General features: G+C 40.2%; 3 protein-coding genes and 2 long non-coding RNA genes across 6 annotated transcripts; 1 reads left to right on the top strand and 4 right to left on the bottom strand.

Moving 5' to 3' along the window:
• Nucleotides 1-4,075: 4,075 nt before the first annotated feature.
• On the bottom strand, nucleotides 4,076-121,269 carry LOC145459974 (uncharacterized). Its single transcript, XM_080338417.1, has 12 exons — nucleotides 121,184-121,269; nucleotides 116,344-116,495; nucleotides 116,140-116,230; nucleotides 111,780-111,931; nucleotides 111,577-111,667; nucleotides 57,857-58,008; nucleotides 57,653-57,743; nucleotides 31,346-31,497; nucleotides 31,140-31,230; nucleotides 8,247-8,389; nucleotides 5,550-5,585; nucleotides 4,076-5,205 (listed from the first exon to the last, which is right to left on the bottom strand). The coding sequence occupies exons 2-12, from the start codon at nucleotides 116,402-116,404 to the stop codon at nucleotides 5,153-5,155; spliced, it is 1,113 nt and encodes a 370-aa protein (XP_080194543.1). The 5' UTR covers nucleotides 116,405-116,495; nucleotides 121,184-121,269; the 3' UTR covers nucleotides 4,076-5,152.
• Nucleotides 51,863-57,138, top strand: LOC145459976 (uncharacterized). Its single transcript, XR_013921652.1, has 3 exons — nucleotides 51,863-52,991; nucleotides 54,226-54,400; nucleotides 56,718-57,138. It is a non-coding gene; the product is annotated as an uncharacterized LOC145459976 (long non-coding RNA).
• LOC145459973 (uncharacterized) lies at nucleotides 109,275-111,127 on the bottom strand. The gene is made up of 2 exons (XR_013921651.1): nucleotides 110,460-111,127; nucleotides 109,275-109,854 (listed from the first exon to the last, which is right to left on the bottom strand). It is a non-coding gene; the product is annotated as an uncharacterized LOC145459973 (long non-coding RNA).
• Nucleotides 121,270-121,367: 98 nt separating the features above from the next.
• Nucleotides 121,368-141,147, bottom strand: LOC145459972 (uncharacterized). The gene is made up of 7 exons (XM_080338416.1): nucleotides 140,315-141,147; nucleotides 139,938-140,052; nucleotides 133,291-133,442; nucleotides 133,085-133,175; nucleotides 126,228-126,379; nucleotides 126,024-126,114; nucleotides 121,368-121,539 (listed from the first exon to the last, which is right to left on the bottom strand). The coding sequence occupies exons 1-7, from the start codon at nucleotides 140,370-140,372 to the stop codon at nucleotides 121,368-121,370; spliced, it is 831 nt and encodes a 276-aa protein (XP_080194542.1). The 5' UTR covers nucleotides 140,373-141,147.
• A 16,395-nt stretch (nucleotides 141,148-157,542) lies between these two features.
• LOC145459975 (uncharacterized) lies at nucleotides 157,543-196,972 on the bottom strand. 2 transcript variants are annotated; one of them, XM_080338418.1, is made up of 12 exons: nucleotides 196,762-196,972; nucleotides 195,249-195,335; nucleotides 186,288-186,348; nucleotides 178,826-178,912; nucleotides 178,058-178,181; nucleotides 175,043-175,191; nucleotides 174,799-174,980; nucleotides 163,877-164,002; nucleotides 162,310-162,420; nucleotides 162,029-162,250; nucleotides 157,727-157,894; nucleotides 157,543-157,667 (listed from the first exon to the last, which is right to left on the bottom strand). In XM_080338418.1, exons 5-11 carry the CDS (start codon nucleotides 178,098-178,100, stop codon nucleotides 157,798-157,800), a joined length of 930 nt encoding a protein of 309 aa, XP_080194544.1. In that variant the 5' UTR covers nucleotides 178,101-178,181; nucleotides 178,826-178,912; nucleotides 186,288-186,348; nucleotides 195,249-195,335; nucleotides 196,762-196,972; the 3' UTR covers nucleotides 157,543-157,667; nucleotides 157,727-157,797. The 2 variants fall into 2 exon arrangements, with proteins under 2 accessions (XP_080194544.1, XP_080194545.1); XM_080338419.1 differs by lacking the exon at nucleotides 186,288-186,348.
• Nucleotides 196,973-246,882: the final 49,910 nt, after the last annotated feature.

The raw sequence follows: 246,882 nt of genomic DNA, 5'->3' as shown, positions 1-246,882 counted from the left end.
AAGCATTCAACTACAAACAGTTGGTCCGAGAATTGGTATCTGCAGATGGAAACCTTGGAGCAAACATGAGCATTAAATCTCACTTCCTGTTCAGTCATCCTGACATATTTTCTGATAATATTGTTGATTAGAGGGGATAGAAAGGAGAAAGGTTCCACGAATACATCAATGCAACAAAAAGATATCAGTGCAGATGCGACAAACATATTATGGCAGACTATTGCTGGAACCTTTCGAAAAACTGCACTAAATTGCTTACAACCGAAATAGTACAAGAAACAATTTTGCTTCAAGATAAGTTCCAACTGATGACATTGAATTTAAAATAGGTGGTTGACATAAAATTGATTCAATTAATGCCACCTTATTTCAGTATTTAGGTAAATACTTATATCCATGATTGAAGTTAATTTATGTATATGATATCCATGAAAGTATCCAATTATGATAAATTTAATACCCCGAATTCAGGGATATCTAGAACTCCTAGATATCCCTGCCCGAAATACAATTATGTTGATTCATATATATGTAAAAGTCATTAACGTGTCAAAGTAACAAGTAGATTGAATTTCTGAACTTTATAGTACGAGTGAGCTGATTTTTTATCTAGCCCATACAGCGAAAATATGAGATTTTACTCAAAATAGTCCAAGGGATTATCTCCGAAAATATAGACAATCTAAAAATCTAAGGTCATATTCGGAATCAGTGCCCTTCATAACCCCCCAAACCACTGTTACTTTGGGGGTTTCTGGGGGGTTGGTTACTGTATTACTGTATTTACCCTTAACTATTTCACTTGGTAGAAAAAAAATCGTAGTATTTTTTAAATTCTATACTGCGCATAAATAACTAATTGACTTTGAAAAACCCTCATGTCATTCTCAGTCATTCTATCAATATTAACATGACATGATGCGAAATATTTGTTTGTCAAAAAAGCAGTTTGTCAGGCCTAAAAATTGTACTTTTGCACTACGGAAATGCATAAACTCCTGTATCAATTGGTTATTCTAACAAATAAAGTCGAGTGCAAAACTATAAAAATTTGTCCTTGGAAGGCTAAACTACAATACACATATGCGTCTCACTTCTTTTGACTGTTAAATGGATCATTTTCCGATGGGTTAACAAAGTGGGTATACCTAGTAACCCTATCAAACGAGAAGCTTTAATCTGGTTTCTGGTATATTCGAATACCGATGAAAGATTCCGATTACGCATTAGGAAGGAGTTCACTGCATGTAATTTCTCCTAAGATGTAGCAAATAACACTTTTCAGATGATCATATAGCACCCAACCACAAACAGTTGGTACGAAAATTCGTATCTGCATATCGAACACTTGAGCACCAACATGAACCTAAAAGTCCACTTCCTGTTCAGACATCTTGATACATTTCCTGATCATGATCATCTTGTTGTTTAGCGAGGGGAGAGGTTCTACCAAGACATCCGAACAACAAAAGAAAGATATCAGGGCAGATGAGATGAACAATTGAACATATTATGTCAGACCATTGCCGGAACCTTTCAACAAACTGCACTAAATAGCTTACAGGCGAAAATCTTTGAAAATAATTGTGATTTAAAATATATCAGCAATATTATATTCCAACAGATTACTTCAATTCTAGAATAGGTGGTTGACGTAAAACTGATGCCACGTAATTTGAGTTTCAGGGTAGATACATATCTACAGGACTAGAAACTATTTATGTAGCCTAAATGAATCCGTGAAAATCTGTAACTATGATAAATCTATTACTCCTAAATATAGTGCGGTTGCTGCATTTTGATTTGAAAGAGCTCCATTATTTTACATTCGGAGTATCGTAATATTGATTAATCAAGTACTAAAATCACTGCAGTAGTAAAATCACAGGTATCGCACTCCCGTTGTTCTCAAGGTGTTCGTTGCTTTTTTTCCGGGAGTATCATGGAGTGATTTCCGTCGAAGCTTAAAGGTCGAAACCAAGAACAATATTCACTCGCAACAATATAACTTTCCCACTAAATCGACATGATACGTCATCGCGATGTGAATGTGTTCGCATTTAGAACGCACAAATAAGTGAAACTGCGCTTGAGTCGTAGCATCAATGCAGAGTTGCAATGACTCGTGTAATGACTCTACTCGAGTCGGACTCGAGTCACAATTTTCTGATGACTCGAGTCATTTTCTCAAAATACGGAAATGAATCGACTCGAGTCAATCTGTGTATTGACACGACTTGGACTCGAATAATTGCGCATGACTCGAACCAAGTCATATGACTCGAGACTCAGATGGCCAAGACCGACATTTCATTGTAATTTTCAAGAATAGTAAAGTAACCACACTATTGGAATTTCGTCTAATGGTACTCGTACTTGAAAATGCGACGATAGACAGCTCAAAGTGAGGAAGAGTAGTATATTATCAATGCGAACCATTCGATATCACCAAACGGAGATATGAAAAGTGGGTTCAACTAGACTATAACTGGAAACTGTGCAGTCAACACAATGACTTTGACTCGGACTCGAGTCATAATACCACGACTCGGACTAGACCCTCTACTCGCTGACTTGAGCTCGGACTTGACTCGGTGGTAAATTGAAAATGACTCGACTTGACTCGAGTCAAAACTATAAAAGTGAGATTGACTTGTGACTCGGGGCCTTGTGACTTGGTTACAACCCTTCATCAATGTTGCGACTAGCACCATTGGTTCATTTACTGACAACATTCGAGAAGATGCTTCACCGTACTAAGGTATGTCAGCCGATTGGATGGTACGGTAGGCATTAAAAACAGAAATGCATTGCTATACAAAACCACACAATCCGAGTAATTGATGACGGTTGTTTATGGATATAGGCTAAGGTTTCATTCACTTCGTATTTATAAAATACACAAATCAACATATCTTTTAAAAACAACGTGCGGTATGGCCGGTATCCTTGTTGTCAAAGCCAGCACCTTGAAAATTTTTCACGTATATAAGATTCATGATTAACACACAGTTAAATCGGCCAGGGTTGCCGACTGCGGGATGGCTCTTATGGGCATTATTACTAGGGTGACCATACGTCCTTCTTTAGGAGGATTTGTCCTCCTTTTTCGGGTTTTTGAAAATATCCTTCGATGACGCCTAAATGTCCACCTTTGTGTCCTCTCGTTTAAGAATTTTAGTTCAAATTCGATCGAGATACCACCGCACTGAATTAACACTCTGGCGGGTATTTGAAGAGCCGAGCGAAAATTGACCTTTTTTTAGTCAACCACCTGATAAAGTGAAGGAAAAACAGTATTTTGGTCGCTGAGCGAGAAAGTTGACCTTTTTTTTAGTCAACCGACTGCCATTTGTTTAAGATTTACCACCCGTATTCTAAGCTTGAAAATTTTGAAAAAGTGTCCTCTTTTTCTGAATCCAAAATATGGTAAATATGGTACAATATTGGCAAACTGACTGATATACTGCCAAGTTATCTTTATTATCCCTAATATCCCTATAGATCAAGAGGAATAAGTTTTAACAGTCTAATTATGCTTAAATTAGGATGCAGAAGGAATATCTGAAGACATACGTCTTGGTGGATTTGATTTTGCTCTGCAGAGGGTGATCAAGTTAAATCGGTAGAGTTCGCAATATCACATAGTAGCACAAACAAAGGTGGTAAGAGTACGGACTAGGCAACTTTTTCCTGTTGATCAGCAAGCTAAGTGACTTCACCAATTAATTACATGAAGACCTACGACTTAACGATCTTTAATCGGCCTGAGATCATAAGTCCAAGAACAGGAAAGCATGTCAAAGCCTAAATGGTGAAGTTCGCATTACAAACAGTCTATTGCAATGGTCAGTAGTTGAACTGCCCAGTGACTTAATAATTCAATATAATATAAGAAAAAGATTCATCGGACGTAAGACACCAATGTGCTTACTCTAATTTTATTTTTAGCAGCCGGTCTAATACTTGGTTAGGTACACGAGTAAACATCGCCTGTTACAGATCTAATGTGCTAATCGCTATAGTTGAAGACAGTCGAAAGGGATAAACGCAAAATTCTTGTGCCAACTAACATGAATATGTGCCGAAATTTCTATACATTTGTGAAGTCCTTTGTCCAGTATGGAGGTTTATTCAGCTCACAAAATATACTGCAACTCGACAGACGATACTGATCCCAGATCCAAGTAACTGACCAGCAATACCGTCGACCGCACCGCACGGCCGACACAACCCAAAAGACAAAACCAGCTCAATGACATTTTCAGAACCAACATCATCACCTTGTAGTATTGTCTTGAGCAACGAAATCATTCCATCCTCGAATGCCTGAAACTTGCATCAAACGATCTCTTCCATAGCTTTCACACAGTTTGCAGACGTACCGTCGATTCGAGAAATCACTGTACTTTCCATGTCCTCAAATCGTCTTTCCAGACATTCAATTTCAGCCTTTAGCATTACCATTTCATGTGCTTCAAATTTTCTTTCCAAACATCTGACTTCGCTAATTTGCCAGACCCGCGAGTTGGTCGACTGCGGCGAAGTCTCCATACTGCATCCTGGCGTGCTCGCCAATGTAGAGGCCTTTGTTCAGTATGGAGGTTTATTCATCTCAAAAAATATGCTGCAACCCGACAGACGATACAGAATCCAGTAACTGACCAGCAATAGCGTCGACCGCACCGCACGGCCGACGCAACCCAAAAGACAATACCATCTCATGCTCTCCACCGAATAGACAGAGCATGGCCGATAGTGGACCCGAATCGGGGGCACAGAAGGGCTGCTACATTTGCATTCAAATACGCCAAATGTCAACACTGGCATCGGCTGCTATTACCCACAAGGTCCGTGCATAGCGGATGTTTCCGAGCAAGTAATACTAATGCCACTATCATTTTAGAGGCAGTGACGCTATCCTGTCGCGCGGAAAAATTCTCTCAAACTATGCAATATAAACGCATCGGGAGCGTTCCTCACTTGTGAACCAGAAAAACACAGCTACCAACAAGTTATCAGAATTGCTTCACTGTACTTACTATCCTAATAAGTTTATTTGAATTATTCCACGTCAGAAAAAGTTAGAAATATGAACAACTTTCATTCGCACTCATCCGGATTTTCATTCGCACTATTCGCACCGCGCTTGTCATACGCCCTTGAGTTTTTTTTTATTGGCACAAGTGCGAACCGTCACACAGGCTGAAATGGACAGGCCTAGTTATATACGTTGGAAGCAATGAATCAAGTAATCGTCCTACAGAACTAGCTCTACACATGCGGTTTTCAATCTGGGGTCGATGTTTTTTTTTATGATTGAGACTTCATCACGAAGGTGCTGACCTTTTTTCTTGTTTTATAATATGCGCACCATGTAAGCCGTGGGCGAAAGCATGATCCTTTTATAGTGGTAAGCCTAGCAAATTTGAAGGTTTGTCACGTAACATTTTCAAATCGGAGAGGTCGCGGCCATGAAAGATTGGGAACTATTTATTTACCAGGTGAATTTTACCAAATGTCTTACGACATTCGCAGTTTGCGTTTACCTTTTTCCCTCTCTTCACAAAAGCTTTCGTCCATTCCTGTTAATACAAAAGACTCCATATTATTTTGAGAATGCATATATAGCCCTATATATCAAGGGACACCTTCCTTTTTGTATTCACGAGACACTCCTAGACTATTCTCATTAAAGAGATGGGTTACCAGTTACTGCCGCCGTTTATCCGTGCTCAGTTGGATTTCTTCACTGAGACTTAGACATTCAGAGCACTTGGCAGGGTTTCCGCCCCTTACCAAGAATAGAAAACTCTCACTCACCGGGACTCACACCAGCTTATCCGGGCGCAGTTGCGTTGCCGCTCTACGCACCGAGACTCGGGAATATTAACTAGATTACCGGTAAGTCTCCACGTCGGCGAAGACGAGCAATGCCCCGAGACAAAAATGAATTCGTATGTTGCTTAGGGTCGACTGACCCATGTTCAACTGCTGCTCATATGAAACCCTTCTCCACTTCGACTATCAAATCTCTCATTTAAATATTTGCTTCTGAAACCGCGGGCGACTTATTTGATTTTTGCGGGCTACCGGTCATTTCAAAAAGTGCCAGGAGACCGTTGCATATTTTTTTAAAGTTTGAGAACCACTGGATTAGATCATGCTGAAAGCACTCATTTTATGAATCCAGAGCCTATATCGACCTGTCTTATAGCACGGGCTACTTTCGTTTAAAGCTTTTGAAAGTCACATTCTTCCGGATCGGATGGTGAACATTCAAACAGCAAACCCAGTTCAATTCTACTGGAATTCCTGACTGGAAGATCTGCTTTGTCCAGAAGGGCCATGGTATGGTATGGACTAGATTGTTTGCTTCATGTGGCTAAATATTACAGACAAGCTAACAACGGTTAATGAATCAAATACAAAATAATAGAGCAATTCAGAACATCCACGCGGGTAAGTTACATTGTCGTCGTATTCCCTTGGCAATATATAGGCTTTATCGCGTGAAGCGTGCCCATGTATCGCGCATAGTTCAAACTATATAGAGATAATTCAATAATATTGCGTCTCATCGATTAATATCCGTATTAATAAAATGAATAACATCTATCCTAATTTAACTCCAACTCGTTTTAATTCTCAGATAAATGGATAATTCCTTTGCTTGCGTATACAAAGTGACGCGGATTACCAAAAATATGAGCATATCATACACTATAGCGATCTTGGCATTTGCATGTTGTAATTTGAAATCAAGTCTTACCGCAGTAGTGGATGACAGTGTTAGGATCAAGTCACTACCTTCGAGTCACGAGTCATCTCAAGTTATTGCACATTTTGACTCCAGTCAAGTCAAGTCACTTGAATTTCGAAAGTGACTCGAGTCAAGTCAAGTCACCCAAATGTTGGAGGTGACTCGAGTCACATCGAGTCAAGTGAAGTCACGAGTCAAGTCAATAGTCGACTGAAGTTGAATTTTAAAAGTACGAAACGTGATTAAAAGTCATTGCATTTTGCTAACTGTTTCAAATACGAATGGGGTCTACATTTATTCCGACTCGAGGAACGAATAAAGAGTTGATTATACACTCAAAAAGGCGTTGTATCACTCACACATACGTAGAACTGCTAAATTATGTGAGAAACGGTATAGCCACAGCCTATAATTATCAGCAGAATTACAGGATAAAATACGAAACCCCCGAAAGTTGAAAAACGATATCGTGCAATACACTATGTCCACCTATACGCAACCATTATATATAACTATAAACGTATACGAACGATATTGGTTCGATTTAAATCAGGGACGGGCAACTTACGGCCCACGTGATTTTGAGCGGTCCGCAGACAGTTTTCGGTCTTAAATGGTAATATGGCCGGCGGTCACAGTCTTCGGCAATTCTCCACCTCTTGCTTCCTATGTCAAATCATGTCGACTGTAGGTTATTCTGTAGTTCTTTTTTTCGGACACAAATAGTAGTGATTGTTAGTTATTCTTCGGTTCTTTGTTTTCTTTGTGTCCGACATGCAGCCAGAATTCAAAGAACCAGTACACAGCTTTGATCGACCACATGCCTCATTGACTTCAACAGCTATTGAAGTATACGGTGTTAATAAATTCATTCAATATACTTATTTGGTCTCTATGCTTCAAACTTAAAGTTTACATTAAATATGATCAATCCTTGCATAGGCATGGATAAATACGCGTTTAAAGTTTCGATTTAGGAATCCAGCCCGCTAAGTACGTTATTTTCCCCATATCCGGCCCGCCGACTGAAAAAGTTGCCCGTCCCTGATTTAAATTATCCAAGAGGGTTTGTTAAGGGGAGCACTGGACACTGTGAGTAGTTTATTGAACAGAGATATATTGCTGATATATTACATTACGACTAGTTTACTACAATTTAAGCTGTAAGCTCCAATCACTGCGTTTGCGACTGTATTTGTGAGTAATTGGCTGCTGTCACAGTTCACAACAGCGTATCGTTAACAGTTTGAACTTATACAAGATACAGCGATTTAGTATACATCGATTACTTGATTGCTTGAAATTGACTACTGAATATTGCTTCGAGTCAATAGTCAATCCTAATATTTGGAATTTCGAGTCAAGTCAAGTCATTTTTGCAGAGTGACTTGAGTCAAGTCAAGTCAAGTCATACGACAAAGCAGACACGATTCATCCCAACAGAGGTGGATGGAATGTTCATACATTATATTACTAGTATTACCTTCCATACAAAATGGTGTTCCGTCACAAAAGTATTCCTGTTTCAGTTGACACGATCCACCTGCTATATTTGAATAACGTCCAAAACAGGATCGATATCCGGAATGAAGAGCTGGTGACGATGGGATTTCGTCGCTTCGGTCACTGAAAATGTGTATCAGATTAAGAGGCTGTTGAATGCTTATATTTTTTATGCATCCCATAATCCAGGGGCGGGCAACATACGGCCCGCGGGCCGGATCCGTCCCGCGAAGGGATTTTGTCCGGCCCGCGGACAGTTTTCCGTCTTACATGATAATGGGCCCGCGGCCCCAGTCTGCCGAGATTCCCCACTATTTGCTTACTACGTCAAATTGTAGTGACTGTATGTTATTATATACGTGTATGCGCACGCGCAGCGTTGCGAGACTGGAGCTTACGCGTAAGTTCTTCGAAGCGAAAAGACTTGCATTATCGGTATTTACGATGCATTCAACCCTAATGTAATCTGTTGTAATCATGATCTTTGTCAACTACAACGGTCATTTACACCAGGCTCATATTTCTTATATTTGATTCTGCAACCGCCGACTTGCAGCACGGCACACTTATAGGCTTTTGTAAGGCACGGCTTATGCCAGGAGTCGCCAACTCAAAACGGGTCGCAGGCCACTTTTCAAATTTCGAAAATAGAGGACGCGGGCCGCATGAATTCAATATCTAGATTGATTAGGCCACACAGTTGAACAACGACGCCATATCGTCACCTACTCAACCCTAATGAACTGGTGAACTTGGTAAATCAGGGGCACCGGGCTTATCGAACGCCTTGAAATATTAATTAGGGATTTCACCGTGTGTTGATTGATCAGAGAGAAGCAGACATGGCGTCGCCTGTATGACAATGTTATTCTCAAATCCACATTGTCTCCGCCATTATCGGCGAGAAATGGCTCTGAAGTGACATTGCTGACGTTAAAATACATTCATTAAATAGGATTTATTCCTTGTATATGTGGATAAATGGGCGAATAATGTATCGATTCAGCAATCCGGCCCGCCATGTACTTAATTTTCCTATATCCAGCCCGCCGACTGGAGAAGTTGCCCGCCCCTGCCATAATCCCACACCATGTATGCTGTACCATTACCACACTTTATTATTAACCCCCTTTAGAGACCCGCTCCAATCACTGAACACGTGTTTTGTAAAGTTTCCTTTTGCGGTGATGAGATCCATGCAATAATTAATTGGTCAATGAATATACTGAACACCGACGTTTGAATGGAGCTGCTGGATGTTATTCCTACACATAAATTGAGGGTACAAGAGTAAGAGCAAAGTATTCGGACTCGTATGTTCCTCAGCCTTCGAGATCCGAACCAGGTGAGGATTTTGAATTTCTATAGTTAACGAACGTGTTTTTATTCCCTTGATATCCCGTAAATGGTGTTAAACGCGTGACTTGTGACAATGTTCCCTCTAAATTTTTTCACGAGACTGCGTGCACTTACCAACCCACTGCTCGGTCCATTGGACAGCAGTGCGTAACGACTGAAAAAAGTCCTCAATTAGCTTTATTGTGTGCGGCACAAATTTGTATGTGCGTGGCGACTTTATTAGCAGTAAGCGGCTGCGCAGGCGTACAGCTTGGAAGAAACATTGCTTGTGATCAAAATGTGTCCTAATCTTCTATCAGTCTCGCGATAGAAAAGAAATATTATACTTCATGTTTCGTGGTACGTGAAAAAACACTATATTTGAAAACTAAAAACACTAGATCGACGAGAAGATATACACTAGCTTAGTTTTAAAATTTAGGTCAAATCTATTGCATAAATAAGAGGCGCGCGAATTGCGACTCGCGAGCCGTATGCGGCTCTTTAATGATTGCAGATGCGAGGTTTAACTTTAACCTGATTATAAATTGCTGCAATCTATTGTGAATTAACAATATTTATAATTATTGTTTTCGTGTTTTTTCTCTCCTCATGGTTCACGCAAGACTTGTAAAATTTAGGGGTCAGTTGCATTGCAGTTAGCAATTTGCAATTGAACTCTCGAATCGAGCTCACATAAACGTTTCTCACGAAACAATGGTTCCAGCTGGTAATCAATCAATGATAAATCATTGTGTTTGTGTTCAGCAATGAACTTGATATTAATCGTGCCAGCGCAGATTACAATCCTTTCCGGGCTAGCAATGGTGAATACGGCAATTCCATTTGTATTGTAAGGGTTAGAAATAACTGCAACAAAAGAAAGTATGATCAGGAAAATAGAACTATGACTTGAAACGTCATTACGAAACCAAACACCAAAACGTTGCCACGAGTTACCTAACGAATACCGATTTACGGAGTAGACTTGCTTCGATAGCCTACATTTCATTGCGACGTAATAAATTCGTATTTTTGGATTTTTGTGTTGTGAATCTTCAATAGAGATCTATAGATCAATAGATCTTCTAAAGCTAGGATTTTTGAAATGTGGCTCGCGCATAAAGCAGGTCTAACCACCCCTAACATAAATCATAAATTATGAGGGTGTGCATGGATTACCACCAGCGAAGTTCCGGGAAGACTTATAAAATGACAAATTCATCACGTTTTCTGCAATCTTTTTCACATTAGACAATATTGATTATTATTTATTTCCTCATAACATATTCCAATTTCTTTCGGCTCTAAACTAAAACAGATTATCGCGAATATAAATAATATCTATTAGCCTACATTCAATTCAATCCGATTGAGGGATATAAAATTGGTGGAGTGTCATACACTCGCATATCAATGAGTGCTTTCCCAGCTTTTCCACAGTCAAAGGATGAATACAAGCTACACAGAGATATTTTAACAAATTAAAATCCTCGAAGCCCAATCACTGTAGGCAAGCAAGAATGTCCATACAAAATTTAACTTTAGGGTTATGACGTCACACCATTTTCAATTCAATACCCAAGACATTTACATCCTTGGCAACACCGGGGGATCTATAACTGAGTGTATATGCCAGGGCTACAAAGAATATGCAATCATTCATGAATTTGCCCAAACAACTTTTGCAAGTTATCATTTTCACTGGTCCCCTTTTGGGACTTGAAAACCGGTCTCAGGTTAGGATCTTTACACTGCCAATGATAGGAATGAGCGACAGCAAGGCCGTTTACGTATGGGGTTTGTTCTTGTGCTAAATTAGCTAGTGTAGACGGATAATAATTGTTATTCCGTAAAGTATATATTATGTAAAGCACGTCCGAATAACTTATTTATTTGAATGTATCTTCCATGAAAAAACACTATATTTGCAGAATTTTGATAGAAAATATACTAGAGCACTAGGCCGAGTCGAAACATGCTAAATCTAGTGTAAAACACTTGGAGTGACACCACTGATTGCAATGATCTATCAAGTATCCTCTAAAGTGAGTGTTATTGTGCACTCAGATAACATGGACGAAAAATATGAAGACAACAAGCTTCATTTGTCCAGATTAAAGGGGCACTGCGCTCTACATATGATGTGGTCCCAAATTAAAGAGAAAATTGAGAATTAAGGTGAGCAGCAGCCATTTCCGTCAGAAAGCCACCATATTCGCACACTCATCAAAATATTTGCCATCAAACAAGTACCGTATATGTCAGTGGTTCTCAAGCTTTCGCCCCCCTCATTATCTTCATATCACGAAATGCGACCAGTTGGCAATCTCAAAGGATAGTTTGATTGCAGGGAAGGTTTGAGAGAATTCTCAGATATGAAATTCGGAATATATACAAAGCAATAACTATGAGAACCACTGATCTATGTGATGTCATGCGATAGTAACTCTTAATAGTCTCTTACCCCTTCGTGAAATTTCTGACACGTCACGTCACTCGATTTTGGGAGAGGATTTGAGTGACGTCAAGTCAAGTCACGACGCAAGTCAAGTTTAATTTGCTGAATACGAGTCACGACAGTAGTAGGATGGGATTCGTTTGTTACCGTCCAATCAGAGAGCGCCACGTCATCCTAATTGCCACGCCCATTTTCATGCCCTAAGGGTACATTCATCTGCTACGTCATCTGTGCCACATCATCAAGCGCCACGCCTATAGTGCCACATCATCCATCCATTGCTATATCATCGCTGCATTGATTGCCGCATCTTGATACTTTTCTCAGATATTGTATTATGTGTATTTAGGACTAATATCATCCGTCCATATTTTTTAAACTTTATTTTATGTGTACAAGTTACGGTTTCTGCAGTTTACACATTTTACGACTTATGATTGCCGGGTCAAATCTTACCTTAGCTAGAATCGACAGATTTTCTATTATGTGTATTTAAGACTATGTATTTAAATTCCTATTCAGATTATACATAAATGCGAAAACTATGATGTCTATGCAAGGCTCTATTCTCCGGATAATATTATTAATATCAAAATTCTACACATCATCACTAATTACTTAATATAAAATCCGATTTTGAGCGCTGCGACTTGATAATATGAATCCCTACGCTTCTGATGCATGATTGTTTTGCGATAAGGACCCAGGTAACATTCAGAGTCTGCAACGATTGTTTGGATATACATTATAGCAATACCCCACTAAACTATAGGCGGTTATATTACTCTATTGGTCAGAGATAACTCATCCTTCCATATTTTTAAACTTGATTTTATGTATACAAGTTACGCTCTCTGCAGCCCCACATTTCACGAATTATTTTCATTAGACGCAGGCAAGCGATTCTCCAGTTCGGAGGTACGGAAACAAATCACTCGCATGTGCGCGTTCCGAATAGTCTTGTAGAATTTTCTAAAGTCGTAACAGCTTAGTAGCATATACGCGAATCCCAAGGTGAAAATAATCGAACGAGCTATAGCCGCAGGCGTGCGATTCGCAGGGCTTTATTTATACAAACACTTTCGATGCCTGTACGCGAACCCCAGCGTTATAACGATTAGGTCTAATTAGCACGTTCTGAAGCCGTAAATTTAGTCAACATCATTGAGATGTCCATGATTTAAATATGGTGATCGAGTGTGACAATAGCACTCGTCAAGGTTAGACAAACATAACCTTAAACTACTCTCTACTTCACAAAATATAAAGAACGAACACCTTCGCCGCAGGTACGCGATCCCCGACGTTATAATGATAGTGCCAAATTAGCCGCATGAAAGCGAGTCTAATGAATATAACGACAGACACCAAGTTAGTTGAAAAGTAAAACTAATCGTGACCGATGCAAGACGGATTGAAACAGCGCTTTCGCTCGATTCTTGTAGTGACCACATTTCATACGGTTCAGTCCTTTTCATGTCACTAGAATAAGGGTGAATAAACCGACAGTGAAACGCCGCCGACGTCTTATAACGTAATAATGTAAGCTGCGTCGGGTGCTGCTATAATGTTAGGAGCGAATATAGTAGAAAGTCCACGTCTGGACACCTGTAAGCAGCTGCGCATACTACCGTAGTAAAACGCATAGCAGAATTCACGCAAAAGTCGATATTGCTTTGTGATGATTTTGATGTTGTTCCATACCGATTGGGAATATAGGACTCCTAATTCCTTAACTAACTACATAATCCCTAGTAACGTAGTCAGACGCATAACGGAATTTACGCAAATCGGTATTGCTCTGCGATAATTTTGACCACTATGTTTTGATAATAACTTGCTTCCGAGAAATAGATAACATTCATTATACGTTAGATGATACTTTTCCTTTATATTCTATTATGTGTATTTAGGGCTAATGCGACATCACTATGTTGGCGACAGGCCTGATTTGAACACGCTAATTTTGCAAATTAAACTTATCACCCACCACGAACACTCAATGAAGAGCACCCTGGAGCACCCACATAAATGCTCCACAATTTGTGACGTATAATATACTGAGCATATAATAAGCTGACAAAACTGATACTTGAGTACTCCGAAATGAACAAGTATTTTACCTTTACACGACGTTTTTGTAAAATGAATACTAATGGTACGCGAATGATCATAGACTAAGCTTGCTTTCAGAGTTGGAAACTAAATGCATATGAAAATTTAACTATGTTTTCCCCTCACGCATCAGATGTAGGCCTACTCAAGTGTTTATGAGGCGGCGAATAGTTCGAAGGTTGTTGGTATGCAAGGACGTCACATAGAATTGTGGAGTTTTCTGTAAACTATAATCCAGTGATCTATTTTCAATCACTATACTTTTATTAATCTAAACTAAGTACTGTTAGTAGGCAAATCCTAGAAAAGTATCCTCTGATAAAAGCAGGAGTAATTCGTTATCTGTGAAATAAATAAATAGCGCGCAATATGAGCGGTGTTACGATGACTGACAAATACTTTGAATTAATGCATAGAAGTAGCGATTTCGAACTACGTAAAAAGTTAGTCGAGCTCACGCATTTTCCATTTTCAAAAGTCGACGTTTTTTGTAAAATGAATAATAATTTTAATAAAAAATAAAAAAGAGCGAAAAATTACATTTTATCTCGGAACGCAACAAGAAAAATCGTATGAACTTGTAAACTACTTATTTATGACATAATAATAATTCTACTTGTACACTTATTCACATTTTATAACACTTTTAGTAATACTTAACGGTTTCAGTTTTAAATAAAACTCGGAATATAAACTAATCGAAAAATTCGGTAACCAATTTCGCGTAGGCTATGCATACAGATGAGGGAAGTTACATCAACGCGTGTTAACTAGTTGTATTATGTAGCTTGTAATTCATGCAAGTTTCGAAACTTCTACACCGAGTCTTTTTAAAGTAGATAGAAACGAAAAACAATTACGCCTAGGCTATGCATACAAATGAGGAAAGTTCCATCAACGCGTGTTAACTAGTTGTATCGAGTTATCGAATGAGTTTTTTCCTTACATCAAAACAACTAGAATGTGTAACTACATTAAAAAACGTTCCTAACCCTTAACGCACCCGCGATAAATCGTACAAGCAACAAGTTTCGAGTAATCGAAATCGCGCCCCCTGAATTCAAAGCTTATTTCGAGATCTAAGCTACTTTGAAAATGAGGATCCTAGGATTTGCTTGAGTTTCATCTATATTTTACAATGCGTTTTCGCGTTCCAGAATGACTTATGTCAATGAAAAATAGCCATTGATCATGGTTTTGTTTTTGAAAGATGTCGCGATGCCGGTGAATTTTATAGTTCTTGTAAAAAGTTGTTTGTACACAATATATGTTTAAAGTAAGTCCTACGCATTCATGATTTCGTCCGAGTTCGTATTTTAGTAATATATACTAATTTACGATAGCGCGTTTGTAACTTGTGCAAGTACAGGGATATCATAGTTCTTGAACCGTGCTCAATGCTTAATAGAGCATTTTTGCTATTTTTCATCGCCATAAGTCATTCTGGACCGCGTAAACGCATCGTACGATATAGATGAAAGTTATGCAAATCCTAGGATCCTCATTTTCAAAGTAGCTAAGATCTCGAAATAAGCTCTGACTTGCTATTCTCCTCAAAGCATGGAATTATCAAGAGTATCACCTTCGATCACTGAAGAAACGGATGAAATTATATTCGAAGCATATTCCTTGACCAGGAATTTTATCATGTACGAACTCGACGGCTCATGCGTTAAGGTAAATACGAAAGCAGAGAGAACCTTACGTCGAGTTGGGGATGAAATATTCGAGCGACATCGAACTGTCCTAAACGCAGTCTCCAAACGTCTCCGCTATTTGCACTTTTTCACATTTTATAACACCTTAAGTAGTACTTAACAGTTTTAGTTTTAAATAAAATACGGAATATAAACTAATCGAAAAATTCGGTTTTTGCGTGCATCTGTTTTGCGGGAGCGTATAGCACGTACCTATACATAGTCAACTTTAATAACTGAATTACCATGCTTAACATTGAATCCCAACTCTAAACTTGATACGTAGATGTAGGACATTATGGCAATGCACCATGCTAAATTTCATCACACATCTAATGATGGAACACCTTTAAAACTAACGCAGTCGAATACCGACTTTTACGCGTATCTGTTTTGCGTGAACTTAGCATATACCTATACATAGTCAATTTTAATAGCAGAATTACCGTGTTAAACATTGAATTCCCACCTTGAAAGTTGGTACGCGGTTATAGGACATTATAAAAATGCACCATACCAAATCCCATCAGACATTTCATGATGGAACAACTTTAAAACTAACGCGGCTCTACATCGACTTTTTGCGTACATCTGTTTTGCGGGAGCGTATAGCACGTACCCATACATAGCCAACTTTAATAACGGAATTACCATGCATTGAATCCCAACTCTAAACTTGATACGTAGTTGTAGGGCATTATGGCTATGCACCATGCTAAATTTCATCACACATCTAATGATGGAACACCTTTGAAACTATCGCAGTCGAATACCGACTTTTACGCATATCTGTTTTTCGTGAACATAGCATATACCCATACATAGTCAATTTTAATAACAGAATTAGCATGCTAAACATTAAATTCTCACCTTGAACGTTGGTACGCAGTTGTAGGACATAATAAAAATGCACCATACCAAATTTCGTCAGACATTTCATGATGTAACACCTTCAAAACCAACGCAGTTCTATACAGACTTCTGGCTAAATCTGTTTTTCCGTAGAGTAGCACGTACCTAAACATAGTCAACTTTATTAACAGAATTACCATGTTAATATTCGACTCCCTACCTTGAAACTCGGTACGCAGTTGTAAGACATTATGACAATGCACCATGTCAAATTTTGCAAGTACTTTATCTTTACACGACGTTTTTTGTAAAATGAATACTAATTTTATTGAAAAAATAAAAAATAAAAAAGAGCGAAAAATTACATTATATCCCGGAACGCAACAAGAAAAATCGTATGAATTTGTAAACTACTTGTTCATGACATAATAATAATTCTACTTGTACACTTTTTCACATTTTATAACACTTTAAGTAATACTTAACAGTTTCAGTTTTAAATAAAAGACGGAATATAAGCTAATCGAAAAATTCGGTAACCAATTTCGCGTAGGCTATGCATGCATACAAATGAGGAAAGTTACATCAACGCGTGTTAAAGTAGCTGTATCGAGTTATCGAATGATTTTCTCCTTACATCAAAACAACTAGAATGTATAACTAAATTAAAAAACGTATCTAAATGAGCTCGAGGGCATTGTGATTATGCTGCATACCAAATTTCATCACACATTTCATGATGGAACAACTTTAAAACTAACGCAGTTCTATAGCAACTTTTGCCTAAATCTGTTTTCGGTAGCGTGTACATATACATAGTCAGATTTAATAACAGAATTATCATGCTAATATGTGACTCCTCACCTTGAAACTTGGTACGTAGTTGTAGGACATTGTGATTATGCAGCATACCAAATTTATTCACGCATTTCATAATGGAACAACTTTAAAACTAACGCGGTTCTACATCGACTTTTTGCGTACATCTGTTTTGCGTGGGGGCGTATAGCACGTACCTATACATAGTTAACTTTAACAACGGAATTACCATGCTTAACATTGAATCCCAACTCGAAACTTGATACGTAGTTGTAGAACATTATGGCAATGCACCATGCTAAATTTCATCACACATCTAATGATGGAACACCTTTAAAACTAACGCAGTCGAATACCGACTTTTACGCATATCTGTTTTGCGTGAACATACCATATACCTGTACATATTCAATTTTAATAGCAGAATTACCGTGTTAAACATTGAATTCCCACCTTGAAAGTTGGTACGCGGTTATAGGAGATTATAACAATGCACCATACCAAATCCCATCACACATTTCATGATGGAACAACTTTAAAACTAACGCGGCTCTACATCGACTTTTTGCGTACATCTGTTTTGTGGGAGCGTATAGCACGTAGCCTACCCATACATAGCCAACTTTAATAACGGAATTACCATGCTTAACATTGAATCCCAACTCGAAACTTGATACGTAGTTATAGGACATTATGGCAATTCACCATGCTAAATTTCATCACACATCTAATGATGGAACACCTTTGAAACTATCGCAGTCGAATACCAACTTTTACGCATATCTGTTTTTCGTGAACATAGCATATACCCATACATAGTCAATTTTAATAACAGAATTAGCATGCTAAACATTAAATTCTCACCTTGAACGTTGATACGCGGTTGTAGGACATAATAACAATGCACCATACCAAATTTCGTCAGACATTTCATGATGTAACACCTTTAAAACTAACGCAGTTCTATACCAACTTCGCGTGAATCTGTTTGCGGGAGCGTAGCACGTACCTATGCGTGATCAACTTTAGTGATGGAATTACATATGTAATTAAGTTTCAACACTTTTACAATGATTCGTCTTGCTTCCTATAACATCCCACTCGAGAAAATGCGTCGTAGGATATAGATGAAACTAGCACAACTCATCAAGACCGCTGAAAACAGTACATTTCAACATTTAGTAGCAGTAAATTTCTAGTAAAGTACAAGACGTGATGATTTCCGAGTGAGTTAAAAAGTAAGTATTGCAGGTATAGTTTACCTGAAAACCGAATACTCTGAAATAGAAGTAGATGCAGTGTAAATAGTTAATCACTTGATTAAGTTTAGTGCAAGCAGATAAAACCTATACTTGAGTAGTACAAAATGCACGAGTACTTCGCTATCGCCTCCCTCCACGTAATAAGTGTCTACGGTTTAAGACTGCTTTTACCGATACTCGTCGGTTTCAGTTTTAGATAGAATTCGGAAACCAAATAATTTCATAAACATAAGCTAATTTAATGAATTTACTCGAATGTACTATGCCGCGCTGATAAGATTAATTATAATATACTTATCATGTTACAGCGATTTTTCTAGCGTAGAAAATCTTTAAAATGTAGTAAGCAGGCCAAATGAAGATATTCGTTGAGCTGAATAAACATAAAAAATACTCTAGACTACTTTATCGGTACTTTACAGTTACAGTTTTAGATAAAATTTGTCCCTTTCACCTATAATTACAACTCCTCGCTATCTAAACATGTTTAGAATATATTATTTGCGATGATACGAACCCGTGAAGTACTCAAGTTGCTTTTCGTAGGATATAGATGAAACTGACAACACTCACCAAGACCAGTGATCCACTGAAAAAAAGTAAATTGTAGCAGTAAAGTCCCACTAAAGTACAAGAAGAAATGATTTCCCAGTTAGTTAAAAAGTAAGTATTGAGGTATAGTTTGGTCGAAAAAGCGAAAAACTCTGAAATAGAAGTAGATGCATTGTAAATAGGTAATCACTTCATTAAGTATAGCGCAAGCAGGCCAAACCTATACTTAAGTACTGCAAATGTACAAGTACTTCGCTATGTTCTCCTTCCACGTAAAAAGTGACTAGGTTTTAGAGTACTTTATCGGTACTCGACAGTTTCAGTGTTAGATAAAATTTGGTAAGACTTTAAATTTTAAAGTAGTTTGAGCTTACGTTTGTATCACCTTGACAAGTAACATTATCAGACATGAAAATGATACTATCACCGAATATAGAAGTGAACACGCGTCAATGTGTTTCGGAATTCACGAGAAATTGCTTACTAAGAGAAGTATATTGTTGTATACACAATAGTGGAGAGAATATTTAAAATGTAGTAAGCAGGCCGATGGGTATTCGTTTAGTTGTATAGGCATAAAAAACATTCCCGCGCGCTCTTAAACAAAACACTTCCTAACCCTACCACCTAATACTAAGACGCGCGCGGGAATGTTTTTTATGCCTATACAACTAAACGAATACCCATCGGCCTGCTTACTACATTTTAAATATTCTCTCCACTATTGTGTATACAACAATATACTTCTCTTAGTAAGCAATTTCTCGTGAATTCCGAAACACATTGACGCGTGTTCACTTCTATATTCGGTGATAGTATCATTTTCATGTCTGATAATGTTACTTGTCAAGGTGATACAAACGTAAGCTCAAACTACTTTAAAATTTAAAGTCTTACCAAATTTTATCTAACACTGAAACTGTCGAGTACCGATAAAGTACTCTAAAACCTAGTCACTTTTTACGTGGAAGGAGAACATAGCGAAGTACTTGTACATTTGCAGTACTTAAGTATAGGTTTGGCCTGCTTGCGCTATACTTAATGAAGTGATTACCTATTTACAATGCATCTACTTCTATTTCAGAGTTTTTCGCTTTTTCGACCAAACTATACCTCAATACTTACTTTTTAACTAACTGGGAAATCATTTCTTCTTGTACTTTAGTGGGACTTTACTGCTACAATTTACTTTTTTTCAGTGGATCACTGGTCTTGGTGAGTGTTGTCAGTTTCATCTATATCCTACGAAAAGCAACTTGAGTACTTCACGGGTTCGTATCATCGCAAATAATATATTCTAAACATGTTTAGATAGCGAGGAGTTGTAATTATAGGTGAAAGGGACAAATTTTATCTAAAACTGTAACTGTAAAGTACCGATAAAGTAGTCTAGAGTATTTTTTATGTTTATTCAGCTCAACGAATATCTTCATTTGGCCTGCTTACTACATTTTAAAGATTTTCTACGCTAGAAAAATCGCTGTAACATGATAAGTATATTATAATTAATCTTATCAGCGCGGCATAGTACATTCGAGTAAATTCATTAAATTAGCTTATGTTTATGAAATTATTTGGTTTCCGAATTCTATCTAAAACTGAAACCGACGAGTATCGGTAAAAGCAGTCTTAAACCGTAGACACTTATTACGTGGAGGGAGGCGATAGCGAAGTACTCGTGCATTTTGTACTACTCAAGTATAGGTTTTATCTGCTTGCACTAAACTTAATCAAGTGATTAACTATTTACACTGCATCTACTTCTATTTCAGAGTATTCGGTTTTCAGGTAAACTATACCTGCAATACTTACTTTTTAACTCACTCGGAAATCATCACGTCTTGTACTTTACTAGAAATTTACTGCTACTAAATGTTGAAATGTACTGTTTTCAGCGGTCTTGATGAGTTGTGCTAGTTTCATCTATATCCTACGACGCATTTTCTCGAGTGGGATGTTATAGGAAGCAAGACGAATCATTGTAAAAGTGTTGAAACTTAATTACATATGTAATTCCATCACTAAAGTTGATCACGCATAGGTACGTGCTACGCTCCCGCAAACAGATTCACGCGAAGTTGGTATAGAACTGCGTTAGTTTTAAAGGTGTTACATCATGAAATGTCTGACGAAATTTGGTATGGTGCATTGTTATTATGTCCTACAACCGCGTATCAACGTTCAAGGTGAGAATTTAATGTTTAGCATGCTAATTCTGTTATTAAAATTGACTATGTATGGGTATATGCTATGTTCACGAAAAACAGATATGCGTAAAAGTTGGTATTCGACTGCGATAGTTTCAAAGGTGTTCCATCATTAGATGTGTGATGAAATTTAGCATGGTGAATTGCCATAATGTCCTATAACTACGTATCAAGTTTCGAGTTGGGATTCAATGTTAAGCATGGTAATTCCGTTATTAAAGTTGGCTATGTATGGGTAGGCTACGTGCTATACGCTCCCACAAAACAGATGTACGCAAAAAGTCGATGTAGAGCCGCGTTAGTTTTAAAGTTGTTCCATCATGAAATGTGTGATGGGATTTGGTATGGTGCATTGTTATAATCTCCTATAACCGCGTACCAACTTTCAAGGTGGGAATTCAATGTTTAACACGGTAATTCTGCTATTAAAATTGAATATGTACAGGTATATGGTATGTTCACGCAAAACAGATATGCGTAAAAGTCGGTATTCGACTGCGTTAGTTTTAAAGGTGTTCCATCATTAGATGTGTGATGAAATTTAGCATGGTGCATTGCCATAATGTTCTACAACTACGTATCAAGTTTCGAGTTGGGATTCAATGTTAAGCATGGTAATTCCGTTGTTAAAGTTAACTATGTATAGGTACGTGCTATACGCCCCCACGCAAAACAGATGTACGCAAAAAGTCGATGTAGAACCGCGTTAGTTTTAAAGTTGTTCCATTATGAAATGCGTGAATAAATTTGGTATGCTGCATAATCACAATGTCCTACAACTACGTACCAAGTTTCAAGGTGAGGAGTCATATATTAGCATGATAATTCTGTTATTAAATCTGACTATGTATATGTACACGCTACCGAAAACAGATTTAGGCAAAAGTTGCTATAGAACTGCGTTAGTTTTAAAGTTGTTCCATCATGAAATGTGTGATGAAATTTGGTATGCAGCATAATCACAATGCCCTCGAGCTCATTTAGATACGTTTTTTAATTTAGTTATACATTCTAGTTGTTTTGATGTAAGGAGAAAATCATTCGATAACTCGATACAGCTACTTTAACACGCGTTGATGTAACTTTCCTCATTTGTATGCATGCATAGCCTACGCGAAATTGGTTACCGAATTTTTCGATTAGCTTATATTCCGTCTTTTATTTAAAACTGAAACTGTTAAGTATTACTTAAAGTGTTATAAAATGTGAAAAAGTGTACAAGTAGAATTATTATTATGTCATGAACAAGTAGTTTACAAATTCATACGATTTTTCTTGTTGCGTTCCGGGATATAATGTAATTTTTCGCTCTTTTTTATTTTTTATTTTTTCAATAAAATTAGTATTCATTTTACAAAAAACGTCGTGTAAAGATAAAGTACTTGCAAAATTTGACATGGTGCATTGTCATAATGTCTTACAACTGCGTACCGAGTTTCAAGGTAGGGAGTCGAATATTAACATGGTAATTCTGTTAATAAAGTTGACTATGTTTAGGTACGTGCTACGCTACGGAAAAACAGATTTAGCCAGAAGTCTGTATAGAACTGCGTTGGTTTTGAAGGTGTTACATCATGAAATGTCTGACGAAATTTGGTATGGTGCATTTTTATTATGTCCTACAACTGCGTACCAACGTTCAAGGTGAGAATTTAATGTTTAGCATGCTAATTCTGTTATTAAAATTGACTATGTATGGGTATATGCTATGTTCACGAAAAACAGATATGCGTAAAAGTCGGTATTCGACTGCGATAGTTTCAAAGGTGTTCCATCATTAGATGTGTGATGAAATTTAGCATGGTGCATAGCCATAATGCCCTACAACTACGTATCAAGTTTAGAGTTGGGATTCAATGCATGGTAATTCCGTTATTAAAGTTGGCTATGTATGGGTACGTGCTATACGCTCCCGCAAAACAGATGTACGCAAAAAGTCGATGTAGAGCCGCGTTAGTTTTAAAGTTGTTCCATCATGAAATGTCTGATGGGATTTGGTATGGTGCATTTTTATAATGTCCTATAACCGCGTACCAACTTTCAAGGTGGGAATTCAATGTTTAACACGGTAATTCTGCTATTAAAATTGACTATGTATAGGTATATGCTAAGTTCACGCAAAACAGATACGCGTAAAAGTCGGTATTCGACTGCGTTAGTTTTAAAGGTGTTCCATCATTAGATGTGTGATGAAATTTAGCATGGTGCATTGCCATAATGTCCTACATCTACGTATCAAGTTTAGAGTTGGGATTCAATGTTAAGCATGGTAATTCAGTTATTAAAGTTGACTATGTATAGGTACGTGCTATACGCTCCCGCAAAACAGATGCACGCAAAAACCGAATTTTTCGATTAGTTTATATTCCGTATTTTATTTAAAACTAAAACTGTTAAGTACTACTTAAGGTGTTATAAAATGTGAAAAAGTGCAAATAGCGGAGACGTTTGGAGACTGCGTTTAGGACAGTTCGATGTCGCTCGAATATTTCATCCCCAACTCGACGTAAGGTTCTCTCTGCTTTCGTATTTACCTTAACGCATGAGCCGTCGAGTTCGTACATGATAAAATTCCTGGTCAAGGAATATGCTTCGAATATAATTTCATCCGTTTCTTCAGTGATCGAAGGTGATACTCTTGATAATTCCATGCTTTGAGGAGAATAGCAAGTCAGAGCTTATTTCGAGATCTTAGCTACTTTGAAAATGAGGATCCTAGGATTTGCATAACTTTCATCTATATCGTACGATGCGTTTACGCGGTCCAGAATGACTTATGGCGATGAAAAATAGCAAAAATGCTCTATTAAGCATTGAGCACGGTTCAAGAACTATGATATCCCTGTACTTGCACAAGTTACAAACGCGCTATCGTAAATTAGTATATATTACTAAAATACGAACTCGGACGAAATCATGAATGCGTAGGACTTACTTTAAACATATATTGTGTACAAACAACTTTTTACAAGAACTATAAAATTCACCGGCATCGCGACATCTTTCAAAAACAAAACCATGATCAATGGCTATTTTTCATTGACATAAGTCATTCTGGAACGCGAAAACGCATTGTAAAATATAGATGAAACTCAAGCAAATCCTAGGATCCTCATTTTCAAAGTAGCTTAGATCTCGAAATAAGCTTTGAATTCAGGGGGCGCGATTTCGATTACTCGAAACTTGTTGCTTGTACGATTAATCGCGGGTGCGTTAAGGGTTAGGAACGTTTTTTAATGTAGTTACACATTCTAGTTGTTTTGATGTAAGGAAAAAACTCATTCGATAACTCGATACAACTAGTTAACACGCGTTGATGGAACTTTCCTCATTTGTATGCATAGCCTAGGCGTAATTGTTTTTCGTTTCTATCTACTTTAAAAAGACTCGGTGTAGAAGTTTCGAAACTTGCATGAATTACAAGCTACATAATACAACTAGTTAACACGCGTTGATGTAACTTCCCTCATCTGTATGCATAGCCTACGCGAAATTGGTTACCGAATTTTTCGATTAGTTTATATTCCGAGTTTTATTTAAAACTGAAACCGTTAAGTATTACTAAAAGTGTTATAAAATGTGAATAAGTGTACAAGTAGAATTATTATTATGTCATAAATAAGTAGTTTACAAGTTCATACGATTTTTCTTGTTGCGTTCCGAGATAAAATGTAATTTTTCGCTCTTTTTTATTTTTTATTAAAATTATTATTCATTTTACAAAAAACGTCGACTTTTGAAAATGGAAAATGCGTGAGCTCGACTAACTTTTTACGTAGTTCGAAATCGCTACTTCTATGCATTAATTCAAAGTATTTGTCAGTCATCGTAACACCGCTCATATTGCGCGCTATTTATTTATTTCACAGATAACGAATTACTCCTGCTTTTATCAGAGGATACTTTTCTAGGATTTGCCTACTAACAGTACTTAGTTTAGATTAATAAAAGTATAGTGATTGAAAATAGATCACTGGATTATAGTTTACAGAAAACTCCACAATTCTATGTGACGTCCTTGCATACCAACAACCTTCGAACTATTCGCCGCCTCATAAACACTTGAGTAGGCCTACATCTGATGCGTGAGGGGAAAACATAGTTAAATTTTCATATGCATTTAGTTTCCAACTCTGAAAGCAAGCTTAGTCTATGATCATTCGCGTACCATTAGTATTCATTTTACAAAAACGTCGTGTAAAGGTAAAATACTTGTTCATTTCGGAGTACTCAAGTATCAGTTTTGTCAGCTTATTATATGCTCAGTATATTATACGTCACAAATTGTGGAGCATTTATGTGGGTGCTCCAGGGTGCTCTTCATTGAGTGTTCGTGGTGGGTGATAAGTTTAATTTGCAAAATTAGCGTGTTCAAATCAGGCCTGTCGCCAACATAGTGATGTCGCATTAGCCCTAAATACACATAATAGAATATAAAGGAAAAGTATCATCTAACGTATAATGAATGTTATCTATTTCTCGGAAGCAAGTTATTATCAAAACATAGTGGTCAAAATTATCGCAGAGCAATACCGATTTGCGTAAATTCCGTTATGCGTCTGACTACGTTACTAGGGATTATGTAGTTAGTTAAGGAATTAGGAGTCCTATATTCCCAATCGGTATGGAACAACATCAAAATCATCACAAAGCAATATCGACTTTTGCGTGAATTCTGCTATGCGTTTTACTACGGTAGTATGCGCAGCTGCTTACAGGTGTCCAGACGTGGACTTTCTACTATATTCGCTCCTAACATTATAGCAGCACCCGACGCAGCTTACATTATTACGTTATAAGACGTCGGCGGCGTTTCACTGTCGGTTTATTCACCCTTATTCTAGTGACATGAAAAGGACTGAACCGTATGAAATGTGGTCACTACAAGAATCGAGCGAAAGCGCTGTTTCAATCCGTCTTGCATCGGTCACGATTAGTTTTACTTTTCAACTAACTTGGTGTCTGTCGTTATATTCATTAGACTCGCTTTCATGCGGCTAATTTGGCACTATCATTATAACGTCGGGGATCGCGTACCTGCGGCGAAGGTGTTCGTTCTTTATATTTTGTGAAGTAGAGAGTAGTTTAAGGTTATGTTTGTCTAACCTTGACGAGTGCTATTGTCACACTCGATCACCATATTTAAATCATGGACATCTCAATGATGTTGACTAAATTTACGGCTTCAGAACGTGCTAATTAGACCTAATCGTTATAACGCTGGGGTTCGCGTACAGGCATCGAAAGTGTTTGTATAAATAAAGCCCTGCGAATCGCACGCCTGCGGCTATAGCTCGTTCGATTATTTTCACCTTGGGATTCGCGTATATGCTACTAAGCTGTTACGACTTTAGAAAATTCTACAAGACTATTCGGAACGCGCACATGCGAGTGATTTGTTTCCGTACCTCCGAACTGGAGAATCGCTTGCCTGCGTCTAATGAAAATAATTCGTGAAATGTGGGGCTGCAGAGAGCGTAACTTGTATACATAAAATCAAGTTTAAAAATATGGAAGGATGAGTTATCTCTGACCAATAGAGTAATATAACCGCCTATAGTTTAGTGGGGTATTGCTATAATGTATATCCAAACAATCGTTGCAGACTCTGAATGTTACCTGGGTCCTTATCGCAAAACAATCATGCATCAGAAGCGTAGGGATTCATATTATCAAGTCGCAGCGCTCAAAATCGGATTTTATATTAAGTAATTAGTGATGATGTGTAGAATTTTGATATTAATAATATTATCCGGAGAATAGAGCCTTGCATAGACATCATAGTTTTCGCATTTATGTATAATCTGAATAGGAATTTAAATACATAGTCCTAAATACACATAATAGAAAATCTGTCGATTCTAGCTAAGGTAAGATTTGACGCGGCAATCATAAGTCGTAAAATGTGGAAACTGCAGAAACCGTAACTTGTACACATAAAATAAAGTTTAAAAAATATGGACGGATGATATTAGTCCTAAATACACATAATACAATATCTGAGAAAAGTATCAAGATGCGGCAATCAATGCAGCGATGATATAGCAATGGATGGATGATGTGGCACTATAGGCGTGGCGCTTGATGATGTGGCACAGATGACGTAGCAGATGAATGTACCCTTAGGGCATGAAAATGGGCGTGGCAATTAGGATGACGTGGCGCTCTCTGATTGGACGGTAACAAACGAATCCCATCCTACTACTCACGACTCCAAGTCATTGCATTTTACAAGCTGTTTGAAATACGTCGTCATTTATTTGGAATCGAGAAAATAATATTGATTTGAATGTAGCCTTCGTGCAAAAAGGCGCTGTATCAATCACGAATATTGCGTAGTACAGCTACACTACGTCTATAACTTTACAGCCTCAATCTATATTTATTATCAGCCAAAATAGAGCATAGAATACGAAAGGTCAGAAAGTTAAAACAAATTGATATGATGTGACACACTCCCAGAGTTTTAATGACTCAACTAGAGTCGCAATTTTTGGTGATAGTTTTCAGGAAATCGAAAATGTCCTCCGAGTACACCTAAATGTCCTAGTTTTTTAGAATGGAACTCTTATATATACGTTTGACAGTCAGGCCACTGGACAGGCACAACCAAAACGCCATAAATGATGCGTAATCTGTGATGTGGATGTTCGAGTGGATCTGTCGGGAGTAGGACTTTCAGACTGCAGTTTTCTACTCTGGTAATCCAACTTTTGTTATTCGTAAAATGTGTCGTCTTTCCCTGATCCCTAAATTTGGTAAGCCTAATCTGTATATGATATTGCGTTTTGTGGATTTGCCGGCATAAACCTTTTTTTCTTTTAAATCCTATTGTTTTGTGATGTGCTTTAATCAAGTCGGAAAACCGTTTCAGCCTAGCGCATGGCTTATTATTGTATCTAAAGAATTACTGTACTGTTTTGCTGCAACATGTGTGTGTTACACTTTTACACAATAATACACTAAATAGTATTTTTAAAACGGCGGCTGGATCAGTTGGTATGGAATCAAATTCGAACCGACGAGCTTTATGTCGACAATATATGGCGTTTGATGCGTCAACTTTGCCGAAATTTCTCATTTGCTCGCCGACCTGTCGCTTAGATATAAAGTATTTATCTCAATATTTATCTTTATTCTCATAAAGAACACATCACTAGTAGGCTAATATAGCCTACTCGATTACTGACTACTAATATTGCTTCATTTGTCTAGCTCCATGTTCCAGGATAGATGGGTTCAATGGGTCAGAAGTTACAGTGTATGGTTGAAATTTACGTAGAAAACGCGAGGTCAGTCTAAGAGTGCACATGTATGATGCTAAGCCGCTTCTTGTTGACAAAACCGTCATAATTTTGATCAGTATGGGATATACCTAACGTGCGGAAATAGTTTTATGCCAGACCTTCTAATTCTGTTGCTCATTGCACCCTAAACAGACATGAAACAATTTTAAAAAATCCTAATCATCACGAAGTTTACTCTGTAACAAAAGATATTAATTCACGTCAACATATCTATCGTCGTGACTGTGGATTTTTGACAATATTACTTCTGAATGCAAGCGCTGCTCTGTGTCAGGGCTGAGCTCAGTGTCTTGTATGTTCCAGTGGACATGCGGCTGGCGCCATCCACGTCCAAATAAACAATTGAGACATTCTGAGTACAGAATCAAGTTCAACCATCACAAAACCAAATACGTAATAAGTAGGTCGATTTTTTTTATTACAAGTCAAAATAAGTCATGATTTTGTCAAAATTGTAGCGGTAGGTCAAAAAATTGTCGTAATTGTTTACACAGGCATTTTTTGTTGCAACCTGCATTTCGTTTGTATCGTAGATACTTAGACTCTCGGTGAACTGATCATTTGAAATTTTACCAACTTTATAGGCCTACCGTTGTAGACGGCCCATTATCTGCATATTTGGACTAATAAACGGCCAACTGGAACAAATAGGCTGACATGATGTTGTGCTCAACGTACCGCAATATCCTAACTGCAGCAAGACTGCGTGAGCGTTGGTTCTTATATCAAGAAGCTCATGATGAAAAAATGTGATGTAGACGACATTGTCAGAATGAAGCAATAGGGTGTGTCACCAGCAGTGTACGCACAACTTCAGTGTTGCCAGCCAACAACAACTGCTGTTGAACGTTTTTTCTACCTTCTTGGCAAGCTAGCCTACTTAGTAAGGACAGGCACTTTCCAGTCGAGAATCCAGAAAAGTATATTTTGTTGTACTACAACAAATTTCAATTATTTCTACCATAATGCGTGATGTAACTACTCAAATTCTTTATGGGCCTAGATTTCATTAAAATGAAGTTTTTTCATGTAGAAATTTGTCAGTTTTCAAGTGATTTTTTTTTCTTCTCAGGCCAAACAACTTCGTAATGACAGACAGTTCCAACCAGAAATGAAGATAAGTAATACAATTGTAATATTATGTGGGAAAACACCTTAGTCACATACATCAGGTCAATATCTTTATCAAAATTAAGTACTTAAGGGTCAAAATCTTCCGTTTTCAGGTCAAAAATCGTCCTAGTAATAAGTAACTTGATTAGTAATTACTATTGTACTATCATGTTTGTTGTGGCTTCAGTTAGCGTTGTTGTCTTTTCCAATAATAATTCTCTGTCCAGCTGGTAGCTGTTTGCTTTTAATTTCTATGGTGTACTTTTATCATGTGAAAATTCCGTAAAATTTGGGGGAAAGTGACATTGCAGGGTTAGAACTTTGCAATTGAGCATTGAGCTCTCGAATCGAGTGCACATAAACGATTCACCCGCAGCAATGGTGCTTCGTCAATAGATCATCAATCAATGATAAACTATTGTGGTCAACAATGAACTTGATAATAATGATTCGTCACGGTTGCCAAGTATAGCGCAGGCGACAATCATTTCCGTGCTAACAATGGCGAATACGGCTCATTTATTTATATTTTAATGGCTAGCAAGAACTGCAGAGAAAATGTCGTTGAGCGAAAATTGCAACAACAAAAAAAAGAATGAACTGCTTTGACGTCACATCAGCCGGATTTTAAACACTTGCAGCCCAAGTATCCCCACATAATATTAAACTTTCTTCAATAGCCTAGATCTAATTGTGACTGAATAAATATGTATTTTTGTGTTGTGGCTCTTTTGAAACCAAGATTTTTGATATGTGGCTGGCGCATGAAGCAGGTCTGCCCACCCTGGTGTATTTGAAGGTAACATCGGTGCTACAGCTGTAGATGCGGATGGTGCGGATGCGGATGCGGATGGTCTAGACTCTAGAACATTGGTTCTCACCCGTTGTTCCCGGGAAAGCCTTTAGCCAGTCTCGGGGGCGCCTTGGAGGTCCAGACACACTCAACTCCTATACATATTATTTTCAATGTTATACTCACTTTGGTTATCACTGTATCATTGGTTTGAAAACAAAACTTGACGCCTTTATTTCGTAAAAATATTTAGTCTGTATTTCGAGAGAAGACCATGCTACACATACCGCTTCGTGAATATATTATGGGAAAATGAAACTTATTTCAATGCAAGCGATTGCTACAATACTTGATTACCTGCAAGTCGCGTGTCCATTACAAAACCACGACGACGGAATGCATGCTGAACCGTCGGAACACGCGAACTCGTCGCTTCTGCATGACGAACCTACAACGAATTTGACAAATGCTAATGTGATATTATTGAAACAAATTGAGAATGATGTGATTTCGAATCTCCTGGCTTAGAGAAAACGCATTCACTCAACTTGAAAAAGTCATACCATCACAAATATCTTCTTCAAACGACTCCAGATATCGGGGTAGCTCGCACACTATATACGCTTTGCTGTTGCGATATTTACGTCGACAAAATGTGGCGTTTGGTGCATAATCATTGCTGCTGAAATTTCTCCAGATCTCGTCGGACCGGTCGCTAAAATATGTAAACTGTGAAACTGTAGACGCTATATTTTTAAGATAATGGTTGTTGTTGGTAGTTTTGAAGATTGTTTTTTAGCCATCAGGCAGAAGCATTAAAACAAAGATGTGGGCTTTCCACCACTTCGATGAACTGGAGCTACCTGTACCTATGCGTAATGAGACACTTGATGACGTAAACCAGTGCCCTACTTGTTGCTCATGTGAAAAAAATATTGTCAAGGCATTTCATATCTATTTGTATAACAGCTTTCGGTTGGTTGCGCGGATGAAGTTTATTCGGCAAAAAAGTGGTTGGTGCTCCATAAGATTGAAAAGCACTGGTCTAGAACATTGTTGGTTCTTGACTGTTGTTTCCAGGCACTCTTAGAGCCAGTGTCCGGAGTCCCTGGAGATCAAAATACACTCAGCTCATACACACGATTTCCGATGATATGCTCATATTGGCTATCATTCTATCATTGATTCCGGGAATAGGGCCGGATTATCAACCGGAATATAAATGTTGTGATCGTATGCAGTAGCGCAGGCTACGAGAGGCGGTTGGAGTTCGAAATCGAAACCCTGTTTTACTGAAATACCGATTTCGTATCCAATATCTATAAGCTCAGTGACAATTAGGAAACTTGTAGGACGCTGTTGCGTTTCGAGTTGCGACCAATCAATAAGAATACAATTTTGATGGTGAAGCCTCGCATTTCTGAATTGCTATTTGAAAGAGAACAGCAGAAGCCACAATGGTTTACTATAATATTCACCGTTCAATTTGTGAAAAATTAATCTTTATATTATTTTATTGGATATGGAGATATTTAGATGTGTACTGTACAGTATTTTTGTTGTTATGACTCAGCTAAAATTTGGAGTTCCCATAGGCTTGCATATTAGCAAGGTTTGTGAAGGCTAAGAATCGCTGCTAGTGCTTGGTGAAAGTTTTACAGTGCATGTAACGTAGGTTTAGTAATCCCGTATATGATGTTAAGCCGCTTGATGTGGACGGTAGCAAAATCGTATTGACAAGTAGTCAATATACGTTGCACGATTTATTGAATTTATTGAAACCTTTTTGGTTCGTCGATACAATTTTAAAGAGCCTTCAGTACCAATGTATACTCCACCTTAGGCAGCGCATTTAGCTCGAGAATTAATATCTAGGGATGGCGCGAACCCCTGAAAGGTTCAGGTTCATGTCAAGCGAACTTTTTTGAAGGGTTCTGTGTGAACGCGAACGTAAACCTACGACGTCACGTAGCGTCATATTGCTAATTTTCATCTTACATTTCAATGAAGTGACGACATAGGTACTAGGGGGGAGTGATAATGACTTTTGTTTTAATCAAGAAAATGGGGTTCTGAAATCCCGACAAATGACCTGAAACTTAAATAAAAATTGAATCAAGGGGATTGCCCCCATTTTCCAGCCAGCAACGCCCTGAGTGGCCATCGAACCCTCTTCGAGTGGAGTGGCAGGACACAGTCGTGACACAAGTCCATGCCCACTGCTGGCCTCACTGGCTTCCACCCAGCGCTTGGCAAGCTTCATGAAATCGTAGGTGTCCCAATAGGCATCTGCTCCCTGCCCGCGTCCGAACTCCGATGACCTCCATTACCGTCCGAGCAGACATCGTGACGCCTTCATGCATCTTACAGGCAAGGTCACGTTTGTTTCCCCTCTCGGGTTTTACTTTAGACCAGTGGTTCTCAACCTTTTTTGACACGCGCCCCCCTTGGAGATGGTCAAAAAATTCGCGCCCCCCTGACCCCCTTGCATTTATCGTCATGTCAAAAAGAGCACATCATCTAATACAGAGGTGGGCAACGTTTTTGATAATCATGGCCGCATTTCGATTGCTTATGTAGCGTGTAAGGCCGCATTCCAGGGCATAGCCGCAATGAACGATCTGGACGGAAAATACCTATGGTAAACTGTCCATATCCATTCCCGGTGAACTCCGGACATCTACTTTTCACAATGGCCTATTGTACGCACCGAAATCGCGAGTGGCAATGTTATGAATAGTTGCCGGGAGGTGCATATTGTCGCGCGGGGCGCGAAAATTTTTCAGGGCCGCAAACGAATTGTTATTTCTTGCCAGTTCCCATTCCGGCTCAGATTAAGAAGGGCGCTACTGCATTAAAATCGAAAAATGAAGTCTTGTTGAATTGCGCAGAGGGCGAAGAAAATTTCAAGATTAATTAAAATCTCTCGGAAATGCGGGAGTGAATTCGTATAATTGCAATTTGCATGTCTACAGACTATACTCCGTTGAGCGCGGTTGCTAGAGTTTGTATTTTGCAAACTTTCTTGAATATGGAATAAATTTCATCTTCATTAATCGTCTTCTCATAATGGATGTGAAACACATGTTCAGACACGTACAATTTATACTGACTTTGTCAATTTCTCGCGCCCCCCCTATACTGACTTCGTCAATTTTTCGCGCCCCCCCTGAGAGCCTCCCGCGCCCCCCAAGGGGGGCGCGCCCCCCAGGTTGAGAACCCCTGCTTTAGACCTTATTCCGTTGCCACTAGGACTAACTCTTCCGCAGTCGAGACTGGAAGGCAATTGCTGGCCCGATATATTCGATACTGCAGCCCATTTTACTGATTTGGCGCGCGACGCCGCCAACACACCCTATTACATCTTATGCCATGCACATCGTGTATGTACTTTTGTACGCTTCATCCCTGAGCTTCGTTCAAGGACTAATACAGTCCCAGGAGACTGGGAGGCCACACTCAAAGGGATCCGTCGACCACTCAGGGTATCCTTTCACAGCCATATTCTAGCGTATATGCCATTTTCGTCAACCCGCCGAGTATCCCTGTTAGACCAGGATCTTCTTATTGCAACCTTGTATTCATCTCGGTTTTGAACGGCTGGTACCTTAATTCACCAGGATAGGCTCCCTGCTGCCCCACCACATTTGAATATGTAGTAATGTAGTTACTCCCACTGTTTACCCGCATTTTATTATTCTTTTTTCGGCTATAACTAGTTTTGTGTTCGCACTACAGCAGTGCTCTTCAACCTTTTCCGACGTGGTACACCCTTTTAACGTTTGCTCAAAACTCGTACACCCCTGTTCATTAGGGGTCTACAAAAATGACTTTTTTTCTCAAATCGTACTGGCTACTAGATAAAACTGTTAGGTTACCTAGCTAAGCCTAGACACCAAACTTGGTTCAATTCCAACCAGTAGCCGCATTGCTACGGGAGAAGAAAGTTTCTATATGTTATATAAAAATAAATAACGAAAAATTTGAAATTTGTCTGTTCACCCCATGAAAGTATTAGGTTGTCTATAAAAACGATGTTCTTTAAATTTGGTTCCATTTCAACCAGTAGAACCGGAGGTATTGCCGTAAAAAATGGATTTGAATACAATAATATTTGATCACAGAGTCTATTCGCAGCCAGTTAGGCCGCCCGCCACGCAAATTGGAATTTATTTCGTGTCAGCCCAAAAACAGCATGACATTACGAACGATAATCAACCTAAATGTAACAGTATTGGGGAGAGAGTAGGTAAAGCTACTGCTGCAGAAGCGGTAATTCAGATCAGTGATGATAGCAGACGCACTTGCCTACTGCGTAACAGGCCTGCCCCACACCACACACAGTCGATAGTAGCACATGGGCTGCAAGAGATGTCAGTAACCTCAGATCGTATGCCGCTATACACAGTCTATTGTCGCTAATTTGAATCACTAATAACAAAATACTAAATTGCAAATGTATGGCAAAATATTGGCCTAAATTGGCATTTAAAAAAAAGGGGTCTCGATTTCAACATGGAAGCTGTTTCGACCCTGGCTGGCTACGTCACTTCATTTATGTGCATTGCGGAAGTACCGATCCAAGAAGTCTAAGCTATCGCGGCGGTTTCCTCAAAAACACTGAAAGACAAATGACTAGCTGGACACATGAGTAGTTATATAGATCGCTCGCGAACGGCTATTGTGGCTTATGGCGGGGTGGTGAGCGGCTGGAAAACCGGGGGTGGTGAGCGGCTCCTTATACCTTATGGCGGGGTGGTGAGCGGCTATTGCGTCTTATGGCGGGGGTCGTGAGCGGCTCTTATTTCTTATGGCGGGGGTCGTGAGCGGCTGGAAAACCGGGGGTGGTGAGCGGCTTTTATGTCTTATGGCGGTGGTCGTGAGCGGCTATTGCGTCTTATGGGCGTGGTGGCGAGCGGTTATTGTGTCTTATGGTCGCACGGTAACCCTTTTCAGCATAGGAATCGGTCGCAAGCGGCTCTTATGTCTTATCGCGGAGGTGGCATACGGCTATTGCGTCTTATGGTGGGGGTGGCAAGCGGCTATTGTGTCTTGTGGTCGCAGATCTTTGGTGATTCGCCATGTGTTCTTATGGGTGCGGTCATGAATCGCCCTTTCGGGTATATGCATCTCTCGCGCTGTGTTGAAGAAGTATCAGGTATGGTTAATAGTCACGTGATTGATTCTTAGTTAATGTGTATATTACAAATTAATAAATATGACCGATTCGAGTTAATCCCAACGTTTACGGTGAGTACGACAATGATATATCGTTATTCTTATGGCGGGGGTGGCATGCGGCTATTGTGTCTTATGGGTGCGGCCGTGAATCGCCCTTTCGGGTATAGGTATCTCTCGCCCGGTGTTGAATATGTATCAAGTAAATAGTCATGTGATTGGTCCTTAGTTAATGTGTATATTCCAAATTACGGCGAGTACGACAATGATATATCGTTATTCTTATGGACGCGGCGATGATTCGTACTTTCGGGTATAGACTGCGGGCGGAATGTCGTACTTTCAACAAAAAAAGGCGTGAAAATAGTTTGCAAAATCTAGGAATTACTCTCATGGTAATGTTTGAGTAATTAGATTACCCCAGAGCCGGCGTAGACTGCGATTCGAATACCAACAATAACCACGTTCACATATTAACACTTCAAAAGGTGTGAAATAGTTTGCAAAACCCCGCGATCGCTGACAAGATAATGTCTCGGACATAACCATCTTTCGCGGCTTCGTGTTACAGGCATATCGATCGCTCACGCGGTGAAATTTTCGTAAGCAGTTTGGCACAGAGCTTGATTTCACTCGTACGATTTAATAAGTAACGGATAACAGACCGCCAGTGTCGGTAACTTGAATAGCGACAAATTGTCACTTATTTCCGCTCTAACCCTAATCCTTTGTGAAGTGAACGCTTATTCAAAAGGGTGTGATATCATTTTAAAATCCTACGACACTCACAGGGTAATGCTTCAGACAAAGCGATCCCTCATGCCCGCTCACAAGGTAATATTTCCGTAATTAGTTTGTCACAGAGTCGTCGCAGACGGTGATTCGTAAACCAACAATTTGACACTTTCTGGTATGGTCGCTATATGTTTTTGACACTTTGTCCGTGTTTGACTTTAGTTGTATGATAAGAATCATGCGAATATTCAAGCAATGTATCAATTGAATGGAATGAAACTTACTACACAGCTCAAGTTGATTCGTATCTGAATGTGTTAATTCGATACAATTCTAATTAATTTGAGAAATCTTTTTAATGGGATCTTTTAATTCGACCGTAATCTGAATATTACTGACACCGACTTTCAGTCACATTGAATTATTCACACATTCCACGCCGCTGTTTTAACAGTTATAGAATCAATACCAACTATCTCTAACCCGATAATATTCAATCATTTTGGTAATTTACCAACTTTAAATCCATTCGCGGATGTACTAAAGGTAAATCCAAATAATCCAAAATGAAATATTTGGACTTTGACATAGTCTGAATTGAAATAGATTGACAAACATGACTACCAACTTTCCCGCAGTCCCATTTCGATATTATATGCACATTGATTTGAAACAAGTAATGAAACATTGCAACTCTATTCGCGATCCCGCTTTCCGTTTGTCAAAGAGATATTTTAGCATCTTACCATACTCAAAAGAATTCTTCACAACATTAACAATTGTTAAAAATCTAGTTTTCACTTACTTGATTATATCACTACAACTCACAAACTTGAATTAATTCATCCTGGCTGTATTCGTATGATCGGTCTTTTTTATTCGATTGTAAAGGTCGTTACTATTCTGAAGACAAAGTATTTACTAATCGGTACATATACGATTTGACTTGGACATATTATATTTTGAGTATACGAGATTTGAATGTCCAAACAATAACTGAGAATTAATTTATCACAATTAAATCCGTATATTACAGCGTAAAAGATATTGGGGTGTCAGCAACTCTGTACGGTCGTAGTTACAACCACATTAACTAATCTACCCAGGCAACTCGTCATGATCATTCCTGAAATCAACACAAACACGACCACTGACTTGAGTTAACCACGAAACAGCATCAAGTTTTAAATCCGCGTGCAGCTGACGGATTATTCGAATGCATCGATGGAGAATATTATTGAACTCGTCGGTGTTGTTACTTCAACAAATTACACCGACTGCGAAAGTTAATATCGAATGGTAAGACTTGATCACATATTTGTTGATCACAGACATGACAAAAAAAAAACATTACCGAGATTTTATAAACTAGTCATATTACTCTACACATCTATCAATATCAAAATGCGAGTCATCCAATTTTTCTACTAAAGTAACATTGCACTTTCGGATTCGGATTCGGTATAGTCATACAAATTGTATTAAATCCAACATCAAAACAAAAGGAATTTTTTTTAGTTTATTGAAATCAAATCATTCGTCTTCGACTTGTGCTTTTCTAGATTGCACGCAACAATTCGTTACGAATGAGCTGTAACCAAAGTTAAGAATTCTTTGTATCCACAGATATAGAAGATGAATATAGCTAACACAATCACGAATCGACGTTTCAGAGTATTTCACGGATGTAATAAACTTGTTAGTGTCGCCTATCTAAAAGTATGCATGCGTTCGATTTCCATACCGACTGTTGCGATGTTTAGGATTCGCTTGCAATGACCAAGAGTGAGGATTTAACATCAATGTCGTTACTGGAGGTATTCACAACAGAGAATCGAAACATTACACAGTGTGAAAATATATCTTTGATATCAAAGCACTATCCCAAGTACACGATTAATACTCAACTCCGTTCACACTTTCTATAGAACGTGCTAAATGTAAAATATCACGAGGTTGCACTCTAAGACTTTGATCATTACAAAAGTAAATTGAATATGTTTGCTCGACGCATTCAATTCAACTAGAAATGTCTAGTGCACAACAATCGTAATATTAAGGAAGTACTTGCTACACTGTAATTCACTAAACGTGTTTTGCATTGTTGTTCATTTGTAGCATTGATTGAAATTGTTTTTGAACCCTCAAATAATAATTCCCGACATGAAACCAAACCGCTGAAAGTCGTTACCATCACAACGAAACAATTTGTACGATGTTTGTCAAATGCATCCTATAGTTAGGTGTACTAGAATTATTTGTGTAACACATACGCCGACAATGCAATCGAAAATTTTTCCGTTGTCATTCGCTAAAGTAAATGTCATCACAATACTCATCAAGCTGTCATCTGTAAATCAAGATTACATCCAACTTGTAACTGTATCGTTTAACTACCGGGTTGCATCAGTTTGCTATTTTTGTCATTTAGTGACTGCTGAACATACCAAACGATACACATTCACTTACGAAATACTGTGTTGGTCGTAATTTCCATCATCGTGATAATCGAAGTACATTTGTTTCGAATTCGTAACAGCCGACTATGACACGACGATCTTTGGAAAAGTTATGCTTGGAAGATTGGTTGTATATCACGAAAAATAATTACCACTCATATTGATACTGTTATCCCTTGTTCGGTATTTTCAAACGAGTAAAATTTATTACTTGAGTTACTCCGCTTACTATATTCAAATGTAAACACAGCTGTCTTTCAACATCACAAAGACATCGATATAAAGTATACAATCAAACGCAACAAGTTTTACTTTTGTAGGACACTAATTATTATTCCACGCATCTCATTTCATACTAAGTGTATATGAAAGATGTTCATGGTACACGAATATATTCGCTCATGCTACGGACATACGCAATGATTGGTGACGCTTTCACACTATTTCGATTTACTGTAACAAAAACAACAACAACAATTTTCACTCTCTTGACTTACGAAAACAACAGACGAACCTTCATTCAATATTTTGTTTTTGTCAACAAGTTACTTTTTCATGAGACCCCCACTACTCTTACAAAAGTACGAAAGATATTTACATCACACAAAGTAATCAACTTTACTCGATATTCTCACATTGCGAAACTAAAGAATGGTTGGTTTGACTCTACAAACTGTTTCGTTACCTCAAGACCTTTATTGTCTGAATGGTTGTTCATGTGTCTTAAGAACCGAATAGTTCAACACAGCACTAGTACCAACAGAAACATCAGAGTTGTTTACACAAAAGTTTGTATGTGTACAGTATGCGAATACCATGTGTAAGTCCAGCACAATTGCGGTATCCATCCGAGTTTAGTTAACACAAATTTATTACAACGGAGCCACGTAAACTTTCGTGAAAGAAAAGCATACTCACTTCCAGAGGGTTATTTCAACGCCATAGCAGTACTCCAACAACAAAGTACATATGTTTTCTAGTCACCGTCCTTACATATTTCACATATAGATCAATCTACTTTGCTAACGAAAAGTGCTGAGTCACCACATGATTACCCTCACAACAAAACAGCTAGAAGATATTATCATACAAAAATATTCCTAACCCTTTGCGCACCAGTGACAAATCATACAACAAACATTTTTTGTGAGGTGAATTGCTGTTCAGTGTCAAGTCTACCTGTTGAAACGTACATTAAAACAACACAGTCACATTTCAATTAAAACCACGAATCTATTTTCATTTCGTTGCATACAGAAAAATAAATTTTAATTTCCCAAAACATACTTGTAGTCAAGAAATATTTTTATTAATCAAAATCATCGACTTCTGTTTACGGTGTTAGTGTGCGCATGTCATACACGTGGGGACCGTATTAAAATGGACACGACACGACTGAATGTAAGGAGATAGAAGTCTATCGCATAGATTTACATGTGGTCTTCGCTATGGTTTCAAAAAACGAATCATCTCTTTTGTGTTGATCTAGACCGAGCAAGTTAGTTAATGGCCATGATTGTGTTTGTCATATGCGAATGATAGGGTTACTGTCAAATCTACATACAACAACCTTCTGGTACTCAAAATAACAATTTCATTCTCTCCCTTCGTAGTCATATACCGCCAACTCGGCTTTTTTGTTCATCGACAGCGGCGTTTAACAAGACCAACTACACTGAACCCACGACGTTTACCTATGTAAAATTACCACTTTCACTTGACAGTCCGTCGTTTACCTGGCTAAACATATCATTTTCCTTTGGAGATCTGATGTTTACCCAGAGTAAGAAACCTTTTTCACTTGGAAATCTATTTTTTCTCTGGACAACAAACCTTTTCCCCCGGGTAACAAACCTTTTTCCCTGAGCAACAAGCCATTTTCACTTGGTGGTCCGTCGTTTACCTGAGTAAAAATATCATTTTCCTTTGGGGATCTGGCGTTTACCCAGTGTAACAATACATTTTCTCTTGGTCATCTAGCTTTTCCTAGAGTAACAAAACCATTTTCATTTTGAAATCTGACAAACACACCTGACAATTTGGTATTTGTTGTATTGACGATAGTTTGAAATAGATTACAACGAACAGTGACGGAAATATACACAGACTACCGGTTTCAGAGTATACCCCCATCAGTCGTATCACATCAATATCATCGGTTAACCACATACAATATACTCTTGTACACCGAAATACATGTTTTGGAAAATTGGACAATAGGCTTCGATAGTTCTGTGATGTCCGGGTTCGTGCTTTGGATTTTCCAGAGTCAAAATGTCTGAATAAAACACCTCCTTGACGATGGTTGGTATGTGGATAACGGTGTTCGGAAAACGGTTGGATTTATGTCACCCATCGCGATAACAACTCCAGGTCGAGTTTTCCTCCCGCACGTTTACTATATTGTGTCTTTATTGGTCAATGTATGTCTCGACATTCAGTTTGAAATCGGAAACCCTGATAAAGTACGTAACCGGATCCGGATATCAACTGTGAATCGATAAACCAATGAACAATATTCAAAGTAAACATGTTACACCCTGTGTTTCCACGACAAAATACCATCCAGACATACGTCGCGCTTGTTTGCCCACACCGGTATACGCGCAAATGGAGGTGTGTGACATTGCATGCAATGTGTTGGTATACAAACATCGATCCACAGACATTATCATAGCCGGTAGTTTTGATGTAGATCGAATGTCACCCGATAACAATACCAATAAGCCACATTGCAATGACTCTGAGTCAATCTGAAGCATGACATACAGACACACAAACATGGAACCGTAACATGGGTTATTCGCACGACGGCGAAAGTGAACTGTACAGCATATATCAATAGAGCGTTCACAGTCGAATATGCGAGCCACGCACAATCGCATACCCTGATTTTTGTTGGATATGTACGAAACCAATAAATCGATACATTTCTGTTCCTTCTACGTCAATAATACAAGCGTTATTCCAATGCATCGCTCGAATGTAAGGTTCGTCGGGTGTAAAATCCATGTCCAATAACACCAAAGTGTGCTTTCCATGTTTTATTATTTCCACCGACGCTTCTTGTCTGTGTCGTAACACTATGGTGCGGGGAGTTGAAAAACGGTGGATTGTGAAACGGATTGACATGACCAACAGAATCGACGTCAATAGCCTTGTGGTGATGACAGTTCCAAAATGTTACCGATATGACGAGAGCGACCTCGATCTCTTGTGGCGACGACCGTTTCGAAATGTCACCGGACGAACTGGACCCTTACGATGATGTGTTTTATGATTGTGTGTGAAATCGCGAGGTAGTGTTCTATTGTGGTGTACGATTGCAGTCTTCATTCCACAGAAACACACCTTATTGGAGCACAGTATCAGTCCGAGATTTGCAGAATCACTGTTCACGATATTTATCTGGAGTCGTTATGTGGGAGTAGTGACATCCATGCATCGTGACTGAAAGACTGATCGCAATCATTTCGAGCACCCGTGATTCGATAGTTCACCTTGGTCAAACGCTGCAGTCTCAGCAGAAAACTTCGGTGTCGACAACACGATGGATATTGACCGATGTATCCAATTGGTCTGGGTGGTCTGTCCGGAGATAGGGCCATGACTATCTTGTAATGTTACAACACGATAACACCATCGAGTAAATCAGTGAACGGTGCCGAAATATCGATGTAATAGCGCGGACTCAGAGTCATTGCAATGTGGCTTATTGGTATTGTTATCGGGTGACATTCGATCTACATCAAAACTACCGGCTATGATAATGTCTGTGGATCGATGTTTGTATACCAACACATTGCATGCAATGTCACACACCTCCATTTGCGCGTATACTGGTGTGGGCAAACAAGCGCGACGTATGTCTGGATGGTATTTTGTCGTGGAAACACAGGGTGTAACATGTTTACTTTGAATATTGTTCATTGGTTTATCGATTCACAGTTGATATCCGGATCCGGTTACGTACTTTATCAGGGTTTCCGATTTCAAACTGAATGTCGAGACATACATTGACCAATAAAGACACAATATAGTAAACGTGCGGGAGGAAAACTCGACCTGGAGTTGTTATCGCGATGGGTGACATAAATCCAACCGTTTTCCGAACACCGTTATCCACATACCAACCATCGTCAAGGAGGTGTTTTATTCAGACATTTTGACTCTGGAAAATCCAAAGCACGAACCCGGACATCACAGAACTATCGAAGCCTATTGTCCAATTTTCCAAAACATGTATTTCGGTGTACAAGAGTATATTGTATGTGGTTAACCGATGATATTGATGTTATACGACTGATGGGGGTATACTCTGAAACCGGTAGTCTGTGTATATTTCCGTCACTGTTCGTTGTAATCTATTTCAAACTATCGTCAATACAACAAATACCAAATTGTCAGGTGTGTTTGTCAGATTTCAAAATGAAAATGGTTTTGTTACTCTAGGAAAAGCTAGATGACCAAGAGAAAATGTACTGTTACACTGGGTAAACGCCAGATCCCCAAAGGAAAATGATATTTTTACTCAGGTAAACGACGGACCACCAAGTGAAAATGGCTTGTTGCTCAGGGAAAAAGGTTTGTTACCCGGGGGAAAAGGTTTGTTGTCCAGAGAAAAAATAGATTTCCAAGTGAAAAAGGTTTCTTACTCTGGGTAAACATCAGATCTCCAAAGGAAAATGATATGTTTAGCCAGGTAAACGACGGACTGTCAAGTGAAAGTGGTAATTTTACATAGGTAAACGTCGTGGGTTCAGTGTAGTTGGTCTTGTTAAACGCCGCTGTCGATGAACAAAAAAGCCGAGTTGGCGGTATATGACTACGAAGGGAGAGAATGAAATTGTTATTTTGAGTACCAGAAGGTTGTTGTATGTAGATTTGACAGTAACCCTATCATTCGCATATGACAAACACAATCATGGCCATTAACTAACTTGCTCGGTCTAGATCAACACAAAAGAGATGATTCGTTTTTTGAAACCATAGCGAAGACCACATGTAAATCTATGCGATAGACTTCTATCTCCTTACATTCAGTCGTGTCGTGTCCATTTTAATACGGTCCCCACGTGTATGACATGCGCACACTAACACCGTAAACAGAAGTCGATGATTTTGATTAATAAAAATATTTCTTGACTACAAGTATGTTTTGGGAAATTAAAATTTATTTTTCTGTATGCAACGAAATGAAAATAGATTCGTGGTTTTAATTGAAATGTGACTGTGTTGTTTTAATGTACGTTTCAACAGGTAGACTTGACACTGAACAGCAATTCACCTCACAAAAAATGTTTGTTGTATGATTTGTCACTGGTGCGCAAAGGGTTAGGAATATTTTTGTATGATAATATCTTCTAGCTGTTTTGTTGTGAGGGTAATCATGTGGTGACTCAGCACTTTTCGTTAGCAAAGTAGATTGATCTATATGTGAAATATGTAAGGACGGTGACTAGAAAACATATGTACTTTGTTGTTGGAGTACTGCTATGGCGTTGAAATAACCCTCTGGAAGTGAGTATGCTTTTCTTTCACGAAAGTTTACGTGGCTCCGTTGTAATAAATTTGTGTTAACTAAACTCGGATGGATACCGCAATTGTGCTGGACTTACACATGGTATTCGCATACTGTACACATACAAACTTTTGTGTAAACAACTCTGATGTTTCTGTTGGTACTAGTGCTGTGTTGAACTATTCGGTTCTTAAGACACATGAACAACCATTCAGACAATAAAGGTCTTGAGGTAACGAAACAGTTTGTAGAGTCAAACCAACCATTCTTTAGTTTCGCAATGTGAGAATATCGAGTAAAGTTGATTACTTTGTGTGATGTAAATATCTTTCGTACTTTTGTAAGAGTAGTGGGGGTCTCATGAAAAAGTAACTTGTTGACAAAAACAAAATATTGAATGAAGGTTCGTCTGTTGTTTTCGTAAGTCAAGAGAGTGAAAATTGTTGTTGTTGTTTTTGTTACAGTAAATCGAAATAGTGTGAAAGCGTCACCAATCATTGCGTATGTCCGTAGCATGAGCGAATATATTCGTGTACCATGAACATCTTTCATATACACTTAGTATGAAATGAGATGCGTGGAATAATAATTAGTGTCCTACAAAAGTAAAACTTGTTGCGTTTGATTGTATACTTTATATCGATGTCTTTGTGATGTTGAAAGACAGCTGTGTTTACATTTGAATATAGTAAGCGGAGTAACTCAAGTAATAAATTTTACTCGTTTGAAAATACCGAACAAGGGATAACAGTATCAATATGAGTGGTAATTATTTTTCGTGATATACAACCAATCTTCCAAGCATAACTTTTCCAAAGATCGTCGTGTCATAGTCGGCTGTTACGAATTCGAAACAAATGTACTTCGATTATCACGATGATGGAAATTACGACCAACACAGTATTTCGTAAGTGAATGTGTATCGTTTGGTATGTTCAGCAGTCACTAAATGACAAAAATAGCAAACTGATGCAACCCGGTAGTTAAACGATACAGTTACAAGTTGGATGTAATCTTGATTTACAGATGACAGCTTGATGAGTATTGTGATGACATTTACTTTAGCGAATGACAACGGAAAAATTTTCGATTGCATTGTCGGCGTATGTGTTACACAAATAATTCTAGTACACCTAACTATAGGATGCATTTGACAAACATCGTACAAATTGTTTCGTTGTGATGGTAACGACTTTCAGCGGTTTGGTTTCATGTCGGGAATTATTATTTGAGGGTTCAAAAACAATTTCAATCAATGCTACAAATGAACAACAATGCAAAACACGTTTAGTGAATTACAGTGTAGCAAGTACTTCCTTAATATTACGATTGTTGTGCACTAGACATTTCTAGTTGAATTGAATGCGTCGAGCAAACATATTCAATTTACTTTTGTAATGATCAAAGTCTTAGAGTGCAACCTCGTGATATTTTACATTTAGCACGTTCTATAGAAAGTGTGAACGGAGTTGAGTATTAATCGTGTACTTGGGATAGTGCTTTGATATCAAAGATATATTTTCACACTGTGTAATGTTTCGATTCTCTGTTGTGAATACCTCCAGTAACGACATTGATGTTAAATCCTCACTCTTGGTCATTGCAAGCGAATCCTAAACATCGCAACAGTCGGTATGGAAATCGAACGCATGCATACTTTTAGATAGGCGACACTAACAAGTTTATTACATCCGTGAAATACTCTGAAACGTCGATTCGTGATTGTGTTAGCTATATTCATCTTCTATATCTGTGGATACAAAGAATTCTTAACTTTGGTTACAGCTCATTCGTAACGAATTGTTGCGTGCAATCTAGAAAAGCACAAGTCGAAGACGAATGATTTGATTTCAATAAACTAAAAAAAATTCCTTTTGTTTTGATGTTGGATTTAATACAATTTGTATGACTATACCGAATCCGAATCCGAAAGTGCAATGTTACTTTAGTAGAAAAATTGGATGACTCGCATTTTGATATTGATAGATGTGTAGAGTAATATGACTAGTTTATAAAATCTCGGTAATGTTTTTTTTTTGTCATGTCTGTGATCAACAAATATGTGATCAAGTCTTACCATTCGATATTAACTTTCGCAGTCGGTGTAATTTGTTGAAGTAACAACACCGACGAGTTCAATAATATTCTCCATCGATGCATTCGAATAATCCGTCAGCTGCACGCGGATTTAAAACTTGATGCTGTTTCGTGGTTAACTCAAGTCAGTGGTCGTGTTTGTGTTGATTTCAGGAATGATCATGACGAGTTGCCTGGGTAGATTAGTTAATGTGGTTGTAACTACGACCGTACAGAGTTGCTGACACCCCAATATCTTTTACGCTGTAATATACGGATTTAATTGTGATAAATTAATTCTCAGTTATTGTTTGGACATTCAAATCTCGTATACTCAAAATATAATATGTCCAAGTCAAATCGTATATGTACCGATTAGTAAATACTTTGTCTTCAGAATAGTAACGACCTTTACAATCGAATAAAAAAGACCGATCATACGAATACAGCCAGGATGAATTAATTCAAGTTTGTGAGTTGTAGTGATATAATCAAGTAAGTGAAAACTAGATTTTTAACAATTGTTAATGTTGTGAAGAATTCTTTTGAGTATGGTAAGATGCTAAAATATCTCTTTGACAAACGGAAAGCGGGATCGCGAATAGAGTTGCAATGTTTCATTACTTGTTTCAAATCAATGTGCATATAATATCGAAATGGGACTGCGGGAAAGTTGGTAGTCATGTTTGTCAATCTATTTCAATTCAGACTATGTCAAAGTCCAAATATTTCATTTTGGATTATTTGGATTTACCTTTAGTACATCCGCGAATGGATTTAAAGTTGGTAAATTACCAAAATGATTGAATATTATCGGGTTAGAGATAGTTGGTATTGATTCTATAACTGTTAAAACAGCGGCGTGGAATGTGTGAATAATTCAATGTGACTGAAAGTCGGTGTCAGTAATATTCAGATTACGGTCGAATCAAAAGATCCCATTAAAAAGATTTCTCAAATTAATTAGAATTGTACCGAATTAACACATTCAGATACGAATCAACTTGAGCTGTGTAGTAAGTTTCATTCCATTCAATTGATACATTGCTTGAATATTCGCATGATTCTTATCATACAACTAAAGTCAAACACGGACAAAGTGTCAAAAACATATAGCGACCATACCAGAAAGTGTCAAATTGTTGGTTTACGAATCACCGTCTGCGACGACTCTGTGACAAACTAATTACGGAAATATTACCTTGTGAGCGGGCATGAGGGATCGCTTTGTCTGAAGCATTACCCTGTGAGTGTCGTAGGATTTTAAAATGATATCACACCCTTTTGAATAAGCGTTCACTTCACAAAGGATTAGGGTTAGAGCGGAAATAAGTGACAATTTGTCGCTATTCAAGTTACCGACACTGGCGGTCTGTTATTCGTTACTTATTAAATCGTACGAGTGAAATCAAGCTCTGTGCCAAACTGCTTACGAAAATTTCACCGCGTGAGCGATCGATATGCCTGTAACACGAAGCCGCGAAAGATGGTTATGTCCGAGACATTATCTTGTCAGCGATCGCGGGGTTTTGCAAACTATTTCACACCTTTTGAAGTGTTAATATGTGAACGTGGTTATTGTTGGTATTCGAATCGCAGTCTACGCCGGCTCTGGGGTAATCTAATTACTCAAACATTACCATGAGAGTAATTCCTAGATTTTGCAAACTATTTTCACGCCTTTTTTTGTTGAAAGTACGACATTCCGCCCGCAGTCTATACCCGAAAGTACGAATCATCGCCGCGTCCATAAGAATAACGATATATCATTGTCGTACTCGCCGTAATTTGGAATATACACATTAACTAAGGACCAATCACATGACTATTTACTTGATACATATTCAACACCGGGCGAGAGATACCTATACCCGAAAGGGCGATTCACGGCCGCACCCATAAGACACAATAGCCGCATGCCACCCCCGCCATAAGAATAACGATATATCATTGTCGTGCTCACCGTAAACGTTGGGATTAACTCGAATCGGTCATATTTAATAATTTGTAATATACACATTAACTAAGAATCAATCACGTGACTATTAACCATACCTGATACTTCTTCAACACAGCGCGAGAGATGCATATACCCGAAAGGGCGATTCATGACCGCACCCATAAGAACACATGGCGAATCACCAAAGATCTGCGACCACAAGACACAATAGCCGCTTGCCACCCCCACCATAAGACGCAATAGCCGTATGCCACCTCCGCGATAAGACATAAGAGCCGCTTGCGACCGATCCCTATGCTGAAAAGGGTTACCGTGCGACCATAAGACACAATAACCGCTCGCCACCACGCCCATAAGACGCAATAGCCGCTCACGACCACCGCCATAAGACATAAAAGCCGCTCACCACCCCCGGTTTTCCAGCCGCTCACGACCCCCGCCATAAGAAATAAGAGCCGCTCACGACCCCCGCCATAAGACGCAATAGCCGCTCACCACCCCGCCATAAGGTATAAGGAGCCGCTCACCACCCCCGGTTTTCCAGCCGCTCACCACCCCGCCATAAGCCACAATAGCCGTTCGCGAGCGATCTACTTAACTACTCACATGTTTGTTCACAGCACAGCATACTTTCCAACACCAAACGGAAACATTGATCTATTGCCGACGGCTAAATGAATAGGAGAAATATTTGCTTCTGACATCACAATCATGCGTTGTACAGTATTACACTTGTCATATTGCTCATTAACCTGTGCGTCAACCTGTACTGACCCATAAACCTGCCTTTGTGATAGCTAGCCATCGGCTCATTGTAATTCGGATCTGGTACACCCCTGTACAGTGTACACCCCATCCGAGTGGTACACCCTTTGCAAATTCTGGTACACCCTAGGGTGTACGACAACCCCGGTTGAAGAGCACTGCACTAGAGAAAACATTCTTCTTAGGATTTATATAAACATGATTTTTCTGCAGCTTCTGAGCTATACATCATTACCCTACGACCAGCGGTTGCCGAGATATGCAATTTTACCCCATCACGCACAGAAATTGGGAGGTTGCCTGCTGGAAAATGGGGACAATCCCCTAAATTCCATTTCCATTCGATAATCAGGTCATTTGTCGGGATTTAAGAACCCCCTTTTTCTAATTACCAAAAAAGTCATTTTCACTGCACCCTAGTGACATACTAACATACCTAGCGACGACTCGGGCCACAATGCTGAAGTACATGCTGACTTTTGAAACGTCACCAAATGTCTCAATTGGAGCAATCAAATGCTACAAAAATCCTATAAAAACAATATCTTCCGCGATTTTACCATCAATTTCGACGAGGCAGGAATATTTAAGCTTACGCCTTAACGGTCTTTACCAGACTGGACAATATATTCCGCGTCTGACTATTGTTACATTGTCATTGAGCAGAGTTTAAAACAGTTTTTTTGATATTTGCTACCGATATCACCCCATAAACAAGATATACAATGGAAAACATCTCACGAATTTGGATTTTATGATACAATAAATGTATCATAGATGCAGATGGTGCCAAAAAAGTAACAATCACTGGTCTGGAACATCGGTTCTCAGCCGTTGTTGCCGGGATAACCTTTAGCCAGTCTCAGGGGCGCCTTGGACGTCAAGGCACACTCAACTCAGGCATATTGTTTCCAATGTTATACTCGCCTTGGTTATCACACTATCATTGGTTTCAGGCAATTAGACCCGACTCGAAGTTGAAATATGAATGTTGTGGTCGTATACTAGTGGCTCACACAAAGGATGTTAGACTTTGAAAGCGAAACGTGACGCCTTTATTTCGAAAAAATATTGCTTCTGTATTTCGAGAAAAAACCATGCTACACATGCCGCCTCGTGAATATACCCAGCAAACACCCGATATCCCATGGAGTTACTGGTATGTCCACAATTGTTCCCACTCGTCCCACCTCCCACACTTAGTTACGGAGGACTTGCTCAGCATGCCCAACATTGGACGTCAATTTATGTAACTCCAGGTGACAACCAGAGGAAGTGAATTTTAGAATACTCCTATGCTAGTCACCAATTACCATTCCATTGGATGTCATAATGGTGCGATGCCTGGATGCCACCTACACAGGAGTTCGTCAGGATGTCCCTACGTGGAAATCGTTTCTATGAATTCAAGTGTGCAATGTGTAATCAATGCAAAATAAGTTTTTTGAATACGCTCATGATACATTTCACCATTTGTAATCTATCGGAGTGAATACGAGAATGTTGATTGATGATAAGGCGATGACTTTCTATCGCGCGGAACTTCAGAAGCCCGGCTATCGATGATCGCACATTGTTAGAGATATAATGTACGATAGAGGCATAACAGCTATTTTATTGTGACATTACTGGATCAAAATGTCCACATCAGGGCAAAATATGTTATTTCAAATACACCGTATACCCAATGCATGTGAAATCTTCCGACATGAAAACTTGACAACCGTAATAATGGTATGGTGACTATTCCAATCACGGAACTACTCAGTCTGCCCGGCTATTATCGATAATTACGGCCGCACTGCGCAAGAGGCCAGCGATAATTCATATGGCGCCTTCCGAGTTCCGATACCTGGTCGAGTCTCGAGTGTCGAGCCGAGCACGCCTGTTGCTTGAAATTCATTCAACCATAAAACCAAAATACTGCGTTCTTCTGTCTGGCGAGCAGAGCATCATGCGCACGTGATTCAATTTGAATTTGCCAGAGCAGGTTTTGTAGTAATGGCGGAGTGACGGATTTATCACAGGAATGGTTTAGGTTAGAATAAGATACTTAACGGCGTGGATCGATTGTGCGTGCAATTGATTATTATTGATATTGTCGCTGTCATGAGTACTGGAAAGGCAGAGAGCACGGAAGCTTGGTAATTGAGTGCGATATTTATTAAACAGCAACAGCCTCGATCATCATTAACTGCGATATACCGTAATGAATTTCACTATGATTATAGTGGCACGTCTGCGCCGCGGTTTATCATGTACGAACGAAGCTAATCGACCCGCTGCTAATCGTAAACTTATGCAGTACTTGTACGATGATTATGATTATGATAATATTTAATATGCAATCATTGAAGTTCAATTTGCTGCACAGTATAGGTTTCATGTTGTTGTAATAAATAACTTACTGCTTGATGTGTATATACTACGAAAAGAATTTCCAAAGACTGCACGATCCATCCAGCAAACCAGATGCAGCATCGATGAATGTATTATAGCCTAGGTTTATATAGCTACATAATTTGAAAGTGTATTATAGGATGTTCCTTTACGGAATGTGAGATCGCTGAATTTGTGGCTGAAAACTATATAGTTGTACCTATGCTAATGAATATTTGCATCCCATTGACTGGCATATTTATTATCGTATTTGTTGTAATTTTGTGTTGTGTCCACAACAACATTAACCATTGATACTAATCGAGGCTTTTGGTAAACATGTCAAAATGTATGGCTTTAATATTAGTTTAATGTTAGAGTATTCTAGGAGCAATCATTATAGTTAACCCAACTTTAACCTCAGCCTAATTTAATGATACCCCAACGCTAAACCAATTATAAACTACATGAATTTTAACATGTTCATGGGGAAGACGGGTTGTCGCAATGTCGCCGTGCAACATACTTAAAATGCTTACTTGTAACTTGCAATATAACGATAACTTATAATTTACATATAGCTTATCTATATGATATCTTGAAATCCCTGGTAACAAATAGTAGTCGCAAAAATTATAGTCGCATTTAGCTCATTGGATATGTTGCACGTTCCTCGTCATGTATTAATATGAAAGTTTAAAATGGGTGAAAGTAGATAATTATTCCATTTGAATTTTCACTTCTTCTCGGACGTTGAGTTGACATTGATCTTTAGATATTTCGCCCATTACCTTCCAATAAGTATATTGCACGGCAACATTGTGCCGACATTCACAAAATATATTGCACGGCAATAACATTGCCTACATTACAGCGACATTCACAAAGTAGATGGGCCCTAGGGAAAACTGATTGCTGAGTCATGTTGTCGTGAATGAGAAAGCACACTATAGACCCTTATTATCAATGGATTCTTCATACGGTTGAGGCAGGGGCATACCTGGGTCTGCGTATACAACATTGCTTCATTTTTAGCAGGAGTCTAAATATTGACAGGCAATGTTATATAGTACTTTTCAACTTCGGAGCAAAGCATTGCAGTCGTGGAGTGTCCATGGATTAAGAAGTTGAATCATGTAAGTTGGAGTGATGAGCTACGAGGAATTATTATTGTTCATGTTCATTAATCAGTGATTAAATTAGCCTGAAAAAAGTGTCATAAATGATGCGCAAATAGACTCTGTAACGGGGGCTCCCGATCAGGATTTCGCCAGTGGTGCTCAAAATTGCTGCATGATATTTTGATATTGTAACTCTACGACTCGATGTTTCGTTGAATCCAAGTGTGCCATAATTCACAGTGACGCTAATCTGGTATGCATGCTTTCTATAGATATCTCAGGTTGGCCGCATTACTTCTGTTCTGATTAGTAGGGCTTGGAAAAATCGAGCACCTGAGTGATTGATTCTGAATCTGGTGTTAAGTGTCAAGTATTCGATAATCACTCATTATGATGCTATAATCATAACAGTATGAGTATTATGGAAAGTTGAAAACGTATCTTTTATGTTTCCACTAAGAACATACAATGATGCCATGCAAGTTTTACATCACACTAAATTACAGATATTTTGGTGTATTTTCGACCGATACCTATTTCATTGCACTTTGTGACTATGCTGTGGGTTAATCATGACTTCACAGATATGTCATTTCAACTAAAGTGAATAGCTTTGTACTACGTATTTTGTATGCTACTTATGCATTGGAAAATAATATCAAAAATATAATTTTATTTGATAACGGTACTCTTGGTGGCAAATAGCATATAATTTCAGAGGGCCTACCTGAAAAAGTCATCTACTTTGCTCGAATCAATAGAATTAATGGTGACCAGTGAACTCGGCCCATGGTGACTTCGTCAATACAAATTATTATAAATGTCGTGAATTGTATTAATAATTGAAGGCAATGGCGAATTGGTGGTGGTGGATATGTCGTGTGAATGTTATTCCCACAGGGGGCGGTATCGTATGTCGGATGTATAAAATGTTATATTAGACATACGGAGCTGTATAATGTTGACAAAGAGTGCAGAACGTCAAGGATCAGATCAGATCAGAGCTCACCGAAGGCCGAGTTCAATGGGCCGAGTTCACCATGGCCCGAGTTTCACTGGTAATCAAATTAATACTCGATTTAGATTCGAGTACTCATGTGCCCAGCCCTACTGATTAGTGAGTAGAATGTGCGAATAGCCAAGCTTGTACACCATTGTTTTTGTTTTTTAACAGGATGTTATAGATAACTGGCTTGAGTTCTTGACAAATGCCTTCACTACACCTATTCTAATTATTTAAATTTTCTAGATCGACAATGTCTTCAATTAATGGCAACAACGTCAAGCAGGCTGTACGAAGAATGCCTTGTAGACTGGGGCCGACATCGTTTGGAAGAACTACTGCCACCTAGAACAAGCGTTGCTTTTACACTACAAAATTGGTGCTGCATCATGCTCGGGAAAAAATCAAAAAGCAATTGAAGGTATAAAACGTTGAATACACTATTTGGAAACCAGAGGTAGGCAAAGTAATCATCTTTTGTACTGAAGTGGAAGTAACGGCATGAATTTATACACACGTAGATGTAACAAGTTACAGGGTGTGTCAAATCTATTTGAAATAGAAGTAGAAAATTAAGTTCTGAAATATGCTCAAGTAATTACTTTCAAAAAGTAGATTTGGTCGATGTGTTGCATACGATTGCCCGACATATGAACATGCGACACAATAAAAACGACAGTCGAGCATGGAACACCTTATCATGCGTCACTTCAATAAGTGATTTTACTACCCCAAAACTAACCATAAGCCGAAATCTAACACTGAAATTAACCGCTATATATATCCTGATCCCAAGCCTTACCCTAACCCAAACCTAAATTCAACCGTAACCCGTAATTTAACTCACATGCTCATGTGTCGCATCCTATAATGTCGCATGCTTGTATGTCCACAGACCGTTGCATACCAAAGTAATCATTGTTTGCACTTGAGTAGAAGTAGTAGCAACGCTGTTAACTTGTACTCCAGTATAGGCTAATTAGCGATTCACAAGGCTTGCAAAAATCACTTCAAAAAGAAGCAGGAAAGTTCTGAAAAGTAGGCCTACACAAGTATGTACTTAAGAAGTTTCAAAAACTATATTGGTGGCATTACATACTTTTAGCACGTTGTTGTTAGGGCTGGACAAAATCGAGTACCCGGGTGATTCGATGCTGAATCGAGTATTTATCTTCGATTCGAGTATCACTCATTATGATGTCACAACATTGTGAATGATGACAAGTTGTATGCAACTTCAAAGACGAAATTACCAATTCTACATCACATCGAAGATTGTTTGGTAAATTTTCGATCATACCTAGCTCATTGCACTTTATGACAATACATGTGTCATTTACACGAACATGCGTAGCTATATATGGCCTACATGTTTGGTATTCTGCGAGTCGACCAATCGAGGTTTCAAGGCCTCACAGTGGTATATAGAATCGAAATTCTAATTCCCCGTTAAGTATTATATAGTTTCGAGTACTGAAAATATATAATACTTTACCGACAATTAGAATTTCGATTCTATATTCGTACTCGAAACTTAGATCTTCTTTCACTTACTCGACTCGAATCATTGGAATTAATACTCAATTCAGATTCAAGTAGGCTACTAGAATCATTGTGGCCAGCCCTAGTTATTGTAGGTGGTTACTTCCAAACAAAGATGGTCAGAGTAGTCGTCGTTAGTACTGAAGTATCAATAGCGATTTACAAGACATCAAACTGCCTTTCAAGTGTAAGTAGAAAGTGAAGTTCGGAAAAGTAGGCTACTGGGGTGAGTAGTTTCAAAAAGTGGACGAAGTCGAAATGTCGAGACTTATGGCATGTAGTCGTAGGTGCATGCTTCTGAACAGAGATGGTCAAAAAAGTAGTTGTTTTCAGCACTCAAGTAGAAGTATTTGTAGTGTCATCAATGAAGTAGAAGTGGTAGTAACGTCATGTATTTCCACTCTGGTACAAGCAGTGATTTACAAGGCTTGTCAAAACTACTTTATGTGAAAGCATAATTTCTGAAAAATACTCAAGTATGTCCTTTAGATGTTTCCAGGGTTGTAACCAAGTCACAAGTCAATCTCACCTATATAGTTTTGACTCGAATCAAGTCGAGTCATTTTCAATTCACCACCGAGTCAAGTCCAAGTCAGCGAGTATAGGTCGAGTCCGAGTCATGGTGTTATGACTCGAGTCCAAGTCATTGCGTTGACTGCTCAGTTTCCTGTTAAATTCTTGTTTAATCCACTTTTTATAACTTCGTTCGGTGATATCAACGGTTCGCATTTATAATATAGGCTACAAATTTTTTTCACCTTCAACGGTTTTTGGTCGCATTTTAAGTACCGCTACCATTAGACGAAATACCAATAGTGTGGTTACTTTACTGTTTTTCGAAATCACAATGTAATATCGGTCTGAGTCTCGAGTCATATGACCGTAGTCATTGCATAGATTGAATCGAGTCGAGTCATTTCCGAATTTTGAGAAAATGACTCGAGTCATCAGAAAAGCGCAACTCGAGTCGAGTTATTACAATTACAACCCTAGGTGTTGCTACAAGTTAATTTGATTGGCGTGTTGCATACTCCGTATCCAAGCTATCCACACTCGAGTACAAATAGAAGTAGCGATTTACAAGACAAATCACAATTAATGCAAGTGGAAAAATATAATGGAGTCTGACACATATTTCATGTGCTATGAAGAGTGGATCTACAAACTATTTGCTGATATTGTTTTATGTGCTTCAGGCGAAACAAGGACTGAGAAGAAACCTGTTGTTGCAACCAAGTTTATTGCCAAAGACGAATACGCGCACGCGCTCTTAACATTATGCGGTGCAACCGATGCATCATTTTACGTCTTGCAATGGTAGTTTCTACTTATGATTGCTTAGGTCTGTTTTTAATTGTCTTTACAGTTGTCCTTTGTCAAATTACTGTGACACGTTTCTTTCAAATTTCTAATATGCACCTCAATTGGAATGTTTGTCATGTTAGAACTAGCTGCTGTTACCAAAATTCATGTGACACATTTATTTCATATATTTGTAATTTTGTGATCGAATTTTCACTTAATCTTTATATACTTTGTTAAATAATAATAGTTCATTATGTTGTACTTGTAATTTGCAATTTTCCAGTAATCCAACATAAACAGTTTGTGAGCTTATATGATGTTGGATTTCATATAGTTGGAGCAGGTATCGAAGTGGAGGAGGTCATCATGGAAATCATGGAGTATGGCGTCCATAGGGAGTGGCGTCACGTCCACAGTACGTGGACTGGCGTCAATAGGGAGTGGCGTCGCGTCCACAGCACGTGAACTGGCGTCCATAGGGAGTGGCGTCACGTCCACAGTACGTGAACTGGCGTCCATAGGGAGTGGCGTCACGTCCACAGTACGTCAGGCGCGTCCATAGGGAACCACGTGACGTCCAGGCTAGGTCAGCCGCGTCCATGAGGGGTCGCTTCATGTCCACAACACGTCATTGCGGACGTACTCAGAGGGCAGACAGGACGTCTCTAGTTGTCGACAAACCCACTCCAGGGAGGTGACGGCCGTAAGTTACCGGACGTCCTGCCGGCAATTCCACCGGAAGTCAACTGGACATCGAGTGTTTGCTGGGTATTATGTGAAAATGAAACTGATCTGAACGCAAGCGATTACTACAATACTTGTTTACCTGCAAGTCGTGCGTCCATCACAAAACCACGACGACGGAATGCATGCTGAACCATCGGCACACGCGAACTCGTCGCTTCTGCATGACGAACCTACAACGAATTTGACAAATGCTAATGTAAAATTATGAAAACAAATTGAGAATGATGTGATTTCAAATCTGCTGGCTTAGAGTAGACGTTCATTCAACTTGAAAAAGTCATACCATCACAAAGATCTTCTTCAAACGACTCCAGATATGGTGGTAGCTCGCACACTATATACGCTTCGTGGCTGCCATGTTTACGTCGACAAAATGTGGCGTTTGGTGCATAATCATTGCTGCTGAAATTTCTCCGGATCTCGTCGGACCGGTCACTAAAATATATAAACTGTGAAACTGTGTACGCCATATTTTTAAGATAATGGTTGTTGTTGGTAGTTTTGAAGCTTGTTTTTTAGCTATCAGGCAGAAGTATTAAAACAAAGATGTGGGCTTTGCACCTCTTAGATGGACTGGAGCTTATTGTACCTATGTGTAATGAGACAATATATGACGTAATCCGGAAACCCACTGGTGGATCATCTGAACAAAATATTGTCAAGTCATTTCATATCTATTTGTATAACAACTCTCGGTTGGTTGCACGGATGAAGCTTTTTGGCAAAAAAGGTGGTTGATGCTCGATAACGTTGCAAAGCACTGGTCTAGAACATTGGTTCTTAACTGTTGTTCCCAGGAACTCTTTGAGCCAGTGTCAGGATTCCCTGTAGATCAAATCATACTCAACTCATTCATATGATTTCAGATAACATGCTCATCTGGGCTATCACTTTATCAACGGTTACGGGAATAGGGCCGGATTATCACCATGTAACAACATTTTGCAAAAGTTTTAATTGGTTAAAAATTGTTATGTGTTGTGTTTTAGTATTCTAAACTAATTACCAAAATACCATAATTTTTCCTTAACTGCCCCAAAGATGAAAAAAAATGTCGATTTTTCTATTTTTGATGTTACTCATAATTGCTCCGTATTGATCACAATAATTCTTTATCGGACGTAAGAAATCGCTGTGAAAAAGATAATAAGAACAAATATAGCTTATACTCATGCATCAAGTAACAATGCATAACACTTTAAAAACTTTTCGGAGTCGGGCCTACAGAACTTCAATATACAATTGAATAGTATATTCATATTGAAATGAACCCGAATATTTTCGGCTGACACTCGTCAGGGGTAATCCTCAGCAACTAGTAGAGAATTGGAAAGAACATTGTATATCAACAATCGTATCACAATATATGACGTCACCAGCATGAAAGAGAGAGCGTTCAATGTACTATGTACTATGTACTATGGCTTATTGACATTTTGGAACCCGTTCGGGAATTGTACGGCACGGAATGTTTTCGCGATTCGTTCACGTTCGCTGATGAAATACGAAACCCGGATTTTCCGAATCCAGACGTGTTTCTGACCTCATTTGATATATCTAGTCTTTTTACGAACGTTCCACCGCATGAGACTATTGATATTTGTGCCAACGCGCTGTACGGTGGTAAGTTACCACCACCATCAATCCCGCGAAACGTCTTTGTTGAACTTTTACAAGCGGCAACCTGTTCCGTGGAGTTTAGCTTTAACGAGGTCATGTTTCGCCAAATAGACGGCATGGCAATGGGTAGTCCCCTGGGACCTATTTTGGCCAACATTTTCGTAGGATATTATGAGGGCGAGCTTTTATCGCAGCGTGAGTCCGTCAAACCACTATTGTTCCGCGGATATGTAGATGACACTTTTTTCATATTCAGGAATGAGTCGGACTGTGATCAATTTCTCATTGGGTTCAACTCGCTTCACCCGGCCTTGCGATTCACAATTGAAAAAAACGCAATAACTCATTATCATTTCTGGACGTTTTAGTCGAAAAGAGCAATACCAACAAATTTGAAACGTCTGTCTTCCGGAAACCGACATTCACAGGCCGTTCGCTGGAATTCATTTAGTCCTCGACGCAGAAAAATTAGCCTCATAGGCACCCTCGTGAATAGAGCGTTGATGATATGTTCGGGTAACAAACTGAGTTTAGAACAGGGCTCACCAACACGCGGCCCGCGACCTGGTTTGAAATTTCGGAAAAACGCTTAGTGAAGCATTTTGAAATGCTGATGATTTCAGTTTGGACATATTGTTGTGGTCATTCAATGAGAGCTATTCTCCTATGCCCCATCTTACTATTGCCTACTAACGCTGTTACGGCTTCGGCGATTGTAATAGCATTCCATGGATGAAGAATTTCCTGATATGAATGATCATATTGCCTTGACGTGCAATGGCCCACCACTGCCCAGACCGAGACGCTTAGAAAACGACATCGGGCTCTTCAAAACACCAAGCTTTACGAGGAGATAGTTTTCCAGCAAGTAAAGTGTCTATCTAATCACAGTATCGATTCTTTAGTCCATCAATGGTGAATCCGAGGCAGTAGAAGGGAAATTATGCGGCCATAGACACTTATTTTGAATAGGATGTGTTGGCAGCCGTCAATATTCAAATTGAATTTACGAATTGACTCCCTAATTAATGGGAGGCTTGCATTATTCTCGGAATTCTGAAAGGGACTATAAACAATTTGCCCACCCAAAGATGCAGCAACAGCATTAATAACTTTGCTAAATTTTCATAGACACCGCCCATGCATCAACTCTACCGATGAACGATAACTATATTTGATGTAATATGTGAAAATTTACTAATATTAACGATGAAATAAAGTAAAACTATGAGAAATTTTTAGCGCTTCGCGCGACTATCATACGTATGCTTGTGGTCATTCATAAATTGACTAATCACGATTTGGTCGTCGCCCATGTTAGCGTTGTACTGACATAGAGTTATCAAAACGTGGCTGTTAACCGGCGTTGCTTGTTTTTATATCGATATAGAAGTCATGCGGCCCACGACCTCGCCAAATTTTGAAAAGTGGCCCGCGAACCGTTTTGAGTTGGCGACCCCTGGTTTAGAACTTGACAACATCCATAAAATCTTGCTTGATAACGGTTACCCTGAGCACGTCATCAGCCGTGGCATAGAGAAGAGATCAACGCAATTCAACGCAGAAAAACAAACAGAGCCCACCTAACAAACAATAAAAGATGTTGATATCCATCTACCTTGAATTGGCCCCATTTCCATGTTACGACACAGTCAAAACCAATGTGATTTTTACAACAACACAACTGCTCCCTTCAACACGAAAAGACGTTCTCCCTGCACAGCAACAAAGTAATGTAGTGTACGAATATAAGTGCCACTGTGATTGTGGCTACGTGGGAAGAACGTCAAAACGTCTGCAGGAACGCATAAACCAACATGTTCCCAGATTTATCAGAACACGTGCATCATGCTCAGTAAAAAGCTCACCCTTAACTCATCCGCTTAAGATTGATGCTGACCGATCATAGGCCATTAATTCTGCCACCGATTTGTGCGAATAATTATCGAGACGGCCGATTTCGAATCGTTGGGCGGGGCCGTTCATAATTCCATTTGTGTGCCTTGGAGTCGACTTTTATCAAAATACACCAACCAAAACTCTGTCAACAAAAGGAGTTCGTGTACCACCTAAAAATAGTATTTTCAATTGTTCAATTTATTTCAATATGAATATACTATTCAATTGTATATTGAAGTTCTGTACCTTCAAGAAGCTCTTCAGAACTTCAATATTGCAGCAAACAATACGTTCACATTGCAAATTTATTCCACTCGAAGCTTTTCGACTGGCCCTCTTCAGGAATGACCGCCAGTACATAAGATTAACCAAGCTCGAAATATAGAAAGAAATTTGTCGTTGTTACGTAATCATGACAAGTACACAGAGTCGCGAACGGCAGTAAACGCACGGTTACGGTACAACGCGCACAAAATCAGCTGTAAAACAGCCGAACGACAAGACAACACTAATGGAAGATTCCAAGCGTGTAGAGATGTTCCTTCTGGTGACAGAGGATCGGCTTTTGCAGCTTTATGATAGCTGATTCAAGGACCTTTAAATGAAAAATATACGTGCCGATGCGACAGTCGGTATTTGGGTCGCACATCTCAGCGCTTGCAACAAAGAATTCGTCAACACGTCCCTCATCAAATTAGGAATTGGCAGGGTGATGACATGTCTTCTCCATCATCACAGTCCCTAGTTACCATGCGCGATTATGAACAAATAACAGCATGTAATTCTGCGATCGGACAGCATCTCTTGAAACATCCAGAGTGTGCAAAACATCACAAAAACAATCAGTTTTGCATAGTTGCAACTGGTCGTTCTCTGTCGCCAGAAGGAACATCTCTATACGATGGAAATCTTTCATTAGTGTTGTTTTGTCGTTCGGCTGATTTACAGCTGATTTTGTGCGCGCTGTACCGTAACCGTGTGTTAATTACTGCCGTTCGTAACTCTGTGTACTTGTCATTATTACGTCACATCGACAAATTTCTTTCTTTATTTCGAACTTGGTTAACCTCATTTACTGGTGGTCACTGCTGAAGAGGGCCAGTCAAAAAGCTTCGAGTGGAATAAATTTGCAATATGAACGATTGACCGTATTGTTTGCTGCAACTTTAAAAAGCGTAAGAAGTGGTTTTGTTTGCGTGACTTGCATCAGTGAAATGAGAAATCGTCGTCATACTATGAACAACAAATAACACCATGTAACAAAACTATGCAAAGTTTTAGTTGAGTAAAAAACTCTATGTATTGTGTTTTACTATTCCAAGCCTATCACGAAAATACAAATATTTCTTCTGAAGTGTTCCTAGTCTTTGAGAAATGTCTCCGATTTCTCGTTTTACTCAAAATTGCCCTGTAGTAATCCGCATAATTCCTTACTGGACGTACAGACACACTAACAAAAAGAAGGAATATGCAGAAATGTTGGCTACCATAGATTATAAAAGGATGGAAACACTTCAAACGATTTCCGAACTGGTTTTGTTAGCATGATTTTGGCCTATAAAATGAGAAAACTGCTTCTATTATGGACCCAAATAATCTCCAATCATGATGCAACTCCGCCACCCTTAGTATCTTCTTTCCAAATCATACATATCCTGCTGAAACACGTCACCCATATTTGAACTGATAAAATCAAGGTGAACATGAAGGAAATGCGTTTTTAAGGATATGCCCCACTTTCTTTTTTCATATATCTTATCCATTCTTTACAAGAGGCTCATCTTTATTGGTTCGTTTATTTCCAATAAAATTCTCAACCACATCCCGAAATGCCTTGAATGCTCCTGCTTCTCGTGCAGTAATTTTATCGTCAAGTGCTTTACAAATGGTTGCCAACGTTCCCGCATAAGCCAGGACAACGTGCCACAGAAAAATAACGTTAAAATAGTTTATGGTCTTTTCGCGACGAAATGCATCGACACGATAAATGCAACAAGTTTCTTAGTTTCAACCTTCGAGTCAGAATTTACGCATTTGATTTAATGGGTCACAGCTAAATCATCAAGTTCGTGTTGGTTCAGAATGTGTGGTTCTGCATTTATATCTATGTGAGAGATGTTGAAGTCGTCATCGGAGTCATTTTCTGCCTCTTTAAGCCCTGCCGAGTCTTCCGGAGCTTCTTTGCCTTATAGTTTGGGCAGCGAAAATTTACTACAATACGGAACAGGTGCTTAAGAGGAGATGGCATAGAAGGATATGAAATGCCAACTCATTTTTTAGTTATTCTGAACCTCGGAATGTCACTAATACAAAAAAATAAACAGTCATGAGGTTTCGAACTTCCCTTCAGATTCTTTACTAGCAAATGACAATAAACGCCGAGCTCCCCTTAGCCATCCATCCATATTTCATCGGCATGTTTCGCAGATTACATGAAATGCCCAGATTTTATTTTTGTCTGCAATTTTTATGCCAAAATAAAATTAATAAGCATGAAAAATCTTACTTGTATCTGTATTTTGTTCGTAACTTGTTTCAAACTGATATACAGACCACAGATATACCATAAACAGCCATCATGCGGAATTGCGGATTACATTTGTGATGCTGACATTAATGTTGAGATTATACTCACTAGATCCACGATCAGTGCACTACGAGAACAAAACGAAAAGGAATTTGAAATTTCTTGTTGTAGCCAATACTGACTAACTGAGACTTAAAAAAAATTATTGTTACTAATGACCAACCATTATGAATTAAATGATGGATCAATGTGACGTCAGTAAATAGCAGAAATTAACGGATGTGACCCGTTGCGTGACACTAGTTTGGTTGACATCCCCACAGGTTTGATATCACCTTTACGACCACATTTCTGACATACTGCATGTCGATATTGACAGTGTTATGTCTGGTGATCGATGAAACAGCGGCTGCAAGATTTCAGTCTTTCTGGGATGTTGCCCTGGTTGGATTTGGAAGGTTTTTTCCCCTTCTGATAATTTCCCGCCATTTTGTTGACGATGGAAGTGTCTTTACCGCTACTCTCGCCCTGGATAACCCCATCAGTTTCCAGCGTTCTCACGTGTGTTGCGGCTACTTTGAGAGCGTCGTCAATGGATGGATTGGTTTTTGTTAGACAATGCCGTCTCCCATCCGCATGCGGCGTTTCTTTAATGATGAGATCGCGCGTTAGCTCATCAACGTAGCTCTGATCACAGCCTTCTCTTGAGCATGTGAAGTTGCAATCCTTGGAGATTCCCCGTAGACTAGCGATCCAATCGGCGTACGACTGTCCCGGCTGCATTTTGAAATTGTAAAATTCGTACCTGGCTGCTTGCACATGAATTGAGTCCTTGAAGTGTGTAGACAACTTCTCAGTCAACGCGTCGAAGGATTCTACACTGACGTCAGCAGCACCAAACAAATTGCGTAGGAGCGAGTAGGTTTCAGGTCCGACCCATGAGAGTAGACACGCTCTTTTTTCTCAATGTTGGAAATGCCGTAAATTGCTAGGTGATGGTTGAATCGTTGCAGATATTGGTCCCATTTCTCCTTTGATTTTACAACTGAATCAAACTTCGGTTCGGTAGCTTCAGATGTTGACGCGATGGGACTGAACCTCTGCGTTAATTGCGCCATCTATGTCATGACTTTTACCATTGCTTCGTCATGCTTTGCTTGTTGTTGCACCATCATCTCTTGCTGCTTCGCTTGTTGTTGCGCCATAATCTCTTGCTGCTTCGCTTGTTGTTGCACTATCATCTCTTGCTGCTTCTCAATAATTTTCAAAATACCAGATTCCGTGATATATATTCGTCGCATAAATAACTATGAATACGACTTCTGACACCAATTGTTATGTTCTTCATCTTGTGTGAACAATAACTCATACGGCGAGGTTGCAATATCAAATCAGTATATTATACAGCGGAATAACTTGAGACAGGCGACACGATCCAGAGTGCAGTTAAACGACAGACCAGTGGACAACAGAACACAGGGTATAAATACGAAGCACGGCACACGAGGAAATAATGATTGGCGGTAATTAGTAATCCTAGACAAACGATACCAACGTAGAATGCACGAACATAACAGTCATCACTTCCATTCTATTTTCAACTATGAGCTGCGCACGACACCTGACAACACTCTTCAGCAACTAAAGCAAAGGTGGCCAACCTCTTTGTTATTCACGGCCGCATATCAATTACCTATGGAGTCGGTGGAGTCGGAGTTTGGCTAATTTTCACTTGATGGAGTCGGAGTCAGAGTCGGAGTCGTGAAAACTATATTGGCTGGAGTGGGAGTCGGAGTCGTGGGAAAAATACTGACTGGAGTCGGAGTCGGAGTTTGTGAAAATGACCCTGACTTCGACTCCGACTCCAACTTCTCTATCATAAAAACAATTGCTTTCAAAGGATTTCCAATATATTTTTTCATGTAGGCTACCTCCAATCACTGTTATTAATAACCATATACAGATCAGGTGCGGCCAACCCATGGCACGCAGGCCAAATTCGAGACTGCGAGAAGCTTTTGAGGTAATTCTCGTAATTATTTATAAAATCAGGTAAAATTGCTAGGCCAACCAAAATTTGATTATCCTGACCGTGAAATTTGATGATGACTAAAACATCAGTTCTGGCACATTGGCGTTTCCAGGGGCGAACCACATTTATCACATATCTTCGTGTAGTATAGGATATTCCGCAACAGATTTATTTGACATGAAATTTTTCTCGGCACTTTGCATGATTTATGGTCACTAGATTTCTTACATTCAGTATTGGAGCCCCCTTCTGAAAATTATAAATACATGTTATTTACAGAATCGAGTCTAACTATATTCGCAATAAGGAGATAACGTGTCATCCAACATGCGGCTTCGCTTGTGCACTCGCAGCGAGATCGTCGACGAAGAAACATTTGCACAAAATGATCGACGCATGTTCACCAAAACATTCGTTATTGCTATGTCTAAACATCAAATAATCCTGTCCTTACCAAATGAGCCCAGTGGTATACAGATGCGACCCCCAATAGATGTTAGTAGTATATTTATTGATAGAATTCAGTCATTACCTTAGAAAAAATTTCGCGCTTGGCGCGACCAGGGTGTGACTGCGCACAGCACAGTTGGATGACATACTTGTTATCAATTTTAGTGCGTAGTAATACAAGTATTGTTTGCAATGTTACCTAATTCGGGTCGTTCCTATCGGACGAATGGAAATGGTTATCAACATTCCCGCGTAATGGTTCTTAAATCTCATGTGCCTTTGGCCGAAAAAGTTGGCCACCCCTGATATCGATAAAATTACACATTACTTGCAAATTACAATTCGTTGCATAGGGGAAGAAAATCGCAATATGCATTTTTGCCATGCAGTCAAAATTGATGCTATTTTTGGAATTATACCATGATACTCTGACAGAGCAAATACATCGGCTGGTTGTGAAATCGATGTAAATATAACCAAACGATGCTTCCCACTTGACAAAATTAAAAATATTTGTAGTGTAGCTTAGATGTTTGGGTCGAACAAATGATTAAGAAAGACTGCAAGTCCTAGTCCATGAATACTTGACTAAGTACATGTAGACAAGACAGACATAGGCCATAGTATTTGACTACTTGCTAAATTTCAGTTATGACCAATGTCTATTAGTAGTAAGAGTGCGTGTGCTTGTACTCAGTATAGTGTGTAATGAGAAAATTAGTAAGTTCAATCTCTGTAATAGTTGCTGACTCATACACATGTGCGAGAGCTACACTTGGATTTTTTGTCTACATTTTTATGATACAGGATTGGATATATGTCGTATTTGAATGATTCATACATATTAGGATATTACACAGTCCATGTTATAAAAAATTATAAAATATGAAAAAAGAAGGATATTAGCAAATCATTCTGTCATTTTAATTGCATAGTGGATAATTCGAGATGTGCCACAAAGAAACAATTTTGCATGCCACCGTCAATCATATGTTTGCATATGTTTAACGGTTGTATGATAGTCATTCAACCGACATTGTGGCATATAATTTTCGAAGTAAATTGGTAATACTGTCGGAGTCGGAGTCGGTACGTTTAAAGACTCTGGAGTCGGAGTCGGAGTTGGAGTCGGTACGTTTTAAGACTCAGGAGCCGGAGTCGGAGTCGGTATATTGAAAATGTGTGGAGTCGGAGCCGGAGTCGGTGGTAAAATTTACGGACTCCACAGCCCTGCTATGTAGCCTACGGCCGCATTCCGGTGCATAGTCGTAATGAACTAACTGGATTCCAAATACCAACGTTAAACTGTCCAATGTCCATGTCCATTGCATGTTAACTCCGGGCCAACCTATTTACTCATTTCGTCTTACTAAGCGCACCGAAATCGTCAGTAATGATGTTATGAATTGCCACAGGAACTCGATTTCTTGTCGCGCCAAGCGCGAAATTTTCCTAATTTCATGAGTGTGTTTCGTCATCGTCAGTAATATTAGTATAGTTTCACATATTATTGTGTGATCAGATGATATTATTGTGTGATCAGATTCACCGGTAGAGTTGATGCAGGGGGTGTCTTAAAAAATTTAGAGAAGTTAACAATGCTTGTACTGTATATTTGCGTGGGCCAATATATATTAGTGGCCTTTGTTGCATGCTGTTATTTCTTGACCTCCCATCCGGATTTTCGGTATGGCGGAAAGATATTGGATTCGCCCAAACGTAGGCCTAGCAGAAACAAATTTCCTTCGTGATGAGGAGAAAAATATTACAAATTGGTGTGTTATAATGAGGCTAATCATTTCCCTCTGGTGTTCGCATCTGTGCGAGGGTGGGTTCAGATTACAGAGCACACTACTATATTAAAATCTAAAATCAATTTACACTGGAACCACGCCCGCGCGAAAAAAAATTAAGCATAGTACAAACCTTTCATTAATTACAGAGTTAATTCGTAGTTTCAATTTGCATATTGACGGCCGCCCACACATCCTATTCGAATTAATTGACGACGGCAACATACTTTTCCTTCTTCTGACGCAGATTGGCCACCACTGGACTAAAGAATCGATATTGGGGTTCGATGGACAGGGTAGCCTACTTGCTGGAAAACGATCTTCTCGTAAAGCTTATTCTTTTGGAGCGTCCGAAGTCGTTTTCTGACCATCACAGTCTTGACAGTGATGGGCCATTGCACGTCATGGCAATATACCCATTATTATCAAAAAAATTCTTCCTCCGTGGAATGATATTACCGTCACCGAAACCGCAAGTTTGTGAGCAACGGTGATATTAGGCACAGAAGAATAGCTTACTGTGAACAACAATAGCAATATGTTCAAACTGAAATCAATTTCAGCATTTCAAAATGCTTTACTAAGCGTTCTTCCGTATTTTCAAAGCACGTCGCGTGCCGCAAAATGTTACCTCGCAAGCCGCGTGTTGGTGACTCCTGATATATAGCTATTTCGATGCGTATAATGAGGCGGTATGAAAAAGTAGATTACCCTGGAGTTCACCGTAATTGGACATGGACAGTGTAACATGAGCATTTGGTGTCCAGTAGGTTCATTGAGACTATATTCCGGAATGCGGCCGCAGGCTACATGAGTAATCGAAATGCGGCTGTGAACAGCAAAAAAGTTGGCCACCCTGTGGTAAGGTGTGGAAAATTCCATGCGTGGTATGAGACGATTGATTCGGGTATAGAGTATGGAAATTTTCCATTTCATACTATACTATGCCATGCCTCTACCACACCGAAGCAATACGGCTTGTAAAATAATTTGACTTTGTAAACAATTTCAACAATATTTTTGACGGATTCACCCGAGTCGTCCTCTCTCGACCAGTCCTACGTCATTTCGCCCTATCGAGCATTGCAATGAGAAAAATAATAAAGGGTCATCACCGGTTGCAAGTTGCATTAATAAGTCTAAACCGCGGTACCTGATACACTCGTGTACACCCCATAGACGTGGGAAACGCAAAGACATTTTTCGTACACCCTGTGGTAGACTATACACTCGGTTGATAAACACTGAACCAATCTGAAGGTATACGTTTTGAATGCTTTTTGCGATATGTACCAATTACTGCGGCATGGCGCAGCTGAAACTCATTTGATACGCAACAGTACAATATGGCAATGAGTCGCCTATACGAGTTGACTTTAATTCGCTGACGAATTTTTTGAATAGTGTCAGCTCAAGAGATATTTAGGCTTAAAATATTATCAATGTGAATGCATAAGTAACAGGAATATTAGTCACTGTTTAAAAAAAAGTATTTCCGAAATCAACAACACAGGATACGGACAACATTTGTAAGTCAACCTTAGAACTCACTCGCAGCTTATTTTTCCATTGCAGAAGTATCGACTGGAGAGACAAAACGATAGATCGTCGCATTGAAATTCGTGTTTCTCACATTTTGATCCTGCGGAAATGATAAACTTGACATTTCAATCATCGTCGACAACACCACATCGTACAGAGCGCTTGTTTGGTTGTAGTTTCTGGCCCTGATCGAATCAGAGCACGACGTTAACATAAAGCTGATCCGCCTACGGAAATAGCGTGGGGGTGAAATCGTGGTGCTAATTCTATAGCAGTGGATCTTATCAGGTGTTCCATGGGACACCAGGGGTTACGTGAGCCAGTCTCAGGGGCTGCGCGGGGATTGGGACACACACTTAACTCATACATGTGAGTTTGGTGATCCTCCCATCTTGGCCAGAGGGTATTGTATTAGGCAGTTAGGGCGTGAATGAGTAGGTAGTCGGTCTTGTATTTGCAGGCTTGAGTTGGATGTACCGGTCGGAATCTCTGCGTTTATAGTTGTCTGGGGTACGGCGTATAGTCACTGATGGTGCTACGCGGGCACCTAGGGAGTGATGTTGGTTGGTTGGTATGGGTTTCTTATTGGTGCCGACTACAGTGGCCTTGTGCACCAGGCCGAGAGTTTGATTAGAACAAGACTTCTAAATTATTCGATTCGACAGAAGTGCAAATTCTATAATAGGCGTTGCAGTGAAAGGGCGAGTAAGAATTCCTGATAATACAATGTTAACGCCATGGTTCCTTGCAGCTTCGAGATGATATATTGTCTTTTAGTTGAGTATCTCGGACATTTTAGCAGGACATGTTCCACTGATTCAGGCTGTGCCCACAGTCCACATAATCCATTTCCATGGCATCCGATCCTGTGAAAATGTTTGTTCAGCCCACAATGGCCGGTAGTCGGATCAAGATCGACGACTCACCACGCGAGAGACAAGAAATTCCGCGAAATTCTGCATTAGTGCGTATGAGAGAGTGATGTTGCCCCGTTGGTAGTTCGTACTCGCTTGTAGATGACAAGGCTGCTGCTGGGCTAGGTTTAGGCTGATGGGTATGTGTGCGTGAGGTTTGTGTGGAGTTTTGTTACAGTTTCCTGAGCAGTGTGCAGTGTGCAACAGTGCATGCGTCGTATAGGAGTTTTATATCGTCTGGGTTCCGTTACATGTGTGTCTTAGCATCGCTGTTATGGGTTTCATGTGTCGTATTATTATAATATTATAACCGCATAGACTTCTGTGGTGTTGTCAGTCGCCGTATATTGTAAGTGTCATTTGAGCAGGTGGCAGTTGCAAAGAGACGAGGTCCCGAGCCCAGTAACACACCCGCGTTACCGTTATTGCTACCGATATAAGCCGTAACTGAGCCACTACAAATTTTGGCGAGCACGTCAATTGTCCACTTATCCTCAGCCATCCGCCTCTATACTGCACTTCGCCAGCACATAACCCCGAGGCTCGGTCGCATCTTCAAATGCACGCATAAGCAGTGTTGCCACTCTAGGTTCCCGGGAAAACACAAGATTATGTCGTGAAAAAAACACTAGATTGGCGAAAAAACACTAGATTAGTAAATGGCAGGAATAATTTGCTCTTGTCAAGTAATCATGATGACCAAGGTACAAATCCATAGATAAGAAGTGTTCCACACACATGAATTCAATACATATACTGCACGATTATTCAACGAAAATTAATGAAACGAATTCAATAGCGCAAAAACATCAAATATTGTCGCTTTCGAATTGTACAAGGCATCATAAAAATTATCTTTCGATTATACACCATCCATCACTACCGTACATCCTCAACCAAAAAATGGGGAGGTTTCCATGTGCAGCATACTTCAATTCCACGAATGCAGTGGAATGTGGCAATGCCAAGAGATTCGTCATGAGCTTCCCCAGTAAAGGATATTTTAATTCACCGAATCCATTGTGCACTGATTTCAATTTTTGCAAAAATTCTGTTGGAGGGCACTGACTGATAACATGCAGCTCATTTTGCGATCTTGCCAAAGCAGCCCATTCTTCCGACAAATCATCAAGTTCATCAAATAATATCACAGAGGGAAATTGTACAGCTAGACGAATAATTGATTTTACTATTCTGCGGCCTGCTTACATTTTTTTACATTTATTTATGACGCGAGACTCGAATTGAACAATGCTTAATTAGTACTCCACCAATGCAGCTGACTGGATGATCCGCGCGAATCCCGAAGGATCGTATCGCTGCAGCATTGTATTATATTTTTATTGCAATTTTATTCAATAAAAATGTCTGTCTGTCTCTGTAAATGAATATCTTGCCCGAATCTGCAGACTGAGTTCAACAAGAAACGACAGAGCATCAGAGCGAAATCGCTCTTCATTTTTTCAGAGACTTTCTCTCATAAGTACGGATTCACTGCGCACCCTGTTATGTAACAATTGCTTGTTACTGCACCACCACCCACAGTTGTTGAAAACAAACACAGCCAGAGACACCAAATCGTCTTATTAGCGATAAATTTAGCGTATAATTTAGTAGTTTAACGTTAGAAAATTAATTGTTTGCATAATTGCAGAAAAACACTGGATTAGCTAAACTTTGCGAAAAAAAGCCCTAGAACACTAGGACGACCGAAAAAACACTAGATCTAGTGTTAAAACACTACGAGTGGCACCACTGCGCACAAGCACTCCAAGCGCTGGTTACAATTCTTCACAGCCAATCCACTCAATATACTCGGCCTCCGCTTCGTACTTCGTAGTAGCCAAACCAGTACGAGCGTTCGTTCCCATTGTGCATGTCATAACGAATCCACTGATCACACGGCCACGGCGACACAATAACAAATAGCTATTTCAAACGTTCGCTCAAATTGCTTCGTCTCTCATATACGATATACCAGCACACGATAGTCGACATAATATACACAGCAGCAGCAATCACAAAGATAAACAAGGTCCTGGGGTGCTCGCCAAAATTTGTAGATCGTATTGGTTCCGCTATATGTGTCCGTGAGCATCGCTTTTATAAGTTTCTTGAGTCGTATTAATATCAGAGGTGGTCAAAGTAGTCCAGAAAGCTACTCAATTAGAAGAAGAAGTAGCGAAGAAAAAATCTACTCAAGTACGAGTAGAAGTACTTCTTCCATAAGCAACCTAAAACTACTTGAAGTAGAAGTAGAATTGACTGACTTTAAAAGTACTCAAGTAAGTAAGTAGTTGTGAAAACGATCCTAATTCGTTCACATGGATTCTAAAAAGGTGCAAATTGAGCTATGCGAAAGGTGACGAGCTTGATTCCGATTGATGCATACCAGCAGGTCACCAATTTTCGATAGCATAAGCATTCGTACACATCATAGGATGAAAATGATAGTATTATTATGGAAATGCGATACTTATCCTCTGTTTTCTCGAACAGCACGTTTTAGAAAATGGCATGGTATGGCGCCATCCCCCATATTATAAGGTCGGTAGTTTAGTCGAAGAGCAATACGGAGAAGTAGTATAGAATACGGTGTAAACACTTTGCGCGATTAGTAAACGTTAATAAAAATATGTGGGGACCGTAATAATGCCATATTGTGTAGCTTTATTTCCGGAAATTAAATGCATAACTACACTTGCTTTTATACTTCAACGTGTATTTTATCCAGACAAAAGAACTGATATTAATTATAACTGAAAGTATATGATACTGGGAATTGAAAATAAAACATGAATACTACTTCTAAAAGGAGAACATGTTTTTCCTGCCTTCAGTTCAGAAAGTTTCAAAGGCGGTATGCTAAAACAGCACTAAAACTAACAAAAAAGTCTGAGTCCACTTTACCTGGTTAGATTACGATATGGCAGGTAAATGATGGATTGCGAAACATCAGTTTCAAACGATATGATGAACCATATATCCTGTGATGAATTATTTCGTATGGGCGAAAGGCGACAATGTGGTGTGAACGCAGGGATATCTAATTCTAGATATCCTTGTGTGAACGGAATCACGCCAACCCGCTACGTAAATTATATTCATCGATACTTTCGTGAGATCATACTGGTAACTCCTTATCCACTGCGCGCGAAGCGCGACGAAAATTATGGGCTATACTCAACTTTTATGAAAATCAAATATTGATGCTCCTTGAAAACAGCCCCGAAATTCCTCAGGCTATCAAACTACTAAAACTACTAAACTACTTCTACTTGACAAACTGAAACTAGCGAAAAGTAAGTAAGTAGATCACAAAATATTACGAAGTAGAAGTAGAAGTAGCGAAAATCAGATCTACTTGAGTAAGTACCAGAAGTAGAGGAAAACTACTTGAGTACTTCGAAAAAGTAGAAGTACTTCGTTACTGACCACCGCTGATTAATATAATAGTATAACCGCATAGACTTGTGGTGCTGTCGGTCACGCCGTGTCGTAAGTGATCGTTGAGCAATGAGCAGGCGGCAGTTGCAAAGAGACGAGGTCCCGAGCATAGTAACACACCCGTGTTCCCGTTATTGCTACACACTTACCATAATGCCGATAATGTAAACATATGCAGGAAGAGGAATAGTCGCGAGATTGTATTATGAAAAGCCTAGCTGATGAGCATCATGATATGTGAGCAAGAACCGGTATGGTGATGTGGCTAAAGCGGATCTGGAACCTACCCCAAAATTTCAAAGACCGTCATCAAATACCAAATGCGCACCAGAACAGGGCTTTGGGGCTGGAGCCGGGGCAAGGAGCCGTGTATTTTCAACGGAGCCGGAGCGCTAAATAATTTTCGGATGGATCCGGAGCTGGAGCCGGTTATCTGAAAAGTAGCTCCGGTTCCGATGTATTTTATAAGATTCTATGCTAATACTTTTGACTGAATTCACGTAATTTTACGGTAATCGTTCATAAAATTAAGAATTGTTGCCTCGTTGGTGCCATCTTCTTTAAACTAAGCATGTTCAAATAGTTCATATACAACGCGCTAAATCTAGGTATGCGCGATATGCCGTGCATTATTATATTCTGGTTATTCGTCATATCCGCAATTTTGTCATGAGCACAACATTGATGGCCGGTAGAGCGGTTCGTAAAATATTGATCACTATGTATTTTACACAATGGAACTGTTGCTCATGTGAGCCGAGCAAATCAACTAATGAGTATTTAGCCAGTGGTTCGCAGAGTGTGTTACGCGTACCACAATCACAGTGGTACACGAGAGCTTCGTAGGTGGTAGGCTACGCGAAGAGCACTGTGAGTAATGTTGTACCTCAGATTGGCGAGCTTCTGCATAAGAAACAGTTGCAGTTGCATTTAATGGTTATTTCTTGCTATCCGGTGGTATTGCGGTATAGTAACAGGGATAACCAACAAACACTGGGACATTCAAGTAAAATAAGTAATTAAAGTGGTACAACCTGTAGTGAAAAACAATTTCGTGGTACGCCGTATGGTAAAAAGAAATTATTGATACGCGATGGGAAAAAGTTTGAGATACTGAATTGGATGAAGCGACGCCAGAGGATAAACGTGACCTTGCTGCACTTGCACATGCAGATTTGGATGAACGCGCACACAAATAGCGTAGCGTACGCCGTCTACTCTCTGAATTAGACGAACCGAACCCTATGGTGTTGGGCATATTAAAGAGGAATTAGTGATTGAATGCGTGGTTTCCAGTATGTAATGATTTGTTTAATGCAATGATTCTAGTCTGCCTGAAACAGTCGTGTTCCTGAATTGTCACGCAATGAGCGTGTATAGTAGGGCCCTTCAAAAATGACTTTTTTTCTCAAATCGCACTGGCTACTTGATAAAATTGTTAGGTTACCTAATTTAAGCCAACACACCTTTTTTGCTTCAATTCCAGCCAGTAGCCGCATTGCTGCAGGAGAATTATCATCGAAAAACTCACATAACTCCGCTTTTACTGGTCGGAATTGAGTCGAATTTGTTTTGCATCGTCTTTGCAAACAGCTCAACACTTTCATGGGGTGAACAGAAAATTTTCAAATTTTTTGTTATTTATTTTTATATAATAAATAGAAACTTTCTTCTCCTGTAGCAATGCGGCTACTGGTTGGAATTGAACCAAATTTTGTGTGTAGGCTTAAATTAGGTAACCTAACAATTTTATCAAGTAGCCAGTGCGATTTGAGAAAAAAAGTCATTTTTGAAGAGCCCTAGTGTATACTTTAATTCGTTACTGACACGGTGCACTGCACTCCAGATTCTGGTCCATGACGACACTAATATGTTGCACCAAGAAACAAATATGTGTCCAAAATATTTCACGTAACTGTGACACTAATATATATTTACCTATTAGACTACTGTGGTGGACAGTCGTGTTTTCGAAGCAGTTGGGCGACAATACGCACCAACAGAAGGAGGCAAGCTAGACGACTAAAAATCTCTAGATTAGTTTTGACATGTGGATTCAGCGCGTGGTCACTGGAAATTAGCAGTTTATATCGCAGCGTTTAGAATATACATGAAATGTCCGCCAACTGCGGTCGCCCTAATTTTTTGACAATTTTTGCAATACCTAATAGACCACTTCAGTGGACTTTGGACACTTAGGGAGACATTCCGCCATTTTGAGTAATCATGACCATATTCGTTACCGAGCCAAGATGGGCATTATCGTCATATAATATGTTAAGGGTTGGGAATCAGTTTCGTCAAAGGAGTCATACCAGCCCCTACATATTCAATTGTACCTCCCAAGAAGTCATACACCAATGGCAATCAATTTTGACGTCACTCTTTGAAATTCACGACGTCATCGTTGAACGATATCGATGATCACTATATAGAATTCGTTGTCTGCGCTATATCTTTTCGTTTAAAAGCTGTTGTTAAAATACGGAAAATTTGTCCTTATAAGAAGCGACAGTTGTCAACCCTACAGATTGGATCACCAGTTCTCTACGGCTAGTATGCACATAACTACGACATTCAATGACTACCTTGCTGCGATAGCAGATCTCAGTTACAATAAAATAATAAATATATTCGTTTATTATAATCGGCCCTAATATCCATCGGAAGCTTCTTGTTTCATGGACTTGGAGTGTACTAGCAGGTGTAAGGCGATTGTCGGCTTAACGTAAGGCACACTTTTTGATCCATTATTTGTAGTGCTGCAAGGCAGAAACCTTCGAATAAAGACTACTTTAACATGTCTTTACCTTCGATCTCAGACTCTCGCCATGTTAAAGCCGCTTCAAATTGTAAGGAGTTAGTTGTTTACCGTACAAACTTCGCCACGCATTCATGTTTTCTCTTTAAAAACCCCACAACAGATTACAGAGAGTCTTGATTAGTGATAATCGTGGTACTTGATAATTGCTAACTTCCATTTTTTTTAATAGCAATACGCCAACTTGTTCACTGTTCAGTATAAGGGTGTTCAAAAAAACTTCTATCTCAAATTTCATCGACTTAATTGTAAAATCGTCAGGTTACCTAAAAACGTTGTACACCAAATTTGACTCAATTTTAGCCAGTAGTAGTCGAGGTCAGTCAAATTAAAATTTCGGTAATTTTTGAAATAATAGTATTGACGGTGACCAATTTCGTCACACGATGGTGACTAAAAATTGGGTTTCAGGTATGCCTAAAGAGGCAGGGATGTTTTTCCATTTGTTCTGATCTGTGGAGTTTGGATGAAGACATCGCCAATATACGAAAAAAAAGATATGTCATGGATTAGCTGGAATTTAGTCCAATTCATTGAATAACTCCGTTAGGGTGGTGAGATAATTTTTTGAAATTAAGGACCACGAAAATGAAATGAACTGACAAGCAGGTAAAATACAGGTAAATATATTTCTCAAGTGATAGTAACATAGTATTTTTTGTCGGACCAATTTAGATTTCATGAAATCAATCCCAGTTATCCAGGGCATACCGCTGTCTCTCTGCCTTGATTCGAAGTTTTTACTGATTGCAAAGTCGCCATTACCAAAATCTCGTCCACAGAGACATCAATTGCATTGCTCAGCAACTTAGCGTTCGAATATTTCTCTGCTACTTGACATTGACTGATCCAGGGCGTAAAAATGATGGTGATTGCAATTAAGAATGGGCTATGCCAATAAATGGTATTTATGAGTTGAAAAAGCATTTACGGTACTTCACATAAGCGTTTATAATAGAGCTTTGTATGTGCTGGAAACATTGCGAGCTTCAAGGAAACTAGATGGTAACCCACTGAGCTTATAAAGCACATTAGATATTTTCTGGTCTTTCAACATCACCGGAACCCCCTTCTTGTCATAAAGTAATAAAAAGCATTAGTGTTTTAACACGATATATGTATACAATTAGATTAGATGGTATTCACCGAATGTGGAGGATGATATGAAGAGATTAATATGATTTTTATAGGAATAAGATCTGTCACGATGCCCATTAGTCTTATAATCCACCTGTAAGAGTACTATATAGGAGTGCTGCAGAGTAAATGATAGAATATCATAAATATCAAATTGCATCGTGAAGGAATCTGCATTGGACCGATAAAGAATATAGATATTGACTATCACTTGAAAAATATATTTACCCGTATTTTGCGTGCTTATTATCAATTCATTTCCTTTTTGTGGTCGTGAATTTCAGTGTGTAAAGTACTCTATTTGAAAATTATCTCACCATCGTTTCAACGTGTCAATTTCAATGCAGTGGACTAATTTACAGCTAATATGTGTCATCAATTTCTTTCATTTACTGGCGATGTAGGCCCTTGTCAAGATCAAAACATGTGTAAAAGACATCCCTGCCTCTTCAGGCATAAATGGAACACGATTTTTGGTCCTGTCGGAGTGACGAAATTGGTCACCGTAAATACTATTATTCTAGCAGCGCAGCGCGAAATCCAGCACACCTAACCGAACATTCGCCGCATTCACAGACACGCCTAGATCTCCGATTCAATCATGCTCGTTAGCAGTGTTGGGATCAAGTCACATCCTTCGAGTCACGAGTCATCTCGAGTCATTGCAGATTTTGACTCGAGTCAAGTCAAGTAACTCGATTTTCAAAGGTGACTCGAGTCAAGTCAAGTCAAGTCACCCGATATTTGGAGATGACTCGAGTCAAGTCGAGTCAAGTCAAGTCAAGTCACGAGTCAAGTCCACTATTCGAGTCAAGTTGAATTTTCAAAGTACGAGACATCATTCAAAGTCATTGCATCATGCTAACTGTTTTAAATACAGATGGAGTCCCCATTTAATCTGAATTCAAGAACAAATGAAGAGTTGATTGTACAATGTACACGCAAAAAGGCGCATATCGCTCATGCATACGTAGAACTGTCAAACTACGCAAGTATAGCGGTATAGCCTCATTCTATAACAGGGGTGGGAAACTGCGACTCGCGAGCCGCATGCTATACTCTTTGAGCCTTTGATTGCGGCTGTTCAACGAGTGTGCAATGTGCATTCGGTGATAATGAACGTAAGCCACTGTGCCTTTTCCATCAATATTCGCCCAATAATCACATAACTAGAATTGAAACGGCATTACGAAACCAAACACCAAAACCCTAATTGCCACGAGTTACCCAATAAAGACATATTTACGAAGTATTGTGATTACCGAGCTCCGCACTGTTAGACGTCTTATCAGCCCGATTTCAAACACCTTCCGCCAAGGCAGAGACGCATCGTATTATACCGCTCAATAGTATACATCATTCGATACCCTGCATTTCCTTGTGACGGAATAAATTAGTATATATCAATTTTTGGGTTGTGACTCTTCTAAGGCAACGATTTTTGATATGCGACTCGCACGCAAAGCCGCTCTGCCCACCGCTGATCTATAATTATCGGCTAAAATATAGGATAACATATGAAACATCAGAAAGTTCAAAAAATGATATGGAGCAATAGTACCCTACCCATATATATATTTATGGCATACCATTACAAACGTATGGACGATATCCGTTCGATTTAAGCACACAAGAGGGTTGGTTGAGGTGAGCAAGTTTACGACAACGTAGGCTAAGCTATAAGCTCCGATCACTGCGTTAACGATCAATTCATTAGTGATGTAACAATGGAGGCTCGGCAAAAGGCACAATCTTTGAGTGATCGGATAAAAATCCAAACTTATACAAGATACGGCGATTTAGTCGACATCGATTACTTGATGACTTGAAATTGACTCGTAAATTTTGCTTCGAGTCACGAGTCAATCTGCATTTCTGAAGCGTCGAGTCAAGTCAAGTCAAGTCATTTTTGCAAAGTGACTCGAGTCAAGTCAAGTCATGCGTAAAAGGTGACTCGAGTCTGACTCGAGTCAAGTCATGACTCGAGTCATCCCAACACTGCTCGTTAGTGAGAGCGTAGCGAGATAGCGTATAGTGGAATAATCCACAACCGCAAAACCAGCTGATTGCGGTTTCGGGTCCGACCGAGGTCGACTCCAAATTTGTACTAAGGTGTTAAAGGTTTATCTCGGCTTCTACGTACCATCTCATTTGCGTAATCGTTGTCTTATGAAGGTAAATATGGCATACAAAGATATCGACATGGTGTAAAATGTGGACAATGTAGTCGAGCACCGTGAATATCAAACAATAACGACCAAAATTGTTGCGTTACGCTATATTGCGGCGTGAAAATTGCTTTCATGAATCTCATCGATCTGATGTCGTCTATGTTCAGATACGCGCCCTTCGCAGATGAAACACATTAACCTAGCTTTACCGGCTCGGAGTCGAATGAATTTTCACTAATCTATACTAAAACAGTCAGAGTGGGTTTGTTGATGCAGCCATCCATCCAATCTTAGCGAGTACACCAGTCAAACCAGATTCGAAATAATGAAGTCATGTAATATTGACCTTGAGACCGATAGCTTTCCTTCATGTGTAATTTCGTCACTAAATGCTATATTTGTCGCCAATACTACGTAGACTACGCGTTTTTGTAAAGTATCATAACTTTTACGGGTAATTGCCCTGCCCGATAAATTATAATTACAATTATCAACATGCCCAAAGCGCCGAATCATATATAAAATTATCCCAACCTATCTTCATTGCCAATTGCGAGCCTTCTTGATTACCCTGGCGCTTGATGGGGTCATCATCATTGTAAACGAGGTATTGCATGCGACCTAATGTTATTCAATAGGCTCCAGGCTCTCCCATGTCTGCAGGCCTTTGCTTCAAATCCCGGACTTATCATAATTGTACGTACGTACACTCGCACAGTACATTTACCAGTAGAAATGTACGTGGGACAATAGCATTTCATTATGATATCTAGTTATTACCATCCCGGTCACTTATTAAGTATTTGTCTCCGCCAAAGCAACTAATGGTTTCCATTCGCGCATATGACTTTCTTTGGTCAATGTCCAGCATTGGTCTAATAAGTGGTTGTATTGGAATGTTATCGATTTCCAGCAAACCATTCATTAGTTATATACAATACATGCTCATTGCTTAACCTCAAACCGGTCACAAATCGGATACGATAGCTCACACAACCAAGGCCCATAGCAAAATAGCATATTTGGCATGGCATAAGCAGAATTTCACTTTTTTCACAGGCGGGCTATCCGAGGTTCCGCCTCGGTCGTTCACGCCACTGGGCCGTACGAGGCACCGTTGCGTTTGTCTCCGGGACCCGCGTATACCGATATCCGATAGGATCATATCGACTTTCAGACGACTCAGAATCGGCCTTCAAAAAACAGTGTATAGCGTATTTTTAACAGTTTTTAAATCGCCAATTTCTCGCCAACCGAATATCGTAGCCGGATAAATCTGGTACCGGCGGACCCGTAATTCGATTACGATTCCAACGATGCCCTGAACATGGGGCTGAGACACGTAGAAAAAAATTTGCCACCAAAACTCCGTGATGGTACGCCAATACGGGTTAGGTGTATGGTTTTTCAAGCGATCAGTATCACAACACAGATCAAAATACAGATCAACAATCGCTGGTATTAGGGGTTCAGCAGAGGTATCCCCGTTTTCGTCTCGTCGAACTGAACGCGACGATACCCGATTCGACGGCGTGGGACCTGGGGTTGACCACGTATCGGCGTTCGAAAAGTCGGTTTTTGCGTCCTAGGGGCTACCTAATTCGCAGAATCTAAAGACCGACCAGTAGCTTAGGAATAGCCTACTTTTATCACAAACAATATAACATGCCGCCTTTCTTACAGAGAAGTGAATTAGGTCGATGACTTTAGTATTGTATACGTATACGCTCGAGTAATTGCGCGTTATCAAGTGGTAAGGTCTTATGTCCGCTGTCGCCAAGTGATTGAAGGATTCGTTTCAGCGTATTAGCAGGTTATTGTAAATGGACGTTACTTTGAAAGCTGTACTATGAATCAACAGCTCATGGCCCTCCAGTTTCATGACAAGTATATTAGCATGAATCCTAAACACGAATCTTATATGAAAAGTTGGACGCAAACATGCGTGATGGAGTTACTTCCCAATCAGTGTTTTCATCGAACGATTCGTTCTGCTTATTGAAGAGTATTCTACATAGCTGCTGAATTCTGCGTGCAATAGCGTACAAATTTGGATGGCCACGCCAGGGATATATAGAACTCCGGGATGGCTGACTGCGTAAAACGCGTCATCACGGCTTTACCTAAGTAGGTCCCGATTCGCGCATTCACTTCAGATAGTTGATGCAGCCGCTCCTTCTGTGAGTTATAATATGGTTTGGAATTCCGGTTCTAGCGCGCAGCGAATGTTATTAGGAGTGATAAATGCGTATAATCTCACAATTTATTTTATTGAGCTAGAGGACACGCGATGACAAGGTAGTCGGTAATTTGGCAGTGTTTGCCCTACCGCTTCAGTGCTGGTGGCAATGTTACCGGTATACCGGTACGGTATTTCGCGTGTCTCTGGAATATCTCAGCTAATGTACGATGTTTTCTGCATTGCTAATCATGAGTACATGACAGGTTATAATGCTAAGAATCAACAGTTCAGGGTGACTAATAGTAATGCCGGCAGTAATATTTCGATAAGGGTATGTTTATGATGAATTATCAGGAAAATATATCGCGATGTTCAGATGGGTAGAAGTTCTGGTAGTTATGGCAATATCGTTTTGGAAACAGTCTCTTCACGATAAGCGTCAGTACCTGTACAGCGGTATGGTTTTAACTAAGCAAGATAGAGTGTGAAATGCAACAGTTTATGGATATGATCATTTTGTCTGTTTGTTGAGATATCACACAATAGGTTAAGTTTAACAGTGACGCGACAGTTAATCAGTACTTTGTCTCTTGAGATTGTGTAGAATAGTTTTGACTATGGTTTATGCTTGCTGCGTTCCTGGTTGTAAGACCGGGCACAAAGTCAAGAAAGGGACAGCACGCGTAGCTAATGACTCGATACCGACATATGGTTTCCCCAAGGACAGTGTTCTCAGAGAGAAGTGGATAAGAGCTATGCCTAGGAAAAATTGGACAGTATCAGGCCACAGAGTATGCAAGAAGCATTTTAGTTCAGAAGACTTTCGACCAGTTTCATCAGACACCAACACAACACGTCGTAGTCGGAAGTCAGCATCATTGTCGAGGCCGCGTTTGGGGCCAGATGCAGTCCCGCATATTTTCCCGCAGTTACCGCATTATTTGAGTAAAGAAAGCAACAGTCTCGAGAGAAATATAACTGCAACTGCATCAGCACGTCTTGCCAAAGAAAATGCGGTAGCTGAGAGCCGCAATTATGAATTTTTGAAGCAATCTCAAGTCGACGACTTCGGAATGTTCAATGATAAAATTCAAAAAGAAACACTGCCGGATGGATACGTTACTGTTTTCAAGGACGATTCAACACAGTTCCATCATATAGTCACGGATGATGATAATTCGATACCTCCTAACCTGGCTGTGTCAGTCGTTGTGATGAAAAATATGGAAGTCAGGTCATTTGTGAATTCGTCCATTGTGCCATATGATATGTATAGTTATCTGATGAGTGGGAGCTCTTTACAAACAACTATTGAGTTGGTGAATATCCTTGCGTTCTGTAAGGGAGTTCACAGCGGCAATCTTGGGGATACCACAGCTCATATTGCTTTTGCTATCTGTCATTTGAAAAGTTTTCTGGCGGCAAGAGACGAAGACTCGGATTTTGATGAACATCATGTTGCTCTCATAAATTTCATAACGGAGCAATTAAAATTAATTTCTCGGCCGAAGCAAGGCCGCCGGTACTCGTCAAACACTCTTGTGATAGCATTTCTCTGGAAACTAACCAGCACCACTCTGTACAAGAAACTTCTAACGCTTTTCATTTTGCCATACATCAGTCACCTTCGGAATTTATCCTCAGAAACAACGGTTGAAACTGGTGAGGTTGATTTGAGCTACCTGATGGCCAGAACATCTAATTTAAAAGAGTCTGAAAAAGTTGTAACACTTATGATTGACGAGGTCTACACGGCTCAGCGTATAGAATACACCAATGACTCATTCGTCGAATACACTGAAGATGGTACTCCAGCAAAAACAGTACTTGCTTTCATGGTGCAGTCCCTGCATGGTAAATACTAGGGATGGTGTGAACCTCTGAAAGGTTCAGGTTCGTGTGAACGCGAACCTTTTTGAAAGGTTCTGTGTGAACACGAACGTGAACCTCGTGACGTCACGTGACGTCATATTGCTAATTCCAACCCTATCTTCCAATGAAGTGATAACCTATATTAATGTACACGAGACCTAGCGAAGACTCGGTCCACATAATGCCACAATGCTGAAGTACATATTGGCGTTTTAAACGTCGCTAAATGTATCAACCGCGGTATTCAGAGGATATAATAATTGCATAAAATCAATATATTCCGTCGCTTTGCCAACAATTTCGACGAGGACTTACCAAGGAATATAAGCTTACGAATTAACGGTCTTAGCCAGACCGGACAATGTGTTCGGAGTCTAAGTATTGCTACATTGATATTGAGCAGAGTGTACAACGGGTTTCTATACTCGCTACCGATACCACAAACAACAAGTTATGCAGCAGTAGCAAGCACCTTAATCGCATGGATTTGGTTTTAATGATGCAGTAAAGATATGAAGTCAAGATTGACCCCGTACGCATGTTCGATTTTTTACATCAGAAGACGATATCAATGTCATTGATTGGTTGAATAAGCATCATTCGCTGACTACGTATATATCGCTCGTGATGTTGTGTGATTGCGGGTCAAGCTCACAGCAGAGAGTCACCAAGTATTCACAAACGGAAAGCTGATTGTTCCGAGAAAATTTTTGCAACAAAGCAAGTAAAACTTATAAGGTTGTCGAGGTGCATGGTGCATGCTCGTTTAGCGTTGATTTTTTATGCTGCCAGCACCATGCATGGAGTGACCCGCAGTTGAAATGCAATAGATTTGAGCCAAAGATCTTATAACGGAGTGAAAATTACAATTTACCAAAAGGTTCACAGTCCAGAACCTACCAAGGTTCTGTTGTGAACGCGAACCTCTAAATTTCCGAGGTTCACACACAGAACGCGAACGTGAACCTCACGTTCACACCATCCCTAGTAAATACAAGGACATTGTATGTCTGATTCCTGTAAAAAAACTGGACACATGTGTACTCAGGAAATGGTTCGACATTGTGATGCAGGTTCTCAACGATTTCCTCTTGTCATATCTGTGTCAGTCGACAACCATGTTTGCAATAGAAAATTGTTTGTTGATCTATGTGATGGCCATCTTCGCCCAAGTATACAGCACCCGCAACGTATTGATCAGCAGTTGTTTCTGATATTTGATTTCACTCACAACTTCAAAAACATTTACAATCATTTTGTCAACAAAAAGCGTCTGAACCTCCCAACTAAAAATTTTGAACATATTCTCGGAGAATCCTGTTTTCCTGACTTCAGTCATATAATGAAGCTGTATGCGATGGAAGAAGAGAAGACGTTGAAGATCGCTTCAAAGTTGAAGAAAGTTTCACTAAATCCGAGCAGTATAGCAAGGACCTCACCGCAGCATGCGTTGAGCGTGTTCAGTGAGTCAACTGCCTACGGCTTGAAGTACTATGGCAAAGAGCAACCAGCCTTTCTGTCAACCGCATATTTCATTGAATTCATTCACGATATCTGGAGTATTATGTCGGTTAAATCTCCGAATAAAGATGTCAGAAAGAGAAATCCAATGTTTCAGCCTCTGCAGCACATTAGCAGTGGACATCCTGGGCAACTATACTTAAAAGATGCCATTGAGATATTCAAATGTTGGCGGCAATCCGGCAATTCGGGTCTCAGTGCCGAGACATTCTTAGCATGTATTCAATCAATGGAGGCAGTTATAGCCCTTTCCGAATATCTGCAAGACAAGCATCATTTTGAATACTTGCTAACCGGCAAATTGGTGTCGGATCCTATAGATAGAAGCTTGATTCGGTATGTACCGTCAAGCCAATGGCGGAAACTTCTTCATGTCGGTCAAGCAGCTTCTTCTAGCAGAAAAGAAGATCCGCTGTCTCAGCTTGATTCAGCAACGGGCACTACAAACTGCATCACAAATTGATGACACCAGTCCTGTTTTTCTCATGGAGACTACATGCGAACCCGATGAAGATAACCAATGGCTTGTTGACTTTTTGGATCAAGTTTCACTGGATGAATTTGAAGATGACGATGCTGCTATCACGTATTTCGTCAGTGGCTATATTGGGCGTGCTATCTCTCGTCGGCGAAAGTGCTCCGACTGCACAAAATTGCTAGCCTTGGATCGTGACTGCCCTCGTCTATACGACAGTGTGCCGGATAAGCATAAAGAGGTGTTTGCGATGGCTGATCGAGGAGGTCTTGCTCAGCCAACAGAGTTCTGTTTTGCTGTGACTGGGCTGGCTGTCCGATATTTCACTGAAATTGCTACTAATGAAAAAGTGAAGAAAAGATTGATGCTTTGTAGCAATCAGAGAAGAGCCTTCCTGGCAGCAATCCACAGAGTTGTTAGGTCGTCCTATGCTTATGCGTACTTCCTGGATAAAGAATGCCACTCCAACCATTAAAATTTTGACTTGATTATTATTACTGCTTTTAATTGCTTCGCTAAAAATGAACTAAAACGACTGAATAGTAAACCGCTTGCAGATGACCCCCCTGGAAAGCAACTTCGAAAAATACGAAAGTTGACTTCCAAGCCTCCGGAAAAAGTTGAGTTTTCGCCATTCTACGCACTGCAATGTATGTTCACATGTTAAATATAGAATATTCTAATCTGAAAAAAAAACGATTGAAATCGTTATTCAGAAAATCAAATATATGATGCTTGGCATTTTCGATTTTTTCCGTTGCATATATAGCACTAGGGCTGAGGTACAGGGAAAAGCTTTTATTACCATATAAGACAAGATTACTCATCAAGAAAGCTGCCAATGGTTGAGTAAGCAGATTGTTTGATGATGTGTATCATTAACTTCCATAAAAAGACAGAGATCGAAGCTGGTTTCAAGCTAGTGCCTGGACCTACTTAGGTAAAGGCCAAAAAGAAGTCAGCCATCCCGGAGTTCTATATATCCCTGGGCCACGCTGACTTCTTTTCCATGACAAAAAGTGAGTATAAAGTATAGAATGCATTTCCCTTCTGTTGTAAGTGTTATATTTCGTTAACTACTTCACGCGGAAGGGTAAATACTGGACAGGACAGTCGCCAAACGGAGGCTGCGTCCTGTGATCTTTCCCCCACTAATTCAATTCATGTCGTGGTAGATTTTCACTGCGTTACGCGATTTCTGGCAGATTATTAAACGTCTATATGAGTAGCAATGGATTTAGAATCTTCCTTGAAAACGTGTTCACAGAACTCAATTAGTAAAATGTTGACTTCACGCTCAATATATCTGGGAATAGGCCTACTTTGACGCGTAACGTAAACTTTATATTGTTTGCCGATACTTTCTAAATATTGATAAATCGTATATATACGCTGTGTGAGAGAGCACATAGTTACGATAAAATCTGCCCTTTCGTTTTATTGATTCTTTTCAAAATTAAGTGTGTGGCCTATGATAAAGCTCCTGATGAAGCAACCTATCATGATGCATTTTTGTTTTGAAATTTACTGGAGTTGTGTATAATCTTCAAACGTGTGTACTGTGCATGGAGTTAACAATTTGGCATTAGATCGCTGCCTTGTTTTTCAGCCACTGCAAACAATCGAGACGTCAAGATAGCTGGGAAGACACTCTAGTGAATTTGCCGTCAAGCAATAATGCGTGGCCGATAAGTGGCTGTGTAGGCTCCATTATAACTAGACGCAAATGTGAATATCACTCCCTAGTCTGCCATAATGATCAACGATGATGTTACGCTCTGATCACTTAAACATCAGACTCTCAATGTCAATATATGTAATGTTGCCTTGGCTTGAACGGACGGGGCCGTAATTGATAGCCGAATCTGACTGCTTCTCACCGTGTGTTAATATAAGTAAACTAGAATATCTGTACCCATGGAAAGTGTTAGTTAGTGCAACGCATATAATGTAAGATTATCGGTTCTAAGCCTAGCCTCTACTGAGCGTTGTAATCGGCGCATTGTGCGAAACCGACACTCTGGGTATTTACCAGGGTTGTAATGACTCGAGTCATGACTCGACTCGAGTCAGACTCGAGTCACGTTTTTTTATGACTCGACTTGACTCGAGTCATTTTCTTGAAATGGGAAAATGACTCGACTCGACTCGAGTCAATATTTGGATTGACTCGACTTGTACTCGAGTCATTACGCATGACTCGACCCAAGTCATTGACTCGGCTTATTTTATATGACTTAAAGATGAAGAAATTTGCGAATCATAATGGCTAGATCAACGCATCCGACGAATTCTGCCGACATCGCTATTTGTCACCACTGCTTTCGTTGCACTTGTCTGATATATCAGATATGCCGCCGTAAAAACAACAGAAAATGATACATAGTAGCAATGCATTGTACAAAATCGTCCAGTGATGAAGAGGTAATAGATCCTCCGCAATTAAAGTACTCAAGACTTTTCAATTATACAAGCAAACAATTGAATCAAAGTTCAATTAGAGCCAATGAAATGACTCAGATGGTGAAGAGACTGATAAGCTCGTGTGTAGATTTGAAGGCGATGATTCTTTGCATTTTTGGGCGACTAGAAAGAATGAGTATTCAATGCTCTTCAGTGTGGTTCAAAAATGCTTGTCAATTCCTGCATCTAGTGCACTAGTGGAACGTGTATTCAGTAGATGTGGATTCATTCTACGGCCATGCCGCTTTAACATATTTGAGGATGTCCTTTCCACATTAGTATTTTTGAGGTGTAACTCATCGATTTGATCAGCTGTCTGTGAAAACACACAATGCCCTTCGTCCATTTGACGTTTTGTTAGGTATGTGCATTGTGCACGTGAGTAATAATGAATGGCTAATGTTATGTGATGTTTGTACAATATGGCTGTTCAAAAATAACTTCTTTTTTATTTTACTGGGTGGTTACATGATAAAATTGTTATGTTGCATAAAAGGAACACTGAATCTGGCTTAATTTGAAAAAAGTGGAATCAATGATCTGAGAGGAGAATATTCTGGATTTGAAAATAAATGGAGTATTTTAGTGAGAAATTCTTTCATATAATATAATTACATAGTAGTAAGCCGACTATTTTTTCATATCCAAAACATTCTACTCTAATAACTTCACTTTTTCTAGTTGGAATTAAGTCAAATTTGCTATGAATCATATTTTTACACAATGTAACAATATCATGAGATAGCCGGTAAAATTCGAAAATCTCTATTTGTAATTAGTCTAAAATTTTCTTTCATAGTATTGCTTTCTACTGGTTGGAATTGAGCCAAATTTGATTTTTAGGCAATCTAGCAATTTTAAGAAGTAGCCAGAAAATTTGAAAAAAAATTTTTGAACAGCCCCATTGTACAATTATTTCTCCAATGCTGTAACTGCGATGTAGTCGGTGATGCAATTGGGAAAACCTTTAGTATAATCAAAAGGTATGTGTTCTGTTGTCACTGCACAATGCACATAGTTGCATGCACGCTTTTACAGCATGCTGGCCTTTTGTAAATACCTCTACATAAACATGCATCTATTGATTCTCTATCAACTAGTATCTTGACGTGAATTTGTTGGTTCTCTATCAGATAGTATGTAGACGTGAATTCGTTGGTTCTCTATCAGCTATTCGTGAGCTATCGTCGATGTGTTCATAATAAAAACTGAATGCTTGTATTGGTGATGTATCAGACTGACAAGAGAGATATTTGATTTTAAGTTCTAAGATTAGTAAAGTAACTAAAGTTATCTTTAGCATCGGTAAATGAGGCCAGGACCTGTCCGTTATCTGCCTAAATAAACACGTGCCAAGACTCTGATAGGGACAAAATGAGCATGTTTCGCAAACAGGGAATTCGATATCACCCAAGCAGGATTGAAAACATGAGTTGAACATGACTTCAATACTGTGACTTGGACTCGACTCGAGTCATAACACCATGACTCGGACTTGACCCTTTAAACGGTGACTTGGACTCGGACTCGAGTCTGTGATGAATTGAAAATGACTCGACTCGACTCGAGTCAAAACCATAAAAGTATGATTGACTCGTGACTCGGAACCATGTGACTTGGTTACAACCCTGGTATTTACAGCTGATACCACAATATGTCTGATAGGCGTTTGAATGGACACTCTCCTGCCGCAGCATTGTGACGTTATGAAATGACAAAACAACTTTGCAGTGGGCTGCTTTCCAATCCAATATCGCCACATTTCAGCCTGATCATCATTATTTGTTTATGTTAGCTTTGCAGAGTCATTTTATCCTTGTATGTGATGACGAATAAACGAGTTTGATTTTTCAATCAACACTGCTGCATGGTATGAGAGGATGACATGAGCTACGACAGTTGAATTTAATGTTAAAAGTACGCTTGATTGATATCACGCGTTTTCAACCCAGATATGCGTTTCCGGTGAAGATGATAGGGTGATTACAATCATTTAAGGAATTGCTACAAACTTACGAAGGTATGGAAAGCTGATTGAGGTCACATGGTCCGTTGGACCTTGCACATAATTTGAAAATTACGACGAGATATATTGTTATTATGCTAGTCGGTGCTGTTCTCCTCCCTCTAGCAACGAAATTATTGTGGATGCGGAGAGGGATGATTACACCCGCGGCCCTATTAGGTCACATTTTATATTCATCTGGTCAAGATTGACACGACATGAATATTCGGCGCCAGCAATTTATGTACCGGACAAAGACATTTTTATATCTAAGTTTACGGCAACATAAGGGCAATCCTTTTCGGCCAATGTTTTCTTGCTGACGATCTTTTTGGCTCACATCTCCGAGACCCATGTTGGCCTGAACTTTATATGTCTTCGTACATCGTGGCGTGGTAATGGCCAACGCTTAGATGCCCGAGCGAGATAGTGTAATGGTTATGCGTCCGGCTTCTCGAGCGGTAGGTCGTGGGTTCGATCCCCGGCCGGGTCACACCAAAGACTCGAAAAATGATATCCGCAGCTATCCTGCTCGGCGCTCAGCAATCACGGATAGCATGGAGGAGAAAAATAAAACGGGGGCGCAGACTAGATGTCCTCATGGGGCCGTATCGCAACTCCGTCGCCAAAGCATCTCGATGGTGCAGGCGAGAAAGAATATCATCTCTCTCTCTCTCTCCTACGTCCATAAATGATGTGTGTTTTTTGTGGAGGAAGGGTGCCTAATAATCAAAACATTTATCTACATGAAATCGCGTACAGCGCGAGAAAAATTAAAAAGTTACAAAAATTTTCAAATAAATAGCGAATAATTAATGTTCATTCACGAAATAATTTTTGGCACCATTCGAGCTCGCCCTCCCCCAAGCAGGGTAGGAATATCTGGGTGTGGTAGGAAGGGGGGAGATAGCGTAGCAGTGATGCGTGCGGCTTTTTGATCTGTAAATCGTTGGTTCAATCCCCGGGCGGGTCAGACCTACGATTCGAAAACTGGTATCCACGGTATCCGATGACCAAGATAAAAATAAGTTTGCTCGTTTTCTCTCTTTCTTTCTCTCTCTTCAGCATTTGCAAGGCGAATCCTTTCTTATTTGTACGGTTAGATCAACAACCCTCCTTGGTTTATCTGGGCTACTCCTCCGACAAAGACATGGATTTTCGAATGCCAGGAAAGCGAACACTGAATTGCAAGGACAAGCAACTGAAGCACAGCTGAAGATATCAAAATAGAAGCCTATCACCTTGGCGATTAGGCCGAGATGGATGCTATAACCGTGCTTGGTAGTCTTAGCATTCTCTTCTCTGTTCAATATGTCGCAATGCATCTTTTGTACCGCATTGCACATTGTCTGGCTTGAGCGGAAACAATAATTTGAGCTAAATTAGAAATAAAAGTCGGGGGTCCGCGGAGGCTCGCGACGGTCCAAAAGGGGTCCGCAAAGACATAAAAGGTTGAGAATAACTGACACAAGGTATATGCCTTACGCTCGCAACTGACAGAGCATCTTAAAGCTGTCTTGACATAAGCAAATTAACGACCTATCAGCTCGATATATTGGGTGCGGGAAATACTACAGAATATTTAAAACGCTATAACCAATACATATATATTTGATGGAGTTGTATTAAGGTTAAGCAGGGATTCTTTTTCACAATATGTATCACGAGTGTTAAACAACAAAATTTACCGATGGTATAGTGCCCTTTCGCCTTTGCTAAGAGCTAATCAGGGCCAAATATTAGGAATCGACATTAAAATCGTACGATCAGCGGTGTCTACCAAGATCGCAACTAGAACTTATGTCGAGTCATCACAATGGTAGCCAGCATTTTTTATATCGTCATTTTTTAATACAGTGTATAAAGTCTTAAAATCCCTATATGTACCGGAATGGTCTAAACTGAGTGAATCCTAAACAAAAACTATCATGTATGCAAAGCGGTGTCATTTTATACACGCGAAAAGTGGAAGAAAATCCCCCCTATTGGTTGTCGACTTAATGCCACTTTTCAAAATACGGGGTTTATACAGGGGTCAAAATGTCGCCATTGTAACTCGAAATTCCTGCTACTTCATGGCTTGATTTCTTTTGCAAGGGACAAATGAGGGACTAATAAGCGTGGTCCCAAACTGATTTGCTTAACAGACGATAGCAACCGAGGGAAAAATGTCGCCAAGAATTAGGGGGACACAAAATTGTCTCCCAATTTTTTTCGTCCCCCAACTGCTACAAAAATAAGTACGATTGTCTCCCAAAGTAGCCTAATAGGTAAATAAACCCATATATATAGAGAGAGAATATAGCTCTCTGTATTGATATTTAGCCTCCTTGAATGCAATGAATCGGACTAAATACAGCATACTTCAAATAAGCCACTTGCTAGTTCTAGGTAGTTGGAAATTTCGGAAGTTCTAGTCTTAAAATAGGCCCCCTGTCTGTACCTTAAGTTCATATCATCACGAGCCCTAAATTTTGATTGAAGGTGATATTCGTCTTGTAATTTTCGAGATAGCAATTGTTCGGAATCCCAAGGGTATATCAATATACTGTTGCGTCATACCTTCTCCTCAGTAATAGGCATTCAAGTGATATTTTCAATTGTATACGTTGCCATTGATATTACAATAATAATGTAGGGTAATAACCAAGCCACAAGGCTCCAAGTCCCAAGTCAATCTCACTTTTAATATTTTGACTCGAGTCAAGTCGGGTCATTTTCAATTCACCACCGAGCCAGGTCCAAGTCCAAGTCAACGAGCAGAAGGTTGAGTCCGATAAGTCAGGGAATTATGACTCGAGTGCAAGTCCAAGTCATTGTGTTGACTGCTCAGTTTCTAGTTAAAGTCTTGTTAAACCTACTTTTTATAACTCTCTTCGGCGATATCGAATGGTTCGCATTTAAAGTATACTAATTTTCCTCATTTTAAGCAGATTCCGATCGCAATTTCAAGTGCCAGTACCAATAGAAGAAATCCCAAAAGTATGGGTACTCTACTATTATTCGAAATTACAACGAAATGTCGGTGTTGGCCATGTGAGTGTCGAAACATATGACTTGGTTCGAGTCATGTGCAATGACTCGTGTCCAAGTCGAGTAAATACACATATTGACTCGAGTCGAGTAATTTCCATATTTTGAGAAAATGACTCGAGTCAAGTCGAGTCATCAGAAAGTCGTGACTCGAGTCGGACTCGAGTTATTAAAACCCTGTAATAATGCAAGTAATCAAGTCAGAGAATAAGTTATATATAATATATTTAAACTCACATTGGGAATACAGAATTTATCCTGGATAGCTGAAGAAAACTATAGTAATAGTCGACAAAGCAGCCCAATTCATCTCTGTTCATTCAGATATGCTCATGAAATTAGTGGTAGTTAGTAGGGATGGTGTGAACCTCTGAAAGGTTCAGGTTCGTGTGAACGCGAACCTTTTTGAAAGGTTCTGTGTGAACACGAATGTGAACCTCATGACGTCACATGACGTCATATTGCTAAAATTCCAGTCCTATCTTTTCATGAAGTGATAGGCTTTGTACACGATACCTAGCAACGACTCGGGCCACATAATGCCACAATACTGAAGTACATATTAGCGTTTTAAACGTCGCCATATTTATCAACTGAGGCAATTAATTATATAATAATCCCATAAATTAAATATCTTCCGACGCTTTACCGACAATTTCGACGAGAACTTGCCAGGGAATATAAGCTTACGACCTAAAAGTCTAGGCCAGACCGGACAATGCATTCGGTGTCTGATTATTGTTACATTGATATTGAGCAGAGTGTAAAACAGGTTTCTATACTTGCTCTTGAAATTTTACTGCAAGTTATACAGCTGTAGCTGTAGTAAATTTGTTGCATCAGAAAACTATATCAATCTCATTTATTGGTCGGGTAAGCATCATTCGCTGACTACATGTAGTGTATTGCGCTCTTGATGTCGTGTGATTGCGGGCTAATATCGCAGCAGAGAATCACTAAATTTTCACCACCGGAAAGCTGGATATTTCGAGCAAACTTTTGTAACAAAGCAAGTAAAGTTTTTGAGATTGTCAATGGGCATGCTCGTTTTGTGTTGATTATTGATGCTACCAACATCATGCACATAGAGTGGCCCGCAGTTGAAATGCAATAAATTCGAACCAAAGATGTATTAATGAAGTGAAAATTGTAATATATGAAAAAGGTTCACAGTGCAGAACCTACCGAGGTTCTGTTGTGAACGCGAACCTCTAAATTTCCGAGGTTCACATAGAGAACGCGAACGTGAACCTCACGTTCACACCATCCCTAGTAGTTACCGTGTCTGCACAAACTCTTCCTGCGGTCTTCCAGATACTTGGGAAGAATACAAAGTGCAGCCCGAGACGTACTCCTCCCTCTGCACAGCGTTGTATTATCATCACCATTTGTCGCTTTCTCCGGCTCGTCCGATCCATCACTGGCAACAAATTACAACTGTACTTATGTGATTGATAAGATTAACCTACGTTACTGTTTATTTGAGATATTTAGAATCCACGGAGCTGGCAACACAACTTTTTTCCGAATCTCACCGAAGAAATCAATGCATATGAATCTACCACTGTAAGACGAACCTTTGAAAGCGATCTTAGACTAACTCCCGACAAATTTACGAAATATGGACCACTTGGTCACTGCTAAGCGTAACCAAACATTGGGTGTGTTCAATACCACAAAATAAGATCGATCACTGATCATAATCAGACTATGTCCAAATTTCGTTCGCGTCGGAGCAAAAAAGTGTAGCGAGTGACGCAATATAGTACCCCCGAGAAGTTATTTAGGTTTCGATACTGCGATACTGCGGTCTATATCACTTGTCAAGTTGGGAAATTGGCCCGTCACCAATTTTGGGTTGGTAACCCCAAGAGGTGGTCAGAAAAGAAGTACTTCTATTTCATCAAAGTACTCAAGTAGTTTTCCACTACTTGCTTTTCCGCTACTTCAACTCGTAGTATATATAGAGAAATGGAGAGATGGAGTGATTGAGTTATTTTGGGGCTACTTTCACGGTGTACCAACCCGAAATAAATTTTCACAAAGTTAGGCAAAGCTCAGAGTTTTCGTCGCGCTTCGAGCAAAGTAGATACGGAGTGACAGATAGGTTTTCACGAAATTATCGGTTAATATAATATAGTAAGCAGGATACGGGGTTCCGTTCACAATGCATTGACGACCATACCATATGTTTCATCACAGTAAAGATGCCTCATCAAAATGTTAGTAAGTAATGTTTCGAAATCTGGCATATACCTATCATATCGTGATCTAGCACCACGTGGCGTTTTCTAATCTATAAAATTTGTTTTTGACTTTTTTAGCGGTAGACCAATTTCAACAATTCATGTGAACATTATGACTGTTTCCATAGCTACTTACTTACTTACTTACTTACTTACTTATTTGTTTACTTACTTATGTAGATTTTAAACCAGCGAATACTACTTCTAGTTGAGTAGCGTTCTTAACTACTTTGATCACATCTGGTAATCCCGAATTATGTGTAGCCAGTAGACCCGGATTATCCGGACAACCACTTTATTCGGCCACAATGCTGGCGAACGGAACAGAATTAGAGATTGGACGTAAAAAGAATCCGTTTTTACGAACAATACTCCACTTAATTCGAACACAGGTTCGCAATTCCCACCGTTACATACTGAGAGATATAAAAAACTACGGTATACTTCGTTAGTGCATCAGCAAAAAATGAGTCACTGTGATGAAACAATGAAGATCAATGCAGTGACAATGGACAATGAAGTCATATATAAGGCCGTGCGAACTTCATGATCGTTTGTAGGGCTGGGCACAATGATTCGAGTACTCGAATCTGAATCGACTATTTATTTTATTGATTCGTGCCGAGTAGTAAAAGACGATTTTTCGAGTAATTGCAAGTGCGCCCCCTTGCGACAGAAAATATTTCCGTATCTATCGGTGGAATTTTTTCATTACGCAAGCAGCGGTATTAAGTGTCAGCACAGAAATCTTCCGGTATGTTAATAATATAATATAATATCCATGTAAAGATGACGTTATACACCTCAAAGCATTTCTTAGTTCACGGTCTCTGACTGATCCGTTACCATAATGATGCAATAATGGAAACGTGGGAATCCGTTTTTGTGAGCGTGAGCCTGGTTACCGTGGCTGTAATATATACTGTTGCACAATTACAGGGAGCGTGTTTAGTACAGCGATGAGCAAAGCCTCGAAAGGAAGGAAGTCAGCGGCGTGGCAATACTTTGGTTCGCCTGTCGACGGAGGAAGCGATGGTCGGAAGGTAGCTTGTATACTTTGCAAAGAAAAGCTATATTTCCTCGATAGCACCTTGACCAACCTACTGAGGCACATAAAAAGCAAGCATTCTACCAGAGATTTGAACAGAAGATCGTACGAAGAACGTGAAAATTTCAACGCTGTACCTTCTTCGTCCACATCAAGTCCGAAGCAGCTTAAATTGGAATTTTCGTTCATGACCCCTTCTAGACTAGGGTTGCCATACGTCCGGAATTTCCCGGACATGTCCGGAATTTCACTGTTCAAGCTAGCGTCCGGGAGGAATTTCTAAAATATGCTAAATGTCCGGAATTTTGAAGACTTGACGTAGGCTCATAATTTTTTCGTAAATCAACATAAAAACATTATTTTTTTGGGACTATTTATGCTGATGCATGATATTTTTCTTCGCGCTGCGCGCGATTTACTATCACATTTATTGATTTTAATATGGAGACTACCACCCCCGCAAAAACTGCAATAAAATATAAATAAAAATAAGCTTCATTTGCTGGAATAGGCCTAATTGTAATCGCAATTATAGGAGAACGGTATATTTCTCGTTAAGGCCGTTTAAAAATGCTTTATTCAAATATAGTGGTTCCATGCGTGGGGGTCGTTTGCCTTTATTCTGTGGTTTACTAATATGTTGAACGTAATAAGCTTCCAAAATAGCCCGTGAGTAGGTTTAGGCAAAGGTGCTGATTTCATTTAGTAATCAGCTCGTCAAATTTTGATCTGGGGCACGGAACATTTTCAAATTGGAGATGGAGTCGCGACCATAAAAGATTGGAAACCACTGGATCAGGGGTGGTACTGGTAATAAAGCTCCGTGGTGCGCACTGGCATAAGGCTGATAAACATTCTTATCGTAGGACATGAACATGACTTAACGATGTACAAATACGCTCAATGTATTTTCAAACTCATCATCCTCCACCAGCTCTACCGCTAACTCTGATCATGTGGGCGGATAGTAGTATATAGTAATATATGGAACAACCAATATTATTGACAGATTTCATTCAAAAAAATTTAACGACTAGAGGCATATAGAAACCAGATTCATATAGCAAGCACCCCCCCCCCAGAAGTTGCATCTATTACCCATAGTGTGGACTCAAAATCGGGACGGGGCTGAAAACATTTGCTTTCGGTCCCGGTTACACAACACACGGTCACATACTCCTGAAGCGGGTCGTCACCATCTCTGGTCTATGAGCAAAGCATTGCTAGTGTGACGTCATAACTCATTTTAAAATCCGCTAGTGGGCGCTGGTGAGTGTCCGGAATTTGGGTCGCAGAAATATGGTAACCCTATTCTAGACAAGAGCATATTACTCAAAAGATTATCAACTTTATTGTGGGTGATTTAAGGCCACTCTCTGTTATTGAGGGGGAAAATTTCTAAAATTTGATTTCAAGCCTGGAATCTAAGTATAGTATACCATCAAGGCGTACTTTTGCACGACGCATAGAAGATCTATTTGTTATCTCAAAAAGTAACCTGCAACATTCACTTGCTACAGTAACACATCTTGCACTGACATTTGATGCATGGACCAGTATCAATATGGAGTCGTTCTTGTCTGTTACAGGACATTTTATTGATGAAAAGTTTTCCCTGCAATCATGGCTGCTGAGCTGTAAATTGCTAGATGATCGTCACACTGCCGTGAACATCTCAAGTTAGGTTGAACAGATATTAGCCGAAGTCAATGTGAAGCTATCAGCAGTTACTTGTACAGTGAGTGACAATAGCTCAAACATGAAGTCAGCGAGAGACATGTTACAAAAAAAGCATGGTTGGTGCAGTCTAGGTTGCTCAGCGCACTCAATACAACTTCGTATCAGTGATACAAATCACCAGAGGTGGTCAGTAACGAAGTACTTCTACTTTTTCGAAGTACTCAAGTAGTTTTTCTCTACTTCTGGTACTTGCTCAAGTAGATATAATCTTCGCTACTTCTACTTCGTAATATTTTGTGATCTACTTACTTACTTTTCGCTATTTTCAGTTTGTCAAGTAGAAGTAGTGTAACCCTCAAACTAGAAAATGAAACTGGGGAATTCTCGGGCTGTTTTCACGGAGTTTTAACCATCAATTTTGGGAAAATTTAAGTCAAACCCAAAATTTCCGTCGCGCTTCACATCAAGTAGGTATAGAGTTACAAATATTTTTCACGAAAGGGAATATTATTTAGGTTGCAGGTTGCATTGCACCGCATTGTCGCGCATATGACGTATTTCATCACAGTAAATATGGCCCATCATAACGTTTGAAACAAGCGTTTCGCAGTCAACCATTTACCCATCATATCGTAATCTAGCAGCCATGGCGTGTCCTAATCTGGAAAAGTGGGCTGTGACTTTATAAGCGTTAGATCTGTTTTAGCAGACCACCGTTAAAACTGTCTCGACAAAAGACATAGAATAGATTTTCCGCTTTTCTGATGTAGTATTGGTAGTTCTCGTTCAATTCGAAGTATCATTACGAAGAGTTCTAATTAGTTTCATTTCTTTTGTCTGGAGAACATACATGCTTAAGTTTAAAAGCAAGTGTAGCATCGCCGTCTACTTTCTCGAAATAAAATTACACTATATGGCATTTTTATGTTACGCCATATTTTTTTATCATCGTATACGAATCGCACAAAGTGTTAACATCGTATTCATACAACTTCTCCGTATTGCTCTTCAACTAAACTAAAGGCCATAATATGGGTGAGGGAACAAGCCATGACATTTTCTAAAACAGGATGTTCGAGTAAACAAAAGATTGGTATCTCATTTCTATATCATTAATATCATTTGTTGCTCATGCTGTCGTAAATTTATACATTCTGGGATGCATCAATATGCAATGTACATGAAGCTCTCTGCACCTTCCGCACGCAGCTCAATTTGCAGTTTTGGGAGTCCATGCGAACGTATTATGACCGTTTTGAAAACTACTTACTTACTTGAGTAGATTTAAAGTCAGCAAATTCTACTTCTACTTCAAGTAGTTTTTGGTTGCTCATGGAAGAAGTACTTCTACTCTTACTTGAGTAGATTTTTCCGTCGCTACTTCTACTTCTACTTGAGTAGCTTTCTTGACTACTTTGACCACCTCTGTGTATCACACATGCTTTGGTAATCTCCTCAATTCAACAGTGCCTTGCTGACGTTAGAAGACTTGTAGCTCATTTCAAAAGATCAGAGCTAGCAACATCATTACTAAAGCAGAAATGCGAGGAAATGAAAGTGGAGTCTAGAAAGCTTGTGATGGAAGAGGCAACCAGGTGGAACAGCACCTATTACATGTTTCGGAGATTATTTGATGGGCAGTGGCCAGTAATAGCTGTATTGAATGAGCAACAATCCCAAACTAGTAAATACATGCTGAAACAATCGGGCTGGATAATGATGAAGCTACTGACTGAAATATTGAAGCCTTTTGCTGAAGCCACTGAGATCTTGGGTGCTGAAAGGCAAGTTTCAATATCACTCAGAAATCCGTATATTACATCATTGAAGAACATGTCAGGGATGCAGCATCAGAAGCTAGCGTACCGATGAAAGAGTTTTGCAAAAAACGGGAAGAGCAAATGTCTGCACGGTTTCTTGAAATGCCTGTAGACGGTATATAAAGTCAAAGGACTTGACTCCACACAACCTGTTAAACTTCGCGGTTTGCTTGAGTGTGAACTGCTGGAGTACGTAGTGGGCAAAGAAAAGGATACTACTGTTATTACCAAAGCTACTCCCACAACTACCAATGGTCCAAGTCAAAGCTCTTCATTGAATAAGCTGCTTGACGCAGTTTATTCCAGTGAGTCAAGTGACAGCTCTAGCGACACTGATGTTAATTTAATTCATGATGAGCTTGAGAAATACTTCTGTGAAAAAAGGCTCACACAGGATCAGAATCCTCCGAACCTGTGGAAAGAGAATAAAGCCAAGTATCCAAACATTGTAAACCTAGCATAGAAATATCTGTGTGTGCCGGCTACTTCCACTCCATCAGAAAGAGTATTTTCAACAGCTGGGAATACAGCATCTGCATTAAGATCTTGCCTCACAGGGAGGCACGGGGAAGCTCTCGTCTTTCTAAAATGCAGTGGTTTATACTAACTATTTGACAAGTGCATTTTTAATTGCATTTGTATCCTACATTTTGAATGGCCTGTGTAAAAGTAAATGTACAATATTTCAAGTGCCCACATGTGGCAATGTCATTTTGACACTCAGTTTGTCATAAATTTCCTTTTGTACTAATATAAAATGTGGAAATGGGACTGATTTCTGCTTGTTTTGAACATAGGACCGCTTTTTGAGTGATACTCGAATACTCGACTCGACTCGAAGGTTTATGCTCGATTCAGAATCGAATCAGCTAGGTACTCGATTTTGCCCAGCCCTAGTCGTTTGTGCTTCAATCAGTATACAATCGCGTCGGAACACGATGGTACTCTTGATGCCTCCAGCCATGGCCGTGGCGCAATCTTATTGTGTTGAGTCGATTTGCGCTCGGTTAGCGTACTTATCTTTTCCATAAATGCTTTTCTGCCCGGCTTGCAGCTTTTTGCTTTTAATTCCCACTATTTTGTGGCATACATTCATCAAGTGAAAACACTTTTCGTTCATTTTAACATAGCTCAAGTGCTTTTTGACCAAATAAGTTGTTTAGCTTTGTACAATAAATTCGAGTTCTTGGATGGCATGGTCTTTGTAAGAATTATCCAGCATTCCAATCCAAAATACAGCGTATGGTACGCGAGTGAAAAATGCTTGAGGGCAGAAATCGTTTATTAGTGTAGCACATAAAGGTCTAGGAAGATCCAAGTCATCGAAGTGTTGCAAAGCCCACAAAACGAGGGAAAAAACTTGTCTAATTATTGAGACACTTGATGACGTAAACAGGTAGCCTACTAATTGCACATTTTATGCACGGTTCATTTATTACAAAATTAATCTTTTTACTAATGTATTAGATGTGGATAGTTGAATGTGCATTGTGTTAAATTTCTGTCTTTATGATTCAGCGAAAATTTGGAGTTCCCGTAGTTCCCGGCTTGCAGATTATAGGCCTATGTGTTACCCAGTTTTACAAAGGCTAAGAATCAATGGTATCTAGAATGACGATATCCGGATAAAAGTTTTACAGTACATTTAGGGTATGATTATGAAACCCATATATGGTGTTAAGCCACTTCATGTGAACAGCAACATAATCATATTGATCAGTAGTTCATATAGCCATTAGGGCTCTTCAAAAATGACTTTTTTTTTTCAAATCGCACTGGCTACTTGATAAAATTGTTAGGTTACCTAATTTAAGCCTACACACAAAATTTGGTTCGATTCCAGCAAGTAACCGCTTTGCTACAGGAGAAGAAAGTTTCTATTTATTATGTAAAAATAAATAATAAAAAATCTGAAAATTTTCTGTTCACCCCATGAAATGTTAGGTTGTCTATAGAAACAATTTTCACCAAGTTTGGTTCAATTCCAGCCAGTAGAAGCGGAGGTATTGCCGTCGACAAATTTGGATTCGAATAAAATAGTATTTACGGAGGACACCACTAAAATAAATAGTTAAAGAATTGGTCACCGTAAATACTATTTTATTCATAATCGAAATTTTTCGACGGCAATAACTTCGCTTCCACTGGTTGGAATTGGCCCGCGCAAGCAGTTTCGATTTTAAAATATTCGACAATAGTTAACTGTCACATTTCTTTTGTATTTGGGAACTTAAAATTCACTCTAAAATTGCTTTAAACACCTCAAACTACTCATCAACTTTAATATCGCAACATTATCATGCGGCGGAATATCTGCTGTTACGTCACATTACCTGTTCATGATGATAAAAAATGACCCGTTGATGATTCGTGACGGAGAAGTGGATTTTGTCTGGTACGCGAACTTTCGTAAAATTACTCGAACTCGGACCGACTGGGTGATAAAATCAAGATGACTCCAGTGGAGACGGTTTATACGTTGAAATCACGGGACTTGTGACTTGAAACGTCGTGGGTTCGTAAAGCCATGGATGGAACAAACGCAATCAAACTGTCGTGAGGAATAGTAATTGCCTATATCAAAAGGTCGTATAGCGAGCGTTGCGCAACGTAGTTCGGTATTTAAGCAGGTAGGTCGGTATGGCAACCATTCGCATGCTGTTGCTACCCTGATGTATATAGTTAGCAGAGGTGGTCAGTAACGAAGTACTTCTACTTTTTCGAAGTACTCAAGTAGTTCTCCTCTACTTCTGGTACTTACTCAAGTAGATCTGATTTTCGCTACTTCCACTTCTACTTCTTAATATTTTGTGATCTACTTACTTACTTTTCGCTATTTTCAGTTTGTCAAGTAGAAGTAGTTCAATCTTCCAATCAGGAAGATAGCGCGAGGAATTTCGGAGCTGTTTTCACGGAGTATTAACATTTAATTTTCATAAAAGTTTAGTAAAGCATAGAATTTTCGTCGCGCCTCGCGCGCAGTTGATACGGAGTGACCAGTATGATTTCACGAAAGTATCGGTGAATATAATTTAGGTGGAGGGTTGGCCTGGTTCCGTTCACACCACATTGTCGCCCTTCACCCATATGAAATAATTCATCACAGTATGGCTCATCAAAACGTTTGAAACTGATGTTTCGCAATCTAGCATTTTCTTGTCATATCATAATCTAGCATATATGTCCATGGCGTGTCCTAATCTGGAAGAGTGGACTTTTACCTTTTTTAGTTTTAGAGCTCTTTTAGCATACCACCTTTGAAACTTTCTGGACTAAAAACATGAAATACATATTCTGCTTTTAGAAGTAGCATTTATATTTCACTTTTAATTCCCAGTATCATATACTTTGAGTAATAATTAATATCAGTTCTTGTCCGAATAACATACATGTTGAAGTATAAAAGCAAGTGCAGTAATGCCTTTAATTTCTGGAAATAAAGCTACACAATACGGCATTTTTACGACCCACCATATTTTTTATTAACGTTTACTAATCGCGCAAAGTATTTACCACCATATCCTATACAACTTCTCCATATTGCTCTTCGACTAAACTATACGGGCCTTATAATATGGGGGAGTGCGCCATACCGTGCTATTTTCCAAAACGTGTTGTTCGAGAAAACAGAGGATTAGTATTGCGTTTCCTCATCAATACTATCATTTTCATCCCATGATGTCGACGAATGCTTATGCTATCGAAAATTGGATACCTGCTGGTATGCATCAATATGAATCAAGCTCGTCACCTATCACATAGCTCAATTTGCACCTTTTTATAATCCATCCAATCAGGATCGTTTTCACTACTACTTACTTACTTGAGTACTTTTAAAGTCAGTCAATTCCACTTCTACTTCAAGTAGTTTTAGGTTGCTCACGAAAGAAGTACTTCTACTTGTACTTGAGTAGATTTTTTCGTCGCTACTTCTACTTCTACTTGAGTAGCTTTCTTTACTACTTTGACCACCTCTATTAGTTAGTTACATCTTGGGTCTGTCTATCCATGTTCTTATCGCCAATTAATGGTGTCTATCGATAATTGAAGGTACGCTAGGGTTAGGGTTAGGGTTAGGGCAGCTAGATAGCTGTAACATCTATGGATTGTAAGGTGATTGAACATTTCATAAGTACGACAAATTAATTTCGTATTCATGTTGTTATTTTTCTGTTATAATATTCGAAGGTAAATCTAACGCTGATTTAATTTGACTTTGGCAATGACATAATCAATAGCCTACTTATCGGGAGTACGACCGAAACCTGGATTAGGCTGCACTGCTCAAATGCTCTGATGTCATATCAATCCTTGGTGAATTCGAAAACGTTCTACCTATAATTGTGACACATCAAATGTCCGCTAGCTGCTAAATTGTCACGCGGGAATTTTTACGGTGTCATGATGCATTTGTCCCCTTGCATTGTGTCTGTAACCCATTATTTTGCTAAGTTATGCCAACTACAACAACAATTTTATTCAAATATTTAAAATGTGTTAATGTTCATACCAGACGATATTACATTGCAGGATATGTGTGGAATGCCACTATACAAGGTCCCGTCAAAAAACGCTCATACTTCGAAATGCATTGAATGCCCCTACTCTTGATGCTGCGGCCCAAGGTGTCATCGAAAACTAGGAAATTGGCCCGCGAGCACATTTGAGTTTGAGACCTCTGGTCTAACCCCATTTCAAGGCCTATATACTGAAGACGAGAGGGTAGAGGCCGAAGTCCTGTCGGACATTCGGGATTCGGACCTGGCCGTTGATCATAGTTCTGGCTTGAATCGCATCGAATGACCACTCGACTACTTATATAGGCTTACCATATTTTGGAAATCTAAAAAGAGGACACTTTTTCAGAAATTTGAAACTTGCAAAACCGGAGTAGAATTCTCAAAAAACGGTGAATTTTTCCCACTTTGTGATCGGTTGACTAAAAAAAAAGGTCACCTTTTCTGCTCAGAACTCAAAATACCGTTTTTCTCTCCACATTGCCGGGTGGATGACTAAAAAAAAGGTCATTTTTTCGCTCAGAGCTAAAATCACCGTTTTTCACTCCGAAATACCCGCCGGAGCGTCCCTTCTGTGCTAATTTGCGGCATATAACTCGCAATTTGCTCTAAATCTGACCTAAATTTTCAAAAAAGAGGACAAAATCTCAAAAAAGAGGACAAAAGGGCGTCCTCCGAGGACACTTTCGAAAAAGTCAAAAAAGAGGACAAATCCTCTTAAAACAGGACGTATGGTAAGCCTAACTAATGGATCACAAAATTCCATGTATCATTTCTTCGAACTCAATTCAGGGCTCGAAGCTATCAGGTTCGCGCCCAATACATCCATCTAGATCATTGGTAGGCAAACAACAGCCCGCGGTCGGCGAGATAGCGCAGTGGTATAATCCGCGGCTGCAACACCAATGGGTGCGGGTTCGAGTCCGACCGAGGTCGACTTCAGAATTCCGATACCCAAATGTTGGAGGTTTACCTAGGCTCCTCCTGGCCACCTCATCCGCGTAAGCGGTGTCTTACAAAAGGCCTACAGGTGGGCCGTTCTGTAAGTCGGCAGTTACGGTAAATAATGAAGAATATCGGCCTGTTCTAAATGACCATAGTAGTCGACAGACACCACGAATACCACAAAACAAACAACAGCCCGCGTCCCGCAACAACGTATTGTGCGGTCCCGGAAAGTCTTTCGTTTTAAAAATATAATTATTACAGCGACTTGACTAAATTTATTCTTACTAAATTTCACCACGACAATGTAGGCGTGTAAGCGGTGTCATATAAAAGCTTAGACGTGGGCCGTGCTACACAAGTCGGCAGCCACGGAATGAAAATGACAAAAATTGGCCTGCTGTAAATGACCACTGTAGTCGACAAATACAATGAATAACACAAACAATAACCATTGCAATGCAAAGTTATATTCTTATCATGATATTTTTCTTTTATTGCTGGCGCAATAACCTGGCCTCAAGACCTCAGCATTTTGAAAGGTTTCAATTGATAAACATCACGGAAAGTCAAAAAAGAAAATGGCATACCGCAATCTTCCCTGTATAACAAGCACATTTTGATCATATTTCAAAGGTATATTAGAAAAAAAAGAGGTATTGAAGTGGCATAGAAATTAGGTAACAGAGCACCTGAGCAATATTTGATGGCACACATGCAATGCTCTCGTATCAGACGCTTGCTCGATCACATGCTCGCATAGGGAGTGAATACGTCTTGTACATGGGTACAGGTATTTCCCCGATTTTGACATGCCATTTCAAAGGTGCGAATTATACCTAGGTGCGTGCGTACTATAGGCCTAATTGAAAAATTAGGGTATTTCGGTTCACGAGTGTGATTTTAAACGTCCTCGAGGAATATTTATTAATTGTATTATCAAGATATTGTAGAAGCGTATTTGTAGGTGACATAGGTGCTGCGGCTGTAGATGCGGTTGTTGCATGAATTTGGATTTTATGATACAATAAATATATCATAGATGTGGATTGTTCCAAAAAAAAAATAACAATCACTGGTCTAGAGAACATTGGTTCTCAGCCGTTGTTCTCGGGATAGCCTTTACGCAGTATCAGGGGCTCCTTGGAAATCAGGACACACTCAAGGGTTGTTCAGAATTGACCGACTTTCAAAAAGTCCTGGTTTTCAGTCCGATTCCCATGCCTTATACCTTAAAAACATATTCTGGCTACTTTTTTTTGTAACTCGTCCCCTGCATCCGTGTGCACATTGAGCTGGAAGAATAGCAGCTGAAAATAGGGGATTCCCCTAAAATCTGAGTGTCACGATTTTACCTAACCTAGTTAAAGTGACATATAACATGGATTTATGCAGCTGTTGCGGTTTCGAGTACTACAAAACCCCACTATATAAGGCATTGCTAGTTCAGATTATCATTTCCATGTCCCACACTGCCTTAGAACTGATCAAAACTACCTAAAACTGATAGTCATTTTGTTGGATCACATATCCTACACCCCTCAAACCTACCCGGCACTGTTCATCAATTTCCTGGATCCCCATGTGCAAGAATACAACTGTAAATGTAACATCCACTCACAGCCACATAATAAACATCACAGGAAACGAAAAAATAAGGCAAAGAAAGAGATCAACTTGGCAAAATATTACATAAATAAGGTGGATGAAATGGTTGCTTTCGAGAAATCTGCATATCTGTTCCGGCGATCTTCCACAGCTTGTAGGAGGCTCGCTCGCTGTTTTTTATCATCCGTTATGAACGCAGCATAGTCGGAAAGTGCTACAGGAAAAGCACAGGCTGATGCATCATTTGAACTGCTAGAACTTTGGAATTTAACAAAATCTGTTAGAGCTCTTGTGTTTGACACAACATCCTCAAACACTGGTAAAAACAAAGGTGCGGTTCCGTTACTTGAAGAATTGATTAACAGGAAAGTTTTCTACAATGCCTGTCGCCATCATATTTATGAACTGGTCATTCGAGAGGTTTGGAAGTGTTTGTTTGGATCGACAACCACAGGCCCTGAAAATAGGATTTTATTACCTTCAAGAAGAAGTGGAAACATATTGATAAGTCAAGAAGGTATAAAACGCTGAAGTTTATTGAAGGCAGCTGGTTGGCGATGAAAGCTGATGAAGCAAAGCAAGAAATAATTCCACTGATGAAACCTAATGATGGAAAGCAGAAAGAAGTCTTGATAACAGATGACTACAGAGAATGTGCAACAGGCACCTTGGCGATTTTGGATGACAAATGTTGATCATCGTTTTCGCAAGCCTGGTGCTACTCATAGCGCTAGATGGATGAGTCAAGTCCTGTACTGTCAAAAAATGTTCATGTGGAGTGAGAAAATGGACTATTCTGAAGAGTTCATTGAAAAGTTGGAACGAATCAATACATTCATTGCTTTGTTTTATGTTCCAGCTTGGTTGAAAACTGGTATTGCATGTGACGCACCTTGGAATGATCTGAAATTCCTTCATGACATGAAAAACTTTTCATTATGCGATCTCACTGTTGCTGATGTGGCATACAAGAAATTGCGAAAACATCATTGGTATCTAACTGAGGAAATTGTGGTATTTACCATGTTCTCGGCTAATCCAAAGATTCCTGACAAACTGCAGGAAGCGATTGCTGCTAAATTGCTGAAAATGCCAATCCCTGAAAAATTTCGCAGAGGTATGCCTCTCAGTCTGATCTCTGACTCTGTCTCTGAGTCAATGAGTATGGTCGATTTGATTGGCCCAGAATCGTGGTTTCTATTTGATGCTATACATGTGGAACATGATTGGTTGAGTCTTCCAGTTTCGGAATGGCATACTGATCCGGATTTCGTGACTGCTCAAGAATTTGTGAATACTGTTGAAGTAGTTAATGATGCAGCAGAGCGTATGGTAAAATTGAATACCGACTATGCTGCGTTCATAACGGATGACAAAAAACAGCGAGCGAGCCTCCTATAAGCTGTGGAAGATCACCGGAACAGATATGCAGATTTCTCGAAAGCAACCATTTCATCCCCCTGATTTATGTAATATTTTGCAAAGTTGATCTCTTTCTTTGCCTTATTTTTTCGTTCCCTGTGATGTTTATAATGTTGCTGTGAGTGGATGTTACATTTACAGTTGTATTCTTGCACATGGGGATCCAGGAAATTGATGAACAGTGCTGGGTAGGTTTGAGGGGTGTAGGATTTGTGATCCAACAAAATGACTATCAGTTTTAGGTAGTTTTGAGCCGTTCTAAGGCAGTGTGGGACATGGAAATGATTTCCGGAATTAGCAATGCTATATATATAGTGGGGTTTTGTAGCACTCCAAACCGCAACAGCTGCATAAATCCATGTTATATGTCACTTTAACTAGGCTAGGTAAAATCGTGACACTCAGATTTTAGGGGAATCCCCTATTTTCAGCTGCTATTCTTCCAGCTCAATGTGCACACGGATGCAGGGGACGAGTTACAAAAAAAAGTAGCCAGAATATGTTTTTAAGGTATAAGCAGGCCTGTTTATTTTTGGATTTCTCCAAAAATAACAAAAATAGCTTAGTTTTGGATGTTTTCAAGTTTTATTTTTGGAGAATCTCCAAAAATAAGAAATGAAGCTGTTTTTATCCCTAATACTACTAGAAAACTTCACCGAAAGTTAGTTATTATCATATATTCATGTCCTTCAACACATCGACATCATCAGTGCTCTTGATCTAACTTATCAATGCTTTCGTCACAAAGTCTTTGCCCTGGAGAATGGCCTCCAAAATCAGTGACAGACGCCCGGTAAAGACCCTTCTCCCACTTGATGTTCGTGAAATCGGCTTTGACCGTCGCAGTTGGGGAAACATCGACCAGTAGTGGTCCAAAGAACTGTCGGATGGCTTCAAACTCTTCAATCTTCCAAGCCGTTGTTCCTGACAAGCGCTGGTCAATAATGCGCTTGGAAGTGACGTCCATTTTGCATCGGAAAGACATGGACTGGAATTGGTCTTCGATATTCTGTATCTACTTGGGTGTCCACTTGTTCGACAGCCGACCCCGGTGTTTGTGGATCAATTCACGGAGCCGCAAATAAAGTAGCCTGTTGTTTATATTATTAGAATCAAAAAGAGCAAGAACTGTTTGTTGTGTCCTCTCACCTAGACCAACGAGGTTGAACCACTTGGTGTGATAGACAGGGCACGACCCTTTCAATGTCAGCAAATTCAATTTTCTTTATGCCGTTGATGAGCCATGCAATAAGGCTCCCGGCTCTATCGAACGTGGGCTGTGTTTCCTCTCGATATTCTCGAGAAGGTCGCGAGGACTCAACACCCCTAATCCTCCACGAAGTTGCGTGCCTCAGTGAACTTAGGATTACCATACGTCCTCTTTTTTGACTTTTTTGAAAGTGTCCTCGGAGGACGCCCAAATGTCCTCTTTTTTGAGATATTGTCCTCTTTTTTTAGGATTTCGGTTAAATAGAGGGTAAAATCCGACTGAGATACAGTAAATCAGCTCTGACGTGACGCTGCTGCGGCGGCTATTTTGGGAGCTGAGTTGGAAATTGGACCTTTTTTAGCCAACCGACCACGAAGTGGGAAAAATTATCATTTTTACGAAATTTACATCTGGTATCGCAAGTTTGAAAATTTTGAAAAAGTGTCCTCTTTTCAGATTTCTAAAATATGGTAACTCCGAATGTACTTGATAGCCCAGCACCCTCTGACCAGAAAATCGTCCTTGCCGCGAGTGTCATTGTCCCAGTCCTCAGCTGTGCACCGAGCTCGAACGCGTTCGACCATGCGATGTAGCTCCTGCTGCTCCACGATCAGAAATTCAATAAGTCCCTGAAGCTTCGTGACGGTAGTGCTCAGCTCTGTGGCCATGCGAGCACGATTAGTTGGATCCACCACTGCTACGAAGGTGCACAGGCCGGAATTTTCTCGTTCATAACCTCGATTAGCATGATACCGTGTCCATTCAACCAAGTGCTCACGTTCATAATTGACCACCAACGGATGTCAACAAACTTGGGCTTGGGGCACGTACTTTTCATCTCCCGGATCAAGTTCTGTTGCGATCTGAGGTGGCCATTCAGTCCCATTGTCGTGTGAACGAATAGATTCTTGCAGAGCTGGCGGTATTTGGCCTTCGCCACAAGGTCCAGTGGTGTAACCCGCACCGCACTCGCACAATTTCATACCCGGTCGCCTAATCAACCCTTGTGGCCACGCTTCTGATCCATCCATTAAGTGGAAGTACTTTTAGCGCTTCGGAGACCCCCTCTCACACAAACATGCTGTTTTTTGTGAGTTTCCTGGTTGTTTCAACAGTATTTAGGCTGCTCTGACTCGTTTATTTCACTAAGTAACTTGTAAAAACATCATCCAGAAAAAGCTTAATTTTGGATGTTTTCAAATCTTATTTTTGGAGAATCTCCAAAAATAAAACCCAATATCCAAAAATAAACAGGCCTGGGTATAAGGCATGGGAATCGGACTGAAAACCTGGACTTTTTGAAAGTCGGTCAATTCTGAACAACCCTACCATAGATATTATTTCCAATGCTATATTCACTTTGGTTATCACTCTATCATTAGTTTCAGGCAATTAAGCCCAATTAGTAGTTGAAATATGACTGTTGTGGTCGTATGCAGTGGCTAACGTAAGGGATGTTAGGCTTTGAAAGTGAAACGTGACTCCTTGCTTTCGAAGAGTCTGTATTTCGAGAGATTACCATGCTACACATGCCGCCTCGTAAATATATTATGGGAAATTGCAACTGATCTGAACGCAAGCGATTATTACAGTACTTGATCACCTGCAAGTCGCGTGTCCATCACAAAACCACGACGACGGAATGCATGCTGAATCGGCGGCACACGCGAACTCGCCGCTTGTGCATGACGAACCTACAACGAATTTGACAAATGCTAATGTAAAATTATTAAAACAAATTGAGAATGTGATTTCAAATCTTTTGGCTTAGAGTAAACGCATTCATTCAACTTGAAAAAGTCATACCATCACAAAGATCTTCTTCAAACGACTCCAGATATGGTGGTAGTTCGCACACTACATACACTTCGGTGTTGCGATATTTACGTCGACAAAATGTCGCGTTTGGTGCATAATCATTTCTGCTGAAATTTATTCGGATCTCGTCGGACCGGTCTCTAAAATATAGAAACTGTGAAACTGAATACGCTATATTTTTAAGATAATGGTTGTTGTTGGTAGTTTTGAAGCTTGTTTATTAGCAATCACGCAGAAGCAATAAAACAAAGATGTGGGCTTTGTACCACTTCGATGGATTGGAGCTTCCTGCACCTATCTGTAATGAGACACTTGATGACGTAGACCGGTACCCTACTTGTTGCTCATATGAAAAAAATATTGTCAAGTCATTTCGTATCTATTTGTATAACAAGTTTGGGTTGGTTGCGCGGATGAAGTTTTCTTGGCAAAAAAAGGGGGTTGGTGCTTGATAAGGTTGAAAAGTCTGGTCTAGAACATTATTGGTTCTTAACTGTTGTTTCCGACACTCTTAGGGCCAGTGTCACGGTTCTCTAGAGATCAAGACACTCTCAACTGATACATATTTCCGATGATATGCTCATCTTGGCTATCACTTTATCATTGGTTCCGCGAATAGGGCCGGGTTTTTAGCCAGAAAATAACTGTTGTGGTCGTATGCAGTAGCGTGTAGGCTAGGAGAGGCGGTTGGAGGTCAAAAGCGAAACCCTGTCCTACTGAAATACCGATTCCGTCTCCAATATCCATAAGCTCAGTGGCAATTAGGAAACTTGTAGCACGCTGTTGCGTTTCTAGTTTCGACCGATCAAAAAGAATACAATTTTGAAGGTGAAGCCTCGAATTTCTGAATTGCTATTAGAAAGAGAACAGTAGAAGTCACAAGGATTCACTATAATATTCACCGTTCAATTTGTGAAAAATTAATCTTCATATTATTTTATTGTATATGGAGATATTTATATGTGTATTGTGATGGATTTTTGTTTTATGACACAGCGTAAATTTGGAGTTCCATAGGCTGGCATATTAGCAAAGTCTGTGAAGACTAAGAATCGCTGCTGGTTGAAAGTTTTACAGTGTATGTAAGGTAGGTTTAATAATCCCATATATGATGTTTAGCCGCTTCATGTGGACGGAAGCAAAATCGTATTGATAAGTAGTCAATATACGTTGCATGATTTAATGAATTTATAGAAAACTTCATGGTTCGTCCGGATAATTTTGAAGAGCCTCCAACACAAATATATCCTCCACCTTAGGCAGCGCATTTAGCTCGAGACTTAATAACCGGGATTGTGCGAACCCCTGGAAAGTTCAGGTTAATGTGAAGTGAACCCTTTTGAAGGGCTCTGTGTGAACGCGAGCGTGAACCTACGACGTCACATAGCGTTATATTGCCAATTAAAACCTTACATTTCAGTGAAGCGATATACAAGATACCTAGCGACGACTCAGGCCACAGTGCTGAAGTACTTGATGACTATTTAAACGTCATCAAATGTATCAAGTGAAGCAATCCAATGCTATAAAAAAAACTATAAAATAATATCTTCCGCGACTTTACCATCAATTTCGATGAGGCAGGGATATATATAAGCTTACGCCTTAACGGTCAAGACCAGACCGGACAATATATTTGGCGTCCGACTATTGTTACATTGTCATTGAGCAGAGTGTAAAACGGTTTTTTATATTTGTTACCGATGTCACCCCATAAACAAGTTATACAATACATAACTTCGCACGAATTTGGATTTTACGATACAATAAATATATCATAGATGCGGATGGTGCCACAAAAAGTAACATTCACTGGTCTTGAGCATTGGTTTTCAGCCATTGTTCCCGGAATAGCCTTTAGCCAGTCTGAAGGGCGCCTTGGAGGTCAAGACCCACTCAACTCGTACATATTATTTCCAATGTTATACTCGCCTTGGTTATCACTCTATCATTGGTTTCAGGCAATCAGGCCCGACCAGTAGTTGAAATATGACTGTTGTGGTCGTATGCAGTGGCTAACGCAAGGGATGTTAGGCTTTGAAAGCGAAACGTGACGCCTTTACATCGAAAAAATATTGACTCTGTATTTCGTGAGAAAAAAATCCTACACATGCCGCCTCGTGAATATGTTATCATGAAATGAGACTGAACTGAACGCAAGCGATTACTGCAATGCTTGTTTACCTGCAAGTCACGCGTCCATCACAAAACCACGACTTGGAATGCATGCTGAACATTCAGTTTTTCGTCTCACATGATAATGGGCCCGCGGCCCCAGTCTGCCCAAGATTCCCCACTACTTGCTTACTACATCAAATTTTAGTGACTGAATGTAATTATATACGTGTATGCGCACGCGCAGCGTTGCGAGAGTGGAGCTTGCGCGCAAGTTCGTCGAAGCGAGAAGACTTGCATTATCGGCATTTACGATGTACCCAACCCTAATGTCGTCTATGGTAATCATGGTGTCTGTCGCATACAATGATCATTTACACCAGGCTGATATTTCTTAATTTTGATTCCGTAACTGCCGTCATATAGCACGGCACACTTCTCGGCTTTTGTAAGACACCGCATGAATTCAATATCGAGATTAATTAGGCCACACAGTTGAACAACGACGCTATCTCGTCACCTACTCAACGCAAATCAGGGTTACCTGGTTTATCGAACGCCTTGAATCTTAATTAGGGATTGCACCGCGTGTTGATTGATCAGAGAGAAGCGGACATGGCGGCACCTGCATGACAATGTTATTCTCATATCCGCATTGACTTCGCCATTATCGGCGAGAAATGGCTTTGAAGTGACATTGCTGTCGTTAAAATTCATTCATTAAAAGCGATTTATTCCTCGTATATGTGGATAAATGGGCGAATAATGTATCGATTCAGCAATCCGGACCGCCAAGTACCTAATTTTCCTAAATCCGGCCCGCCGACTGGAGAAGTTGCCGCCCCTGCCATATATGATGTTAAGCCGCTTCATGTGGACGGAAGCAAAATCATATTGATAAGTAGTCAATATACGTGGCACGATATATTGAATTTATAGATAACTTCTTGGTTCGTCCAGATAACCATGAACAGCCTCCGGTACCAATGTATCTTCCCCCTTAGGCAGCGCATATAGCTCGGGACATAATAACCATGGATGGTATGCGAACCCCTGGAAAGTTCAGGTTAATGTGAAGTAAACCTTTTTGACGCTACGTGACGTAGCGTCATATTTTTTAATTTTAACCTTACATTTCAGTGAAGTGACATACAAGATACCTAGCGACGACTCGAGCACTGTGCTGAAATACTTCCTGACTTTTTAAACGTCAAGAAATGTATCAACTGGAGCAATCAAATGCTATAAAAATCCCATAAGAACATTATCTTCCGCCACTTTACGATCAATTTCGCTGAGGCAGGGATATATAAGCTTTCGCCTTAACGGTCTAGAACGGTGGTTCCCAACATGGGGGAAGTCCCCCTTGTGGGGTGGGGGGGGGGCGAAAAAGCTCTGGAGGGGGCGCGAAGAAGCGGTCCACTGAAAAAGTTTTTCGCGCTTTGCGCGATTTACCTCCAATTCACGCGTGTTTTTCTATATATACACCGAATTTTATATTTTTTATTCTCTCATCAACAGTTATAACCTTCCATGCCATCAAACAATCAGTTGGGGTTGCTAGCATCCCGATTGGATTTTGTGATTTGACAATAAGGTGGGCGCGAAATTTTTCACCATCATAAAGGGGGCTGGTCCATAAAAGGTTGGGATCCACTGGTTTAGACCAGACCGGACAATATATTTGGCGTCTGACTATTGTTAATTTGTCATTGAGCAGAGTGTACAACGATTTTTTTATATATTTGCTACCGATATCACCCCATAAACAAGTTATACAATAGAGAACATCGCACGAATTTGGATTTAACGATACAATAAATATATCATTGATGCGGATGGTACCAAAAACAGTAACAATCACTGGTCTACAACATTGGTTCTCAGCCGTTGTTCCCGGGATAGCCTTTAGCCAGTCTGAGGGGGGCCTTGGAGGTTAAGACACACTCAACTCATACATATTATTTCCAATGTTATAATCACCTTGATTATTACTCTATTATTGGTTTCAGGAAATCAGGCCTGACCAGTGGTTGTAATATGACTTGTGGTCGTATGCAGTGGCTTACGCAAGGGATGTTAGGCTTTGAAAGCGAAACGTGACGCCTTTATATCGAAAAAATATTGAGTCTTCAGTTCGAGAGAAGACCATGCTACACATACCGCCACGTGAATATATTAAGGGAAAATGAAACTGAACTGAACGCAAACGATTACTGCAGTACTTGTTTACCTGCAAGTCACATGTCCATCACAAAACCACGACGACGGAATGCATGCTGAACCATCGGCACACGCGAACTCGTCGCTTCTGCATGACGAACCTGCAACGAATTTGACAAATGCTAATGAAAAATTAATAAAACAAATTGAGAATGATGTGATTTCAAATATGCTGGCTTAGAGTAAACGTTCATTCATCTTGAAAAAGTCATACCATCACAAAGATCTTCTTCAAACGGTTCCAGATATGGTGGTAGCGCGCACACTGGATACATTTCGCGGCTCCGATGTTTACGTCGACAAAATGTGGCGTTTGGTGCATAATCATTGCTGCTAAAATTTCTCCAGATCTCGTCGGACCGATCTCTAAAATATATAAACTTTAAAACTGTATACGCTATATTTTTAAGATAATGGTTGTCGCTGTTAGTTTTGAAGTTTTTTTTATCCTTCAGGCAGGAGGAATAAAACAAATATGTGGGCTTCGCACCACTTCGATGGATTAGAGCTTCCTGTACATATGTGTAATGAGACACTTGATGGCGTAAACCGGTACCCAACTTGTTGCTCATCTGAACAAAATAATGTCAAGTCATTTCATATCTATTCGTATAACATCTTTCGCTTGGTTGCGCGGATGAAGTTCTTTTGGCATAAAAGTGGTTGATGCGCGATAAGATTGAAAAGCACTGGTGTATAACATTGGTTCGTAACTCTTGTTCCCTGGCACACTTGGAGCCCGTGTCAGGTTTCCCTAGAGATCAAAACACAATCTACTTATACGTATGATTTCCGATAACATGCTCATCTTGGCTATCACTTGATAATTGGTTCCTGGAATAGGGCCAGAATATTAGCCGGAATATAACGGTTGTGATTGTATGCAGTAGCGTAGGCTACGAGAGGCGGTTGGAGCTCGAAATCGAATCCATGTCCTACTGAAATACCGATTCCGTATCCAATATCTATATTCTATAAGCTCAGTGGCAATTAGGAAACTTGTAGCACGCTGTTACGTTTCTAGTTTCGACCGACCAATAAAAATTCAAATTTGAAGTTGAAGTCTCTCATTTCTGAATTGCTATTTCAAAGAGAACAGCAGAAGTCACAATGGTTCACTATAATATTCACCGTTCAATTTCTGAAGAAATAATTAATCTTTATATTATTTCATTGGATATGGAGATATTTAGATGTTTATTGTGCTTGAATTTTTGTTTTTATGACTCAGCCAAAATTTGAAGTTCCCATAGGCTTGCATATTAGTAAGGTTTGTGAAGGCCAAGAATCGCTGCTGGGTGAAAGATTTACAGTGCATATAAGGTAGGTTTAGTTGTCCCATATATGATGTTAAGCCGCTTCATGTGGACCAGTGTTTCCCAACCTTTTTGTCTTCATTCCCCACTTCAGATTTATTCCGAGTCTTCTTTCCCCACTATCCAAAACTCATATATACCCTTTAAAATAGGTTTACCATATTATGAGATCGTAAAAAGAGGACAGTTTTTATAAAATTTGAAAACTAAAAAAATACTGGTAAAATTGAAATTTTCTTCCGGCCTATAGTACTGTGTTGACTGAAAAAAGGTCCTCACTTTGACTCGGCTACCGATTTTTTACGAAAATCTGACGTTGACCGTGTCGGAGTCGCATTTTCGTGACATTTAAGTCCTTTTCAGAGAAAAAGAGGACAAAATCCCAAATAAGAGGACATTTAGGCGTCCTCCGAGGACACTTTCAACTTATAATTTTTGATGCATGCATTCAAGAGCAGTTAATAGGTAACGGTAATCGCGCATTTTTCTCAGTAAATATGTAGACTATCCTGTATATTATGTTTAACAAATGCGTCTATTCCCCACTAGAAACAAATGAATTCCCTACCAATGGGGAATTCCCCACCGATTGGGAACCACTGGTGTGGACGGAAGTAAAATCATATTGATAAGTAGTCAATATGCGTGGCACGATTTATTGAATTTATAGAAAACTTCTTGGTTCGTTTAGATAATTTTGAAGAGCCTTCAGTACCTATGTATCCTCCACCTTTGGCAGCGCCTTTAGCTCGGGACTTAATAACAAGGGATGGTGCGAACCAGGGTTGTAACCAAATCACAAGGCTCTGAGTCACAAGTCAATCTCACTTTTATAGTTTTGGCTCGAGTCAAGTGGAGTGATTTTCAATTCGCCACCGAGTCAAGTCCGAGTCCAAGTCATCGAGCAGAGGTTCGAGTTCGAGTCATCGGATAATGACTCGAGACCGAGTCCAAGTCATTGTGTTTACTGTTCAGTTTCCAGTTAAAGTCTTGTTAAACTTACTGTTATAACTCTCTTTGGTGACATCGAATGGTTCGCATTTATAATGTACCAATTTTACTCACTTTTAATAGTTCCTGGTCGTATTTTCAAGTACTAGTACCAATAGACGAAATCCCAATAGGGTGGTTACTCTACTATTCGTCGAAATTACAATGAAACGTCGGTCTTGACCGTCTGAGTCTCGAGTCATGTGACTTGGTTCGAGTCATGCGCAATGACTCGAGTCCAAGTTGAGTCAATACACATATTGACTCGAGTCGAGTCCAGTCATTTCCGTATTTTGAGAAAATGACTCGAGTCAAGTCGAGTCATCAAAACATCGTGACTCGAGTCGAGTCATTACTCGAGTCATTACAACCCTGGTGCGAACCCCTGAAAGGTTCAGGTTCATGTGAGGCGAACCTTTTTGAAGGGTTCTGAGTGAACGCGAGCGTGAACCTACGACGTCACGTAGCGTCATACTGCTAATTTAACTTTACATTTCAGCGAAGTGACATACAAGATACCTAGCGATGACTCGGGCCACAATGCTGAAGTAATTTCTGACATTTTAAACGCCAGCAAAATTATCGACTGGAGCAATCAAATGCTATCAAAATCCTATAAAAACAAAATCTTAATCGACTTTACCATTAATTTCGATGGGGCAGGGATATATACGCTTACGCCTTAGCGGTCTAGACCAGACCGGACAATATATTTGGCGTCTGACTATTGTTACATTGTCATTGAGCAGAGTGTAAAACGTTTGTTTTTAAATATATGCTACCGATATCACCTCAGGAACAAGTTATACAATAGAGAACATCGCACGAATTTGTATTTTACGATACAATAAATATATCATAGATGCGGATAGTGTCAAAAAAAGTAACAATCACTGGTCTAGAACAGTGATTCTCAACCGCCGGTCTGCGACGACTTTCCTGCCGGTCCGACAGGTATATTACAATATTATACCTCAATTTCAAGATGCAATATATTGAAGGCTTTTCCATTGAAAAAATAAATAAAACATCGCAGTTTAAACTGATTCAGAACTTCGTGAGGTAACATTTGGTCTGGAAACATGTTCGACTTGACTTGAAGTTGAAGCCGTGTCAATTGTCGACATGCAAGCGACCAGTATAAGCGAATTCACTAAACAGAGCAGTTTGCGCGATCATTCGTTTTCGAATAATTCATTTCGTGTGGGACAGTCATTGCCGCACTCCAAACAGCCAATTGGAGCAGGATACCGAGCTTGAAGGGGTCTAATATTATTTCGTGAATGAACATAAATTATAGAATATTTTGTTGGAGTTTTATCCAAATCAAGAAATTTCGGGTTTGCGCGAGTTAGCATCACAAAATGTATTCATTTTTGGGTGTCCTTCCCCCTAGAAATAGCCTACACATGATCTATAGAAATAGGCATTTCGGCGTCAGCCATTACCGCTTCACGACGCATCAACACATAATGAAGGTGGCGAGTTAGCGCAGTGGTATAATCCGCGGCTGCAACACCAATGGGTGCGGGTTCGAGTCCGACCGAGGCCTACTTACGAATTCCGATGCCTAAGTGTTGGAGGTGTACCTAGGCTCCTCCTCGCCACCTCATCCACGTCAGCGGTCTGTCACAAAACCCTAGAGGTGGGCCGTGCTATAAGTCGGCAGTTACGGAAAATAAGAAGAATATCGGCCTGGTGTAGATGACCATAGTAGTCGACAAACACCATGAATTCTGGTGAACTACTGGTGAAAACATCCATCATACCGTGCGGTCTGGGGGGCTCCAGTAAACTAGCTTATCACCGTATGGGTGGCATAAAACCAACGCGTTTTTTTCTTTGGGGGGGGGGGATGACAAGGTGATTTTTTAGCCCTGATTTTATGAATGGCCCGGTGTAGCTGTTGTCAGGTGTTTTAGTGCGGTGCATTGTATTCGTCGTAGCCAGAGTCGCCTATAGTCTGGTGGTAGTGGGCAATGAGCAAGGTAGCACGTCGAGATGTTTGGTTCGACTCCGTAACACTACTTTTCTCGCTATTGTCGAAGAGAAGAACGATATTCGAGTTGGTGTGATCGGTTAAATACATGGCATTCGGCGCGAAAGACTGTTACAACTCTCGCCGGTAGCACGTTTAACTGGGCAAGTCAACTTTACCTCAACTCAACGGAACACTACCGTAAAATCATATGGATACCATCATGAACATAATTAAGTACGATCAAATCCTTCAAAATGTCACTCTCTAGCACCATATGCTTGCTAAAACGGTTGTAAACGTTACATTTTGGGTTGATTTCAATGTTTTAAAGTCCACCGGTCCGCCAAATATTTTTTGAAATATTACCGGTCCGCGAGGTGAAAAAGGTTGAGAACCACCGGTCTAGAACATTGGTTCTCAGCCGTTGTTCCCGGGATAGCCTTTAGCTAGTCTGAGGGCGTCTTGGAGGTCAAGACACATTCAACTCATACATGTTATTTCCTATGTTATACTAGCCTTTGTTATCACTCTATTATTGGTTTCAGGCAATCACGCCCGACAAGTAGTTGAAATATGACTGTTGTGGTCGTATGCAGTGGCGTACGTAAGGGATGTTAGGCTTTGAAAGCGAAACGTGACGCCTTTATATCGAAAAATATTGAGTCTGTTTTTCTAGGGAAGACCATGCTACACATGCAGCGTCGTGAATATATTATGAGAAAATGAAACTGAACTGAACGCAAGCGATTACTATAATACTTGTTTACCTGCAACTCACGTGTCCATCACAAAACCACGATAACGGAATGCATGCTGAACCATCAGCACACGCGAACTCGTCGCTTCTGCATGACGAACCTACAACGAATTTGACAAATGCTAATGTAAAATTATTAAAACATATTGAGAATGATGTGATTTCAATTCTGCTGGCTTAGAGTAAACGTTCATTCAACTTGAAAAAGTCGTACCATCGCAAAGATCTTCTTCAAACGGTTCCAGATATGGTGGTAGCGCGCACATTGGATACATTTCGCGGCTCCGATGTTTACGTCGACAAAATGTGGCGTTTGGTGCATAATCATTGCTGCTGAAATTTCTCCAGATCTCGTCGGACCAATCGCTGAAATATATAAACTTTAAAACTGTATACGCTATATTTTAAGATAATGGTTGTTGTTGTTAGTTTTGAAGCTTGTTTTTTTTTATCCATCAGACAGAAGGATTAAAAGAAAGATGTTGGCTATGCACCACTTCGATGGACTGGAGCTTCCTCTACCTATGTGTAATGAGACACTTGATGACGTAAACCAGTACCCTACTTGTTGCTCATCTGAAGAAAATATTGCCAAGTCATTTCATATCTATTTATATAACAACTTTCGGTTGGTTGCGCGGATGAAGATTTTTTGGCAAGAAAGTGGTTGATGCTCGATAAGATTGAAAATCCTGGTCTAGAACATTGGTCCTTAACTTTTGTTCCCACGCACTCTTGGAGCCCGTGTCAGGATTCGCTAGAGACCAAAACACCATCAACTTATACGTATCATTTCCGATAACATAGTCATCTTTGCTATCACTTTATCATTGGTTCCGGGAATAGGGCCAGAATATTAGCCGGAATATAACTGTTGTGGTGATATGCAGTAGCGTAGGCTACGAGAGACGGTTGGAGTTCGAAATCGAAACCCTGTCCTACTGGAATACTGACTCCGTATCTAATATCTATAAGCTCAGTGGCAATTAGGAAGCTTGTAGCACGCTCTGACATTTCGAGTTTCGACCGATCAATACAAATACAATTTTGAAGGTGAAGCCTCGCATTTCTGAATTGCTATTTGAAAGATAACATCAGAAGTCACAATGATTCACTAAAATATTCACCGTTCAATTTCTGAAAAAATAATCTTTATATTATTTTATTGGATATGGAGATATTTAGATGTGTATTGTGCTGGATTTCTGTTTTTATGACTTAGCGAAAATTTTGAGATCCCATAGGCTTGCATATTGGCATGGTTTGTGAAGGCTAAGAATCGCTGCTGGGTGTAAGTTTTACAGTGCATATAAGGTAGGTTTAGTAATCTCATATATCAGGGGCGGGCAACATACGGCCCGCGAAGGGATTTTGTCCGCTCGCGGAAAGTTTTCCGTCTCATATTATAATGGGCCCGCGGCCCCAGTCTGCCCAAGATCCCCCACTACTTGCATCCTACGTCAAATTTTAGTGACTGTATGCAATTATAAACGTGTATGCGCACGCGCAGCGTTGCGAGAGTGGAGCTTACGCGTAAGTTCGTCGAAGCGAGAAGACTTGCATTATCGGCATTTACGATGCACTTAACCACAATGTCGTCTGTGGTAATCATGATTTTTGTCAACTACCATGGTCATTTACACCAGGCTGATATTTCTTATTTTTGATTCTGTACCCGCCGACTTGTAGCACTGCACACTTCTAGGCTTTTGTAAGGCACCGCTTATACCAGGGGTTGCCAACTCAAAACGGGTCGCAGTCCACTTTTCAAATTTCGTATATAGAGGACGCGGGCCGCATGAATTCAATATCGAGATTAATTAGGCCACACAGTTGAACAACGACGCTATCTCGTCACCTACTCAACGCTAATGAACTGATGTCTTGGTAAATCAGGGTTACCTGTCTTATCGAACGCCTTGAAATCTTAATTAGGGATTGCACCGTGTGTTGATTGATCAGAGAGAAGCAGACATGGCGGCACCTGCATGACAATGTTATTCTCAAATCCACATTGTCTTCGCCATTATCGGCGAGAAACGGCTTTGAAGTGACATTGGTGTCGTTAAAATTCATTTGTTAAAAGCGATTTATTCCTCGTATATGTGGATAAATGGGCGAATAATGTATCGATTCAGCAATCTGGCCCGCCAAGTACCTAATGTTCCTATATCCGGCCCGCCGGCTGGAGAAGTTGCCCGCCCCTGCCATATATGATGTTAAGCCGCTTCATGTGGACAAAAGCAAAATCATATCGATAAGTAGTCAATATACGTGGCACGATATATTGAATTTATAGATAACTTCTTGGTTCGTCCAGATAACCTTGAAAAGCCTCCGGTATCAATGTATCTTCCCCCTTAGACAGCGCATATAGCTAGGGACTTAATAACTAGGGATGGTACGCGAACCCCTAGAAAGTTCAGGTTAATGTGAAGTGAACCCTTTTGAAGGGTTCTGTGTGAACGCAAGCGTGAACCTACGACGTCACGTAGCGTCATATTGTTAATTTTAACCTTACATTTCAGTGAAGTGACATGCAAGATATCTAGCGACGACTCGTGCCACAATGCTGAAATACTTCCTGACGTTTTAAACATCAAGAAATGTATCAACTAGAGCAGTGGTTCTTAACGTTTCCTCCAGCGCCCCCCCCCCCCCAAGGGGCGATTTGGATTTTGAAGGGGGCGGAAACACTCAGGGGGCGATATGGGGGGCGCTGACCTCAGGGGGCGGTAAGGGGGCGCTGAAGCAAAATGGTTTCGCAGTAGATGGTGTAATATAGTAAAACATATCACGAGTTTTCAGAGCAAATTAACATTCGACAAAACATGCCAAATCTCGAAATTTTTCAACGATGTTTGCTACATATATTATCTCATAAATTACACATCAATTTTTGACGATTTATACAAGTTATGTACATTTTTTCGCGCTGCGCGCGAATTACGGTTGCCAAATTTTTGATTATTGGGTACCATTTCCCCACGAAAAAATACGCACTATTTATCGAAAATAGAAATTGGCAATTCGGCGTCAGCCATTACCACGCCGCGATGCCCAAAGACATATGAAGTTTCGGTCAATATCGGACTCCGAGAGTGTGCCAAAACATCGTCAGTGAGAAAACCTTCGCTGAGAAAAATTGTCCTCATGTTGACAGTAAATTTCGATATAAATATGTGTGCTTAAATAGCTCTTGTCGAATTATCAGGTATTGACAATCTGAACCCCTCAGGTCAAATAATATCCATCAAAGAAAAATTATTTGCCATTTAACAAATATCAATTTTGAATCGTATGCTTATTTTAGTTTAGATACGTCTATGCGATTCCAGTATCTTTTGACTATATAGCCAGCGGATAGACGGTCACAAACTAATAACATTCAACGAAGTAATTGTACTAACGGGCATGCCTGAATGTGCTTAATTATTAAGTACGTGCCGTACATAATCCAAGACAACAGCTCATTGAACGCTACCGATGAATCATGTTACGGGGGCTGAGAGGATAAAACAAATTATAGCGATATATACATCCATTTGCAATTGAACGATTCGTACATCCATCATAAAAAGCGTTCGCACCTAGGCGACCAGGCCACATAAGACTTTGTTCAACTAGAAATCACGCGACGCGAGGTTCTTGGGGTAAGCCCTATAGAAGTTTGGTTTATCACCCTATCAGGGCCAAGGACCAACGTTTTTCGAGGGGGAAGAAGAAGTGCTGGTACGACCCGTCCTCGTATCCATTGTTTTTTTTTACAGTCCGTAAAATATGGGGTGGGGGCGCTAGAACACGGAAAGTTTGGAAAGGAGGCGCTGGAGGAAAAAAGGTTAAGAACCACTGAACTAGAGCAATCAAATGCTATAACATTTTCTTCCGCCACTTTACCATCAATTTCGCTGAGGCAGGGATATATAAGCTTACGCCTTAACGGTCTAGACCGGTGGTTCCCAATATGGGGGGAAAGTCCCCCTTGTGGGGTGGGGGAGGGGCGAGTAAGCTCTGGAGGGGGCGCGAAGAAGCGGTCCACAGAAAACGTTTTTCGCGCTTTGCGCGATTTACCTCATATTCATGCGTGTTTTTCTATATATACACCGAATTTTATATTTTATATTCTCTCATCAACAGTTATAACCTTCCATGCCATCAAACAATTTGTTGGGGTTGCTAGCATCCTGATTGGATTTTGTGATATGACAATAAGGGGGGCGCGAAATTTTCCACCATCATGAAGGGGGGCTGGTTCAGAAAAAGGTTGGGAACCTCTGGTTTAAACCAGACCGGACAATATATTTGTCGTCTGACTATTGTTAATTTGTCATTTAGCAGAGTGTACAACGATCTTTTATATTTGCTACCGGTATCACCCCATAAACAAGTTATACAATAGAGAACATCGCATGAATTTGGATTTAACGACACAATAAATATATCATTGATGCGGATGGTGCCAAGAACAGTAACAATCACTGGTCTAGAACATTGGTTCTCAGCCGTTGTTCCCGGGATAGAATTTAGCCAGTCTGAGGGGTGCCTTGAAGGTCAAGACACACTCAACTCACACATATTATTTCCAATGTTATAATCACCTTGATTATCACTCTACTATTGGTTTCAGGAAATCAGGCCCGACTAGTGGTTGAAATATGACTGTTGTGGTCGTATGCAGTGGTTTACGCAAAGGATGTTAGGCTTTGAAAGCGAAACGTGACGCCTTTATATCGAAAAAATATTGACTCTTTATTTCGAGAGAGGATCATGCTACACATACCGCCGCGTGAATATATTATGGGAAAATGAAACTGAACTGAACGCAAACGACTACTACAATACTTGTTTACCTGCAAGTCACATATCCATCACAAAACCACGACGACGGAATGCATGCTGAACCATCGGCACACGCGAACTCGTCGCTTCTGCATGAGGAACCTGCAACGAATTTGACAAATGCTAATGTAAAATTATTAAAAAAAATTGAGAATGATGTGATTTCAAATCTGCTGGCTTAGAGTAAACGTTCATTCAACTTGAAAAAGTCATACCATTACAAAGATCTTCTTCAAACGGTTCCAGATATGGTGGTAGCTCGCACATTGGATACATTTCGCGGCTCCGATGTTTACGTCGACAAAATGTGGCGTTTGGTGCATAATCATTGCTGCTGAAATTTCTCCACATCTCGTCGGACCGATCGCTAAAATATATAAACTTTAAAACTGTATACGCTATATTTTTAAGATAATGGTTGTCGCTGTTAGTTTTGAAGTTTTTTTTTATCCATCAGGCAGGAGGATTAAAACAAATACGTGGGATTCGCACCACTTCGATGGATGAGAGCTTCCTGTACCTATGTGTAATGAGACACTTCATGACGTAAACCGGTACCCTACTTGTTGCTCATCTGAACAAAATATTGTCAAGTCATTTCATATGTATTCGTATAACAACTTTCGCTTGGTTGCGCAGATGAAGCTTTTCTGCGTAAAAGTGGTTGATGCGCGATAAGATTGAAAAGCACTGGTGTAGAACATTGGTTCTTAACTGTTGTTCCCGGGCACACTTAGAGCCCGTGTCAGGTTTCCCTAGAAATCAAAACACAATCTACCTTTACGTATGATTTCCGATAACATGCTCATCTTGGCTATCACTTAATCATTGGTTCCGGGAATAGGGCCAGAATATTAGCCGGAATATAACAGTTGTGGTGGTATGCAGTAGCGTAGGCTACGAGAAGCGGTTGGAGTTCGAAATCGAAACCCTGTCCTACTGAAATACCGATTTCGTATCCAATATCTATAAGCTCAGTGACAATTAGAAAACTTGTAGCACGCTGTTACGTTTCTAGTTTCAACCGATTTATATAAATTCAATTTTGAAGGTGAATTCTCTCATTTCTGAATTGCCATTTGAAAGAGAACAGCAGAAGTCACATTATTAATTAGAATATTCACCGCTCAATTTGTAAAAAATTAATCTTTATATTATTTTATTTGATATGGAGATATTTAGATGTGTATTATGCTGATTTTTGCTTTTATGACTCAGCAAAAATTGGGAGTTCCCATAGACTTGCATATTAGTAAGGTTTGTGAAAGCTAAGAAACGCTGCTATAGGTGAAAGTTTTACAGTGCATGTAAGGTAGGATTAGTAATCCCATATATGATGTCAAGAGCTTCATGTGGACCAGTGGTTCCCAACCTCTTTGTCTTCATTCGCCACTTCAGATTTATTGCGAGTCTTCATTCCCCACTATACCCAAAACTCATATATACCCTTTGAGATAGGGTTACCACATTTTGAGATCCTAAAAAGAGGACACTTTTTATGAATTTTTGAAACTCCAAAAAAACTGGTGATTTTGAAAAAAAAATTCGAGCCGATAGTATTGTGTTGACTAAAAAAAGATCATTCCTTTGAATCGGCTCCTGGGTTTTTACGAAAATCTGACGTTCGCCGTGTCAGAGTCGCATTTTTTGCGGCATTTAAATCGCCTTCAGAGTAAAACAGGACAAATTCCCCAAAAAGAGGACATTTAGGCATCCTCCGAGGCGATGTTCCCTCTAATTTTTCAAGAGTCTGCGCAAACACGCCAACTCACTGCGCAGGCCCTCGGACAACAGTGCGCAACCACCCTCCAATAGGGTGATAAAACTGAATACTTGGGGGCTTCGCCCCCCAGACCCCCCTACTACTCTAGGCTTCTTTCGGTACTTATCATGTACATTGGGTGCCCATTTAGTAGTAGCGTCCCTAAACGCGCGAAGCGCGAAAAAAATTCTATAATTCATGATTGCATCGGCCAATATGATCGGGAATTGCATATATATTGCTATCAATTTTTTCCTCTCCCTGCTCACATAATCAGATTTACCGGTAGAGCTGATCCAGTGAGGTGTGTTGGAATAGATAGGCCCTCTAAATAATAATAAAACATCTTCGGGCGTACCCGTTGATATAATGACTTCGTTACATGATGCTATTTCGTGACCCCCTATCTGCTATGTCAAAAGATATTGAAATCGCCAAAATGTACTAAAGTAAAAGACGTACACGATTTCAAATTGGTATTTCTTAACTGGAAAGTAATGTTCCCTCGATATGTCATTTGTCTTGTTGTGGGACTCGGATCGCCAGGACAGGAACATTTAGCGCCAGCCATTTAGGCGCCCATGTACATGAACAATTACACATATATTTGTATATATCGAAGTTTTCGGTCAGCACCGGGGCAGTCTTTTTCGACCAAGGTTTTCTTGCTGCTGATCGTTCTGGCGCACTTCTTTCGCATTCGATTCGCATGTTACATAGCCTTTAACTTCATATGTCTTGGCGCGTCATGGTGCGGTAATGGCCGACGCCCAACTGCCCATTTCTATAAATCATGCCTAATTTTTGTTGGGAAAGGGTACCCAATAATCAGATATCTCACAATAATAAAACGCGCGTAGCGCGAAAAAAAATTCCTGAAAAATTTCAAAAAATACACCATGATTTATGTTAATTCTCGAAATCATTTTGGACCCCCTTCAAGCTCGGCCTCTCCAATTGGGGGGTTTGGGGTGCGAAAGTTACGGTCCTGAGTAAATCTTACGCAATGTTCATGCCACGCGGAGAAGACTATCATTCGTTAATTTCTCGCAGATTAACTTCGAGCTAGCCCATTGTTATTTATAACTTTATTAAACCATGTTATTTCGCCATTCCCAGAAAATAATGCGCTATTGAAATGATATCAGTATCGCTCGCGCATACGAGACCATATACTAAAAAAATATCCTCCGTGAGGCGCAGGTGATTGTGAACTCTCATTTCTTCACGGAGCGCAATAGTTACCTTTGCGGGACGCACTTGTACCTCGGTTTCAGACTTCAGTGATAACACTATTTGGCCCTGGCAATGTTCCATCTTAATTTTCACGAATCTGTGCGCCTGCGTGGTCCATTGGACAACAGTGCGCAACAACTATAAAAAAACAACATGATTTCTGATTTTTTGTGCGCAGCGTAGATTTTCTGTGCGCAGAGACCGTTTCAGCACTGCGCATTTGCGCACGTGCGCCGCTTAGAGGGAACATTGCTCCGAGAACACTTCCAATTTATAATTTTCGATACATGCATTCCAGAGCAGTTAACTGGCAACGGTAATCGCGCATGTGTCTCCGTAAATATGTAGACTATCCTGTATATTATGCTTAACAAATGTGTCTATTTCCCACTAGAAACCAATGAATTCCCCACCGGTTGGGAACCACTGATGTGGACGAAAGCAAAATCATATTGATAAGTAGTCAATATACGTGGCATGATTTAATGAATTTATAGAAAACTTCTTGTTTCGTCCAGATAATTTTGAAGAGCCTCCAGTACCAATGTATCCACCACCTTAGGCAGCGCATTTAGCTCGGGACTTAATAAGTAGGGATGGCGCGAACCGCTGAAAGGTTCAGGTTCATGTGATGCGAACCTTTTTGAAGGGTTCTGTGCAGGGCTTTGGAGCCGAAGCCGGAGCCGGAGCCCCGAAGCCGGGCCTTTTTACCGGAGATGGAGCCGGAGCCGGAGCTCTATATAAAATTCAGACGGAACCGGAGCTGGAGCTAGTTATTTGAGGGGTAGCTTCGGCTCCGACGTATTTCATATGATGCTATTATATATGCAACAACCATATTTGCGGAGTTCACATAATTCAACAGCAGGCCTTCGCGAAATTAAGAATCTTTTTCTCTTTGGCGCTACCTTAACCGACTAACCATGTTCCTGGGGATTTAACAGCAGAGCAGTCATATGTTCAATGTTCAATTTTCATACATGAATGCCGAACCTCGGTATGCCTGTGAATATTATGGGTATTCGGCATACCCGCAAATTCATCATCAGCACAACCTTGTTGGCCAACTGTACGGTTCGAAAATAATGATCACTATGTAGTACGCGAAATGGGTGAGAGGATAAAAACGTGATTTCGTTGCACAATGCACAAGTTGATATGACGAGCACGAGCCGTGAAATTCCATCTCATTGTTGCTATGAATCGGATGAGCAAATACTCGTTCTTTCGAGATAGCTCGTTACTCGGGACGCGAAATTGGACAGTGTTAGTGAGTATGCATGCAATCATGCATGCGAATTGAAATTCCTTACTGCGCATGATCGTCATTCACTCCGGTATGGATTTTCGAGCGTGAAGAGGGGATGGCAGAAGAGTAACCCAAAACGCCGTTGCACTCAGCGAACAATTGTCGCGGTGCGAGCGACTCAATGCGATGTCAGAACCCCAGGGTATTTATGTTGGAGACAAATTACTGATATGATACGCGATTTTCAATTTGTAATCATCTGTTTCGTAAATTCATTCTTGATGTCTGCTTGATACTCTGGTATTCCCGGATTATCGCTCACTGTGACTTGTGAATGTGCATTGTGCAATGTGCATACTGCATAGTTTAATTCGTTATGGGCATGGCGCAATGTGCATGGCACAGTGTTTTATTCGATTATTCGATTCGTTTCAATGGGACTGGTAACGAGTGCATCAATATTGAACGTCATTGGCCATTTGGTACAAATCGATTTTTATTGATTAGGTCGTGATCTCCGCCATATTGCTCTTACTATAGTTACATTTGAATGATAATCGTTTATTTAAAGATTGAATTGAGCTGTATGGCTTAATGTTAACGAGTACAGTGCCAGTGTTAAAACACCGCATCAGAATTTTCATACTGTACACAGCAATGGCATGGTGTAAAGTGCGTTCTAGTGCAACTATGTTGGTATCGACAATTGACAAGTATTCATTATGACGTCACAGGCCGACATGGCGGCACCTTGCACCTATGTCTTCGTTGCTGCATCCGATGTTACTGATGACTGACAGACTCTAGATTACTATAGACAACTAACCTACGGGTAAATTAGTAATCTATATAGAACAGGGGTGGCCAACCTTTTCGGCTAAAGGGCCACATGAAATTGACGAACGAGTGCGCTGCTCACTAGGCGCGCCAGACACGTAAAATTTTCAAAGTTAACATTATTATTACTTGAGTATATTGCGGGTCAACTGTATACCGCCCTCTGAACTCAGTTTGCAAGGACAGGACTATTCGGCATCTAGACATATCGATATCCTAGATTTCCGCTAATATACGACCATCATTTTGTGCCTACGTTTCATCGTCGACGATCTTTCTGCGAGCGCAAACCCGAGAAGACTTTCTCTCGTAATTGCGAATATAGTTAGACTCAATCGGCTAAATCAGGCGTTTTTCATTTTCAGGAGGGGGTAGGCTACACAGCAAGAAATCGTGTGACAATTAAACACGCGAAGCGGAAAGAAAAATTTTACTACTCTTCTAGTTTATTGAAATGTACGACGATTTACTTGAAATATGACTGGACCCTGGGATCTGCCAATGCGTCAGAACTGATATTTTAGTCATCAACATCTCAAGTGTTGCGACCAGACTAATCATATGTTTGGTTGGCCTTGCAAGTTCACAATCTGTGCAATTCATTTTCAATAATATAACAAGATTTCGATATTATAATGAGAAATTAACTCGCGGGCTACTCAAAACCTTGTCGCAGTCCACATATGGCCAGCAGGCCGCGGGTTGCCCACCCAAGTCAAACACAGGTACCTTCGATAGTTCACAGAGCCGGAGCCGGAGCTGAAGCCGAGCAGTGGTAATAATGCGGCTCCGGAGCAGGACCCGGAGCTAGTGTATAATAGAAGAAAGCTCCGGAGCCGGAGCTGGAGCAATGCACATCTACGGCTGCTCCAAAGCCCTGGTTCTGTGTGATCGCGAGCGTGAACCTACGACGTCACGTAGCGTCATATTGCTAATGTTAACCTTACATTTCAGTGAAGTGACATATAACATACCTAGCGACGACTCGAGCCACAATGCTGAGGTACTTGCTGACTTTTTAAACGTCACCAAATGTACCAACTGGAGCAATCAAATGCTATAAAAATTCCATAAAAACGATATCTTCCACGACTTTACCTTCAATTTCGTTGAGGCAGAGATATATAAGCTTACGCCTTAACGGTCTAGACCAGACCGGACAATATATTTGACGTCTGACTATTGTTACAATATCAAGATAGCGTAATGGTTAAGCGTCCGGCTTCTTGATCGGTAGGTCGTGGGTTCGATTCCCGGCCGGGTCAGACCAAAGACCTGATTAATAACACTGGTATCCATGGCTTCCCTGCTTGGCGCTCATGCATTACTGGGACAGCAAGGAGGGATGGTGCATGACTTAGAAAGTCGTAAAAGCTATATCTGCACTTCCTTGTCCAGCGGCATATGCACATCATGCACTCATGGTATGCATATGCGCAGATCGTGTGTATGCGTATCATGAGTCGGTGTATATGCCGCAAAAACATCAAGGACAAAAATAAACTACGTCCTTTCCGTCCTTTCCGTCATTGAGCAGAGTGTAAAGCGCTTTTTTTAAATATTTGCTCCCGATATCACTCCATAAATAAGTTATACAATAAAGAACATCGCACGAATTTCGATTTACGATACAATAAATATATCATAGATGAGGATGGTGACAAAAAAGTAACAATCACTAGTCTAGAATATTGGTTCTCAGCCGTTGTCCTGGGATAGCCTTTAGCCAGTCTGAGGGGTGCCTTGGTTATCACTCCATCATTGGTTTCAGGCAATCAGGTCCGACTAGTAGTTGAAATATGACCGTTGTGGTCGTATGAAGTGGTTTACGCAAGGGATGTTAGGCTTTGAAAGCGAAACGTGACGCCTTTATATCGGAAAAATATTGAGTCTGTATTTCGAGAGAAGACCATGCTACACATGCATGAAAATATTATGGGAAAATGAAACTGAACTGAACGCAAGCGATTACTGCAATACTTGTTTACCTGCAAGTCGCGTGTCCATCACAAAACCACGACGACGGAATGCATGCTGAACCATCGGCACACGCGAACTCGTCGCTTCTGCATGACGAACCTACAACGAATTTGACAAATGCTAATGTAGAATTATTAAAACATATATTGAGAATGATGTGATTTCAATTCTGCTGGCTTAGAGTAAACGTTCATTCAACTTGAAAAAGTCATACCATCACAAAGATCTTCTTGAAACGGTTCCAGATATGGTGGTAGCGCGCACACTATATACATTTCGCGGCTCCGATGTTCACGTCGACAAAATGTGGCGTTTGGTGCATAATCATTGCTGCTGAAATTTCTCCGCATCTCGTCGGACCGATCGCTAAAATATATAAACTTTAAAACTGTATACGCTATATTTTAAGATAATGGTTGTTATTGTTGTTAGATTTGAAGCTTGTTTTTTTTTTTCCATCAGGCAGAAGGATTAAAACAAAGATGTGGGCTATGTACCACTGCGATGGACTGGAGCTTCCTGTATCTATGTGTAATGAGATACTTGATGACGTAAACCGGGGGGATAAGTAGCCGGAATATATCCGTTGTGGTCGGTTGCAGTAGCATAGGCTACGAGAGGTGGTTGGAGTTCGAAATCTAAATCCTGTTCTACTGAAATACCGATTGCGTTCCCGATATCTAAAAGCTCAGTTGTAATTACGAAACTCGTACCACGCTGTTGCGTTTCGCACCGATCAATAAGATTATAGTGTTGAAGGTGAATCCTCGAATTTCGAAATGGCTATCTGAAAGAAAACAGCAGAAGTCGCATTGATTCGCTATAATATTCACAGTCCACTTCGTGCGAAATTAATCTTAATGTCAATTCGTTGGATATGGATGTATTTAGATAGAGGTAGAGAACATCTCACGAATTTGTTTTTTAATATACAATAAATATATCAAATCAAGATGGATCTCGTGCTTATGCCAGTCCAGTGGTTACCAACCTTTTCGACTCATCACCCCATTTTCAAGCACAACACCGATCATCGCCCCCATATCCACCCCCTCCCCCCACCACACCACCCTGGAATATTGAGAACCGAAAATGAGCGTACAAACTGTAATTGTAAAGGTCAACTATTCGGCTCGACCTCGAAATTACACCAAAGGTTATTTGTGAGCGTTAAATTCTAAATTTGTGAGGTTCATGCACAGATCGGTAACGTGAACCTCACGTTCACATCATTCCGACCAACGTGGTTTTCTTGGTAGTTGTTAAGCATATCTAAATATCCGGTGTGGCTCATAATACGGAATTAATATCAAAACCTTATCATTTTCATCACGTTTCAACATTATATTTACTAAATATATCTATGTCGCCGGTGTTGGAGCATGTCGTTGTATTCAATGACGCAGCATCGTCGAACATTTTGCAAGTTATTTATATTTCAATATTCCAATCACGCGCCCCGTAGCGCCTGCCAAGTTAGAAAAGTGACCAGAGCTGGTCATGGCCAGTAACGAAGTACTTCTACTTTTTAAGTACTCAAGTAGTTTTCCGATACTTGGGTACTTATTCAAGTAGATCCAATTCCCCGCTACTTCTACTTCTACCTCGTTATATTTTGTGATCTGCTTTCTTACTTTTCGCTATTTTCTGTTTGTCAAGTGGAAGTAGTTCAATCCTCCAACCAGGAAGATAGAATGTGGAATTTCGGTGCTGTTTTGACAGAGTATCAATATATAATTTTCATAAATTTAGTAGAGCCAAGAATTCTCGTCGCGTTTCGCGCACATTGGATATGGAGTTACCAGCATGATTTCACGAAAACATAGGTGAATATAAATTCGCTAGCGGGTTGCGTGGTTCCATTCACATCGCATTATCGCCCGTGTGAAAAATTTCATCACGGTATATATGACACATCATAACGTTCGAAACTGATGTTTCGCAATCTAGCGTAACAGTGTTGGGATCAAGTCACTACCTTCGAGTCACCAGTCATCTCGAGTCATTGCACATTTTAACTCGAGTCAAGTCAAGTCAATCGATTTTCAAAAGTGACTCGAGTCAAGTCAAGTCACTCGTATTTTGGAGGTGACTCGAGTCAAGTCGAGTCAAGTCAAGTCAAGTCACGAGTCAAATCACAATTCAAGTCAAGTTGCCTTTTTGAAGTACGAGGCATGATTAGGCTACGTCATTGTATTTTGCTAGCTGTCTGAAATACAGATTGAGTGGTCATTGATTCTGAACCAATGAACGAATATAGAGTTAAATATACATGCAATAAGGCACTGTATCGCTCACATATACGTAGAACTGCTAAACTATGTAAGTAATTGCAAAGCCTCAGTTTATAGTTACCTGCCAAAATAGAGAATAGAGAAACGAATTGATAAGATGACCATACATTACCCATTTACAAATTGGTATGATACAATTCGAGCACGCTAATATTTGAGGACTATATAAACTAGGGTTACCATATTTTGGAAATCTGAAAAGAGGACAATTTTTCAGAATTTTGAGACTTCCAAAACCGTATGAGAATTCCCAAAATATGGTAAATTTTTCCCACTTTGTGGTCGGTTGACTAAAAAAAGGTCAACGTTTTCGCCAGCGACCAAAATAATGTTTTTTCCTTCACTTTATCAAGTGGTTGAGTAAGAAAAGGACAACTTTCCACTCACCTCCCGAAATACCCGCCGGAGCGTCACTTCGGTGCTGATTTACGGCATCTCAGTCGTATTTTACTATGAATATGACCAAAATTCACAAAAAATAGCACAAAAGGGCGTCCTCCGAGGACACTTTCAAAAAAGTCAAAAAAGAGGACATATGCTCTTAAAACTATATTTGAATTCAATTTCAATAAAACTGGAGGTTTGGTCAAGGTAAGAACAAAGTACAGAAATAGACATTTTGCTATTAAATTACTTTTCTGTACTAGTTTACGACAACGTAATCTGTAAGCTTCGATCATTTCGTTTGCGGTCAATTTATTTGTGAGATAAGAATGGGAGGTACAGTAAAACCCACGATCATTGGAAGATTGGTCGCTCTCACGGGTTACACCAGCATTTCGCGAACAGTCCGACCATATGCATGATACAGAGATTTTTATCGATACCGATTACTTGATGACTTGAAATTAACTCGTGAATTTTGCTCCGAGTCACGAGTCAATTCACATTTCTGATACGCCGAGTCAAGTCATTATGGCAAAGTGACTAGAGTCAAGTCAAGTCATACGAAAAAGGTGACTCGAGTCATCCCAACACTGGCATACACTTATCATATCGTAATCGTGCAGTCCATGGCGTGTCCTGGTCTGGTAAAGTGAACTGACTTTCTTTCAGCTTTCGAGCTCTTTTAGCATACCACCTTTGAAAATTTCCGGAATAAGGATATGAAATACATTTTCCGCTTTTAGATGTAGTATTTATATTTTTCTTTCAATTCCCTGTATCGTACTTTGAGTTCTAATTAGTTCCAGTTCTCATGTCTGAAGAACATACATGTTGAAGTGTAAAAGCAACTGTACTAAAATGCCTTTCATTTCCGGAAATGAAGCTACATAATATAGCATTTTTACGATCCATCATATTTTTTATTAGCGTTTACTAATCGCGCAAAGTGTTTACACCGCATCTGCTACAACTTCGCCGCATTTCTCTTCGACTAAACTACCGACCTTATAATATGGGGGAGGACGCCATACTTAAAACAGGCTGTTCGAGTGAGGAGAGGATTAGTATCGCATTTCCATATCAATACTATAATTTTCATCCCATGATGTGGACGGATGCTTATGCTGTCGAATATTGGATACATCCTGGTATGTATTAATATGAATCAAGGTCTACACCTTTCGCATAGCTCAATTTGCAGCTTCAGACAGTCCATGCGAACGAATTACGATCGTTTTCAAAGCTAGTTACTTACTTCAGTCGATTTAAAGTCAGTAAATTCTACTTCTACTTCAAGTAGTTTTAAGTTGCTTATGGAAGAAGTACTTCTACTCGTACTTAAGTAGCTTTTTCGACTACTTTGACTACTTCTGAAAGTGACCCTTCAGGCCTTCACCCATCTTGAGTCGGATATACAATACATAACCACTATTCCAGAATATCTTGAATATGAGCTGCTATATAGACATGACCAGTTTGGAAGTGATAACTTCATTGAAAAATCTTTTTCTCAATTTCGGTGCCATATAAGTTGCGATCTTGTTTTAAGGTGTCGTCTGAAGCGTCAGGCCGCCAGCGACCTTTGTGGAAATGGGTTTCCGCACCCGTTCATAGCAAATCGAAGTCGTGAATTTTCAAGACACGACCATATATTTCAGGAAATGAAAAATTCAGCTGCAAAGCCCCTTCGAAATAATGCAAGTCTACCCATATTTCTACATATAGTATGATATTATTTTCAGGAGTGGCTATTTGGTTGCCGTTTATCACTAGCCTTGACTTGATATTTACACAATACTGTTGAACGATAATTGAGCTAAATTCGAACTAAAACTTGAGAGGGTCCGCGGGGGTCCGTCACGGTACAAAAGGGGTCCACGAATACAAAAAGGTTGAGAACCACTGCTATATCCGATATATTCAATAGTTAAAGGCTGTTGTTGTTGTTGTTGTTGTTGTTTGCGGTATTTATGGTGTTTTTCGACTAAAATGTCCAATAACACCATGCCCATATTCTTTTATTCATTGGAGTCTTACTGTTCCAGAGATCGTGTTGGAACTTCGTAAAAGGGAGCGGTGAGTCGCACACTACAAAAACGTCGGATGGGCGAATTTACGTCGAAAAAATATGTCGTTTTGTGCGTATTCATTTCTGTAGTGTCTCGTCTCGTCGGACCCGTCGCTAGGATATAAGGTTTATATAAGGTAAAAATTTATCAATTGAAAAGACTTTTTTCGGCCCTTGTTGCAAGGCTTACAACTGTCTCTTAAGAATTATGCACTATTTTATCTCAACATGTGTGTGTCACAAAATACATCAGTATCTAACTATATTTCGTGAATCATTTTGTATCGAAATACTGTACAACACAGCAAATCTGAAGGTGTCATTTTTGCGCGTTTTTCGCGGTAAGTACCAAATGCTGCAGCATGGCGCAGCTGCAATTCACTGATTACACAAGGGCACTATATTTTGTTGGCTATGGAGCCCTGTATCTGCTTAATTCGGTTCAAAGTGATCGGACCCAAAGTGCCCGCATTAAGCTCAGTGGACCGTATTCGTATCTATCGTGCATTTATTTCAAAGAATAGGTATACAATTCGAGTGGAAACGATGCTACGTATGTGGTTTCGTGAATATATTATGGGACAATGAAGCGGTTCCTCTGAACGCAAGTGATTAATACGATACTTGCTTCCTTGCAGCTCGTGGAACCACGATGACGGAATACATGCTGAGCCACTCGAAGACGCGAAGACGCGAATACGCGACATGTTTCATCACAGTCAATATGGCTCGGAAAAGATTTTTTAACCTACCGTATCGTAAACTGGCTTTTAACTATCCTATCGTATTCTAAAATTTTATCCGCGCGGGTGTGTTCGAATATGGAAAGAGTAGTGGGCTACTTAACGTTTACGCGATGGACCGTTGAGCGTCAAACAGCATTGAAACTGTACGGACAAAATACATGATTTTATTGCCTCATTTTCAAAATTATTGTTTGAACAGCTTCTTTGAGGTACAGAACTTCAATATACAATTGAATAGTATATTCATATTGAAATGAACCCGAATATTTTCGGCTGACACTCGTCAGGGGTAATCGTCAGCAACTAGTAGATAATTCGAAAGAACAGCGTATATCCACAATCTTAACACAAAATATGACGTCACTAGCACGAAATGTCGAATACGAGAGCGTTCAATGTACTATTTTTAGATGATAAACGAACTCTTTTTGTTGACACAGCCTTGGCTGGTGTATTTTGATAAAAGTCGGCTCCAAGGCGCACAAATGAAAGTGTGAGCGACCCTTTCCTAGTATGCGAAATCTGTCGTCTCGATAATTTTTCGACCAGGCGGGATTATCCAACAAGTGTTTGCCAATTGCAGAATTTATGGCCTTTGATTGTTCCGCATCAATCTTGAGCGGGTGAGTTAAGGGTGAGCTTTACACCGAGCGTGTTCTAATGAATCTAGGGACATGCTGATTTATGCGTTCCTGCAAGCGCTTTGACGGTCTTCCCACGTAGCCACGTAAAGACGTGCTACCCGTTCTTCAGCAAAGCAATGTAGTTTACGAATTTAAGTGTCAGTGGGATTGTGGCTACGTGGGAAGAACGTCAAAGCGCTCGCAGGAACGCATAAATCAGCATGTCCCTAGATTCATTAGAGCACGCTCGGTGAAAAGCTCACCCTTAACTCACCCGCTCAAGATTGATGCGGAACAATCAAAGGCCATAAATTCTGCAATTGGCAAACACTTGTTGGATAATCCCGCCTGTGCGAAAAATTATCGAGACGACAGATTTCGCATACTCGGAAAGGGTCGCTCACACTTTCATTTGTGTGCCTTGGAGTCGACTTTTATCAAAATACACCAGCCAAGGCTGTGTCAACAAAAAGAGTTCGTGTATCATCTAAAAATAGTACATTGAACGCTCTCGAATTCGATATTTCGTGCTGGTGACGTCATATTTTGTGTTACGATTGTTGATATACGCTGTTCTTTCGAATTCTCTACTAGTTGCTGACGATTACCCCTGACGAGTGTCAGCCGAAAATATTCGGGTTCATTTCAATATGAATATACATTTCAATTGAAAATTATTATTGTATTTCTCTTCATGCAGGGTATCGTTACAGAATGACTATCCAGTTAATCTGAGACTTTACCTGCAGTCACGATGCCCATCGCAAAACAAAGAAGCACGAATACACCCATCTTTTCGGGGCTGGATAGTCCCTGTCCCGCTGTGACACTGGAATTGATACTTTCCACATTTTCTTCCTGGTGAAGTATTATATAAAGGTATTATTTTTCATGAGGTATACTGTATTGTTTAATGTAGCATGAGTTCGGACAACTGATTGACGGGATTGGTTTTCACGCGAAGAAGCTCAATTTCAGATGAATGATGACCATATTTGCGGTAGATACAGAAGATATAACTGAGGAGTGACCATTATACAATGCAACTCACCTCAATAATATATGTTGAGGCGAGATGAGAGATATAACCAAGTAGAGATGCATATACAAACTAACTCACCTTGTATGCTTCCAGTCGATATCACTAGTGCAAAGTACAGCAAATACAGCGACGGCATCGTCGATTGGCACGATCAAAATCGACGCTGCAAACTAGTAGGTAGAGAGGAACTTTCCCAAATAGTAAAAGAAAACAATCCAATTCCAAAGAAGTACAGCAGTCCCGAATTGCCGTGGTCAGCTGATGTTCCAGCCAGTCAAAAAGTGGCTATAATTGGATATTGTATCTTTCGTAATTTAGGTTGTCCTGTAAGTGCACCAGAGAAAACATTGTTGAAATAAACTTTATATTAAACGTCTACCTACGTCAGCACATATTATGGACCAGACATGGGGTGATTACTTCCTGAACGTAATCGATTGCGAATACTGTACCATTACTTCTTAATCACGCAATTTCGAAAATGATTACGATTACAGCAATAACTGAAAGTAGTTGATAACGATTACGATTACAATGAAAAAGTTCTTGAATATCTAGTTCGTGGTACAGAACTTGAATATAGCTTTCAATTCAACATCCATTGTAATAAACATATTTATTGCATTAGTCGGGTGTCTGGATCTTTTCAAGAGTTACCGGCACACTAAAGGCATTCAAACAGATTTGAAAGCAAACCCAAAAAGGGAAAGTATGACGTAACAATCATAAGCACAGGCCATGAAGTCGCATTGTAACTAGGGCTGGGCACAATGATTCGAGTACTCGAATCTGAATCGAGTAATTATTTTAATTATTCGAGTCGAGTAGCAAAATACGATTTTTCGAGTACTGAAATTGCACGCTCCTCGCTACTGAAAGTTATTTCATCAACGAGAATTATGGTTTCGATACTATTTACTAGGGATGGTGTGAACCTCTGAAAGGTTCAGGTTCGTGTGAACGCGAACCTTTTTGAAAGGTTCTGTGTGAACACGAACGTGAACCTCGTGACGTCACGTGACGTCATATTGCTAATTCCAACCCTTTCTTTCAATGAAGTGATAGCCTAATATGCGCTATATTAATGTACACGATACCTAGCGAAGATTCGGCCCACATAATGCCACAATGCTGAAGTACATATCGGCGTTTTAAACGTCGCTAAATGTATCAACCGCGGTAATCAAAGGATATAATAATTGCATAAAATCAATACATTCCGTCGCTTTGCCAACAATTTCGACGAGGACTTACCAAGGAATATAAGCTTACGCCTTAACGGTCTTAGCCAGACCGGACAATGTGTTTGGAGTCTGAGTATTGCTACATTGATATTGAGCAGAGTGTACAACGGGTTCCTATACTCGCTACCGATACCACAAACAACAAGTTATGCAGCAGAATGCAGATAAGACCGAGATGCTCGTTTTAAATAATGCCAGTCATAATTTCACTGTGAACATCAATCATAAACAAATCTCAACATGTGACTCAGCAAAATATCTCGGCGTCACCATTGATTCCAAATTGTCTTGGAAGCAGCATATTGAATGCACAATATCAAAACTAGCTCGGTGTGTGGGAATAATGACCCGTCTCCAATCTTTGGTTTCCAGATCAGTGCTACGAACCATCTACTTCTCTCTTTTCCACTCTCATCTGCAATATGGAATCGTAGTATGGGGAAATGCATGCACCACATTTTTGTGCAGAATTCGAACCCTGCAAAACCGTGCGATACGGCTGATCTCATCTGTACCTTTACGTACCAATTTATCGCCTTACTACCGTAAGCATCGAATTTTGCGAGTTGATGAACTATATCGCCTCGAAGTATCAAAAGTTGTTCACAAATATTTTTCCAATAGTCTGCCTCCTGTGTTTGATGACTTTTTCATACCTGCTAAACATGTCCATTCCCATTACACGAGATCCTCGTCTAAAGGAAACATCTACCTACCCCCACCCAATAGCAACCTAACTAAGAGATCTATCGACTACTCGGGACCTATCATCTGGAATGCATTACCACCACATATCCGTGAATTGCCCTATAATAGATTCAAAAAAGCCCTACTTGATCACCTCTTGTCGTTACACTAACACTGTTGCCCTACCTCGCCCAGACATTGCTTCATTGATCATTTGCCACCATTGTTTAATTTTTTTTCTATTTTCCTTTAACTAAACATTTCTTTACAGCCAGACTGTTCAGAGTCAAGTGTACCTGTTTGATGCTGGTGTGATCAGACTAGATGACCTTCACGGTCTTATCGATCATTCCTATCTAATACCGAATACTGTGCACGCATATTTTCTGTACCACCATCACTGCCGTTTGTTATGTATTTTGGTTCGATGAAAATAAAGACTCTCTCTCTCTCTCTCTCTCTCGCAGTAGCACGCACCTTAACCGCACGGATTCGGTTTTAATGATACAGTAAAGATATGAAGTCAAAATTGACCCAGTACGACCGTTCGATTTTTTACATCAGAAGACGATATCAATGTCATTGATTGGTTGACTAAGCATCATTCGCTGACTACGTATATCGATTGCGGGTCAGGCTCACTATAGAGAGTCACTAAATATTCACAAACGGAAAGCTGGATATTCCGAGAAAATTATTGCAATAAAGCAAGTAAAACTTTTAAGGTTGTCGAGGTGCATGGTGCATGCTCGTTTAGTGTTGATTTTTTTATGCTGCCAGCACCATGCATGGAATGGCCCGCAGTTGAAATTCAATAAATTTTAGCCAAAGATCTTATAATGGAGTGAAAATTACAATTTACCAAAAGGTTCACAGTGCAGAACCTACCAAGGTTCTGTTGTGAACGCGAACCTCTAAATTTCCGAGGTTCACACACAGAACGCGAACGTGAACCTCACGTTCACACCATCCCTACTATTTACCACTATGGAAGCCTTGAAATCATGATTGACCGTATCGCAGCATACGAACTATATAGTACAAAGCTACCACCGTCACTGGAAAAACATTTCAGAAGTCATGATCCTCCCACAACATTGCCACTTTGTTATATTTTGTTGTGAAGTCATAATGGGTTATACTCGAATGCTCGACTCGACTCGAAGCATAATACGTGATTCAGAATCGAATCACTCAGGTACTCGATTTTGCCCAGCCCTTATTGTAACAATGGTAACAATAACGAACTTGAAGTATACGGTAGGGTTATCATACGTCCACTTTTAAGAGGATTTCTCCTCTTTTTTCAAACTTTTGTTAAGTGTACGCGGAAAATTGGACTGAGATCTAGTAAATATGCGCTCAAGTGACGGTCCGGCGAACCTTCCGGGACTTGAGCTGGAAAAATGACCTTTATTTATTTTTAGTCAACTACCCACAAAATTGGGAAAAATTCACCACTTTTTCCTGATTTCACTCCAGTATTCTATGTCTCAAAATTTTCAAAAAGTGTCCACATTTCGGATTTCCAAAATATGGTAACCCTAGTATACCGTACATGGTTATTATCATAACAATCTGTTTTGGCAACTGATATACACTCCGTGCGAGCTCCGTGCGGTCATTTGCGCCTGTTTTGGGACGAATCAATTTGGGAATATGCTGTCGGTGCTTTTCAACCTCTTTGGGCTCCATGCGGACTTTCTTTGGAAAATAATATTCATTCATACAAACCAACCTCTTTTCCCTCGTTTTGATTTCAACCAACTCACTAAAACCCTTCCCGGCCAAATAAGTTGTTCGGTTTATACAAAAACGTCTGCTAATGCTTGAATCGTACAAGTCGTAAGATTGTCAGATTCCGTTAAAAGACTAGTTTTCCAAGTACAAATTTGTCAGTTTTTGAGCCAAAAACGTTTTTTCGTTCCAAACTGCAGAACAGACAGTTCTAACCAGAAATGAAGATAAGTAGTGCAATTCTAACATTATGTGCGAAAACACCTAATTTGCATACGTGAGGTCAAAAGTTGGTCGAAATTCATTGTTTGAGGTAAAAAAAAGTCAAAATCTAGATTTTGTAGGTCAAAATTTTCCGTTTTTAGGTAAACAAAAACTCGCCCTAATCATCATTTATAACTCTACCTAAATTGTCGAAAGCACCCGCTCCATCAACTCGACCAGTGAATCTGCTCACATGGGCTGAGATAGTTTAATGTTCGATAGTAATATATCAAACTACTAAAAAACATGACGAAATTCATTCGTGAATCTGCAAACATTTTCGTGCTTGGCGCGACCATATCGATTCTTAGAAACCATTCATAATACGACCAGTCGCGATTTCGATGCGTATAGTAAGCCCATATCAATAAATTGATTGATACGGAGCTCACTGGAAGTCAGACCTGGACAACTAGATAGTTCTAGTTGTCTAATTTCACTAAATTAGACCGAAATCCAAGTAATATAATTCTAGTCTAATTTGTGAAATGTTTCTATGCTCTAATTCTAATTCTAATCTAATTTGTGAAGTGTTCCTATGCACTAATTTTAATTCTAATCTATTTTTATGTTTTCCTTCAAATGCCTATTCGACCGCGGTATTTTACAGCGAGTTCGCAAGAATATCCCTCTCGCACAGGGAAATCCAGTGCAAAGCCGCCATCGCATTACTTACACCGTACAGAAATGGTAGTTATTGTGTGACGCATAATAGCCATGCTGGCATAGTAGCTTGTTTGTTGGTTTTATTGAACAATTCTGACACTCATCGCCTAATCATGTTATTTGCCCCATGATAATGGATGATGTAATGTGCATTGATCATTATTCGCGTACTTCCAAATTCACAGACCACATCGTTGGCTGCAAAATATGACCTCGCGGGCCGCGTGTTGATGTCCCCTGGTATAGCAAAGCTTGGTATACAAACATTAATCATCATTCTCATGGTTATGAGACTCCACCGGGATTTGATGTGAGCTGAACTTTTTGCTGTATTTATTTTTAATTTATAAATTCATTCAATTTCCATGTATTTCCGATTTCAGTAATTCTAATTTTAATCTAATTTGGAAAAAGCTGTTAAGCTCTAATTCTAATTCTAATCTAATTTGGAAAAGTTGTGTAGCTCTAATTCTAATTCTAATCTAATTTGGAAAAGTTGTGTAGCTCTAATTCTAATTCTAATCTAATTCGGAAAAAACTCTGTAGCTCTAATTCTAAATATAATCTAATTCGAAAAAGCTGAAAATTTTCTAGTTGTCCAAGTCTGCTGGAAGTGGACATGGACAGCTTAAGCATTTATGCGTTAGTTCAGAGTATACGTGTAGAGTATAAACGCTAGGTATCGTCTTATCGTTGTGATTGGAAAGTGCCTATAGGAAGTACAGCAGTGTCAGTAATAGAGCATTTGATATATTGAACGTACCGAGATTAGTTATAGAAACGCATCATCATAAAGGTCACTGATACCATGATGCCTGGCTGCGCAATATTTAGGGCTCGTTTCAGGGTTGATAGCAAGTGTGAATTACAATAATGTTGCAACTGTAGATGATTATGATCAATTCTAAATAATATTTTCTGATGTGCTTTCGTTGTCTGTTTCGCAAGAGAAAGCGTCACGTTACTAACTGAACGTGCGCACCAACGGCCTGCAAAAGGACAAGAAGTGCCATCCTAATCAGCGACGGTAATCATTCTAATCAATCATCGAGTATTCATGTGAGCGGTAGTGGTAGGCTACAACAGCATACGCTGATATTCTATGAAGATTATTGAAACGAAGGATAATAGAGTGCATTAGTAACGACTAATTACAACATCACTTGTGTTTCAATGCAATGGTTATGTCGTTGAATTTCGTTTAAATGGTCATTAATCTCGAGGCACCAATATGGTTGCGTATTTTACCCAGATATTGATGAATCAGGTTGCAGGAAATGCCCTCACTCGGGGCTATAGCACATGCATGACATGTTGCTTCCGTTGTTGCGCAATGTTCGAAAATATAATTCTCCATTAGCATTGTTTCAGTCCGACTCGACAATATACCTTCCATGTGAAAAAATATATTTCGCGGATTTAATAGAACGAACTCCGCAGTGTCAAATGTGGCTTAATCCTTCGTATATACCAGTGTTTCTCGACCTTTTCGGCATCACAGCACCAGCTTATAGAGAGAAATAGTTCGAGGCACCCTATAGCACTTCGGGTGCCCTGAGTGGCCAGGAGCGTAGTGGTACGTCACACCGACGAACCACAAATGGGTCGAGGTCGACTCCATACCCCTTCCTCAGTGTGGGAGGTTTATCGAGGCTCACAACCCGGCCTACATAAGCGTTGTATGGAAAAAGTCTGGAGGGAAAGGTGGGCCGTACTATAAGTTGGCATCTCAGGAATCCTAATAAGTAGGGCAATTTTTTTTTGACCTAAAAAACGGAAGATTTTGACCTAAAAAATCTAAATTTTGACCTTTTTTGACCCAAAAAAACTGAAATTTGACCAAATTTTGACCTCACGTATGCAAATTAGGTGTTTTCGCATATAATGTTAATATTGTACTACTTATCTTCATTTCTGCTTGGAACTGTCTGTCCTTACAAAGTAGATTGGCCTGAAAAAACGTTTTTGGCTCATAAACTGACAGATTTTTACATGAAAAACTCATATTTTAACGAAATCTGGCCATATGAAGAATTCCAGTAGTTACATTACGTATTCTGGTGGAAATAATTAAAATTTGTTGTCGTACAACGAAAGATCCTTTCCTACATTCTCGGGTAGAAAGTGTCTGTCCTTATTACGTAGCTTGCCAAGAACGGAGAAAGAACGTTCAACAGCAGCATTTGTTGGCTGGCAACACTCAAGTTGTGTGCACACTGCTGGTGACAAACCGTGTTGCTTCATTCTGACAATGTTGTCTATATCACAATTTTTCAGCTTGCGCTTCTTGATATAAGAACCATGCAATGTCCAAGCAGTCTTGCTTCAGCTAGGATATTGCGGTACGTTGACCATAAAACCATGTCACTATTTGTTTCATTTGACCATTTATGATTCACAATGAGCAGACGATGGTCCGTTTACAACGGTAGACCTATAAAGTAGGCTACAAGCTGTAAAATATCAAATGATAAGTTCACCGACAACCCAAAATCTACGATACAAACGAAATGCAGAGGTCAAAAAATGTTTGACTTTGTAAACAATTTTGACAAATTTTGACCTAACGCTACAATTTTGACCTAATTTTGACTTTTTTTGACATGTCAAAAAAAAAATTGCCCTACTAATAAGCAATTCGGTCTGGTGTAAAAGGACCTTAGATGTCGACGATTTGGAAGATTTGGAAGATCTGAAGTTCAAACTACTACGATCAGTGCCTATTATAGCGCAGTTTCAATTCATTTATTACGCAACAGTATAGTATTTTATTGCGTTGTCTGCCTTCGTGCATTACCATGAAACCTACCATTGATTATCCGCTTAAATTAGACGCTGTTTCTCCGATTACCTCAGCCAGAAGTGAGCCGAATTAAACAGGATAGGTTATATCAATTTTGTCCGAGTGATTGTATGGTACGGAAGACCTTGTCATGGAAGTTAACACTGTTGTAGATTTACGATACTAACAACGTTATGAGATTAACCCTACAATGGTTGCAGTGATACCGGAGACGATTTCTAAATCGCCATTGACGTGGCTATAGTACCTCATCTGATTGCACACTTAATAATGCTTCTTTCGCGAAACTGCGAAGTAATATAATCTCAGGAAGGAAAGGGCGTAGCTTTGCCTTCATATTGGTGTTCCCTTTCGCTATTATCAAAGCATGATGTGTATTAGGCCACGAACTGTCCATTGTGCAGCCATACATCAGTGATATGTAACTGGACTGTAGGGTGGTATGCGTCATCAACTATTACCAGTTAAACGTACAAAAGATCCCTCGTGAGACGCGAGCAGTTGGTAAGAGTATGAGTTATCCCTATATATGTGCTATATATGTTCAGCGATCACAGTTATCTTTATAAGCGGGATTATGAAGTCGGTATTATTTATGGGATGACCAACCTTATTGCTAATATGATCAATTGGGTACTGCAGGGGATCTCAGCTTCCCATGTATAACGGGCCGCATTTTACCATGAAGAAGTGCTGCGGGATGCAGAACATCACTACCATGTGATCGTAGGCTACTAATAAATTCACTGTAATTACTAAGTCGTATACGGACGTACCTGATTATCCATTCTAAAGCATTAATCGACACGCGTTTGCAAGTTTGCAGATGCTGTTATTTGTGTGAATATGTACGTTATCTTCCAGTGACGTAAGTAAATCAAAGCGATATTTTTCCTTTCCCACCATGGCTGGAGCCCCATCTATAATTTCAAAAGTCAGCTTTGTCAAGTGGATGTTTTTGGGTGGTCCTTGATAAAAGCTCGTCATTGATGAACAACTGTCGCCTTCAGACGTTTGCCCTGCTAGCATTTACTCTGTTAAAATGTCTACTCCGAGAAAATGCGCCCATGTTATGAGCTATGCACTGTTCGTGCAGTCGGTGAATTCGTCCGATGCTAGGCTAAAGTAGCCTACGCGCAGCAGCTTGTTTCAGAAACTGCGATAAAAGATTGACCGATCTTAGTGTTACTCAATTTGACATGGTTGAATCAGACAACCGTAGCTTCAAGATTTGCCAGGTAATGTTGTCTTTGTTGCTAAATTCCGGAAACAGGGAATTCGCACAATCTGCTGAAATCTTCATTTCTCAAGCTAACTTCTCGACTTTAGCAATCTTCCAAGTAATTTTAAAGTATGTCTTGAAATATGGAATGCTGGATTTGTCACTTATCTAGCAACGTTTTGTCATAAGATGAAGTATATATGTACTTTGAACTCCGGATGAAACTGTCAGTGATGTCGTTTCAAACTTTTTCGTTTCGTTTCGACAACTGTTCTTCGACAAATATGACACATCGGGTTTCCATGTATCTCTGCGAAAGCTAGTTTATTGTTCCACACTTAGTTGAAAACTCAGTTTTCGTGGTTTCATTTCCCTTTCATTGTCGCGATCTGTTACCAGTCAGTGGTGGTGAGTGTAACACTCTTAATAAGTGTACTACCCAGCGAGATTCTCTTAAACCAAAGTCCATCAGACGAATACGGATTATCAAAACAGTATGCGAATTCCAACTCGAGCGTATCAAGAAACCAGAATGAGTTATCAATAGGGTTAGATTTTGCTACTTTTTCAACTTTTTTACAGCTTCCGGCAGCTTCCTAAACAATCAGAAGGTATGTAGTATTGTGTTTTAAGCTGTTTGGAGGAATCTTATATTGCAACTTCTTGCAACTTTCTCGATTTTTTGGTGCAACTTTTTGCATCTTTTTCAATTTTTCAAGCAAATTCATGCATATGTACATTGATCGCTTGATTATTTCACTGTCGTTTTAATTTGACGTCCTTTCTGATTTGACGTGTATTCAGGCTAGACCGCCGAAAATTATATTTTCTCTGGGTCAACTTTTTCAGGCTATTGCTTGTGTTGAAGTCGCCAGCACTGAGTTTTGCTACATTACCTTGGTTACCGATCGATTCGAGTATCTCATCCCCCGATAATTACAAGGAGCTTGTCCACAAATGCAACTTTTAAGTGCAACTTTTGTGAAAAATAAATACAACTTTTGTTGCAACTTTTGTGAAAATTGATTGCAACTTTCCACGGATTTGACTGCGACAAAAACTTGCCCGTATCAATAAATGGAACAGACACTGTGCGATGAGAGAGCTGAAAGTAGCTATATTAGTCTGTAACAACACCACATCAGTAATTGCTTTCATGGTGAAAGATGTTGCGGGCCGCAAAATAAGTGTCTGCGGCCCGGCCGCGTGTTGAGAACCCCTGTAGTACCGTAATATTTTCATCATTTCAAAACATCACGAAACTGCGATACAATTAAAAGATAGGAAAGTGTCGGAACGACTTGGAGTAGTCTTTGAGATCAGATACCCTGCTTGACCTAGGCGAAGTAGAGAAGAGGCAGTTTTTCATGTGTTGCTTAAAGTTAAAAGTTCAAAATGATCAGGAGCAATAATTCAAGCTGTCACTTTCTGTTGAAAATACATATGGAATTACGTTCCAAAAGTTATATTATGTCGATCAATGATCGGGATTACTGATTCCGCTATCAAGTTAGGTGTGAGACATCGGGTAGCATGTCAATATTTCCCGTATAAAGGAGTTACCTACGCGCTGTAGAAATCATGAGAAACAAGCGATTTTTTTCGAACCCCATGTGTGATGGTTAGTTAATTTATTGTTTGCAGCAAGGATTGAGATTGACTTTAGCCTAGCTAGTTATTCCTAAATTCTGCCACTTCATAAGCTGGCGTTGCAAGGGCTTTTGTTCGAGTCCGGATTCATGTTTTCCACAGCCAACAGCCACCAATAAATATGTCTGCGAGATTTGTGGCATGGAACTGTGTAGTAACATAACATGCAAACGCACGTGAAGATTCACATCGGCGTAAAAGACCATGCGTGCGACAAATGCGGGAAAGTATTCATTTCCGAGAGTGAGGTGAAACAGCATATGAAATATCACACCGGACGTAAAGAGTGCGTGTGCGAGATATGTGGGAGAGTATTCCCGGAAAGGAGAAACCTGGGGATTCATTTGAAAACTCACGCCGCCGGTAAAAAGTTTGACTGCGATGTATGCGGAAAAGCATTCATTTCTGTTACCGCGGCGAAACAACAGATGAGAGTTCACCTTGGACTCAAGGATTTCGTGTGCGAAATATGCGGGAAAGCATTAGCTAGCAGGGGCACCATGACGTACCACGCGAGATTTCATAACGGAGTTAAAACGTTTGTGTGTGAGATATGCGGGAGAGGATTTATTTTCGTCTCGGATTGTAGAAGACATGTGGAAATCGGTCACACACACATCGGTGTTAGAGAGTGAGAGTGCGAAGTTTACGGAAAAGATTTCGCTCAGAGGAGACATCTCAGACTACACATGGATATTCACACTGCCGATAATAGGTTTTTGAGTGCGAAATATACGGCATGGCTTTTACGAAAAAGTGTGGCTTGAAATCCCATTCATTAATTCACACAAACGATCAAAATTATCGATTTTATATTTGTAACAGACGATTTCGTTTTGAACGTGCTCACAATAACCATGTCTTGAATCATTTTGACGCAACAAATTACAAATGCGATACTTGCGACAAGGAGTTTCGTCAAAAGGAGCGATTAGCTGCGCATGTCGCAGTTCATTTGGATATGAAGGAAAAGCATCTTGGCCGCAAGCTCTGCGGGAAAGTATATAGCAAGAGAGTTTGCCTGAGACTGCATTTCAAAAGAACTCATATCAAGATTAAGGAGTGTATATGTGGAATATGCGTAAAGACGTTTTCCGTCCGATTTAAGACGACATTCACTGATTGACATCGCAGCATTCTTGTCATATTTGCAACAAACAGCTTCGTTGTAAATATAATTTAAAGATCGAATTTATTACGGCAGTGAAATGGTAAAATGTGATGTATGCGGCAAGGAATTTCGTGATAAAGCCAAGTTGAAGTCGCACATGTCAATTCATTTCAATTTAAAAGACCATAAGTGTGCCATATGCAACAGAGAATTTCGTCTCATATACGGTTTAACGTTGCACATGAAAATTCATTTGAATTCCAAAGAATATAAATGTGGTGCATGCGGAAGGGAGTTTCGCCATAAATCGAGTTTAAAGCATCACGCACTAGTTCATTCCAATGTAAATGCATCAAAGAATTAATACACGGGATCTTCTGTTTGAAATTCAGAACACCTTAAAATTGAATAGCCTTCTAAATGAATGAGTTACTCGGTAATATTTATACCTGTGATCATATGGAACATGGGTTCTAAAACTGTAGTGTGCGTAGGCCATGGGTACGAAAAAAATAATGTGCTATTCGATTAACCTCATTTTCAGGCACTGCGACAATTTCTGCTGTAACGATTTGAGGTAATGTACCAAAACGAGAAAAAAAGTTTAGGCATACTGGATGCTGTGTTTACATTGCTGTGCGACACAATAAATGGGCTTTGATATTCCTGTGTAAAATTTTCAGTGCGTTAGTAAAATTCTGTTTCGCTGTACAGAGGCTGCGATGCGCGATTTCCATAGCTTACGATAGATCGTATTAGTCCTACTGGAACCAGCATCCTTTGCTTGATATGAAGGCGCCCGTGCTACTTGAAACTTCAGTGTTTTTCTGGTGTTCATGTACAATGATAAGCAGGCTATCAAACTGGCGAGGATCACAATGAAACTAAATTTCTGACAAGCTGTTTAGGCATTGCACCAGACCGTGGTCACTTCCACCACGCCACTACGACTGCGCAATGTGCAGTGTATAGTAAGCATCTATTAGTTAGATATGCGTAAGTTATCTTATAGGACAGGGGTCGGTACCAGTGCTGTGGCGTTGGAGTCGGAGTCGTGAAACAAATACTGGCTGGAGTAAGGGTCGGAGTTTGTGAGAATGCTACTGACTCTGACTCCGACTCCATCTTTTATAACAGGGGCGGGCAACTGCCCAAGTGGGCGGGCCGGATTGCTGATGCCCATTTGCCCATTTATCCACATATACCAGGAATATACCGTATTTAATGAATGTATTTTAACGACCGCAATGGCACTTCAAAGCCATTTCTTGCCGATAGTGACGAAGACAATGTGGATTTGAAAATAGCATTGCCATGCAGGCGCCGCCATGTCTGCTTATATCTTATCAATCAACACACGGTGCAATCCTTAATTAGGATTTCAAGGCGTTCGACAAGCCCGGTACCCCAAATTTTCCCAAGATATCAATTCATTAGGGTTGAGTAGGTGACGAGATAGCGTCGTCGTTCAACTGTGTAGCCTCGTTAATCTCGATATTCGATTCATGCGGCCCGCGTCCTCTACGAAATTTGAAAAGTGGCCCGCGACCCGTTTTGAGTCGGCGACCCCTGGAATAAGCGGAGTTTTTCAAAAGCCTAGAAGTGTGCCGTGCTACAAGTCGGCGGTTACGGAATCAAAAATAAGAAATACCAGCCTGGTGTAAATGATCATTGTAGTCGACAAACACCATGATTACCACAAACGACATTAGGGTTGAGAATATCGTAAATGCCGATAACACAAGTCTTCTCGCTTTGTCGAACTTACGCGTAAGCTCCACTCTCGCACGCTGCGCAATGCGCATACACTTATATAATAACATACAGTCACTAAAATTTGACGTAGTAAGCAAGTAGTGGGGAATCTCGGCAGACTAGGGCCGCGGGCCACATTATCATGTAAGACGGAAAGCTGTCCGCGGGCCGGACAAAATCCCTTCGCTGGCCGGATCCGGCCCACGGGCCGTATGTTGCCCGCCCCTGTTTTATAATATAAAGCCAAGTGCTTTTTAATGCTTTTTAAATTACTAATAATAAACAATATAGGACTCGTATGTACCAACAATCACTGTTATTAATAACGATAATAATAAAATTATACAATATTTCTCAATTTCAATTGGGTTGCATAGAGTAAAATAATTGAAGGTTGCATTTCTGCGACCTACAGAAAATCACTGATGCAATCATAAATTGCCGCAAATATCGGAATATTACCATGACACTGAGAAATAGTAAATACATCGGCTGATGAAGTTGCATGCAAACTAGGTATAGCGTAACATTGCTCTCTAAACGCGATAAAATGAATAGGCTACAGAAACGAGATGATCGACCTAAAAACAGTTCATAATAAATATGCACTAACAAAAGGAAAGGAATCACAGACCTTAGCCCGAGCCCGAGTTATATCACAGAGAATTCGCAAATGCACATCGTGATACCTGATGAACGACATTATCATTCAATACATCTGAAAACAGATACATTGACCGGAAGCACGTTGAGATTCATTCCGAAAAATCGGCGAATGTATGAACAATCGGCGAGGCTCGATGAATGAATATTACTTGACGTCATGCATCCATATATAGGCAAACAAACCTTTCGTTACCCTGACCTTACAACAAGGGTCTTGAGAAAAAGTCAATTCGAGCAGTCGGTAATAGGGGCTGAGTACCGTAATTTTATTCGTTCCTCTCACTGGAAAATAGTTTCGAACCACATAGTTGGTACCAATGAACACTATTCATGTGCGATACCACCACATCTTCGGACACATACCGCCCAGAGATTTATAATGAGCGTGTAATATTGAAAAAGACAACAGCATTACGATGCATTATACGTATCGGATGGATAGAAGGTAATGGTAAGTGTAGAATATGTTGCTATCAATTTAGAAATATAGTGACTAGTCCTGCTTGTCCGATGTCAAACTGGTTAGTCAATTGGCGCTATCACTAACATTCAGGTCTGGCTGCCTCTGTAGTGGAATGATCAATCATCACCATGTTGATCAACGTGCCAGGGTGCATGCTTGGATAGTTGTACATTAAATAATATTGTTAGCACAGAAGCGCCTAACTCCTCGAAATCCGCAGCTGAATAGTTTTGCCATAGTCACCTCTCACCGAACAGAACATATTTCGTTTCGCGAGTATAGCATAGTAGGTAAAGTCCGCGATTTCTGAATTTTGTTTGGTTCTTAAAAGTACAATGTTTTATCTCAATATGGATGCGACAATTAGTAACAGAGTTTTGTTTTGGATAAGCAGCAGACCTACCAAGTCAGTATATGAATGACGACTTATATTTCAATACCGCGTTTCATGGTCATTACTCATATTTCTCGGGGGTGCATTTGTGTATTATAGATTAAAGTGAACTGATAGTTTTCACACCACCGTATTGTTTTTGGTATTATGACCGCATCATGTTGACGCCTGTGCTGGGTATGCGACCACGTTGCTCTTCCAGCTGTCTAAGCTTTGCTCTGAGTCAAACAAGAGACTTGTTGAGTGAGGTACATTTTTTTGGTGATAAAATTTCCAAGTGACAAAACAACTGACCAAATTATTTACACCAATAAAATCTAATACGACAATCAAAGCCACATGTATTCGTAGTTTCGAAATAAAATAATATTTCCCAAACTAGTACACAACAAATCGCCCCTTTTCACACAAAACATGGACTCAAATGAATCACACACGTGCAGAGGCTAATTGACAAATCGTTATGTAAGCAAGAGGCACTGCAGCACGGCGAATTCGATTAAAGGTGACAGTTATGGCATAATACAGCTTTATTCTAATAAACAATTCTCATTTGTTGATTTCTTACAAAATTAAGATTAACATCGCTAAACCACCAGACTATAGAGAGGTAAGGACTTTGTAAATGACAACAATGCACGACGGCAAGGAAAACTCCAAAGCATTGATATCCACCGCCTCATGGAATATTCTCAATTACGACCAAAGCCACCCTATACCTTAAAACAAAAACATACACCGATTACATGTATTTTGAATTCAAAGTTAACGATAAGTGTCCCGTCATCATATTGTGACTGTTGTGACATGATACTCATTCGTCCAGATAGAAACGCCTGAGTTGTTGACGTCATGCAAAATTAGGAATAATATCGCTAAACATATTCATCAGGCTTATTTAGGATAACAACGAATTTAGAAATTATAACAATGCCGGACGGAAAGGAAATACTATGCATTGCACCTAATCAGAGGCAAAGTTCAGAATTACCACCAAACCTGCCCTAAATCTTTAAAAACATTACCAGGAATCAGATTACATGTAAATTCGATTAAAAGTCAAAGATATCAATCCTTTTGTATTTGCTGCGATGTAATACGCCTTCTTTCAAATATAAACATCTTAGTTTGAGTTAGGGAAAACTGTTTGGGATAACAAAGCTAAACCATCAGACGATAGAGATAGAAGATATTTGAACATGACGACAATGCTCGACGGTAAGGGCAACTCCAATGCATTGAGACATATAATCTCGTGAAATATTTATAACTACAGTATTCATAATTACGACCTACACCACCAAAAATCGGTGAAGATATAATCAGAAATCCGATTATACGCAATGCTAACTCAAAGGAAAGACAAAAGTAGTTATTATTTCAAGTCATCATTTAAGGTAACTACGACCTAAGCTACGTAGTGGCGAGATAGGGTATTCATCCACAGCATGCAACACCAATGGGTCACGGGTTCGAGTCCGACCGAGGTCGACTCCGGAATTCCTGCCTAAGAATTGGATGTTTGTCGGGGCTCCTCCTCGCCACGTGGTCCGCGTAAGCGGTGTCTTATAAGAAGCCTAGAAGTGGGCCGTGCTATAAGTCGGCAATTACGGAATAAAAAATAAAGAGTATCGGACTGGTGTAAAATGCCCAATGTAGTCGAAACACCATGGATATCAAACAACCAAACAATCCTAAGCTATGAAATATTTTGAAACATAAACAGCTATCCGATTACACGTTGTGATGTCTGAAAGTAAAGAGTAGATAATAGTTCAAACCATTTTTTGAAGTAATGTGCTGTCGTTCCCAATGTAAGACAAAATGGCAACAATGCTAAACGGTATTGAAAATTCCAATGCATTGTAATGCCTTATCTCGGTGATATTCATAATTACGGCCAAAACTATACTAATAATTTCAAAAATTAACAGCAATCCGAATACGTGTTGATTAGATTCATAGTCAACAATAGTTATCACGCCATGCTATAGTGATTGCTGTGACATAATACGATTTCGGTCAAACAGACAAGCTGCAAATTTTGAATTCGCACAAAATTAGGAACAATATCGCTTAACCATCAGACTGCACGGAGATGAGCGTAATAGAAATACCAACAATGCTATACGGTAGGCCAAACTCCAAGGCATTGAGATACATCATCTCATGGAATGTTCATTAATAGTTCCCAAAATAAAAAATAATCCGATTACATGAATATTCGATTCAAAGTCAACGATAGTGTTCACGTTTTCTTATGGCGGGTGTGGTGACATAATACGACTTCAATCAAGTAGCCAAGTCTCAGTCGTTGAGGTCCCGCAAAATTAGGAGGAACATCGCTAGTCATGTTAATCATACTATCGGGAGGTAAGGAATTTGGACATGACAACAATGCTAGACGATGAGGAAATCTCCAAAGCAACAGATACATCGTCTGAATGGCTTTTCATAACTACGACCAACGCTGCCCTAAATCTTTAAACATAAACAGAGATCCGAATACACGTGGTGTCAACTCAAAGTCAAAAGTAGTTCCTAATTCAAGTCTTTTTTTGCATTTACTGCCATAATATGCTGTCGTTCACAATTTATGAGCTTCAACAGTCGGCTTTTCCTTAATTTTGTTGCGCACTTGCAACCACTCAGTTCAATTACTATCCCCTTCGTCTCCATTGTTAAACTCGACTTCATTCATCTCAATTTCTGGTCCCTGGGGCGGAGAAGGTGTTTCGGCGGACGACGCTTTAGAAAGAGCGACGCACACTGTAAATAAATTGAGAGTCATGATATACCATGGAAATTATGACGTTATGGTCACTGACCTCTATTTCTCCATATACCGAAGGACTCCTCAATCCACAACCGTAACCTGTTACTCTGAGACGAGAGGAATTCAGGAAGGTCGGAATAGAGAAAGGGATTCAGAGCGCTGTTTATCGGGAGGATGAGTAAGCCAGTTGGTAGGTAAGCGTCTTTCGGTATTTCGATTCCTGAAATATAATAAAGTGTACCATAATGAGATTTGTCAATCGTATTAATGGCGTGTAGAGATCTGCATATCTACACAGTCACCTGTCACCATGTTATATGCTATAAAGTGGGCGATGGTGCTACAAAATAAATTATCTGGAGAATGTGCAGCAGTTAGTGATGCTGAACTACATGCCAACATTCAGCAGTTAGTTTCAGATATACATCATTCATATAGCTCTTATTTATTAATCAACAGCGGACTAGCACATTACAGTATTTTTACAGATTTAACGTCAGAATGAATCTGTAATGAATTCAGTCTCAAGATGTTCCCCTTTGCGCCATTGATAGAGACTCCGCGTCGTTATACGACGATGTCGATATCTTTCTGGGCAAACCACGTTGATGAGGAATCGCTTCGGAGAATGGTGAGCAACGACATGTTTTTGTTGTTGCTGTTGTGGTTTATTAAACAGTTTTGGCGCTCATCTCCTATGCAGGTCATTTAGCTTACTCCACGGTATATTGAAAGATGTAATGTAATGTTCATCTTTTTCATGCTTTTTGTACGCTTCACCGACGACTTTCAGCCTCACATTCAATCATCTCTCTCTCTCTCTCTCTCTCTCTCTCTCTCTCTCTCTCTCTCTCTCTCTCTCTCTCTCTCTCTCTCTCTCTCTCTCTCTCTCTCTCTCTCTCTCTCTCTCTCTCCCTCTCATAGCTTCTCCTGTGCAACTATATTGCTCTACTGTGACGGACCAAGGACTAGCAATTAATCCGCCTCGGTATGAGTGATGGGACCAATTTAATTTCGATTGGGTCTTCTTGGTCATTGAGTTGACCTTCTTTTCCGACCTTTCCAATGAGGTTTTCAAGAATTTTTTATCTCGATTTGCAATTACATTGTGTCATTCATGCTATTGATATGTAGCGGGAACTATCAGACACATATACATAAACGGGGACTCTGGTCTCTATACTCGAACTGGATGTCGAAATGTATTAGAAAATAATTCTAAACGACGATCCTTTATGCAACAATGCGGATTGATTGTGGATCACAATAGTGAATTGTTATTATATGTTTTTAACTTGGTCAATCTTACTGTAAGGAAGTTATGTAGATTGTTAATTCAATGCAGCACACTTTCCAACCAAATTTCAATTTATTGACAAGACCATTTATGGAATCATACTCTACGACAGGATTTCCCAACCTGTGAGCTCATGGGGCCATGACGATTTTTTAGGGGGTCCGTGGAAAATTTTTCACCTACAAGCATACTCCACTATAACAAAAAGAATAGGTTAAAATATATATATAAAAAAAATAGTAGAAAATAGTAGTAGTAAATAGTAGTAGTAGTAAATAGTAGTAGTAAATATAGTTCTATAGTTTGCTTATGATGTTTTACCTTCAGATTTCTTAATAATATTATTTTACAATTTACACATGGCCACCTCTGCTAAAAGTAGGACGTATGATTGAAGTTATCCTGTGTCCTGGCTTTACATATCTACATGGCAAAGGAATGTGCAAGTCACAATTTCTTTTATATTCAACAGCTTTGACTAATTAGTCAATGAAACCAGGAAAGTTGAAGAAATAAAGGGGTCATTGACTTTTCGAAATTTTGAAAGTGGGTCACGGTTCAAATAAGTTGGGAACCCCTGCTCTAGGAAAAGACTAAATCTGTTTTCTATTACGCTCTTATTTTAGAAGCCGATCAGAGAATACTTGTATTCAAGGTTTAAAAGTTTTACCGAATCAGAATTAAATCATACCCCTAACTGCTGCAATTAGGAGAGGGAAAAGTAATCTTCCTAATCTCCGTGGTTCAGTGGCATACGCGATCCACAGTCAATACCACAACGTCGTAAAAAGCTTCGTATCCATATAATGCAACACCACAAACGATATGTGCTAAGATAATTTCAGTCAAATATATGTAGTAATAACAAGGTAAGTACGCATTTAGGCATCACACTATATTACCTGATAACTGCAGGAAACCCATGATACAGACTGGCATCCAGCAGATAAAGTCAGATACAAGAATCCTGGTTACTTTACGCTGCATTAAAACACTTCGTCTGGTTCTAGTGCCGCCCGCACATGAAGATTCCCGGATCTTTTTATTGTTTGCCTTTCTGCTCAACAAGATTTCACATTTTACACACTGCATGCACCACAACATGGTGATTTATCATGATTGTATATGCAGCTAGTGCATATCTATGCTTAATGATTTAGAATGCTAAAAGCACGGATCATTATTATTTATTGCTACGTAAAAGGAGTTGCCTAAGGATGTAATGAATTTGGTGATGTTGGTTCCGTATCGCATTATGTGGGATGTGTCATTATGCAATATCGGAGGAAATGTTGCCGGTATATTTGACAAATCTGGAAACATGTCAAATATTTCGAATCAATCGAGAAAAACCAACGAGTCATAATATTGTTAAAGCTTTTTTGTACTCATCCAAATCAAAATGATACGTATTTGGCACTTCTAGGATATAGATCAGTGAATTTCAACTTGTGGGGTGGTACGCAGTTGTGCGGATGATAAAACTGTAGTACGGATGACAGACGAGGTGCGTATGACTTGACCATCGTGGTACTATAAGGAGTCCTCCTATAAAACCCCACAACACGTCTGGTCGAAAAAAGGCTTTAATGCAATAGTTACCATAAAAGCAATGTCAAGTAGTTGTCTTCTTGAACAGACAGTTAATGGACAAACGCGAGGAGTTATGAAGCAAACATTGCGCCCAACAGGTCTGAAATTGCATTTTGCGTTTTTTTTTCGTGAGTATTAATTTTCAATTGGTTTGTGAGGATGGGATTTCACAGAATTTAAAGAGCGGATGGTTCTCAATGAAGTCTAAAATCACTGATATTGAATATTGCAATTTCACTTCTAGAATCTCATGTCGCAATTTGTCAAACCGTCAATGAAGATTTTGATCCTTAGCCTGGCAGAGTATGGGTAGAGGTGTAGTAACAATAATGGAATTTAGGAGAGCAAATGAACAGTTGGGTTAGTCGATTTTTTACAATAACATGACGTCACAGAGTCATTGTGACAGAATGTAAGAGAATGACGTTTCAATGCTTTCATCGGAAATTTGACGTTCCGTGTCCACGCCAACAAGTGGGAGCTTCATAGAATATGCTTCAATTGAGTGTTCACGATTTCATGACGGTTCAAAGATTTTTGATACTTGAAATAAACCTATTTCGGACTAGACAGGATCAGCAAGAGGACTTTTTAATGTGTTTATCCAAACCAAGTCATCCTTTGCTATATTGCCTTTACGTCCAATGGTTCTGATACTGCCAAGACCGATAAGCTTAGAAAACTACTTAGGGCTTCCCTACAATATCAAGCTTTAACAAGAAATTTTATTTCAGCTTGTACCGTGTCTCGCTAGCCCCAATATCGATTCGCTGAAAGCATTGTCAGGTGTTGTGCGCAGCTCATAGTTCAAAATAAGTTCGGGTCATCATACGTCCCCTTTGAAGAGGATTTGTCCTCCTTTTTGACTTTTTGAAACTGTCCTCGGAGGACGCCCAATGTCCTCTTTATCGATGATTTGTCCTCTTTTCGAGAATTTTGTTTAAATGCGCGTGGAAATCAGACTGATATCTAGGAAATCATTGGCCAAACCATGGTCCGACGGTTTTTTCGGGACTTGAGCCGGAAAATGACCTGATCTTTTTATTTCTAGTCAACCAAGTCGGTAATTCGGGATTTGAGCCGGAAAGATGACATCTTGTTATTTTAGTCAAGCGACGACGAAATTTACCATTTATTCAGGATTTGACTCCAGTATTGTAAGTTTGAAAATTTTGAAAAGTTGTCCTCTTTCAGATAACCCTAATATGAAGTGAACGTACCAATCATGATATTTTGTGTTGTATTTTCATATCTGTAATGAGAAATATTACTTCTTTTGTGGTAAACATGACCGTCGCCCATGTTCGAGAGCACAATGTTGTACTGACGTGAATTTTTGAAAACGTGGAGGCTAAACCGTGTGGCTTGTTTAGTCTCGATATTGCATTCTTACGGCTCGAGGCCTCTTCAAATATTTTAAAGTTGCCCACGACCTCTGATCTAAACTATTACTTTTATTGGTACCTGTACAACGCTATGTAGGACACGAGCATGAAAAGGAATGCCATGAAGTTGATCAGCAGCAGAGCAAACGAGTACATGCAGGATTTGTCTTCTTGGTGAGGAAACAGCGTCGGGAGGCAGACGGTATGGGTGGAATAAAATCCGAATTCGTGGAGCGGTCTAATCGGAATGCTTGGATTGATCTGTGAGATAAGCCCTCTCAATTTTCCCCATTCCGTGCTCCTGCGTACGATATCCACGATTTCAACATTGTAATAAGTATAAGAAATAGACGTGATTACGTGTCAACATCGTATTGCACTGAACCATTGTCCATCAAACGAAGCCAATTTATGAGACGCTTCCTATCTGTTTGATTGACCTTTGTTTTGAAGATCTTGATGTCATCGAACCTATAAAAATAGAATAGATAAATCACTGACATGCTGGATTGAAGTTGATTTATTCAACGCAACATTATCATGGTCTCTATTTCGTTGACACGAAATATTTTACCGATAGATTGTTTCAAATAAGTAATCCACTGCCATGTTTATGCATATGACATCGTACGCCAGTGATTCTCAAACAGCGGCCCCGTAAATCTATGGGTCCGCGAAGCATTTCCAAGGATCCGCGAAACCGCAAAATTTATGAAATGGTTGGTAACCTAATTTGTATTTTTTTTTAATTAGAGAAATCACAAAGCAGTTTCGATTCATAACTGCTAACACTTCATAACTCACATAATCAGAATCGCCGTCTGAGATAAAATATTAGCCTATAATTACGGCGATTTTGTAACCAAAGAACGGATATCTAAATTTTCACTTTCTTTATGTCAGTTGAGATATTGCGGTACGATGAGCAAAACACCATGTCAACCTGTGTGTTTCATGTGATATTTTATGATTCGCGATGGGACAATGGGCCGTCTACAACGCAAAGCATATAAAGTAGTCTACGAGCTGTAAAATGTCAACGGCACCGGCAGTTTACAAGCAGTGCAAACATCTACGATACAAACGAAATGTGGGTTGCAAAAAAATCGACTTTGTAAACAATATTGACAATTCTTTGATCTAGCATTCTAACGCAATAATTTTGAAAAAATTCTGACTTATTTTGATATGGCAAAAAAGAATCGCCATAATTTTAATTCATATTGATTGTCAAATGGCCAATAGCCTACTGATAGAATAATATCGTGTAGAGATTTTTTTTCGTTTTGGAATAAAATTGCTTACAAAAACTTTAACTGGAAACTGAGCAGTCAACCCAATGACTTGGACTCGGACTCGAGTCATAATACCATGACTTGGACTCGACCCTCTGCTCGATGACATGGACTAGGACTTGACTCGGTGGTGACGTAAACATGACTCGACTTGACTCGAGTCAAAACTATAAAAGTGAGATTGACTTGTGACTCGGAGCCATGTGACTTGGTTACAACCATGCATATTGACACTTTCTAATTATATCATAGATTATGAACTGTAACTCAACGACCTTTGCGAAACTATGCGCAGGGGTCGTCAACATGTATCTTTCAATATTTCTATTGAAGTAAATTTTGCTCGTTTGAAGTATGCAAGCGCGCCAAATTTACCATGTGCAACTTCTCCCATTGGATATGTAGGCCTACCTGCCTTACTTGGAGGTTTAGTTGGGTATGGGCCAAAGGTAGATATATATTGGCCTATACTGCGAAACATTTCGTGCAATGATGATTGCCGATTTATATATACATGCCGCTATTCACCATGTTGAACATGCAGTGTATTCACAGGTATTCTTTCAAATATTACCCTCTCCTATCATGAACACGCAGCTATTTTGCTGAAAAATCAGAGGAAATTTACTTACGATATAGAATTCAGGAAGTAATCTTCAGCAAAAGGGAACAGCGGTATGAATCCAAACATAATAGACACCATCCATGAAATTGCGATTGCTATAATTGCTCTTTTAATATTCGGTGTTGAAAATGGTCTGTAATCAACGGAAATATATGAACGCCTGACGAAACTTGGATGTCGACCAACGTAATCAGTTGAGCGTAAATGGGTAATTCCATTTCTAACGCGAACTATGGCACTGTTATACCATTGGTTCCTAACTATATTACTAACTTGGAGAACCAGGGTTGTGGAGTTGGTTAATTTTACCACCGACTCCTACTCCCCACATTTTCAATATACCGACTCCAACTCCGACTCCCGAGTCTTTAAACGTGCCGCCTTCGACTCCGGCTCCAATTCCGACTATTTTCTTAAGAGAACTCCGACTCCACCTCCGACTCCAACAGTATTACCAATTTACTTCGAAAACTATATGACGTTTAAATGACTATCATATAACCATTAAACATACGCAAACATCTGATTAACGATTGCAAGCAAAATTGTTTCATGGTGACACAGCTCGAATTATGCAATTAACATGGAAGAATGCCTTCATTTAAGGTCCTTCATTTTTCATATTTTCAAGTTTTTATAACATGGACTCTCTTATACCTTAATATGTATGAATCATTCAAACATGACATATATCCAATCTTGTATTATTAAAATGCAGATAAAACAACCGAAGTGCAGGTCTTTTTTATGAGTCAGCAACTAATATAGAGATGAAACTTACTAATATACTCAATACAAAATGTACCAGGGCTGTTGCCTACGGCCGCATTCCACTACATATAATAGTCGTCATGAACTATATAGCCGGACGCCAAATACCCAAGTAAAAGTGTCTGTGGCAAATTCGGATGAAGTCCGGAGTAATCTATTGTAGCATATAGGCTTATTATACGCACTTAAGTCGCGAGTGGTCACTGCATGGTCACGTCACGGGTTTGTTGATAGTGTCGCGAAGCGCGAAAATTTTTTCAGATCCACTAATGAATTTCGTCATTAATATTAGTAATTTTCCATATCACTAATAAAAATTTATCCTTTCTCAACTCATGTGATCAGATTCGCCGTTGATGAAGGGGGTGTTTTCAAAAATTTAGGGCAAGTTATGAATGATTTCGCATCTTCGAGTAGGAGAAATTAGTCACACTGTTGCATGCTGTTATTTCTTGACCTCCCGTCAGGATTGTCGGTATAGTGTTAAGTACGCTACACCATTCTGATTGGGTATTTCCATGTGGAGCGCATCTTTCCTCTGCTGTTTATATCTGTACTTTGAGGCTCCGATTGCAAAGGGTGCTATTATATTATAATCGAAAAACAAGAAATCGGTAGTCAATTCGTAAATTCAAATTGAATGTCGACGGCCGCCAACACAGATAATTTGAATAACGTGCCGCAGGTTTGCCACCGATGCACTATACTAATTATTGAGAATAATTTACTTTAATTAAGATCTTGACTTGCACGGGTGATTAATCTGACAGGGTAGAGGGAGGAAAGAACGCGGTGGTAACTGCTGAAAATAATAATTTATTTACTACGCATAATTTAGGGAAATCAATATAACTGTATTCGCATTATGAAAGAACTTTATGTACCTACTATTTGCTTTGACTCTAAATGACTTGTGACCCAATAAAAGTGACTTGATCCCATGGCTGTGGAGTCGGAGTCGGTGGGGTGGGAGTCGGAGTTTGACTAATTTTTCGCATAATGGAGTCGAAGTGGTAGTCTCAAAATTTTTTAACACGCCTTTGAGTCGGAGTCGGAGTAGTGAAAACTATAGTGGCTGGAGTCGAAGCCGGAGTCGTGGAAAAATAATGACTGGATTCAGGGTCGGAGTTTGTGGAACTGTCCCTGACTCCAACTTCTTTATTATGGAAACAATCGCTTTCAAATGTATTTCTAAGTTACCAATAATAACGATGATAGGATTTTTATGTACCTTCAATCACTGTTATAAAAACGATTTTGATAAAATTGGACATTATTTGCAAATTTCAATTCAGTTGCACAGAGAAAGAAAATCGCAAAAAGCATCTTCGTGATGCAGTCACAAATTAGTGCAATTTTAGGAATTATACCATGATATTGTGATAGAGTAAATACATCGTCTGGTTTTGTAGAATTGTAAAATTGATGTAAATACAACCAAATGGTGCTTCCCAGGTGACACAATTAAAAATATTTGTTGTATAGCCCAGCTTCTGGTGTACAATAAAGGATCAGGAAACACGTAGTCCTAGTTTTAGTCCTTGAATACTTGACTAGGTACATTTAGACTAGACATATGTTATTTGATTGCTACCTAAATTTCCTTTCTGAACAATGTTCGTTAGCAGTGAAAGTATGTGTGCTTGTAATCAGTATAGTATATGAAATGAGAAAATTAGTAAGTTACATATCTTTATTAGTTACTGACTGATACACATGAGCTACACTTCGTTTGTTTTTTCTACATTTTAATTATACAAAATTGGATATATGTCATGTTTGAATGACTCATTCGTTATTTGGGTATTAGAGAGTCCACGTCATAAAAAACTAATAAAATACAAAAAAGGGAAGGATATCTAGAAATGCATTCATCTATGGTAATTACATAGTTCGAGGTGTGCCACAATGAAATATTTTTGCATGTCATCGGTATTCATATGTTTGCATATTTTTAATGGTTATATGATAGTCATTTAACGGTCACTGTTGCGTATAATTTTCGAAGTAAATTGGTAATACTGTTGGAGTTGGAGTCGGAGTCAGAGTGCTTTCAAGAAAATAGTCGTAGTCGGAGCCGGAGTCGGAGTCTGTGCGTTTTAAGACTCACGAGTCGGAGTTGGAATCGGCATATTGAAATGTGTGCATTCAGAGTCGCGGCTGGAGTTGGAGTTGGCATATTGAAATGTCTGGAGTCGGAGTCGGAATTGGAGTCGGTGGTAAAATTTACCGTCTTCACAACCCTGCTTTATCATATCACTTTTACTCCTCACTGGCAAAGTGGTAATGGACTATTTTGCCAACGGGATCTTCTATGATCATATGATAATGCATTTCGTTTCGATCAATGACTAGGATTACTTCAACATCTCAACACATGTTTTAAGGCAAAAAGACTTAAAAAGCTTTAAAATATTTAATCCATATTAATATCAATCAGTAATTAAATGTTTGTAAATTTAGCTGACTATATATATATAGATGTAGACGCGGAGAATTAACAATAATGTTCAAATGAGTTCCTCAATTCTTCTCATTTGATCATTACGGTGTCTCTATATTTTGAGTGCCATTGTCCCTCAAATATTATATAGAATACATTTATATCTTGCGGTAATTGATTGCTTGGAATACGCAACACGAAATCATAATTTTCCGCTCACGCTGGGGTTGGAACTGTTGATGAAAGTCCGTGTTTATAACAACCCTAAAACTTCGTATGGCCTCCGCACCACTCCTAAAGCGAACCTCATTTTATATTCAGAATGGGTATTTTCGATCAGCCAGAAGCTATCGCTTATTTCGAACATAACATAAATGAGGAAACGTCGTTAACCATAGACATTTTCCACGCAGTGCAGGCATGTTTGATTCAACCGTCCCCTCTTTATTGAAGTCTCATACCCAAATAAAAAAGTTATAGAGGTTTATTGTGTTTACGTTATATTTGGCTCGTGAAGCTATAAAGAAAAATTTCAAATGAGATAAGCGTTCAAAATTTATACTATAGACCAGGGGTTCTGAACCTGCCCCTCCCCTGGGGGCGCGGGAGGCTCTTAGGGGGGCGCGAGAAATTTTTGTCAATTTTGTCAATGTCTGTATAAATTGTGACTAAACATGTGTTTCACAACCATTCTGAAGATACGATTATTGACCCAGCAAACACCCAATTGTCGTGGGCTATCCGAGTTGGGTCCGAGAACTGTCCGAGTGTCTGAGTGTCCGCTTGGACATGCGGGGGCATATACTAGGCTATCCAGATTTGGAACTGTCCTTCTCGGATATCCAAGAACATACCTCCGAACCAACATTTAGGAGGGTCCACTGAAATTCCAAGTCGAATGTCCGATGGATATTACATTCTGACAGTGTGCGGATATTTACACGTTGTTTCAGCTAAAAAGCCAACATCTCAAGTTCCTGTGCTGATAAGTGCACATATTTCATCCTTTCAAAATATTTCAAGAATATAGTTTGGAAGAAAATCGTCACTTGACTTGATTCTTCAGCGACGTGGTGGCGTATAACCGCATTATGCATGTTGGCATTGAATGGTCAATATATTCCCTGTCGGGCCTTCATTTCAAGCTTTTAGGCGTTACGATTTCTATGCCTTTTCAGCTGTCGCGTTACTGTTTGTTCCTGCGGTGAACATTCGCAATTCCGAAAGATATGTGACGAACTTTTCGCGTGCTTCACGTCGTCAGATACGTTTATAGCGTTTTTCGCTAAAATGGGCTCAACCGGTCGGCAGAAATGGCGTCTGCGCACAATGAATCTGTATTTCGTTTATGACTTGATCGGGATTATATATTAGGCTTGATCGGAATTATATGCTGGTATTGAGGAGTTGATGGTTCTTTCGAACTTTTATTTCGAGCATGTCATAAACTATACCGTACTGTACCGTCATATAAGGTGTTTTACCGAAGTTCCTGCGTTGAACATCACTGAACATTGTTAACGATCGTCTCGTTGTGGCCTTCGTGGATGAGATTATTAGCGTTTTTCCCTACATGCGCATTGTCTCAGTGCACACAGTCACGTGACTCAAATTTTCGTCTGGCAAGTTCGAACTTGCTGTCAGCGGCGAGAGAAGCATTAGGGAATCTGCTTTGCGTCACTTACCTCGTTGGTTGCTTATAACTACTGGCTCTAGTTAGCGTAGTGAGTGAATGATACGGTTAGTGTTATAGTCGTACTGTGTATATAGCGTAAAGCGCTACACACAAATATAATTATCTATCTATCTAGTCAGAAGTGGCTTATGCCCACAGCGAGAATGCGCTTGGTTGGTTATTGAATCCTTATATTATAGCAATGACGCATGTTCGGTGTTGTTTAGAGTTCATTTCATACTGTTATATATAGTACGTCCTATTATTGCTATCAAATTGATTTCTCGATCAACATGAGGTAAGAGCTACTGTTCTGTGGTTTAGAACTAGGAATGGATATGATGGTAGCATTTTGACAGGATTTGATCGAGTTGAACATACCTACTCATAATCGTGCTCGCTAATATTGCAGATATTAATGCATGGATTCGGAATTGTATTATTAAAGTACTGATATTCAATTCTAGCCAGCCCTATTACAGTTACATCTACAAGAGAAATTCACGTAAAAAATATATCAAGTAGATTGGGTGAAGAGAAAATGATCTCTAGCTAAAGCAAGAGTGGATAATGGCGGGAGCATTTCGGCCAAGATTGCTGTTCCTGGTTGAATATCGGATCCATCACCACTCGCTGTATATCGCAATAAAAAGACATGAAAAACGATTGTAAGAGGAACGTAAAGTTGCTGATGCAGAAACTATACAGTCTGCCAACCAGCCCCAAATATCCAATGAAAACCACGGAACAGAACTGGAGTAATGCTTATTGAAGATACGGTATCATTCCGCAACCATTTGAGGGTGTTTTGGAACTGGAAAGCTTCGTTCGAGAGGTATGGAAAATGATTAGGATATAATTCAGACTTCTGTCTTGTGTGATATAAGTAGAATAAATATCTTGTGGGCGTTTGCTATTTATCGTTTCCTTGATCGTCCTAGTAATAATTTCTTATAACTTGCTTTTCATAAAGAATATCCTTGGTATTCTGATGTAGGTAAACGTCGTTATAGCCTATAGAGTTTTATGGCACATTCATGAAGATGTGTCAACTTTTAATTATTTTTCAGGTATCAGCAATGAATCCCCTCAGGGAGTCCACCATGAATGACTATGTAAGAAGAATGCTCTAGCCTATAGAGTTTCAACCGATAAAGTTTGGTGCGAATTCTCATTGAAGGGCTGAACTGGGAAGAGAGCTGTGCACTGAGTTTATACATGATCATATATTGTAGGTTGAACTAGTTTGTTGTCTCTTATGTTTTGTTTAATGCTATCTTTCTATTTAGGTGCTTGTTGCAATATTCATACAACTGTTTCGGAAAAGGGCTACGACATTGCATCTGTGTTGCGCCATGCACATGTAAAAACAAAAATCGACAGACCAAGGTAGATGCAATATTGATTGTCTGATGCATACACATAGAGGATAATGGTTATATTGCGTAACCATACTCATATATTTACCCGTGTTTTACCTGTGTGTTGGTTTATTTCGTTTTCGTGGTCGTTAATTTTAGTGTGAAAAGTAGTTTATTCATAAAGTATATCGCCATAATTCAGACTGTACAAACTACCCATTAAGGATTTTTTTAAATTGGGTAGTTCTAATTCTATTCGCACATTTGAAAAAATTATTGTGGCCGAGCATCTAGAAAACATGTGTCGTCGTTTCATGCGAATTGAGATGCCGGTGTTCTATTGAATGATGTATATTGTACTGTACAGTACAGCCAGAGGCGACGAATTGCGGGGTGTTATGACGTCGCGTTACATTGTGCACACATTGGTTTCGACCCCTGACCCCCCAGGCTACGCGCCTGAGTAAATGAATAGTATATAATAAAGAATTGTCTTACGTAATACTACACATGGAATAGGGTATCTTGTGATCGTTCGGTGTTCATCATCTCTCTGTTTGTCTCAGTAATAATTTCGCAAGTGCTTGCTGCGCTACAATACGCTTGGTTTTTTTCGGATACAGTAGGCCCTAAGCCTTTCAACATGGGTTTTATGGCATTGTCGTAATGTTAAAACTTGTCATATCTTTCCAGGCAAAACCAATGACTCCCGTTGTTGTCGCATTCACAAGGAAAATTGTACCGAAGAGTTGCAACTGATTGAGTTTGGAGCGAATACTCTCCGAAAGCCAGAAAGGAAAAGAAAAGAGCTCTGTGTAAACTGAGTCTATACCAAATCATCGTAAGTTGAACATGTGAATATGTCAAGCTGTCTCTAAATTGTTCAACACAATCTCTAATTTAGGGGCTTGCTGTAATATTCATTGGTGGGCTGAGATTATTGGTAGTGTGGAACCCTGCTATGATGCACTGGTTCTTGGTGTATCTATTTTGTCAATGCCTCCAATGCGGAATACTACTCCAGTTGATAAGCATTAGAATTATAGCTACACAATTTTCCCAACTTTTATTCTCAGAGGAAATTGGATCAGAATTATAATAAGAGCATAAACACTTCCCCTTAATTAGGTGAGGATTAGATTACCGCAGGGCCGGCCAACCCGTGGCCCGCGAGAAGGTTTTGAGTGGCCCGCGAGGTAATTTCCGAAATTTCTAATATCATCAAAAACGGATTGCACAGATTGTGAACTTGCAAGGCCAACCAAATATCTGATTAGTCAGACCGCAACACTTGAGATGTGATGACTAAACTATCAGTTTTGACTCAGTGACAGATCCATCAACCATTCATATATTGGTATATCTTCGTACACTACAATAAAGCAGAATAATTTGCGATAGATTTATCAAAGGTAAAAATTTTCTACAAGCTTAGCGCAATATGTTGTCACTCGATTTCTTGTTCTTAATATTGTTGCATTTTTGTGAAAATGGAAGAACACCCAATGACCAATGTATCAGATTGAGTCGAACTATATTAGCGATCATGAGACAAAGTGTCGTTCAACATATGCGACCTTGCGTTTGCGCTCGCAGTAAGACCGTCCACTAGACCTAGGCACGAAATGATTGACGCATGTTGGTCGCAGCTTTCGATATCGATATGTCCATGCGCTGAATAGCCCAGTCCTCGCAAACTTAGCTCAGGGATACACAGCAGGCCCGCAATATAGTCAAGTGACAATATTATTGACCTATGAACTTCCAAAAATTTTCGCGCTTCGCGCGGATAGTGGCCCGCGCAAAAGTTCTTCAATCGAATGTGGCCCTTTGGCTGAAAAGGTTGGCCAGCCCTGGATTACCGGTACCGCCATTTTGCTAAAATTTTGTCCTTATTAGGAGGGTAGAAACGAAACCCCCCCCCCATTTCAAGTGTTGCGTGCTGCCAATTCGTGAGAATCGACTGCGCAGCGGTACGAGACCTCCCACTGATACTGTTATTCATTTGAATGTGAAATCTGGTCATTGATAAATTTGCACACGACGTCACCACAGGCTTGAACATCCCATCAGCAATAAGGCCACAATCAAAGTGTCGAGTCTCTGCCTGCTTGCTGCACCAGCCGTTGTGCACAGTCGATTGCCACCATTGACAACACTTGAAATTATGGTGGGGGGGGGGGCTGAACCTTCGAACCGCCGGGATACGCACCTGCTAGTCAAGTAGCATAATGGAATAGTCTCTTGAGGCAGACTTGACCGACTAGAACTAGATGATTCCAGTTGTCCAATTACAGATTAATTGGAGCGAAATGCGGCTGATCTAATTCTAATCTAACTTTGGAAATGTTTCTGTGCCCTTATTTTAATTCTAATCCAATTCCGTTTGCGAATCAGATTTGGACAATATGGTGTAACTATAATTGTCGTTGTTATTTTAATGCTAGTCAAGTAAAGTAGTTGGCAGCTATTCCCTGGTATACAGCCGTTTGCTGTTCGAGTATTTGCAATGAGACCCTTCCCTAGGGTTCTCCCGCTGCAGTAGAAAGACCGGCAAGTAGTTTATTACAACTCATTCGCTTCTAGTTGTGACACTTTTCGTGTCTTGAATGCTTTGTATTGAGTGATTTCTATCCACAGTTCTAACAAAGTCACAAATTCTGTTATATTCATGGTCTTTGCCATATGCACATCATGTCATATTAAGTAATCTGTAATGTTTGCATCAAAGTATTCCGAATATGCTAGCATTTTGAAGGATTATTTCATGTTTGCTGGAATTAATTTCTCGGTAAATATTTCAGAAAGAAAATGCAAAGAAACTGAATATCTTGTCTCAACGTTGCACTCGAGATGGCAAAGATACTTGGTAAAGGCGTTCATCATCATCAATCCGACTCGTCTACCTGTATGAAGTTGAAGATGTTACCAGCGAGAGGAATTGTTGTCTGCAAGTGTGCATATGTGTAGTGTGCAGCGGGTATTGCCTCGTTTTCACTCTCATCGACCAACTTTCTTTATTTTGATTGATTAATGATATTGTCAATGACTGTGTGGTGTTACAGTTAGCTTTCTGCTGTTTTCAGTTTTTTTTTATGTTGATATTTTTATGCTAATATAAGTTTCGGAAACGAAAAATCAATCTTGTAAGTTGGTGCGTCTAGTTAGATCCTGGTGATGGTAGGGGTAGCTGAGGCAGAAGCGCACTGCCCAGGTATGTCTTGCCAGTGCCAGATAAATTCGTTCCAACTTTCTCCCTCCACTGGCCCGGGAATGATTTACCAGACGGTCACTGACCAGTGAGTGAACGTCGGGGGGATTCAACACCTCCAGTCCGAGTGAACAGTGTAGGGGATAGGTCAGGGACTTTTGATCGTACGTCCGTGGGCTATATGTGGACCATCAAATGTTTGCTGGGGAAGATTAACTCCAGCAGTCGCGCTCAACGGAGTATAGGCAGACTTCAACTTTATTTGAGCAAATATTTGATATTCTTTGAAGATTTAGAGAAATTTCTACCTGCAAGCCATTCATTACTTTATAGCTTTGGCAGTAGCCTAAATCTCTACGCTAGGTAGCTGTTGTTGATAGCTGGCGAACTGCACTGCCTAAGACAGCCTTAGATGCAATATAGGTTGCCCGGTTTCGCCCTCAATTTGGCTATAAATCAACACAATTTAATTCATTTCCAAAACTGATCAAATTTAGCAGGGCAGGACAGAACGACGCCGTGCTCTCTGTAGTCACTACCAGCATCAGGATTAGTCTCAGTGCAACCTACCTTGAAATTAATTGATGTCCTTTTCAATGTTTTTTGGTTATTTTCAAACAAGTTTGGGGAAGTTTGTCAGCAACGTAAAAGACTAAACAACTGTAATGCGGATTCACAATTGGCTTAAGATATACCTTATGTATACTATTGTATCAGGGGTTGGCAGCCCGTACGGCCGCATGCGACCGTAGAAGGGAATTTGTGCGGCCGTCGACGCCTAATTCAATTAGTATGTGTTGGCGGCCGTAGACATGCAAATTGCAATTACGAATTCACTCCCGAATTTTCGAGAGATTTTATTTTCTTCGCGCTCCGCGCAATTCAACAAGACTGCATTTTTCGATTTTAATGCAGTAGTGCCCTTTTTAATTGGAGCAGGAATGGGAATCCTCAAGAAATAACAATTCATTCGCGGCTCTGAAAAATTTCCGCGCTCCGCGCGACAATATGCACTCCCAGCCACTGTCCATAACATTGCCACTCGCGATTTCGGTGCGTACAATAGGCCGTTGTGAAAAGTAGAATAGTCCGTAGTTCACCGGGAATGGATATGGACAGTTTACCATTACATGTATTTTGCGTCCAGATCGTTCATTGCGGCTATGCCCTGGAATGCGGCCTTAGGCTACATAAGTAATTGAGATGCGGCCATTATTAGCAGGAAGGTTGCCCACCTTTGTATTAGATGAACTGCTCTTTTTGACATTACGATAAATGTAAGGGGGGTCGGGGGCGCGCGATTTTTTGACCATCGCCAAGGGGGGGGCGCGTGTCAAAAAAGGTTGAGAACCGCTGCTATAGACTATGAGTCCTTACCTACGACTCGGTTTTGAGTATGGAATAGCTTATATATGATTTCATGGTTAACATGGAAATGCCGGAATGCCATCTTCGTGGCCGTCCATACCTCATGACAGCCTGTAAGCGATACATCGTTATCAAGACCATCGTTAGAACAGATTGCTCAGAGCCGATGACGAACAAAGCGCCTAAAATAGAACAAGTGGTGCTCGCTCTCCATTCCATATCCATAGACGAGTAGCTACCCTCCATTTCAATTGCCTTGATGCATATGAAAATGGTATATACCTGTAATGGTTTGTAAACAAATACAAATGAGTTGTCAATACATTACAATTACGATTCGATACCCCAACAAGCAAGTCAGAAATGGATAGACTCAGGATGAATAATTTGTAAATGTTGGAATGTGATTGGTCAAATCCACGGCGGACAGATTTATCGATGTCACGTGATGTTAGTACAACTACCGCGGTACATCCGATGACAGCGACAACACCTGGAAAATAAACATATTTGCATCTAGTTCAACGGCAATTGTTTTGTCAGGTTATATTTATGATTAACAGTCGAGCTCTATTTCCATCGAGATATTTTAGCCGATAAATCAGGACCTACATCACGACTGGGATAATTTTTGGGTCGCCTGGCCACGTACACGTATTTACAATTTTTCGCGTGGATTAACATTGAGCGTTATTGCTGGTATCCACCAATCCGTATTACCGTTGTACACCTCCCGACTAAGCATAGACTTCGAGAATTTCAGCCGGATTTGGATTGCGTTTGAATTTGATTTACTACGTTTGTGTAACTGGACTTGGATAAGAACATGGGATTTATGAATATTTCAATGTTCATGCGACCACTGTATGAAAGTTACGTCATTACCCGATATGAATTTGAGTGTGGACATGATGCTCAAGAAATTCGAGATTATGATCAGGCGACTTGACTTTGAAACGAAAATCCTGAGCATGGTTCATGGTTTGGTTCCGACGACAATAAATTAACACCAAATGCACATCGGCGAAAAATTATATGCTTTTGACATATTGGTGTTACACAAACAGGAAATTAAATCCAGTGCAGTGCTTTTCAGCCTTTATGAGATCCATTCGCACTTTATTTGTAAAATAAACTTCATTAGAACAAACCAACCGAAAATTGTTATGCAAAAAGAAGATCTACAATTGAATAGTATATTCATATTGAAATAAAACCGAATATTTTCGGCTTATACAATGCTCTTTCCAACTCTCCACTAGTTGCTGACGATTACCCTTGACGAGTGTCAGCCGAAAATATTCGGGTTTATTTCAATATGAATATCCTATTCAATTGTATATTGAAGTTCTGTACCTCCAAGAAGCTCTTCAAAAAGAAGATGAGGACACTTAACAATAATTTGTTCAGATGTGCAACAAATGGGCTACTATGTAGCTATCAAGTGTCTCATTAAAAAGGAAACTTTTTTCGCTCGTTTTGATTTCAACTATTTCAAATTGTTGGGTTTTGTACGGGAACGTCTACTAGTGTTTGGATGGTCAGGTCTTAAAATCTGTTCCGCACTTTCATCCAAAATACAGCGTATTTTTCGCGAGTGAATAAAGCTCGCTGACTTTTGAGAGCTTACACAAAGGTTCCGGAGGCTCCTGTATGTCGAAAGGATGAAAAATCCGCATGTTTGTGTTGAGGCTTTCGCGTAATGTATTTGAAAATATGTTCCAACACGATCAAGGAGAGTAGGCACAGCAAAGCTCGCTACCGTATGATACGTTGCTTCAGCTCGTTAGTCTTTTTTTCGATTTTCCATTTCTCTCTCGCGAGTAAATGAGAAGAGCAACTAATTTTACGATGCTGTGTGTTCTGTTCTTTAGCTCAATCTGACTTGAGAATTGATTACAGTATGATATGAGTTTTTGTGGCATCTCGCGATCCGAGCCTCACCCATGATAAGGAATTCATTTTTGCTATTACAGTAGTATGCTACGATTTTACCGACATGCATGACGTACGGACAATTTTATACCCAACACAGCTTTACAAAACATGTGTGACGCACGCAATTTCAAATTAGGGTGAATTAAATTCCTCTGCGTGTCGCCGTAGTACTACTGTAACTACAGTCTACTCAGATTGCAAGAACGGAGCATATCCATTTAGAAAGGTTTGGCCATCCAGCATCGGTGATTTGTGGCCAAGACTCTGTCACCGCTTATGTTTTTGGGAACGCATTTTATCAGCGGTTTGTTGGCCTAAACTTTACTTCTTCATGTGCCCCCACGCAGTATTAGTTGGCCTTGAAATGAATGAGTCTCGTAGGCCTGAACTAGCTCGTTGCTCACTATCGCAGGATTTTTTGCAATATATTCAACAAATATTACATACATATTAAAAGATAGCTCTGACACCGTGTCGACCAAAAATTGTACCCTTTGTGGTCCATACTTTAATAAACCCTGAAGGGGTAAAAATTTGCGATACCGTAACTTGCAAGTGTTAGTCTGTAATGATGGTAGTTACTACTATCCTGGTGCGTCACACTAATCGAACAGTTAGTTCGAAAATATGATGATTAGTTGCGAAAAAAGCAGAAAGTGATCTCGACGTCATTTTTCCAGCCTGTCGCAGGCTCAGATGGGCTGATATACTGTAGTGTATGTCAGCTTCCAAACCAGGCTTCTGGTTACGTAATAATTATAGTGCGAAAATATTAATTCACCAAGGCTTGTGAGTGCTACGATTAGTGGTGCGTCGTAAGATAAACAAGTTTTTACGATTGCGTCTCAACTACAAGAGTTACACTGCCTTGAATTTCTTATTAGGATAACTTGAATTATTCCACGTCAGAAAAATTAACAATTATTCACGAGTTTCATTCGCACTCATCCGGATTTTCCATTATTACCATTCGCACCACCTTCGTCATTCGCACTGCAATTTCTTTCATTCGCACAAGTGCGAACCGTCAAACAGTTTGAATAGCACTGATATTTATTTTGAACGTTTGTCTGCGGGTCGCAGTTTCCCAAACTTGTTCAATACATTCCCGCTACGGAGAGACAAAGACACAGTCTGTATAATTGTAATCTTTCGTTCGCACGACTTGAATCGGTGGACCAGCTTTAATGACGATTATATAATTGATTAGTCACTTGTGCACTACGGTGGTATGTTGCCTCCATGGGAGGTATCGATAGGATTGATTTTGCAATTTTCTTAGTATCGCCTGGTATTGGAAGAAATAATGCACACTTCCTGTACACGGTATAGTTGTTGTTGTTGTTGTTATTTGCTTCACTCCTCTTGTTTTTAAATATAATGATAATAATTATTAACGAAATTGCCAAAAGGTGACTTACTGACTATCCACACCAGCGACAGCAGACCTTTGGATTTAATCATCGCCGTCCCATCGGAAAACAGGCTATATGTGCAGTCAGTTTCGTCAGATCCAGACGAGCAATCATTGTTTCCGTCACATACCTACGAAATGGAGATATTTAGTTAAAGTCTTGGCTGTTCACTAGCATGAAGATGGAAGGTCTATATAAAATGCTTTTGCAATTGCATTTTGTCGATTGAAAAAGTTAATAGTTATTTCACCATACAAATAGCCTATATATATTCTTTATTCGTGGTGTTTCAACTACATTGGTCATGGGGGGACGGCTAAAAAGAAGTAAAAGTTATCGCGTTAGGGCAAAAATATGTCAAAATTGTTTCCAAATCCAAATTCATTTACCAACTGCATTATCGTGTTGTGTTAGTTAGAGGTTGCAAGGTCGGTGAAGTTCTCCGTTAAAGTCATCTTTATGCTCTTGTAAGTAATTCATAGTCAACTTAGTATGAATTTTGAAGAATTTAGTGGAATATTTAGGCTGTGCTGACATGTGATGCTTAAGATCAAAGTTTAGTAGGTTCCCAGTTATTTTGCGGTGATGATGTTATAATAATCTAGAAGCGAATGTGAATGACTACAAGGTATAGAGTCTTGGTCAATATTTGACGCAGCTACCAAGTACTGTATATGCTTGAAAATGACGGAATTCATGCGTCCATCAAAAATGAACAATATTAAAGTAAAATGTTATCTCAGTGTGATCTGTTCAAGGAACAGGCATTCTCACCGCTTCTCCATGAATATACTCTCCATCACCACATTTGTAATAGGTGCAATCACACGTGTTGCCTGTACATCTGGATTCACTGCAATTCTAAAATGTAATTTGAAGTCGGTTGAAACAATAAAATGGAAGGAAATAGTTTTTTTTCGCTTTCAAATATTTGGTACAATCATCTTAAGGAATGACAAAACAAATCCACGAATTCTGAGGTTATAGCATCCGAAGGTCACAATCATCATCAAATCTCAATGTTATTTCTTGCCACATACAAATTTATATGATACCAACCATGTTGATTTTCGGTAATTAGGCAGTAGGTTTAGGAAGCGCTTACTGTCCATTTCCACGCTAATGTGTTTATAGGGATGGTGCGAATCCATAGAGTCACTGCGATCGGGTCACGTGATTCTTTTCATTTGACCAAAGGCCCGTTTAGACTGACTTGCTGTACGCAAATTTGTCAAAAATTGTAGCAGTTGAAAGCCACCGCGATACAGATTACGAAAATATATATATCATTCTGCTCGTGGCCCCGGAACCCGTCAAAATCCATCTCGCATTTTGCCTTATAACAAAGGCGACAACGCCGACTCGAAAAACAATGTCACAGCCAGACATGGGGTGATTACTTCATGAATACAATCGATTGCAATTACCATTACTTCTGAATCTCGCGATTACGATTACGATTACAGCAAAATCTGGAAGTAGTCGATTACGATGACGATTACATTCGAAAATTTATAATGATAACGACTACATTTATTTTGCTTCTTAGAATTTTCTTCGGACACTTATTGGAAGACTATATTAGGATTGTGTGAAAAGCCCTCATGACAGAACAACTTTCTTTTCAAAGAGGCGTCATGAACGTCATGACGTCACGTCATTTGCTGTTCATGTCATAGTGGATGCGTTGAGATTGGCATTGGGACGCAACAATGCTATCCGCTCTTTTTCTCTTGAGCTACTCTCTCGTTTCTCCAGACAGCATTGTTGCGTCCCAATGCCAATCTTCATAACAATGAAAAATTCGAGGCTGATTGTGGGGGTTCCATGGCCGCGAGCGGAATAAAATTTATATTTTCGTAATCAGTGCAGAGTCAGTTTTCGATTGATACCTGTTTTACCAAATTTAATGCTCGGCAAGTCGGTCAAAAATGACCGCCAAATTGCCTGTAGCCAAATTAGTCCTGTAGAATTTGCGCTCAACCTAGAAAAAATTCTTATAAAGAAGTATTATATACCGTTGGAAAGATAATTTTATCAGCTTTTCAATGATGGGTTTTGTCATTTTTTACCTTGGGGAAAAAAGTTATGACCAAAAACGTTCCAGGGGGTAAAGCACTATTTTGTCTGACATTAAAATACAATTATAAACTAAAACACGACACCTTCGTAACAGAATACAACACCATAACTTGGAATATCACTCTCAGTAAAGCAAACTAACAATCGAACAGCAAAAAAATGAAACATAACTTTATTAAGAGGTATTTATCATAAGTTAAGGGGGCAAAAATTGACCGAGACGAAGATAACACTGATTTACGAATTTTGAAAAAAAAAATAGCGTCAAAAATTTTGATGATTGATTTAGGCTAATTTATGGTTGCTGACTCCGATTCTGTGCTTAATTTCTCGGTCACGTCAGATTTTTCCGTATTAATTTTTCTCATTTTCATAAATTAATCAAATTTCAGCTTTCGTTAGTGACATCACGGTAAGCATACAATAGCAACAGATCAAATATTGGTATTGAAATCATCTATCATGAAACATGGGTTGTTGTAATACACAATGAGTGAGTTTTTCGGTGAACTTGAATACAGTGATTCTCTATCATCGTCCAATCAGAAGCTCTTTTCGACCCATACATTTACACTGGTGAACAAATACCAAATACCATACTTGAATAGAGGCAGATATGTTTTTAAAGGGTATCGAGGCTTTTTGTTTGTGTTTTGCAATATTAAACGCCAGTTCTAAAAAGCTTTACATTTTCGGCGGTTTCTGATTTGCCGTAATATTTTTACTACGAACTTGAGCAGTGGTTCTCAACCTTTTTGTAGGCTATTCGCGGACCCCTTTTGGACCCCCCCGCCCCCCAAGTTTTAGTTCAAATTGAGCTCAAATATCGTACAATCGTCATCTGTCTTGTGCAACTGATAACTGTATGCTAGTGATAAACAGCAACAGAATTACTTTTCTTGAAAATAACAGCATTCTATTTATGTAGAAATTGGGTTGACTTTTATTATTTCAAAGCTAATTATTCAACTGCATTCATTTTTTGAGATACGTGGCCGTGTCTTTAAAATCTGCACCTTCGATTTCATATCAACGAGTGCTGAAAATCCATTTAGACAAAGAAAGACAGTGGCGAATGTAATAATAAGGCATAACGGTTCCAACGACACATTTGGGTATGATCGCAACAATGATGACACCAAAATTGACAAACAATTTTTTTTATTGAACATATAACGTCAAGCCTGTTAATTTATATCTAGCAGCTTATCTTGAAGTTATTAGTGAAATGGTTATGTAGGCCTATAACACAGGAGAAAACGGATTTTTGCGAACATTTCAAAGTCTCCGTGATTGACTTTACGTATCGGACCGTTTATTTTTTACCCAATGCCCAGCAAAACACCTCTATACAGTCGAATATTTGTATCAGTGGGCTATTGGCAATTTAGCAACTAAAATGAGTACACACAGCAGGATATTCAATCTCAGACAGCCATCCTGTTGATGTGAGTTCTACTGTAATGAAGCAAAACTGCCTCGTGATTTTCCTAATTTGAAAAATATAAATTAGCTTATCAACCATTTTGTAAATTCGCTTCGCTTCGTGAACCCCCTGGAAATGCTTCACGGACCTCCAGGGGTCAGGGGTCCGCGGACCCCTGGTTGAGAACCACTGAACTATAGTTTGTAGTGATTGGCGTTGCTACTCAAGTAGCACAAGTAACTACCTATATTTTCTACTCAATTAACAGTATAAGTAGTAATTTTTAGGACACGTGAAAACTACTTCAAGTGGCAGAAATATCTAAGTATATTTGGTCGGGGGGAGGGTGGTCGCATACTTTCGGCAGTTAGTCGGAGGTGGCTACATACGAAATCGCAACATGTATCTTCTCGGGCAACGCAAAATGTTTATAATGACACAATACCCATTGGTAGAACATTCGAAAATATATTCAGTTACCGCGCTTTAGGGACTGTTAAGTCTACTACATTCATGAAATCATTTGAAGCCAACATCGTCGTGGAGCGGAGCTTTGTTTGGGATACATTCGTGTTAAAATTAATAATGTGGGCAGATATCTCCATGACATTCCCAGTTGATTTACTAGACACACAAAGCACTAAAACAAAACCCAATGCAATTAATTTCCCGTATTGCCAATCACAAATGGGAATTCGGATTGCGTACATCTGGTTCGAAGCACATGGTATGAACCCTTCCCCGATGGCTGTTATAACAGCCTTGATTTGACCCCGAATATACCACATGCAATTAATATATATATATATGCGATTGAAGCGCAAAATATTTCCAATAGTAAAATCTCAACAGGAAAACAGCGACCGGACTTTGACCTCTTACCAGGACCGTAACTGCCGCACCCCAAATCGTCCAATTGGGGTCCCGAAATTATGTCGGTGAATAAACATAAATTATTTATACATCACTTATCGACAATTTATGCAACTCTTTTCAAATTTTTTCGCGCTGGTCGCGATTTCATGTTGCCAAATCTTTGATTATTGAGTACCCTTCCCCGACGAAAAAGCATGATTTATAGAAAATAAAAAAAATAGGCATTTTGGCGTCGACCATTACCACGCCGCGATGCTCGAAAACATACGAAGTATTTGCCAATATGGTACTCTGAAAAGTGTGCCAATAGATCGCCTGCGATAAAACCTTAGCCGAAAAGGATTGCCCTTATGTCGACCTGGAACTTCGAAATAAATATAAGCCTATCTAATTTTCCATAGCTGCCTAGATGGCTCGTGTCTAATTATTCTATCGTGGCAATCTGAACCCAACAGGTCAAATAACATTTCTCAGAGAGAAAATATTTGCCAGAGAAGAAATACGAATTTTCGATAAAGCCTCCACAAACGTTTCTTGGATCTCGCATGGTTTCTCAATAAATTACGGCATGGTGTGTGGATGTACTGTAGGTCTTATGGCCATTTTCTTAATTTTTCTGAAAAGTTGTGATCAGCGTTTCACAATTCAATTTCAAAGCATGACCAATTATAGTGTCTAAAGTAGGGTTTCATTTAAAACAAACGGTGTTTTAAAACACTTTTTTAAACATATTTTAAACGAAAGCCTTATTAAAAAACAAAATTGTATTTTTTTTCAAGTTATAAAATTATGCCATAATTGTGAATTGTGTAAATACTTTCCAAAAACATGTTGTATGAGCACACGGACAATTACCACCAAATTAAGCTGACGTATATCGTTGGGATGGTTGGAACCCTAAAAAATAGTCGGTTCAACAGTTGTAGTACAGATATTTTGTCAAAGGGGCTATATTTACCCTATATTTTCAATGGCCAATTTATATCCATTATGACGTCACAATTCAATATTGATGACGTCATGGCTTAAAAACAAAAAACCAATGAAAAACATGTTTTAAATTAGGGCCTTGTTTTAAGTATGTTTATTTTTAATTGATTTTTGTTTTAAATGCAACCTTAGTCTAAAAAGTGTGTGGTACTATCACTCTCGCAGAAATGAGCTCCCGAATGACACAGTGAATCTCCAGTACGATAGCCTTTTCTACACTTAACACAAACTGCTGGTTTCTTTTTTGACTAAGCACTATCTAAAAAACAAGCAAGGTAAATGAAACAGACTATAGTAAGTAAACAATAACATAATGAAGTTATAACGGACAACGACAGCTCTACTTGCGCCCCCCCCCCCCCCATCCCCTGCCTTGCTCACTCTTACTCCCTGAAACAGATATAGAATTCTATTTTATTTTCATATATTCCTTTTGCATATATATCCTGCTTTATATCCTGCTTTTCTGTTGATAATTCATTACTTTCTAGCCCTTTGTTCATGTTTATGTCAATTTTTTCCCTAATTTCAATTTCTACCCCTTCGCACGTTTTTGGTCATAACCTTTTTCCCTCAACGTAAAAAAATGACAAAACCTATCATTGAAAAGCTGATAAAATTACCTTTCCAACGGTATATCATACGTCTTTATAAGAAATAACAGAATGAAGTTATAACGAACAACGACAGCTCTACTGGTGCCCCCTCCCCCAACGTCCCCCCCACCCCGTCTTGCTCACTCTTTCTCCCTGAAACAGATATATAATTCTACTGTCATTTTTATTTATAGCTTCTGCATCTATATCCTGCTCTTCTGTTGATAATTCATTAGTTTCTAGCCTTTTGTTCATATGTTTATGTCAATTTTTTCCCTAATTTCAATTTCTACCCCTTCGCACGTTTTTGGTCATAACTTTTTTTCCCAAAAGTGAAAAAAATGACAAAACCTATCATTGAAAAGCTGATAAAATTACCTTTCCAACGGTATATCATACGTCTTTATAAGAATTTTTTCTAGGTTGACCCATTTTTAGACCAAATTCTACAGTACTAAATGGAAATTGTGACGTGATAAAATTTCACTGAACCGTGAGATTTGCTTGTGTCGACTCGACACCATAAAGGACACTATGGTATAACTAAAGAGGACGTCTCACCGTAATAGATCAGGAGTTGGCACTTAGTTTTTTCCGTTTGGCCAAATGAGAAGCAGATAATATGTTGGCGGCCGAGACAAAATGGTATACCATGTTCTGGAGCAAACCTATTTTATTTCTAAATTGGATTGCATTGTTAAAATAGGCTATTACGTGGATGTGTTAATATTATGTAATGTGAAATAGAGGATTAGTTACTAAATACCAATTTATATTCAGTGTCATTATTCCAAACAATGATAAATAACTTGAAACGTTTTAAACTATTTTTAATCACAATAACCTTCAGACACTTATTTCTCTTAAGAAAACAATATGTATTTGCATATTACAGAGCTGGTCTTAGTCGCTGTATCCCGGGCTGCGTGTAGAGTTGGTTGGTCCACTAAGAGTTCTTTCGAAATTTGCGCTCTCTCAGCTTCAGCCGAGAGCCCTATTCCACCGGGTGCTGTCCTTATAATGCGACTCATATTTTTACTCCTTAAACCGGGCGACCTGATAACTACAAACTAAACTAAAGAGACGGTTTTGCCTTTAACTTCTATAAACAAATATTTAGTGCTTCTAATCTTCTTGAAAATTCAGCTTCCGCCTTTCTTTTTAGACATGACAGTTTATGATAGACGACTTGACTTGTTTTACAACTTATGGATTTGGAAACGCATGTCGTACCGATTTAAAAGACAGGCCTTGTAATTCGTACTGTAACAATGCCAACAAAGTTTGAACTTTACTGTAATGACTTGTGACTTTATTCGTTGCGACAAACTTTGCGATATTGGCTTTATTTTAAATCTGGATTACGCATACAACGTTCGTAAGTTAAGTTGTCACTGCACATGTAAATAAACAGGCTTCCAAGTAAACGTATATGTCCCGTTCAGTTTCTACTGCCCATGGTTTTGGCACACGCATTACGTTCGAACGTCCGTTTTAAGTTCTAAATTTCACGTAAATTGTCGCGCGCCAGTCAGAATCGCGTCCCGGACCGTAAAACGCAAGATATGTTTTGATAAAATATAGTAACTCGTTGGTAACGTTTCATTAGATTTGACGTCACTTCTACCTGGCATGCAAGAGCCCATAATCCAGCTGTTGTTGGGTGGATGCCCAGAAAATATTATATTAGAGAGTATTCGGAGACCGGGAACAATGTCGCACAGCGCAACATAAATATAATTTGACGTTATGTCAGTCGCGCAACGGAACATAAATACAATATGACATTATATCAGTCTCACAGCGGAACATAAATACAATATATCGTTATATCAGGCGCATGCCCACGATGCTTTGCCACTGCGCGTGAATATATGTTCATGATCTCGCTTCAGCCAGTTACATGGCATGAAAACGAGTCCTTTTATTATAGACATGAGAGTTTCATATTTGAAGCAAGGGTCTCGAAAACCAATTCAACTTTAGTCTTTGCAAAGTTCATCTCAATTTCTTGCTGTATTTCCAATTTTATGCCATCGTGTCGCAACTAGTCGTAGTAAGTTGGCATTCAATGAATTTTCATCATCCATAGATGTGGAGATTATGCGAGTTTATTTTCATTGAAGTAAAGGTTCATCGGCTTGAACCTACCAATCGTAGTCAGTGAACACGAACTTCTGATGTATCGACGTAACTAAGTGAATGCGAACGTGAGCAGAACGTGAGCCCCATCCCTAATTATTAGTATGCGATTAGTAATACGTACCTGATTTTTGCATTTCTGAATCGTGGACCATTCCGTCGCTGCTACATCGTCCCTGTCGTACCTGAGTTGGTATGAAAATATCAGCAAATTTATGCATTATATGTTACTAAACAAAATAGTGAAATCGTCATCACTGCAATGTTCGTGTCCTCCATACTGACATTAAGATATCAGTAATTGGTGGGAAATCACACACTAGTAATTCACTCAAGTAGAATATTATTATTATTATTATTATATGGTAAGTTGTAGTGGCGCCTATCTTCCTTAAGGGTCTGGTCCACCACGGTCTGAAATTACCTCGTGGTATAAGTACCCTTGCAATGTAATTCAACCCCAGCTATATACTATACACCTCCGATAAAGATACGGAAACAGTCGATTCCCAGCTTGTGATGGAATATCAGGTCAGGCATATTGAACTGATAGAACTCGAGGGTGAGTGGGTGTAGAAAGTAATCTTATTCTTTAGTTGCTGACAAACATGCACGTAGAATTCGATTCGGTTAAACGTCATGCGATCGGACATACAAGCAAGATGGCTCCCCATTTGCGAATTACCGGCGGACACCATAGTCACCAGCGTATGGGAGTATGATGCGGCGTATGCGCGTGCATACAATATACACGGAGCACCGGTTATTTATAGTAATGGGTATATTTCTTTGAAGACTACATTCATTGCAGTATAAGTTATCAACTCGATGACATGAGATGCTTATGGAGTTAGCGACACCATGACAAGTTTACGAATAGAGAATCTCAGAACAGTTTCTCCATTATCGGCTTATTTAGATTCCGGTTCAAGCATATTATGACTGTACGACGTATGTCCGCTATGTCTATGTCATCGATCGTCATTAGGCAATCTTTCTCCAGATTAGCCTCGAACACGCATGGTTTGCTTTTCTGCTCTTTAGAAATCTTTCCACATATTCAGATGCCGGTTTCGGCATATTACGACCGCTTCACTGTCGGTTGTGTCATGGATGGACATAAGGCATCTTCCTCCAGATTAGTCTGGAACACGCATGGTTGGCTTTTCTGCTCTTTAGAAATCTTTCCACATATTCAGATGCTGGTTTCATCATATTACGACCGCATCACTGTCGGTTGTGTCGTGGATGGATATTGGGCATCTTCCTCCAGATTAGTCTGGAACACGAATAGTTGGCTTTTCTGCTCTTCAGAAAGGTTTCCACATATTTAGATCCTGGTTTCCGCGTATTATGACTGTATCGCTGTACGATATATCATCGATGGGCGTTGGCAATCTTCCGCCAAATCAGCCTGGAACTTGCATGGTTGGCTTTTCCACTCTACAAATATTTTCCACTTATTTAGATCCTGGTTTCGGCATATTTTGACCGGATCAAAGTCCGCTAGGTCATCGATGGGTTATCTGCACCAAATTCACCATCATCTCTAAAGGCCGTAAAGTCTATACATTTTCCGCTTCTTCCACGTTTTAAAGTTGCCATCCGTTTGACATAGGATAACGAAAAAAATTTCCGCCTCTTCTTTTTCTATGGCATAAAATATTCATATTTGAACTGTTATGAAATTCTAATGATTTATATTCGGCTTGAAACCGAAAACTCATCGGGAATCGAATCACTCGGATTTTGCCCAGTCCATTCCTATACCGGTAGTTATTACTGTACTTAGTCTACATTTTCCCGCGAAACAATGACGGTACCCACACTTTCCTGCTAAGCAACAAGTTTAAAAATCTAAAGTAATTCAACTCATTGATTAGCTAAATTTGTAATTTGCTAAATTTCTTATGTGTTTATCAACTATCATTGGCGATCGCCAACAACCAAACGACAAGCTAGACGCAGAAGATGAACCCCTGTCAATTGTTGTCATGGTCACTGGGTTGAAACAAAACATTGAGGTCATAGGTTAACATATTCAGAGTATCCGGATATCAATAGGACAAACAGAGACAGACAGACGTATACAAGAAATAATTCCTGCATAGAATAAAAATGAAATCATATTTTAAAGCCATATCTTAAACATGGCTTTGGTTCATTGCACACTGTGTGTTTGTTTTTTAAGGTGTCGTGAACCAAGCGTGCACTCGCCACTAGAGCCATAGCTCTGTGATAGATTTTCAATATGCTGACTTTATTCGCAGCGAATTGCGGTGTAAAATATCGTGGTCATCTTAAACAAAGCAAGCTAACATTTAAACCGATTGCTCGGCCAATTGGAATTGAACATTCACAGCAGTCGGTGCTGGTGCCAATTAAAATTGACAGTGCAGCAGATGTAAACTCTTGCTCTCCTGAACCTGATATACCTACTGTGGCAGTGAATGTTTTGCAAGTGTCTTGTCCTTCAGTGCCAGAAGCACCTTTGATAGCGTCCAGTGATGATGCTTCGTCATCTGTTCTGAATTTTGAAACCCTTGTAATGTCAAATATCGATTTGGCCTTCCATGTCATGCCAGCCCATTTTTTGTCGCTTGCTTTTTCTATACTGTTTTACTTTTCATTCAGTGTGCATGCCTCCTCTTTACTTCGCATGGGCCAGTTGTTCGCAAACTGAGAGCGTGAAAGCATCAGAGGAGGCGGGGTCAACTGGATTTTTTCCGCGCTACGCGCGATTGACCTCCAATTTTTTAGTTTTGCTCTTAGTCGGAATTTCATATTTGAGAATTCTCTCATTAACAGTTATGACCTTCCATGCCATCAAACTATCCGTTGAGACTGCTAGCATTTTGGCTGCATTGGGGGGAGGGAGGGCGCGAAATCTTTCAGCATCATAAATTGGGGCGTGTGCAAAAATATTAAGAACCACTGGCATAGGCCAAGATGGGTATCTGATTTCAAAGACTACCCCAAGTAGTTTCGACACGTTCCTATCTTTTCATCTTATCGCAATTTTTGTGGTGTATTGAACTGATAAAAATTGCTAATAAACCTAACAACAGCCTAGATTAATTTTGGACTTGGTTTCAGTGATGTTAGCATATTTGCTTTCAGTGTATTTCAGTATATCCTGAATATATGAAAAGTTTTTCGCAGTGCGACATCGGCACATGTATAAGTGCATTATAACTTCTTTTGTGATTCATTGTCTATAGGGGCGAATTTATTTTTTTTGCATACTCAAAAGTTTTTGCTCCCATACACCTATGACCATAGTAGGCTACAATTGTAGTCTGTATCGCAATGAAAACGGCGACTATAGATTTAGATGACTGTAGATGACCATATTATGAATAGATGCGCAACACGATCGTTGCGTCACAAATACACAAATACGCAAGAACACCCCCGGGAAACACCACAACGGATGAGAATTGGTTTGACAAAACGTAACTTTCCGCGGGTCAGTCAGAATCGCGTCTCAGGCCGTAAAATGCCCGTGTACAAGCATAGATTTGCTTGTTTCCACGCCGTATAGGACACTATGGTGCAATCCTTAATTAGAATTCAAGGCGTCCAATTAGCCCGGTACCCCGATTTTATCAAGATATCAATTCATTGGGGTTGAGTATATATCGTAAATGCCGATATTGCAAGTCTTCTCGCTTCGACGAACTTACGCGTCAGCCCAATCTCGCACACTGCGCACACACGTATATAATAACATACAGTCAATAAAATTTGACGTACTAAGCAAGCAGTGGGGAATCTCGGCAGACTGAGGCCGCGGGCCACAAATCATGTAAGACGGGAAACTGTCTGCGGCCGGACAAAATCCCGTCGCGGCCCGGATCCGGCCAGCGGGCCGTATGTTGCCCGCCCCTGTCATAGACCTATACAGATGGCGCAAACCCTTTGCCAAAGTATACACAAGTACAAACATCTTAAACACAAGGAGAATCCAAAGATTCCTGACAAAGTGAAGGAAGCGATGGCTGCTAAATTGCTGCAAGTGCCAATCCTTGATCAATTTCGCAGAAGTATACCTCTCAGTCTAATCTCTGAGTCAATGAGTATGGTTGCTTCAAGTGGGCCGGAATCATGGTTTCCATTCGATGCTATACATGTCGAGAACATGATAGATTGAATCTTCCAGTTTCGGAATGGCATACTGACCAGCATTTTGTGACTGCTCAAGAATTTGTGAGTAGTGTTGAAGTAGTTAACGACGCAGCAGAGCGTTTGGTAAAATTGAATACCAACTTTGATGCTTTCAAAACAGGTGACAAAAACAGCGGACGACGAGCCTCTTACAAGCCGTGGAATATCACGGGCACAGATATGACAATTTCTCTAAAGCAACCATTTCATCCACCTGATTTAAGTAGTATTTGCCAAGTTGATCTATTTCTTTTAGCTTTTGTACTTAGTTGATTCAACAACAGGTACGAAATTCTTGGCCAACACGGGAAGTATTCTCAATTTAATTATGAAAAATGTCGTCAAACCAAGTACACACTACGCTGGGAGGAAAGACGGCCCTTAGATATGAAATAACGTGGCATAGGGGGCTCATCCCACGTGGATTCTTTAGTCGTAATTAACTTTGACGGACTACCGCTTCCATTCGCGACCAGGGAAGGAGTCTCTCTCGATGTCGTTGGTTTGAAATGGATCGATCAAGTACAACAACTACCAAGCATAGTGACTGAATTTAAAACTCCGTTTAACGCAAATGAAGAGTTGTCTTTTGTGACGAGATCTCGTGTGTTCGACGAGATGGAACCAACGTTACATGACGAGATGTCGTGTGTTCGACGAGATGGGACCAGAGTCGGACGAAGTCCTTGCAACGCTGTTACCGACGATGAGTTGATGGAAGGTGCAAATCAGATAAGCGTAGAGTCGGCGCGTTGGCCATCGTTGACAGCCGTCGCCGCTGGCGCAAATGTCGAGATGGTAATCACCACTGGCGCGAACGACGAGTTGAAAAGCGCAACTAACGTCACACAGAACTTATGGGAAACTCCAAGTGTCGAGTCAGTTATCCCCGCTGACACTAGTCTTGAAGCCGTCGAGTGTGGAATCCCCTTATTGGTTGGTCCTGGAAACTTTCCTAGATGCACTTGTCCGGACGATTGTAACTGTTCGGCCCATAATAGCATTTCGAGATCCTCTGGCTTACCTACTTTCCGAGAGGTACCCACGAAGCAGCTATTGCCGGTCAACCGGACACATGTCCGGATATGACCGATGAGGAGTCTGGGGATTTTAGGATGCACGTCTTACCATAAACAGGGCTCCCGGCGGCGACTGAGTCCGTCGGCGTGACGGTACGCGTGGGCAAACGCCGAGATCAGAGGTTAGATTGAATAAGCTAAGATATCCCCGCTGACAGCGGAACCTCGCCCTCTCTCCACCAACACCAAACCCCTGTTCATCACGAAATTCACATTGGCCCATGGCTGGCGCAGTTACCACATACATTCTTCAAAAAGACACAAATCCGAACGTAAAGACGGAACTCGAAAATCTCTGCACAATCGGGAAATTTAGCAAAACCTCCTGACTTAACGAATCCAGAAAATACCATCATTCCTGATTATGTCTGGAAAGATGTCTATGCGCCTTTTGCATCGGAACTCGAAGACCTACGGGGTCACCTCGACGCCCCACAAACCATGAAGTATCAACGCGACATCGAGCTTAAGGATCCTTCAAATAACCTTTTTGTGTCTGGACCTAGCCGAAGGTAATAATGGAAGCAGTAGATAAGTTCCTTGATTTGGGTGTTATTGAACAAGGATTTACCGAATGGAAATAGGCTATTTTTGTTGCTCCTCAAAAACTGAAAGACACCAGTACTTTGGTCCAACGAATTACTGCAAGACTACAAAACGGCACAGACTTCGCTCGATGATACCAAGGTATTGTACCATCTGGGTCCGGAACTTCCCATTTTTGTGGAAACGTATGCCTCAGATTTGGGGGCTTGGGTCAGTAATCTTCCAGGCAAATGTGGAAAGTAAGCCGCCCTTCAGAGAAGTGTACCCGATCGCTTATTAGAGCCAGAAATGGGAAACTCCAGCAGCGAAAGCCTGTGACCCATGCACAAAGAAATTGAAAGCCCTAGAAGATTCGGTGGAAAATGGCAGTCTATTCTGCGCGCCTTACCCTTTACGGTAATTACTGACAACACAGGGGTGTTCGGACACCTTGGAACAGTGGTTCTCAACCTTTTTGTCTTCGCGTACCCCTTCCGCACCGTCACGGACACTCGCGGACCCCCACGAAGTTTTAGCTCAAATGTAGCTCAATTATCGTGCAATCGTCATCTGTCTTGTGCAAATGATAACTGTGGGCTTAGTGATAAACAGCAACAAATAAACTTTTATTGAAAATAATATCATACTATTAATGTACAAATTAGGTCGACCTCTGTTATTTCGAAGCGAATTCTGCATTTCTTGAAATAGGTGGTCGTGTCTTGAAAATTCACGCATTCAATTTGATATGAACGAGTGCCGAAAATATATTTCCACAAATATAGGTGGCGAATAACGGGTAACGCTTCCGGCGTCATGTGTGGGTACTGGGTATGATCGCAACAAATAGCGCACCAAAATTGACAAACAATTTTTTTTAATGAACATATAACGTCAAGCCTGTTCATTTATATCTATCTCGAACAGCTTATCTTGAAGTTAAGATGGGAAATGGTTGTGAATATCACAGGAGAGAATGGATTTTAGTAAACATTTCGAAGTCACCGTGATTGACTTATTGCTCATCCAAACATTTTTTCAACAATCCCCAACAAAGCATCTCTAAAGAGCAAAATGTTTGTATCAGTTGGCGGTATGGCAATTTCACAATTAATATGAGTCTGCACGGTAGAATATTTCATCTCAGATGGCCATTCTGTTGATGTGAGCTCTGGAGTTTCGAACCACTGCCTTAAAAGGATGACAGTCAAGGCGAAAAATCCGAGCCCAAAACCCCTTATTCGAAGATGGCTCAATCATCTTTCCGGATTCCAGATAAAGGAGGTAATCCACTTAAGCACATTATAAGTATTTACGTTAGATGGATTGTCTCGATCCAACTGGATGGTGAATGCCGCGGGGTCGACTATCCACACGTTTGGACAGCGATTCTGGAACATGAAAAACCTCTGTATCCGACAACAAGAAGAAAAGATACAACGAGCATTGATGTCTCACTGTAGACACGAGCAATGCAATGACTCAATTGACGGATTGGGAAGGGGCCGCTTTCACAACAGCATCAACGTGGTGTGGCTTCACTGCCAAAGGTTTATAGAAGACTCTGAACCTAGATCTCATTATACCGAATGCATTCTCCACCACACTGCGAGCTCTTGAAAGTCAGTAATTGAAAATTTCGTGTTCCAATGTAAGGAATGTCCCAGAATACGGTCTCATCAAATTTGTCTTTAGTGGGAAAGCTTCATCACCAACTATATTACATGGGAGCAATAGGACCATTATTGTTCAATGCAACAGGCGATGGATGTCCAACGTGCCAGCAATCAGCTTCTTTCCGAAGGCGCAATTTTTGAAAACTCCCCCATCTGAAGCTCTTCCAAGGCTTCCAACATCAACCATGATAAACCGAGAATCTGCATCAACAACTGCCATCAGAATGATGCTGAAATAGTTCTTGTAGTTATAGAACGCGCTTCCGCTGTTTGCTGGTGCTCGTATGGTTAAATGCTTTCCATCGATTGCGCCAATAGAATTTGGAAAGTCCCAACACCCGAAAAACTTGGTAGCAATTTTCTTCCACATTTTTTTTTTCAGGAACGGGCATAAATTCTGGTCCAAGTATATCCCATATAGCCGAACAGGTTTCTGGTATTATCAATGCCAAAGTCGATGGAGATATTCTAAAATCTAAATGATGCGCCAATAGTTTGATAATAATCTCCAGTTGCAAGAAATCTCAATGTTGCTGCTAAACGTTCAGCTGGGCATATTGGTTTCCTCATATTGTCTCCACCTTGACGATAGCATGCTTGATTTTTTCCAGCAAACAATCGAATTTCTCAGGGGTCATCCCGAAGTACCGACGATATTCCGAAACACGCTCCAGACGATACTCTTGTAGGAGACAATGATATTCACCGTGCTGCTCTCTTCGCAATAAAATTGGATGCACCCAAAATTCACGCTTTTTGCGTTTCTTTTTCAGTCCATTTTCCAATACCAAAGCATTCCCATCATCTGCTGCTGCCACGCCATTACTTCATTGGGTCGAAGCCTGAAACGTCTGGAGGGTACTATAATGTATGCTGGTACCACTACGACTACATCACTGTTCAAAGAAATAAACCGAATATACCGATACTGTAAACATCCATTCATCAAGGCTATGCTAAAATGCTATATTTCACAACAAAATATACTCATAGGCCTATCCGATTCCTCACCCTTTAAATTACACAGTAGAACCCATAAAGGTACTGTTCTTCTTCAGCAATACTATCTTATCTGTATACTATACTATACTACTATAATATATCCATATACTCTATAGTAGACATTTCTAAGTTCAACACACTCATTAGGACAGTGGTTCTCAACCCAGGGGTCCGCGATGAGTGGTCAGTGGCCACTTCGTTGCTGTTTATTACTATCCTACAGTTTTTATTTGCACAGAACGGAAAACAGTTGCACGATAAAAGAGCAAAATTTGAATTGAAACTTTGGGGCAGTTGCAGAATTTGTTTGGAAATAAAAAAAGTCAACGGAATTTCTACATAAATAGTATGATGATATTTTCAAGAAAAGTCATTTTGTTCCTGTTTATCACTAGCCTACAGTTACCATTTGCACAAGACAGATGACGATTGCACTACAATTGATCTAATTTTGACCTAAAACTTCGGGGGGTCCTCGGCAGTCCGTGACGGTGTAAATGGATCCACGAAGAAAAAAAGGTTGAGTATCACTGCATTAAGACATCCTGGTTTCAAATTCATCATGGATGGATTATTTTTAAAATATGTTTCCATATTGTCCATCTGTTTTGTAAATCGAGCATTTTCTTTACTTACGTTATCTCACACAGAGCCTCCTTTTCGAGTACTGAGATCGCGAGACTGCAAGTGATCCAGTGATGTCCTTCATCGAGTCCGAGAAGTCTATTGCAAAATGCAGATTGCTTGAAATCACCTATTTTGTTGAAAAATATGCTATAGGGGAGATGTGGTACCGATGAGACACTGGGACCGAAAATACTTGAAATTTTTTTGTGACAATCCCTATGTGGCTCAGTTAGGCCTATTCTTATACTCGTCATTGGTACGTTACCATTAGGTTTCTCTGAGATCGAAAATATTCCGAAAATATAAGACCATTCAACGAATCAGCCTTTAGGCCAGGGGTCACCAACACGCGGCCCGCGGGTCATATTTTGCGGCCCGCGACGTGATTTGAGATTTCAGAAGGAAGCTGAGAAAACCATTTTGAAATGCAGTTTCAAGTAATATAGTTGTTGTTGCTGTGGTTTCGAAAGAAGCTATTCTCCTGTGCCCAACATCACTATTCGTCACTAGCTAAAACGGATTTGGAGATGGCAACAGCATTCCATCGAGGAAGAATAATCTGCTGAAATGAATGGGCTGGGCATATTGCATTGACGTGCAATGGCCAAAACACTGCCAAGATCGAGACGCCTATAAAACGGCATACGCCAGGGGTTCACTGGGGAGCGCGCCCCTCTTGTGGGGGCGTGAAAACATCTGAAGTGGGCGCGGAGCTGCGGTCAACTGAACATTTTTTCGCGCTCCGCGCGATTTACATCAAATTTACATTTTGTGTATGGTCCGTGTATTTTGTGTATATCAACAGTCCTAACATTCAATGCCATCAAACTATCCGTTGGGGTTGCTAGCATTCTGGTTGCATTTTGTGATATGACGATAAGGGGGAGCGAACGTTTTCAGTACCATTAAGGGGGGCGTGTCTAAAAATGTTTGAGAACCACTGGCCTAGGGCTTCCCCACAAGATCAGGCTTTAGTAACGTATCTCGCTAGCACCAATATCGAGTCCCTATTCGCTGAAAAGCGTTTCCAGTATCGTGCACAGCTCAGACTTCGAAATAAAATGAAATTAATGATAATGATTGTTTGTTGTATTTGTATTCCTTTGATAAAATATTACTTCCTTTGTGGTCACTACGGCCATTGCCTAAATTAAGTAGCACGGCGTTGTACTGACGTAGAGTTTCAAAACGATGGTTGCCTAGTTTATACCGATATTGAATTCATGCGGCCCACGAAATTTGAAAAGTGGCCCGCGACCCGTTTTGAGTTGGCGACCCCTGCTTTAGGCCATATGAAGTACCATTTATGCCGTTTAGACATATCAATTTCATTCCTGGCTGAGGCCCATTACCAAATTATAGCCTAATCAGAACCAATGTGTCAAGTGCGCAAATTTTCAATTATCCATGTCGGGTCGGGTCGTTTCAATGCTTATAGGCCAACAAACGTAGTGCCAACATGTCATGATATGTCGAAAACTTGCGACGTGATGGCCTACATTGACTAATAACGTTGACTCACGATTTTTCACTTTCCAACAGAAGTTTGCAAGGTACGTTGTCGCCGGCGCAATTACCAAGTGATAATTGATCTCTGATAGCATATGTACATGTCCTGTTCCGAATGAAAGTGTCTTCTGCAGATTAAGTTATTTCATCATTGAAAGTCGGTCTGCCGAAACGCCATACCAACGCAAGATGTCAGAATTCATTCCAATAGGGTGCCATGTCAAATTAAATCGGATAACTTATTAAAGTTATTTTATGGTTTTAATTTTGTCTTTAATCGAAATCTTAAAATTATAGCGGGGTATAGGCAGGAACAAAACACCACCTGGGATCCCCCCATCGTCTGCCTTAACCCCTCATATGGTGATTAACCAAACTTCTTGTAGGCCTCCGACCCCGACTTTACGACCAGGCTTTTCACCACCACCCGAAAGAGAAATATTTATTGTATGGATACTGGATAGTCAGTGTGTAAGTGTTGCTTGTCGAGCGAATAGAAATATACATTCCATTCCAACATCGTGACTGGATTTTGTCATTAATGTTGGTAATATTATACTATTGCTGTTTCTGCGCGGCTTTGATTACCGATTTCCAGGCGCAGAAGCCTATCTAATCTTTAGATACCATGACGCAAAACTGTTGCAATTCAACTGTCTGGCACTCCAATGTTAAATACTGAAGAAATGTATTATCCAAACGTGACGAGTACAGAGCAGGATTTACAATTAATTAGGCGTCATCGAAATATATCCAACAAAAAATGTCTAACAGACGCTTTATATACCCCAAACAAAAAGACGCGATAAACAAGATTACTAATAATTACATTGCCACAACGATTAATTGCGCAAGGAATATAATGAATTGACAATCGTAAACAATTGCTTTTAGACCCTTTTTCGAACACGTGATCGTAGAGCTAGGGGAGTGGGTGTCTTTGAAAGTTGAGGGAACGTGCTCTGTCGGGCCAGTTGTCAATAATTACTCCGCTGCATTTGAATATTTATTGACCGTCCGTCTTCTATATTGTCAAAACATTGCAATGGTCAAAACGTACAAGACTAAACTAAAAGAAAAATCTCTTTCGTGAGACTCAAACGATTCCAAATCGGCATTTCGTCACAACGCACATCACTTTCCTGCGGGTGACATTGTACTGTGGGGTAAGAGTACCAGGACACGACTATTGTGTCGCCGGTAATTCAGACGCACATGAAAATGGACAATTGAGCATATATATCAGTGGTCGGGAGACTATCGCTCTTTTCGGTAAAATATATGGCTATTTGTCAAATATTTATTTTTGTAACTAATTTAACAATATTCCAGCAATTTGGTATTAAATATTCATCAGGGCCAGAATAATTATTCTCGTGACTGTATAATCATGACTATGAGAGGTGACGACAGTGGCGTACTCAAGGTCAGGGGCTCGGCCACCTTTTCAAAATCTACAAATTCAAGTTGCTTGAGCGCCGGATGCCAATATCACTCGCGAGGTCGATGCACCCGACATCGCGCGCCTCGGAATCTCGGATTGTGCGACATATTGATTGATGAGATGATCAACGAGAATAACAGACATCGCAACGCCTGTGTGACAATCCAGTTTTCAAACACACATTGTGTTCATGATCTACGGCGAGAAATGAACTGCCGCTGAATAGAAATTCACGATTACAAATTAGAATTACAAAGGTCGCAATAGCTCTCAGTGTTTATGTTCTTGAATAGTAAGTAGCTTTGTAGTACCGGCGTTAAAATGTACGCGTTTTGTGAAACGTTATGTTACCGCCGAATACTTTGAGAATTGAGAAGTTGATCAACATTTAGATTTTTGGAATCAGATCGGCAGTTACATTCAATTATTATGCATTATTATAAAATTTAAACTATTTATGATGAATTGCGCTATCATCGGTGATGTTTGATATGTGACCTCACCTATATGTGGCCCTGTGACTATCACATGTCCGTTACCTCTCCTTTCGCGCTTTATTTTCGAACAAAAAATATGCAATTTGCATGACTTTGGGCGTAAACATGTTCAAAATCTAGTCCTTCATAAATATCGATAGAAAATACCAATATTCATTAAATGTTTCGTAATTTTCGTTCAGTTATCTTGACGACAGGGGATGCACTTCCTCACTGGCGTTCTCTGACCCCACGGCACTGACGTATCACACCTTTTAGTGGGTATATGTACTACTGTTGGGACCATGTTTGGTTCTACCGACGCATGTAATCATGAGTCCTCACATTAAAAAGGAGCATCAAGACCAGCCTACGATCTCGTATCAATGACGTAATCAGATTATCACTTTTACTGTTATCTACATCTGATGTAAATAGTAATATCTTAAGTTTCGAAAAATAATATATGGCTCGCACTGTAATACAGATGTCTCTAGTATAAATAATGCGCATGTTTGTCGTGGTGTGAAAAGTACTCATATCGCTCAAATCGCGATGAAGATTTTCAATTTAAATGAATCTTTAAAAAGACTCCATAATTTATTTTGAATTACGCAAAAAGGTTGGTACCCTGCGAGCTTCACCCCCACCAAATTGCGGATTTTTGGGGCGCGACAGCTACCAACCTGGGTAGTGGATAATAAAATCTGTCTTATGCAGAATCAAAGTACAGCCCTTTGATCACGCAAGAACCGAGGTGAATGACTAGGACATGTAACTGTACTGCGTAGAGAGCTACTACGGGATTATACTGTAATAGACAGCATTGTGTATTTCTCGCATCATATTCAGATGCGAACATGACTTCTTGTTTCAATTACCACGTGTCTTCATAAGTGCCTTCAGCACGTGTTCGGGGATATTCATTTAACAACATACTTTGATTAACGTCTGAATAACCTATGTATGAACAATATCTGACGGAGAACCTATGAGACAGCGAACTAGGACATTCTCGAAGTTAAGCACCCAGACAGCTTACAACCTAATATTGGACAGCTATCTTCTAAGTTGTACTTCACAGATAGCCTACATTACCCTAATTAGCCTGCACTACGTAGGCTACTCTCACTTATGCAGACATATAAAACTATGGATACCACACGGATTTTTGGGTAGTCTTACTACTGGGCAGTGAGTACTGACATTTAGGAAATCCAATACCGCTCTCTTTCGGCTAATATACCGGGCATACAGTCTGGTCACCATGTCACTATGTGTGCTAATCAATGATTTCAAATTGTGGGCACAATTATGAGACAACGGTATACTGCAAATATAGCTTGAGGTTGCGTTAGGAAAAATTATCTAGTAGCCTACTGTAAAACCTACGGTTGGGGGACTATCAAGACGGGTTCACACATATTTTACGGTTCATCGCGTCACACACGTTCATCACACATCACGGACGCTTCTTAATATCCAATTCACACTTTCACGGCTCGCGATTTCACGTGATCTCCGTACTGTGGCCACAGCCCAGGCAACGGCCAACCAGACACATGTTCACATAGTCCCGGTCATTCAACCACACTCGGCTACCATTTGTTACGAATGAGCCATATTGGCTGTGATTGTTTGTGGTATGCATGGTGTTTGTCGACAACAATGGTCATTGATACCAGGCCGATATTCATTATTTTTGATTCCGTAGCTGCCGACTTGTAGCACGGACCGCGTAGGTCAGTGACGACGTACTCTTACCTTTTCGGAGTAACCAAGTAGGTTTAGCTGACTTTTTCAAGTGGCTGTGTTTTATACTACTTTCAGTTCTATTAGTGAAATTCTCATGATAACTGCATAGGTGAAAGTTCCCCTATAATATGGTAACAGAATAAATTCGCACCTATTTATGTCGCGAAGCTGTACCCTGCGATTTTGAAAATATCCACTTCCGACTGCGAACAGTATGCGAGCCAATTACCAAGCGTTCTTGTAGGACAACTTGAATATTTTCCCAATTTTTAGTTCCCAGTTCAAGCACCTTCTGCATGTCTTTGGAATTGCTACTTGTACTTGGAATTTACTAGATGTTGACGACACTCATTCTACTTCAGTGCTGGCTACTTTGACCAACTCTATGAATGTCATCAATCACATAATCATACCACTAAACCAGACTTGTGCAAAATAACGAATTTTTCAAATGCGCGACTACAATATGAACTACTCCACTATAACCAGAATTAATGCGAGCGACATTTAAAATTTGCAACAAATCGATTAAAATACAATTAACCAGATTTAATTCCGAAGCAGCTCAAAAATTATAAGAAAATAAAATCCGCATTCCAGAAGGATGAATTTCAACCCCCCATAACCTACAAGCTGGCCATGCGACTGTCGATGACAACAGCTAGCAGCGGCTGCATGAACATATACACCAGAACATTGGTATAACAATTGACGTCAAACGACGACACGTTTTTTAGTTGTTCGCAACTAATTATTTTTTAATGCGCAACTAGAACTACAGCAAGAACTACTCAATTTTCCAAATCCCCAAATCAATGGTGGTGCAGAGGAGATGACCTTACGAAAAGCTTTTATCCCATTTCTATCGTCTTTACGGTAGAAGGTAAAATAAAAATGAGCTCTCTCTTTTTCTCTCCAATGCACCCCACAAGCCCCTGGTTCATTATGAGCTTCTCTGGTGTCACGTGGCAAGGACGTGGGAGTAACGCATTGTGGGATAATTATTTCAAAATTCAAGATCCACTGCAGCGAACCAGCTCACAAAAGATTGCATGGTATATTATATCACTAATTAGCGCGAATGTAAAGTCGCCAAATTGCAGCTTCATTAGTTCTATTCATGATGTGGCATATTGGCAAGTTCCCTACGACACCCAAGAACGGTGGTACGTTCACAGCTGCAACACAAATGGGTTGCGGGTTCGAGTCCGACCGCGGTCGGCTCCAGAATTACTACGTTAGTGTTGGCGGTTTATCTAGGGCCCAGATGGCCACAGGATCCACCTAAGCGGTATCTCATAAAATCGCTTAAGTATAGGCCATGCTTCAAGTTGGTAAATACGGAATCAAAATAAAGAATATCGGCTTGGTGTAAACTGACCAATGTAGTCGAAAAACCATGAATATCATAATAAACAAACCTAATGTAGCAAATTGGCAAATTCTCTACGACACATAAAATTCATTTTGCGACCCCCAGTTTGTACACCCTGATAGAACGTTCAATTGAAACACATTAAATGCCAAGATTACATCACTCCACATTGACATGGTAATGTAAGTTATTCACTTACCTCTTTTATCGTCACACTTTGGTGATTTTGTCAGATACCCTGAACGCAAATTACAAATATTAATATATATCAGTGGTCGGGAACGTATGGCTCTTTTGGGTATAAGATAGGGTTCTTTCAGATTTTTTTTATATTTTGTACTTAATTTATCAATATTGCAGCAGCTTGTTAGTAAACTTTCATGACGACGAAAATAATTATTCTCGTAGCAGCACAAATATGTCTTTCAGAGTTCAAGACAGCGGGGTATCCAGCGCTATGGGCTATACCGCCTTCTTTACAAAATCTCCAAATTTAAGTTGCTGTCGCACCGGTGACTGACACCCCTTGCGAATTTGATCGACCAACCTTCGCGCGCCTCGAAATCTATGATTGCACGATACCTTGATTGATCAAAGTGAATAGCAGACATTACGACACTAGCAGGACAATGCAATTTTCAGATACACCATTTCATCGTGATCTACACCAGCGGTTCTCAACCGGGGGTCCGCTAAGCATTTTAAGGGGTCCGCAAACCTCCAAATCTGCAAAGTGATTGATAACCTAATTTTTTTTGTATTTTATTAAGGAAATGCACTAGACAGTTTCGCTTCATAATTTCTATAACTTTAGGACTCACATCATTAAAATGGGCCGTCTGAAATGAAATATGTTTTGTTACGGCTCGAGGGAAAATGGAATGTTGGAGAGAGCATTTTGGATTTGGGGTTGCCAGTCTCATCAAATTAGTAAACAGGCGTTTGAAATATAAATTCCAGATTTTTTTTAATATGTCCCAATGAAGGAATTGAAACCTCGCCTGGAAATCCATTTTCTCATGCGATTTAACCACTAAATGCCTTCAAGATGACATGATATAAATAGAAATGACTATAGGCTGGACGTGATATGTTCAAACACACGCCAAGAGCTGTATTCGGGAAAGCGTTACGCGTTTGATATTACATTCGCCACAAATATATATTTGTGGAAATGGATTTTCGGCACTCGTTCATATGCAATCGAAGACGAGGATTTCCAGGACAATATTTACAGCAGACAAATTCGCTTTGAAATAATAAAAGTCAACCCAATTTCTATATATATATTGTGATGTTATTTTCAAGAAAAAAAAAACATTTTGTGCCTGTTTATCGCTAGCCTACAATCAATATTAGCACGGTTGCAAGATAATTGAGCTCCTTTTGAATGAAAACTTGAGGGGGTCCGCAGGGTCCGTGGAGGTCCAAAAGGAGTCCGCGAAGACAAAAAGGTTGAGAAACCCTTGCACCGAGAGATAAAATCCCTTGGAAGTGACATTCAAAATTACTATTACTATTTCAAATCAAAAACAACGGCTTGCCTATCCAATTTCTTGGTTGGGTATTAGCTTTCTAGCACCGCCGTGTGTGCCTCATCCGCGCCTTACCTCTCCTTTCGCGCTTTATTTTCGATCAATAAATATGAAAATTCCATGGTTTTGGGAATAAAAATGTTCAAAATCTAGTCATTCATAACCATCGATAGAATATAACAATCACAATTGAAGGGTCCACAATTTTTCTTCACTCATCCCTGACGACATCTAAGGCACTGCCTCACTTGCCTCCCAGCCCATGTCACTGATTTATCACATGGTGGGTATGCACACTGCTGTAGTGACCATGTTTGGCTCCACTTACCAGGACTGTGGAGTCGGAGTCGGAGTTTGTGAAAATGGCCCTGACTTCGACTCCAACTCCATTTTCTTAATCACGAAAACAATTGCTTTCGAAGTATATCTTTAAATTAATAATAATATCTATAATAGGATTTTTATGTACCATGAATCACTGTTATTAGTAACGATACAGATCAGGAGCGGCCAGACCGTGATCCGCATGCCAAATTTGGCGCGCGAGAAGGTCTTGTGTGGCCTGCGAGGTACTTCTCGAAATTAGATATAACATCAGGTAAAGAGCCCAACGTCGAGATTTGATGATAACTAAAACATCAGCTCCGACGCATAAGGCTAACCATGGGCCAGTCACATTCATCGCATATATTCCTATATGAACAAAAGTATATAATCTTCAGTAGCAGATTTATTTGACTTGAAAATTTTTTCTTAGCACTTTATATGATTTACTGTCACATTTCTTGCATTTAATATTGTAAACCCTCCTGGAAATAATAAATACGCGTAATTTACAAAATTGAGTCCAACTAGATTCGCCATTATTAGGAGATAACGTGTCGTCCAGCATGCGACTTCGCTTGTGCGCTCGAAGCGAGATTGTCGGCGATGAAACATCTGCACAAAATGACACAGTCATGTTCATCGAAACCGTCGGTATTGCTTTGTATAAAATGCCAAATAATCCGGTCCTTGCCAAATCAGCCTATACAGTGGCGACCCCCAATATATGCAAGTAATATATTTATTGATCGAATTCATTCATTACCTTTGTAAAAATTTCGTGGACCAGGGCATGCCTGCACACTATACAGTTGCACACTGAGCTTTCATGATATAATTGTTATCAATTTTAAAGCGCAGCAAATAAGTCTTGCTTTCAATGTTACCGAATTCGGTTCGTTCCTATCGGGCGACTAAAAAAAGGTTATCGACATTCAAGTTGCTGGCGCAATGGTTGGTAATGGTAAATGTGTGGAGTCGGAGTCGGAGTTGATGGTAAAATTTACCGACTTCACAGCACTGCCACCTACCCATGTGGGAAGAAAAATATGGTGCACACTACGAGTCCCATATATTAGTGCTACCAATACGTCACGGATGCTTCATTGTGACGTAACAGTTGATTGACATGTATGGCTCTTTGGGAGTTGCGATTGAAAATATTGGGCCAATTTGGCTCTTCGGATGAAAAAGGTTCCCAACCACTGATATATATCGAAAAATAATGCGACAACAGTCGGAGTATGAAGCGGTGTTTCGATAAAATTTGTATTATATTGTGTCGCCATGCAACAAAATCAAACTAGGGCGCTGGCGCCAAGAAAAGTCAGAACAGGTTGCGAAAAGATTGAAGGAAAATATCTTGCTTAAGGAGAATGTAGTAATAATTAATTAGAACATAACAAAAGTTACATCTTAATGCCGTATACAAATTAGATGAATCAATTTGCTACAGCCTCAATATTGACGAATTATTTAAAAAGAAATGATTGAAACGCGATGTTGATAGCTATCGGTTTAAAAGCTGTATTGTTGTACGATAAAAATATAACACTGATAATCCCCATAGCACATTCTGTTCAACTGATTAAATCTAATAAGAGCATTGAAGTCCTCGTAGAAACTATTCAGTTCAATGCTGACAAATGTTGCAGTTAGTCACAGACAAGACGGGCAATTTCACCAAAACATTTTCGTTGGCTGGTAGACGTCGCCGAGGACGGTTGTGTGCAAATTGCAGAGATTGCGGGAGTGATCAAGCCTTAGCGAGATATACTTCGCATCGAGAGCTGCTACGTGTAGCCGACTCAATTCTTACCTTCCTGCAGTTGGTATTACTGTTGGTATAAGGTAGGGAGAGCATAGACAATGTCAGTTCAAGGTTTGTCTAATATTGGTCAATCCGCGCTTACGCTTTCGGTCGTTATAACTGGCACGGAAAAGGCACTTCGAAATTGTAGTACCTTGGTCATAAACAGGAACCTTCACAAGTTGCTTGGAGGCCCGTATAAGGATATTCGTTTTTTGCCACCCGGTTAATTATGTGTAGAATGCAACAATGATACACAACTTACAAAGCTACTAGTTTGTGACAATCTGGGCACGCAAGAAAAGCCTATCTTTGTGAAAGTACAGTTATACAGGACAAGAGCAGTTGAGCTTCATGGTGTAATCTCCGATGTGCCATTAGAAATGAAGGCTGAAGTAATTAAAAATGAATTGACCGATCAGAAAGCTTCATTTGTACGTAGATTCACGTATCGAACGAGTTCAGGGATAACCGACAGTAGATCGGCACTGCTGTGCTTCGCATCGACTATCCTTTCAACAGTCGTCACGTTAGGTTTCATGAATTTCCGAATCCGTAAATACAACCCACCGCCTGTCCGTTGCTTGAATTGCAACCGTTTTGGACATAAAGCAAAATTCTGTCGTAGCACCAAGAGATGTACAAAATACGGCAAGCGACATGAATACAAAGATTGTCAAAACGAACCATACTGTGTAAATCAGGGGTTCTCAACTTCCCTTGTACAACGGGCCGCATTTTTACAAATAAAGACGCTGCGGGCCGTAGAATATCATGATCATGTATTTGTGGGATACTATAGCCTATTTACCAGTCGTATACTGGAATTTAGTACATTTTAATGCATTCTAGAGCATTGATGGACAGCGTTCGTAAGTTTACATTAGCTGTTTTTTTTTGTTTGTGAAGTTTACATTGGCTGTTTTTTTTTTGTGAGACTATGTATCTTCCAGCGGCGCAAGTAAATCCCATTATGGAGCCTGGATTACATTCGTTTCCAAGTAGGTATATGCACCCCAAACTCTTCCAACAGAGAACTGAACTCCCTATTTCAATGCGTGAGTGAGCAAGTATAAAATAATGGTCACTCCTTCGTTACAGAGGCCATTATCGATCATGACTTTCAACTCTCGGTGATATGATAAGAAGTCTGGTGTTCGGGGTCATTTCTGAGCAAACCAATCAACCCTTCTCCTTTCCTTGCATGGCTGATGGAGCCCTGCGCCAATAGTTACAGGAGTCAGCTTTGTAAATTTGTTGTTTTTCGCATTTCCTCTGCAAATATGTCTACTCTGATAAAATGCAACCAGATAATTAGCTATACCATTTCTGTGGAGTCGGTGGATTCGTCCAATGCTAGGCTAAAGTAGTCTACGCGGCAACGTGGTTCAGAAAATGCGATAAAAGATCGACTGGCATTGCTGTTACTCTTCTGGTCACGGTTGAATCAGACACTCTTCTGGTAACGGTTGAATCAGACAACTGTAGCTTCGAAATTTTTCAGGTATGTTGGCCGCGCTGCTAAGTTCTGGAAACGGCGAATATTCACACAGTATGTTGAGGTCATATTGAAATCACACCCTCTCTAGCAGATTTCTTGGGTTCAGTGATATTCTAAGCAATTTTGAATGATGCGTCTGTAACGTCGCTGCCAATTTTAACAATGCCCGACATATGGATTGCTGGGCTTGCCACCAAGCTAGCTTCGTTTTTTCTAAGATCAGGCGATATGTGAAACTCCAGAAGGAACAGGCGTAGTATCATTTTAAGCTTCGACGCTCCGTTACGACAACTGTTCTTTGACAAATATGACACATCGATTTTCCATTTATATCTGGGAAAGCAAATTCATTGCTCGACGCAGAGTTACAAACCCAGCTTTCGACGTTCTCGTTTCTAGTAGGCCGTTTCTGCTCAAACCATTCACGGTGTGTGAAACACTTTTTAAAAGTGTTCGACGCAGCGGGATTCTCTTGAAGCGGGGTGCAGCCGAATACCGATTCAAAACAATAGCAATCTAAACTTCAGCATGGGCCTATATCATGGAACCAGAACACATCAAAGAATGAGTAATCAAACGAGACAGACAGTGCAATAAGAAAGCTAAGTAGCTAAATTAATATGTAACAATTGGTTGCCCGACATTTGAGCATGCGACACAATGGAAAACGACAGTTCAGCATGGAACACATCAGCATGCGTCCCTTCAGCCTGTGGCTGTATAACCCAAAAACTCACCCTAACCCGAAACATAGCCTAACCTAACCTAGCCTAACCTAATATAACCTAACCTAATGCCTAACCCTAACCCAACCATAAATCAGTGGCGGCTCGTCCTATAGGCCAACTGGAGCATTGCCCCACCTAAAATTCTGTTCAACAACAATTTAACCATTTATAGACGCACACGCACAGCAATCAATATATACCGAGATCACAGCGAAACCCGCGTTCTTCTTGTGCTTTCGCTAACAAATGCCCATACATAGCGAACTCTCTGCGAAAATCGAATTCTCTTCTGTGTTTTCGCTTTGTGAATGCCTAGCCAGGGCTTGCCCCGGTAGCGCTCATAACAAGCTTTCACTATCTATTCTCTCAAAGCCGCGCACAATAAAGAAACGGTCATTTACTCTCTCCTATTCGTAAAATGGCCGAGCAAGTGGGGCAACTATGCCTGGTCGCCCCTAAGGTGTGATGTAACAATCGTATCTATATCTGAACTCGGTTAACGTGATATGTGTTGAGTCGACCTTTGCTGGTATATGTCCATTTTGATGGTGTTTCGCACCATGATAATTCTTGAAACTTGGTATGATACGTCGTGAAGGTAGTATTTAGCACTGCTCCAAGTTTCAGGCTTGCTACTTAAAGATAAAGGTAGTAATTTCGTTTCCGAAGTTCAGTGTGTGCTGATCTATCATGTACATTGTACAGCAAACAGATTTTACTCAAAAGCCGGTATTGGTCTCCATTGATTTTGACGATGTTCCATACCGAGATCGGTCATGACATTTGGCACAGTAAGTCTTAATGTTAGTATCGACCGCTGTAACAAGTTTTGAGTTTGTCACCGCTGTAACAAGTTTTGAGTTTGTCACTGAACTATGTGGGTGGTATAATTTTGTTTCCAAAGTCTAGTGAGAGCTGACTCTTCATTTATCGCTAACAGATTTACGCAAAAGCCGTTATTGGTCTCTATTGATTTTAACGATGTTCCATACCTAGATCTGTCATGAGCTTTTGCACGGTATGTCTTGATTTTAGTATCGAACGCGGTACCAAGTCTTAAAGTTGACACTCAATGATTGAGGCAGTTATTTCGTTTTCGAGGTCGAGCATGGTAGAGATGCGCGCTGATCTGATACTTAGCCAACCTACATCATTGCGGATCTCACGCAAAATCCGGTGTCTGTCTGTGCTAATCTAGTCTGCGTTCCATAACGAGATCGGTGATGATATTTCCAATGGTATATCTCGATGATCGCCTGAAACAGCTAACTAAGATTCTCAGTTTGCATTCAAATATTCACATAATTTTATGTTCGCCAATGTGCATTTCACTTTGAAATTGTAGCCTTCAAACCATTTGCTTACAATCCCCTGTCAAATTCGATGGCTATTTCATTTTCGATGTCGGCTAACAGCTGATCATTCGATCAGCCTATTCCTCGATCTATTTTACTCAAAGTTCGGTGTTCGTCTGTTTGTATTGATTTTGACAGTGTACCATGCCGGAATGAGTTATGAGATTGCGAATGCTACTTCTCGATGATTTCATGTAACAGTATGCTAAGTTTACGGCTTTCATTCATGTATTTATTGATTAATATATTTTCCAAGGGCGATTTCGCAGCAGACTTATAGCCGTATGTGTTGCGTCACAATCTCCAGTTTCAAGGCCAAAATGTACTATGTTGTTCCGAGACCGAAGTTCCGAGGCTGCTGTCCTTAGTTTTTCAAAGACCATTCAAATTGATGTTCTTGATTCAATATGACAGGCCCAATCTATGAGATAACAATTGCGTATGTGTCCGAAGTCGTTGACCTTTGCAGTTAGGCTTACCCAATCTCTCGAGTTCTAGTCATTGGAATTAGTCTGGTCAAGTCAAGTGCGAACATGAATCGTATTGAATCTTTGCTCCGTACGTAGGCTAGTTTACGCAGTTGCCTTTAGAGCGAAAATTAGAGGTCTAGAAATTGTCCAGTCCATTGATCCAATCGTACGCCGGGTACCTCCGCTTTGGTTGCCTATCACCTGGTCGTAACTCGTGTAACCACCAGCTCAGTGGTCGTAACACACCGGGATCGTGTACGAAACACTTTCGGACGGGTTTAGAAAATTAGGGCCTATCGATTTGCGTAATCTCTAACTCTACCATGAAATCATAACGCATGCTACTAAGGATGACCTGATAATTGATTCGTGGCATAGGGACGATTCTTAGTTCACGTACATTATGTAAAATAATCCTTTGATTAAAAAAAATGAATAAAACATTTGTTACCACACTGCAAGTCACGGCTCACCGGCAAACCTCTCGCGGCACCTACGTTAAAGTCACTGTTGTCGGGAAATTCATGTGACCATTGTATTAAAGTTACATTTTTACGTTGGAAAACGCCATTGTGACGTCATGTTGATAAAAGTCGCTCGCAGCCCTTGCCCCACCACCCGATATTGTCACGAGCCGCCACTGCCATAAATCCAACCCTAACCTACCACTAACCCGTAATTTAACCCACATGCTCATGTGTCGCATGCCAAATTGTCGCATGCCGAAGTTTCGCATGCTGTAATGTCGCGTGCTCATATGTCCACGGACCGTAACAATTCTGTGCCATTATAGTAATTGCTTCCGTAATGAAAGATGTCGCGGGCCGCAAAATAAACGGGCCGCGGGTTGTGAACCCCTGGTGTAAATTGTCGAGGTTCACACTCCGCGGGTTACGCAGGATGCGAACGATACCGACAAGAGGTCAATCGTAACACAATAATGACAAACTCGAACATTAATTACTGGGATTCGAAACGAACGTTGCAAAATCAACAGTCCGCACCGAACATCCTATCTGAAACCGAATTTCCGTCGCTGCCGAACCGCAACATTAATCCTAGTGGTGATACACAAAGAGTTAGTGATCTAAGCTCGGAAATGATTTCCATACCGGCCGTGGAATTCATCAGCTTTGTCGCTGAAGTCTTTCGAGGCACATTGACCTCTATCGTGGAGGGTAAAGGTTTAGACATTGAGACCGGCAAGATCTGCCGGACAGAATCTCGGGATAAACTTCAGAACTCCGGCACTTTCACTCTCTTCCGCAGTGGAAAACACTCGACAAGACTCTTCTAGGAGACAAATCTCTGATCACGTTCACAGGGTTCAATCAAGATTAGGTACTGCCAGTCCTTCATCAACGATGACTAAAATCCTGTCACCGCAAATGACAGGAGCATGCCCCAGAATGCGCCAAGCCCCGTCGCAAATCAAACAATTCTAATGCCAAGTACCAGCAGTGCAGCACACTCATTACACGAGCTCAGTCCAAGCCCATCTGGGTTACAAAATCTCCCGTCCGAGGTTGCGATAGACTTGACAGGGATAAGGAGCATAGACAACTAAATGGAATGTTCCCACTAACAATTTTACAATGGAGCTGTCGAGGTATCTACAGAAAAATAAACGCACTTCAGGAAACGCATCTTTTATCCAAGTGTAAACCAAAAATTGCTAACTACACCCTAGTGCGCAAAGACCGGAACATTCATGGACGAGGAGTGTGTCTTTTCATAAAACAAGGCTTATCGTTCAGTGAAGTCGAGTTATCCAATATGGGGCCCATTGAGGCACAAGCAATACAAACGGCGGGAATGACAATTATAAACGTTTACGTACGCCAAACCGTCAAATATCGCGTTCAATGGTAGAGCGGTTGTTTTCAAAATGCGACACAAAAACTATATTGCTAGGCGATTTCAACGCACAACATCATACGTGGGGAAGCCAACGTATGAATGGAAACGGACGTCATCTTCACTTCGCTATTAGTTCAATGGACTTGGTAGTGTTGAACACAGATAAACCAACGAGGCTGGATATTGCGATGCCAGATCCTGGATCTACGTCATTACTAGACTTGACCGAAAGATGTAATAGCACACAAGATGTCGACAACGGTCTCGGACCCCCTACTGGGCAGTGACATCATCTGGTAAGATTTTAAACTACCACAATTTCCATCCAATACACTGTAAAAAGGAATAGTCTACAGCAAAGCCATTCGAATTCATAAGATTTGCTCGAAGAGGACAAAAATGAACGTTTGGAAGTTTTGAAACAACGAACTAATCAAATCTGGCTACGATCAACAGCTAATAAGGAATCAAATAAAAAGGGCTCTCAATGTACCACGAGCAAAGCTCCTTTGCAGTCGAAATCGCAATGAGGAAATACAAGATCCAGGCAGAGTAACGCTGGTCACTACTTATTTCACGGGAGCACAATAGATCCGTAAGATTTTACGAAAACATCAGCGAATACTAATCAACGATCCGAAATGCAACGAAGTATTCCCGCGAAGACCTATTTTAGCCATCCGGCAACCACGCAACTTGCGTAACATTTTGGTAAATAGTAGGCTACCTCGGTCAAGACGAGAAAATGGCGTGGAAAATTGCGGACAGCCATCATGCAAGACGTGTGCTATTCTCAATCACAGCACAGTGATTACAAAAGGACCCGCCCGGCACAACATCAAAGACCATTTTACTTGTAAATCAAGTAATGTCGTATATTTGATTCGCTGTCGAAAAGGATGTACGAATGCATGATACGCAGGAGAAACCAGTCAACCTCTCCACAAGAGAGTAAATGGTAGGGATGGTGTGAACCTCTGAAAGGTTCAGGTTCGTGTGAACGCGAACCTTTTTGAAAGGTTCTGTGTGAACACGAACGTGAACCTCATGACGTCACGTGACGTCATATTACTAATTCCAACCCTATCTTTCAATGAAGTGATAGCCTATATTAATGTAGAATTATACACGATACTTAGCGACGACTCGTGCCACATAATGCCACAATGCCAAAGTACATATTCGCGTTTTAAGCGTCGCTAAATGTATCAACTGTGGCAATTAAAGGATATAATACTCCCACAAAATCAATATCTTCCGTCGCTTTGCCAACAATTTCGACGAGGACTTACCAGGGAATATAAGCTTACGCCTCAACGGTCTAGACCAGACAGGACAATGGAATCGGCGTCTGAGCATCGCTACATTGATATTGAGCTGAGTGTAAAACGGCTTTCTATACTTGCTCTAAATATTATCGCAATAACAAGTTATACACTATACAGCAGTAGCCAACACCTCAATTGCACGGATTTGGTTTTAATGATACAGTAAAGATATGGAGTCAAGATTGACCCCGTGCGCCTGCAAGATTATGTTTCATCAGAAAACGATATCAACCTCATTGATTGGTTGAATAAGAATCATTCGCTGACTACGTATTTCGCTCATGATGTTGTCTGATTGCGGGTCAAACTCATAACAGAGAGTCACTAAATATTCACAAACGGAAAGCTGGATATTTCGAGCAAACTTTTGTAACAAAGAAAATAAAACTTTTGAGATTGTCAAGTTGCATGCTCGTTTAGTCTTGATTTTTAATGCTGCCAGCACCATACATAGAGTTTGTAATGTAATATTGTAATATATGAAAAAGGTTCACAGTGCAGAACCTACCAAGGTTCTGTTGTGAACGCGAACCTCTAAAATTCCGAGGTTCACACACAGAACGCGAACGTGAACCTCACGTTCACACCATCCCTAGTAAATTGTCAGTGGTCACCGACATGATATCTCAAAAGGTAACAAATCGAAGCCTGTCGGTGATCATTTTTCTTCCGCTGGGCACTCGGAGAGTGACATGACTATCAATGTATTGGTCGGGAACATGGAAGACGCTACTCTCCGCAAGGCTACAGAACAAAACCATATCGACAAATTTGATACTTTCCAACAAGGGCTGAATATAGATAGAGGATGTATGTCTCACTACACACACCATGAATGCTTGACTTAACACCTTTTGTTCTTTTCAAATTAGCATATAAACCCCTTATCCAATCCGATTTTAGGCACATAACTCACTATTTGCATTTCAAATCAAAACTTGATATTTGTGAATATGACGTCATAGAGTACGCGACTTCGGAATCTAGACTTTCTCATTCCCTATGATGTCATAATATGCATATGTTCCAATTGAAAATATTTTTGCGTTGCTCTTTTTGCGTTACTTTCGCTTTGACACCTGATGAAGAAGCAGCGCTCCGAAAGCTCGTGTAACTAGTAAAGTTATATTCATTCTCAGTGGACGTTAAATAGAGTTTGAAAGCTACCAAGGTCTTACGTCTAAGCATAATTTGTGTAATTTCGATTTTTCCTTTTCAATCGTCTCTACCTCTGCTCTCTACCCTTGCCGATTCTTCATCTACTGCAATTCTGTAATCTGACCTCTACTCTACATGTATTGTACATGTATTGCATTTGACTGCATTACTGAAATTTTAAAAATTTACTCCAATCTCGTCATTTTTCTTTGGGGGCAGGTTGCTCCTCGGATTATGCGCGTATTTACCAGTTTTACTGTGAATAAAGAATATAGTAATAATAGCACGACAAAAAGTGTTCTCACCACGAAAACTTCCACGATGCTTGTCGTCTCCAACGGTGATGCAGTCTGACCTGACGAGAAATAAACAATTATTCATTTCAGGCGTACTTTGTGAATACTTCGAAGTCACATTTAAGTCAAGAGGTTTGGATTTAATAAGGTAATCAGTACCATCAATAATTGAAGTTACCACACTTTATCACGAAATAAACCAATGGCTACGGAGTAAGAGATCTGTAATTTCAACTGTGCTCATTATGATGTATGAAACCAACATGACATCTCTGTCCTGGAATTCGGTCTATTGATGCTGAAATTCATGATGCTAAATATTTAATTTTACTAGACTGTAATACTATCTCGGGGATTCTTAACCTTTACTGACCTGTGGAACACGCTTATCTGCAAGAATCTGCTGAAACTCAAATTTTCGCTAGGGCATAAAAACAAAAATCTACCACAATACACTTCTAGCTACAGGTCTTATGCATGACTTTAGATCAGTGTTCCCACACTGTTTTGAGCTACCACCCCCTGGACAACAAATAAAGTGCCAGCGCCCCCGACCTTTCTCGTCACGCCTAAATCACAAAATGAAAGTTGTTGTGCATTTATTACAGCTAATATTGAGACGGATGAAACTGGTGTCTTATTATCATCATCTTTGTCATATTGGGTTTGAGTTTTTAGAAGAATAATCTCATTCCAAAATTTCCAGTCTCCACTTCCCATACAGTCAATAGCTTAGTGGTATTTTCAACTGGCGGTGTCTGCTGTGCGTGAGACAGAAACTTTCTCAAGGCTTTGAAAACACGTTCCATCAATTATGAGCGGGAAGGGCAACGACCAAAAAGTCCAACCGACCTTAGTAAGAGTATTTCAATTTGACCTAATTTTGCATCCTGAACGAATGATTGGAGATATTGAACATTGGGTGGAACTCAAAATTGTGTTATGCTGCAATGTAATCAGATCCTACATCATTTTATTTATGCTCAGAAACTTTACAGAATGGATTGAATGTTCGTTAAAGAAATTCTGATTGGAATATATATATCCTGGAAACAAACCACAATATCCTCGTACAGTTTTCCGAGATGATTGATTTATGTTTCTGCTTCAAAATCGGGTATTCGAATTAGACCGCTAGCTCATGCAAGCTTGAAAAGTGTAACAGTTCACGTGTCGCAAAATTTCGGTGGAATATCACGGGCTTAACCCTGAAATCGGACAAAAGCTATATCGCACCTCGCAACCAGAACGCCATGTCGAAGGTCACGGTCGCATTACTATGGAAAAACTCGGTCGTTTGAAACATATCACGCATGATTCCCATGAAAGTCATCACACCCTGCAGTGAGCAGTAACTGCTCAAATTATTCGTAGTTCTCACAGCACACAATGAACAACGCTTTCTAAGGATTCTTCCGACTGCAGACTGGACTTTGAAAACTTTTTTAGACACTCCCCCAGTTATTACGATGGTGAAAAAAATCGTGCCCCCTTACCGTTATATCAAAATATGGAAGGTAAATATGCTCTCACGCCCCCAGTTTGAGAACCATAGAAATAGACGGACCATCTTAAATTGCCCTGACTAGATCGATTTTGCATTTTCACTGCGCATTCAACTGGCTGCGCCACCCCGTAACTCGGCGCCTATGATTTACGGTTCGGCGCCTATGATTTACGGTAACTAGTACTATCTAGTACTGTACTTTTCACGATGCGTATCCCATTCAGCATTACTATAGGAATCTTCAACGATCACTTTCATCAAGCACAACAAGCTTTTGCCAATAGCCTGGTAAACTGCAGAAACGAGTAACTGCCAGTAATTTTGCGAAGAAATTCTGCTAACTTGACTTTACAGAAAAATTAGGGACATATTACATATCAAAATGTTATTTTGCACGCTACGCACAGTTATTGGCTGCGACTGGTAATTCGTTGCAAAATTTACAGAGATTTCCTAGTAAATCTACAAGATTTTTTCAGTGCATGTAGTTCCACTCAAATAACGAAGAATATTCATCATGGATGTGCATTTTTTTGACCACAGATTGTAGATGTGGTTTATATGACAGTCTCCGAGTCAAATATTATGCCCATATATGTATATTCTTTTAGGAAGGTTATGGGATCGTTTCCAGACAAAATCTCAAGGGTAGGTAACTTGCGACGTATCGTGTACAAAATGGCGGCAGATTTTGCGCTATTCATCTTCATGTCCTATTTCCAGCACCAATTTGTGATCGCCGTGAGTCTTCTGTGTATCATTGCGGACCGTACTCGTAAAAACAAATGTCATCAGCGTATATGTTGAGTTTTGAAGCGATTTTATCAGGAAGGTTGTTCATCATCACAGCGAATAGTAATGGCGAGAGAATACTACCCTGTGCAATTCCATTTTCAGTATGGAAGACTTCGGACAGGGTTGCACTATACGCGCACTTGTTATGTTCTGTTTCCGAAATGTGTGTATCCATCTTATGGCATTTCCTGCGATACTCATTTGATGCAATTTGAATAAGATAGCTCCTTGCCACGACATGTCGTAGGTCTTCTCCAAATCGAGGAAGACCGTTGTAGTGTATCTCTTATTTGCGATAGCTTTGTAGACTTCGTCGTGTAGCGATAAGATGCCGTCTCGGGAACAGCGTCCTTTTCGAAACCCACTCTGTTCAGGGTGGAGGAGGTTGTTACTTTCCAGATACCATGTCAACCGATCGCTAATCATGCGCTCAAAGATTTTACATGAATCGCTTGTGAGCGAGATTGGCCTGTAACCGCTACCTTCGGAAGCGGGTTTTGCTTTTTTGTGAATCGGAACTACTACTGCATGCTTCCAAGAAGGAGGGCATATTCCATCGCTTCAGGACTTGTTGATTGTTCGGAGATATTCAATTGCGGTTTGTTGGGACACGTTTCGTATCATCTGGTGGTAAATTCCATCATGGCCGGGCGACGCACCTTTTCTTTGACGGATTGCTGTCGTCAGTTCGTCCATTATATAGGGCGCGTTTCTTCCAGTGTTCGACCCGATTTCCTGTAGCAGCGGGGTCACCTTATCAACTTCAAACATTACCTCTAGTTTGCTCTGCTTGTCCAAGGTTTGGGTTCCCACATACAGATGAAAAGTGCTTTCCAAGAACGTTTGCTATTTGTTTTTCGTCAGTGAAAACGAGATCGTCGCATTTCAACGCAGTAATCACATTCCAGGATTGACTACCACTCATCGCGCGGATAACTTTCCATGCCTTCGAGACGCTCATTGTTCTGTTCAATGAGCTACAGAAAGATTCCCAGTACGAATTCTTTGCAGTTATGATAGTCTCCCTCGTCAAAGCCCGTCGGCGCTTAAAATTTACCACACCGTCTACTTGGAAGCTCCGTATCATCTTTAGAAAGGCTGCGCGTTCGGGACGTGCTGCCTTTGCACACTCTGCATTCCGCCATGGAACGCTTGGTTTGTTCGATGGTTTGTTAAGGGAATAGTAGCTTTCGCGGCTTGAGTGAGAGCTTGAGTGAATTCCTCTGGCGATAGAGGCTCTATTTCGTCTCTACTTTGCGATAGTATATGGTGTACTGTTCACTCATCTGTCTGAATTTTTACAAGTTCGCATTCCGCAAAGACCAGGTTTCAAGATGCACATCATTTACATGAATTTTGTGATCAATTCGACTCCAAATCATGTAGTGATGTCTTCCAAAATTATTTTCGGTGACGTGGGTAGTACTATTTGCGATACCGTTGAAAGTGATTGTCAAATCCAACAGTGACTCCCGGCCGCGGTTGGAGAACGACAAATCGATTCTAGTTGGAACTGTGGTGTTCAGCACTACCATGTCTTTGCTATCGATAATAATATATGCCCCATGTGCAGGGTTGCCATCGACATGGACCCAAAAATAAGGACAGTAGAAAAATTAGATTAGCATTAAAATGGTTCTTGTACATATACGTTCTATTTATATCAGACGTGGCATATCACATTCCAGAAACAACCTGCTACAGCAACTCCTTGTTGTTTGCGCTTACGCATTTCATTTGTTAATCTTGATTTTAGTAACTATTTGTAATCAAGCCTTTTCAGATAGGCTGTTCTTACCGCTATATAAAGCGTCTGCGAACCACCATTCATTGGTTATTTACGTTGATGCAAAATTAATTGTAAAAGTTACTTAACTTACTTCGGTTCCTTGCTTACGTTAATCTCACTTCTGTTACGCTCGTCGGCCGTATGTTGCTGTTGCTGTGCTAAGTGTCAGCTATCTTCATCAAGTTTCATGTTGCTGTTGCTGTACTACGTGCCTGCTATCTTCATGAATTCGTATGTTGCTGTTGCTGCACTACGTGTCTGCTGTCTTCATCAATTGAATGTTGCTGTAGCTACACTATTCGTCAGCTATCTTCATTCGGCTTCGACTGGAGCGTGCTATTATGTTATTAAAGTTATGGATCACGCGTATGAATTACAACGATCAGCATCCGTAGATAACCCCATAGACAGGCTTCTGCGCCTATAATCGGCAGCGCAGGATTCAGACTGCCGCGCAGAAACAATTTACAATTAATTTGCAATTTGCAATCAATTCGCCGGTAGAAGATTTCCATCGAATGTTCTCTTAGATTGAAGAGGGCGTTTTCTTGTTGGACGTAGCGGACGATTGCGATGTCTCCACAGTCTATGTTGACAGTTTCGAGAATCAAGAGCTCGGTTTCATTCCGTCAGTTCAGTCCGTATTCCGACAACGCGTTAATTGATTCTCCGTTTGTCTGAAAGTCGCATCGATTGCATGGCTGCCACATTCAGGATCATTGCAAAGATGGCAGCGCAATTGCATGGAGAGTATATTCTTCTCTCTCCAGATGATATCACCAGGGACCATATTCACTCGGGTGGTTGAGTCACAGTTGCCGACAGAAATGCACAAACGTTGGATGCGGAAGATTGAAACGGCCTCTTGGAGATGATCGAGAACTGCACCTGACGATGAAGCGGATTGATATCCAAGGCAGCAGAGGGTCAAGACGGAACAATTTCTCTGCACAGACATTCATTCCTCTGCGCAGTCGTTTCAGTTTCACCCTCACCCTCGCTACCGTTCCCTTATGGTATTGACGCACATCGGCTGTTAGAGTTGTGTCAGTCCCCTCGCATCGAAAGGAGAATTCGGCTATTTGAAGAATTTCTACCGTGCAAAGCCTGAAATATTGGTATGATTCCGAAATATTCATTTCGAGCTGTTGCACGTTGCGAGGACGCCTCTAAGATTATTTCGACTTCTCCGTTGGTGACGAATTTTGGAGATTGTGATACGATTCATCCGACATCGAGAGTCATCATCGCGCGCCTAGGTGAAACTGTCCAAGCTGGAGTCGCGTTCGATTGTCTGCGCTCATTCATAGTGATTTATTCTCGTCGCTTGTAGACATGCTGAACGCCTCTGTACCAATTCAAGGTGATATATTCTCAACGCTTGTGTAGAGTTGCTGAACGCTTCCTTATTTATTCCAAATGATTAATTCTCCTCGCCTGTAGAGCTGCCGAACGCCACCCTATCATTTTAAAAGTGATACATTCTCGTCGCTTGTAGAGCTGGTGAACGCATTTATCTACTATTTAGGGTGATATATAGAACGTCATTTGGATCGGAGGTTCAGTAGCTCCTTGTATGTTGGTCTTGTACAATTTCACTTTGCCCATGTGAATGGTGATTCGAGTAGTCGACTTATTTTGAATGTGCATAACATTGATAATTCTGTTGACTGGGATCAGTCAAATGGGGGAGTGTTTGCGCTTACGCATTTCATTTGTTAATCTTGATTTTAGTAATTATTTGTAATCAAGCCTTTTCAGATAGGCTGTTCCTACCGCTATATAAAGCGTCTGCGAACCGCCATTCATTGGTTATTTACGTTGACGCAAAATTAATTGTAAAACTTACTTAACTTACTTCGATTCCTTGCTTACGTTAATCTCACTTCTGTTACGTTCGTCGGCCGTATGTTGCTGTTGCCGTGCTAAGTGTCAGCTATCTTCATCAAGTTTTATGTTGCTGTTGCTGTACTACGTGCATGCTATCTTCATGAATTCGTATGTTGCTGTTGCTGCACTACGTGTCTGCTATCTTCATCAATTGGATGTTGCTGTTGCTACACTATTCGTCAGCTATCTTCATTAGGCTTCGACTGGAGCGTGCTATTATGTTATTAAAGTTATGGAACACGCGTATGAATTACAACGATCAGCATCCGTAGATAACCCCATAGACAGGCTTCTGCGCCTATAATCGGCAGCGCAGGATTCAGACTGCCGCACAGAAACACTTGTTAGTATAAAGTGCTTCATAGACCTCGCGACAGCTCAGGTCTAGGTTTACCTTTACTCTGGGTCGAAACGGCACTTCGTCAGCCCCCCCCAGTGGGGTGATAAACCAAACCTCTCCACCTCGTTTTGATTAGAGGCGTCAAACAATATGGAAAAATCTATATACATCAAGTTTAGACAAAATCGCTTTTCGATCGTGGAACAAGAACTCCAGTAACAATGCTTGTAGTCTAAGTTCTGGCCGAAACAAACTTCTTTGCGATGTTGGAATGGGGAAATATTGCTTTGAACAATTTCGATGTGCAATCGTTGGTGCGGAATGATTGGTGGTGTTTGCAGTATGGAATGCCCAGATACTCTCAGCAGCAGCAGCTTTGTAGTATCTGGTCGTTGGTGCTGATGGACTTATTCATCGACTGGCTCGAATTAATCAATATCACACAGTTCTTGTGTTTTGGAGTATCAATAGGAGTTTAAATACCGGTCTTTCCTATGGTCTCCAGCTCTAGGTTAATGTCGCAATGTGTGAAGCACTTGCCCTTCAAGCGTCGTTTGATCATACCTTTAAATTCTCTCTCATAATCGTCACAAAAACGTTTTTACGCCTGCTCATTTTAACTAGCAGATTTAGCCTTATTATTAGCTAACACTATACGCACATAACTTAGATAAATTTATGAATGACTTTATAGCTTTACTTTTTAACCCAAGTTTCAACGCCTTTTTTCGGTACGCAATAAATGCTGCCTTCCCTAAAGCTTATTCTGCGTTAGACTAAACAGCAGAAACCCGGTACTGCTGTTTACTGCTAAAATGACGTCCGCTGCGATAGGTCGATACAGCCGAAACTGCTACACCACTCACTGCCCTAGCTAAGCTATTGCACCACTTCGAAGTCAAATCAAGTGGTGCGTATTCCTTGATAACATATTATGTCCGTGGTGCACAAGGCCGGAAACGGCGCCACGCGCCAGTTGAACCTCCTCTTTAATAATAATAATAATAACAAAGTGGTGCGTACGCCACGGGAACTCCTTTCAATGATGATCTCATAAAATCACGACGCAAAAGCATAATTTTATAATATTATGCAACACAGATACCAGAGGGAAATGATCGAAGTTCTGTAGTAGTTGAAAGTAAGAAAAAATAAGGACGCAAGTCGAAAATAAGGACATTTATTAGAAATAAGGACAGTTGAGTTTTCTAAGACGTGGCCCTGCAAAATCAGGACAAATCTTAGAAATAAGGACGGTATGGCAACCCTGCCATGTGTCTTGCACAGGTATTCATCGCGCTACTACCCCATAAAGCATGATGCGCGTTGAAATCTCCCAGCATTACGAATTTCGCTGTACATCATCTACTGAAACACCGTTGCAGCAGTGACCTTGAGAGTTTTTTGTTAGGAGGCATGTACAGTACACGTTCATTATTGTAAGGTCTTGAATTGATATCTTCTGAGACTCGATTGGCTGTACACTTTCTGTTGTCATTTCTAATGATGGGAGTCGCGACTTGATACACAGGCATAGGCCACCGCCGTGGATATTTCTGTCCTTCCTCAGAATAACATAACCTGGTATTTTTGGAGAGTATTTTGGTACCAGATGCGTCTCTTGTAAAGCAATAATAACCGGCTTTCCATCCAAATCTTTTACGTTTTGAGTTCGTCCAGTTTCCTGTATAGATCCATCGACAATGCCACTGCATTATTTTCAACATGTTGAATGCTCTTGGTCTGACATGCCCAAATCCATGACTGGCTCAAATCTGCGTGCTCGTTGTTGTGTGTTGATGTGAGTTCTCGTTGTGATGAAAGCGATCGATTTGGCGCGGTTTCTGTATTCAAAGCGGCTGCATTGGACATCGGTCGATTTGGCATGCTTTTTGTGTTTGACGCGGCTTTATTTGATGTCGATCGATTTGGGGTGTTTTCTGTACATGACGAAGCTGGATTGGGTAGAGACATACCGAGAAAAGATTCTGCGGACTTGGCCACAATGGATGCAACGTTTATTTCTGTACCTTCATTCGTGCACATGAATGCACTTTTCATCGCGTCTGCTATAGATTGGAGGAATTCTGTTGTAGCAATGGAGATGTAGCCAAGCACGGTTATGGTTAGCGGCCATCGGGTTACTGTGTTTTTCGTTGTTGGGAGCATTGTCAGTCGTGGTGCATCTCCCTCGGAGTGATGGCTGTTGGCATTGGTAGGCTACTGCGTTGTTTCCTGCAGGTGTCGAGTTTTGATGGAGGAGGATAATTGCAGCGGGGCGCGGCAGAGTCGGGAATTCATCATATGATTGTGTGTTTGGCGGCATTTATGTTAAAGTGTATTGTTGTCTGGCTTCCCAGTAATCTTTTCCCTTCGTGTCGGTAACTCACACAACCGCCGTAACCAGCAGAGTGTTTCTCACCACAGTTCACACATGTTGGCTCTTTGTCGCAATTCCCGTATTTGTGCTGTTCTTTGCATCTAGTGCAACGTTTTAGTGCTACGCCAGTATTTAGACTTGTGCCCAAGCCGATTACAGTTACAACATCTAGTTGGCGGTGGGTTATAAACTCGCGTGCGAAATTGCATGAAACCGATTTTTACCACCGTTGGTAATATGGTAAAGGCGAAGCATATGAGAACTGATCGACTCGGCTTATACGCTCCGTTTGACGTGTAAGACAACCGTCGCACAAATGTGACTTTGTGCATTCCTAATTCAGTTTTGATCTCGTCGTTGGTTAGATCCAAGGGAACATCTCCTATAACCAGGGCTTTGGAGCAGCCGTAAATTTAAACTGCTCCAGCTACAGCTCCGGAGCTTTCTGCTATCATACATTAGCTCCGGCTCCAGCTCCGGAGCCGCATTATTACCACTGCTCCGGCTCCAGCTCCGGCTCCGGCTCTGAAATTATCGAATGGGCCTGTCTATATCAGGGGTGGCCAACCTGCGGGCCAAATGTGGCCCGCGAGAGGGTTTTGCGTGGCCAGCGAGGTAATTTCCTATTATATTATCGAAAATGAATTGCTCAAATTGTAAACTTGCAATGCCAACCAAAACTTACAAGTCTGGCTGCGATACTTGGGATGTTGATGACTAAAATATCAGTTCCGAGGCATTGGCAGATCCAGGGTCCAGTCACATTTTCAGTAAATCGTTGTACATTACAATAAACTAAAATAATAGTGAAATTTTTCTTCACGCTTCGCGTTTATAATTGTCACACGATTTCTTGCTTGGTAGCCTACCCCTACTGAAAATGGAAAAAACGCCTAATTTACCCGATTGAGTTTAACTTAATTCGCAATTACGGGAGAAAGTCTTTTCGCGTTTGCGCTCGCATAAAGATCGTCGAGGGAGAAATATAGGCACAAAATGATTGTCACATATTATCGGAGACCTTCGATATCGATGTGGCCAAACGCCGAATAGTCGTGTCCTTGCAAACTGAGCCTAGCGGGCGGTATACAGTAGACCCGCAATATACTCAAGTAATAATATTATTGACATAGTTTATTTATAAACTTTGAATATTTTTACCCGCTTGGCGCGGCTAGTGGACTGCGCACTCGTTCGTCAATCGCATGTGCCCCTTTAGCCGAAAAGGTTCGCCATTCTTAGTCTATATAGATTACTAATCTACCCCTAGGTTAGTTATCTATAGTAATCTAGAGCAGTGCTCTTCAACCTTTTTCGGAGTGGTACACCCTTTTAACGTTTGCTCAAAACTCGTACACCACTGTTCATTAGGGGTCTTCAAAAATGACTTTTTTTCTCAAATCGTACTGGCTACTTGATAAAATTGTTAGGTTACCTAATTTAAGCCTACACACCAAATTTGGTTCGATTCCAACCAGTAGCCGCATTGCTACGGGAAAAATAAATAACGAAAAAATTGAAATTTTTCTGTTCACCCGATGAAAGTATTAGGTTGTCTATAAAAACGATGTTCTTCAAATTTGGTTCAATTCCAACCAGTAGAAGCGGAGTTATTGCCGTCAAAAATTTGGATTTGAATAAAATAGTATTTGGTCACAGAGTCTATTCGCCGCCAGTTAGGCCGCCTGTCACGCAAATTGGAATTTATTTCGTGTCAGCCCCAAAACAGCATGACATTACGAACGATAATCAACCTAAATGTAACAGTATTGGGGAGAGAATAGGTAAAGCTACTGCTGCAGAAGCGGTAATTCAGATCAGCGATGATAGCAGGTGCACCAGCCTACTGCGTATCAGGCCTGCCCATCACCACACACAGTCGACAGAAGCACATGGGCTGCATGAGATACCAGTAACCTCAGATCCTATGTCATCACTAGTAACAAAATATTAAATTACAAATGTATGGCGAAATATTGGACATAACATCGGCATATTAAAACAAAAGGGTTTCGATTTCATCATGGATGCTGTTTCGACCCTGGCTGGCTACGTCACTTTTTTATTTTCATTGCGGTATTTATTAACGTACCGATTCAAGAAGTCTGAGCTATCGCGGCGGTTTCCTCAAAAATCACTAAAAGACAAATGACTAGCTGAACACATGTTTGTTAACTGCATACTTTCCAACACCAAACGGAGCCATTGGTCTATTGCCGACGGCTAAATGAATACGGGAGATTTGTGCTTATGACATCACAATCAAACGGTGTACAGTATTACACTTGAGATAACATCGTACCATGCTCACAGGGCCGTAACAGCACTTCGTCAGCCCCCCCCCCAAATCGTTGGCCTAGGGCACCCATGGGGTGCTAAACCTAACGTATGGGGGGCTTCGCCCCCCAGATCCCCCCTCGGCTATCCGCTTTTTGACGCTATTTCACATTTCCACTGGGTGTACGTTATGTGAGACCGCTTTTCCCGCCTAGACGCGCGAGGCGCGAATAATTTCAGTAATTCAAGAATGTAATCGGGCAATATGATCGGGAATTACATATATATTGCTGTCAATTTTGATCCTCTCTCTGCTCACGTAATCAGATTTACCGGTAGAACTGAGCGAAGTATGTTTTAAAAATGTAGGACATCCCAATAATAATTAGACATCTTCGGGCGTATACCCGTTGGCAGGAACGAAACAGCACTTCGTCAGCCCCCCCCCCCCACAAAAACGTGGGTTTTGTGTTCTGATAAACCGACCCCTCATCACAGTGTTCGCTTTTGCCGAGATTTTATTTCGTGACCTCCTGTCTGCTATATCAAAAATATAGAATTGCTCTAACGTACTAAACTAAAAGACGCACACGATTTCAAATTGGTATTTCTTCACTGGCATATATTTTTTTTCTTGCTGGATGGTATTTGTCTTCTGAGGTTCAGATTGCCAAGACAGGAACATATGGCGCCAGTCATTTAGGCGCCTATGGACAATTAAACCTATTATTTGGTATATATAACGAAGTTTTCGGTCTGCGTAAGGGGAGTACCCCCCCCCCAATTGGGGGTTTGGGGTGTGGCAGTTACGGTGCTGCATGCTCATTAACCTGTGCGTCAACCTGTCCTGACCCATAAACCTGCCTTTGTGATAGCTAGCCATCGGCTCATTGTAATTCGGATCTGGTACACCCCTGTACACCCCATCCGAGTGGTACACCCTTTACAAATTCTGGTACACCCAAGGGTGTACGACCACCCCGGTTGAAGAGCACTGATCTAGAGTCTGTCAGCCGTCAGTAACATCCGATGTAGCAACAAAGACATAGGTGCCGCCGTGCTGGCTTGTGACGTCATACTTGTCAGTTGTCGATAACATCATAGTTGCACTAGGACGCACTTTACTCTATATGCCATTGCTGTGCACAGCATTAAAATTCAGGCCTGCTTTTCAATTACGATAAATCAGCAGATGTGGTTGATGCATATATAATGGCATCTTATGAAATACGTCGGAGCCGGAGCTACTCCTCAAATAACTGGCTCCAGCTCCGGCTCCGGCTGAATTTTATTTAGAACTGCGGCTCCGGCTCCAGCTCCGGCGAAAATGCACTGCTCTGGGGCTCCGGCTCCGGGCTCCGGCTCCGGCTCCAAAGCCCTGCCTATAACTCCCTGCGTCTCGGGTGTTTTCGTTTTGTACAGCTAAACGCGGACCTCTATTGGCATGTCAGTAGTACCAAGGTTAGTGCACGTCAGCAGTTTCGTGACCTGATCGTAGTTCGCTCATAATACGCATAAGTCTCCGGAAGGCAGTACTTTGATATCTTTGTAGGCACCGCCTAACATCTGATACAGATGTCTATTGATGACCAATGGATTGAAAGATCGTAGTTGTCTAGTTATACCCTAGACCAGTGCTTTTCAACCTGTGTGACGGTTCGCACTTGTGCGAATGAAAAAAATTGCAGTGCGAATGACGAAGGTGGTGCGAATAGTGCGAATGAAAATTCGGATCAAGTGCGAATGACGAAGGTGGTGCGAATGGTGCGAATGAAAATCCAGATCAAGTGCGAATGAAAATCGTGATTAATTGTTAACTTTTCTGACGTGGAATAATTCAAATAAACCTAATAGGAAATTTAAGATCAGTGTAACTTTTGTTGTTGCGACGCAATTGTAAAAACTTAATACGATGCACCACATATCGTAGCTCTCACAAGCCGTAGTTAATTAATATTCCCGCACTCTAATTATTACGTAACCAAAAGCCTGGTTTGGAAGCTGGTGTAGTGGCAGTATAGAAATCTCTACAAGCTCTATAGTGGCAGACATACAGTGTATCGGCCGTCTGAGCCTGCGACAGGCTGCGAAAATGACGTCAAAGTGACTTTCTGCTTTCTTTCGCTAAACAATCATCATATTTTCGTAATAACTGTCCGATTTGCGCGAGGCACAATCATAGTAGTATATACCATCATTACATACTCACATTCGCAAGTTACTGTAACGCAAATTTTTACCCCTTCAAGGGTAAAGTATGGACCGCAAAGGGTATAATTTTGGGTCGACACGGTGCCAGAGCTATCTGTTAATATGTATGTAATATTTGGTGAATTTATTGCAAAAAATGCTGCGACAGTTTTTACTTATCCAAGATCACTGTGTTCGGTACTGTAGCCAATAAGCGAGACACGCATTAAATATGGCTTCATCATGAGAATTCATGATAAGATTTGTCCAACTGTTTTTTCTGCAAAACATGGTCGAAGACCGTTGGGATGGACCAGTGTAGGGATGTGCCACGAGCGAGTTCAGGCCTATGAGACTCATTCATTTCGAGGCCAACCCCTTCTGCGTCAGGGCACATGAAGACGTAAAGTTTTGACGAACAAACCGCTGATAAAATGCGGGGCCAAAAACATAAGCGGTGACAAAACCTCGGTCTACAAATGACCGATGCTGGATGGCCAAACCTTTCGAGATGGATTGGATATGCCCCGTTGTCGTCACGGAATAGTCCCGTTCTTGCAATCTGAGTAGACAGTAGTACAACTGCGATACGCAGAGAAATTTAATTCGCCCTAGTTTGAAATCGCGTGCGTCAGACATGTTTTGTAGAGCTGTGTAGGGTATAGAATTGTGGTGTGCGCGTTCTGTATGTCATACATGCCCGTAAAATCGTAGCATACAACTGTAATATTAAAAATAAATTCCTTTTCATGGGTGAGGCTCGGGTTGCGAGATGCCACAAAAACTCAGTGTTTTTATTTTCACTCGCGAAAAATACGCTATATTTTGGATAGGAGTGCAGAACAGATTTTAAGGCCTGGCCATCCAAGCACTAGTAGACGTTCTTGTACAAATTCGCAACAACATGGTTTGGCCGAGAAGGGTTTTAGTTAAATAATTGAAAGCAAAACGAGCTAAAAAAGTTGACTTTTTAATGAGACACTTGATAGCTTAAGCTACATAGTAGCCAATTTGTTACACATCTGAACAAAATATTGTTAAGTAGGCCTATCTACATTTTCTTTTTGTAAAACAATTTTCGATTAGTTTGTGCGAATGAAATTTATTTCACAAAAAAAGTGCGAACAGAGCTCAAAAAGGTTGAAAAGCACTGCCCTAGACGATAACTGAATTACCAGTTTGTACCGAGTTGCTTGGAGCTGATTCTTTAGAAGCAGGTCCATTGATCTGGTCTTCTGCGCTCCTTATTTACTTGGCATTAACTACGAACTCTGACAACACAGATTAGGAATGTCATGCAATATAAACGATGTTCTCTTGAAGAGACTTCTCCAAACGCGCTGCAGCCTTCGTGTCGAAGCTAATTCCCTTGATTAGGACACGTCCTTTCGCCACGACGCTCAGTCGCTCATCTGACGAATCAGCCGCGAATGTGTTATCGGCTATTATCACGAACGGTTCGGTGATCGTGCACGCAATTGTTGCCCTAGTATTGTACACTACGTGCCGGTCTTTCTGTGGACTGCGGCCGTTCAGATCCGTCGTTTATGTCGCACAGCTCTTGGTAAATCTCCATTACAAGTACACGATGAAATTTCTGAAAGTTATTTCCTTGCAGATACAGGAGATTCCGTTTCACTCATGCCCAGCGCATGCAAAGATTGTCTTAGTTTCGACAACCTGTAGCAGGGGTTCCAAACCGCGGAGCATAATGCGGAGCATTTCAGGGAGTCCGCGAAGTCTCTAAATTTACAAAATGATTATTAACCGTATTTTTATTTCATTTTCAAAATAAATATTTTTTTGACCTAAAAACGAAAGATTTTGACCTAAAAAAACTTAATTTTGACTAAATTTGGCCTCGCGTATATAAAATAGGAGTTTTCTCGCAAATTCTTAAAATTGTATTACTTATCTTCATCTCTGGCTGGAACTGTCTGTCATTACTTAAGAACTGACAAGTTTACGTGGAAAACCCTATTTTAACTGAATTTGGACCTATTTATATCACACATTATGGGAGAACTAATTAAAATTTGTCGTAGTACGACGAAATATACTTTCCTACATTATCGGGTTCAAAATGACTGTCCTTACTAAGTAGCTTGCCAATAATGGAGAAATAACGTGCAAAAAGCATATATTGGCTGACAACACTGAAGTTGTGTGTACAGTAAACTGCTGGTGACACACCGTTGTTGCTTCATACTGAAAATTTTGTCAGCATCACAATTTTGATCATGCGCTTGTTGATACAAAAACCAATGCCATCTGCCCACGCAGACTTGCTTCAGTTAGGATATTGCGGTACGTTGAGCATAAGGCATAACACCCTGCTAACGTATTTGTTTCATTTGGTCGGTAAAGATTCACAATGAGCAGACAATGGGCAGTCTACAACCTTAGGCCGATAAATTGGGCTACAAGCAATGTTCCCTCTAAGCTGCGCATTGGGTCTCTGCGCACAGAAAATCTACGCTGCGCACAAAAAATCAGAAGTGATGTTTTTTTTATAGTTGTTGTGCACTGTTGTCCAATGGACCACGCAGGCGCGCAGATTCGTGGAAATTAAGATGGAACATTGCCAGGGCTAAATAGTCTTATCACTGAAGTCTGAAACCGAGGTACAAGTGCGCCCCGCAAAGGTAACTATTGCGCTCCGTGAAGAAATTAGAGTTCACAATCACCTGCGCCTCATGGAAGATATTTTTTTTAGTATGGCCTCGTACACGTGAGCGATACTGATATCATTTCAATAGCGCATTATTTTCTGGGACTGGCGAAATAACATGGTTTAACAAAAGTTCTAAATAACAATGGGCTAGCTCGAAGTTAATCTGTGAGAAACTAACGAATGATAGTCTTCTTCGCGTGGCATGAACATTGCGTAAGATTTACTCAGGACCGTAACTTTCGCTCCCCAAACCCCCCAATTGGAGGGGCCGAGCTCGAAGGGGGTTCAAAATTATTTCGAGAATTAACATAAATCATGGTGTATTTTTTGAAATTTTTTAGGAATTTTTTTTGCGCTACGCGCGTTTTATTGTAAGATATCTGATTATTGGGTACCCTTTCCCAACAAAAATTAGGCATGATTTATAGAAATGGGCAGTTGGGCGTCGGCCATTACCGCACCATGACGCGCCAAGACATATGAAGTTAAAGGCTATGTAACATGCGAATCCAAGAAGTGCGCCAGAACGATCAGCAGCAAGAAAACCTTGGACAAAAAAGACTGCCCCGGTGCTGAACGAAACCTTCGATATATACAAATATATGTGTAATTGTCCATGTCCATGGGCGCCTAAATGGCTGGCGCCGAATGTTCCTGTCCTGGCGATCCGAGTCCAACAAGACAAATGCCATACCGAGGGAACATTATTTTCCAGTTAGTAAATACCAGTTTGAAATCGTGTACGTCTTTTACTTTAGTACGTTTTGGCGATTTCAATATCTTTTGACATAGCAGATAGGGGGTCACGAAATAGCATCATGTAACGAAGTCATTATATCAACGGGTAGGCCTACACCCGAAGATGTTTTATTGTTATTTAGAGGGCCTATCTATTCCAACACACCTCACTGGATCAGCTCTACCGGTAAATCTGATTATGTGAGCAGGGAGAGGATAAAAATTGATAGCAATATATATGCAATTCCCGATCATATTGGCCGATGCAATCATGAATTATAGATTTTTTTCGCGCTTGGCGCGTTTAGGGACGGTACTACTAAATTGACACTCAATGTACATAAGTACCGGAAGAAGCCCAGAGGCGTAGGGGGTCTGGGGGGCGAAGCCCCCAGTAGTTAGTTTTGTCAACCTATTGGAGGGTGGCTGCGCACTGTTGTCCGAAGGCCTGTGCGGTGAGTTGGCGTGTTTGCGCAGACTGTTGAGAAATTAGAGGGAATATTGGCTACAAGCTGTAAAATATCAATGATAAGCTCACCCACTGCGCAAATATCTACGATACAAACGAAATGTAGGTTGCCAATTTTTCTTCACTTTGTAAACAATTTTGACGTTTTTTACCTAACGCTACAATTTTGACAAAATTTTGACTTTTTATGACATGTAAAAAAAAATCGCCCTTGTCATCCGTGTTTTGAGAATATTAATTGTAGGCTATGTGATAAACAGCAAAAAATGCCTATTATTGAAATTAACATCACACTATTTATATGGAAAATGGGTATGGACCAGGGGTCGCCTACTGAAAACGGGTCGCGGGCCCCTTTTCAAATTTTGAGAGTACGCAGGCTGCATATGAATACAATGTCGAGATAAAATAGGCCATACAGTCTGACAACCACGTTTTTAAAAACTTTACATAAGTATAACGTTGTGCTCTCTAAGACGGGCCTATAGTTACCAGAAAAGAAAAAAATATTTTGTTATAAAGAAATACGAATGAAACAAAAATATAATGATTTCATTCTATTTTGAACTATTAGCTGCGCACAATACCTGACAGAACTTGGGGTTTGTTAGACACGGCATTTGCTGGAAAACATCTTTTCGTAAAGCTTGATCTTGCGTGATAGCTGCAAGTCGTTTTGTAAGCGTCCCGGTCTTGGCAGTGTTTAGGTCATTGCACGCCAAGGCAACGATCACATTCATATCAACTAATTCTTCCTCCATGGACTGTAAGCGTCGAAGCCGTGTCAGCCAGTGATAGAATAGTAATGTTTGACAAAGGAAGATAGCTTAATATTTTCAACAACAACAACAACAACAACAACAATATTTAGAAGACTATTTAATATGAAATTATTTTAAGCATTTCAAAATAATTTAGTAAGCGTTCTTCCAAAATCTCGAATGAAGTCGCAGGACACAAAATATGACATCGCGGGCCGCGTGTTGGTCACCACTGGTATATAGACGGTAGCAAATTCTGCAGCTGCATTTCTTGAAATACATGGTCGAGTATTGTAAATCCGCGTCTTCGATTTGATATGAGCGCGTGACAAAAAAATATTTCCACAAAGATAGGTGGTGGCGAATGGTGTAATGGGCAACTCTTCCGACAACCACTTGGTTATGATCGCAACAAATATGCTGCCAAAATTTAGACAGAGATTTTTTTATTGAACATATAACGTCCATCCTAGTCATTTCTAACTAGCAGTTTGCACAGTAGGAAATTTCATCTCAGACGGTCTTTCGGTTGATGTGGGTCAGGAAAATGTAGCAGTAATGAAGCGAAACTGCCTCATAATTTCTCTATTTTGAAGATCAAATAAAAATACGGTTATCAATCATTTTGTAAATTTAGAGACTTCGCGAAACCCCTGATATTAATTAACAGTCGATTGAAATAAAAACTTCTGAAGTATTTTCCCTAATTTGTCCCAATGAAGGGATTTAAATAAAAACTCCTGAAGTTTTTTCCATATAATTTGTCCCAATGAAGGGATTGAAACCACGCTACGTAATCCATTTTATCCTGTAATATACATGACCACTATTCCAGAATAACCTCAAGATGAGATGCTAGATAAAAATGACAAGGCTGCACGTGATATGTTCATTAAAAATATGTTTCTTAATTATGATGCCATAAATGTTGCGATCACACCAAAAGTGTCGTCGTTGTCATATATCATTGTGGAGATGAGTCATATAGTAATTGAGAGCATTGATTGGCTTCTTTTACGAATTACGGATTCCGAATCGCCTCACGTAACAGTTTGAAACACCTACAGTATAATACTTGACTTAAACTTTATGGAAAGAGTGATTTCTTGCGGATCAAATTGTTACTTTTACTTTGCCATTTGCCTTTATTTTGAATCTGGATTACGTATGCGAGGTACATACCCAGCGTCATCGTGGCATATTGATGAACAGGTTTCAAAGTAAACGAATTTCGTGTTTAGTTGATACTGCCTATGGTTTTAATCCACGCATAAACATCCAAAAACAGGTTTAATGTTATGAATTCCAAGCAACCCTTCGCGGGCCGTACAGAATGGCTTCGCGGGCCGCACTTTGCCAAGGCCTGCTTCAAGTAAATCTGCGTATAGCGTTCGTTCACTTGCATCCATATGCGCAACGAGAGACGAAAATTTATTTTAAAACAATTTTATTACAATACTGCAATCACGAGTTGCGAGCTCATCCAGCTCAACATCTAACAGTACCTATGCTTTTTCATGAAATTTCAACCAAATATTGGTTTTAACACCTCGGTTATTACAAAAGGACGTTCAAGTGGCTCAGTATCCCCGAAATGCACCTTCAAAGTTTTAGTGCCATATGCAATAATAACGGAACCATTTGCTCCCAGAAATTGCCATTTCGGCGTAAAATGCCTAATCACCTGTTCACTCGCTGGTAAATTAGAAATCATGGAACCACTGTCAATCATGAAATTCAAGCCATTCAACTTAACTCAAAATCAAAATAATTTATAATTGGACCGCTCGGATAAAAATCACTGCCGTATAGTCATGAACTACGATCAAAATATTTACAACCACGATAGCATGAAAAACTTTTATCACCATCTTTATGATGAATATGGCATATCCATTCGGTATTACTTCCAGTTCCTGCACCAACGTTGCCGCCACGATAATATCGTGTACAAGACCACGGTAGAACCGTCCACCCCCACGGTTCGACTCACCCCTAGTGTGCGTGATGGGACCATGATTCAAAGTGTTATTGCCACTTCCACTTGATCCATTATCATTTGGCGATGACTCACTCACACGCCAATCGCTACTTCTACTCGATTGCTTCTGTACAGCAGCCAGTTTCCTCTCTTCTCCTTGGTTTTCTAATCTGACAATTTTCCTCTTTATCGCATCATTCGCCATCAAGCCATCCTCATATGGTGGCACACACACTTGCATTTCATCAGTTTGAATGGAGGTATTACTAGGATTTGACCCCCCCCCCAATAAATAACTCAGTCGCGCGATGATACATACTGTCGAAATCGTCTGTTGGATTTCCACGTAATATGGAAGCGATGTCGGACCACAAGAACATGCGGCGCTTGACCCCACCAACACACGGTGAATTATCGGCACCCGTGCACTCATTAATCAGCGATCTCAAAGCTCTGGGATTGATACCTGGAACTGCTTCGACTTAAAAGTAATTGAACTTCTGATTAATCGGAATATCACACGGTTCAACAAAGCCTTTTTAACACATCATAGCAATTAGCAATGCTTGGGCTAGGAACACTTCCATCCATATCAGCAATATGTTCATCAGTCAAATTATCCAACAAAATGTTGTATTTAGCTTTCTGTGACCTCACATTTTTGCCTTCGAGTTGATGTTCTAACGTAGTGCTCTTCAACCGGGGTTTTCGTACACCCTAGGGTGTAACAGAATTTTCAAAGGGTGTACCACTCGGATGGGGTGTACAGGGGTGTACCAGATCCGAATTAATATGAGCCGATGGCTAGCTATCTCAAAGGCGGGTTTATGCGTCAGTACAGGTTGACGCACAGGTTAATGAGCAATATGACAGTGAGCTTCAACCAGGTGTTTCGTACACCCCAGGGGGTACACTAGTGTACCAGATCCACATGATGATCAACCGATGATACGATGACTATAGCTATCACAATAAATACGCCAGTTTCTGCCTCAAAACAGATTGACTGGATGTGTAATATCGTACAATGTGATATCATAAGCAAATGTTTCTCATCATTTAACATTTGGTAATGGACTCATTACTTCCTTTTCGAGTAGAGCAGGTTGGAGTTAGCATGTGTTCAGCTTGCGATATCTGTCTGATGATTCTCGAAAAAACCACCGCTACAGGTCGGACATTTTGAATCGATACTTCCTGCGGCAATCTTATGAATAGCGCAGAATGCATGCTTGCGCGGCCAGGAGGTCGAGTTTTCGAACCACTGCGCTAGATGGGGGTCCAGATACCTCGAGCCCTGATTCGTATCTAGCATTTACTATACGTTGCAGCCTTGGTCAAATGTCCATCCTTATTTCGGCTAGGCCAGGGGTGCTCAACCTAAAGACGTACGGCCTCATGCAGCCGCAAAACCATAATTTTGCGACATTCTACACATATTTGAATTAGCGTGTGTTGGCAGTCGTCATTATGCAACCAATTGTTGCTGGTTTGAGTCTCGGCTCTGCCATGTTTCTATGTGTCGGAGGTTTATCTAGTCTCCTCGTCGCCGACCCCCTGTTAACGTAGCGTCTTGAAAAGCCTAGAAGACGAGTAAGCCTAGCTCCTAAGTCAGCAGCAGAGTCCTGAAAGTGGACGCACGTTAGCGAGAGAGAATGAAGAATGAGAGAGAGTGCTGCGCGTGCAAGCGAAAGTCGTCCTCATTACCCAAAGCAAAGACACCAAACTTTAAGAAATGCACTGTTGTGGCGCACAAATTCTAAAGACGCGATTATCGCCACATTCATTGATGTGCAATAAAAATATTAATAATAACAATACAAACAATACTGGTGGGAGGCCAATAAATAACAACATGCATCCAAGTGATTATTCAGAACCGGAAGATGCATCATCAATAATATTGTATCAAATATTTTCGAAGACACCCTTCATCAGCTCTACGGGCTAATCTGATCACGTGAGCTGAGAATGAATAAATTTTTGACAATAATATGTGAAACTACCAACATTTTCGATGAAATCCATCCAAGGGGCAAAATTTTCGCGCTCGGCGCGACTACACACATATTTCTAGTATCTTTTCTTGACATTTATACTAGCGATTTAGGTACATAAATTATATATTGTAAGCTTGCTGGGATGTTTTGGTTCTACAATAAAAAAAATTGTGCATTGCATATCTCAAGAAATAAGTGAAGGCACAAAATACCACAAAGGGTCTCCGCGGTGTTAAGTATACCCAGTATCAAATTTTATATGAGTATTTGCGTTCATGCGCCATGGCGACTCCCCGCTTGAATCCGGACGTATTGTATATGTAATCAAAATCTGACTTTCTGCGTTATCGGTGTATTATATGGTCAGGGGTGTACGAGTTTCGAGAAAATGTTAAAAGGGTCTACCACGACGAAAAAGGTTGAAGAGCACTGTTCTAACGTCATGAAATACCGTGCCGTATCATTGTTGTTGAAAGGTCGATTGATAGTGATCTCACGACTTCTACCTTTGCGTCTGGCCGGAGGTTCGCTGTCACTACTTCCCACTTCCGTGGTGTCCCGCCTGACACGCACACTGATACACTAATCACTTTTTGACTGGTACCCTTTACCACTCCGCAATTTCATAAATTCTACTTCCACTTATCACAGTGAATAGCAATTGCTCATGCGAGAATTTCCGTCGCCCGTACACGTAAATGTCGCACTGCACACATACGAAGATTCCGCCACAAACACCAACTCAGATTCCTGCACGAATTACTGGCTATATTACTGAGAAACAAAGCTATTGTAAGCATCATGGAAATCACACAGAACTAATAGTAATTTTTAATTCTAATCAACTTATTCAATTTGACATTGACTAAACATAACACAACACAAATTTGCAAAATACCTCGACACTCTTGCATGTCTGAAATAATTTATTCTGATATTGATAAACAATTCAACACTTCGCCGTCTCAGTAACCAAAATAAACCGCAGATCCCTATCCGCGAATGCTACTTAACTTTAATATGTGTTGTCATCGCTCGTCTCTTTTGGGTGGGCGCTATTCGTTCGTCGAATCTTCTTGCGAGAACGTCGCGAAGATTGTTGTTTCAGTCTCTATCTTGATTGCTGTCTTTCTCGTCTTTTTCGCCGTCGTGTAAGGCGAATCTTTATATTTATCGTCTTCGTGGTCCGTTGCGATTGAAAGTAGGGGTCAACCATTTAAAGCAGAGCGAATGTTTGTTGATGTTGTTTTTGTGTAATCAAACTCTAGAAGGTTACTTTTTATTCGTTGCGTATATCCTTCCTTCCACAGACCGGCCGGCATCCACGCCAGTGGCTGGCTCGCTGACATACCATGAAGCCTGTCTAGCATCACGCGTAGTCGAAGATCACACGACCTGATCTCCACGACTTGTAAATTTATTGAATCAACGCATGAATCAACGCACGGCGACGTAACAGTATTTCCGAATCATGAAAATTGAATTGAATGTCTCTACGTGGTTTACACGCGTATATATATTATAGCCACGAAAAATTATGCACGAGATATCATAATATTTATTTCTTCTTATCTCTATATCACACGACTCACAGACTACTCACGAATGTCTTATCAGGTTTTCACCTCATGGAATTACGTAATATTTTATGAAACTCCTCAGTGATAATATTAAAATGGCGTTAACAATATATTCGGTTATACATACTATACCAGTGTCTCCCAAACTTTTTTCAGCTGACGCCCCCCCCTGGATGACGAATAAAGTGCCAGCGCCCCCCGACACCCCCCTCACCACGCCTAATTGATGAAACGAAAGGTGTTCTGCATTTATTACAGCTAATTATGAGACGGATGAAGATGTTGTATCATTATCATCATCCTCGACATATTGGGTTTGAGTTTTGATCTGAACTATCTCATTCTAAAATCTACAAGGTCCACTTCCCGTACTGTCAAGTCGATTTCTGCTGTGAGCCAGAAATCTTATGACGGTACTTAAAACACTCTCTATCAAATATGAGCGGGGAAGGGCAATGATGAAAAACTCAACCTGACTCCAGTGAGAGTATTACTATTTGATTCAATTGTGTATCCAAAACGATTGATTATAGATATTGAACTTTGGGTTGAACTCAAACTTATTCTACACTGCAATATGACCAGCTCCCCAATCATTTCCTGCTCGGAAACTTCAGAGAATAGATTGAATATCCGACGAGGAATTTCTAATTGGAATATACCCTGGAATCAAAACATCTCCTCGTGCACTTTTCGTCTGAGTGGATTGATTTATGTTTCTCCTTTAAAATGGGGTTTTCGAGCTGGACTGGTAGCCCATGCAAGCTTGACCATTGGAACAATTAACGCGTCGCAAAATATCGGTGAAATAACACGCACGGGCTTATCACTGAATCCGGACAGTACCATCTTCACCTTTATCAGGTTCATCATTACTAAGAACGGATATATTCTACTCATAGATTTTGGAAAATATGCCCGTCAAGTGGAAGCGATATCGTTTCTCGCAACTAGAAACGCCGTGTACGGCGTGTCGAAGGCCACCGTAACGGCAATGTGGTAAATCCACGATAGTTTGAAATAAAGTTGAATACCGCAAGGCAGTTTCTGTTAAAATGCCATCACATCTTGAAATTAGCAATAACTGCTCAAATACTTCGCAATTCTCACAGCGCACAATGAAACACGCTTTTCAGGGATACTGCCGTCTACTAAATTTGTCCATTGATAGACAGGTTCAACATTGTCAAGTAACAATGGACTTTTCCACTACAGCTGAATAGATAGACGGACGACCCTAAATTACCCTGGCTGAATCAATACTGCATTTTACTGTGAATTTTGCTACTTTATTTATTGCTCGTTTCAACACTACGCAGCAGTTGCCTTCTAAACCTACGCCGCCCGATTTTCTCTCAGCGCCCCTCTACCGCCCCAGTTTTATAGCCAGCGCCCCCCAATCGCCCATTTCCTGGCAAACGCCCCCTTCACGCTCGAGAACGCCCCCAGGGGGCGCTGGCGCCCACTTTGGGAACCACTGTACTATACTATGCCCAGCCTATACTCGTAGCGTTACTATACTCTGCCCTGTCTATGCTCGTAGCGTTAAGAGTGAGTATTCACACCCAAAGGGCCGAAAAGGGTAGCACACGAAACCAGAACATGAAATAGACTTATATCGCGGCCATAAATCCTACGTGCCACGTGCATACCTTCGACGTTCCTGCGTGCATGCATAATTTGAATTAAAATGTTGTATTCGATTTATAGCGCGGTATAAGTCTGAGGTAGGCTCTCGTTTCGTGTGTCATTGGTGTATATTCACACCCGTATAATCATGGATGGTACAGGGTGGAAATACACACTCTTTTCGTTAATGGTGCATCTCCAGTCATTGACGCTGATGGTGCACAACTCTTTCTATATAAATAAGAAAATCGTTCGCTGCTCGCACGCGTTCTGATTACCGACCGAAGCTGTTACGCTGCACAATATCCCGGGGACACTGATTGGTTTATCTGAAGTCTGTTGATGTTTTACCGTGAAAAGAATAAAATTTAGGCCAACGTATTTACTGACTTATGTGTCGCGGACTTGCAGAGAGTGAGACGTCGTATCGTACTACATGGGAGAACGTCTGCCATAAGCCATCTGCCGATCTGACTATCATTGCATGAAAATATAGATTTGCCTAGTTTGCCCACACATGAAATATTTCGATCGGTCCGACAATGCTGATCGATGCATGTTTACCGTGTGCTTGTTGGACGAACGAAGGGTCGATTCATTTTAGTTACTTCACGGATTAAACAAAAGTAATGTTGTACAATTTTGGAATAGAACTAGCATTTCCTGTCGCAGCATATTAACATATCGTACTTACATCATTTCCCGCAGGTGTGTTTTATAGACATCAATCCGTTTTGAATTGGTTGGTTCCGTGCAAACAAGTTGGGGCCCCTCATGATCTTTGATATTAGAAACGCGTGGATTAAAAAGGGACATTGTCTTGTATACGTAGGAAAAACGTGTTTTGTATGTACCCCATTCCAGTCTGTCACAAATCTTGGGATGTTCTTTCGATTCGCAAACGCATTCGTCAGTGAGATCAAGACAATCCCATCTTCCATCGCACACCATTGAGATTGGTATGGTCGTCCCATGATTTCCAAAGCAGCGAAAGCCAATATTGTCAAGGTGATCTTGAAGGAAATTTGAAATATAACAGCCTACGTCGCATAGTAGTGAAGTCCATAAAATTCATGACTATAAATCCTTTTATCTATGATTTAGCACGTTTCCATGTGCGGCCACTACTTGGCTTATCCCGCATTGGCTAAGCCAAGGAATGGAGCCGCGTTTCCATGTACACTGTACAGTACATGGTCAGCGGCCGATGAACGTCGGTGAACTAAAATTGACAATCGGCACCGGTACTTTGTGATGAAAGCTCGTGCTGGAGGATATCGACATTAAAGTGCATGCTACATAGTTCGTGGAATCATATAGCTTAAGACAGGAGTGGCCAACCTTTTTGGCCAAAGGGTCACATGCAATTGACGGTTTATAGTAGTATATATATGGGGGATATGGGCGCATTCATGATTTTAACATGAAGAAACCAAATTTTATAATATAAAAAAGAAACAAAGGATAACGGACTTACGCATTTTGCAGAATTGCCGAGGGTGGTTTCCCCCGTGATGGATTGCTGCAAGCTATCTGATCAGTAAGTTCTGTGACTGAATGTCGTTACGGCTAGTGATTTCTGGTTCAAATGAGTTTGATCTATGTATATTTGTGGTGTCATTTTCGCGGATGCTTGAAAAATTGCATAACTCGCTATTGGGCGATGATTGGATTCCTAAATTGTACTGTCTGGTGATTTTAAAACTCGGCTGATCCATCGTGTTGTGATCGTGAGTTCTGGTTCAATTGAGTACGGCTGCTATCTGCGCATAAGCAAAATTCGTTTGTGTTAAATAAAGTTTTATTATTAGGCGAGTATTCTCAAGGTTACTGTATTCTTTGGTGTAATTTTCCACGTATGACAATCGAATCTTCTGGATCTCTATGATGTGCACCCCGACAAAGTGGGAAAGTTCGCCTGGCGTGATTCGGTGTGTAATGGTGGTTCGATTGATTGATGTGTATATGACGACAACTTATGTTGTGTTTCAAGCATACGGTCAAGGTCACACGAATCGATGTAAAGCCCAGCTTCTAAAAGCGCTGGTGAATGCATTGTGACTGTCCCTTTGAAGCCGCACGTGAGATTTCAAAGATCTAAACATGTCATTCAAGTGATGTATGCCGGTAAACCTAGTTTCAGCTTCAAGTTTAAATCTGTCCAAATCTTGAAACATGCATCGTCTAACTTATTGAACAACACTGAGGCCAGCATCTTCTTATTGTTCGTCGGGCATTCTCCTTTTTCTGCGAACTATCCGAACAATCGGCCTTGACGGCTATTTCGGAGTGGTTCCATCGCCATGTTAACTTATTAATTCGTGTTTTCGGAATCAGCGCGACACTAGCTTTCGATTGAGACCCATTTGATTAAATTTCAGCTCACGGGACGCCAGCTATATGACCACCAATTACGCTTCTTTTAGCCGGCTGTGTACACTGCGCCGAGCGAGATAGTGTAATGGTCCGGCTTCTTGATCGGTAGTTCGTGGGTTCGATCCCCGGCCGGGTAAGACCAAAGACTCGAAAACTGGTATCCGCGGTTATCCCGCTAGGCGTTCAGCAATCACGGAGGAGAAACAAAACGGGGGTGCAGACTAAATGACCTTGCTATAAAGTCCGTATCGCATCTCCATCGTCAAAGCATCTCGATGGTGCAGGCGAAAAAGAATACCATCTCTCTCTCTCTCTCTCTCTCTCACACACACACTGTGGAGCCTGATTTTGCCGCCCCCTTGGAGCCTGCCGCCCCTGGCGCAGAGCCAGAACCGCCCCTGCCTCCAAGGACACTTACATAAAAGTAAAAAAAGAGGACAAATCCCCTTAAAAGAGGACGTATGGTAACCCTAGTATTTCGTCTCGGTGTGGCTAATTTCGTCAGGAAGTGTCTGAGAAGGGATATGTTCGATCTCGTTCCTGGCAGCTTGACAAGTCAATTTGTCGGCCAATTTCATTAACACCGATATCAGTGTGTCCCGGTACCCAGGCCAGGACAACGATGGCGCCTCTCCGAATCGCTTGCTTCAGTGAGAGGACATATTCAAATATAATACTCTGCGTTTGCTGTGACTGCAAGTTGGCCATCAAAAATCCAGTAGATTGTACACTGTGCAAAATATTGTAGCCTTACTGGGAAATCTCTAAATTCTGCAACGAATTACCGGTCGCAGCCAATAACTTTGCTTATCTTGTAGTTTTACATTTCGATGTGTAATACAACCTCAATTTAGCTGTAAAGTCAAGTTACCAGAATTTCTTCGATAAATTACTAATAGTTACTCGTTACTGCAGTTTACCAGGCTATTGGCAAAATCGATTATCTTGAAAATCGCTACAGCCAATGTATACGTGGAACTGAATGTTACTGATATCATTCTCGTGGTGAGACCTGATTCTTCCTCGTTCGCGAGACCGGGGTCTGTCATACGGGAATTGTTGGCCCTATATTGGAACCCCGAAAAAGTGTAACTATCGCACCACTTCGATACATTTTAAGCTCGTCTTATATCCATGTCCGGCTTGATTCCAGCATTTGTAGTTTTGCAGCCGCTTGTGATTCATGATTCATTCAGGACATACTAAGATATACCAGCAAACTGTCATACCAGCATAAACTGTACTTAGCATTACACCTCATTCTGCGGCATCATTGGCGACTTTGACAGCACTTACGATTGAATTCATTTTGCTGTAAGAGTCTAATAAGTCCCCAGGATAAACGGCTGATTCAGTCAATCCTTAGAGCATTCAAGACTTCAATTGTATACCACGACTGGAGCCTAATGAGATTAGACAAAATAGTGTCATTGTTAGGCTTTATATTTGTATTCAATGAGGATGCATCCCTTGGGAAATTCGTTCGCCACTGCATAAGCGCCTTTGCAATATTTCTTCGCGCGTTCTGTGCTTTCCCTCAGTCAAACAGATATGTGGGCTACTGCGGATTCCTTCACAATAAGCCAGTCATGCTTCAAGTTTATGTGAAGCAGCTGTTGTTTGTTCATCATCATGTATTTAGTTACTCAACATGTCCTGAATTGATCTTGCAACGTTATCTGTCAACCGACGTACAATGCACTTACAGACTCACCGCCGTTAGCAGACTCCTTTATCAACTAATCAGCAACCACCACTGTCGTGATCATTGAAGCATAGCCGATTAGCCAATCGAGAGTCGTGATATCGTGATCACTACTCTTGTTGCTGTTCTGTGGTCGCTGGCACGCCCACTCATCGGTAGCTGCTTTCAAATGCTTTGCGACAAATCTTAACGACTTCCCTGTGAGCTTATTTCAGGCTCATTGCTGTTTTTTTATCAATAATGTATAGAATGAGACATTGGTACCGATCATTTTTGAGATTTTCCAAATTTTGGACAATCCTAAAGACTAGGTTCCACCAAGACATAAAAACAAGAAAAGAAAGATATCAGGGCATACAGGATACATATTATGGCATACCATTGCTGGAACCTTTAGAGAAACGGCACTAAATTGCTTATAGGCAAAAATCGCACAAAAAAACAATTGTGCTTTAAAATAAATTAGTAATATTATATTCGAACTGATTATTTCAAATTTACAATGGGTGGTTGACGTAAAACTGATTGAAGTAATGCCACATCATTTGAGTATAGATATATACTTATATACATGACTGGAGTTTATTTATGTACATGATATCCGTGAAAGTCTATAACCATGATAAATCTAATTAATACCCATAAATATAGTGCTGTTGCTGTATTTTCATTTAAGAGTCTTCTGTGTGTAAAAATAACAAGTAGAATTTCTAAACTTTATTGTACGACTGAGTCGATTTTCTGTCTAGCCATTACAGCGAAAATGAGAGATTTTGGTCAAAATAGCCCCATGGGTTATCTCCAAAACAGGAGCCAATTTGAAAACAAAAAACAAGGTCATATTCGGAATCAGTGCCCTCCAGAACGCCCAAAGCCATCCTTACTTTGTCTGCCTTAAAGTATGTGTTGACCGGTGTTATCAACCAGACTACAAAGCCATCAGGAATACCATGCCACACCAAAAGTCACAGTTAACTGTAAAAAGCGCGTAAAATACCTTAATACTGATAGTGTTATCTACATCTTTAGGAAATCCTAATGTTAATTGTCTTAAGTTTCGAGAAATATCATATGCCTCTCAGTGTGATACAATTAAAAAGATGTAACTTGCAAAAGATCTGTGTAACTCAAGTTTCGCATGCTCAAATATGGCAACCAGTAGGATTAGTACGAGGTTTTAGTATGGAAATATGGCACACACGACGAGACCCATGTAAGTGATTTCGAATTTGTGCTACCATGACATCGTAAATTCTCAATTCTGACGTAAATATTGATTCACACGTATGGCTCCTTGGGAGATAAAATGGAAAAACTATGGCCAATATGACTCTTCGTACGAAAAAGACTCTTGACCCCTGCTGTATACGTCCGATTCATACAAACGCGCCAAATAGCTAACGGCAAACGCGAGACTTATTAATTCATTTCTATCTGATTAGTAAGCCCTGACCAGTGTTGTAAAAATCGGCGTGCAGTTATTCTCTTGTCTCGTTAATTGCGGAGATTTTTAGAGTTAGGGAATCGATTTGTAAATAATAATAATTAATTTGTTGAAACATGTTGTTATTTCGTAACTGGTTATGATTGTCGCTTCCCGATAGATATTGCAATCGCTAACACCTACCAGACTCAACTAGTGGAAAAATTCATTTTCAATTCGCATTTCAACATGTCCAGCATAATTTTTCTTCGCGGGTCGCATTTGTACTGCGCGGGTACCTGGACACATAGATATCGGAGGATACGGGCAACATGCGGTGATAAATGGGAGCCACGGTTTTATTGCCAGTGATCCTTTAGCAGCGCACTTTTCGTGCAGTCACATGGTGGCCAAGTCTTCATTTCTTGGTGTGTTCTGGCGCACCCCTAGACTAAAGTATCGGATGATCTCATAACTTCGAATATGGGTAAACTTATTTCTGTAAAATTATGCGTATTTATTCGGGAGTGTGTTTACGCAGAATAAAATATTTAAAATGCATAGCGACACTGAGCGCGTGAAGCGCGACTAACATATAAAATCGAGTAACTCTACACCGAAATACTTTATGTAGATTAACTATATATTGTCGATTTACATTCTAATCTGGTTTAAAAATAAGTTGCCTGAACTTTTAAATTCTAAGATTTGTTTTCTTTGGAGGGTCTAGATCAGGGGCCGGCCACTTCTCGAGCCCGGTCCCTCCGTCTGGCTGTACTCATCTAGCGAATCTCGCAGTTTGCATATTACCTTTCGCTCTCTCTTCACAGAAGCTTTCATCCATTCCTGTTAACAAGAAAGAATCCGTTTTGTTTTGAGAATTTATATACAGCCCTATATCATTCATATCTAAAATATCACTGTATTAAACAGAGGCGGCTTGTCACTAGATCGAAAAGTGGCGCGATGGGGGACTACGAAATTTGTTTGGTTAAATTGGCATATATTGACATAGTGGTTGTGGCCGCAGAATTTCACCCTTTATTGCATGGGTGTCAACTTCAAGTTGGGTGGCGGGCCGGACACAGAAATTTTGATCGCTCGCGTGCCGGGCAGTTAAATGATTCTAAATTGTTGCCTCCAAATTCATACCGTTGATTTTCGCTTGAATGCTTCATGATCAACGCTATGCATAATAGTAATACACATTTTATTACTAATCATATGGACTCATTTGAGTATCACCAATGTTCGCGAACAATGGAATTGGCAAAACTTAGATTGTTGACCAATTGAATACTGTCTGAAACGGTAGCTTTAACGGCGATATAAGCTGTAATATTTCTATGCTTCCATTTGTTTTACTCGTGAAGCGTGGTTGGTCCTGCGTATTCGTCATGAGGGATACAAGACATTGTTGACGCAAGCGTTAGAATTTTCTTCATTATTTTTATATTACCAATCAACCATTCGGGTTTCTCTGGAGACCGGGACTGGGGCCTTTTGGGTCAGAGTGTATATACCATGGTGCGAGTGGTGCAGCCAACGATATTTGGATTTTACTATTCGTGCATGTTACCTATAACTATAGGGCTTAACACAATGATTCGAGTATTCGAATCTGAATCGAGTAATTATTTTAATGATTGGAGTCGAGTAGCAAAAGACGATTTCTTTTCGAGTGACTGAAATTATACGCTTCTCGCTACTGAAAGTTATTTTATCAAAGAGAATTATGGTTTCGATACTCTTTTCCACTGTGGAAGCCATAAAACCTTGATTGACCGTAGCGCAGCACACGAAACATATCGTACAAGGCTACGACCGGCCGTTATACTGGAAAAACATTTCCGAAGTCATGGTCCTCCCACGACATTGTCACAAAGTGCAATGGAATCGGTAGGGTCGAAGAAATACCGAAGTATCTTTAATGTGATGGATAACATGCATTATATTCCTTGTGGTGACATAAAAGGTACATATTTGAACTTTGACATATTACATTTTGTTGTGACGCCTAAATGAGTGATACTCGAATACTCGACTCGACTCGAAGCATAATACGTGATTCAGCATCGAATTGTGGCTTCGCATTGACGTCCCCCCTATATGAATAACTAAATTATTGGGTCCATTTTCCAGAAAACTTTGAAATAAGTGTGCACCATTTTACCTTGTCAGATTGTAGTGTCAATGTCACCTAATTCCTCCTTAT

The sequence above is a fragment of the Botryllus schlosseri genome, unplaced genomic scaffold (genome assembly GCF_051294905.1).
Source record: "Botryllus schlosseri isolate E-star unplaced genomic scaffold, Bs_hap1 Bs29a, whole genome shotgun sequence".
In the NCBI taxonomy this organism is placed as follows: domain Eukaryota; kingdom Metazoa; phylum Chordata; class Ascidiacea; order Stolidobranchia; family Styelidae; genus Botryllus; species Botryllus schlosseri.
The sequence above is the reverse complement of the archived record's forward strand: the minus strand, read 5'-3'. Positions and strand labels throughout refer to the sequence as shown.

Excerpts from the sequence above, each read along its gene's own strand:
- LOC145459974 (XM_080338417.1), bottom strand. The coding sequence starts at position 116,404 with ATGTATCCAGTGTGCGCGCTACCACCATATCTGGAACCGTTTGAAGAA. Across the intron at positions 8,390-31,139 it reads AATGGACACGCGACTTGCAG|TGACCGAAGCGACGAAATCC; the intron begins GTAATCAAGTAT and ends ACACATTTTCAG. Across the intron at positions 5,206-5,549 it reads TTGTGAAGAGAGGGAAAAAG|CCTGTGTGACGGTTCGCACT; the intron begins GTAAACGCAAAC and ends TGTCCATTTCAG.
- LOC145459972 (XM_080338416.1), bottom strand. The coding sequence starts at position 140,372 with ATGCCGTCGCTGTATTTGCTGTACTTTGCACTAGTGATATCGACTGGA. Across the intron at positions 140,053-140,314 it reads ATCGACTGGAAGCATACAAG|GAAGAAAATGTGGAAAGTAT; the intron begins GTGAGTTAGTTT and ends ATACTTCACCAG. Across the intron at positions 121,540-126,023 it reads GATGGATATGTGACTTGCAG|CGATTGGTCCGACGAGATCT; the intron begins GTAAACAAGTAT and ends TATATATTTCAG.
- LOC145459975 (XM_080338418.1), bottom strand. The coding sequence starts at position 178,100 with ATGATTAAATCCAAAGGTCTGCTGTCGCTGGTGTGGATAGTCA. Across the intron at positions 175,192-178,057 it reads GTCGCTGGTGTGGATAGTCA|GTGTTGTCGCTGTCATCGGA; the intron begins GTAAGTCACCTT and ends TTTATTTTCCAG. Across the intron at positions 164,003-174,798 it reads CGCTTACAGGCTGTCATGAG|ACCATTTTCAACACCGAATA; the intron begins GTATGGACGGCC and ends CGTTGATTACAG.